The 231,613-nt window shown below is 47.3% G+C and overlaps 9 protein-coding genes and 2 long non-coding RNA genes across 27 annotated transcripts; 5 read left to right on the forward strand and 6 right to left on the reverse strand.

The window, feature by feature from the left end:
- The first annotated feature begins 2,173 nt into the window (after positions 1-2,173).
- LARP4 (La ribonucleoprotein 4) lies at positions 2,174-23,758 on the forward strand. Of its 4 annotated transcripts, none has more exons than XM_084499730.1 (16): positions 2,174-2,301; positions 7,813-7,957; positions 8,653-8,814; positions 9,138-9,213; positions 9,685-9,821; positions 10,214-10,317; positions 11,341-11,451; positions 11,843-11,896; positions 12,545-12,754; positions 13,233-13,336; positions 16,187-16,420; positions 17,200-17,248; positions 17,443-17,601; positions 17,990-18,111; positions 18,394-18,562; positions 18,764-23,758. In XM_084499730.1, exons 1-16 carry the CDS (start codon positions 2,284-2,286, stop codon positions 19,097-19,099), a joined length of 2,190 nt encoding a protein of 729 aa, XP_084355856.1. In that variant the 5' UTR covers positions 2,174-2,283; the 3' UTR covers positions 19,100-23,758. The 4 variants fall into 4 exon arrangements, with proteins under 4 accessions (XP_084355856.1, XP_084355857.1, XP_084355854.1 ...); XM_084499731.1 differs by having other exon boundaries at positions 2,175-2,301; positions 8,656-8,814; XM_084499728.1 differs by having other exon boundaries at positions 2,192-2,301; positions 7,810-7,957.
- A 594-nt stretch (positions 23,759-24,352) lies between these two features.
- On the forward strand, positions 24,353-92,547 carry DIP2B (disco interacting protein 2 homolog B). 3 transcript variants are annotated; one of them, XM_084500057.1, is made up of 38 exons: positions 24,353-24,614; positions 53,374-53,445; positions 60,574-60,714; positions 62,137-62,262; positions 63,902-64,114; positions 66,056-66,199; positions 66,983-67,102; positions 67,700-67,897; positions 68,136-68,227; positions 68,723-68,833; positions 70,327-70,450; positions 70,967-71,076; positions 71,810-71,912; positions 72,439-72,503; positions 72,772-72,865; positions 73,393-73,512; positions 74,321-74,435; positions 75,077-75,216; positions 75,439-75,575; positions 75,798-75,878; positions 76,378-76,505; positions 77,303-77,417; positions 78,367-78,568; positions 79,196-79,305; positions 79,446-79,526; positions 80,084-80,207; positions 81,260-81,381; positions 81,964-82,075; positions 82,729-82,838; positions 83,481-83,611; positions 84,195-84,363; positions 85,421-85,591; positions 86,089-86,150; positions 86,275-86,332; positions 86,886-86,960; positions 87,569-87,746; positions 87,931-88,054; positions 88,574-92,547. In XM_084500057.1, the coding sequence occupies exons 1-38, from the start codon at positions 24,527-24,529 to the stop codon at positions 88,824-88,826; spliced, it is 4,719 nt and encodes a 1,572-aa protein (XP_084356183.1). In that variant the 5' UTR covers positions 24,353-24,526; the 3' UTR covers positions 88,827-92,547. The 3 variants fall into 3 exon arrangements, with proteins under 3 accessions (XP_084356183.1, XP_084356184.1, XP_084356185.1); XM_084500058.1 differs by having other exon boundaries at positions 68,723-68,815; XM_084500059.1 differs by lacking the exon at positions 63,902-64,114.
- Positions 92,548-94,575: 2,028 nt separating this feature from the next.
- ATF1 (activating transcription factor 1) lies at positions 94,576-108,698 on the forward strand. Of its 4 annotated transcripts, XM_084500070.1 has the most exons (9): positions 99,016-99,120; positions 99,456-99,596; positions 99,675-99,789; positions 100,919-101,047; positions 102,792-102,892; positions 103,919-104,049; positions 104,858-105,037; positions 105,140-105,299; positions 105,707-108,698. In XM_084500070.1, exons 4-9 carry the CDS (start codon positions 100,919-100,921, stop codon positions 105,849-105,851), a joined length of 846 nt encoding a protein of 281 aa, XP_084356196.1. In that variant the 5' UTR covers positions 99,016-99,120; positions 99,456-99,596; positions 99,675-99,789; the 3' UTR covers positions 105,852-108,698. The 4 variants fall into 4 exon arrangements, with proteins under 4 accessions (XP_084356194.1, XP_084356195.1, XP_084356196.1 ...); XM_084500068.1 differs by lacking the exons at positions 99,456-99,596; positions 99,675-99,789 and adding an exon at positions 94,576-94,737 and having other exon boundaries at positions 99,004-99,120; XM_084500069.1 differs by lacking the exons at positions 99,456-99,596; positions 99,675-99,789 and adding an exon at positions 94,671-94,737 and having other exon boundaries at positions 99,004-99,076.
- TMPRSS12 (transmembrane serine protease 12) lies at positions 105,302-113,600 on the reverse strand. Its single transcript, XM_084500072.1, has 6 exons — positions 113,490-113,600; positions 112,859-113,057; positions 111,962-112,233; positions 111,036-111,178; positions 109,826-110,008; positions 105,302-105,432 (listed from the first exon to the last, which is right to left on the reverse strand). Exons 1-6 carry the CDS (start codon positions 113,584-113,586, stop codon positions 105,373-105,375), a joined length of 954 nt encoding a protein of 317 aa, XP_084356198.1. The 5' UTR covers positions 113,587-113,600; the 3' UTR covers positions 105,302-105,372.
- A 48-nt stretch (positions 113,601-113,648) lies between these two features.
- On the forward strand, positions 113,649-181,054 carry SCN8A (sodium voltage-gated channel alpha subunit 8). Of its 8 annotated transcripts, none has more exons than XM_084500062.1 (27): positions 113,649-114,119; positions 134,225-134,554; positions 141,967-142,084; positions 143,796-143,886; positions 144,087-144,215; positions 146,421-146,512; positions 151,186-151,407; positions 151,891-151,954; positions 152,386-152,527; positions 153,202-153,408; positions 153,538-153,825; positions 154,217-154,576; positions 155,931-156,066; positions 157,991-158,229; positions 158,660-158,833; positions 159,761-160,117; positions 160,865-161,335; positions 161,743-161,860; positions 162,546-162,700; positions 163,592-163,765; positions 168,082-168,204; positions 171,844-172,128; positions 172,551-172,604; positions 173,542-173,679; positions 174,363-174,467; positions 175,238-175,508; positions 176,450-181,054. In XM_084500062.1, the coding sequence occupies exons 2-27, from the start codon at positions 134,279-134,281 to the stop codon at positions 177,595-177,597; spliced, it is 5,937 nt and encodes a 1,978-aa protein (XP_084356188.1). In that variant the 5' UTR covers positions 113,649-114,119; positions 134,225-134,278; the 3' UTR covers positions 177,598-181,054. The 8 variants fall into 8 exon arrangements, with proteins under 8 accessions (XP_084356188.1, XP_084356190.1, XP_084356186.1 ...); XM_084500064.1 differs by lacking the exons at positions 113,649-114,119; positions 146,421-146,512 and adding exons at positions 125,375-125,530; positions 146,192-146,283; XM_084500060.1 differs by lacking the exon at positions 113,649-114,119 and adding an exon at positions 125,375-125,530.
- Positions 113,732-121,137, reverse strand: TMT1A (thiol methyltransferase 1A). Its single transcript, XM_084499848.1, has 4 exons — positions 120,564-121,137; positions 118,427-118,658; positions 115,650-116,326; positions 113,732-114,729 (listed from the first exon to the last, which is right to left on the reverse strand). The coding sequence occupies exons 1-4, from the start codon at positions 121,056-121,058 to the stop codon at positions 114,493-114,495; spliced, it is 1,641 nt and encodes a 546-aa protein (XP_084355974.1). The 5' UTR covers positions 121,059-121,137; the 3' UTR covers positions 113,732-114,492.
- On the reverse strand, positions 180,171-182,279 carry LOC311424710. The gene is made up of 2 exons (XR_014686168.1): positions 181,235-182,279; positions 180,171-180,734 (listed from the first exon to the last, which is right to left on the reverse strand). It is a non-coding gene; the product is annotated as an uncharacterized lncRNA (long non-coding RNA).
- A 1,824-nt stretch (positions 182,280-184,103) lies between these two features.
- Positions 184,104-184,763, reverse strand: TMDD1 (transmembrane and death domain 1; the record flags this gene model as incomplete). Its single annotated transcript, XM_084499849.1, has 1 exon — positions 184,104-184,763. One exon carries the CDS (start codon positions 184,761-184,763, stop codon positions 184,104-184,106), a length of 660 nt encoding a protein of 219 aa, XP_084355975.1.
- A 3,689-nt stretch (positions 184,764-188,452) lies between these two features.
- Positions 188,453-205,220, reverse strand: FIGNL2 (fidgetin like 2). 2 transcript variants are annotated; one of them, XM_084500074.1, is made up of 3 exons: positions 205,085-205,220; positions 190,239-191,374; positions 188,453-190,139 (listed from the first exon to the last, which is right to left on the reverse strand). In XM_084500074.1, the coding sequence occupies exons 2-3, from the start codon at positions 191,361-191,363 to the stop codon at positions 189,204-189,206; spliced, it is 2,061 nt and encodes a 686-aa protein (XP_084356200.1). In that variant the 5' UTR covers positions 191,364-191,374; positions 205,085-205,220; the 3' UTR covers positions 188,453-189,203. The 2 variants fall into 2 exon arrangements, with proteins under 2 accessions (XP_084356200.1, XP_084356199.1); XM_084500073.1 differs by having other exon boundaries at positions 188,453-191,374.
- Positions 205,221-219,418: 14,198 nt separating this feature from the next.
- LOC311424536 lies at positions 219,419-223,483 on the reverse strand. The gene is made up of 3 exons (XR_014686129.1): positions 223,116-223,483; positions 221,397-221,544; positions 219,419-219,801 (listed from the first exon to the last, which is right to left on the reverse strand). It is a non-coding gene; the product is annotated as an uncharacterized lncRNA (long non-coding RNA).
- A 2,547-nt stretch (positions 223,484-226,030) lies between these two features.
- Positions 226,031-228,738, forward strand: ANKRD33 (ankyrin repeat domain 33). Its single transcript, XM_084499820.1, has 4 exons — positions 226,031-226,154; positions 226,408-226,537; positions 227,128-227,268; positions 227,796-228,738. The coding sequence occupies exons 2-4, from the start codon at positions 226,417-226,419 to the stop codon at positions 228,566-228,568; spliced, it is 1,035 nt and encodes a 344-aa protein (XP_084355946.1). The 5' UTR covers positions 226,031-226,154; positions 226,408-226,416; the 3' UTR covers positions 228,569-228,738.
- Positions 228,739-231,613: the final 2,875 nt, after the last annotated feature.

Here is a 231,613-nt window from a genome sequence, read left to right on the forward strand (position 1 = left end):
AGGTTATCAATTCCTGTAACTACCAGCAACAAGGACTGGCTCAATGTCATAATAAATAACAATCTGAAGATGGTTTGCTCTCATGCTGTCCCCGGTGGTTTGCAGTCATGTAGTCCCTGGCAGAACATAGTTTTCCACAATAGATTCTGCAGTCTGTAAATAGCCACTTCTCGTTTATTCTGCTTAAAATTATTTATTTCTTCTACCTTATTTTGCTTTTCTTTCAGATTAGTTGTGAGTCTTGGACGTGCTGGTCAGTGAAATACCTGTGGAATCTGCCAGCTGGACCATCAATTTATAGTACAGCTTGTGCTACCCTTCTAATCTCTTCAACGGACCGTGATTACTTCACTGGCTCTAACCTAAACACCCCCGATTTGCTAGACCCTAATTGCAGGTAATAGTGTTAAGTGGGTCTGGGCTGCCTTGCAGGTACCAACGAGGATCTCGAGCCTTGAGTGCTGAAAACCAGACCCTTCACCCAAGCCAAGTCCACTGCAGGATGTATTAATTCTTTAAGAGAATATTTCTTGATCACCTTAAATCCCCAAATAATCCCTGCTCCCTTAAACTTGCTGTAATAAGTTTTGTGGAGTCTTTCCCTGCTGCTCTAAAGCAAAATGGTTTCAAAGTGTTATTTTCCTGGAAGGAATCCCCTCTGTGCTGCTGCTCCATGGGGCTGCACTACACCAGTGAGCTGATGCACATGCAGGCACATGTGATACCTTGTGTTCGGTGCTTTCAGCAGGTGAGATTTGGCCCTTTCTCTGTCAATCGGATGCTCTAAACGTGAATATGCTGCTGCTGCAATGTGAATATTAAATGTGCAGTGCACAGAATAAAAGACGCAAGCTCCAGTGGGCTCAGCCGTGTCCCTCCCATGTAGACGAACTGATATCGTGGCCTAGGTTTACAAAGACACTGGAAGTGGATTTATGCCATTTCTATATTGGCGCTGTCTGGAGGAAATCCTGTGTCCTGTGACGTTTTTCACTGCAGTCAAGGCCTCCCTCCTCTTCCCAGCATCTTCCCTGCCCCGTTCCCAGGGGTGGAAGCCCTGGCAGCCGCCCTGGCCCCTTCCCCATCTGGGGCTGCGTTCCAGGGGCACGACAGATGGGCAGCCCGCTAACAAGCTGGCGAGGAGCAATCCTGCCACTGTGACCTTGCACAAATTTTCTCCTTGGGAGCCTCCTGCATCCTTAACACCTGCTCGGTGGCCCTGGGTGAATGCTGCAGATCACCCATGGGTGCAGACACAGCAAGAAACGGGCAGGAGGTTTTGGTCTGGAGAGGAGGAGGCTGAGGGGAGACCTTATCGCACTCTATAGATACCTTAAAGGAGGCTGTATTGAGGTGGGGTTTGTCTATTCTCCCACGTGCCGGGCGACAGGACAAGGGGGAATGGGCTAAAGTTGTGCCAGGGGAGGTTTAGGTTGGATATTAGGAAAAACTTCTTTACCAAAAGGGTTGTTGGACATTGGGATGGGCTGCCCAGGGAAGTGGTGGAGTCACCATCCCTGGAGGTCTTTAAAAGACGTTTAGATGTAGAGTTTAATGATATGGTTTAGTGGAGGACTGGTTAGTGTTAGGTCAGAGGTTGGTGCTTGGGGACACGGTTTGGTGGTGCTTGGGGACATGTTTCTGTGGTGCTTGGGGACAGTGGGACCGGGTGAATTCCCCTCATGCCTCCCTCAGGAACCCCAACGGCTCCGCCTGAGGCGCTGGGGCAGCCTCGCCGCCTTCGTGCTGACCAACACCGCCACCTGCCGGGGGGAGGCGAAGGCAGGAAAACGGGGGCCAAACCGGGGGGCGAGGGGGCCGAGAAGCAGAGCGCCGAGACCCCAACTCAGCCGGGACAAGAATTTGGGGCCGTTTCTTCCATTGCCCCCCCCCCCCCCCTTCCCCCTCACAGCGCCCCCATCTTGTCCCCCTCCCGCCCAGCGCCCCGGCGCATCCCACTCCACCCCGCGCGGGGGGGAGGGAGGCAGCGGGGTTGGCTCCCCCTAGCGGCGCGCTTGGTTCCTCCTCCCTCTCCCTCCTCCCCCCCCTTCCCCGGGGAGAGGAATGGGCTGGCCCGGAAGCGGCGGGCCCGGAAGCGTTCGGCTGAACCCGGAAGAGGCGGCGGCCGGGCGGCAGGGCGGAGGGCGGCGGGAGGGGGCCGGGCCTGGCGGCGGCAGCAGCGGGCGGAGGCGGAGCCCGGGTGTCCCCGTCCCGCTGGTGCGGCCGCCGCCGGGCAGCGGGGAGCTGGGGTCCAGGGGCTGCCGGGGCAGCGGGGGAGGCACGATGCTGCTCTTCGTCGAGGTGAGGCCGGGCCCGGCCGGGCCATGTGGCGGGGAAGGGCCGCGCACGTTGCTGAGGGGGGGGGGGGAGGAGGGGGGCTGGAAGGAGGGGGAGGGGAGGGGACGGGGCTGACACAGCAAATCCGGGGAGGGGGGGAGGGGGGAAATAACGGGGGCTCGGGGCTCTGGAAGGTTCCTTCGGGGCCGCCGAGGCGCTGCGGTGACCTTCGGGGAGCCCCGGCCCCGCGGCCTGCCCTGAAGGTGAAGCGGCGGCGGGGAGCGGGGCCTGCGGGGAGCGCGGCGGGGCTGGGCCCGGCCTCCCTCACGGTTCCCTCACGGCCCCCTCACGGCCCCGCTCCCCTCACGGCCCCCCCGGGGCTCCCTCCTCGCTCTTTTCCCTTCCGAGGCCTTGAACCGCGGCCGCGGCCCCCCGTTAAATCCGTTAATTCCCTTCCTGGCCCTCGGAGAGCGACTGAGGGCGGCCGGGGGAGGGCTGCGGGGAGGCGGAGGGGCCCTGAGTGTTGCGGGGCTCGGTTCCAGGCTCGGTTCCCGGCTCGGCCGCTGCGTCCCCGGGCGCGGAGGTCACCCGGGGCGCTGCGGCCGCGAGGCGAGCACCGGGCCTGGTTTGGCAGCCGCTGCTCCCGGCGCTTCGCCGTCGCCTTCCCGGCGATCTGGGGAAGCAAAAAATCGGCCCCGGAGTCCGGAGGAGCGGCCCCGGTGTTCGCCGGCCCAACGGCGGCCGCTGCTGCTTGAAAGTTTTGCAGTAAGTCTCGTCCGAAAAGCGTGCGAAGCAAACAGCTGCTGCGGTGCTGGGGAAATAACCGAGGGGAGCTGAGCGATTGTGGACGGCGTGCTCGGGCCTGCCCTAGGGGTCTTTCCACACGAACGTGTTCTGCGCTCAGAGCGTTTAAATAAAAAGGTTTCGGAGCGCTTTTTAAGCCCATTGCCTTAGTTCAGCAACAGGAGATGTGCAGAGGTGGCCTGAGCACAGAATGCCGAGCCTTAAGAATTTGGTTTTCCAGTATTTAAATGGAAGAGGAGCTTCTTGAGCTAATCCAAGCTGCAGCCCGGTGCCGGTAGCCAGGAGCTGTGAGCAGCCAGGCTGAAGCTGAGCGTGGTGGAGAGGAGCTGAGGCTCTGAGCAGCAGGCCTGGGAGCAGCTTCTGAACTCAGCTCAGTGCCGTGGAGCAGTCGTGGAGGGGGCTTGGGCAGCTCAAAGGGAGCTGAAGCAAGCCAGGGGCCTGCGGAGCCAGGCAGCGTGTTTGGGTTTTGGTGAATCCTGTGAAAAACACAAACATGGCTTGTTTGAGTCGCTTTGTTTGCTCTCCTCCCTTCTCTGGCAACAGCATCGGGAGTTAACTTCTGTGATCTTCACTCGGGGAACATCAATACTGTTTAATTTTGAGCTTCTGGGAACGATCGTGACTTCTTGAAGGTGCCTTTTCCCTGCCAGGACAGGGAACTTGAGCTCTTCGCCAGGTGTTGGGAAATGCTGTAGTCAAAGGCGCGAAACACCAGCATTTATCTCCGCTTCTTTGGGGCTGCCTGAAAAATACCCTACAGAACTGGAGTGATCTAGAAGGCCCCGAGCTTTTGGGAGGGATTAGCTGTGACTGACTCGAGCCCTCAGTGTTATATTTGGGGCTTAACTGCTGTATGCACGTGCTGACTGGGAATTGATTTCTTCACAGCATGAAGGGCGGAATTCTGTCTGCCCTGAGAGTCTCGTAGCTCAGAAAACTTGCCGAGGGGAGGTAATGGTGCTGGTTTTTGTTGGGTTTTGTGCATTAATATCTGGGGTAGGTGCTGGTTTTTGCTCGCAGCCAGGGCAAGGGGACTGTTAGCATTTGATAACCGAGCTGCGGTAGGAGTTTTAGTGAAAAATATTACCGGTGGCAGCTGGCTGTGCCAGCTGGAGGTTTGGGTCAATTCGGTGCACGTTCCCACTCAGTAGGGCCATATCAGTAATTTATTGGGGAAAAACTGAAGTCTGTGTGTTTGGGACGGGCTAAATGCTGCCCGAGCTGTTGCCAGCGATGTGTTTTGGTGGGGAAGGCAGGGCTGGGAGGAGCAGCGAGCCTTGCTGGCATGGTTCACCCAGGAGCGAGCGACCCAGGTGAGCGTGGCTCTGTTTCCATACAGACCCCTTTCCCCAGGGATCCTCCTAGTTTTGGGGTGCTCGTACTGGCTGATGAGAAACAACACTGCGTTCAGCAAAAGGAATTCTTTTTGTGACCGTTTGTGTGTGTTTTGGGAGTTACCTGGGACACTCGGAGTGCTGGACTGTTACGGGATACCTCGCAGCCAGATCAGAAGGAGTTTGGCGCGTTGCTTTTGCTTTGACACCATCAAGCTCTCGTCTTGGCTCGCTTCACAGCCTGGGTGAGCTTTGGGAAGGTGGCAGTAGCTGCAGCAGCACGTGTCCGTGTCCGCTGCAGGTGTGGGTTTCCCTACCTGTCGTGTCCCCTGGCCAGCACGAGGCTCCTCTCTGCCAGCCTCCCGTGGACTCACTGACTTATTTGTGTTTCCTCCGCTTATTTTCCCCTTCTGGCAAATGTTTAGATTCCCACACCACCCATTTTATTAAATTATTATATATATATATATATTTCACTTAGATCCCCTTTTGGAGAGTCAGTTTGCTCTGGGAAGTTTGTCTCAAACTTTTAGATTTTGGTTGCAGGATGATTTGAGTTCACATTAATGCAAAGCTGTAAAAGAAAGGGAGTATTTTCCCTTTGGTTGGCTTATTTGAATCTGTGACACGTAACTCAGGCAGTTACAACTGGGAAAATCATCTTTGCCACCTTGTCAAGATGAGGCAGAAGCTTTGATAGTCAATTTGGAGGAATTTCTGGAGGAGAATCTTTGATCCGCGTTGGCTGAAAGTAACCTAAACTGGAGCGAGGCTCAGCCGGGGAGGACAGCTTGGTCAGCTCGTGGATACCAGCGAGTGTTCCTAACCTTTGTATCCCTGTAAAGCTTTAACCTCGCCGTGAAAGTTCCCGATAGCAGCTGGGAGGATTGTTCTGCAGCCAATCAAACGGCCTCGGCGTTTGCTAACCTCAGTCAAATACACAAGAATTGGGGTTTTGGCCTTCTCTGCAGAAGAGCCCCTTGGCAGAGCAGAGTGGCGCCGCTCCTGGAGCGGAGCACGGTGGATTTCCAAAAAGCTTATGTAAATCAGGGACTTTTTATCTCCTCGGAGCCCACGGTGACTTGCTGTTAAGCTGCATGACATCAGGGCCGGGCCCTGCAGAATTGCATTAAGCATGATTAAATGTTTCTAGAACAAAGAGGAAGTAGCCCACGCTGTGTTTCAGGTGTGCATTTCAGGCGCTGTATTAATAGGTCCCTGCAGTTCTTTATCAGCCCGAGTCTTCCGCTTCTTGCAGCTCGTCACTTGAACCTGCGATCTCTGAAATTCCACGTTAACATGTGCGACTTTCAGTACTTGCTCAAGTGAGTAACGTCATCCTCTCTTCTCAGAAGCTTGGTTTTTAATTCTGATTCGTTTTGGGAGCGTAGTAATCTCCCCAGAATGTTTCAGTTTCACTTCATTGCACTTAACCCTTCCAAATCCTTCCATCTCGAGCTTGGTACCAGCCTGTAAGACACAAGACAGCGAGGCAAGGCTGATTTTTATGAAATAACAATTCGACCTGCTGGATTTGTCTTCTCCTCCTTTTCCTGTGATGAAAAGAAAATCCCAGGGAATGGGATCTGGTGGCTTTCTTAAGCAGGTGCCTGTGTGATGCAGCACTCGTGTGAGCAGGAGCAACCAGTGATAGTTTGTGGGTACAACATGTAACTGGGCTTTTCTGCTAACTTTTGGTTGGAGGGGAACTGCAGTGAGAAATCAGAAGGGAAACATGCGTGTCCTTTCACACTGAACTGCTGCTGGTTCTTCTTTCTGTTTCCAGCTGTGTTCTTCTGCTAGCATTCATGAAAGAGGGTGAAAACTCCGTCACGGTGTGGTTGAAATTCTTCGTACCTGGGAGATTTTGAGTGCTAAAAAAGGCCATGCAAATGGCGTCATCCGTGTTTTGCCCTCTGTCATGACTGTCTTGAACTTCTCTGGTGTTTGGAGGCTTTTTGTTGCTGGATTTGGGCTTGTCCTTGTAGCAAATAGCTTTGGAGCTAGGTGTGACCTTGGCAGAGAAATTATCTATAAAGCTGTTGCAACTGCTTCCTTATCCTTCTGCTTTAGGCTTGAGGCCTGCCAGCCCGCCACTCCTTGATTTCAGCCTCCAGCAGGCTGGACTCTGAAATACCAAACTTCCTTATTTATGAATTTTGAGATAGGAGCTGGAATTAGTGGCTCCTGCCTCGTGAATTCAAGCAAATGTGAATGGAGTGGGCTGTCCTCAGGGGTCTGAAGGAAGCTGCTGAGAAGAGATGGCGTTAGCTGCTTAGAGAGGGAGTCAGGAGTTGGTGGAAGGAGAATTCCTGCAAAAGCCTCATTTTCTTCTCTGGGGGACAGGAGTTTGTTTTATCACAGCAGAGTGAAAGCCATTACAGCGCTTATTTTCTGCTCTGATGCTGGATTATTGACTCCTTACCCAAATGAGCTCCTGAGCAGCTCTCAGAAAGGGGCTCGGGAGGGCGAAATCTTTTGCTGTAGAGATAAGCGTTCACCTGGGCTTGCTGACAGACGAGTCCAGTGCTTTCTTGTGTGTTTCTCTTACTGTTTACCCTCTTAGTTGTGGTCCTTGTTGCCCAGTCAGACGGTCCTGTTCCCCCCCAGCAGGCTGTGATGGTGCATGTGTTTACCTTGGCACTTTGAAAGCATTTATCTCCTTGACTACAAGCTTAAGAAAGTTGGTAGCACATTTTTCCCCATCCCTGGAGGTGCTCAAGGCAAGGTTGGATGGGGCTATGAGCAATCTGGTCTGCTGGGGGCATCCCTGCCTGTGGCAGGGGGTTGGGTGGTCTTTAAAGATCCTTCCAACCGAAACCATTCCATGGCTCCTGTGTGCAAGGTGTGGGTGAAGTCATGGGGAAATCAGGGAACCCTTGTGTAATCTCACAAGGGCGCCTGCAGTAGCGTGGGCGATGCTTGGTTTGGGTAGTTGTCACTCATTAAATTTAGTAACTCATTGGTTTCTTCGCCTTGGAACGTACTGGGTTTTGTTGTTGGTTTGTTTTTAAGGTTCCTGTGTAGGAAGGGGTCTGGAGGAGGGGAAATTTCACTCCCTGGTGAAAGGGGGAGTGGTGGATTATGAGGGTCAGGTCTCAAAAGCTCATGAATTACCAGAGCCCTTCCTAGCGAGCCTCTTCCTCTACTGATGGTGTCAGATGTCGCAGGTTGGAGGCAACACTTCTAATGGGGCAGAAATAAAATACATGGAAAATATGAAGGAGTTCCCCACTTTGGTTAATGAAAAATTACAGAGGTGCTTAATAGCCAGTCAGGGACTTAAGGTGTGGATCTGTATCGGAAATCACTAAGCTCACCCGTGTCATCTGGCTTGCCTCCCAGAGCATCGTCGGGTTGTTTTTTCCTAACAGAAGCATTCTGCTCTCTTCAGCAGGTAACATCGAAAGGTGCTGGCCTAAACCCGAACGCAAAAGTGTGGCAAGAAGTACCCCAAGGGAGCGGTGAGGCTGTGCCGCCAACAAATGGCGCGGAGCACTCGTGGCAAGACACAGCAGCTGCTCAGGGGACTCATCCCGAGGGTGAGCTGTCACGATACGTCCTCTGCTGTTAGTGCTGAGTGGAGGAGTTCAGCGAGGAAAAATGCTCTTGTCCTCAAGGGTCTTAGTGCTGATGTAGCAACAATCATGAAACAGATGTGACAAAGCAGTAGAGAGGAAAAATAATTGTTTACAGATCAGAGGCTGGGCCACTCAGGTTTTGTTTAGGAGTTCAAGAAGGAATCCAGAGCTCTGCTTGGACAGAACGCTTTGGCAGGGGTACCAGTGTTTAAGGGGCCCGGTGATGACTATGTAACGCGCTAAGAGGGAACCTTGACCCAGTGAACGCGAAAGTAAGTTCTGAGGGCCACTCACAGACCTGCTAGATCACTAAGGTTTGTTGGAAACTGGTGTGCAGTAGTGCAAAGCACTTTTTCAAAGTTTTTAAGAACTTTCAATATATTAAACTCGAGGCAGAAAGCCTGTATTTTAAATCATCCCCGCTTTTGGGGATCTTGCAGTTTCACGATCCTGTTATTTACTTAGCCCAGAGACCCAAGTGCAAACCAGATCTTTCTGAAAATGGAGAGGTAGGAGGTGGTATCCTCTACAAAGTGGACATTGAAGATCTAGGCCTTTCGGGTACAGCATTGAGTATTTGTTTGATTGTTGGCACTTTCAAATAGAAATAGGATCAACCTTATAGCAGCTCTCCTGATGATGATATATTCTTTTACCAGGTAACATAGAGATTTCAGAGGATAGCTGCAAGCAATATGAAGTGATGTATTCCACGCCTTGTGAAGCTACAAGAAATGGCACAGGAGTTGATGAAGCAGCTGCAAATGGGATTGTCTTAGCAACTGAAGATCTTGGATACCAAATCTATGAAGTGTCCGGTGAGTATTCAAGTAAGAATCTGTAATCTTGTGATGTCTGCTGCACTTAGAAATTTGGAATGGAAGCTTAGACATTTTTGAGGAAATCCAAGTCAGCTATCACGCTTGGCCACACAGGTGAAGCCCACGGGGTCCAAATCATTTTGACAGGAATGATACAGTGTGAAATGTGTAGTATAGCTGTCTTTAGGCAAGTCTCAGATGACCTCTTCCTCTCCTTATTATCCAGAAGAATTCATACTTTTGTTGTACAATGAAATGCATTCTTTCATTGTATTCTTAATGTGAAACTAAGATCTGATGGTGAGTGTGATAAATTTCAGGTGAAGGCAGCTCTGCTGTGTCCACAGAAGACATTAGAGAATGCTTGAGAAAACAACTTGAATTCTGCTTCTCACGGTACAGTTAATGACCCCTTTGTGTGAACCCTTTATTAAAACACTTAGTAAATATTTCCATTTTTTGGCTTGATACATGTTATCATAAAAACGTTAACTGTGAGTGAAAGGAGTTGCTCATGATATGAAACAAGATTTGCTGAAATCCTTCAGAAACCCTGTGGCATGTTTTAGTCCTGTCCACGTGTCCCTGTCATCTAATGAGAATCTGGCCTGTGTTACCAGAGATGTCTGCAGAAAGGATTTTAAGACAAAGTGACGTGCAGAACACTATAATTTTCTTCTTTTTTAAATTATGTTTTCTGTTCATCTGCATGAAATTCTTCCAGGAGCGAAAATCTGAGTATGTTTTGGCTAGAGTGGCTGTGAATAGCATTAGTGAATATTTAAGCCTGTGGTTACCCTGTTGTTTTTAGGCTTCAGTAAGTAAAGTTTGGGATTTTTGTGAAGCAGATAATGTATGTCTTTTTAGTGAGAATCTTTCAAAGGACCTCTACTTGATGTCTCAAATGGACAGTGATCAGTTTGTTCCAATATGGACAATTGCTAACATGGAAGGTATTAAGAAGCTGACAACTGATATGGACCTTATTCTTGAAGTTTTGAGATGTAAGTTTGGTTGTTTGGTGTCTGTACTAGTAAAACAAAGAATCCATCCTTACTGTAAATAAAAAATGGGCTATTCTCTTAGCTGGTTATGGCATATTTTTCGGGTAGATAGTGAAGAGAACCTAGCAAAGAATGTTTGTATAGAAGTGGCAGTTCCAGGCTCCTGAATTGTAGTTATGCTTTATACTAAACTTCCTGAGTCTGTTCCAGTTAGAGACCACTCTAGGATACTGTTAGCAATTAAAGTGTTCTTTTTGGGGGGAGTAAGCCTGCTCTTCTGTTCACTGTGAAACTTACTAATTACTGTAAGTAATTAAGTCTAGTATTGCTGAGAATTTACTTTACTATGTACAGTGTTCAATATTAAACCAATTTTTATATTTTGATTTTAGCTTCTCCTATGGTACAAGTGGATGAGACAGGGGAGAAAGTAAGACCAAACCACAAACGATGTATCATCATCCTCCGTGAGATCCCTGAAACAACACCTATAGAGGTAAGAAACAAAAGCCTGTTGATGTTTTTGGAAGGGATCTTCAGCTGTGCTTCAAACCTCAACAGAAAGTGTTGCTTAGAAGGTCAACTGTTATTTAATTAAACTCTGATACTTTTCTTTTAAACCACATAAGTATTTTTCTCTGCCTGGATGCACTATTGAGAAAGCCAAACAATAACAAAAAATAGTTGCTGCTGCCCCTCCCTATTATTTTCTAATACATAAAAATGCTTTTAAGAAAACCTCAATTGAAAATTGAGCTAGCTGGGCTTTTCTGGAATGAAGTTTGCACTGGTCTCTTTTTAGATCCAGAAATAAAATCAGTCCAGGGCATAGTGTGGAATTCAGGCTGAATTTTTGTCACAGCAATAACTTTACTTGAAGTCAGATGGTTGTTTTGGCAGCAAGGTATGTTATTAAAAACACACATTTCTCATTCATTGTGGCCCAATATGAGCTGAGCTCATTATGTTCGTAGAAGGGAGGATAATAAAATTCCTACTGATATTTGGCTAACGGAATGATTTTTGTTCTTTGTTTTTTAAAGTTGTAACACAGGGTATTTGTCTACTAGCATTTTTAATTAGTCCTTTTAATGCAAATGCTGAACAGCTGATTTGCCCTGTATGTAAAATCTGGTTGATTGTTGCAAAGCTCTCAAGTTGCCTTGGTTTAGAAATACTCCTTAGAATCATTGTCTAGAAGCCTGTCTTGATCATCTGACTTTTTTTTGTTACTTCTTTGGTATGGAAGTATCACCAGTTCTACTCTTTTAACCAGCTGTGCCTGCTACATTTTATTTGGAGAGCTCAGCAGGCTGGGTTTGTATTACTTAGTTTATAAACTGGTAGGGGACATCTTGCTGTTCTGCAGACCTGTTGAAGGGAATCAAAGAGCATTCCTGGTCAAGAGAAACTTGCTGCTGAGGAGCTGGAGTTCAAAGTTTTGTTGGCTTATTGTTCATCTTACAGCTTAGAGCTTGAGCTACATCCCCTTAACTGCCTGCCTTTTTCTCTTCCCTAGGAGGTTAAGGCTCTGTTTAAAAACGAAAACTGCCCCAAAGTAATAAGCTGTGAGTTTGCTCACAACAACAACTGGTACGTTACATTCCAGTCGGATACGGATGCCCAACAGGTAAGGCGGCCTTCGGCTCTTAATGACATCTCTATTTTGTTATTGGTACTTGCCTTGCTCAAGAGAAGCATGTGTGCTGCCTGTAGCTAAAAGGCTTGTTTGTTTATTTACTGATTTCTTCACCACCCCCTTTGTTATTTTAAGAGGCTATTGGCAAATTCTAGTTAATGAGAAAAAAGCTGAGAAATTAGGGTTATAACTCTCATCTTCTTGCCTCTATACTCACCAGCTATAACTACTGTCTAGTATCCTGAATTTGAAGTTGTTAATTTAACAGGGCTAACAGGGAAGCATGTTGCTAGTATTTCACGTTAAATCATATGAAGTCCTTTAAGCAGTAGAGTTTTATAAAGATATTCTAATGTTAATCTTTTTCTTTTTTTTTGTGCAGGCATTTAAATACTTAAGGGAAGAAGTGAAAACCTTTCAGGGCAAGCCAATAATGGTAAGGCTGTTTCACATGAGATTTCAGAATAACATACTGTTTGTTGAAGTGATAGTGTGTGTTTATGGGAGTGGGGAGGTAAAGAATTAACTGTGGCTTAGATAGTTCGTAACACTTGCTCTGTAGGCTATTAACTGGAATGAGGTCAAGAGTAGCTTTGAAAAATTACCATTCAGTGACTGCTGGTTATTCGCAGTGCTGCTTCCCAGGAGGTGTGAAATATATTCTTGTTTCATCTTTCCTTCTCTGCTTGCCCAAGAATCTGGGTCTGCAGAGCTCAGGAGAGGGATTCTTGCCATCCTGAGTCTCTGGTTTGTTAGCTGCTCTACAAATAAGGCTGAAGCCAGCTGGTTGTACTGCGAGAGCAATTGTCAAAGTTGGAGTCTGGACAATTACTGCCATGGAAAGCTGTGTTATTTTAAACTTCAGAGATTCTCTAGCTAAAGTAGCATATGTATCCTTCCTTTTAGCACATTCTAAGAATGTAATCTACATTGATTTTTACCAGTTCTTATTTGTAAGCAGTAACCAACCTACTTCCCCTTACATCCCTTCTGTTACAGTTTCAGTAGTAGGCAGTAAAGATTTCATGTTCTGCTTCTTCTTTTCTCCCTTCTAATGCCTGTGATGTGAATTGATATCTTACAGGCAAGGATAAAAGCCATCAACACGTTTTTTGCTAAGAATGGTTACCGGGTAGTAGATTCCAGTGTTTATACTCAGCCAGTTCAAACACAAGCACAGTTTGCCTCACCACTGTTTATGCAGCCTGTATATAGTCCTCAGCAGTACTCTATTTACAGCATTGTGCCTCAAACATGGTCTCCAAGTCCTGCACCTTACTTTGAAACACCACTGGTAAGTAACAGCTGCTACTTGCTGAAAACAAGGGGAGCTAGCCCAAAGCACCAGTAATAAATGGGATAACAAATCAGTGTGGGCTTCTCAGCTGTGGAGTGGACAGGTTTTCTGGTCAGATTCCTCAGTTTTATGATAAATTATGTCAGGGACCTGATAAAACCTGTCAAATAGGCTGTGGGTCTCTCTGTCTGGCTACTGTTGTCAAAGTTTGTTGTGCAATTCCATTAGCCAGTGGCTGGTGTTACCAGAGGAGCTTTGTAGCTCTGTCAGGAACCAGAGGACTGGCACTGAAGTAGATCTGCAGGCTGTTTATCTGGTGGGGTTTTCTCTTTAGTAATAAGATTAAAACATACTAGGTAAAGTAGCCCAGCATAAAAGTACACACAGACTAGCTGAATAACTGCTGAAACCGATCTTGTGTATTTGCAAACGTTTTTCTATTAAATTCAGCCATTGAAACTGTTCTCTGTTGCAGGCCCCCTTTCCTAACGGTGGATTTGTGAATGGCTTTAATACACCAGGATCATATAAAACAAATGCTGCTTCTCTGAGTATAGGTCGCCCATTCCATAGAAATCGGTAAGCTAGCTCTGTCAGTTGTGTGCTCTCTGAGAACTCTCTGAGATCCTGAAGTGTTCTTTGCACTTGTACAGTGCCTCATATTGATATGGTTAAATATTTTATTAAATGTGTGACGTTCAACTTGATTTATACAATAAAATAAAAATAAAGGTGGCAGTTTAAGATCCTAAAATACCAGACGTACGTGCTAGTGAGAGCAGAGGTAATTCCTGCAAAAGTCTTGGAGGAATTTCTGCAGACAAATAAATAACTTCCTCTTAAGGTAATACTTCTAATTATGTTTGTTATACGCAGATTATAAACTCCTGCAGCACAAACATAAGCTTTTCCTGTTGTGTGATTAGTCGTGCAGAGAGCCATTCATTTTATGCAGCTGAGAGTTGCATGCCCTGACTGCTTACGCTAAAACTGCTTGCTGCTGAGTCTGTTACTTGTAATTTATTTGCTTTATCCCCATCTTTCCTGACAACTGTAAGGACTCAGCTCAGATATAAACACTGGGGTGGAGGAAACAGCTTTGTATTTGCTGGAACAGTGCTCTGTAAATACAATAGGGTAGTAATCTGTTTGTGTGGGTGGAAATTGTTTTATTTGCAAGCTCTTTTACTGTATTCAGCATAAGGGCTGGTAGCACAGGAATTGTTTTGTGTACTGTTTGAGAAATGGGTTGACAACTGCCAGTTCCATAAATGCTTTTGTGATGCAGTTAAGGTTTGTGGCAGCTGGCAGAAGATGAACTTGGAAACTTGGTCTGTGGTGACTCAGCGGTGTCTTAATACAGGCTCTGAGGCTGGTAGTATGACTACTTAGGAGAAGAGGCATCTGATTCTGTTACAGCTGTGCAGCTCCCAACTAAGATATTCTTAAAGTTTTTCTTTTTACTTAAACTGTGTCCAAACTTAAAACTTGTAGAACTCTTCACATGTATGGATCGATCCTGAATATGTACAAAAGTTGTACGTGCCTGAAGATTAATGTCTTGACATGCCCACACATTCACTGCCTTCCTGTAGATCACCGCTGTTTAAAGCTTTTTTTAAAACTCATCGGGTTATTTTAAGACTTTATTTTTTAAGATTTCCATTTTTAAAACTTCAGTTATTGGGAAGTTATGGCTTCAGGGTCAAGCACGTACAGGTTCTGCTGGTTTGTCTTGGTTGTCTTATCTTCCCTATTAATCTTGCTCAACTCTTGTGCTCATCCAAAGCTCTGCTTTTGCAGTAATAAACCTTCATGTTCTAGAAGCAGACAGGGATTATGCTTCAGCAGGACTCCTCTGCAGGCAGGGCACTGCCAAAATAACAGCGATGCACAGCCCTGAAGGTCTGGCCCAGTGATGATCAAGTATCGCGCTAAGAGAGAACAGGTCCAACAGTCGGTTGTCTGGGCAGCCTGCACTTCATGCTTTTCCTTCTTTTTGCTCTTTGACATCATCTCTCTCTTTCTCTCTGCTCTTTTTTTTTCCTTCTTATCTTTCCTTGTCTTTTCTGCTTTGCTCTTCTGCCCAGATAAGATTGTGGCCTTCTCAGTGACGGGTAAGATTATGAGATCTGAGGGCTGAACAAAGACCTGAGAACCCTTTCAATTTTAAGAGTGAGCTGAACAAAGTGGGAGAATTTAGTTGGTTTACCTCCTCTTTCCTGTGCTTGTTGCTGGTAGAAAACTTGCCCTTATTGGGGCCTAGAAACTGGTTCTTACTGCTGTTTAAAGGTGCCAAGTATAAATTAATCTTTGTTCAGTGTGTCGTCTCTGGAACTGCAGAAGAGTTCATTCAGAGACGCTCGTTCAGCTGCTGCTTTTAGGTTTCTGCCCTGGTTCATTAAGCTTCATTTGTTTTGTCATACAGACAGTCACTAGTTAAATATTGGATTTTTGTCCGTAGCAAAACATTTGTTTAAGCTGGTTATATTTATTTTGCCCTGATTTGTTGCAACATCCTTGTGGGAAAGGAAGGCTGGGTTTTGTGACAAAACCTACAGTGCTACTGTTGATAATTTTATGTCCAGCCATCTAAAAGCTGGTTTAAATTGTCTTTGGCAAAGGAGATGGATTTGAACACTCAGAATTGGGATATTAGAAGATGGGTTTTGTTCTGCTTTCTGGTAGGTCGGAGTTTTTCTGGGTAATTCTCTGCATAGGACCGTGAGCTTTAACGAGTAGTAACACTGAGCATGCACAGTTCAAAGGGAATACAGCTTTGATGCTGAATAGTCAATAACTGGGTAAAAGGTTTGAGTTAGCATAAACTGCAAAGTCAGTCCTGTGGGTGTTTGGTAACAAGGCAGTGGGGCTAAAATCCTTTCAAGCCCTTGGGGATGTGGGCTTGCAGCTACCCTAGCCTTATCTGCCCTGTCTTCTTCACCCTGTTCAGTCATTGACTGCTCCCAGCTTCTTGTTTCAGTTCATTTTTTTTTGCTTGTGGTGAAGTAAGTTTTGTTCCTCAGGCTTGGCTTAGTTCTCCAGCTCACTTTCCAAAGCCCTGTGTCCATGCTGCAGGTCCAGGTTTGGGTTATTCCGGCTCTTGTGCCTCCCCTCATTTTGTGGCCGTTGTTTTCCTTTGATCTCTGTGATCAGGCAGTGATCTCCGTGTTTTCTTGTACTGGCAGTGCTTGACAGGAAGGGAGGTTGCGAGAGAACTAGAATGAGAGGAGTAGATGAAGGTAAGGAAGAACACATTCTGTTCTTCCTTAAGTGTTCTGAAAGTTCAGGAACCAAGACTTGTCTGGTGAAGTTCCAGTATGTGCTAACCTCTCCTTTCTTGTCAGCTACAAACTGTAGTTGGTGGTAGTTTTGCCTCTTGTTCTTTAAACTCTGGACTGCAGAGCCTCTTGTCCGTGTGTCCTGCAGTGTGAAGCCTCACTTCCGATCATCAAACAGCTCCGAACATGCCGTGGAGGGTCCAGCTGCTGCCAGTACCGTGTCAATGGGGGACGGACCACTGAACAGAACCAACTCCAGGAATTTTGTTATGGAGCGCCATAACAGCACGTTAACTGGGCACCAAGACCAAGGCTATTCCCAGAAGGATTCTCCTACCGCGCAGATAGAGCAGAATGGAGATTATGGCATTGGCAGGGGCAGGTAAAGATCTCTGTTTGCTTATCTGCTGTGACCCAACAATGCAGTTGGGACACAGTGGTGGAGGCCGAAATGACTTTGAACCAAGGATCATCAACCATTAGCACAGTATATATTGCTGTAAACAGTCACCGGGGAAAAGTGACATCTAAATACATGGAGCATGATAAATACTGAACTGTGAGCATAAATGTTTCCTGCTTGGCTGCATGCTTGTTAGTTCTGACAAATACCTTAAAGAAGATAGTAAGGTGTCATTATTTCAGAATAACTGATTAGTCTCCTGTATAAAAACAGTTGATGAATTAAAGTCAGGATTTTTCTTGGTGTAAATAATAATCAAATCCTCAGTTTAGGAGTTTGATGCTCCTAAACGCTCTAAGATCAACTGTCTTTAATCTTTTGTCACTTAATTCAGATTTAAGACGCTTAAAAACTAAGAGACCAAGGTAGAGAAGTGAGAAATGAGGTGGATAAGTTTATTTCTATGAAGTTACAGAATATTATTCTATAACATTGCAGTCTAATTGTCACTGTGCTTGTTGAGATACAATGCTTAGGGTACCTCCTGTGTGGGGAGAGAAAAGAGCAATTGTTTCTCATGTTGGCTGTGTTCCAGCCGTATAAGAGCTTTGACCTCCTGAAGATGGAGAACAGCCCGGCACTGTGTCTTGAGAAACATCAGTAGGCTGCTGCGAATCCCGCTGCCACAGGGTCCCTTTTGTGCAGCTGTGTGCTTGAGCTAGATGAATGCTCTTAATGACTTGGTTTTGCCTTTACAGGAGGAACATTTTCAGAGGTCGAAGAAGACGGGAAGATGACCGGATCTCGGTAAGTTCCACTTCCTTTTTGCAAGGAGTTTTGTGAAGTGCAGTGCATTGGCTTTGCATTTATTGAAGGAATGGCATAGTCCTTAAATTTTTGATGGTGTTGTGGGCATACAGTGTTTCTAGAAAACTCACCAACACTTGCTTTCAGTACTATCAGTGCTATATCATGTCTTTGTTAACATTTTCTTTCTCTAGAGACCTCAGCCTTCAGCAGAAACAAAGACTCCAACACCAAAGTTTGACTTGCTAGCATCAAATTTCCCACCTTTGCCTGGCAGCACAGCAAAAATACCGGGAGAGCCTGTGCTGGAGAGCAGGATGTCTGACATTGTTAAAGGAATCTGCAAAGAAAAGGTACCTGCTCTTCTCTGGCATGCAAACAGAAATATGGATATGCTGTGTCTCCCTTCTCCCCTGCTGAAATAATTGTTTGGGTTAAATTATTCTGATGTGCAGCTTTAAGTTTGTACATCATATTAAGTGCATTTTCTGCCTTTCTGTTCTTGGATTTCCTTGGCTTCCTGAAGCATCTCTAACTACTGTAAACTCAGCACTGTTTTGGCATGAAGCAGGCAAACGAAGACTGTTGGCTGTTGAAGTTTAGAGCTGGTGCTCTAGAAGTAGAATTCCTATAATTGACAGCCTTTGGAAATATCCCACTTTTCTTGTACTGTCATGAAGAGCAATTTAAGTGCGTCTGCTATTTTTTTTCCATATTTTGCAACTTATTTTTTCTGTACAGGAAAGCAAAGAATTGTTGTCTAGCTGTCCGACTCCTGCTCAGGAAGAACAGACGCACAGCACTGTCCAACAGCCCGTGACAAGTGCGAGTTCATCAGGTCAGAGTGAAGCTGTGGTGTTAAGGTATGCTGTTTATTTAAACTGAGTATTAAAACTTGAGTGTTCTGACTTAAGACTGTAGCTGGAGTCCTGCAAGGTGGCAGCGATGTCTGTCCTTCCTTCTTTATTTGTGGTAGGTAGCTTCTCTAGATGCCACTAGATAAAAATAACAAATCGTGGCAATAGAAGCTGAACCTTTCTGTTCTGCAAAAACTGCCATTGTGGCTTCAAAGATGGAAGAGATCTCCTCAAACATTGATTTCTGTGTTAATAGTCTTAAACGTTAACTTGTTCTTGACTTAACAGCACAGTTCAGCCAGACAGCAAACCGGAAGAAGTGTCTATTCAGAAAGATGTTACGAGCCACACTTCTCCATCCGTGTCTGTCTGTCCTGTCAGTGCTCCAAAGCCACCAAGGACAAATACCACTTCACCTTCTACTAATGCAAGTGCAGCTCCTGCTGTGTTGATGCAGGTAAGGTCCAGAGCAAGGGCTGAGTGGACAACCTGGGGAGCTTTCACTCAGGCATGCAGATGTAGCACCTGGGAGCTCTTTTGTGCAGTTGGCTGCAGCTGGGGCTTAATCACTCCCCGTATGTGGTCTTGGAATAGTGTGGAAGAACTCAGTGTGGGTATTCTGGTATGTAAACCTTGTTTTTCTCCCTTGGTCCCAAAGGAGCCACGAAAGCTAAGTTATGCTGAAGTCTGCCAGAAGCCCCCAAAGGAACCTCCTCCAGTTCCTGTTCAGCCTCTTAGGGAACTTCGCACCAACATAGTTCCCCCTGCCAAAAATGAAGAAAATGGTACACCTGAGAAGGCTTTGGAGAAGCCTCACGACAAGGTCGAAGGTCGAATGAAGGATTATTCGGGGTTCCGAGGCAACGGGCCTCCCCGGGGAGCTGCTGGGAAAATCAGGGAACAGAGGCGCCAATTTGGACGCAGATCATCGCCTCAGGGAGCACCGCGACGTATCGGCAAGGAGCAGTATGTGCCACCTCGGTCACCAAAGTAACGCTGTCCAGCCAATTTCTCTCTATTTAATTTGAGCTGTGGACTAATAAGCAGCAAAGGAGACTGTGAGAAAGAAGTATTCGTGAAGGGGAATACTGAACTGGAGTGTGGCTTGTATGGAGAAGTTGTGGAGGGTCCCAAAATTCATCTCTGAAAGTGATTTCACAAATGCTGGAGGATTCCAATCAATATAAATATAGAGATTATAATTTTTGTATTTTTGTTTTTAATTTGCAGAGGGTTTCCTGCTTGAAATCAGTTTTGGGGTTGTGAAACTAGCATTTTGACAAAGTGAGAGAATATGAATTGACAAATTAACATGTCCCTCGGTGTAGGAGGAAAAGGATAAGAGATTATTATTTTTGAAAAATGAGCGTTTCTGTAAAATTAGAAGTTTTTTTTAACCTATTTAACACTTGGCTTGTAGGATGATGCGTCTGCCATAATGGCCTTGCATTGCAGAGCACATCTGCAGCTGAGGTGCTTGGTCAGCGTGTGAGTTGAATGAGTGCAGCCAGATACTGTTGTCATCACTTAGTCACTGATGATAAAAAAAAAACTGAATGTACTACTGTAGTAAACTTTGTGTTTCCAGCTTGGAGTATAGTCTCTTGACCTTACTATTAATTCAGTCAGCAAGCTTTTTAAACTATATTTTTTACAGGAGACTGGATTGTAGATCAGAGCACATGGACAGCAAAACTTGTCTTGTATCCGCACTTGGAAGGAGGCAGAAGGGAGCATGTCAGAGTTATTCATTTGCCATTTTCCTCGCCTCCTTTTGAGGGCAACTTTATAGGGTTTTTGTTTGTTCGTTTGTTTTCTTGCTTGTTACTTTCTCTAATCTCTAACACAGGCTTTTGTGGTATCTTGGTATGTTTTCCAGAGGCAGGCCCAGTGTAGGATTGATGGACAGCTACACAGTACACGATGTTAGCTTGACAGGTAAAGAGCCTGGGATTCCAGCTGCAGACATGGAATTCTCTTGTGGGGATGGGGGCTCTGGGCACAGAGCCCTGTGCACCCCACCAGGCTTAAACTGAGGTCTGGTTTTGAATAGTTGTTCCTGACCTATCTTTGTGTTCTGGAGTATGGTATTGGATGCTGTATGTTAGAAATCAGGGTTTGTGTACTGGGAGCTCATTGTTTATAGCTGATACAGTAACAACTGACTTCCTTTTAACTGTTCAAAATGGAACGAAAGGTAAAGAGTTAAACGAAAACCCTCGTGTTCAGAGAAGCTACTTGAAAGGTAGCATCTTGCCTAGCTTTATGCTGACTAAATTTGCAACACTATTGTGTAGTAAGTGGTTAAATTTAAAGGTGATTACCATAATGACTGAAATAGGAAAATTCAGTGCATTAATCTGCCAAAATCAGCATGCCAGGGTTCAAAGTTCTGTATAAAGTGTTAGGGAAAAGTAGCTTCCAGCAGTAAGAATCACACCTTTTTTTTTCCTTTCTTTTCTGTTTTTTTTAGTGAATAGCAAGTGTACAAATTTAAAGTCGTAAGTTGTGAACACTGGAAAACTCAATTGTGATATATACCGTAAACATCTTAGTAATATATGCTAGTGTTGCCATTAGAATGAATGTAAGTGGCAGTTAAAATAACTGTGAAAATTTTCATTTTCTGATTTCTTAGCCAGATAACCCTTGGCGACTTCTTACTCAGTAGGCATTCTCTATCAACTGCTTTGAGAACACTCATATCTATTTTTATAAATATATATATAAAGCCAGAGTTGTCATTTCTCTAACTTATTATTCAGCTTGGCAATTGCTTTGATTTGATTCATAACACAATATAATGTATTTATGCAGTTAACTGTTCATTTCTAGGCATGTTATATATATATATACATATATTAAAAAAAAAAAAGCAAAAAACAACCAAAATCATTACTCACTTTTAGACTACCTGTACTAGGTTTGGAAGGTTTTTTTTAATTTAGTAAAAATAAAAAATTAAAAAAAAAAAAAGTTGATCACATCTACAGTTTAGGGATGCTTACAGAACCCTTCTCCGTTTATTTCAATAATGCTACATTTGTTGGAATGATAGAGAAGTTTTAAGTGTTTTGAGATGTTAAAGTTCTGAAATGCAGTGAATTTCAGAGTTAATTTTTAATCAGTTTAAAGGCTATAAACAATTACTGCAGTCAAACTGGAAAAAAAAAATATGATAGTCACAGATGTTTAGATAGATGTGCACTGTCGTTGCGAAGTCAAATATGTTTTGGGATGCTAACAGCTGCCTTCAGCTGGTTGCTGTTTGCAAGGAAGTTCCTTGGGAAGAGGCTTTTGCAGATGTTGATCTCTGGCCTCCGTGGAAAAGGTGGCATGCTAACTGTGACCCGTGTAGGCGTCCGCTTTCAGTGCAGTGCATATGATAACCTTGTAGTGCTGAAAGATAGAATTATTTTTTTTTAACAATTGTGAAATGTAACTTGTTTCGTTTTCCTACATGTGGAAAAGGATTAACTGCAGTTCAGTCTTTCTTGAACGGTAATTGGAAAAACTTGACCGTGGAAAGGATGCTTTGTATGACCTGGGTGTGCATTTTCCAGCAGCAGAATATGGCTTTTGTACAGTGTATGCAAATAAGTCTGTAAACCTGTTGGCTTTTTCCAGCATATTCAAACTTTTATCAAATTAGGGCACTCATAATTATTTATTTAATACCTGTGTGCAAGGATTTAACATTAGCATTCCCCTCCTTCCCCCCCTCCCCCCTTGCAACTTACTGTTTTTTTTAATTTGTAATTCTTTGTGTGTCGGGGGGAATAACCAAGTAAATATGAAGGCTGTGAAAACCATAGTTCTGTGTGCAAGTTCTCCTGCAGTACTCGTATTGCATGGCAAACATTTAACTTGGGCTAGCTGCTAAATTCTCATCCCTGTAACGTACTGGGGCAAGCTGTTGTGTCTCTCCCCATGAAGTTTGCCTGTTCTGACTGGGGAAAACAGGGAGAGAAAGATCACTTGGGAGCCAGATTGACTGCTGGGGGCAGCTCGTTGGTTTCACTTGGGTTGTATCACATCAGCAGCAGAGTTGAAACTGCCCCTTGTTCAACAACAGTGTTCAGAGCGCACTTGAAATGATAAATAACAGTTCTCAGTGGTTCCTTCTTGGTAGCTTACCACATGATGTAAACACACATTTTCCTACTCTGCTGATATTAAATACCAGAAGGTGCAAATCACATGTAAGTTTCAATTTCATGAACTGTTGTGACTTGTTTTCAGAATTGTTGATTTTTTGTTAGCTACAGAAGTATACTTCCCCAGTTAAGTTCTTTTCCAAATTATTGTGCATGGAGAAGATTGGGCCACTCTCTTGTATTTCTGCTGGGGAGTGAAAAGAGGAGTAATTACCTGCATGTGATAGTAAAATTAAAAGTGCAAAATTTCTTTTAATTTCTAAAATTAAGTTAGTTTTATAGTATCTTACATTCCTGCTTTGTTTTTTTTTTTTTTTTTAAAAAAAAAAAAAGTTAGCTTGGCACAGTATGATGGTGCAGTTTTAGCAGTAGGTTTAAAAAAAAAAAATGTAACCCACTCTATTAACCAGAAGAGAAAGATGATACTGTGGCAGATCAGTAGCAAATAAGTGACTTAATCAATGCTTTACTGTAGTTAAATAGCTATGGCCTTACTACTTTGTCAATATCAGCTTAATTGTCTTGAAAATGTCCGATATTTTTACTGTTACCCAAGTGAATGGTCACCTGGGGTAAAATATCTGGTATGTACAGATGATATTTTAAATTTGTAAAATGCGCCGTATTACAGACAATGCAACAGAAATGCACTTCGGGGGGAAATTGCTTCTGATAAGTTTTTTTGTAAATCCTTGATTACTACAGATATGCAATAGAATTTTTGTTTCTAATTTTGATATTTCCTTCTGAAACATAAGATTGTTGCCATTAATCTGAATGATTTATCATGCTCTTCTTTGTGTGTATATATTACATATAGTCTGAGCTTCCTTTAGGATGGTACATAATTTTGGTTTGGTGTAGTATTTTAGTTGGCTCTTCTCTTAAGTGCCTTTAGCATAGGCACTTCAAGAGGCTTATTGAGTCTGTTTTTAATGTACAGTTGGGAGGACTTGAAATGGAGTTAAAGCAACTTATTTCTGAAAAAAAATCCATCTGCAAACTAACCTGTAACAACTTTAAAATTTTATATTTAAGAACCAGAGGTTTATTTTTATGGAGCTTCAGTTATGGATACAGTTTCCAGAAATGCAACTTCAAATATAAACAGACTGTGCATAAATGGTTTTTGTTCTAATTTTTATAGAATACAAAATATTCAGATAATATATTGAGCTCACGTTACTACAGATATCTTGTTCCTCCCCGATGAATCCAGCTTCCCCTTGGCATTTATTATCTCTCTTCAAAGTGGTAGGGCTTCAGTGAAAGGAGAAAAAAGCAACCTATCTGGCTTCTATACTTTGTCTGTTCTGGTATATATTCCTGTTGTCAAACCTGTCCAAAACGAAATTTGTGTAAAGTAGGTTCATGCTTTAAATGTTAAAATGATAATACATGTATTTGTATTTGTTTTTGACATTGCCAAGGTGCTATGGGAAATTGAAATAACAGTTAGAAAAATAAAGCTGATTTAAAAAAAAATAAAAAAAAAACACCCCCAAAAAAAAAACACAAAACAAAAACACCAAAACCCCAAGCTCTTGCTGGCCTGTGTGATGTTGTGATGCTGAACGGGTTCTTTTACTTAGGTTCCTCAAATATTCCTCAAAACCCTGCTCCTCACCCTCACCTTTACTTTATGCCCCCCATAAGGGACGAAGGTCGGGCCTTGGGCCAGGCTTCCCCTCACCCTGAGCCGCGTTTTCCCTCCCCTTGACCCCCTTTCCCCTTTCTGTACCCTAAACCCCATCTTTCTGAGGTAAATTTTCCTCCTAACCCCCCAAAAGCGCCGCCTGGGGCCGGCAGCACCCACCCCATCTTCCCGCGTCCCTCAGGGGCTGGAGGGCGGCGGCGGGCGGGCGGGGACGGGGACGGGGACGGGGGGGGGCGTTGTTTTGCGGCTGTTTTCCAGCTCGGAGCCTGCACCGAGAGGACCCGGAGGGAGCTGAGGGGACCGGGAGGAAACCGGGCTGTGCCGTGCCGCCGGGGGGCGCGGCGGCAGCGAGCTTTAGCGGCCGCTCGGGCCCTTCCTTCCCGCCCCGTCCCGCCCCGTGACGCGAAGGCGGTGCTGGGGCTCAGCATGGCGGAGGTGGCGGCCGCTCCCGCCGCGCCCGCGACCCGGAGCCCCCGGCGCTGAGCCGGAGCCGCACCGAGCTCGGCGGCCGGGCCTGCCGGGGGCGGGGGGGTCCCTTTTCCCTTTTTCCCCTTTCCCTTCCCCTTCCCTTTTCCCTTTTTTCCTTCCCCGTCCCCTTCTTTTCGCCATGGCCGAACCGGCGGCCGCGGGCGTCTCCTCGCTGCCCCGCGAGGTCCGCGAGCAGCTGGCGGAGCTGGAGCTGGAGCTGTCGGAAGGTGCCTGTGGGGTGGGGGGGTGGGGGTCTTGGGGGGGGCTTCTGTGGGGTTAGGGGCACGGAACGGGGTGTGGGGGGGTCCCTGGGGGGGGGGTCCTCGGTGTGAAGTGAGGTCCCTGTGTGTGGTTTGAGGGGTTCGTGGTGTGAGGGGGGGGGTGTCTCTGGGGGTGTTTTGGGGGGTCCTCGGTGTGAAGGGGGGGGTCTTTGTGTTTTGGGGGGGGTCCTCCGTGTGGTGGGGGAGCTGCCGGGGGTGTTTTGGGGGTGTGTGGGGGAGTCCTTGGTGCGGTTGGGGGGTATCGGTGTGTGTTTTAGAGGGGTTCTCTGTGTGAAGAGGGGGGGTCTCGGTGTGAAGGGGGGGGGGGTCTGTGCGTGTTTTGGGGCCGTATGTGGGTTTTTGGTGTGATGGGGGGATCCCTGTGTGGGTTATGGGGGGTCCTCCGTGTGATGGGGGGAGTCTCTTTGTTTTTTTTGGGGGGTCAGTGTGATGGGGGGATCTCTGTGTGTCTTAGGGGAGCTCTCAGTGTGATGAGGGGGTCCCTGTGCGTGTTTTGAGGGGGTCTTCGGTGTGATGGGGGGGTCCCTGCGTGTGTTTTGGGGCTGTGTGGGGGGGTCTTGGTACCATGAGGAGCGTTCTGGGTGTGTTTTGGGGAGGCTCTTGCTGCGAGGGGGTGCTTCGTGTGTGTGCGTGGGGGGGTCCTCGGTGTGATGGGGGGGGTCTGGGTGTGTATTTTGGGGACGTGGGGGGGGTTCTCGGTGTCAAGGAGGCTTTTGGGGGGGGCTCCCTATGAGGGGGCAGCCTCTGAGGGGGGGGAAATCTCCTTGTGGAGGAGCCGGGCGCGTGGTTGTGTGCCGGAGGCCCTGGGACTGCGGAGGCCGGGATTGTGCCCGTGTGCGGAGCGGAGGCTGCCGAGGGAGGCCCAGGTTGTGCTGGGGGGCCCCGTGCCCACTGTGGGGAGCGGGGCAAGGAAGGACCCTGCCTTTGGGCATCATTTGGGGCCACCCAACCCAACCCAGCCTCCCCCCCCTTGTGTCCTGGCAGAGGCGATGGGCCTGGGGTGCTGAGGTGGGGGCTCGGAGGAGCTGAGGGTGACCGAGGGAGGCACAAGCGGCTGCTTTGTCGCTCCCCGAGTTGTTTTGCCTAGCCGCAGTCAGGACGAGAGCTCAACGCTTGTTCGCCGAGAACAAAACCCAGCGAATTTGTTTCCCGTTTTGCACGGGTCCGTCTTTGTTTCCTGGTGCCTAACCCGCCGCTCGCCGTGCAGCTTTGTTGTAAATTCCCCCGCGGAGCCGGGGGACGAGGCTGGAGGCTGCCGGGCAGGTAGCTCCGTGTCGCCCACCTTCAAATCCAGCAGGGCCCTGAGCGGCGTCATCGGCGTGGTTGCAGTCATCACCCTTAGCATGGAAATTCATGAAAAATCAGGCTGCGGTGACACCTTTGCTCTGTCACTTTGTCCCAGAACGTGCAGCGCCTAAAGGAGCCCTGAAGTTTGGAAGGTTGGGAATTCGCTCCCTGAGCTGCCCGCCGTGGTGTCCAGTGCTCAGCCTTTAGAAAAGGCGGTGGTAGAGCTTAACGCGAGTTGTTTGTAGTTAAACATCCAATGCTCACTGCTTGGTGGTGGCTTTTTTGTCAAATCTTTCTCAGATATGCTTTCTGTAAACATTTAACTAAAGTGATAACTCTATCTGCTGTTTGGTTTCGGGTGCTCCGTGATAGCAAAGGATTGAAGAACATCCTCTTAGGTCACTCAGAATACAATATGAAGCAATGCTTTCGTGAAGAAGAGTTTGATGAATGTTCTTAAGCTTTTGCTTGTATTTTCTGTTTCGTGTGATACTGAGAGACCATTGTGGCCTGACCCTGCTATATGCAGTCCTGCAAACTTTTTTTTTTTAAACCCTTTTGCTAGAATGGCTGGCTATGACATCATGCTAATCTTTAAAAAGCTTCTAACAGCTTAAACTTCCCTGCTTTTACAGTGAAGTTTCCTACGTTATGTAAGTAACTCTGTGGATATTAAATCCACTACCACTTCATGGATTTAGTACCCCGATTCTTTAATATGCATATTACGGATTTGTTGGCGCAGCTCACTTTTTTTTTTTTTTCATCAAAAAGCTTCGAGTACAAAGAATTTTGTGTGACTGTGGCCCCAAGCTGCTTGGAAACATTCTTCCTGGTATCTGGCTGCTGAGATAGCTGAGGTCTGCCCTGTAAGGAGCGGGGTGAGTCAGTGAGGTAATGTCATTGTGTGCTTCTTGAAAATACGCCCTACTTTGAGAGTTAAGCTTAAAGATTTTAAGGTGTATGCGTGCATTGTTCAGCCGAGTATAACTATGGATCTGTTGATGGTAAACAATATTGAATAGAAGCATTTTATTCGAGTGGCAGTCATGCTTTGTGTTTGACTGATTTGTTCCTGCTCCGATAAAGATGCTTCGTCCTTCCCCCCCTGCCTTGCTGCAGCTTTGTTTGTCCCCGGGCTTGCCTCTTGTTCGGTGTGTAAACGTTTTTGGGGGCTTTCTGAGGACGAACACCTCCTTTTGGGGCACGGACGGGGAGGTGGGAGAGCGCTCTGCCTTTGGTGGGATCCCACGGTGGGGAGCACTGGGCAGACTGGTGGAGGAGCTGTGGCTTCGGATGCGGGCTGGGAGTGTGAGCAAGTTGCCTGTGCGTTCCCCCGAACTTTCCCAGTTTACAGGATTTGTAACAATATGGGGGAAAGACTGTATTAAAATCTTATCTGGCACTGCGCTCGTTCGAGGTGCTGTGTCAGCAAGCAGGATGCAAAGTGGAACAGAAGGATTAGTTTAATGTATGCTTAAAATAGAAATCATAGTTTGCCGTGATGAGCCGTGAGACTTTCTTCAGGAGCAATCTACGTGGAGAGGACAACAGGGCTAATTACACCTCTGCCATCCCAGGGCTGCTCCTTGCGGAGCCCTGTGGTCAGCGTGGAAGTAACAGGAGCCCCATCCCTGAACACACTCAAAACGTCTCAGCAAAACAGCAAAAAAGCTTCAGGGAGCAGTCCTTCTTGTTTCAGCAGGAGAAATTGTCTTTTTATTTTGGGTCTTTCATTGTGAGCCTTTATTTGGCCTCGGCGATTGATTTGAGTCTCCTTTATTACTTGAAGAGCTTAGATAAGGGTTCGGTTGTCTTCCATTAATGCCAAGTGCATCAGATCCAAACCTGAAGCAGCGTGTTTTATGGACACATCTCCCTTCTTTGCAGAAGGGACCGGTGTCGTTGCCTCTAATTAGGCTGAATAACAATAACCGTACACAAGCGAAGAATTAAGTCATGGAGCTGTGTGGAACCTGGAACCTACTGATTACTCATGTTTTCCTTCTTTTCTCACTTTAGGGTTATTTTTTTTTTTTCTTTCGAGTGCTTTTTTCATCTGTCAGTAACGCCCACGTCCTGCATCGGTAATGATGGGAAGGGCTGGCTTTGTATTTGCATCTGCTGCTGCCTAATGAGTAAAGGTGCCGGGGATGTGAACTTAAAAGGCTTTACCCCCACCATCGGCTGGGGGTCAGAAAAATTAGAGGTCTCGTGGTTCTGTGAGCGCAGGAGCTCGGCTTTACACCTTTGGGGTGGTGCTGCTGCTGTGTGTGAAGGTGACTTTGTATCCTCTACACCGTGCTGTGTCCTACAAGGCTCCCAGTGCCTGCTGGTGCACTCACAGGGCACAGAAAAGCTCTCAGTTCCTCCCATGGCCAGGCTAAAAGGCCAGCACAAAGCACCCCAGCACCCTTTCTGGGTGTCCAGGCACTCTGATGCTTTGGGGGAACTCTCCAGCAGCTCCCCTCCCTTTAACCTCATCACACTTCGGTTCCTCGAGCTAGGAAACCCTGGCATGGCCATTTTCAGATGGCTTTAATTAAGCGTGTTCAGTAGATTTGCACGTTTTGGGACTCGGGCTGTTGGTCCTGGCACAACGGGGCTGGGATTTGCTGTTCTGCTCGGGGAGCTGTCTCCCAGCCCACGCTGGATGGGCCAGCTCGTCTCTGAGCGGGTTAAGTCCTCGCATAAAGAGCTTACTTGGCTGCTGGGTTTCCTTTGACTGTGGTTCCTCCCCTGGTTTTTACCTAGTAAAGGGATGTGAGCGGCGTGAACTTCAGCTTGTGCCACCTATGAGAGGATGAGGTAAGGGGAGGGGGGAACTCCACCTAGTAATAACGAGGAATTCCTCTGATAGCAGCTCGGGCTCGGAACACGATTTGTCCGTTCTGGGTTGTGTGACAGCGTTATCATAGCGCTGCTCTTACCTCATGTACAGAAGGAGCTGGTTTCTGTTTACTTTTCTGGTTAAACATCCATTTGGCTGTCTGGTTTGTGATCTTGTGTGGGTGTTTCTGTGAATGGCTTCGTGCACCTGTGTTTGTTCCTTTTCAAGCTGATTGTCTCTTACTGAAGAATCGAGGCTGGCTGCGGAGGAAAGCTTCGCGTAAGGGTTTTCAGAAGAAAGTGCAAGGATGGTGGCATGCGTGGAAAAAGTAGTATCAGCAAAACAGTTGAAACCCAGGTCTGAAGGCCAGCCAAATAGGAGAGAACCTTACTGGAAGAAAACATGTTGACTCAAGCAAGTGGGTAGAGGCTTTATTTTGTTTGGCTTGAAAAATTCCTACGGAATCGTGGTGTTTTTTCTGTTCTCCCCAAAATTGCGCTTGTTGGTTTTCATTCTTTGACTGCCAGGCACCTACCAAAGCAGGAGAGGATCTCTTCTCGCACGCTCAGCAGCTGAAGTCCAGCACTTAAATAGGTTTAGAGAAGAGTCAAAAGAAGCAACTGTCCGAGTGAGGTCTGCTTATGTGGAGTTTGCTGAGTGGGCAGAAAGGTTTCACTTCTCTTTTCTCCCTCCTGTTCAGAGGGAAACTTCTGCAGCAGGGAAGAGGTTGCAGAGCTCATGAGCGAGTCGGATCTGATTTCTTGCAGCTAGCAGGACCTACAGGTGGTTTTTGTGCATTTATGCAGCATTGTACCCACAAGTACATTAGGCAAAACTAGGAATGGGAAAGCTTTTATGTTGCTTCCTTAATTCACCTGCAGGACTGACAGCTGATGGGTACCAAATCTGCTGAGAAATCTGTGCAGGGCTTTGACGGAGCCTTTCTGTGCGCAGCCAACAAAGGTGCAGTTCCGAGGCAGTGCTTTGAAATGCAGAAAAATCGTTTTGGAGCACGTCACAGAGAGTTGTTCACGCAAATTCGGAGGTGATCGTCCCTGCCTCGCTTGGCTTTCTGAAGATCCTGCTAAGAGCCTTCGCTTTTAATGGTGGTGTATTTTCTTAAGCTTTACAACGCAGGAAGAAGTGGTGCGAGCGTGGTAGCACGTGGGTTCCTTGCAATGGCTGTCTTGCAGGAAAAGGAAATGCAGCTCAAGTCACGGGCAGCAGAGGAGCAGAGTAACAAATCTGTCACCGGTGCCTCCAGCGGGAGGTCCACGGGAGCATCACAAATTTAAAGAGTGGGAAAAATGATGGACGGTTGGGGGAGAGTTAAACGCAAAAATTGGGAGAAATATTTTGCCTAGCCTGTGCCTGGGAGTAGGTTTTACTGTACAAGGAAGCTTTTTTGGAGCAGCCAGGTTGGGATAGCAAAGAATAGCCAGGAGAGGCAAAGAATGTGCGGGTGTTTTTTGCTCTCCCTCCAGTCCTTAGGAAACGAGGAGCGACTTCGGGGCTATTTTTAAAAGCTGCAGCCCTGACCCTTTGCCTTGGGGAGAGGAGGAAATTAGAGGCTTTAAAGGCAGTCCTCCACCTCCTCCCCGACTGCTTCTCCGAAGCCCTGCTGGAGTTGGAACCAGTTCCCCTCAGCTGGGCGCGGGGCACGTCTGGTAGCGATGATTCCTCGTCGGGGTGGCATCTGCACTTTGAGCTGGGTGCTCAGGAAACATCAGTCAGGCCCCTTGGCCTGCCGTGCCTGCAGAAAAGCCTCCTCTGGCGTTCCTGTTGTGCTGTCCTAGATAACCCATCTCCAGTTTTCTATTTTAAAGTCTGGGGCATGAGATATTAAGTGGGAAACGGGCTGGGTGGTAGCAGAGCGGCGCGGAGCCGGAGGGCTGCTCTTCCAAACTACATCCAGCTACAAAATACTCGGAGCTCCATGGAAAAGCAGGCATGCAGAGGACCCCTCATGCTTCTGGCTCATGGGTAACGTGTCAGAAAGGGGGATGGGTTCCTTCCTGGTCCCCTCTGATTAGTTTTTGTCATGAAGCTTTCTATTCATCGGGTTTATCGTGTTTATTCAGTGGCACGTTTCAGAAGCCAAAGAGTGAACTAATGGTGAGACGTCCCAGAGGTGCAAGCAGAAGCCGAGTAGTTTCCTGTTTTGATTTGTTTCAAATCTAACGTTCAGATAATTTCTTAAAATGGATTTCTTTAAACTGCGTGCCTCAAAGTTATAAAAAGCATTTCCTGAATCGCAGCGAGCTGTTCCACCGCGTTTTGGAGCGGGTCGGCTTGAGGAGCTGAAGCATTCTCCTGTGGAGGTTGATTCAATCCCAAATTTTTCGTGGAGCTTATGAAATCAGGGTAGAGTCATCAGGCCAGGATGTCTCGTTCTATTAATTAGAATGGAAGATCCTTAAATTTGCACCATGTGTGAGGGAAACGGTGATTTATAGCTAACGGATGCTCTGCAGGCAGCAGCATTCCATCTGCTGCACAAATTTTCCCATTACATTTCGATGACAAGTCTTGGGAAAAGCCTCACACCTGTATTTCTCATTCTGAGTAATGTTTGCCAGCGCTGTGTTTTCACTCTTGCCTGGGTATTTTTCTGAGTAAGTTGCCTATTTCTATCTGCTTGCTTTTTTTTTTTTTTTCCAGCTTCAAATTGGAGAGGGTCTGAAGCACTCCTTGGAGTACAGGCAGGCAGCAGAGGTTGTATTTATACCAAAGATTATCGATGCATTAGTGACTGAACTCCTCCTTTCTGCTCTAGTGAGCAAACACCTTGTTTTGTTTCCTGTAACTTCAGCTGAGTAGGATTTTTTTAAAAAAAAGCTTAAAGTTGTAGAACTTCTCTCCCAGTGTAAACTTTTTCTGTCCCTTATTGACTTGAGAATTGCTGATACCGACTGGGTCTGTCTGGACTTTGAATTCCATGGGGGTGGGAGCCCGCAGAGCCTGCAGGGCATGCACGGATATATTTTGGGAACCCGGGATGTGAGTTCAGTGCCTCGGTGATCAGCAACTGAGCCTCTCGGAATTGTTCCCCAGCAGTCAGGCAACCTGCTTTCACCAGCTCCCTGTCCCTAGGGAGCAAAAATAACCAAGAGAATTGTATCCCAGCCTGATAAAATTAGGTCTTCTGTAATCTCTCGCAGAACAGCCGGATGGCTAGCTGCCTTCACAAACATACGTTTTAATGCAGGAATAATGCATTCCATCTCGGATGGCTATAGCCGTGGGAGCTGCTCGACTTAGTGGCTAAAGCACTCCCATTTTGCCTCTGGGAGCAGGACTAATGTCAAACAGCAGGTCTAAAGTGCAGCAGTGGAAAAGGATTGTTTGGGATGTTTGGCCTGTCTCGTGGTGTTAACAGGGATGTTCCTGTACCTTGGTCCTAAAGGATTTGGGGAACAGAACTGTCCTGTTGTTGGAAATAAAGTGTAAATTGCAAAGAGGAGGATTTAGCTGCGACCTAGAAATATGTGCACTCATTCTGCATTAAGAAACTGTCGTTTAGGACCTCTTGTGTTCCTCTAATATGAGTTTATAATAAATTTCTCTGAGAGCAGTGTAGGTAACTCGCAGGAGGGAGGCAAAATCGAGGTGTTGGTTGTGCTTTCTGCCTGCCTCTCCTGACAGCTCCCGGCGCAGAGGGGAGGCACCGGTGTCACCGCAGCCACCAGCGCAGACAAAGCCCAGTTCTGCTGGGAATTGATCGATCATGTGGTACTTCAGCTCCTCCTTCGTAGCTGCTGAATGTCATTAAGGGAAGGCAAGAATTAAGTATTTTTCCCCCAATAATCTCGTGTGTGATCGATTTTTGTGGTTGGCCCCGGGGTGACCGGCTGCTGAGCGGAGGGCGTTGAGCTGAGGGCAGTCAGGGTGCCCAGGAGGATGGGAACGGGCAGACAAGGTGAGTTGTGCTTGGCCATAAATTGGAAGGGTGGGATCTCAAGGTTGATCAAGCACAAGATTGAGAGTTGGCAGGTTGGGTTTCGGGTCCTGTCCCTACGTGTGGCTTCGTTACGTAGCTCTGCAGCCACCGTTCCGGCGAGGGCAGAGCCAGGTGAGGACGTGTCACCTGCTGTCACCTCTACCTTCACACCTCAGCTTTTCATTTAGAGTGCTGCTCAGTCTTTGAAATGAAGAACCATCTCGGTAGGAAGAACCTTTGCTAGAAGAACTCCAACTGCCTCGCCGAGAGCAGCGATGAGAGCACGTATGTCAGTAGGGACGTCCTGATAAGGTTGTTTTCTTTGCCTACTCGTCACGTCCTCATCATCGCCTTTCACTGTAATTACCCACTGGAAGCTGCGTGTGCTCCTGGTGACAACGATCACGCAGATAAGCCGACCGGCCAAAAGAAACCTGAGGAGGAGAAGAAAACCTGAGGTTTTGAAGTTTTCTGGTTTATTTCTAGAAAGAGGCATGAGCAAAGTCACCAGAAGGTTGGAAAAGGTCACTCGGTGCCTTCCTGTCAAGAAAGCGAGGCGCGTGGCGAGCACGGTTTTGCCTCGAATGCAGCAGCTGACATTCCTGCGCTGTCACTGTGGTGAGGAGAAGGAGAATTACACCGAGGAGCTGGAAGTGACATGGCAAATTCCAGCCTGTGCTTACTCACCGAGCGGTGGAGAGCCGAGTCAGGCGATCCCAACGGAGATAAAAGGTCCTTGATCCTCGGTGGGGCTGCTGGAGAGAGAAACAGATCTGCAGCTCGTTAAACCGCGCTGCCCATTTCTTTCCTTAATTGAACAGAAATGGAAAGTGCCTATTAAAGGTCTTCCATTGCTGGCATTTAGGAAAGATTGTTATTTGTCCCGCAGGAGTGGTTGTAGCAAATGCTGGCGTTTGGGTGGCTGGACACAGGGCTTCTTGTAAGGCTCCAGCTCGGTTGTGTGTACAAAAGGAGGGGGGAGATGCTGAGAGGTTTGCTTCAGAAGACTCTTTACTGGGTCTGGAAGCCAGAGAAGAGCTCGTGTGGTCTTGGGGTGTCCCCACCTTGCAGCCCTGGTCTCACAACACAGCTTTTGGCAGCAGTAGTGGCTCAGGATGCTCACACCTCTTAGCACCTTACTCCTCTGCACCGTTCAGAGCACAGACACCTCGGTTTAAAGCTGTGAACTGTGGTGAGCTCAGGGCAGTTGATTCAGCTTTTAAGAATGCAAGTTCCGTTTTTTAAAAAAAGTATTGAACTATTTACTTCATCCTGTTTGCAGTCAAGCATTTGTAGTTAACCAAATTTACATTTATTTTTTTATTTTTTACAGTTTTTCTTAAGCTTTTAAGGCCGTCCTGAAGGAAATGCTGGCCACCAGACTGAAGTATTGTGTTAGCTAAAAGTAGAGCTCAAAAAGTGTTTGTGAGATTTATTTAATTATTTTTTTTTGAGACCGAGACCTGTGTTTATTCTTAGGGCAGAGACTTGAAGTGTTCCCTTGTGGATTAAAAAAAAAAAAAAGCGAACAATTCTTATTGTAGCTGGAATGAAAACCTCCACGCTTACGCAATTCGAGATTGGAAGCTGCTCCAGTGAAGAGGGGGAAGTGTTTTCAGTTCGTAGCTGGGAAGCTGGGATGCGCAGAGGTGAGTGCCTTGCTCTGCTTCAGGGCCACATCCCTGGGCCAGGCACACCTGAGATCCCCTGGCCCTCAGCTCCTACAGCAGCGTGCCTGAACCCTGGCAGAGGAGGAGGCTTCAAATACTCAGCCTGGTGACCCCTAACCAGGTGCCTGTGCAGGATGCTGAGAGTTTTCATGCTCGGCTGCGTGTACCATGGCAGTGACGGTAGCTTGTGGTTGAGCACGTGGATAGAAACTGGCTGCATTTGTGGAATTTCCCCTTCTGCTTTAAATTCTCGGGTCCCTCGTGAAAATGTGATGAATTTAAGAAGTCCTACAGTGTAGAAAAAAGTCAATTATCGAGTCCCAAGTAGGGAGAATCGTGGATGAAGACAAAGCAAATGAGTCAGATATAAATAATCCTATTATGTCTTGGCTGCTGCCACACCTAGAAACCCTGAACAAACACTGCTGTTCTGTTTAGTTATTCCTCCGTTTGATACACTTTACTTGTTAAGTCCTGTTTTCAAATTGCAGCATGTAAAAATCGTCTAGGGCTACTCACCAGCAGTGTTCAGTACTTAAGAATGTTGGTTTAGGAATTTTGACCAGAGACGGAGATGCCTGTGCTAGAACGTAGTTAATTTGCTCTCGGAGTTCCCCAAAATTAGGAAAATACACAATCCTGGGGCCGGTGTTGCTTTGGAAGGCTTTCAGGGCAATTCTTTTTCTGCAGTAGGCCTTTAAAAAAAAAAAAGCCTGGCTAGAAGAGCAAACAGGAAGATGTAATTCCCCTTTGGCTTTTGTGCAGCAAAAGGTTATTCATTGTATAGAGCTTCAGTGAAACGCTGCTGGTGTGTCTGGTCGTAGCGTGGAAGGTGTAAGGGAAGGCGTTTTGATCTAGCAGAACTGTATTTGATGTATCGTGATTGCTGCCATGTGTCTTACTGGGTAATTAGCTAGTAGCTCGTCTCCTTCCCTCCTGCGTTGTGGATAAGCTAATTTTAAGAAATCTGCGTGAAGAGGTTTAAAAAAAAAATAATACAAAAGACAAAAGACCCTTCCCTCCCACCCCATACCCTAATTCTCCTGTAGCTCCCCTCAAGGGGGCACAAAGGCTTGTCTGGTGAGCTTGGCTGTCCTTAATTCCAATTTTTTTCAAGAGAGGTTAGGGTTTGTTTGTTGGTTCTTGTCCAAACACGTACCATTTGCTTCGCATTGTTCTTTTGTGCTGCCTGCTGTCCTTTGGGCTGTGTATGTGGCCTATGAAATGTGATCCTCTGACTCGAAGGAATTGCAGAGATTTGTCTTAGGCACGCGTACCTGCAGTAATCTTTCTCAGTTTATCAGTGCTGCAGCGTGACAGCTCATGATATTCAGCCCGTGCGTTTCCCTGGAGTGAAAAGGTAATTTCTAGTGGTAAACCTGATGGAGAAAGCCAAATAGAAAGAGAGCTTCGTGTCCTGACAGCTCTTCGGGGGGTTATTGATGGAGCAGCAAAGGTGACGCTTTATTTTTCATGTTCTAGAGGTGGAAATGGACGCAGCAAAGCAACAAAAGAGGTAGATGATGGCAGTCCAGTTCTCGGTGCCATGCGAGGTCCCCTAACTTGGCCTTTCCTCTTAGGAAAGTTATTGCTGCTTATGTTCTCTTGTTTCAAATCCCAGAATACCTTCCCGTGAGCAATAAACCGGTGCGAAAGGGACACGGACGCGCTGCACGGCACTGCAGGCACCCTCGTCCTCCAGCAGAGACAGAAGTGTTTGGGCAGGAGGATGAAAGGGAAGACTTGGCGTGGAGAAGTGGGGAAGGAGTAAATAAGTCTTCTGTCAGAACGGAGTTTGGCTGCAGGTTATGAGCGGGCTGGCAGCAGCACAGCTTAGAGAGTTTGCTGCTTGATGGTGCTTTGCCGTGCAAAGTGACGCTCTCCCAGTTGTGCTGGTCCAGCTGCTCTGGGTCTGTCCTGAAAGCTGGATGGAAGAGCTGCCAGGCTTCAAAAATGAACAGCATTGCTGTTGAATATCTGACATCGAGAGAGGAGAGCCTACAGAACAGTCCAAGAAAGGAAGAATGAAAGGAACCAGCGAAGCGGAGAGAGTTGGGCCAAGTTAAACCCCTTTTTTTCTGTAATTCTGCTATCGAGAATTGCTCTTTAGGAACAGCTTAAATTTTCTGTGGGTGAAATGTGACAAAAAGTCTCCCCGAGTTACTGTCACGCCGAAGTAAGGCAGCAGTTTTCGGGATTGCTTCCCTGTTTTGAAGGGACTATTTGAAGCTGCTTCATGGATTCCCAGTTGAAAGGTAGATTTCTGCTCCTTCAGCACATTCTGCCCCGAGCAATTGCAGACAGCATCTCCTTAACTCACTAAACCAGTTGATGGTTGAGCTTTGAACATATTGTCTGCTCTTCAAGCGTTACATACGGTTAGATACGTAAATGAAAAGGGCTCTGCTGGTTGTTCCAGGGAGTTACCTCATGGAGGGGAAAAGCTGACTTGGGTTTCCTGTGATATCCTTTACCTCTGATTGTGCAGGGTGCAAATTCAGAGCCGCCCTGCGTTATCTGGGGATGGAGGCACATATGAAAAGGAAGAAGGCAGCTAGGCGAGGGCAGCTTGCCAATTGCTTAAAGCCTTTGTTAGAGACTAAAGGAAACCTGCGCCCATTTAGGCACTAGTACAGCCCCAGGGGCTTTCTTGGCCTCATATGTAAAGAAGATGAAGGCAGCCGCATGGAAATGATTGCACACTTTTGCATGTCAGTCTACATTAGCTCTTCAGACCCTGGCTGTTGTTTGAACGCTAAGATCTTGTGCTTAATTCTCCGAGTTTTCATCCTGTGGGTCTGGCAGTGCAGCACTTAACCCATCTGGTGAAAGTAAACCATGAGGACAGCATCTTCTGCACGAGGACGCTCGCAAAACCCGTCTCTAGTCGAGCTGCACGGAGCCTTCGTGTGACTTTGTGCTGGTCACAAGGAAGGAGATGTCTCCATGGCTCTGGGAAGGGTAGAGTCCTTGTTCTTGGTTTGCTGTGAGCTGGGAGGGGAAAAAAAAAGAGAAAAACTCAAGTCCCAAAATAAACTTCAATTTTAAGCCAGTGAAGCTAACTGAATTAGAAATGTACACACTTCCACTCTCAAATCTGCACTGCTCTGCCGTTTTCTGCATGAAAAGAAGGTTTTGGAGCAGTTCGTAGCTGTTACGCCAGTCACATCACATCAACCACGTCAGTACTCTGCTGTAGATGAGAATTTGGCTTCTGCATTGCGTTTCTGGGCTGGGTTTTTCTTCCTCTTCAAGCTTTTAACATGAAATATTCAATCGTATCCGTGCACAGGAGAGTTGATACAGGTATCACGCTTCAGAGAGCTGCGATGATCGTATCTGGTGGTGAGCACATCCTGCCTTTGTGGTGTCTGTGTTAGCGACCTGAGCGTGACTTTCAGGTTTCAGGAGAAGCATTGTTGTGTTGTCCTCCAGCAGAAGTAGGGTCAGGCAGAACATCCATCCAGAGTTTCCCAAATAGTGTCTGAGGTACATCCAACTACGAGGTGTTTTTGTGGACGCTCCAGGGTGGCTGAAAGGCCAGCTCAGCATCGTGTTCGGAAGGAGATCTGAGCTGGATGACCCCAAGGAATTTATTTTGTTTATGGGGTTTGTACGGCACTGCTTTGTGCTTCTACAGTGCCAAATGCTTAAGAAGAAACGATCCTCTTGCGCAAGGGATATCGAGGAGGAGTGATTGCTTCGCTTCCCAAAGACCATAATTTCTCTTAAGAGACTATTACGTACCATGGCACAAGTTTTACTTATATGAAACATATGGAGTCAGCAGACGAGTCTTAGCGAACAAATTGGAGGGCAGCAATCCAAACCCATGCCTGTTGTCTCCGTTTCTCCTTTTTCAGAGTTTTTGCTTAATTGCAAGCTTTCTGTTTGGACTGTAGTTTCTCCTTCTTGGCAGAATGTCCTGTCTTAAATTATTGCTGTCAGCACGTCCTTAGCCCTTCCTGCTCCCCCCGCTCCCCCAAAATGTGGAGCACAGGCTGTGGTGCCTCAGATTGCTATTAAAAAGGCCATTATGTTTTGCAGTTGAAAGCAAAGCCTGCCGTGAATATAATACTTGATCAACGTGATACAACCATCTTCCTATTAATATTACTACATTTCCACACTGCTTTTATAAACAGTGCTCTTTGAAATGGCTGATATCTAGTGATTACGGCTCCATTAGGCGTAGTAACAGATGGTTAATATACGAGTACTTCTTCTGTTGTCATTGATAGCAGAAATACTAAAATGAAAGAGAACGTGGAATTAACGTGGTGCGCCGGAGGATCTCCTATCAATGTCAGGTCATCAGATCGAGGAGAAAGTAAACTGCTGTTCAGAGTGATGCAAAATGGGCCGGAGAGGGATAATGAATCATGCTGGAGCAAGACGAGCGAGCGTGGGTACTGGAATGGATAGCGAGGCCACAGGGAGGATGATCCGCAGATGGGCAGACCACAGTTTTCTGTAAAACGTCCAGGTTTTAGAAGAGGTAAGACTCCTGCGGCTACTCAGTTAGAGGGAGAGGCCTGGAAAGTCCCTGCCTTCTTCACCAGCCAAAAGAGACGTGGAAGTAGGCCATGGACATCAGATAACTTCGCCAAGGTCATCCTGTGGAGATGAAGCAACAGCTTTGCCGAACATCTGCAGTTGCCCTGTGCACCTGCGCGCGGTTGGAGCTTCCATCAGGTATTTTTCAGCAGGCACGATGTGAACGCTGATAGCTGTAAGATAAATCAAACTTAACACCCTCGGAAATTCTTAACTTGCTTTTTCAGGTGATGCTTTGGTTAAACGCAGAGTTTGCTGTTAAACAAATAGTTTCCTGGACACTTTTGGGTTGCCTGTTCTTATTTTCTCTCTGTCCGTTCCTAGAAGGAAAGTGGCTCACACTTCACCATTTCTGTGAGAACTGGAGAGTTCACACTTTTGGGTTTCTGTTTTAGATGAGTAATTTGGAGGGCTTGCACATTTATTGCGTGGTAATAAAAACAGGCCAATACTGTTAGAATTAAATGCCAGTGGTAAATAAAGAGGGAGAGTTTAGGTCGTTATTTAAACTAATCTAATGCTTCTTGCACCTTTGAGGCAGATTGGCCACTGCAAAGAGAAAACTGCACAGTCACCTTTGCATTAAATTTATTGCAGAATGAAAAACTCAAATGTGATCTCACTCTCATTAAAATTAAGTAATTGATGTCATCTCTCAATTAGAAGATTCTTTCGGGAGCTTTTGGCAAGTCATTCCAGGTTGCTATTAAGACCTGACCAACGAAGCATCCTTAAACTGGAGGGGATGGGAGATGTTTCCCTGATAAGCAATTGACAGATACGAAGGAGCATCTCAACAAAGTACCTGTCTGCAAAACCACCAAACCCAGCAACCCCAAACCACTCTACGGTGGGGCTACCAAAAGATTTCTTCTTTGTGGAGATTTCTGTCTTGAGGTTAGTAAGGTGAAGTCAGCAAAATTTGGAAATGAAGCTGATTAAGTTCCTCTTAACATGCTTGTCTCGAGGTACCTGGCTTGTGAATGCCCTGAACGTGAACAATCATCAGAAGCAGAACTGTGAAGGGGAGGATTCTGACTTTAGCTTTGACACGAGTTGTTCTCGTCACACTAACTGTAACTGTAATCCAGTATTGATAGCCCGTTGGCTCTGCTTTTCATTAGCTGGCGTTACAACAATTAACTGTTGTTACTGGTTTACTCTGAATACATTTTGCTGTTTGTTGCTTTTTAAGACAGCTTGCAGTTCCCAACCTGTGCAGCTAGAGCTTTTGTTTTTTTCCTCTTTTATTCATAATACCATCTAGCGTGTTTTAAATAAAATAATAATTAAAAAAAAAAAAAAGCATCCTTGTTTGCAAGGAATCTTTCATCTCCAGCTCTGGGCTATGCAGAACTGGAGTGGTAAGGAGACTTGTGTTTTTGTGCTGGCTTCATCATTTTCAGAATATTAATATTTAATTTAGGCTTTTTAAAGCTTTTAGCAGATTTGTCAGGCTTTCTTCCCTGTGGTGGTATACGTGAGGACAACTTGAGAGAGCGTTCTGATTAACTCGCAGTATGGAATGCGGTTTTATTTATTTTGATTTATGATTGAAAAAAACCTTCTAAGCCGCTCGTCCTGTTCTGTAAGTAGCTTTGCCATAAACAACCATAAAACAGATCCAGCAGTTTTTCCTTTTCTCCAGCTAGAGTCCCACCAAGCACACACTCATCACCTCCACGCGATCGATACCCGTCCGTGCCATGGGGACTGCTGGCAGTGTCACCCTGCGGAAAAAAGCGTGGGCAAGCAGCAGCCAGCTGCATGGCACAGGGAGCAGCAGCTTTCAGGGCAGCACCATCCCCTGATCCATCACTGCCCGATCCCTTCACCTCGCCTGGGCTGCCAGGGCTCGGGGCACAAGTCGGGCTGTGCTCACGTCGAGCCCTGTGCTGCAAAGGAGAGAGCTCGGGTGCTTCGGTGTCAAGGAGGTGCTCGGCTTCCTCTCGGTTAGGGCTGCAGCGTGCTTACTTACGTGGCTGGTACATCTTTTGGAAGTTTGTATCATGGCTTTTCATTGTGTCTTGTTTTTTTTTAACAAGTGTTTTCACAGTATATTTGATTTTGGAGAGCTTGCAGCTTGTCAGCACAATACGTTACCTGTAGCACATACATGCCGTGACATTTCAACCAGTTACTAGAAATAAAGCTCTGTCTCCTTCAACTTCAAGAAATTGTGGGAAGTGAAGAGCACAGGACGTGAGAGCAGATCTGGTTCAGGTAGGCTGCCTTTCAGCGCAGCAGATAACTCATCCTGAGGAAGATTTGGAACCAGTTTAGAGGCCGAGTTCCTTTTTTTCCACTCAGACCGTGCAGCTGCCTGTGGTACACAAGCTCCTGGTGGGTTTGCATCGTGCTCAGGCAGTTCTGGGTGAGGCCTGCAGAGGAGTTTGTGCTTTTCAGCTGACGGCCCTCGGAGCCATGACTGAGTCCCACGTTCAGCCTCCCGAAATGTGGCGTTCGTGATTCAAGATGCAAACAAAAAAGGGGAAACGCAGTCAGCATTCTGGCTTCTGGCAGAGCCCCTTTTTGTTTACCAGCTCATGTTTCTTTCCAGTTGGCTGCTGTTTGCTGGATCAGTCGATCTGTTGTTTAAAATAATTTGTTTATAGCTAATGCTGCCTTTTGGTCCTTTCATACCGAATTTACCAACAGGAGTTTTCAATTTACCTGCAGAAAGCTGTCTCATTCCTAGGCGAGCGTGTTTGTTTTCCTTCCCTTGCTATCATAAATAAATCACCCTGAGTTTATTTCTACTGCATCCAACGTCCCTGGCCTTCGTGGGAAGAGGGTGCAGCAGCCTCGGCGTCACACGGAGCAGTTCGCAGGGTGTTGGGGTGTTTGCTTAGCCAGCAAAGCAGCGCTCTGCCAGGTGCCAGATGTGCAACCCGCTCCCTCTTTCATTGCTATTCAGCTCCTGCGTGTCGTTAGGGGCTGCCTCATTAATTACCAGCGTTGGCCGTGCTGTGCGAGGGCCGGTCCCTGGTTTGCAGGCCTCCAGCGCGGAGCTGGCGGGGTTGGAAGCTGCCCAGTCGGCTCTCCAGCGAGGTTTATTAGCTTTTAAGCTGAGCTTTGCTTTCCCAGAAGGGAGGTCCCCCCGCTTGGGGAGCTCTCTGCCCTCCTCACGCCGTGCACGGGGAAGAGCTGACCCCGAGAGGGGGGGAAGCATCAGCAGATTTTCTCAGTCATTCGCAATACGAAAGCAGCTTTCCCAAAATCGTGCCATAGCTAGGCCAGGGAGGAGTTGGGATGAGATGTTTCACTCAGCCTCGCTCTCTAGGCTGCTGGGGAGATTTTAATTATGGCACGAACAAAGCAGCGATTGTCCAAAGCTTTGTGTCGCTCCGCTTGTTGTTTTATCCAGTGCCTCTGGTCCCCGCTTGCCGCGGATCCCGGCGAGGTGCTCTGGGGTCATTTGTTGTGATTCCTCCGTTGCTATCTTCTGCTTTATTTTTCACTAATGAGAAGTCAACAAGGTAGAAATTTCCTCCTGTGAATTTTGCTCACGTGAACGTTTGGCTGGAAAATGTGATCTCAGGAACAGCGCTTAGCAAGGTTGCGGCGACAGCTTTCATAACAAATGCATTGCATTTGGGAAGGTTGTTTTATTGTAAATAATTCCCCTATTTGCTTTCAAAGACCAATTCTTCGAACTAGACCACATCTTTAACTGCAGGAAAACTCTTTTTTTTTTTTTTGTAAGCTCTCTTGCTCATTTGCTTTGCCTTCCTTTTCTTTTTGCCAGGTTGCTGACTGTGTGCTCTTAAATAATCCTACTGATTTCTCCACACTTCCTTCCCTCTACAAGTAAGACACTTGAGAGTTCAGTTTATTGAAAAAGGAGATGGTGCCCCCTGAGAGAGGCCAGGGTGGGAAAATTGGCTGTGAGGAGCCAATTTCTCTGGAAGTGTTTGTGCTCAGCAGCTTCGGGGGGGATCTCGGGTGGGCTTCCCAGCCCTTGGGCTGACTGTGAGCTGGATTGCCGAGCTGTGCCGTGTCTGCAGTAGGATGTTTTGCCACAGTTTTGCTCGTCCATCCAGCTGAAAGGCTTTCACGTTGGCAGGATGTCACCACGTCCTGCTACCCGCCGTCTGAACAAAGTGCTGCTGGAGCCGACGCTTTGACTCTCCGGCATGCCCCGAACAGAAGTCGTTCCTCGCATCAGCTTTCTTGTAAAGAGCACTGCAGCTGACACAATAATGGGTTTTCTTAGGCTTGCTGGGGACATGCCAGCGTGGTTTCCTTAGCAGTGAAATTCCTCAAGAAGCCACGGTTGCTGATGTAAACATAGCTGGAAGCTTAACACAGCCTGTACTGAAGCGCGGGGCCTGAAATCTGCTTCCTCTGCCCTGCTGCACAGCGCCTTTTTCTTCTGTTCTTTCTGTTTCAGTCGGCTTTCCCAAGCCTGGAGCCAACTTGAACAGGGAGTGCTCTTCAGTCCCGAAGAGACGGCCTCGCCTCGGCGTGGAGGAGCCTGCACACACTCGGGGCTTGTGCACGGCGCCGAGCAGCTTGCCACGAGCCCCAACGCAGCTCCGCTTTTGTAGGATTTGTGCTGGGCACGGGGTTGTTTCGAATGACCACGTGCAGGGCAGGTTTAAGGGCATTTAACACAGTGCAAATGGCTCTCGATGGCTATCTCCGCTTTGGTTCCCACCAGTCGGGCTCAGAAGGAATGAAATAGGGGAGCCAGGAGCAGATTGGGAGCTGCTCACCCGCTCTGCCGCCTGTGTTTTCGTCGAGCACGCTTCTGGAATTGGGTGGGAGTTCCTGCAAGGCGAATTACTGGTGTTGCACACTAATTTGAGGCTGGGTAAAAAATTAATAATTGTATTGCTTTAGCATTAAGTAGTGGGATCCTACTGGGGTGACTAATGCTGTGTAATAGTAACTATCCTAGAGTGAGCACTCGCTAATGCTGTAGCGTGGCTGCGGTTTGTGTTGCAGATCTGAGTGCTTTGGGACAAACAATGTGTTTTGCTCTCTCAAGCAGCCATCGTTTCCTTGCTGCCCTTTTCTGAGAATGAGGAGTGACATCCTGGTGAATACAGGCTTGGCACTGGCTCTTTGGGAGGATCGGGATAGGAGGCATGCGGGAGAACACGTCGTGATAGATGTCTCACCTCTTTAGTTCGATAAATTCATTCTTTTGATGGCTTTTTTGTTTGGGGGGCGATCGGTCTTTTAAGTGCTAATGCGTTTGCGGCGATATTTCTTTGTTTCAACATGCATAATCATCGAGCTCAGCCAGTTATTTGGAATAGCATTTGCCCATCTGGAGCTCCATAATTATCGTGCTATGGTGCAGTACAGCATGCCAACTAGGTTAGGGCTGTATTTAAAGGAGGATGGGAGTTGCATTTCCATACCTGAGTGCTTTGTGATAAGAAGCGCTGTTTGATCAGTAGATAGGGGAGTAATTGCTCTTCACTTCTTTCTTTTCCCATTCTGACATCGTGTTCAGGGATCTAGAATTTAATTACAAAAGGCAACTTCGGGCACAGTCGGACTGAAACAAGTTGCATATCCAAAGCATGCTTCTGGACGGCTTGGCAAGGCGTTGCTCTGTGTCAGGTGTGGAGGAGGGCTACCAGCAAGGAATACCCGTGGCAGTTGGCCTACGGTAGGAAAATCAAAGCCTTCCTCAAGAGCATTCTTAATCATTGCTGTCTGCAGGCCTTGGAAGGGTGAGTGGCAGGAGTTGCAGACAGGATAAAATCCATACAAACTCCTGTTTCAGTCTCATCCAAGGTAGATCCACTGCAGCAATATTCTGATGTTTCTGTGCACGGGGGCAAGAGGAAAGCCCTTGAGAAGAAGGTTTTGTTGTGTGCCTTGTACTGCCAGCCAGTGCCACCGATGGCTGCGGTGTGGTAGAAGCTTTACACGTCCCTCCTCAACCCATCGCCTTGCTTTGGAGCCCCTGACAGCCTTTGGATGCTGGTTGTGGAAAAACTAAGGGGAGATGCTTGGCTTTCTAGTGACAGATGCCTTTCTGCATAGGTTGAAATATTTAATTTTGAAGCAGGATGAGTTCTCTTTGGGAGCCTGCAAGTTTTTGGTATTAAGGCTGTGTTGAAAACAGGCTTGGTTTGGAAATTCATCTGTCCACAGTAGCCTATTTGGTGGAGAAAGTGTGCTGCTTGGAACAGGCGGAGAATTTGCGTGTAATCCCAGCTAGTTGGGCTGGAAGGACGACTCCTGGGAGAAGGTTATCAACACGCAGGGTTCTGAGGGCTCGGTTTCTCCCTGAAGGAGGACAATGATGCACCTCCTGAATAGGTGCTGAGTCATGGGGTTGGTGCTCTTGCCTGGAGTTTAGTCATTTCCTGGGAAACTTTTGTTTTCAGTCTGGTGGTAGAGGGCTAGGTCTGCGTGTTTGTGCTGGGGGTGAAATAAATGAGTTTCTGCCGGAGGTTAGTCAGAAAAGAGAATTTTTGCAGACTTGCTTCACTTGGGCTTTAAAATTCATTGTGAGTCGTCTTGTTTGATATTTTACTCAGCTTCGACTGTGCATATAGCCAGGTCTTGCACACGGTTATGTGGCTCTTGCTGTTTTTCATCATCTAAATGCGTTGTTTTGATGCTGCGTTGGTGTTACAAACCCCGTGAAGGGCTCCTACACCGAAACCCAAGTTCTGCCCAGGGACTGCTTGTTAAAAATAGGTGAAAACGTTTCTCTTGAACAGATTTTGTAAAAGCCCTATTTGTGACAAAGCTTTGCTTTTGTGCCCTGTGTAATATTCAGAAGGGAAAACTTATTTTTCCCCATGCAAGTCGCAGCTATTTATAAGTTGTATATTATTATTTATTTTTTTTTCTCCAGGGTGGGGTTAGAGGCAGGATTTATTATTTGTGCATGGGATTAAGCTATTTCTGTGCATATGCTGCTTTTGTGGGTAACATGTTATTACTACTACTAGGTTAAAGGTTGGACTGGATGATCTCAGAGGTCTTTTCCAACCTGGCTGATTCCACGTGAAATTCATCGGGCTGCACTTTGAAAAACAATGGCTTAGATAAAAATTCCATTCAGTGATTGTACTTTGCAGGTGTTTGTTAGAGGCTGCGAGCAGAGTGTTTATTTAGTAGGGTTATCAGAGTTAACAGAATTTGGTGATGTATTTAAAGGTTTTGAGTGGTTTTCTCCAGGAGTTTTGTTATTTTAAACATTTTGCCTGTTGCAGAGGTAGATGTCAGCCTTGCATCGATAGCGAGGTCTGAGTTGCTGGTGCAGGAGCTCATCACACATCCTCTTGTAACAGGTAAGGGTCTGAAAGGCAAAGCATCTCCAGCCTTCCTCTCCTGACACAGGAATGAGTTAGAAGTATGGCTTAAAATTTGGCTGCGTCCTCGTTTGAGCAACTTAGCTGGGGAAATCCTTTGAAGAAGCCAACCCCGGAGCATGCCGGGGTCATGCTGATGCTGCAAAAACTGTGCACGTGCAACGTGCAGGAATGTTCTCGTGTCTGCTCCAAAGAGAAGAATCAACAGAGTTGTAGTTCATATCAAGGGCTCTTTTATTTACAGTGGTAAGTTTCCAAGTATTTTTCGGTGTCCCAGTCTTGCTAAGCCTTCGAGAACTCCTTTGCCAACCCAGGACGGTGCCGTTTGCAGCAGCAGTAAGATGCCACACGGGTCTTTTTCTGCGGGGAAGGGAGGGTCTTCAGCTGAAACTGATCTGATGCCACCTCCTTTTTGTCGGTCACCCCCTGCCCGTGCACACAAAGAAAACTGAACTCTGTCCTGAGCTCACCCAGGTTGGTGATACATCACATATGGCATCCAAGATTACTGCCCATAATACACGCGCCGAGACGGGTGAAGCGAGGACACTGGGTCAGCTGCAACTCCGAAATGCTGCTGTACGAGAGAGACATTCTTCAGGAGATGGATTTGTTGTTTAAAGGTGAAACAACAGCAATAAAAAAATATTAAAAGTGCTTAAGGTGCACATGAAGTGACTTGGGGGGAAGTGCACCTTGTGACCTTGAATGACACAGCCCCGGACCTCTGCACATGGGGCAGACCACGCCACGAAAATCCAGCTGCATTCTTTCGAAGTAAGAAATGTTGAGATTAAAATAGTTTTAGCTTGATAAAACAGCATTCATCAGCCTTTAGAAAAGATTTCTTCTTAAAGTGTGGAACAGAGTCCCCACAGTGCTGCAGCCAAGTAGACTTGTAGTGTATATAAATTAATCTGGAGCTGATCTGTCTGTGAAACTTCTAGTGCTGCAACTGTAGCAGTATAATGCTGGTGCTTAACAAACACAGCTTTGTAAGTCTTGCTGCTTTTTCAGTAGCCTATTCATGTTCTTAATGGGAACAGAATGGTGCTGTTAAAGGAGAACTGCAATGCGCAAACCTGTTCTTTTTGGTTATCCATACTGCTTTTTGTGATATAAGGACTGAGCAAGGCTTTATTTATATATTTTTTTTAAGAAATCTGTGACTTTTTTTTCTGTAAGACTGTAGTTTGCAGACCTTGGTATTGTCTTCAAGGAGGAAACCTGATATACGGCTTCACCAGAAGGAAGGAGGAGGGAATCTTTGAAGCTGCATCATCACCTGGCCTCAAACAGAACGAGGGAATTGTCTAAACTTGTAACGTAGTTCTGGTGCTGAATTTATAGCCAAAGAGTGTTGAGAGTGCAAGACCTTTTAACAGGTATGCTCTGTTTGGGCACGTGAAAAGAGGTTTAAATGTTGTTCTTTGGTTTGATGAAGCCTGGCACTGAGGACATCTTAGCTTTTGGCCTTGGTAAAACCATGGCAGGGGGTGTCTGGAAGGTGCCAGTCCTCCAGGCGGTGGAAGAAAGGTGAGCTCTAACTCTGAAATAGGTAATTAATTACGTGAGTGGCAATAATGTTGGTTCCTGAGGTGCCAAACTGGTTGGTGTGATAGCTATTTTCTGCCTAGGCTGTAGCTGAGACGGTCTGAAGTGTTAACGTGCATGCCTTTCTAGTTTGGGATTTCTCAGACATGCCACCTAACACGTCCAAGCACACTTGAAAGGCCTTATCTGGATGTGGCATGCAGCACAAGAACATTTTGGACTTCCAGCTCTGCACTTCTGGCTTTCAACATCTCCAGCTGGTGGCTACTTCTGGTCAAGGACAGGAAATACAAAATCAAGCTCTGCAAAGCCAGGCTTGGTATCGTGTCCTTTCAGAGTTAGAGGTGGTAAAACTGCAGGGAGACATGGCCTGGCACATGTGCCTAGGGATTGAGAAGGGGAGCAGGGAAGAAAGGCAAAGTCATCAAGGTCACTTAACCCGGGTGAGACCTGAAAAGCAGATGCAATGGTGATAATATAATTTATTTCCTTATTTTCCTATTATAACCTTGTTAGAGTGTTTGCTGTTAAGTAAACAGAGCAGGTATCCATGTTGGGGGACTAATGAATGGACCAGAAGCATTTCCAGGATTCTCTGTCAGCATAAGCTGCTAGAAATATCAAAATTGTTTTTTTGTTGATGTTTTAAAAGCATCCAAACATTTTTCCAAATGCATACAAACTCATTTCAGATTCGACTCTTTTGCTTGATACAGTCAAGTGTTTGGAGGCTTTGTTGGAGAGATGCTGTGCGCTACGTGATCATTTTCCTTAATTTCTCCACTGTAGTAATTATGGTTTTGTTAGACAGTAAATGATTCAGTGTTCTCATTCCATGGGGGGAAGGGGAGCAAGGATGTTGAAAGAGGAGTATTGTCTGAGCGTAGCAGGATTAGCTGGTGTTACCACCTTGCACTGATTGAGCACCGCTGGTTAGAAGAGATCATCAACCCTAATTGCTAAAAAGCAGCCTGGCGTCACAGGGCGGTGAGGCTCCTGAAGTTTGAGGCTCCTCTGTTGCATGATTTGAATATAGGTGTAACATCAAGGCTGATCGGTGGCAGTTCCCTGGGCTTCCTTCTGCCCTGGGTAAGCCCGCGCGGTTCCTCTGTTGGCGTGAACTCTCGGCAGGCAGAAAATGCCAGGGGGATGCGTGTGATGAGGACGAATTCTGATTTCTAAGGGAGGAGAATCACACGAGAAGGGAACATTGTGTTTTCCAGGGAATTCTCTTTCTCAGCTGCAATTGGTTTAATCACAAACAAACAAAGCTCCTGCGGTCAGGACCTTGTCCAGGCGTCCTCGGCGAGGGCGGAGGGTTGCTCCCGGACTCGACTCCGTCTCTGCAAACCATAAATGCTGAGTTACTTCTGACTCCAGGGAACGACATCCATCTCTTATGTATTTGTAAGACCTGCAGTGTCTTGAAAAGTAGAATGTTTTTAAATTCTTTTAAATCTGTCAGAAGAGAGGAAAGATGAAACGGGCTGGAGGGGGCAGCGTTGGAAGAGGGATCTGTACTGCAATACCCAGCAAGGTGAGGAGTTCCTGAAGCACCTCCATACCCTCCTGCCACAGAACCTGTTCTGTGGAGCTGCCTGGAGCTGGTCCACCAAACGCTGTGCAAATGAGCAGGAAAACTGAGCTGGTGGCTGGGCCGGAGCAAATCTCTCATGTGTTGGGATGGGTTCACCTTTGTGAGTCGCGGAGGTGCTTTTGGGATGGAAAAACCTGGGAGTTTGGGTGGCAGAGGGAGGAAAATGGTGGTGCGTGGAGCTGCTGGGATGGATCGTGGTGATGGAGCAGGGCTGCATTTACCCTTCAGCCTCTTCCACCCTCCTGGTTGCCTGAAGACATTGCTGCACCCGAGCTGGTGGCTACTGGTGCCAGGAGGAAGGCGAGCCTGTTTCTTCGTCGCGTCAGTGACCGGAGGCCTAGCTCGCTCACACAACCCTTAAATGTAAATAAAGAGAAGATCTCTGACCATAACGTGAGAGCAGAACTGGTAATGACATAGCTTGTAGCAAGTCCTGCTAAAACTCCTCCGCCGTGCTGTGAGAGGTGGCCCGGGGCTGAGACCACTGCCCTTGAGGCCTTGTAGGTGAGGATGCTCTGCTTAATTTGGGGTAGGGGCAGCGTGGGGAGGGGATGCTTTGTGGCAGTAGGCAAGGTCATGATGTCACAACGTCGGCTGTTGATGGTGAATGGTTCTTGATGGAAAACGAACTGAATTTCTGCTTTCTTTTCCCAAGAATCCCCTTTTCCTCGGCAGGGCCTCCTCAGCGCGTGGAGGCACAAGCACGGCTACAGATAAATATAGCCTCCAAGTGAACTGAAACAGTTGTAGCTGGGAGAGGGCCAAAAGAATGCCTCAGCAGTAAGTGTTTTTGTTTGGAATTTCTTTCCGAGGAGTGAACAAACACTAGCACCATGGTAAAGCAAAATTGTCAGCCCTCGTTTGCCTCGCTAATGCTTCGTGGTGCTACGTCTGCCTAGAGAGGGGTTGGAGTTCTTGGGTTGGTTTTTAGCTGTCCAGAAGAATTCAGCACAGCAAACGTCACAAAGCCTTGAATTTATGGGAGCAGGCTTGATGAGGAGTTACCAGGTTTATGTAGTAGGAGTGAATGGTTCTTGAGATTGCAGCCCCATTGTCTTGGCTCTCTTCCTGTTGCTGTAATTTATGACTTTCTGCGAGGAAATCCGCATTTATGTTCAGATCGAGCCAGTTCCATTTCCTGTAGATCAGCAGAAAAGGGATAGCGGGAAAGAAAATTTCCCTCCTGGTGAGTCTCTGATTTCTCAGTGGATCGATCCCGAATTTGGGGTATGTGGGACCAGAGGAAGGAGACACTGTGCCATAAATGCCTTCCATTCATGCACCACGTTAAAAAGACATTTGTTTGCACGACTCACGATGTCACTTTAGGCGTAACTCCTGTGGCTGCAGTAACTGGATCATGGTTTTATTAAGGTGATTTTACACCTGTTACCCATACCTGCATGCAGCCTTTTTTTCCTAGCCTTAGTCCCCATGTCTTGCTGGAGATCCCATTTCAGTTAATTGTGGTCTGTTTCTAGCTTGTAGGGGTGGCTGTCCTTAAAGAAAGAACTCAGTTTATTTATCAGTTTCTTTTTTATCAGTTTCTTTTAACCTTTTTGTTCCCTACTGTCCAGTTCCCCTTCTACGGGGCTAGCCTAAGAAGTTAAATGTGATGGCTTCTTGTCCCGTAAGACAGGTGCTTGAGCCTGTCAGTCTTTGTCAAAATACTGCTGGAATGGGTTTGTTTTGGTTTTCCTTTTTTTTTCCTATTTTTTTGGGTTGGTTTTGCTGTTGTTGTTACAAGCACTACTTGGAAACCCAGCAGTGGGAGGGCACAGAGCTGCAGGGAAGCCCCAGGAATTTCTCACCCTCCTTTCTCCTGCCTGGGTTTTACTGGCTGTAACTTCCCTGCTGCTGCCAAATAGCAGCCGACTTTTTCTTATTATCTCATGCTTGGAGAATCCTTTTTTTTTTTTTTTCAAGTGATAAGATAAATGCCTCGGATCATGTGGTAGGGAAGGTTGCAAACGTTTTGACCGTTGAGAGTGCTGCTATTTGCTGGTAATGCACTAGTATTCCTCAGTAATGCCAACAAATTTCTGTGGCAGATGTTGCATTATATATAGTGCGTAACCACCGATGTCAGGAGCCCAATTAAATCTTGCGGAGAAGTTAATCACAAACTAACAAGCTCCAAACAAATCTGCGGGTTGGCTTCTAAGGGAAAATCCCTCCCCCTGCCTGCGCAGGTTTGTTTTTCCTGAAGTGGCAGTCACCCCGCTCCATTTGCTACCCAAATGTGGGGGAATTCAAGCTGCCCCTGAAGATGGAGAGGCAGATCTCAAAAGCTTGTAGGTTCTGTAGCTCACGCAGTCAATGAAAACATTACCCCGCTCTTTGTATGGCTTTTCTTGAAGGTGTAGTTTTCGTACGCTGGCAGCATACCTTTCTCGTGAGCTGGATTCATTTCACTGAGCCGTGTATTGCAATCAAGCATTAAAATTAATGCTTTGGTTGGCATTTCGGTGCTTCATGGCCATTCTAATGTGCTGCTGCTGGATTTGTTCGGACTTGTCGGGGCCTGACTCAAACGTGGCAAAAGAGAAGTGAGATAAAGTTGTGTGTGCAAATGCACGCCCTCCGCTAGGCAGCGTATTTATCCGCTGCAGCCTCAAAACTTTTAGGCTAGGTGCTAAACGATGCTGAGATTCGACTGTCCAGCAAAAGGAGCTAATCCCGTACCCTTGCCAAGCATCTCAGTGCTGCAAAATCACCTTTCGAACCCCAATGGCCACTTGGCTGGAATGTTTCATCGGGGATGCCAGCGGTGTAGGGCGGCTTAGAGCCTAAACCCTTTAAGCACCTTTCTGATGTGCCCGTCCAGATCCGGCTGGAAGTGTCTGGCTGAAAGATGCTGCAAGGAGCCAGGAAAAGCTGGGGCCTGTGCTGCTCGGTGTCTAATGCTCTGCAGCCTTACGATAATCAGGCTCAGGGCAAAGCAAGCATGTTGTTTGTGATCTCTAGTTTCTTGTTATAACACAAGCGTTGGCTTCATTTTAGCCCGAGTAAGGAATACCAAATAATTCTGTTTTCCTATTGCTGTGTATTTGATCACTTCCAATCCTTCAGCCCCAAGAGAGATGAGGTTATGAGTGCAGGTCAGGCTACAAAAAGGCTTGAAATGCTGCGGGGCTTTTTGTTTTAATCCCTTCAAGGTTTCAGGCTTTCTTGTGGTTCTGATGTAATGTGAGAAATTAAAACAAAAGACAGCAGCCAGATGGTACATCTCCAGGATCAGACAGATTAGTTTTTTTTAAAAAAGGGAAACGTTCACTAATACGCATTCTCTTCTGGAGTTTTGCTTCTGTGGAGCTCAAGCATCTCTCTTCTGCGTGGCTCTACTAGCAGGCAAGCGATGGAATTAGGGCTATCAACAAGTTCTAAAAATAAATAAAAAAGCTTCCTTTCACTGAATATCAAACTGAATATTGCAAGTCTGGTTTTATGAATCACAGGGTTTGCTTGCCGGGCAGTAATCTCAGAGGTGCCTCTGTTCATCCTTCCATTTTCTGAGGAGCTCTAAGCAGTGTTCCCTCCTGCACTGGGCCCACTTTTGTTTGCTGGAAGCTGCTCTCCCTTTGATTAGTTTAAGCTCAGGCTCTGAATTTGCACTTTCCCTTTGCCCTGTTGTTTGGGAATTATTCTATTAGTTAGCCGACTTGGCTTTGTGGTTACAGAATATTTTCATGTGCTTCGAGTTTCCCTTTTTACGTTTTCATGGCTTTGATATTCCATTTAGATAGCGGTTCTGATTCAAATTACTGCATTTAAATAGTGTATATCTATGATCCCAAGGGAAACTACAGAAACTCTGTAATATGGAGGCTTTGAAATCATAATGCACCCACTTCTACTTGGTTTCAGGTTGTCTTTGGCGTTTGCATTGACACGTTCAGGTGAAACCTTCGTGTCACTGAAAAGTAACTGAAACCCAAAACAAAAACACTGGTTAAATAAGTTTTCTTTTCTTGGTTTCAGGGGACATCACACAAAAGGGGTATGAGAAGAAGAGAGCAAAGCTGCTGGCTCCGTATGTTCCACAAACACAAGGTGGGTGCTTGTTTCGGTTGGGTAACGAGCGTGCATGCCCTTGGCATTAAAGGGATCCGAGATGGCTGTGGAGCACAGCGCTGACATTTAGTTTACCAGCTCTGAGCCTGGCAAAAATTGTGTTTTGGTGTGTGTTTCCGTAGCTATCTAATAATAACACATGTGGAGTTTGCACGGGAGCAAGGAAGCCACGGGCAGCATTTTGCCTCTAGCTTGCTGGTTCGTACTGGCCTCCAGGGATTTCTGCTGGCTGGGCTGTTTGTTGGGGCTTTGTAGAGCGCTGTGTGTGCCTCAGTGCCTTCCCTGCCCCGTCTTTATCTCACCCCTGCATAAATCACTTCCTATTCCTTCGTCAGCTGCGAAGTCCAGGCCTTTGAATTGGTCATGAAGTGTGAGGTCCTCAAGAATGGCTCCTGAAATCTTAAAACTGGCTTTACATAGCCCTGCTTTCAGCCATCTTAATTCTATATTAGAGAATTTCTATATTGATTAGAGAATATTCTTTATTTTTCTTTTTTTTTTTTTTTTTACTAGAGAGCTGAATTCACGTACTTTGTTTACATCTATTTCTTTTGGTTCAGAGATCCCTGGCTGTAGAGCTGAGTGGCCACAGGATAATTATATATAGTTCTAAACTGAAGGACAAGGCTGAATGTCCAATAATTATGGGGATGCTTGCCCAAAATAATTGCACGGCTGATATGCTGAGATGCTTAACCATTCAAAACTAATGTGTCTGGCTCTTAGCAGTTCGGGGAGTGAATGGGTCTGATAGGCAGCAGTGACTGGACTTACTGTAATTCACGGAGACTGAACTACTGCCAAAAAACAAAACAAAAAAAGGAAGGCTAAAAGTGCATTTATTGACCGTTAGCACTGCTTCCACTGGGGGAAGCTTGTGCGGGTTTTCTGCTGAAATTGCAGTGGTTCAGGCAAGGTTTGAGCAACACAAAACAGTTCTGCTGCTGTCACGCGGTAGCATCTAGATTGTGCCACTCCAAAACATCGATGTTTGCGTTCCCGGTCTCCTCCAGCCCAGCTTTTTATCCACTCTCTCTTCGTGTATTCCACAAAAGCTGATGCCTGCTCTCTTGCGTGAGACTCGTGCCATAGCGGGTGCTTTGTATACAAAAGAACGGGGCATTCTGCCGGAGGAAACATCCTGAAGGTAGCAAAAATTGTTTCTCGGCCTTCAACAAGGTTTTGTTACAAGCAGCACTCCGCGTACTGACGAGTTCCTCCCTGAGCCACAGATGGGATGGGAAGCTCTGGAGGCCCGGTTGTTGCCCTTGTATCAAATCTGCTTGTTATTTACAGAAACCCCAAACTAATACACATGAGTAATCCCTCTTTACAGGCTTTGGAAGTCGGTATTTGCTCAGCAGGTCTTTGAGTCCGACGTGTACACCAGGGGAGATCTTGAGCCTTAGGAGGAAGCGTGGGCTCGTCCCGTATGTTCGGGTGCCTTCTTGGCACGTTTGCTTTCATCGTGGAGGCTGAAGCTCTCCAAGTTGCTTTTCATCTGCCAGCGTGATGCGCCCCTCACGCCTGTCACTTTGCACGCCTGCTTGGTTTGTTTCAGCAAATGTTGTTTAATTAAGCAGGGAAGAAGATGGCAAGACTGTCTGTGGCCCTGCTATCCTAATTGTCCTGCTTTTCAAGACTGCAGAATGAACCGAAGTTCAGGAAGAGACACAGGTTGATAGGAGGTCACCAATTAAGATAGTATTTTGACTGCTCTTCTGGCTCAGCCCTCTAGTTTGTTTTTTTTTATATATCCTATATCCAGCTGCCCCCATATCCAGCTGTAAAAATCCCATTGAAGCCACGCGTGAGGGGTGCAGAATCAGGTCACCTTTTTAACGAGCAGAAACCTGATTTAGCTCACAACAAGAAAATGTTTACTCCTGTCATTTAGTGCCCTAGGTTTCTCAAGGCCCCAGCCTGATGTTAGCTAATGCATTGTCTCCATTTCACAGATGTGAAACGAGACAAACGAAGGCATGATGACAGGTCAGGGCACGTCGGCATTGTAATTCGGGAGATTCTTATTGCTTAAGCTGGGCTCCATTCACATTGCCTCTGGGAGCTTGCCTCATTATTTTTGAGTTAAGGCAACAATGTTAATTACCTAAAGATACATGTTTTCCCGGTGCAACATCCATTTTTGTAAATGGACTGCGCTGAGGTGCTGCAGCCGCCGTGCCAGGCTTGCTGCTCCTCCGCTCTGCGCTGGCTGCGGCACAAAAAGGCTTTGAAGAAAGCGTTTTGGGCAGCTCCCCAGGTTCCACACAGTAAGTAATGCTGCAGGTTTCACTCTTGCCTTGGACCGAAGCAGGGAGGACGGATGCTAGTTTCGCTTTACGCTAACGAGCTTAAACCGCAGGCGTCCTTTTGGCACAGTCAGAGGGGGTCTTGCTGCTGTGAGTTGATGTTTTGTTGGAGTAAAGCTGTTTGGGAATCATCCTCAGAGTCCTTAGTTAGGGCCAAATATTTCTAGGCCCGTTTTAAAAGAATTAATACAATTTCACTATTTTGCAAAGTGCTTTTTGGACAGGCAGACGAACTGTCGTGGCACTAGCAGGTGGTGCAGAAACCCACCGCCTCTTGAAACTGGTCTGCTGCAGGCACCAGGCAAACTCCTGCCTTGAGGAAAACTTCTCCACATCGGTTGCTGCAAATCTGGAAAAGCGTTCACAGCATTTCAGCTTAAACAATGCCGCTGCAGGAATACCTTGTGCCAAAATTAGCAGCCCTTGCACACAGGCTTTTGGCAGGGTATGTTTGCTTGCTATTTAAGATAATGCATTCTGTTCCTCTGCTAATGTGTAAAGGAAATGATATTCATTACGCCCTGGTTCACTGTCAGACCTTCCCATGTAGCTGCTGGAGTTCCGTGCTCTTGCTCCTGTTCTCTATTCCCAGGGCTCTCTTAAATAAATAAATATATTTTATCTATTTTAACTGCATTTGTGAAGAGAACATAGGAGCACTTCTTTCTGAAAAGGGAAGGTGAACGTGACCCGGTGTATTTTGTGTTTCAGTGCACCAGGGAAAGGTGTTGGAAGGTGTGAGTGATGGGCTTGTAAACCTGTGGGAACTGACAACGTTTGCAACTAATTTAATTGATCCGTAAATTGTTGTTGGCAATGCGTGCTTTGGTTTTATCTGCTTCGTGCCCTTACTGGGTAGCTTGAGGTAGGAGCGTAACAGATTTTGTCGTTTTAGTGCTAAATTTCTTTTCAAATCATGGCACTTTGGAAACGAAGCAGTTCTCCACTTCCCGAGCGGGCTGTCTCTGCGTTTCCTGTCTCGGCAGAGTCCTTCCTGCCGTCCTGCGTGCTGCGGAGGCTGATAAACCGGCAGAGCTCTACTCCAAAGTTTCTCTAGTTTCTTTTTTCTGTCTTTTGGCATTGTGTTATTTCAAACGGGAGCTAATGTGAAATGGTAGCCGGCGATAAACCAGCTTTGTCTAAACCTGTAAATCACGCACACGCGCTCCAGCTTAGCGTTGTTTAGAGAGTTTCACCCGTTTACAAGATCCGACTTGCAGCTACCACAAATGGGGAATTATTTTCTTTCTTTGTGAAGTCTGAGGGGTATCACCATTGCAAATGAAGCTTATCGCTTGACTTTAGGAAAGCAATTTCTCCATCTTTGAAATCAGTTCCAGGACTAAGTGGAGCACCTGAATTCTCCCATCACATCTCGTTCAGGGCAGAATTAAGATCCATCTGGCTAATTACTCCTGCAAAAGCCTGAAACCTTGTAAGTCTGATGGGTTCTCTGCACTGGAAGAGAGCAGTAATCCTTCTGGGAGTGCTGTTCAGGCTGGTTTGCAAACCCTAGGTATTTGAGTTTATTATTTACACAGTTTTTATTCTGAAGACCATGTTGTTTGAAGGATTAGCCCAATCCTAGCGCTTCTGTGCAATGCTGTATGCAAAACAGCAGAAAAGCAGCAGGCAAACCTGTTATTCTTCTGTCAGATGAATCTAGCACTGACTGTCCTTGTTATTAACGTAAACATTTATCCTTGCTGATCATACGTGATGTTTTTATTGATTCCTTTAGTCTAAAAATGTTCTAATTAAAAAAAAATAAATCTGTGAATCTCCAAATCATTGAGCCTCTCTGCCTTCAGTAAACTGCAGAGACCACAAACCAGTCAATTCCCTTGGAAAAAGATATTGTTAATTAAAAAATCCGTAGCATCATTCAAAAGCAAATCTGCATCTTTTTTTTTTTTCTTTTTCATGCCTCTTTAGATTCCAATCCTGCCAGTGGAAACTGCAGCTGTAGCAGGATTATGCGAAAGGGAATGCTAAATAAAGTCACCTATCACCTGCCAGGCTTAGCTCACTTACGTTGCTTTGTTGTTTAACCACTTGTGATTTACTGTAGCTACACACAATTTTCTTGATCTGCGCCTGGATGCTTTGTTAGGCTACTGTAACATGTTATTATGTCATAGCAAAATATTTAATCAAAGGGCTTGCTCTTGGTGTGTCATGTCGCTTACAGACATATCGGATCCCTTTGCAAATGGAATGTCATATTTGCCTTGTGATGCCTTGTAGAGCAGAGGAGATGCTCCTGCAAGAGTTATAAGAAGTAACTGAATATGAATTAAATAAATTATTTAAAGTAGTGTTAAATCTGCTGCTGACATCTAGTGGGTACTTGACTCTGTAGATGCTCAAATGATCAGAAAGATTTAGGCTTTTCTTCTGAGTCTGTGAAGTTGTCTTTCCTCTGGATCGAAATAAAACTCATTTATGATGAATCCAAACATGGCCCTGTCTGGGGGCATACAGCAGCTCTCTGCTCTGCTGCTTGGCTCCTAGGGAGGCTCACTTTGCTATTCAGGGAAGACACTTGACTTCATTTGGATCACGTACAGCCTGTGCTTATGTAAATTTGGTGTGTTCGGCGCTGTGCATGCGAGCATAAAGAGGCTGAGTCTAAGGAATTATGAGGTAGGATCAGACTGTGTTAAACACCAGAGTTAGAGTTGTCAAGTTTTAAGCTCCTGTTTAATTATCTTGTTTCAAAGTTTGGATGAATGACAAAGACATTAAATTCCAGTGCTTATAAATATCAGGTCTGCTGCAGAATCACAGCAAGGGGGCACAAATACTGGTTCCTTTGGATGTGCTTAAGCTGAGCTGTGGAGTAGTGAGTCTTGCTGTGAAGTGCAGGTCTTCTGATTGCCACGTCCTGCACCTAAACCACAGCAGCTCTTCCTTTACCCCACCCTACTTCTCGTGCTGCTGGCATCTTGTTGCAGGCAATGGTTAGGTTTTGATATGCAAATGCAAAGCTGTGCTGTGTGTTACGATATTAAAAAGAAAAAAAAAAAAAAGGAAAATTGAGAGTAATTGTTTGATCCTTTCTTTTGGCTTGAGGGTTTCTGGCTAGCTGGATCTGTTATTTTAACTGGAAATGAAGGTTTTGATTCTTTGGCATGGCTGTTTGAGGAAGGGTTAATAAGAAGCTCAGTAGCTTGCCTCTGCTGAATGCTGAGATCACAAACAGGACTCCTCCAAAGCTGAGCAAGAGGTGGGAAGTTTTGAAACGATTCCCAGGCCAAATGATAGCGTTAGGGGTTAGGAGAGAACTTCCAGGAGCGCATTGTCCCCATGTTACTGAATTTTCTCTGAATTGCATAATACTGGTAACAAAATGTTAGCGAATGAACTAACTATCCATTTAGCTTGTAAAAATTCAAGTAATATTCTGCTCGTTAGGGTGCTGGAAGGAGTAGGATGGCCAAAGATGCCTGCAACAGGTTTGTTGTGATGGGCTCTTATTAGAAGTTCTCTTAACTCAAGGTTCTTGCCTTCAGTTGTTTACCCAGAACCACACCGAGCAAGCGGTGGAACTGGAACCCGGGACTTGTGGTTTCCTCTTCGTTTCTCTAATCCTTTGGGAGTTTGTGAGAATTCATCAGCGGAGCATATTTAGATGACACAATTGCTCTTTTTTTCTGCATGACTTCAGGTGACAACCTCAGGCTAATTGCAGCTGCGTGACCTCTGGTTTTTAAGAGTTCCCACTGAAGCAGGATTCATTTTAAAAGCGAAATTCCAGTAGCAGCCATTTCTAGCATGCCCTGGTGAACTACACAAAACCATCAGGTCTTAGGTTCTCTATTTAGCTCCCTGTATCCATGGGGAAAAAACAGACATTTCCAGGATGATAAAGCCACTCACTTCTTGACATGCTGGAAGCAGACAGAACGTGGAGAGCCAGAGAGAGGTCTGCTCGGCTTTGTAATTAACACGAACAGCAAAGGCTCTTGCCGCTGGGATATTATTGGTTTTCCTGTCAACAAGGCACGCTGGTCAGTGGGATGACGAGTACTGAACCCAGCTTCTGAACATGTTTTCTACAGGTTTGATCTTTTTCACAGCTCAGGCTTGAGACTATAAATTGTTGCATCAGCCAAAGGCATTTACTCCCTGTGCCCGTAACAGTGGTGTCTAAGAGGAATCTGGTGTAAATGAATGCAATCTCTAAAAGCAACTTATGTGTGATACTTCAGCACAAGTTAACCTGCTAATTCATCTTAATGAAATAATGAGAGTTTGCCATTGGAAACGTGGCAAAGAAGGGGGAAAATCACACGGGTACGAAATCACAAAGCATGCTTTTCATTGCACATATCTCTGTGAAGTGCTTGGAAGCGCAGGACTTGCCTGACTGATCTACTGACTTCACCCATCCAGATTTATCTGAATCTCACCACCTTTTCTTTTGTATTTTGTAATGAATTCTTGAAAGGTGGCTTCAGCTCCCATTGTCACTAGTAGATTACTTAAATTATGTGAAACTGTGTCTTATGTCACCTGCTCCAGACTTTCTGTAAGCTGTCTTTTACTTCATGTGCCTAACAACCCTTTAAAAAAAGTAGCAAAAAACTCTTAAGAATAAGGTCAAAGAAGGAACAGGTATGTTTTAACTGATAAGGTTGTAATTGAACAGATGTATTAACATACTAATTAGGTCTTCTTTGCTACAGGAAATAAAAGGAAAATCCTATAATTGTATGTTAAAACAGAAAAGGATACTCAAAAAAGGCTGCATTTCTTTTCTGCACTCAGAAAACTGTGGGCTGTTTTCCAGGGGTTGATCCAGCTTTACAGAAGGAATCCAGAACTCAGACACCCGCTCCAGCTGCAGCTCCAGCCTCAGCATCGTCATCATCCTCATCCAAATTTCACCGAGCCCGCTCAGGGGGAGCCCGAGATGAACGCTATCGATCTGGTAAGGGCAGGGCAAGAATTCACCTGGGATTTTTGTCAGTGAGGAGGAATTTACCATGTCTTTTCAAGGAGTCAAGCTCACTGTTTGTCCACTGATCAAAAGTCCCACCTTGGTTCTGTATGAGGAAACATCAGACTTGTTGGGCTGTAGCTGCTGAAGCAGAAAGAGTGCTAAGCAGAAAAAAATCCCAAGTAACTCTTTGCCTTCTTGATTTTCTGGCCTGAATGCAGCTCTTCAATGCCAGTTGTTCACAGAACGGAAAGCCTATTTTAACCGGGTCTGTAAGTAACCAGATTCAGTGAGATGTCAGGTAATAATTTGCTCGTGGAATTGATGACTGCTGTGCAGATCTGCTCTAGGATACTGGAAAGTGAGAGCTGTCTTTCTCTATCAATGCTTAAAGCACTTCCAAAGAGCAGCAGCATTGGCTGACTAATGCCCTGCTGATTTCCTTCTCCACAAAAGGAAAGGAATGGAAGCTGGCACCTACTTTTTGTCTCAACCTGGCTTAGTTTTTCACTTCACATCAATGGGATTCAAGTTTTCCTCACAACAGGGGCAAACGAATTACATTAAATATACCTTTTGCAGTAACACTGCTATCATATCACCATTTAAAGAAGCATTAGAAGAGCCTAGTTCTCTCTCTTTTTTGGAAGAGCATCATTAAAATACCTTAATTTGTGAAATTGATGTAGATGAACTCTTTTACTTGTTGTAGTAGTTTAATATGTTGTCTTCTCATCATCAGTGATGTGTCTTCTTCTAAAGAGTTCTGCATGTTTGCAGGAGGATGGTAGCCTCCTGTCCTAGCCTGTTTCAGTTAATGATCAACATGGATTTACAGCTGCAGTTAATAACTTCCAAGATTTACATGAAATCTGTATCTATTATATTTTTTCAGAACATAAGGCTTTTCCTAAATTAGACAACTGGCTCAGAATTTTTAAGTTTATAGACCAGAGTTGCACCTGGGGCTGTATACACTGGTAGCATGTGTGCATATCTTGTTATGCACAAGCATATTTTAGGATAATCTTTGGGCAAGAGGAACAGTCTGGTGGGGCTGGGACTTTCTATAAAATTTGCCATAGACACAAGAATATGATGACTAAGCCAGAAGATTCCAACCTAAAATCCTGGCCTTGCTATGAGCTTGCTAACTTTAGAAGCATCAGTTTCCTTTTTTTGTTTTGCTTGGTTTTTGTGTTTCTTTTTGTTGTTTTGTTTTGCTTGCTTTTTTGTTTTTTAAAAAGGAAAGGTTACGTACAGGATTGCAAAATGTTGTTGTTTGGGAAGGTAGAGTAACATGGGAGCGTTGCATAAATGCAGAAGGCTAGCAGCAGTTGCACTTGTAAGCCTTGTGTGTTTTTTTTCTCCTCTACTGTTGCAAAACTGAGTACATTAACTTCCATTTTGCAGATATCCACACAGAAGCAGTTCAGGCAGCACTGGCAAAACACAAAGAACAGAAGATGGCCCTGCCTATGCCAACAAAAAGACGATCTACCTTTGTTCAGTCTCCAGCTGATGCCTGCACTCCCCCAGGTTAGGTTCTTACAGTGTGCTTGTCTGGGTGGATGTTAAGGTATGCATTAGTAACAGTTTCCAAATTAAGAGGCTGCAGTTGTCAAAATATTCAAGATCTTCTGCACATTTGTAGGTAGCGTGTTACTCCTGTAGCTCTCTTGCTACATTTGAGCAGCTGCTTGTTTTCGTGGAGCTGCTGTTAACGGCTGTGAAAACGAGTCCTCTTTTGGGAGCTTTTAAAGAATCAATTGGGAAGAACTGAGCGGGCTTTCTGGACTGATGCTGCTTCTTTTGCTTCCTTCACACGTATTTCAGTTACAGAATTCATGTTTTGGTAAGGTTACACTACTCAACATACAGGAGGATGCATCGAGGTGTGTTTCTGGGCAAGGACTTAGGAGGGCATCCTGTGGGATTCCATGACATGTAGGACTTTTCTTTCCTTATCCCTCCCATGCAATGGCCATTTTGCCTCAGCAGCAAAACACCTCGGATAATGAGGTGTCTGTTATGATGCTTGTGCAGCAGATATTAATAAACATCTCCATTTTCAAGTAGCTATGTACCCAGGCTTAAAAAGGGATATTTGTAATTTTTAGCAGTGTCTTTTATGTTGGTTCTTACTGTGCAGAAGCACCAAGGTCATTTGGATTGAGGATGAGAGATGAAGAAAGAGAGAAAAACCCTCCTAATTAGAAATTCACATCTCTATTAAACTACGTTGCTAGGCCACTTATAACTATTCTTTCACCTCCTTTTTTCTTCATACTTCCTTTTATCTTTCCCTTTCTGCTGGGTGCTAGTGCCTGTTTATGGTGTCTGTTCAGGTCTCAGCTTTGTACTAACTTGTCCAGGGCTACAGCACATTCTGAGCTGTGGGCACTACACAGATAAAGGTTAGCATTCACTCATGATCATCTGGAATCAGTCTTTTCCTCCGGCAGGTGATCACTGAAGAACAGGTAAGTGTTAGATGAAAGCCTAACTGAATGTTTATATGTAGCACCGAACAGCTTAAGGTATTAAGCGATGGGTGCTTTCTTCATGATAAGTATTTCACAGCTTTCTGGTTATCATTTCTCGTGGAAATGCAGGATGTTGTTCCTTTTTTGTGGTTGTGTGCATCCGTTCCATCCCCCCCCCCATCCCTTTTTGTTTTCTGCCATTGAAAGGGAACCATTTAGAATACCAGACAAAAGCATTTTCTGCATGTGGCCTTGGCACATTTGTTTCCCAGTGCCTGCATTCTGCTTTTGTTGCTGTGAATTTTCACTTTGGGGAATGAAACTGACTCCTCACTTTCCATTTCAGACTTACCAAAGTTAGGCAAAACAGCATCTGATAGCAGAATACGAATGGAAAAGTAATGAGAGAGAATAAACGTGGAGAACCCAGGAGAAGGATACTTGTCTGATGCGTTGTATCTTTTGTGTGCTTTAAACAAGGGCAAAACACCAGGAGTACACATGGTCGGATTGGATATGTCTGCTGCTTTAACTTCTGTTTTGGCCTACATAACCTTGTTTGACTCAGCCTGGGAAAAAAAGATCTTCATATTACAAGCCTGTGCCGTTGATATGTGAATTGCAAGGAGAGCATGTTCAGTGCAATGTGCTTTTCCCTAAGCAGCTAGATTTTCTTTTCTGCTTCCACACAGACACGTCTTCCGCATCCGAGGATGAGGGGTCGCTAAGGCGTCAAGCTGCTCTTTCTGCTGCATTGCATCAGAGCTTACAGAATGCTGAGTCTTGGATCAACCGATCTATTCAGGGGTCATCCACATCTTCATCAGCATCTTCTACACTTTCCCATGGAGAAGGCAAAGGGACCAGTGGGTCACTAGCTGATGTATTTGCCAATACTCGAATAGGTAGGAGATGGGTATGAACAGAAAAATCGCTTCAAGTTCAGATTGCATTAATAAAGCTGGAGTTGTCCACTTCGCAAGGGAAATTTGGAACAAGAGTTTAGTTAGTTTGGGTGGAACTTGGTAGGGTCGGTTAGAGTTGTACCATCACGATTTGTTTTTCCCCCTATAAGAGTTTCAGAACATTGGGTTGGTTGAAAGAAGGGGAGGTGGTGAGCCGGAGCTTACTGGAGTAGAAAAGATTCTGTGGTGTGATGGGAGCATTGACAGGTCCAGTGGGCACAGCTTTCTTTCTGCATACTGCATTGCTTCTGTCACAGCTAGCTGAAGCTACTCTGTGCACAAAGCTACCATACGCAAGTCAGATTTGACATCTGTGCCCTGATGAAGACCATCGGGGTGTTTTTGCCTATCGAGTGGGGAAATGTTGTGTTTGAACGTTCACTTTCTGCTGTAAGCCCTAATGGTTTATTGTTTGTGTTACACCAAAAGAAAAACAAAACAAATCAAACCAAACCAACCAAAATATGAGAACAGCTGAGCAGGTCATTCCAAAAAATGGCCACAGCGAAATAAAGATATAGCACAGGTCTTTTGTGAGTAGTCTGAGAAATAACCAGAGCATCCAGGTACTGAGAAGGCGGAGCAAAAACCTACAGATCTGGATACCCCAGGCTCAGTTTTTTGAGGCTCTGAGGTGCTCCTTGCTGCTGATGCTTCTGTATGAAATGGCAAAGTTTGTTTTTGCTCTGTGTATGTTTGTCTTTTTTATCTGCTGTTAAGGATATTACTGCATCTTGGAGATGTCTGTATTTTGTGTGCTCTGTGCTTTTGCTTAACTGGTTTGGGGCAAGCAGTGCAAAGAAGTGCTGGTATTTTTAATTGTTTCACTTCTTTTTTTTCCCCTCTGTTATTTTTGTTTCTTTCTTTGCTGCCACGCAAGCTGTTTTCTGAAATGGAAAACTGGGGCAATTGCCCATAAAATGTAGTCAGTGTAATTAATGCCTCTGTGAAGCACGGAGGCTCTTCTTAGTTGGACTATACAGAAAGCCACATTACCTTTTCTAATGAATTAAGGTAATCTAGGTTTTTACCTACAGAATAACTGCTATCTGATATAGCTAAAAGGTTGTGCAAAACCTTCAGATGATCAAACCTACCGTGTTGTATAAAGAAATCCCAAATAAACAAAAAATACATACTGAAGAGGAAGTTAATGAGAGCTGCAGAAGTATGCAGTTCCTTGCAGTTTTGAAGCTTACAAACTCATCTGAAAAGCTGATCAGCCTCTTGCAACTTAAAGCAAGAGGCAGACCCAGCTCACTCTCTTAGTTAGATTTTAAATTTGTTGTTTGACTGCTGGACAGGCTCATGCTGTTTAGCCACCGAGCTGGAAAAAATTTAAACTCAATGTGTTGTATTTTTTTTTGCTGATGTGCTTTAGTCAATAGTCTCCTGCTTGTTTTGTTTTAGAAGGCTTTACTGTAAAAAAAAAAAAAAAAAAAAAAAAAAAAGTTAAATAGTATAATTCTAGCAACAGAGATTACCGAATAGGTGAGGGAGGTTTTTTTGGGGGGTTTTGAGTATTTCAGAGCTCATTTGGATCACAAACTTTTTAAACGGTATTGAATGCCAAGAGATTTAACTTACTTTTAAAGGCTAGAGACCAAAAATTGGAACTTCTTGAGTGTTTTACCAAACTGCTTTCCTGGCATGGATAAAGCCACTCATCTTGTGCCTTTGTTTACGGTTTTCTAGAATAGATAATATAGGCTTCCCAGAGCTACTTAAGCAGTGTGTTCAGCATTAGTAAGGGCCCCCATAAATTTCACACCTTAAATTCTTCTTGAGTTCGTTATTAACAGGTAACTAACGCTTTGCTTGTTCCACCTGATAATGGAAGGTATATGTTAATTGTCATCTCAATTGTCTCCCTTCTTTTAGAAAATTTCTCAGTTCCCCCAGATGTCACAGCAACTACCTCCTCTTCCTCAGCACGCCCGGCAGCAATTGACCTTCCTCCTTCAGGGATCGTGAAAGGCATGCACAAGGGATCTAATCGGTCTAGTCTCATGGATACTGCTGATGGTATGGAACCTTTCAGAGTACACAGAAATTAGAACCGTGTTAAGGAAGGGCTTGATTTGGGAGAACAAATCCTGTGACTTAAATTTATCCTAGTTAAGCACTTCATAAGTTTGAGATAGTTTTGTCACTTGCATTAGCACACTCCCATGCTACAGCAATCACCTACTTTGTACTGAACAGGAGATAATCATGGCAGTGATTGGCTTTCTCCTCTCCTTCCTGCCTTTTTTTTTTTTTTTTTAAAGCAAAGAAAAATACAAAGGCATAGTTAGGCTAATTGTTTTTAAAAGCTTTTGTCCTGTAATCCTCAAAAGGAAAGGTAAGATGACTGAAATCTTGTAACTTTTATCTGTAATTAAGATCCCATGAAGCTGATAATATTCACTGCAAGCTGGTTGCCATAAACCTTTGTGCAGAGGGGCAGCATTAATGCTTCTGGTCTTGTTGTGTCCTCCCTCTGCTGGCAGTTCTTCCACTACAATTGATCGATCCTGCAGGCAGGTGCAGATGTCTAGGTTGTTTTTTACAGCAAGCGCAGTGTGTCAGAGACAGAAGGAATTCAGCCCATAGAATGGAGTGAATGTCTTAAAAATGATTTCTATTACTAGCATTTTCTGACCATTAAGTTAATAAAGAACTGATATAATACTAATGTCATCCTGCTTGGCACAACCTTTAATAAAGGAAGCACGCCAAGAGAAGTATCCTCCAGTAGAAGGAGGTAAGTCATAAATGTTAATAGAGATGATGAATGCTTTTATTAGACAAAATCTTTCCCTCCAGGTGTTCCTGTGAGTAGTAGAGTATCCACGAAAATTCAGCAGTTGCTTAACACCTTGAAAAGACCTAAAAGGCCACCTCTGAAAGAATTTTTTGTGGATGATTTTGAAGAAATTGTGGAAGGTAATAGCACCAAATCATGTTTTTCTTAGTCATTTGTCATAAGAAAATTGATGCGCATAGTTCTGTGTTTATTTATGCCGTTGTTTCTGAAATTGACTCAGTTTGGTTTGCTGTTTGCTGCTATCAGTAGCATTCATTAATAGTCTGATTAAAAAGAAACAGTGTTTGAATACTGTACTGCCAAGCTTTGTGTGGCATCCTCAACGTTAACTTCTTAAAATTACTAAAGTTTATTAACAGAAGTATTTAAACACGTTTTTAAAAACCCTTCATTTGCTTAGGTTTCTTTAATTAGATTTCCAAAATGAAAGTCTTTACTGATAATTTTATTACAGCCTTATTTTGTAAGATTGTTTTTCTTTTATCCAGTTCCTCGCTATTGCATTTGAATACCTTTTCATAGCACCTTAGGAAAAAGCTAGGATGATGCTCGTAAAGGTGTTTTGTGCAGAGCTTCCTAGAAACTGAAATGTCATAGAAGTTGTTAAACCTAAAGGCTATAAGGAAAAGTGTTTGTTTTCAGTGTGCCTTGGCAGCTTAACTGCCTGGGAACACACAGTCCAAGATGAGCTGGGAACATTGTTGAATTTTCTTCAGTTCCACAGCCTGACCCGAATCAGCCCAAGCCGGAGGGACGCCAGATGACACCTGTGAAGGGAGAACCACTGGGAGTTGTTTGTAACTGGCCTCCTGCCTTGGAAGCAGCCCTGCAGCGCTGGGGAACCACACAGGCTAAGTGCCCCTGTCTGACAGCACTGGATGTTACAGGAAAACCAGTTTATACCCTCACATACGGTGAGTTGGGCCCTGGCTTCCTCTGCTAAACTCTTCTGGAAGAGCAGTAGTGGATAGGACATGGGATTGTTGGTCTTGGTGGGGTTGCAAACACCTTCCTGGCTTGTGAGAGCTTTGTAGACAAAGCATAACTGAAACAGAGGTGACTGTAGACGGTTAAAGCAGTCAGGAATTGAAATATTCTCTCGTCTGCTGGGTTGATTTAGAGTTGTGCAAGTCTCTCTTCTTTGTGTTCTAGGCAAATTGTGGAGCAGAAGTCTCAAGCTGGCCTACACACTGCTTAATAAACTGGGGACCAAAAATGAACCCGTGTTAAAACCTGGAGATAGGGTAATGAGTTTGGGACTGTCTGGTTCTCCCTCTGAAACAAAGAGGGTTTTGGGGGGGGGGGGGCTGTAATTTACCACAGACACTAAAACCTTGTTCTTCTAATAACAAGGCTTTTATCCCAGGAACAGGCTATTTGGGAATGATACTTTTGTGACTTTTCAGTCCTCCTGGCTCCTCTCTAAGCAACTTCTTGGCTCTGGACCTTGAAGCACGTCTTAAGGAAGAACATTGCACCTGAGAGAAATACAGAATTTTAGATCTGTTTTGGCTGTATGTGCAAATCTATGTGTATGTGTGCGCAGGGAATGCTGCTGTTACTGCATGAGGAATGAGTGCACATAACGCATTCTGTGGAAGACTGCTTGAAGCAGCCCTGTGAAAAATGCTCTGTTAGAATGTGAAATAACAGTTTTCTGACTTCAAGTCACTATTGTTTTGAACTTTTTCAATTTTTCCGTGTATTTCAACTAACAAAAACATTTTTGTGAATTGTAGGTAGCCCTTGTTTATCCCAACAATGACCCAGTCATGTTTATGGTGGCATTTTACGGCTGTCTCCTAGCAGAAGTCATACCAGTGCCTATAGAGGTACCTCTTACCAGAAAGGTAACGTTGATGGAACTTAGAGGAGTGGTAGGCTGATGTGGGATGAAACCCAAGTCAGACCATCAACCTCTGAAAGCGTTTCACAGCATCCAGCTGCTGCCTGAGCAGTTCTGTATCAACGCAACGTGCGAGACCTTTGTGAACCTGGAATAGGAGTTTAAAAATGGAAAAACGTATTGACTAGAGAGCTGTGCTGAGCAGCTGCAAATGGTCCATTTGCCTAAATGCTGTAGTTCTGACTACAGTAGTATTGACGATTATTATTGCAAATAATTTTCATGGTACAGATAATGCTGTAAATCTGCCTACTGATTCATTTGAAGGGGGCTCATTTCCAACCATGCTTAGTGTCTGATTTTGCTGGAAGCTGGAGGTATTAAATATTTCCGAAGACTTCCTGGCACCTTTTGTAAATTCTCAACGAAGCATTTTCTTTACCCTTACCAGAATTTTTGCAATACTGCCATATTATTGCTACGTCAAAAACTGTCTAAAGTTTTTTTTTAAAGTCTAAAGTTTTTCTAAACTAGACAGTTTCATAAGAGTTAACAAAAGCAATAGGATAATGGCAAGCATATGGCAAGAAAGGTGGTAATGAAATGGTAAGCTAGTTTGGTAATACTATGGGAATCACAGAGCTTTGCTTTCATTTGTCTTCAACATGACAATTGCTATAGCAACCAAATATAAAATTAAAGCTTTACTTAGCATTTGTCCAATCAGGTTTCTTAGTGAGCTACTTCATTTCAGTGTTTTTATCATTGTGCAATAGAAATTAGTTACTGGGGAAACAGAAGCCTTGTTATTTCAGTGTAATTACACATTTTGATTTTTTTTTTTGGCCTCATGATTCTTCTTTGAAGCATCTGGACTTCCATTAATGAAAATAAATGGTGCACACTCAGTGCCTATACACTGGGCATGAGCACTCCTTTTCTGTGGATTTCCTATGCAATGCATCTTCGTTTTGCCAATGCAATATTTGCTTTGGGTATCTTTTGTGCAAACTATCCCCAGTTACGTAATCTTTTTGTTTCTGAACTTCAAAACAAATTGAAAAGAGCAGACTGGGTAAGCAGAAGATTAAGTAGCCCTTCTGCATTTCTGCAATGACTTACTGTTTTCCTGTGGACTTTTTCTGGCTTATAGGTATGTCTCTGTTTTCACCCAGCATGACTTCGTGCTGGATATATCATCTTCCAAAATGTGCTATTACATAAACGTGGAAGTGGTTGCATTCCTCCCTGCCAGACAGTGGTTTTCAGAGCTTCAAACCATTGCCAGACATTGGATGTGGGAGGAAAAAGACAAACCAAAAGAAAGAGTGCTTGCAAGCATGGGTTGTTTCCGTCTCCTCTCAGTGTGATCCATAATGTTACCATCCAGTTACCAGAGCATTACCAAGCCTTGGAGTTTGGTAAGGGGAAAGTTGACTTATTGCATCCTTAAACAGGAATGACTCTTCCCCCTCTTCTCCACGCCTCTTTCCTCAGGATGCTGGTGGTCAGCAGATTGGTTTTCTACTGGGAAGCTGTGGGATCGCTTTGGCCCTCACCACCGAAGTTTGTCTGAAAGGGCTTCCAAAAACCCAAAATGGAGAAATTGTGCAGTTTAAAGGTTAGTTTGCTTATAGGCTCGCTTTTGATTGTACTAACTGAACTGTCTGAAAGTAGTTGTCAAAAGCCTGAATGCATTTTGGAGAGGCAAAGTGAACAACTGTTCCAACAGCATCGCTTACTGTTGTGGGCTTTATGCATATGGTATAGATTGATTCATGTATCTGGCAGAGCTACCCTGTTGTTCTGGAATTCGTGATGAATCCACCTCAGCAGCCAGGGTTGTCCTCAGATCCCTTCAGTGGCATTTGGCAGGTTCAGAAGCAGTTTTATTAATGCTACAGCAAGCTATATTTAGAAATACTGCAGGGATCTTTCCTGAGTAGAGGAAGTGCCTTGTTGCCCACTGAACTCCCTGATGAGAAATGCCTTCTGGCTAGCAGCTTGGGTTGGATTGCTATTGTGCTTGCATAACTGAAGTTGGATAAACGATGGGGGGCTTTTGAGTATTCTTGCAGAATATAAATCCGTCACTAAATAAACTGGTATTAATGTTCCACTTTAATTTTGGCTCTAGGTTGGCCTAGACTCAAATGGGTTGTGACAGATTCAAAATACCTCTCCAAATCTCCTAAGGACTGGCAGCCCAACATCTCAGCTGCAGGAACTGAGCCAGCATATATTGAGGTAAGTAGTGTATGGGGAATAGGAAGTAGTTCCTGTGAGCTGAATGTAATGTTCTAATCATCAGAGAGCGAATACCATCACCTCAGTACCTTAAACTTCTCAGTTTTTAGCCACTGAAGCAAGCCCTTCACTGTGTACAGCCTGCTGTGAAGCTTATTTTAGTTGTTAGTATTTTTGTGGCCTTTGAGCACTGCTTAAAAAGAATGGGAGAACCCTGCTCTTGTTCCAGAGAGCTAGTAGTGGAGACCACTGGACTAGCTGAGATGGTGTACTTGATTACACAGATTTCTGTACATACTTAAATCAACAGCACTTGGAATTTTCTGTCCTTCGTAGCAGAGCTTATTTTCATTTGTACATCCCAATAAGGCAGCTTCTAGGAATTGCAGTGGTTTAAGTAGTAACAGTAATTAGGCTATTCTAAAATTACCAATTGGCTTTCCAATTTACTTACAGGAAGAGAAGGAGATGTTCTGAGAAGTAGTAATAACGAAATAAGCACAAATACATTAAATTACTCTCTTCATCTCTGGGATTACTCTGAACACATTTGATACCTGAACGACTATCTTTTCCATAGTGAACCTTGCTGATACTTTTCTACAAGCAAGGACTTTTTTGAGTCTCTCTCAGAGCTTTAGAGGAACAAAATTTTATTTAAGATGGACTCTGTGTTTTAATTTTCTTCATATTTGGGATCCAGATTCACACCATGACCTTTTTTCTTCTGCAGTACAAGACTAGCAAAGAAGGCAGTGTTATGGGTGTTACAGTGTCTCGGATCGCAATGCTATCTCACTGTCAAGCTTTGTCTCAGGCTTGCAACTATTCTGAAGGTAGGTGATGTCACAAGCAACAAAGGAATGAAGAAAAAAACCAAAACTAATCTGTATATCTATTGAGTTCAACTTTATTTTTAGAGCTGTATGTCATAGTACTTTAAAATGCAGAGTATGTCTTTTGAAAGCCATCACTTTGATTTCCCCTGCTTCTGGGAGTCAGTGCTTCAGTGATGTTCTCTACTCTCTTCCCTTGCTACTGCTCGTGCATAATGAGGTTAAGACCCTTTCTATTCTACTGATGTACATTACACGCTGGAATGTAAATTTCCTGCAACTTCCTGGGATGTGTTCCTTCTCTTCAACTGCTGTTTGGTTGCCTTATTTTGCATAACAAGGAACTCTGACTAGTAAAATGTATAATCAGACAAACAAGGCTCTGTACTTGCTTGCTACTTGTGTACCTCTTGGAGCAGATCTGACAATAAAATGACAGATACAAATGTATACAGATTTGACCATAAATAATGGTCTCAATTGTCCAAGGACATTTTGCTTCAAAACTGCAATTTTATTTTTCCAGGTGAAACAATAGTGAATGTTTTGGATTTTAAGAAGGATGCAGGGTTGTGGCATGGCATTCTAACGGTGAGTTGAGCCTGTGAAGGCTTTCTGAAGCATTTCATAACTCTTCGTAATTGCAGCATGTGAGGAGATGGTTTAAGGACCATTACCTTACTAAGTCAGCCATACCAGAGAACTGTAGATCTGGTGGGAAGCGTAGAAGCATCATCAGTAAATGTATATGGATTTAAGGTGGGGGGGAGGGCTTTATGGGGGTCGAGGGTGACTCCTGCTTCTGCTTCTTAATATGTTTTATTAGCCCTTTGCTAAAAATCCTTTTCCTGTTTTTCAGAATGTAATGAACAAATTGCATACTATCAGTGTGCCCTATTCTGTGATGAAAACCTGTCCACTGTCATGGGTGCAGAGGGTTCATACCCACAAAGGTAACTGTGCACGTTCCACAACTTCAGCTTGAAGATTTCAGAATAAACAAGCGAAGGGCATTAAAATCTAGAATGCTTTAGAGCCTAACTTCATGCTCTTCATGGGCAAATGGGCCAAAACACTATTTTATTTCTAAATATGCACAAAGTCCTAGTGCAACATGGACGTCAGCAAACTGCAGAGAACTTGGAGACCTCACAGCCTGTGTTCATGAAGTCTCATGAGATCAAAAAAAATAGCTGAGCACAGAAAGATCCCAAGTCCTTAGCAAGGACATTCAAATGATGGTAACGATTCATGTGTCTTGGAGGAGAGGCTACAATAGTTGTAGATCCTGGCTGAGTTGGTGGGGGAAATGTCCTGCATACAATGCTGTTGTCTAGTTGGGTTTGCTGTTACTGCAGGCTCAAATACAGCTTGCTTGCTTTAGAGTATTCTTATAGAGTGTTTGAGTGTATATTCATGTAAAAACGACTCATGGAAAGCTTTTATTTGTTCTGATATCTATTTTTGTGTCGGATTGCAGCAAAAGTTGCTTTAGTCAAGTGTCGAGACTTGCACTGGGCCATGATGGCCCATCGAGACCAAAGAGATGTCAGTTTGAGTTCTCTACGGATGCTGATTGTAACCGATGGTGCAAATCCCTGTGAGTATGCACATTCTACTGTTACCACAAGAGAGGTTTCTCAGAGAGTTGTTACCATATGCTCAAATTGAACTCTTCTTGTAGTTAATTCCAAGAAGATCAAAGTTAGGGCAGCTGCCTAGTAACACAGAACTGTGGATTGTGGTACTTGAATGCCAGGGCAATGGGTTTTCTGTGCTTTCATCCTCTGAGTACGAGTTGTGAAAGGTACTGCAAAGGCAGAAGCAGGAGAGTTGAATGGGAAGAGCTCTTATGCGTAAAACAGAATTCTGCTAGGCACAGTGAGATTGGTTTTAAATTGCTCACTGGGGATAAGGTAAAGGCTTTTGAGAAGAAAATTGAAGGGGAAAAAATACCCTGAAAGATCTGTAAGGAATGCTGCTAGCGAAGTGGCTAAAAAAATGTTCATCTAGAGGTACCAAGTGGAAGGGATGCTTGGAATACCGTTAGACCTGTTTTGATTATGCCCACTGCGTAGAAACAGACCCTACATGTCTGCTAATCATTGCAGGTTTGGAAAATATTTTAATTTTGTTGTACTATGAGTGTCTAACAACTCTACCAACTCCAGAGCAAGCTGGGGGAGGAAAGCAGACTTGTTCAAGGAGAGCATGCCTTTTCCCAAGTCGCGTTCAGTAGGCACTCCTTTGTGGCTGATATTTTGGGAGATGCTACGTGGAGTTTTTAGAAGGGATACGGTGTATATATATACTCTGCAAATATACTGGACTTATTTTAGGTTATTTTAGAGACAGTTTTTAAAATGTAACTATGTAAAGTCATAGTTGCATATTTTCTTTCTTTCCAGGGTCTGTTTCTTCATGTGATGCCTTCCTGAGCTTGTTTCAGAGCCATGGGCTTAAACCAGAGGCAATTTGTCCATGTGCCACATCTCCAGAAGCGATGACTATTGCAATACGGAGGTAATGGGCATAGAGCATTGCAGTCTGTTTGTTAGATTAAGTGATCCTGGCTAAGGTTTGTGCACACATCTGTTGGTCGTAGTTGACTTCAGCATGTAATAAGCTCCACTGACATTTACTGTGTGCGCTCGGGGTGTTCAAGTAGCTAAGTCGTTAAACATTTCTCCTAGCATGTAAGTGCTTTTTTCCCTCTAAGATGGACGATAGCTCAACAGCGCTTTTAAGAAGTGCGCATTGCTTTTTTCTGCTCTTGGTTTACACAGCCAGTGTAGTATTTTTGAATCAGAGATTGAATTTAATGTCACTTCAGACAGTATTTTTCACAGTTTTTCTGTCTGTTGCTGCCTCCTGTAAATATATAGCACTAAAATCATCTGGCCTGGGAGCTGGTGTTTAACGCTGGTTAAGCTAAAGATCTGGCTTTAGCTTAACCAGAGTTGTGATTCACATGCACAAGAGTAAGATTTCTTATTGTTGTGGCTCTTCTGGGGGAAATCTCTGCTGCCATCTTACAGTTTTAAATCTGTGACGTAGAGAAGAGACACTGACGTAGGCATTCTTCTGTACTTGGATATCTTCATCAGAGTCTGATAATAGCTTGTATGTCTGATTTGGCATTTTGATTTGCGTGTCCTTCAAAGGCCTGGGGTCCCTGGAGCACCTTTGCCTGGAAGAGCCATACTGTCCATGAATGGGCTGAGCTTTGGTGTGATTCGTGTCAACACTGAAGATAAAAACTCTGCTCTCACTGTTCAGGATGTTGGCCACGTGATGCCAGGAGGTAAGAATATGCAGAAGTCCCCTGTAAGATCTTTTTGCTAATGCTCTAGAGCACTGGAAGATTTTAGAAAAAGATGCAGTTGGTATTCTCTCCCATATTCAGCCTCAGTGCTGCAGGAGTCCCCAAAACATGTTGTGTTTGTTGTGGTTAAATATGTTAATTCCTACATAAGCCATAAAACCTTGGGGCCTTTTTTTCTAAACAATTTATAATTTATCCTAGGAATGATGTGTATAGTGAAACCTGATGGACCCCCTCAGCTGTGTAAAACAGATGAGATTGGTGAAATCTGTGTTAGCTCCAGAGCAGGAGGAATGATGTATTATGGGCTGGCAGGGCTGACAAAGAATACATTTGAGGTATGTATAGTCAAATGCGTGTTTCTTTCCTGTTTTTCTGTGTAGAACTGAGTCTTGTATGATCTCTTGTTTTTGTAACTGAACCGTTAATGTTGTTTTTTAAAGAGAGACCCTGAAAACCCTGTAACAGTTAGATGTTTTCAGTGCAGAATTGTTGAGGGGAATGTCTTTCTACCCTCAGGCAAATCCACTTTGCCTCCAATGTCCTCTCTTCTGTTGCAGGTTATCCCTGTGAACTCAGCTGGCTCTCCAGTGGGTGATGTGCCATTTGTCCGTTCCGGCTTGCTGGGCTTTGTTGGACCTGTACGTAACACAGCTTTTGAGCTTGCCCTGCTGTGTTTTATTTGTGCTAATAGTCTAGAACTGTTAAAAGAAAATAATTTGGGTACAGAAGTATGTGTACATAATTGCTAGCTGTGGATGACAAGGCAGTTGAGAGAGAATGTGTTTGAGCCAGTAAGAACCCTTCCTTTCTTGGCACGTTGTCATTACAGTGCCTTATTGTATTGCTTCTTACGTTTTTAGGTCACTAGTTCTTTTCTTTTAAAACCAAATGTAAGGATCTTTTGTATGGTGGCTCTGCTTCACGTGCTGGAGTGTCTTGTCTCAGTGAGTTGCTTGGATGCTTCTCCTGGTTTAGCTATAAGTGGTATAATTGAAAGAGAAAATATTTTATATAAATTCTGTTGCCTATAATTTCAATAGCTAGATCCAAGTAGTAGTTATAAAATATGCAAATTATCAAAGACATTTGAATACCTGCTTTATATACGTTACTGACTGATACCCTTTTATCTTGCAGGGCAGCTTGGTGTTTGTGGTTGGAAAAATGGATGGATTGCTGACAGTCAGCGGGCGCAGACACAACGCTGATGACATCGTCGCAACTGGATTGGCTGTAGAGTCGATAAAAACAGTTTACAGAGGAAGGTTAGCAAAATAAACCTTGCCTCTTCCCATAAACTTATGCATGTAATATAATGAAATGTGATTTTTACTGTGATCTCCAGTTTCTCTTCAGTAACTGGTTTGTTTGGTTAAGTCAGTTGAATTCATATGTTTTTGGTTTAGACAAAAGTTGGCCTGATCCTGCCTAACACAGGTCAATTATTCTGTCTGGCTTTTCTTCAAGCCTGTGTAATTTAGGGGAAGGAATTGAGTAACAAAATAAGTCAGCCACAGAGACACTGCAAAGTTTATTTCTCAGTCTCTGTAGAATTTAGTTTTAAGTCTCTGTAGTAGCTGGCTACTGGCTGATGCTCTGCAGCAAGGATGAGTGTCATTAATTTTCAAAGGTCCTTAATTTTATTTACCAGTTGTGGATATAACTTTCTAGATCATCGAGAAGATTTAGAGCTCATATCTCTAAGACTTGACAGAAGGTTTTAAGCCTCTATCACATAGAAAATGTTAAAGTTTTTTTTGCATTGGTGATTTACCACAGGGTTGGAACAGGACTGTGAGAGCAGGATGAGAGTTCAGGGGCCTTTGCTATGTAGGAATTTAATCAGAAAGTGGAATTAATCCTTTATTCCACAAAGTATTTCCTTTATGACTCAGTTTAACTGTCTAATGTTTTTTCTGTGTATTTGCCCCATGGTTGTGGTGTTGTTTTGTTGTTGGTCATTTGTTTTTTACGAGCTTTGTCTTTAATCTGTTTCTCTGGTTGCCTACACCAAGGAGCAAATTTGACATTCCTGCCAATACTTCTCTCCCATTGTCCCTAGGATTGCTGTATTCTCAGTATCCGTCTTCTATGATGAGAGGATTGTGGTGGTTGCAGAGCAGAGGCCAGATGCATCTGAAGAGGACAGTTTTCAGTGGATGAGTCGAGTGCTGCAGGTAAGCCCAGTTATACAGGTGGATGAGGTGAGTTTGTGCAGCGTGTGGGCAGATCAGAGGCCACCAGCGTGCTACAGATGGAAAGAGCATAGGCTCATGATCCCTCTTGGCACAAGGTATTTTTACAAGGTTGCAAGCTGGGTACATCTGCTGTGTACAAGCTGTTCTGTTATGTCCTGAAGGTCCTGGGAAAGCGTCTGCAACACAGAATAGCGTAAGCTCTGACAAAGTGATTGGCATTATGCTAGCAAGGTGACTGTGTAGAGAAACACAATTGCCTCTCGACGCTGCAAATGAGATCCAGTGCTCAAACGTAGCAATTCTGCTTTTAGGATTACATTGTGCTGGTGTTCAAAGTTAGGCTTTAAAGTTGCCCTTTTCTTTGAGATGTGTTTTCAGCAGGGAGACAGTGAACAGAGAATGGTTAAAACAGCTGAACAAGCATAGTCCTAAGAAAGTAGAATGAGTTGCAAATGCTTAATTTGAGAGCTGCATGCACGCATGCTGTGAAGTATGCAAACTGGGGAGAGAAGTCAGGGAAGTACCTGGTGATGTGAATAATGTATTAGTTGCCTGAATGCTGAGGCGAGGCGGACAAAAAGGAACAGTGATGGCACAGAGGAGACAGATGGATGAAATCCTAAGATGAAAATCATATGATTCATCAAGCAACTGTGTATATTTTGAGAGTTTAGTCATGAAAGATTTAAAAATGGATTTCATGTATACGGAATGGATTATAAAGGAAGAGATGCTAACAAGCACTTAACTCTTACCATAGGGCTTGCTAATGTTACACAGGGCAGATGGAATGACAGTGACTGTCTCACTCCATTTAGTACTGTACAATGTAGGGATTTTTCTTGTGGTATGTCAGCGAAGCCAGTAACACTAGACCGTTTCCAGTAATACCAACAATTCAAGCGACGACCATCTTTCCTTTCTCTAGGCAATTGACAGCATTCACCAAGTGGGTGTATATTGCCTTGCTCTTGTGCCAGCTAATACATTGCCAAAAACTCCACTGGGAGGGATCCATATCTCACAAACTAAACAGCACTTTCTGGAGGGCTCTCTGCATCCGTGCAACATCCTCATGTGCCCGCACACGTGTGTGACGAATTTGCCAAAACCCAGGCAGAAACAACCAGGTAACGTTTTGTTTAACATTAGTAAAGTGAAGTTTACCACCTCAGACCTAGGAAGCTGTTTTTTTGTGTTATGACCTGTGGCTAGGGCAGGCTTGATGCTTCTCTTAGTGTCGATCAGGAATTTTGATTCCTGCCTCTGGGAACATTGGGGTTGTCTCTGCTGATGAGGAGGAGAATAGCAATGCCTTCTGAACTGCATAAGTGAGATTTCATTACCTCTCTTCTCATCTGTGCCAAGGAGCAGTGAGAATCTTTGAACACCAAAGATTCTACAGAGAATCTTTGCACCTTTTGCTCTTCAACTGTTCGCAGTTCTAGGCCAGCTCCTTATCATTTGCATTAGAAGTCCTGATTCTGGCAGTGCATCCCAGACCTAGAGCCTCCTCTACAAAGCAGCACTTTTTCCTTTGTGTTAATTCCTTTTTTGGGGTAGAAGAAACTCAGTCTGCCTCGTAACAGAGTGACTTACCTTTTGGTCATACATGAGTCACTGTGAGGCCTCCCATCCTGTCAGCTTTTGCTTGTTTTAAACATTACCCTGCTGCAGATAATTTGGAAAGGCACCATTGATAGCATGTGGGTGTGTTCCTGTTTTCTGATTCTTCCGTGGCTGTTCTTTATCAACAGGTGTTGGCCCTGCCTCTGTGATGGTGGGGAACCTGGTCGCTGGGAAGCGTATTGCTCAAGCCTCTGGGAGAGATCTTGGTCAATTAGAAGACAACGATTTAGTTAAAAAGGTAAATCGGTATTTGTTGCAACTAAAGGATGGTAAAAGAGTTTGCCCTAAAGCTGACTGCAGAGCAGCAATGTGAAGCAGACTTAAGTATTGCCTGTGAAATTGAAGCACTAGTGTTTAATTACCACCTCTTTGTTTCAGCACCAGTTCCTGACAGAGGTATTACAGTGGAGAGCTCAAGCAACTCCTGACCACCCGCTCTTCCTTTTATTAAATGCCAAGGTACAGTCAGTTTTCTTGAAGGTCCACAGCATGCTGTTCAGCCCAAATTTGAGACTGTTTAAGATCTTTGCTCACTGTAGTGTCCTCTACTTAGCCTCTGTGTCAGATATTGCCCTAGGATTTGTAACTTAAAATTGGCACCTTTGAACCTGTAGGCCATTGTCATCTTAATGACCATAATGGTTCAATGCTTCATTTTAAAACTGAACGTGTTTGTAGGTCTCACTGGTTCCTGTATGATTTAATGGTGTATCCCTGTTGAGTAAATTCTGGCAAGGTTCTGGTGCAAGAAGACCTGAACTGACTCCCTGGAAGGTAGAATTTTCTAGAGCAGATCTAACTCTGTTTCTATCTTTTTGATATCGTAGTGGATAAAGAGCTCAATGAATGGCAGCAGTGCATAGGTATCAGTAACTAGTAGCTATAGACTGAGGGTAGTAAGCAAGGTTGTCGGGTTGTTCTTTTGGTTTTGTTTGTTTTCTGTCTTTGGTTCCAGCAACTGGTTTACTGCCACGTTGTGCCAGCCCTTGTTTAGAACATTTTTGTCTCCTTTCAAGGGAACCACTGTGTGCACAGCCACCTGCCTTCAGTTGCACAAAAAGGCTGAGAGAATTGCATCAGTTCTGTGTGACAAAGGACATCTCAATGCAGGAGACAATGTGGTGCTTCTTTATCCTCCTGGTAAGCAAGTTTTAATAAGAGCTGCATCCCACTGTGGAAATGCTACGTGGTGTTTCTTTGAAATCTCACTGAGATCTGGAAATATAGGAGAGATCGTTGAAGCAGCAGTACCTTAGGGACTACATAACTTGCTGATCTAGTTTTGACTCCACAGAGAGCTGTCCTAATGTCTTTCAGTTGCAGTATCAGGACTCAAACTTCGATTCTCTAGAGTTTTGGAAGAGCTGATTTGTACCTTCTCACTCCTGGAGAGATGCTGTGAGCTCTTGCTGTCTCCTTTTGTTCTAAGAACAAAAGCTTTAAAAACTTCTGTGGTTATCAAAGAACCTCTGGTATGATCTGCTCACTTCAAGGTTATTAGAAACGTGTGACCACGCTGCATGTGCTGGAGAAATTGATTAATTAGTCTCCCTACCAGAGGCTTCTCAGCTCCTGGACTGTTCGGGTCTCGTTTGCCTGAAGTCACGCCAGTCAGCAGCTCTTCCTTCAGGGAAAGCATGCAGTTTGCTTCTGGTACAGAGTGGTGCCGTCACCTTCAGCCATGTGGAAAACGGGCGCTTCCTCCAAGACTGTTAGGTGCCTCTTCTACAGCAGGAGGCTGGGGGCAGGAGGCAGCTCAGTCTGCTGTGGCCAGCAGCACACAGCTTTATCACTCGGCGTGTGTAAGATGCTCACTGCTACCAAGAGGTGCTCTTTGGTGTTTGTACTTTCACTGCCAGAGAACTGTGTTTTGTCGTGACTTTGGAGTCATTTAACAGCTGGGATGTTCTTTTATTGAAAGATGAATATTTTTTGCAGTCTCTTCTGCTTTCCTAGCCCCTTATCCCAAGCTTCTTAGCTTCCTTGTCACGCTGGACTCAGTGTTTGGACTGCTTATGTCACACATCTGTGCCGTGGGAGTGACTAGCCTGTGTTCCTTTTTCTAACGAAAATTTTAACTGATGCTCAGAGAACAAGTACTCGGGGAAAGGCTGGCATCACCAGGAAAGGTTGGTGTCACCAGGGTATCCATCCACCAGCGCTGCATGCTACAGCCTATCGTGTCCTTGCAGGCATTGAGCTCATCACCGCGTTCTATGGCTGTTTGTATGCTGGCTGCATCCCCGTGACCGTGAGACCACCTCATGCTCAGAGCCTCACTGCTACTCTGCCCACTGTGCGAATGATCGTGGAAGTGAGTAACGGGGCCGTCACTGAGAGCGGGGCTCGATCACTCTTCTTTCAGCCTCTCAGATTTGAACGGGTAACATAGCTGTCCAAACTCCCAGGCTGTTTAAATGACAGCAGTGATTGAAGCACGTCTTATACCTGAAGGACAGTGATTTAATTCATAAGATGCAAGCGAGAACCGCCTCTCCTTTTTATGTGGCAACACAAATTGCCTTGAAACAGTTGGTTTCTGAGGGAAACGAACATGTGATGTTACCTCAAATTTCATATCGATGCTCCTTACTGGTGCAAATCCTGCTATTAGTTACTTTACAAGTTTGGTAACCAGAAAAGGATGTCTCTGCATTATAGCCATGGGGAGGAAGCTAGATTTGGACTAAAGGTCCTGCCATGCTTATTTGCATTTTAATCTGCATTCGGGGTTTTAGTGAAGGAAGTGTTGAAAATTAATGCAAGTCTGCTTGGGAAAACTGGCTACAGATGGTAAAATATATTCTCTGAATATCAAGTCTTGCAATGACAGTGTCTGCGGGATGTGCTTTTTGTCTTTTTTTTTTTTTTTTTAAGCAAATGTTTTTCTTTTTAGGTCAGTAAAGCTGCCTGTATTCTCACAACCCAGACCTTAATGAGACTACTGAAATCCAGAGAGGCAGCTGCTGCTGTAGATGTGAAAACCTGGCCAACCATCATCGACACAGGTGTGGTCCATGGACTTAGAAGACTTTTTCAAGTTCTGTGTAGGGATTACCAAAGGGAAACACTGCCCCTCACTGTAGATGTTAACCAGATGGCTCATACAATTTTGTTTGAATACTTAGAAACCATCCAAGATATAAGATGTCTGACCTTGTTTGCTCATCTCTCTTCTGCATTTTTTGAGATATAAATGGAACATAATTTTATTGAAAAATCACGTTGCAGACAACAGTAATTCCCTTATGACAGCTTCTCATGTCATGGTCAACTTACCTTGTCTCCTTGTCTGGCACTAGAGAGTGAGCAACTCAGATAACATAATAAGCAGGCTATGTTTTTGCATTAATTGTGTCTCTTATTATGTAGTCATGTTCCATCCTTTGGCCTTGGAGGTTAAGAAAATAAAAGTAAAAGCATGTATTTAATGTTTTAAACACACAGAAGAATTGGTTGGTCTCTTCTCCCTTTTTCTGAGAATGAATAACTTGCTACATGAGAACTTTGGCAAAAGTCTTCTCATGTACTAGTCTGTCTGTTTTGGAAAGAGAATTAATTGAAAGCTTTGTGGTCCACCTCAGCCTATTTGAAAGTTCTCCTTTCAAATATCAGTTGAGTATTTAAAAAAATCAAATCTGTTTGTTCCTTTCTTGCACAGATGACTTGCCCAGGAAGCGGCTGTCTCAGATCTATAAACCACCTACGTCTGAAATGTTAGCATATCTAGATTTTAGTGTTTCCACAACAGGCATGCTTACAGGAGTAAAGGTACAGTAAAATGGTTTTAGAAGATGTTTTTTTTGGAGTCTTTCCTCTGCCTGATAATCTGAACCACCTCTCCTGCATACCTCCACCAAAACTGGCTTTTGTAGATTAAATAAAGACCTCACTTTTCTTCCAATAAAGCTATGGTTTTGCTGCACAGAATGCAGTATGACTGCAGGCTGAAGAATTAGTTCTGCTGTGCTGGAAGACAGGTCTCTACAGGGAGTATCAGGAATTCTGCTACTGCCTCCCGCTGGAGAGTAGCCTATTAGGAGAGCAGTGAGGGATGTGAGTAGCAGAGCCGTGAACTTTGGCTTTCCGCTGCTACACCAAAAGCAGGATAAGAATGCAGTTGATTGAGAAGATATGATGAAACTAAAACAAAAAGAAAGCCTTAGACTGGCATTAATGATTATCTGGGGTCTGAGATACCTAAAGCTTTTAAGCAGTAGCTATTGGTATCATTGTTTCTGGTTTACTGTGGCTCAGAGGGTTTTGCAGTGCTCTTCATCTGCTGTGGGAGGTAAGAAGAAATACAGTTATTGAGAAGTGCTGTCAAGGCAAACCTCTCATTATCTGTCTTGATGAAGTCCTCTTTTGATGTTCTGGAATTTCAGCACAGTTTCTCTGTCTTTGCTGTTCCAGATGTCCCACGCAGCAGTGAGTGGCCTTTGCAGGGCAATCAAGCTTCAGTGCGAGCTCTACTCCTCGCGGCAGATTGCAATTTGTCTCGACCCCTATTGTGGACTAGGTTTTGTGCTCTGGTGCCTTTGCAGGTATGACCTTTGAGTGGAAAAGGGTGAAGATTAACTCGGCTGGTTTTAAGTAGGAAATGACAGTCCCTGTCTCTAGCTGGTGTAATTACAGACAGATATGTTGACATTACCAGAATGACTAATTTACAGTAAGAGGAGAATTTCTCTGTGAGCTGACAATGATATGTTCCCTTTTCCTGCAGATTAGCAAGTTGTTATCCTATCTTGATTATGCATATTTGTGCTGCTGAATATTACTGGCTCCAGAATGTTTCTCTTGCCTTTCTTCCTTGATTATATGTTGCAGTAAGGGAATTTTCTTTCTGTAAACTGTGTGGTTGAGCCAGTTCTCTTCCTTCACTCTGACAGTGTGTGTGCATGCTTGTGTGTGTATAAATCGTTATTCTTGTAAACTAAGTTGTATTTATAATTCAGTGTTGCTACTGAATGTGGGCATTGTAGCTATTATCAATTTGCCTCTGATCAGGGACCAAAAGCGGGCTGTGGGACCTAGCAGGAATGTGAGATGAAAATACAGTAAATATTAATTTAAAGATAACTACTTGCTGCACAAAAATATTCTCTTCTTTGATGTTCTTCACAGTGTGTATTCTGGACACCAGTCAATTTTAATTCCTCCTATGGAGCTGGAATCCAATCTTTTTCTCTGGTTATCTACTGTCAGCCAGTATAAAATAAGGGACACTTTCTGTTCCTATTCAGTCATGGAACTGTGCACAAAGGGACTTGGAAACCAAGTTGAAATGTTAAAGGTAAGAAGTGCTTCCTGAATGTTATGTTACATAAAGTAATTAAACTGTTGTTGTAAAGCAAAGCGATACCATTGTTAAGCAGAACAGTACCGTGATGCACAAGTCCCCAGTCTACAGCTTGCTCAAAAGCAAAAGCAGCAAAAGAAATGTTTGGAGCCTCAGGAAATTAAAAAGATTGAAATAGAGTAAGGTGTATGTGTTGCAGTGTAGGTAGCACATTGCCAGCGAGTGTCAGAGACTGCTGGGCAAACCCTAAGGAGAGGATGCCAGCAGCAAAATGCTATGCAGAGGAATTGGTTATATAACAGTCTGCAGTGAAGGCTCAGACCAGCACATGATGTAAAGCACACACGTTAAATGCTTGGCTAAATAAAGGTGTTTTCTCTTGAGAGATGAGAGGAAGGAGGGAAAAAAAAAAAAAAAAAAGCTATGTAAAAGGCTTGAGGTGGCTTTTTGCATGGGTTTACTGAAATAATTTGTGTACTCCATTTACAAGGTTAAGGATTGGTCTTGTCCTGTTGGTTGCATGGAGTCCTGAAGGTGCTTACCTTGTCGAGTGTCACCAGGCACACAGAATAATGCACAGGTTTGAACAGCTGGCTAGTGCAGTTCAGTGCCCTCGTGATCATGTCTAGAAGGAATAAGGGATTCTGGTCTAAGTTTTGTTGAAGAGTTGGTGCAGCTTCAGTAAATGACTTTGCAGCCTCACTTGGTTTGGTTTCCATGTATATAAATAAGGAATAACAGATGTAATCTTATCTGAAAGGCACTGCAGAAGCACATGATGCTACACTATCTCTCAGAAGAAGGAGCAGTGTTGATGATTTTGTTGTAGCGGTATTTCTGGGCTCTAGTCAGACACATTTTATAACTACACATAGGAGCTGAAGAGAGGAAACGAACACAAGAGCAGAGTTTTTCTTGCATTTCTAGAGTGATTTCTTTGGGATCTAAAGGATAAAAAGCAAATACCACTTTTTAGGTCCTGGAGCAGTATGGCAGAGGTAATTAACACATACAGTCCTGTGCACTCATTTGTGTCTACGCTCTTTTCCAGTCACGAGGAATTAATCTGTCCTGTGTCCGGACGTGTGTGGTAGTTGCGGAAGAACGACCACGAGTTTCTCTCACTCATTCCTTCTCAAAACTCTTCAAAGACATTGGCCTGTCATCTCGTGCTGTAAGCACCACCTTTGGATCAAGAGTCAATGTTGCTATCTGTTTACAGGTAATGCAAGTGCCTTCTAGTGCATATATTGTCCCTGGCATCAGATTTCCAGATTCCAGTGTATTCTGAATTGGTAAACTTCCTCATCTGCACATGCTTCTGTGCTGTCTTAGTATAGCCCCATGTCTGCTTTGTAAAGAACAGCAAGCACAAGGTTTAAGCAGCTTTTGTTTTCAGCTGCATCAGAAATATTCAAAACTACTGAAACATGGCATTAGAGGACTGTTTAGTTCCATGTAAACAGTAACTCTAGTTGCCCCAGAGTTGAGAGCTGAAAGTGCTTGGGCTGTTTTCCCCCTCAAGATGCATCTCACACTGTTGTTACGCTTAGTATAGAGAGAAATAGGCTGCATTTACTGACATGTTTCCTTGAGTGCAACTGCAAAGGTAGGGAAAAGGAGATATGAATTCTGCTGTGAGTATGAAGTTCCTGGAATGTTTGAGCTCAGGCAGAGCTTGCATAAAATATATATATTTTTTTAATATTTACTCTTTAGGGAACCTCTGGGCCTGATCCCACCACGGTGTATGTAGATCTGAAATCCTTGAGACATGACAGGTACAGTAAGTTTAAGTAAACTTACCAATAACTCCTCTATATAAAATGTTGTCACTAAAGCTATCATGCCCCTCAGTAGATTTCAGCTCTTTTCTTTTCCTGACAATGTTTTCTCTGATTTCAGAGTACGTCTAGTGGAAAGGGGAGCTCCTCAAAGCCTGCTGCTTTCAGAATCTGGGAAGGTAACTTCATGTTTTTACCTAGTGGCATGGCACACAGCACCTGGTGACCATGCAGCACTTTTTATGCCCTTCATGATGTTGATGTGTAGCTAGGAAAGGTGGTCTTGTGGCTCTTCCAGACGGTTATTTTGGTTTATAATGAGCATGAAACTATTTGGATATTACTATTTTACAGTAAATGAATCATATCAAAAGTGTTGTCCACAGTATCCTTGAAATCAGGTTCCATTTGGGATTTACTGTAGCTCTTACTGCCTTTAAATGAATTAGCAGAAGATGTTTGCAATAATTTTTAACACTGAAGTCTTCAAAATCAAAGTTTAGCAAAATCTGCAGACCTATAATGCCTTTCCTGCGTGGCTTTGCAGACATGAAATACTTCCATACTGGAGTATTGTACCTGGAGTGTACATGCCCTAGCGTGTTTTTACATGTTTGTAGTTTCCATGGGTGAACTCATGCTTTTGTGGAGGTAAATGAACAGCCTTTGTATTGTGGTTATGTGTGAAGGTGATTCTAATACTGATTGCATATTCCTTTTTGTGACCTTTAGATTTTACCTGGAGTCAAAGTAGTCATTGTTAATCCTGAGACAAAAGGACCTCTAGGAGATTCTCATCTTGGAGAGGTAAGCACAGATTTTACTTTTCTGATAGCTTCTCCTGTTGTCTGTTTCTTGATCTATATTCTCTCTTTTTAATTACATAAGTTGCTGGTGAGTAGCAATACTTGTAGGCCTTTTTTTGTTGAATTATTGCTGGAGCATTCAGATTTAGGGGATGTTATGTTAGTGTTAAGTTTAAAGAAAAAGAAAACCTGCCAGAAATGAGGGCTTCTTCAATTCTAAATCTTACATGACTGGCTTCCAAATAGATCGATGTTACATTTTGCTCTCCTTATCTGAATCACGCGCCAGTATATTTAATCTGTGTTGACAGATTGCCATCAATTGTTGGACTCACATGTTATAAAAATCCAGGAATTTATAAAAATTACTCAGACCTCAGTTTACAGTTATTAGGAGAGAGGATCTGCAAGATGCATTTTTGATATCCTATAGGATATTTGGGGGTTTGAGCTAAATGCAAAGTATTTTTGGACCTGAAAAATCTTGTATATCTTTCTACCTAACTATAACCTCCTCATTACATTTTATTATCTGCTTTATTTAAATACTCAAAACATGCACTGTTGTTGTAGTGTGTAGATCTGACCGTTTTTCCACTTCTAATACAGATTTGGGTAAATAGTCCACACACAGCCAGTGGCTACTATACCATCTATGACAATGAAACCCTTCAAGCTGATCATTTCAACACTCGTCTGAGCTTTGGTGATGCTGCTCAGACCCTTTGGGCTCGGACTGGATACCTTGGTTTTGTTCGTCGGACAGAGCTTACAGCTGCCAGTGGAGGTACGGCAGAAATTAGTCTTTGTCTTTCACATGGAGAGTTTTCTTTCACAGAGTGTAACAAATGAGTCCTGATCTATGTGTTGGGGTACAGGAGACCCTTGGTTTTAACCAAATTCCATTTATTGGCTGACATTTTCTGTTTTCATAGTATGCATACATTTCATTTCCCATTTCTCCTCCCCAGAGCGCCATGATGCACTGTATGTTGTTGGAGCACTGGATGAAACTCTGGAACTGAGGGGATTGCGTTACCATCCAATTGATATTGAGACTTCAGTATCTCGAACGCACAGAAGCATTGCTGAATGGTAAAACAGCAGTGAAAAATGAATTTAGCCTAACCTAGATGGAATGTAGCAATCTTTATCCAAAGATGCAGGATTTAATGGGTGGAGTGGGGTGGCCAGAAGGCAAAGACAGACCCTTACTTTGTGTTACCATCAGCAAGTTGCGTTATCTTCATATCCATCTCTTTTCCCTTCCATAGATCAGAATAATACTGGGCTGAGTCTGTGAATCTCTTCTCACAAGCCTTAATTCAAAATAGAGATTACTATTTCCTGCTTTGTGGTTTAAAGAACCATTCATACGTGAGCTAGTGAAAGGCAGCATTTAGTTCATTTGTCAAACCTGGTAGTACTGAGATGTGCTTGAACTGATCTTTCATATGTTGGGACTGGGTCTTGGAGTTAGGTTGTTTTGAAATACAACGTAAAGCCAGGTGGTAAACTTTGTCTTGGGATAAAAAAATATATAAAACTTTGGATCTTTGTGAAAATAACTGGATTTTCTGGTTTTGTTCTTTTTTTTTTTCTTTTTAACTACAGTGCTGTGTTCACATGGACCAACTTGCTTGTGGTTGTTGTGGAGCTGTGTGGCTGTGAACAAGAAGCCCTGGATTTAGTCCCTCTAGTTACAAATGTGGTCCTGGAAGAACATTATCTAATTGTGGGAGTGGTGGTGGTAGTTGATCCTGGAGTTATTCCTATCAATTCCAGAGGAGAGAAACAACGAATGCATCTCCGTGACAGTTTTCTAGCGGATCAGTTAGACCCCATATATGTAGCTTATAACATGTAACGTGTATGGGGGAAGTGATGCTCAGAAACTTTGCAGGACCACCGAATGACAAAGGGTGGCTATAGAAATGAAGCTGGTGAAAATTACTAATACTTGATATAAAGTTTGAGATTGCTGCCATATTCCCTTCATCTCATCCTGTGGTATTAAGATCACATTAACTACCAGTGGACAAAAGGAAATGTGGTAGACAATGGAAAACATTTGTAACAGTTTACTGAAATATTAGCTTTATTAGAAAATGCAAAGTTGACAAGCGTGTGAACTGCAAAATTCCTAAGGCCTTTACTGTAGTGTTACTTTTTTCATCCGTTGTACATATTTGTATTTTTATCTAATACTGTTTTAGGATTCTCTAAGGGGAGGGTTTATTTAGTTAAGATAATAAACTATTACGAGGAGGGTCATCAGAGTTCAGCAATTCCCTACTATATAAAATGTACTTTGCATCTGTACTGTAGCTATTCATTCCATGGGATCACACAACTTATTTAAAATTGTGCCATGACCAAATCAATAACTTACGGAATCTAAGAGTTACTTATTCATATAGATATTTCTTGAATTAAAAAAAAAAAGCCTATATTTTAAATATGTAAATATTATTATACATAATTCACTTAGATAGAAAATTAACTTGGATAATGATGACAGCTGAAGGTAGACATTTTTAAGGACAAGTAACTTTTGTGGTCCTTAGCATAATTACATTTGGTTAGACAAATAATGTGAGATACACAAACCTTACACCAGTTTTCTTATTTTAGTACGTAGTCTTTTATTGCTGGCCAGAAGTGTGTCATAGCATGTAGAAATCTATGATTTGAAGGCACATCTCTATAAATGAGGCTGAAATATTTAAACAGTAACATGCAATCTGGCAGAAATCGCAGTGCTAAGTCCAAAATGCTTAACTGAAATGATGCAAAGTTACAGCCTCTGCCTCCACCCTCTGAAACCTCGTGTTTAAAGGAAAAAAAAAAATCCTATAGGTCAACACACAGTTAAATTCACTGTTTGTGCAATTCAGTCATTATTCCATTCAATTCCCTCTAGGTATAGCAAGAAGCATTGTAGATAGACTTTTTCTGTAAAATGGGAGACCCAGAGTTCTTCAAAACATTCCCTAGAAACAATTAGGAATTTCTGGGTTTGGGGCTGAATGCAATTTTTCTTTTACAGGAGGAGGCACAAAAATGAAACGGAGTAATTGTGGTAAATGATTGTTAAATAACTTCATGAAAATGAATATTCCAAACTCCAAAATACTTGGTTTTCACATTAGTAACTGTAAAGAAGCAGAAGCCCTAGAGTAGTGGGAACAGGCTCTTGCTGTTAGTAAGTGATTGCACTCTGGGCTAATGGAGAGACAGTGTTTAAGTTTTGACTCATAATTACCTTTCTTTCTTGTAATCCTTAATAATCTTTTAAATTCCTATGGATGTTAAGAAAATATGACTTTGGAAGCAATGAGAGCTGATACCAGATAGCGCAGCAGGGTTTTTTTTGAGTCAAATATGGTATACAGTGTAAATAAACTTGTTATTAAAATGCTCCACATTACCTCATTCAAAATTTGTAGGCAGTTTTTAAAAGGTTTGTAGTATGAACTCTGAAGATCCTGTGGCAGTTGTCAGAGCAGAACACAGTGTATCTGTAAGCAAATCCCAGTTTTGTACTTGAAAAACTCCTGATGCATTCTGTTAGCTCTGACTGAGGTCAGGAGTGTTAAAATTTAGATGGGAAGTTCTGAATATTTTTGAAAAATATGTGGTGGGGAAATAGATTTAGAAACTGCAAGTTGTTATGGCAAGTCTCAATTTGAGTTCTTTGCAAAGGTTTCACTTTACAGGTGCATATTTTTGAATGACGTCTTTTTCCTGATCTGCCACTGTGATTAAGACAACATCACAGGTGAAATTGTCGTGGTATTGTGCTGCAGCATAGATGTGACAGGTTTTCTGTTATTGGTGTCTAGTTTCTTATTATGTGTGTCCTAAACTACCTGCACATGAAGTTTTTTGTATATCTAGTTTTAACAAATTGGCCACGAAGTAAGGAAGGTGACAAGTGTAACTGTGATTAATACAGTTGGTACTGCAACTACTTATTTAGGGTGCAGAACGCACTGAAGTTGTTACTCATTTTCAGCCACCAAAGTGGGAGAATTTCCTTGTTTTGTTATGCACCACTTTTTAATTTTTCTTGCACAGCAAAGTGACTAGCAGTACAGCCTTCACTTTGTTGTTGCACATTTCAGGAAAATAAAAAAAAGATGGCCTTGACTTTTTCTTACTGAAATTAAAGCTTTATCTAAATTCTTTCAACAATTACCACATTTGTCCATCAAAAATGATTTTTTTTTTTAAATTCTAAGATTGTATTTTATTTTTAGTTACCATTTTTTCAGAAATAAAAAGTGGATGTATTCATTTGATCAGACTTCCAGTATGTGGCAGACTGACTCTGAAATGGAATTTTTAAATGGCACACTTGATTTCCTCCCATTTTTTATACGGCTAGGTATCTGCTAGTTTCTTATGCTTAGCAAGTTTACTCATGCTGTTAATCTTTGCTTTGGTATATTACATTTCTCTGTTAGAGAACTAAATTTACAGTCCTGTCCTTAGAATGAGACAACATTCTATGTTTGATTGCCAGTAAGTGACACATAGAAGCTGGCCAGTTCTGATTTCATTGAATGCTTTTGTCTATGTTTGGCGCAGTGAAAAGCAGTGTATTGGAGAAGTAGTACTATGGAGCTGTGAATCTGGAAACCCTGATTTCTAACTCCAGCTCTGCTAATGACTTGCCACAAGGCCTTCAACAGGTCATTTCACTCCTTCAGTTTCTTCATCTGTAGATGAGGATATTATCTAATCCTTACAACATCCCTGTGAGGTAACTAACTGTACAGCACTAAGTGCTAAGTATTTTTCATTGCTAGCCTCTTTGAGGTCAGGGTCAGTTTGTTCTTCCAAACTGATAAATGATTATTTGGTTGTCTTGGAGGGCTGTCAAGAGATGTGACCATTTCACTTCAAAGTGCTTGCTTGGTGTCATTCCATATGAGAACAAAATGAAATATTAACTTCACAAAATTGGCAGGGCGACTGAAGGTTCTGATGTTGCATGTTCAGGTTCAGACTTGGGCTCTTCTCCATAACTGCTGAAACAAGTGTTGAGTCCCAAGAAGCAGATTCTCCATGCCCATTTGACTTGGCAGCTTATCTAGTTGCAGAGGACAAATTATTTCGTGTCGTTGTCCATCAGATTCCAAGCTAACAGCTGCAATGAAACTTAATCTAGGATTATTTTTTTTTTTTACCACTTGGAACTAAAATATTTTGTATGTCTTATTGTTTATGAATATTCCCTAAGCAAAGTATGTGGGTACAGGTAATTTCAAGTCCTGTTTTGTTAACATTTGCACTGCATTTCTGATTTAAATAAATGTAATTAAGATGTGTCGTACTAACTGTCTTTAAAAGGTTGTAAAAACGATAAATTTTAGCCCTAAATGCAATTTTCTTTAATTTCTGTCAACCTATTTACCATTGTCAAATTCAGACTACAGCATTATGTAATTATGTATAAAGTTTTTATTTATTTAAAATTAGATTAGATATACATTTTTAAATTTAACATCTGGCTGGACAGTGTTCCATTAACGCATTGATTGTGTTTCCTTTGTCTTGTGTTAATAAATATTGATGCCTGATTGTTTGCTTAGTTCTTTATCTGCTGCTTCCCTGAAGGATTTTGTAAGAAGCAAAACATTGGTTAGTATTTATCATGGTGAAAGGGAGAACCTGTAAGTATTTTTGCAAGTACATTTCATCAAATGTATATAGAAATGTATGAGACCTGAGCCCGTGAAGAGCTGAGCTCCCTGCACTTCACTTCCATGGCAGGACGTGGAGTTTTTTGTATCTGCAGTAGGAGGCTGTTACAGCTTTTGAAATTGGCGTTATAACCGAGATCACTCTTTGAGGAGGAACTAGATGCAATTTTGAGCATGGCCTACCTATATTTAATATTTTACTGTAGTATTAAATATTCCTTATTTAATTTCTGATTAAGATTCAGGTTTGGTATGTATCATTTTAAACTGGATTCAGTGAGAGATTTATAGTCTCTTAAACTTCTGCAAATCCCAACAAGATTTGAGGTTTGTATTGATCTGATGGGACAAACTTCGGTGGCATTTGAGTTTTAACATTTGATAGTCTCCGATGTCAAAAACTAACCATGGAGTTTTTATGAAGACTTATTTTAAATACTCATAGATATTAAGATATAGTTTAGTACCAGAGAGGATGTAATCAAGATTATAATCTAACACCAGCTACTGCCTCTGTATATTAATGGCTATATGTTTTTGGGTAAGAATATACGTAAACACATTATTTACTACAAATGATGAGTGGCAATTTTACCATGGTTTCTTCTGAGCACATTTCACTTTCATTAAATTTTACCTGTATTTTAAAATTACTTGATATTGGGAAAACCTCTTAATAAATAAATGGAAAGGGGGTAGGGGGGATACTTTGAATTGTTATATTAATCAAGGAAGTTGAAAAAGCCAATAAATCTTGCCTTTTTGTAAATACACATAGATTTGAGTGACCACACTTCTTGGGTGTTTGAAGATTGCTTTTTCAATTGTCACAACTCTGACTCAGGCACGTTCTGTGGTAACTTCATATACCGTGGCTTGTTTTCTTTGGCCTGGTATTTTCTCTGGGATAAACTCCACAGTTGCATCAGGATGCACTGTACCAAAGCAACCTAGAATAATTGATCAAACTGGTGTTAAGTTTTGCTTGACGGCCTTCCCCTGCAACTCAAGAGAGGGGTAAGGACATTGCTGGTCCCACACCCACTCGGTTCAGATGATCGGGTAAGACTTACAGATGTTGCAGTCCTTGGCAACCCTCTCTGATAATGAGCTTATTTACAGCTGCCTTCATGTTCCAGTAAAGCTTTAATCAAAACCCTTTTTAAATATTTACAGCTTGTGCTAGAACAACTGTTATGAAATGTTAAAATCACGGGAAAGACTACTGGTGGTGATGACTGAGTTTACGTTTCCTTTACAAAAATCGCTAAATTTCCCTACTGTGCTGCAAAAAGTGATCTTTTTGAGCAGAGTCTGTTCCCCAATGGACTTTAGTGCTGCTTTTACAATTCTTGAGGAAAAAGTCACCGTAGCCCACCCTGAGGGGGTACACAGGAAGGGTATAGCCAAAACACTCTCTGCACCCTTTCTGCTTGACCTTTGTTTAGTATAAAACAATTAATGTGCCATGTCTGAAATTCCTAAATCCCTTTGCAGGAATAGTTTTTACAGGAAAAAAAAAAAAAAAATAGGAATTATAGAATTTGTGGTTTAGCTTCCATGCACCGTCTTTGTATGTTGTGCTTATTACGCTTGTGCACTCCTGCGCTTTATTTCGGATTTCTACACGAATTTCTGTGGCGAATAAACAAGGGGGGGAAGGAGCCTTTCCCTGAGGCGGGCCCTGACCAGGAAGCGCCGAGCCGCGGCCTGCTCGGACCTCCGCCGCCTTCCCGCTCTCGGGCCGGCAGCGCCGCTCTACCTCCTCCTCTCTATGGTTCCCCGTGCTCGGGAAGGGGAGGCGGGCCCTAGAGCGGCCGCTCTAGCCCCCGCCTCCGGGGCTCTCCGCTGGGAGAACTCTATGGTGGGGATTTCTAGGCGGAGGCCTCCGCGGGGACTCTATGGTCGCAGCCCGCCCACCCGCCCCGTCCCGCGCGGCCCCGCCGCGGTTGCGATGCCGCCGGCGCCGCTTCCCTGAGGCGGAGACGGGCGCGGCGGCGGCGGCGGCGGCCGCTCCGGTTCTCCCCACGCTCGGCCACCACCGGCGGGGCCTGGCGGGCCTCTGAGGTAAGAACGGGCCCGCGGGAGGCCGCCCCCGGGCCTAGGCCAGGCCGCGCCGCTCCCCTCAGCGGGCCCGGCGGGCGCTGAGGGGGCGCCCGGGGGGGCTCGGCCGGGGGGAGTTCGGCCCCTGAGGGGGCGTCCGGGGGGGCTCGGGCCCTCCTCGGCCCTTCCTCGGCCCCTTCTCGCCCTGCTCGGCGCCTTCTCGGTCCCTGCTCGGCCCCTTCTCGCCCTGCTCCCCGCTCGCCCCCGTTCGGCTCCGTTTCGCCCTAAAACCGGTGGTGGTCGCGGTTCCTCGGGGCTCGCTGACAGAAATTTTGGTCGTCCGCTGGTCACCTCAAGATATATATTTTTTTTCAATTATTTTTATTTATTATTTATTTATTTTTATTTCTTCCCCTTTCGTTTGCACCTTGCTGAGCCCGCTCCTCCAGGCAGTGGTGTCGCGTTGGTCCTGGGTGAAAATCGTTTCGTAACCGTGTGTCGCTGCTGTTTGCCTCCCAGAAACGCGAGGATCCCGCACGCCAACATCACCTCTGCGGTTTCAGTCCGCGGGGTTTTATTCCTCCAGCTCCCTGTCAGTGCTCGCTCAGCTTCGTGTCGCTGTAGAAGGCAGGAGCAGGGAGGGTGAGTGGAAGAAAACACATATGGAAAGTACTCCGCAAGTTTCACGGAGTATTTTTCTGCATGTGGGTAGTCTGGGATCCAAAGCTCCAAGTGGGGACGTTGACTCAGGTCTCCTCGCTGGCTTTCTGGCATGGGATGCGCTGTCATTTGCTTCTGTCCTGGAAAAAATGGAGTTCTGTCAGGCTTCTGGATGAAAAAAACTTTCCCAGAGTGTCTCAGTTGCAGAATAAAGTAAAAAAAAAAAAAAAAACACATTGTAATTGTTGTGAGATACATCAGTATTTGATTGTCGATACTTAGTATTTGAGAACAAATTTCTGTGTCCACTCTTCTTTGATCTCTGAATTTATAAAGTCTTTAAAAATAATCACTTACCTTTGAAAATATTTAAATACTGAAATATAAAATGGGCCCCTCATCTGTTGGATTTAAAAGGGGCAAACCAGAATTTGGTTTCTTTCTTCAGAGATCTCGCACGAGAGTTCGTGTCTCTTTGCCTGAACGTACAGCGTGTGTCTTCCATTATTTTCTTCTTTGCCCCTAGACTGTGCTTTGAAGCTTCATCTGATTGTAGCCATGTAATGAGCATTTAACTAGAGACAATCGCCTCTCAGATAATTGTATTGTAAACAGACAAAACCCAAATAATAAGGGTAAGAAATCAGTGTGCTTACAGCTGGGACACTGAAACAGGGAGTGACTTAAAATCTTCTGAGGATAGTTACCGCACAGGCTGCGGCGTGTCTGTAAGTGGACCTTCTCTAACATTTTTGAGTATTTTTTTTATCAGAATTGGTGAAAGTTACAGGTTTTGTTGTTGTTGTTGTTTATGTATTTGTTCTTTTTTTTGGTTGATGCTCCTTGCAGCCACGTTTGGCATTTGTAGCGGTTCCTGAGTGGTGGCTCAACCTGGGGAGCGTGCTGCTAGGCGGGTGCATGAGAGCTTAAAGGTGGCCACTATGAAATGCAACGTTCCCATTCCTGTTTGAAGGGAAGATGTGTTTGGGGTGGAACTCACATTTAAGGTGCAGTGAGTTTGTTTGGCTGCACGAGTCAATTCTCTGAAGTTTCAAAGTCTTGAAACGAACGCGCTCTTCATAGCGCAGCTGTTGCAGAATGATTTTCCATTTAAATTAAAACACTTCAGAGATGCAGCTGTGCAGAGGTGGTGTGTTTGTTCTGAAAAACATCTGCCTTACCTGTCCTGTTATAAAAAATGGCTGTCCTTCAGATCAGAGTGGTGTTTTCTGACTGATAACACATCAGGTGTTTCTCTGAGTTCCCTCACGGTGGTGCTCCTCGTGGCAGAACTCTTCCTTCAGCCCAAAACCATGCAGCTGCTTTCAGTGCATGCTGTTGTTGGAAATAGTTTTGGCTGTGGTGGAAAAAGGTGAAACCCTCATCTGTCTACCACCTTGGGTCCTTCACCTCTAAGCTGAGAACTTGCAGGCTGAGGTTTGTCATGGGACCTGTCTTTCTGAAGGCTGGTAGATGGTAATCTCCGTTTCAGGTGCTTACAGGCGGCCGTTCCAAAAGAAATGTCACGTTTTCTCCAGCAGGAGAGGTTGTTTTCATGGGCTAGGGGCGTGTAGGACTTGTTGGGTGACAGCCGTGCCAGGCCGAATAGCGTTTTGCTCCTTCTGGGTGCAAGGCACAATAATAATAATCCCCTTTTATGGTCCTTATTTTGCTCAAATAATCTAGCTGGATGTATAAGACAACTGCTGGATGGATGTTGAGTGAAATTCTGCAGAGAGCAAGCAGAGGGGAAGTAAAGTTGAAAAGAACGCCTTTGTCATGGGAAATATTTGATCTTTTTTCCTGTAAGTAGGACTTCACACCTCAGAGAGAGACAGATCAGCAAAGAGCGTTGTGCTTTCTCCCCGTTTTGTTTGTTTTGAGTGGTTTTAGATCTATCAGTTTCATTGTTTCTTGCAGGCAATTTTGCTGCTGTTGTGAGTCTGACGTGGGGCAAGAAGGCAGAGAAAAACAGTAAAAGGGAGGGGAAAGCAGAGAATGTGGTTTAGCACTACCGAAATGAATTGGGTATTGCTGTAGCACTGGAAATTTATTTTAATTTTCGCTGTTGACTGGATTTCAGTTTGACAGTGCCCTGTTTACTTGTAACATTTGATACATGCCCCATTTGCATAGGTATAAGGCGGAGGTTTTCCTTTATAAACCCCCAAACCCGCAGTAGCAGGTATGAGACCTGCCTCCCTTACACATCCATGTGTTAAATTCCGTTTGCTCCTTATCGCTTTGAGATGTTTGAATTGCTCCGGATCTCCATTTTCTCTCTGTTTTAAAAAAAAAAAAAAAAAAAAAAAAAAAAAAAAAAAGCCCAAACAGCCTCCAAGGCCTTCCAGCGGGCGCTGCAGGCGGCTGAAAAGCGCGCGTCGGGGCCGCCCGGCTTCCTCCGCAGCAGCGCCCAGCGCCCCGCATCCTGCTCCTGCAGAGGCAGCCGGGATAATTCGGAGGAGCTGGAGCTTTCCGGGGGCTGGGAGCTCCCGTGGGTTCCCAAAACACAGCCGTCCTTTCGCTGCCTCAGCTTAGACGGCGGGCGAGTGGCTTCACGTTGGCAGAAAGAAGCCCCCTGGGAAGCTGGCTCGGTGGCGGATGGCTGTGCCGTGCAGGTCGCGTGTCACCAGGAGCTCCTCGCTTTTTTTTTCTCCCCACAAAGCCCGGTTTTAGTACCGAATTGGAGGAGTTCTGCGCGGGGACTCCTCAGATGAGTAAGGGTTGCAGGAAGAGGATCCTGGGCTTGGTGCGCGCTGACTTTTTACCCTCTAAGTATACGTCAAGCTGCAAGAGCTGTGGTTTATCTCAGTAGGGAAAAATCAATGAGTCACATTTCCACAGAAAGAAATGTAATTTCCAGTCTCATAGCAACTGTCCTTTCAACAGTTTTAAACCTTCTGTGACAAAATGTTTAACACTCACCGATCATCTTCTAATGCTCTAGGCTGGTCCACCCACTCACCCCACCTAAAAGCATGCATTTTTACATCACCAAATCCCCCAATATTGGGGGGGGGGGATTGCTGTCAAGTCGCCTTGAGCAGTTAAATATAAAATCTTAGAGAGGAGAGAGGTGTTAGCAGCTTTATTGTGAAGAGGTGAAGTTACTTCTGCAGGGTTTATAATTCAGATCTGTGTTCTTTATGCTTTGATTTTGGATCCCCGATTTGTTTTTGTGTCCCCTCAGATGTTTCAGTACAGGTTCGGTGGCAGCTCAGGTGAAATACGTAAAATGATTTCCCCTTATGGCAGGGAATTCGTTAATAAAAATGCTTCGTTTGGGTTTTTTGTTCTCCATCTCGCGATGTGGCTTGTTTCTGCTGAAACCCAGGAGATGCAGGAGATTTATCAACAGTAAACTCCGGCGCGGCGTAGCTTTGGGCCAGGGCCAGCAGTCGGCAAAGCCGCGGGCGCTGCTGGGCTCAGAGGACTGATGTCCCCGTGGGTCGCACCGCTCTGAACCCAGGGGACCGGGGAGGTGGCATGCTAACGAAGCTAATTAAAACCGTGCCAATAAGGCTCAAAGCAGGAGGCCCAGAGACTCGACGAAACGTCCGTGGGAGCTGGGCACCTGTCTCCGGATCGCGTTTGTCCTGAAGTGAATTTAACTGGTTGCTTTTCTCGCAGCTGATTATGGAAGAGGTGCACAAGAGCAGCAGTAACAGCTCCGTGACGCCTTCACAAACAGCAGCCGTACAAGGTACAACACTACAGGCAGCTCAGCTCTCTCATATTGCTCAACAGGTAAAGCCTGGGCCAAATCTCAGCAAACATTTGAGGTAGTTAAGAGCCACGGTTTTGTGCACTCCGAGCTATACTCATCCCTGAATTGTAGAAACACGCGGAGAAGAAAAAAAAAAACAAACAGAGGTTGAGGAAAAAAAGCAGTTTGTTGATGGATGGCACAGTTAATACAATGGCGTGTATTCAAAATTGCAGAATTAATGCTAGTAAAATGCAAAAATGCAGCCCCCCATTTCTCTTGGGTTGTGTGTCCCCTGACACCATCATCAGCCTGACCTAGAGGAGCTGCTCAGTAATGAATCGAGGGCCTGGTGTTCTTTTTTTTTTTTTTCCAGAAGAAGCATTTACAGCTCTTTTTGTAGCACTGGCAATTCTGGGTGCTCAGCACCATGGAAACACTTGGATTTTAGCCCAACCTGAATATATTTAATGTGATAAAGCCTATGAAGTTGGAAATTTGACATAGTTTCCAGGAGGTAACATCACTTTCAGAGCTTTTAACCTGAATTCCTCATGATTCAAATTTCTGTATCTGTAAGAGCATCTTTTTCTAGGTAAATCTGCTCCTGTAGCCATGCAGCAGTCCTACAAAACATTTTGCAGCTTGTCCACTGCTTACCCTATGGAGGTGCTTTAGATTTTGCTGCAAAATGTAGATAACGACATGAGGTAAAGACAGGCATCCTGTTGTCTGTTTACAGGCTGTTTATCTGATCTGGTTTTACATATGGTTGCCACTGGAACTTAGTATTATGTGAGAAAAATAGAACTAAATAAAAAATTATCCGTGTGAGTTTTAATGATCCCTTCATCTTTTCATGTATTCCAGAGTAATAAAGCTAGTGAAGAAATTTGTTGAGGAAACTGGTTATTTGCTTATGCATCTACATGTATAACTTTAATCGATTTTAAGTGCAAAGGCTTGTGCAAAATCCACATAAAAACACAGATCTGCTAGAATATAATTCTATTTTACATTATTTTATAGAGGGGCTGCGGTAGTAACTATTAAGCCTAGATTTCCACTACAACATTAATTTAAATTGATAGTTGCAAAACGTGAGAGAGTAAAATGTTAAAGAGATATCATCACTTTTACGTGGAAAAATCTGCTCTTTGTTCTTCTTCCTTGGCCAGAGCTTCTATACCTTGCCTCCTTTATTTTCTTTCTGCTCTGATATCTTTCCTACAGCCCGTATGCCTCGAACTTGCTAAGTAGATGGGTCAGCTTTTGCTGTCCTTAGCTCTTGTGATTTCTTCTCTTTGAAGTCACTGAACAATAGCTTCATAATGGTTGCTTAAAAAAATCCAGGAACACCAACTACGTACGTTAATCGTGCTGCTACCCTCTGAGTCCAAGACGCTCTTAAAATGGAATCTAACCTTAAAAACGATAAACTGCCACAAGTGTGTGCCTTTATCAGTAAGCGTTGATGGAGTTATATGGAAGCAGTCACGCTCAGTTAGGCTCGGGGTTGCGGTTCTGAAGAAGTCTGCTCCGTTGTGGTTCATTTTGAGCTGCGTGTATTTAAGCTGCGGCACTGTAATCATTTGCACATAATGCTATATGCTTGATTTTCTCCCTAACCTGAGGCAAGTAAGTAACTGTTTCAGCCTTTTCATATGCAGATACGTATCTGAAAAATGTGCATCTTTAAAGGATAACTTCTGTGACTTAATTGGACTTAAAAGCAGCTTCTGCTAATGCATGTTCTCCACTAGTTTTCCTACATGTAGATACATGTTCTGAACGCTGTAGAACGTGTGCTTTTGTTCATGATCCTTTGATCTTTTGTAGATGTCTCTGAGAGGTCCTGCTCCTCTGACAGTTGTTCAGCTTCCTGGAGAGCAAGTCCAGGTCCAGGGAGTCATTCAGACAGCCCAGTCCTCTTCTGTAATCCACTCACCCCAGGTGCAAACAGTGCAGGTAACTACAGAATGTCTGTTAAACAACCAAGAATCCTGTTCTGTGTGCATGAAAAGACTTGTAAAGGCTTGTCTGACTCAGCCAGGTCTGCCACAGCGCAGCCTTTCTGGCCCTCCTGTAAGAGGCAGTAAGCACTTCCAGTGAAGGTGTTGTGGGGACACGTCATTCTTAATGAATATTTAGGCTAGAAATTATTTGTAGCACTAAAGTTGCCACTGGAGTTGAAATGAAACTTTATGACACTGCCTCCCGTGATAAAAAACAAAACAACTCCCCCCCGAGCTGGTGCTGCTGACAGGCATGCACCCGGTGAGTGTTAACAACCAAACAGGAGAGCACAGAGTAACTCTGTGAAGGAAAGGGTAGGCCTGAGTGGTTGTGGATGGGCTGGTGGTTGTTCACCTCATGTATGCTGCGGCTCCATTTCTGTGGTACCTAAGCATTCTGCTTGTGTCTCTTACTCACTTGCCATATGATTTTTTCACAAGCCACTTCAGAGGGGTGCCTCAGGGAGTTTACAGGCGAGGCTGCTGCTACTTCATTCAGCTCTTGGCTGCAGAGAGCCCTCTGGGCAGCATGACACTGAAGTTAGATTGTGAAATAACTGTCAAGTGACTGGAAGAACTGTGCTAAAACACATCAATTTGTCACCGATCCTTTGTATTGTGCTTATCTATTCACATGACATTAAATTAATAATAAAAAAGCAAACCTATAATGACTGCATTTTCAGCTGTCATTGTTCCTATCACATCAGATCAGGGAAAAGAAAACACACTTTGCTTTGCTGAAAACAGTTCAGCATCTACTCTACTAGGTTGTCTCGAGTCTCCTTCCTATCATGCTCTAGTTGCAGGGTCCCCACAGAATATATTCTCGCATTTTTCTTAGCAATTTGTGAACGTTGTGGCCTTGTTGCTCAGAGGGAGGAAAAAGTAATCCACGAGCAACTTTTTAAAACGTTGATGATAGGTTGTTCTTTTTGTCTCTGTAGCAGCAGTTAAATAAGAAATGCTTTTCCCAGAGCTGTGTGCGTTCTTGTTGAGTTTCTGTTGCTGGCGCACAGATAAGTACAAATAAATGTTTCGTTAGTTTGTATTTAATGAGGAGTTTCAGGGAAAAAATGAACACCTGCCAACTGGATGAGAACACAGTGGAATAAGGAGAAAATTGTAGATAATACTTTGTGTATCTACTCCCTGATATGCTGCTGCCTTAAATATTATTTTCATTTGACTCCTATTCTGACCAATAAAATACATTGCTTGTCTGTCTACATAAAGCATTTGAAGCATTTTATATGTCTGTCTTCATACATAAATGGCGTTCCTGCTGCCATTACCACAGCCTCCTTAGACAAATGTAAATGGGGGAGTGGCTCGCCTTTTCAGACCGCATCAGCTCATAAGATTTTTATGAAAATACTAAAGGATTCAATTTTTGTTATAGTATATATTTTAGGAGAATCTCTGGAGTTTTTATAGGGAGTTAATAGGTTTGCATCTTTTGGCTTCTAAAGTGAGTATGTTCTGTTTCATTATGACCTTACTGCTGTATTTGGGAATTGCTAGAAATATTAGATAGATGGAATTCTAGATTCAATGCTTTTATTTTTTCCTGTATGTAATTAGCTGCATTTATGTGGTTTCCATGCTGCTTTAGCTCACATGAAATTAAAATGTGTAATCTGTTCTGGGTATTTTCCTGTAGTGTACAGGATAACCACATGGAAAGTGTTTTTTAGGTATCTTCTTTGTCTGAGAGTGAAGATTCTCAGGACTCATCAGATAGCATAGGCTCTTCACAGAAAGCTCGGGGTATCTTAGCACGTCGTCCATCTTACCGGTAAGTGCTGTATGTATATATTTTGTACTGTTATTTGAAACCAAAATAGCACCTTTTTTTGACAGCTTCATATAGTCCATCAAGCTCTAAGTTCTCCTTCTCTTGAAACATGCATTGGATCTGTTAGCCATGTTAGCTATCATTTGCCCCAGGGAAGCCTCTACTTAACCAACTGGAGATCAACTTCAAGATGATGTGGTATAGGGAAAATTATTTGTCAGCAGCAGTTTTATTCAGTTATGTCATTTTGCTGAAATGAGGAGTACAGTCAAATACTACAATCTAGCATTTGAAGTAACACGTGTTAGACAGTCCATGAATTTACCTGATGCTATTACCAGTGACAGAACAAAAGGTCTAACTTTTAAACTTTTCCAAATTAAGCTACTCCTTTCTAGTTTATTCTGGCTCTAGACAGAGCAAATGGGGTTTAATTGGATCTACAAAGCCTGTTCCTGAGAGAATCAGTAAAATCTCTTAATAGGCCAGTTATAATCCCTGGAAAATGTTTATGATGGAAACTCTGATGCAGGTTTTACTGAAATGAAATGATGCAGTGGCAGTACTAGAGAAACTTCAGTATGAAGTGTTTTTAGCACACATTTTTTCTGGAGATTGCTGAAATCCACTGTAAATGGTTCAGATTTTCATTACAGGTTTACCAGTCCAAACATTGAAGACTTGTAGAGGGTAATGATTGGAAATCTGGAATTTGCACTAACTCGCACATGCAAATATAAGTTATTATGAACAGTAGCTGACTTGAACTGCTCTTAGCTGATAAAATGATTCAAATAGTTAAATAAAAACCTAGAATTTATAAACCACAGAAGTGTAATTACAGAAAGAGTTAAGACAGTAACCTCATACAGCATTTTGTTAATTCCTAAAACTGTTTTATATCAAAATGCTGGTGTTCATTTGTGTAATACAAAATAGGGATAGTAATTTGCAATTGTTACTGCTGTAATTCCTAATCTTTGCTTACTACTGCAGCTGATAAACTTTTTTTTTTTATTTTAATAGAAAAATTTTGAAAGATCTTTCTTCTGAAGATACACGGGATAGAAAAGGAGATGAGGAAAGTCCCGGTGTCTCTACTGTTACGTCTATGTCTGTTCCCACACCTATCTACCAGACAAGCACTGGACAGTACAGTAAGTTGTACAAAATATGGGGACATATTGTTACTAAACTTGCCTCAAAATACAGACTATTTGTTTGTTTGTTATATATTTGAGAGTAAGGTGAAACTCAAAAAGTTTGGTTATTTATCTTATAAAGTTATTACTCTTACTGCATGTAACTAGACTGGTGTCTAAAGACTCCAGATTCACTTTGTGCTTCATTGTCTTAATTTTTGCATATTGAGACAAGACATTCAAAGGATGTTGTAACGAAACACATAGCAGTCTTCTAGTGTTAGATTTAGTCCGAATGTGAGGTCAGTAAAAATACCGTTTTATATACCCAAAGGCTCTTCACAGGCTGCAGGTGAATGCCTGCTCCAGCACCTGGAGCACCTGCTCTTCCTCCTTGTTCTCTGACCTTGGTGTTTATACTGCTGTTCCTCACTTTTTTTTCCTTTTGCCCTTCTGCCTTTGCAAAGGCATTTTTGCCTTTTCTTAAATAAGATTCCCCAGAGGAGCCACCAGCTCTGCTGTTGGGCTCAGCTGTGGCCAGCAGTTTGTCCATCATGGAGATGGCATGGGACAGTCCCTGTAGCTCCCCCACTACCAACACCTTGCCACTTACACCCCGTATGTTTAGTAAGAACAGCGACAAGATCTGGTAGTTGAAGGTGAGAGAAGAAAAAAGCCTTTCAAAACTGGGAATATTTTTCAGCAGCAGGTTGAGATACAGATTTGCCAATTGAAAGAGATGTACGCCCTACAGATTTACCTTTATCTGTATTTTTTAATTTACAACTACAAATATTTTCATGCATGTTCCTTTTTCTTTAAGTTGCCATTGCTGCAAATGGATTACAGCTGGCCAGCCCCGGTACAGATGGTGTGCAAGGTCTGCAGACGTTAACAATGACAAATGCTGGTGGTAGTCAGCCTGGGACAACAATACTGCAGTATGCACAAACATCAGATGGCCAACAGATACTTGTACCCAGCAACCAGGTGGTAGTGCAGAGTGAGTATGCCTTCTGGAAATGGTTAGAAATACTGATCTGTAACGCGAATGCGTTTTTCTAACATTGCTACATTTTGACTTCTCACAATGTTACCGCAACAGCCGCATCGGGAGACATGCAGACGTACCAGATCCGCACCACACCAACGACCACGTCCCTTCCTCAGACTGTGGTTATGACATCTCCTGTCACTCTCACGTCACAGACAAGTAAGACGGACGATCCGCAGTTGAAACGAGAAATAAGGCTGATGAAGAACAGGTATGTAAGTGCACTTGGGCTGCTTTGACTTGTTAGCTTCATGTGCTGAAATACATCTTCAAAGGACAAACTATCAGTCTTGCAAGCTGGTGTTGCTGATTGTGCCATTGGTATGGTATGCTGCATCCAGTGACTAAAAACATTGGAAATTTTTATTCAAAACATGCTGCATGTTCTGTCCTACACAATTTGGAGAACGCTATTTTCTCCACTGCAGATTGGTTACCATGCATGCTACCAAATACTGCTAAATTTCCTGCTCTCCACCTAAATTTGTGTAGACTTTACTTTTTGTTCCTGCTTGCAGTGCCAATTCTCTCCTCTTGTATTGGTCAGTACCATAACATTTGTAAAACAGAGAAATCTCTGATATAAAATAAACAATTATTTCTGTTGGTTTGTTCCAGAGAAGCTGCTCGAGAATGCCGTAGAAAGAAGAAAGAGTATGTTAAATGTCTGGAAAATCGAGTTGCGGTCCTGGAAAACCAGAACAAGACTCTAATTGAAGAGCTAAAAACTTTGAAAGATCTTTACTGTCATAAAAGTGTGTAAGAAAAGAAGGTAAAACTTTTGTGGACTGTAAATTTCAGAGGAGAATTTTTTTTTATACTGAATTTTTTAAACTAGATGAAAGGTCAAAAATGAAACTTTTCTACCTAGATTTCACAACTTAAAGACTATATAGATTTTATTTACAACAAGTTGGTGACAAAGTACAAAAAGGAAACAAGAAAACCTCACCAAAATTCCTGCTGGCACAACTGGAAACTTTATAAAGTCGAGATTGCATCTACAATAAAGGACATTCATGTTTTACCAGGCAGGTGATTAGAATTTCTTTGAAAACTTCTGCAAATACCTCTTGTAATGGGGGCAATATTTGGTAACAATTAAAATGTGGATGAAATGGAATCCTTGCCATAGTTAACATTATTAGTAACATTTATAACCAGTATATGTTTTGATTTCTTACTCTTTTTCAATCCTTACTTTTCCTTTCAGTTACTTGTATGTAAATATTTTTATTTTAACCTGTAAGTTGTTATTTACAGGTGCAGATGATAAAAAAGCTAATACTTTGCTAGAGGTATAAATTATGTTTACTCTTTTTCAGCTGACAGTTTAAAAGTTTTTTGTTTTGTTTTGTTTTTCCAATGTTTGCTGTGTTTATCAAATTTGGAAAGGATCTGCAGAAAGCAGTGAGAGGCCTAGTCCTGAAAATGTCTGAGGCACATTAAGTAAGGTGCTGACTTAAGAGAATTCAACACATCCAATTATTTTAAAGTACAGTTTTGTAGAATGAGTAATGGTGAACGAAAGTTTCTGGAGAATGATTTTACAATAGTTCGTTCTTAGTTGCTGGGCATGATAAACATCTATAGTTGAAAAATAAATCGTGTGCTGATTATATATACAATGAAACATGCACTGCTTATTCTGTCTGGAGATTCTACTGTGCTTTGGAACATTTAAACCAAATAGAAGAACGATAAAAGAAAAAAATTGAAGATATATACCAAAGGGTTTAATGGGGTTCTAATATGTGGTTTGTATGCTGAAAGTAGTGCAAAATTTCCAGACTAATTTTGTAAGGTAAGCGATATTTTGCAAAGTAATGGTATCTTTGTAAGAAAATACTCTATTGAAAACAGGTAGATGGTTGGTATATTTTGTAGCTAAATTGTGATCTTTACAAATTCTGAAATTGAGTTTATATACGTATTTTGACAGTTTATATATTTCATTTTAGTAAACAAATGAAATATTTTGTGAACCAGATTTTCAAGCATATATTTTTATGGGTAGTACAAAGTCAAATGAGATCCTCTTTGGTGTAGGAGATATTTGAATTAATTTTGTATGTCTGTAGGCAACTTACAAAAAATGGATCTTAACAAGTATTGGGAAAAAAGAGATCAGGGCTTCCCCCCACCCCGGTTGATGATATCTGCATATTAGATCTGATTGCTCAGAGATTCTAGTTTTTATCATTTTGATTTGTTTCAGGTGAAAGTTAAATGTTTGACATGATCGGGACTCTTTTGGGTGTGGAACCTCCATTTGTGGAGGTGTTCAAAAGCCCTCTGGGACATGGTCCTGGGCATCCGGCTCTAGGTGACCCTGCTTGAGCAGGGGGGGTTGGACCAGATGACCTCCAGAGGTCCCTTCCAACCTCAGCCATTCTGTGATCCTGTGATTCTGTGAAATAGAAAAATGTGTATGCAGTGCTTATTGCATGAATAATAAATACACTATTTCCATAGTTAGGATTGAATCCTGCTTCCAGTTATGTCAGCGGGAATTGCACTATGGACTATGCTATTAAAAAGGTGTTAGAGCTATGTGTGTGTGTTGTGCTAGCTCAGATCTGAATGAAATTAAAAGATGTACTCACTCCCTAGATGTGTACTGCTTATCATATGGTCAGTCAGTATTTTTTATTTTACTCATTTTTGAATTAATGGGCTTCTTAGCAAGCAGAGCTCTTTGCAAATGGTATGAGAAAGACTGCATTCCACAATCACATTGTTAGTAGGCTATATTTTTTTTTTTCCTAAAGTTTATAAATATAACATTGTTACGGACATCATCCACAATACGTTTCCTTTAGGCCAAACTGGAGTATATATTTGTGTTCTCAATCACGTCAAAAAAAAAAAAAAAGCTTTTGTTTCACATCAAAAATAACGAGCAAGGTTGAGAAAGTCCTTCCATTAGTAAACTGCTCTGAAAGAGGTGCTCAGTGCCTCCTCCTCTCTGTCAGTGGAATTTCAGGAAAAATGAACACCACAGGATGTGCTTAGCACCTCAGAAAATTGGACTTTTTTGCTGTCTGCCATCAGGTGTGTGTACGCTATTTGGCATATGTTTAAGAGGGTTTGACCTACAGTACTGAAACTAATTTGATAACTCCTCTGTATGGTATTTTGATCCTCACTGTGTGCTGTTGTTCCTTTACCTTCTTTTGTAATACAGAATAATAATAAAAAAAGCTATCAAGTGTTAAGACTGTATAAAATATGGTGGCCAATTCTTTCTGTATTCAGCAAGTGAAACAACTATGTAGTGCTGCCAGACATAACGTTAGTAAATTTTTATCCTCTTAAAATAGTGTTTGGGAAGAGCAGCTTATTTTTCATCATGGAAATACTAAACAGTAACATGGGTTTGCTCTTTAAGTCATCACTTATCATGAAGTGCTTATTTTGGACTTACTTCAAAATCTAGATGGTAAGAGAATAAAATCTATATCCTGAGAGTAAGAGGTGTAGTACCAAGTACTGTTCTGCTGATTATTTCCAAACGAAAGTACATGCTTTATATGAATTGTAAATATTTGTCAAAACAATTAGATGGTTGCAGATTTTGACCTTGGTAAATAAAGTCGCCAAAATCTAATGCTGATGTTCCTTATTTATTGATCAATTTATTTTTAATTAACATACGACTGCAGTAGTTCTGACCAAATCCCTATGTTGTGTAGTACCAGCTCTTTACCGTGACCAAAAATAAAGTATTTGGTCTATGGAATGGCATCAAGAGATTTTTCTCCCTGATGTATCCTTCCAGCAGCCAAACTACTACATCACTAAAAATAAGTAATGGAGAATATCTTTTTATGTTTCTGCTTTTTTTTTTTTTTTTTCTTGTTAAGGCTCTGTTAAGAGCATTGTGTTCTGCTAATATTCACCCAGCAGAGGGAGTATCTCTGCCATCTACAAAATCATAGCAGTAGTATTAAGTAACACCCGAGCTTCTGAAAGCTAGAAATAGGGTAAGAACAAATGTTTTCAGTAAGTAACATTTCAATATTAATTTCCATTATTAGGGTCAAGGCTGCTATCATTCCCTCTACTTGTCAGCATGGATATTAAAGACAGAAGACAGAAAAGATGATAATAAAATTGCAAACTTTTAGGACACTACTTGGAAGTACTGGTAAACATTTTTAATTAGCTAGATTTCATGCTTATAGCCTAAAACTATTATGTTACTTTGTCTTCATACATGTCTATCAAAGTAGTTTTTAACAAGAAAAAAAAAACTTGATGAGATCACATAGTGTAAGAATGCTAAGGTCTTGCAATTCAAAGCAACAATACACATGTAATATGCTTCATACCTCAAAAACGATGGGGGATATCACAGTTTGAAACCTTACATTCCTAGAAAATCCTAATGAACGTATATATTAACTATTGCATGTGCTTTGCTTTAGTTCCTACATTTACAAGAAAGAATACACCTGCAAAGTGTGCTTTTAAGGTTTTGTACACATGCAGATTGGATAAAAACATGCCTTCTTTAAAAAAATACATATATATATATATATATACATATATATATATATATATATGTATTTTTGCTCAGAGCTATATTCCAAAACATGAGTTAGCTCCTCTTCGCCAAGTTTTAACAGGCAGACCAAACCTGTACTATGATGATGCGGTGGTTTGTAGACTTTACAAAGTCTACACGAACACTATACATCTGATAGTCAGAAAAATCATAAGCGTAATGCTCACAGGATTCTCAGCCTTGCCATTCAGGAGAATTTGAGAGCTTATCCACCTTCTGTAGTGAGGTACACGGACGTAGACCCCAGGGTATTTTGGTCGGCCACAGCCAAATCCAAAGCTAGTAACCCCTAGTAGATAGAATTTGTTGTCACCAGGGTGATAGCATACTAAAGGTCCACCGCTGTCTCCCTATAAATAAATAATACAAAAGACTAGCGACATACATTCCTTCCAGAAACCAATGTAGAAATGTTAGTGATGTGCCCACTTTTTAAAATTACGTTTTAAAAATCTGCCAAGTTACCTAGACAGTAATAAAGACAGTAATATATGGATAGTAGTACACAGGCCAATTAAAATAAAGATCCGTGATACTGAGGGACACTACCTTGACTAAAAAAACATGTTTATATTGGTTTCACTGTCTACGTAAAGTTCTGTGGATTTTTTTTTTTTGTTCTTTGTTGTTATTTGTTTCTTAATTCTTTTTTTTTTTTTTTTGGTACCTTTTTCATTCTAAGGCTTGTCTCCATAAACTTTCTTACATGTCGGTTGTTACCAGAATGTATTGTCTGCACAGTGTAGTACTGCAATTACCAAGAAACATAGTAATGAATACACAACGTTGAATTTTTGCCAAATTACTTGCTTAGAGGAAAAGTGCTGAGGAAAGCAGGAAGTGTATCAGACTAATGATACACTTATGAATATACTTATTTAATTATAAATGTCTCCATATCACAGCTGATGCCCCAACTTTAGCATCCTGGGGTTTTTGACCTGAGAATTGTCTTTTCTGAGAAAGAGATGCTGATTGCTCAGCATTTAAATAAAAATCTCACCACTGAACCACGTCACTTTTCAGTATTGGTACTGTCTTTCAACAGCATAAAACCAAGCAAGATGTATGTGTACTTCGCACACACTGCATGTGTACAGTGATAACATACGTACTGCATTTGTGTTCTTTGTCCTTTCAGTTCTGTTAACTTGTTCTTTTCTTTTGCTGATTAACACTGAAGTCTTTGTGTATTTTTCAGCAACGGGTGTTCCTTTTTGAATCACCTCTCTGTCTATTTCTGATGCTTCTTTTCCCATTTGATGTATTTTTCCTTTAGTATTTGTGCCATTTTAATGAATTATGCTACAAATGCATCGCGATACCCCGGAGACTCTGGCTTAGTGGTGGCACATTGGGCATGGTGTTGATTCTTACCTGACAGCTATCAATGCCTCCTGATGGAGAGCCAGCACAAATCATGTTGTTATTAATCATGCCTCCATATGCATCAGAATTGTTACACGCACTATAAGGAATGATTTCCACTTGTGCTTCTTGTAATACAGATGGAGTTTTACCTTTAATGGAAGACAGCATATAGAAAGTCAAACATTTATGCTGTTGTGCATAGTCATTCTTACTGTGACATCTTTTTCCTGTTTTTTTACCTTAAACGTGCTCCTGTACATGCTCCAACATGTGCTAATCTAGAGATTGTGCCTGTTTCTAATGGATTTAAACTTAAGTGGGCTGAGTGTTTGCTGACTTGGATTTGATGTAATTTTTGCAATTCTTATTCTGAAGAAGCACAGATGATAACAGTACTGCTCATTAGCCTTGCTCAAAATGCCAGAGGTGACTTACTAAATAAGCTTATATCATCCTCGGCTGTCCTTGAAATTTCCATTCAAGATGCACGCCGCCAACTGACACCGTATGAAGTCTGTGCTTATAGAGATTAAAGATAATTTGAGGGAGAGCAGCCACACCTAAAATATGTTGTGACTCCTAAGCTGATAATGCACTATAAATATTTTCAATAAAAAATAGTTATTCGTGCAGACAACATTGAGTAACTACTGTGAGTCTGAAAGTTGGGATAGTTTGTTTTCCTTTTTTCATATTATCCATGAAAGAAAGGCTAAATATTTATGCCTTTGATGACATCTCTGTAGTTCTAATCTGCTTTCAACGTAAAAAACACTGAAAGCAGATAGTCGATTGCAGAAGTATTTAATGACTTTGTGTGATGAGACTATAACCTGAATGGATTCAGTTCTCTCTCAGTGAATTGGAGGGACTGAAACCTAATGGGAGTCATGCAGCTAATAACTGGTTCAACAAAACAAGCAAACTTTTACCTTTTTCTGCTATACGTCCCCAACCACTTATAAAGCACTCTGTTTCCTGGCCAATATACAGGTAAAGGTGTGCAGAAGGTAAGCAGATAGGCTGAATGTAGTAACTGTAGCGTACAGCAGAATTAAGCTGAAATAATGCAATATCATTTTCAAATGTTTCTCTGTCGAATTCTGGGTGCACAATTATGCTTCTAATACTTCTTTTTGCTGCATGTTTGCCATGTTTCCAAAGGTTATGTGTGCCCAACACAGCTCTCCAAAAATATGGGTCCCTAAGAAAGAACGCAATCAATATGAACTTGCAGGAACTAGCGTGCAGATTTTGCAACTATTTTAAAGACTACAGAAAAGAAAACAGTGATCAAATAGCTGAAATACAGAACTGCTGTAAGTACAATTAAAAAGCCTCTTTTGAAGAGTTTTATGACTCCATTGTCAAAGAAAGGTAAAGTGCCAATTTTGTTGGTTCTGTTAAACAAAAAAAAAATAGAAGCAGTATCAAAACTAATGAATTGTAATGTTTCTAATTTAAGTATTGCAGGGTTTTTTGTTTGGTTGGTTGGTTTTTTGTTGTTGTTGTTGTTGTTTTTTTTCAGTGAGATTTACTTGTTTAAAATGCTCTATTAAGCAGAAAGATTGGAAACTCCTGGGGGGGAAAGAAAAAATAAGTTCCCTAACGAAAATGTCACCTAGATCAAAACCAACTGGCCCTTTAGCAAAAACAAAGGCTGTTCTGGACCAAGCCAGAAGTGCATTTCAGAGTCTCTGTACTGGTTTTGTACTGGGGGAGCTCAGCATTCCTGTGTCCCACTGATTTACATTCTGTTTGAAATTAACAAAGGTGATGCTATGCTTTCCTCATACTTAATAAAACCATCTACTGGCATGAATACCTACTTCCGTCCTGTAGTGCAGTGGCCAGCGGTAACCACTGAATTCTCACTAACTAAAGTTCCACCACATATATGTGCAAATTTTGCACCAACGTGGTGAATCTGGAGGCTGACTGACCACGGCCATGCTCCAACCTCGGCATCATGTCCACCTACAATCCGGGATCCTGAGGTCTTATCTATGAGTGGCCGCTCCCCACAGTCTACAAAACAGAACAAAGTTGGTTATAAGGCTCACACTGAAAAACAGAGCTTTTGGTGAGCTAGCCACAAGTGGTTTTTTGTATCTACAGTGTTACTTGCTGTGACTTTTAATGTTTCCTGCTAGAGCTCTGATTCTTGAGAGAAAATGTGGATATTTCCTTAGACCCTGTGAAAGGTATTTTATTTGGTTACAGGCATATTTCTTGCATTTGTGTTTGTGCACGTCAATGTAAGTGGGTTCCAGTCGCTGCAGCTTTGTGAATTCATCACATTTATGGATAGATGAAGTTTTTCTTTGTGGAGCTGTGGGAAGAAGCCACGCAGTAATGGGGCACTACCGCCTCCCCCCCCCTCCATGCCCTCTCAGGTACTTAAACCACCCACCTCAGCCATCTCAACACCCACCACACTGACCCAGCACCCAGGCATACCACCAGTACCGTCCCAGGGGATCTGCAGGGCCACCACAGTGGGCACAGTGCCCACCAGCAGCAGGAGCAGCGAGGCGGTGGCCAACCTCTGCCTCATTCTCAGTCAAGGGCACAAAATGGCGGCGGGGCCCGGTGCGCGTTAGAGCTGCCAACGGCCGCCACCGGCTCTGAGGCAGCAACACCTCCCACCTGGGCTGTGGTGCACCGGGGACACCGTAAAGAAACTTCCCAAGCACAAAACGTTAATTATGACTCTTTTAATGCTAGTGAATGCTGTTAGAACCAAGTGTGGGGGCAGGTAGGCAGCCAAGTGAGTGAGAGGCTTTGTGTGTTACATGGGGAGGCAGCTTCCTCCTCCCTCTCAGCACTCTGCCCCTGGTGAATAAATAACTTGCAGCTGAGCAAAGTTTATGTGTTAGAGGTTGCCTCTGCCTGCTGGTTTCGTAAGGCTGGAGAGCAAACAGCTGTGAACAGCCCAGGGAAAGGAGAGCGGGTGCCAGGAGTGCCCTCAGCATGACGGCCTGCACCGGTTTGGGGTGTTCTACACCTGCTCTGTCCTCGTGGCAAGATGTGCTTGGGAATACCTGAAGGAACTGCTTGCCAGAGAGACATGGGCAGAAGTTCCCTCAAGTAAGGAGTTAATATATTTATTTTGTCTGCCAAACTCTTGTGTTCTGTTGCCTTGCCACCTTTGGTTCGAAGTGGCCCCAGGCAGGTCTGGAAGCAATGTGGAGGTGCCTCGTGTGCTGCTGGGGCTGCCCCACAGCCAGTGAGGCACCGTGCGAAGCTTTCATGTACACCCAGCACAGTGGTTTTAGTTTAAAGATGTTTAGAAAACCGACCCTCTTCTCTCATTTGATGTCTGAATCAGAAGTTTAATTAAAGTCCTTAGCCACGTTACCTACATTCATATGTCAGGATTAGCATATGCCGTTTTGTGCGCTTTGATTATGCTGAGGCGTTTCTGTGGGGCCAGGGGAAGAAGCTTTAAGGTGGATCTGTGTTACTTCACAGCGTATCCGATGATGTGAGGCTTAATAGGCGTCCCAAGCAGCGGTACACTGATGTGTTGTAATTTCAGTTCTGAGAAGTTGGCCTGTTCGAGATTTTTCCATATCTCTCTTGTTAGGCAGCAACCAGCAAACACGAGTTTCCAAGTTGGATAGCAGACTTGCTGCCAAAAATACCTCCAGCTGGAATGATCATCGGCCACGTGCTCTAAGAAATAGAAAACGCCTCCCTGGGGAAAACAAAGTCGTCTTAGCGCTGTAGAAAGAGTGCACACAGCAGAGCCAGGCGGCCTGCCATCATTCAGTACCCACCAGTGTGCATGAAGCTCCATTTGCTTGCCCCACAGTATTCTCCCTCCCCTCCTTTTGCTTTTCTGATGCCAGTTGGAATTAATATAAGTGGGAAACTTGCACAGATTCAAAATGTGTATTCCAGAAGCATGCAGGATGCATTTATTTGGTCCCTCTATTATTGCAGCAATAGTTACCATTTTGTTCAAATTACAGTTGCTAGCATGTTTTTTGTTTTGTTTTGTTTTTTCCAAAGAAGACTGAGAGAAATGTATAAATCCTACTAGAACTCACTGGGTTTTGACAACCCAGAGGATTGGGCTTGAAAATACCATTTTAAAAACTGAACTATTATTGCAAAAAAAACTGAACAACCCAGCTCTCTTTCTTTTGTTTTTCAATTTGACTGATACCCTACAAGGAATGAGGGCATTTAATCAGATTGGTTTAGTCATACAGGTAGATCAGCCCTTCTTCTAAGAGGCAAAGGCAATTTATTTAAAACAGACTTTCAGTCTTGATCAGAAAGCTCTTCACCAAAAGAAAACCAAGTGTTTGGGGAAGGGACAACAAAAACAGCAGGTTCTGCTTTAAATGCATATCAGCTGCAATTATTAATTTTGTAGCAGATCTAGGTATGTAGCTTGTAACTTTTAGGGTTTTACTTTTGAGAATAGAACAGACTGACCAGTCTGTTGCTACTGCTTTGCTCCATTTAAATCTCATTTAACTTATAAACTGGGTCTGGTCTGTAAGCTTAAATATATATATATATATATATATGTATATATATTTGGTGAAGCACCTCTGGAATAGATCATAAAGGTAATAACATGAAACTTTTTCTTCAAATACTCACTGGTTTGAGCACTCGCATTACTTCCTTCAAGGTGCTGTTCACGCTCTGCACTGAGCAGAGGACTAAGGTGCAGACGACGGCATCCACGGAACCACTGGGCACCTGATGCAGGTCTTCTCCAGCTGCTACAAGGAAGCGCTCGTAGTGGATGTGCTGGTTCTGGCTCATGCTTCTTGCAAGGCCTTGCTGGAAGTTGGGGTTTATGTCGGTGCATGTGACTTTGCAGCCTGGTGGGTAGAACTGGAAGTTAGTACCACAACCAGTTCCAATCTCCAGCAGCTTCAGCTCTCCCGAGGGGCTGGCAAAGTCAGGGAGATTTCGAAATAGCTCCTGCTTCTGCTTCTTTGTTTTCCTGTTGTGAATTGCAGAGAGCTTCTCTAAGAAGAAAGGGAAAAATATCTTCTTACAGAAGGGCTCCCATATGCCCAGGAATGATAGGAGATAGATGGGCATGGCAAGCAGCGCGAGGCAGGCGCGGAAGAAGAGAATGCTGACTTCTGTCATTGCTGTCGTGAGGGCAGAGGATCCGTACGGAGCAAAGCTAGTTCTTCCGTGTGCTAGAGCCCTTGAAACTCGGACAGAGCTGCGTTCATGCACTTGCTGTGTTCCTCTTGAAGCGTATTCAGCTCCTTGGATTGACCTGGTAGACTTTTTTCTCAAGCTGATTTTAAAGTCTGCTCACAGGCAGGGGAGGGAAAAACAGGACTGCATACCAAACAGTTACGGTAGTGTCCCAGCTCTGGCAAGAAAAAGAGCTGCCAGTTTGTTAAGTAACCTCGATAAATTGGGCGGTACAACCTTGTATCTAACCCTTGGCAAAATGTCATAAAATGCCCTAATGTGGTGTTCAGCAGTTTCAGATTACAGTTCATATCTCTTAAAGCAAACGTATGTTGTCTTCGGGGAACAGGAAGAAATTAATTTGAATGCTGGATATGCTGTAGACAGGTGTCTGTTTGGGTGTTTGATTAACATTTCAGTAGAGATACATTTATTTCTGAATTATTTACCACCCCAGTGTAGGTAGTTAAAGAAGCTGGATCAACTAGTCGGCTACCTGATCTGAGCTCTTTCGGTCTTCCACTTTGTGGGCACCAAAATACTCCAGCATGTGAATTTGGCTCTTTTTCAGGAAATGATCTTGCTTTTCTTAGTTACCTTTCAGAGCTCTGGTAGAAAACAATTAATTCAGTAATCACTACATGCAGTATGTAGCTTGGTTTTATTAACTTTGTAAGCCTGAGTTAACAACACATGGTCTGTTTTATGCTAAATGCATTCTGTAAAACTTTTTCAACTGTGCAATCACTGGTACTTTTTCCACAGGACTTGGTAGCAGGGTAATTAACCCCCAGCTTTTAATTGCTCTGCTTCAGGTGAGCCCAGTGATGGAAAAGGAGGACTGTTTGTACCTCTCAACTTCAGGTCCTTCATTCAGGCAGTTCGGGTGTGAACTGTGCTGGAGAACGTTGTTTTTCTGTGAAGTGATAGGTAGCCCTGTTCAATGAGTTACCTCCTCCCTCTAGTGGTAATAGAGCAAATACAAAGTCCAGCATACAGTGGCATCATTATTAGACTGCTTTATTAACAAACTCTGTTGTCACACCTTCATTCCTCTACCTTGTGATAACTACATCAGAGAAACAAATCTGAACAATGGAATTCCTTCAGATGTGCTTTCTGCATAGAGCACTTGGAAGTGTGTGAAGCACAAAATAGAGTCAAGAAGTGCATTATAAATATAATCTGTACTAAGCTTTAATTCTTTGCTGCTATACTGTAGGAAATTGTAGAAAAGACTCAACAGTGGCCAAGAAGGCAGCACCTTATCCTGGTGTCCTAGAGGAGTTTAACTGGAAAACATTTCTAATGAAACTCATGGCTTGTAAAAAAAGACATCTTACAGGTGTGATCTAGCTCCTGGGAAGAGTAGAAAGCGAGGAGTTTAAGCACAGGTGAAACACATTACCAGAGTGTGACCAAAGGGCTCTGAGGACACAGCTGCCCTAATAACAGAGAGCATTTTACAGTGGAGATGAGGTTTCTGCCACCAGATTTAACAAAAAACTATTTTATCCCGTAAGATAAAAGATGAAGATATCCTGTAAGAACAGTTTTTGGCTTCCTGGGTTGCTGTTTCGAGTTAAATCCGTGCTGATAACATTAGCATCTAATGGCCAGTGAGAACTCTGTATGGCGAAGTGGTGCTCTAATGAGCACTTCCCTGAATAAACAGAACTCCTGTCAGGGAGGACTTGTACCGGCATGGGTGAATGAAGCTCCTAAAGGTAGTTCATAATAGGAAGCTTGAAATGAAAATGCTCGTACTGATGCTGTATCTATTATGTATGTGTCCTGTATTGGAAATGTGAACGGTTGGGCATTATTCTCCACCATTAGGAAGCGTTAGCTGCCTGTTCTTGCTTGCATGTATTTTCTGTTCCCTTTCTTCGCTCTCTCCTTTCTCAGCTCTCTAAAATGCTGACTCTTTATTTTGTATTGGTCTGAATTTTGTTGTCTATTCTTCTTTCCAGTTTGCCAGGTCCTTCTGTGACAGCTCTATTTAAGAACTTTACCCAGAAAGCCTGCCTAACAAAAGGAGAGCGATTCCTGGTTTGAATGAGCTGTGGTTGCTCACTGTTTTCCGTGTTTTTCTTCTTTCTAGCTGCTGTATATGGGTTGGCTGTAAGGGTGCTATCCGGTGAAAAACCTCACTTAAAGCAAGGAAGGAGTGCTGAAGAGAGGTCCTGTGCCCTGCAGTGCTCACAGTCCTTATTTTACTGCATACCCAATGATATGAGGACTAGAAGGGATCCAGTGAGGTGTGACATAAATGTGCTTTAAATTCAGTTCTGAGAAATTAGTTTTCTCCAGCTCCTTTTGTGTCTCTCTGCTCAAGGAACACCCATCGCCAAAACACTTCCAGAGTGGGTCAAAGACCTTTTGCCAAAAGTAGGTCCAGCTGGAATGATCTGCAGCCACATGCTCCAAGAAGTAGAAAGCTCCACCCTGCAAAACAGTGCCATCAGAAAGGACTTAGGGCTTTTCACCTTCATAAGTAGAACTTATTTTTTTCCATGTTGGTAAGTACACTGCTTTTTATCACTTCTCTGAACACCAAGCCCTTTCCTAGATGTTATGCGTGCAAGATTTGGATTCATTTTGGGCTGTGTGGTCTGTAAGACTGCCTCCCATTCAGCTTTTATTGAAGGTGGTGGCTATGATGGACTGACTACAAGTTTACTGATGGGTGCAGTTTAGAGCTGTGCAGGAAGCTGTATGGTTTGGTGGCTAGGAACTGCTGCCACGGGGTTATTATCTCTGTCACAACTGCCTTGGATGATCTCAGAGTAACCACTTTAACATCCTTGTGCTTCAGTTTCTCTCATCTGTAAAACTGCTGGGGAGATCAGCACTGCCTGCAGGTGTTCCCAGCCTTCTGCCTGCCTGGCAGCACACCAGCCGTGCTGAGGAGGGAGAGGTAAAGCAGGCTGAGCTAGTTCTTTCATCTGCAGGTGAAGCAACACCACCAAAAAGTATTTAGGAGTAGGTGCTGTGCAGGCCAGAAGCGCAACTTTGCTTGTGTTGTGTCTGGATGTTACAAGACAGGGAACGGACAGCTTCTCTTGTGATCCCAGAAAGGTCTGGAGATCTTTCCAGCACAGTAATGTAAAGAAACTTGTAGGCATTGTCATGTGTCAAGTTACAGGCTAGAAAAAGAAAGAGGATTTGGCAGAAGGGAAATCAGACATTTGAGCACTTCCTCCTCAGCCTACAGATCCACTCCCTGTGAGCTATGCCTGCTTCTCCCTCTGTGCATGGTGGTTTTCTGCAGACGACTCTTCTGATGCTGTTGAGATGCACAAGGATCCCCCCGGTTAGACACTTCCCAGCAGTTGTTGAGGTAGGTTTTGTTACCATTTCAGCTGCACTGTTGTCAGACATTTCAACAGCAGCAGTTAGGGAGGGCCCTGGAGCTGGTGCCCTTTTAAGTGGGCCACGTACGACAAGAGGGCAGGTGGATCCAGAAACCAGGCACGCTGTATTTCTGCCCAGTCTGCTCTGTGTGGCATCTGCTCGATGATGGGTTGTAAGTGATGGCCTATTTTTAATGTTCATTGACCTAGAATTGGGAGGGATGGTAAGGGTTCAACCTGTTGGACTCTAACCATGGTTCCTCTGCAACCTGCAGAATAGGAATAGGATTGTTCACGTTTGGGGAAATGGTGCTTGCACACCAGATCAGAGCAATGCTGGTTCCAGGACAGTCTTTTGCCCTATGCGTGCAGTGTGGCCTGAAATCTTTGGACTAAAGAAGAAATGCTTATTGCTTGTCTTACAAACAGTTGACATGAACCAAGGACACATTTTCCAAAATATTAAAATGATTTAGGTGCCAACATCCAGTTTCTGACTTTATTTGGGTTCTCAGTCCTGATAACTTGAAAAGATTTAGGAACAAAGGCACTTTTGATAAGGATGAGATTGCCATTACTTCCATTTAGGTTTGGAAGTTTTCTAATGAATCATGAAGTGGCTTATATAAAATTAATGTGAATTTGGATTTAAAATAAATATTTAAATATGACTACAGTGTTTAGGGCTTTTGTTATTTTTATTATTGCTTGTTATTTTATTAGTGCTTGAATTTTTGGAGGCAGCACTTATCTTTTAGGCTGTAAACTTTCATCAGTCAGTAGAGGTTGCAGCATTGTCACTGCACGTGTATTTAACCGAAACTGCCTGCTGAGGGGGAAGGAGTGGCCAAGCCCATCTCCCCGGGGGCTGAAAAAGGTGAGGGATGCTTTTAAACTCATCCTGGCCCTCGTGCAGGCGGTTCCATTTATCCCACACGTGGACCAGCACAGGGGGCCCACCTGTAGGACACAAATCACCCTTTTCTCCCTCGCTTACCCGCCTGAGCACCCGCAGAACCTCGGCCAGGACCTTCTGGACGCTGCCAACGGAGCACAGCACCAGGGTGCTCACCACCACGTCCATGCTGCCGTCTGGAATCTGATGCAGGTCCTCACCAGAGGCAACCACCGACCGCTCGAGCTTGAGGTGCTGGTTCTCCGACAGGCTCTTGAGGAGGAACTTGCTGAAATTGGGATTAGGGTCGGTGCAGGTGAGCCGGCAGCCTGGTGGGTAGAACTGGAAATTGGTGCCGGTGCCCGTGCCGATTTCCAGCAAGGTGAGCTGGCCCGAAGGGCCTGCAAATGTTCGCAGGTTGCTGAACAGGGCTTGCTTCTGCTTGCAGACTTTATGGTTGTAGGCTGGTGCCATCTTAGCCATGATATACGGAAAAACTTTCTTATAGAAGGAGTCCCACAAGCCCAGGTAGGTGAATACGTGCGCAGGCAAGACGAGGAGCCAGACGCAGCTCTGCAGAAGGGAGGCGAGCACCATCTGTGCGGAGCTGTGTGTGCAAGCAGGCGTGCAGGGAGCTCAGCACGCTCTGCCTGAAGCTTTTCCTGCTGTCAGAGCTACCTCTGAACCGGATATGTCTGCCTGGCTGGCCACACTCCAAAATCTGGCTTAAAGCGGCAGCGCTGCCCTCTTACAAAACTGCTGGAAACATCTGAGAAGGGAGGGGGGTGTCTGAGCATTTCTGCTTCGCCTAGCAAACACGGGAGGCTGTACGTGTAACTGGACAAGTAGCTCTGAAGGCATTGCTTGTGTGCTAAGGACCTACTTAAACATTTAACTGCATTCAGTCTGAAAGCTCAGATCCTGCTTGCTTCGAGCCTGCTGTCTGGCAGAAGCAGCTGATCCAAAACCTCATGTGTGTTTTGCCTCTTAGGTTTGTGGACTGCTGTCTCATTGTACGTCTGACCATCTCCTGGCTGTGATGTGGCATGCAGGGCACTCTAATAGTGACTCCCACCTCTTCCCACACTTGCAGGCTTTAGATACTGGCTTGTCTTGTAGGTGAGACAGAGCTTTTGCAACAGAAGAATTGCAGTCATGATATAGTAGAAATCTTCCAGACTATTGCAATCTTTTTGGCTATCCAAATGTAACAACCTGTTTAAATTACATAGTCACTCTGGCGACTAAACTTTGTTTAGCTTCTGCTTGCTTGTTTTTGCTATGAGCACAGACAGGCAGTCACCTGGTTATTGTCACAGAGGGACAGACACTGTGTGCTTTGCAGAGGCATGCATGGGACACATCCCTGTCCACGAAGCTTAGGAACTGACTGGGCAATTCTGAGATCACTGCACAAAAGGGGAAGGGAGAAGTGAAGGATGTAATGATGAAATAAGGAAAGGGCAGTATCCTTTTCCAGTGTATTTTTTATTTATTTATTTTTGTATTGTGCACCTTAAAGAGACAGCGCAGAACCAGGTAGTTACTGTCCAGAATTATCCTAGCTGTGTTGTGTTGCCTGAGGTCCGCGTGGTTTCATTTCTCTTCCAACCCAAGGGAAGGTTTTACGCTTCTTATTTGTTTTATTCTTCTGATTACAGGCAAGCACAACCATTATCTGGAGCTGCAATATTTATCCGCTTTTCCAGGCAGTGTGATTTTGGAAATAAACTCTGAGGATGCTCATTTTCTGAGGATTCCCTTTTAATCTGGTTCAGGCCAATGGACTAGGTGGACCTGACAGCTGATTAGTGCAATTGTTGATGTGAGCCAGCAATAATGCCAGCAAGAGGGTGGACTGGGGCACTGCAAGAAGTGTGACTGTGTAGGGATTATACTGAACTTCATGCCTCAGCTCCGGGATAGACTCTAGCAGGCTCTGCTGGTATCAGCTAAGACCTTTTTGTTTTGTTGTGTGATCACTCTACACCCTCTGAGGGTGCTGACCTATATATTGCTTTAAGTGACTTGCTCGAAGATGTCTTTACAAACCGTAATAACACCCCTGGGGCCCCAGCATGTCCTTGAAGTATTTCTGGTGCGCTGCCCGCTCTGCTGGGACCTGTGTGCCCACTGGCATCCCTCAGCTCCGTGGGTGCCCTACTTGGATGCCAGGTGAGCTCCCACCTTTCCGACTGGGTGTGGGTGAGCTGCATCGCTGCCTGCTCGCTTCTGTCCCAGCACCTTTGCCTGGGCGCAGCGCTGCACGCTTCAAACTGCTGGCACCGTTACCTACGCAGACTTTTCCCCTGTATTTCAGTGGTTTTATTTCCACTTATTTTGCTTCTGTTTGGAAACTGAAGTCTTAGTGAGAGGCACGCTACAGAAGGTCCGGTTTGAACTGAAACTTTCGCAGGATCTGTAGCTTTCTGTAACAGCTTATTTAATGTATATATAATTGCTTTTGATTAGTTATGGCTTGGGAGATCTACGGTTTTTAGGTTGTGTCTGCCCTTGTGTTACACTAGGGTAGTCCCATAAAAATCAGCGTTGTAAAGTGAGGGCAAATTTAGTTCCTGTGTCATTTCTAAAGCAAGATAAATGAGTTCTCCAGCACAGTGCTGTGTCCTGTTAGCTTGTCTGCTCAGCACACGGCACACAACTCCTAAAGCTCTGCTCAGAGGACAAAGATTTAAAATTCTGCGAAGAGGACATTTCTGCAAGGTGGATTTTTTTTTTTTTTCCTAAAGCAGCAACCTAATACAGCGTTTCAGGTTGTTCTTTTTGCAACACAGGCATAGTCCTACTGAGAACAAGAGCAACATAATAAAAATTGATCCTAAAAATCCAGCCATAAATTCTAATTATAACATTAAATTATAGGCATCAAATCTACATATAAGGGGTAACTTGTGTTAATTATTAGTACTCTCTTATTCACTGTTCTCCTGGAAAATAGAGAAATCTGCGTGTGTGAGGGAGCTGTAGCTGAGGACAGTATTCTGTAGTAGTATTTCTTGTAAGATTTCTCTGTTGTGCTCAAAGTCAGGACGAGAAGAAGCTCCCATGGCCAGGAGGCGTCTTTTTGTCTTGATGCAGTTTTTTATTTTGTTGTGCTCGAGTTTTCCTGGGGAAGCAGAGCTAAATCTTGCTTTTCACCTGAGCTCACCTGAGTTTGCTGCCCAGTTAGAGGGAAGGCAGTGCAGTGCCTAGACCTACAGATCAGAATATTGCTGGCATGTGACAGGTGGCAGCTTGGCACTTTGTCCTCTGTACAATCTTCCTGCTGAGCATAGTCCTCAGTGAGGTTTTCAGTGCAAACTGTCTTCTATTAGGTCAGCTAACATGGATAGGAAAAGTAAATATTCCTGGAGAAGAGGAGGCTCAGGGGTGACCTTATTGCTCTTTACGGATACCTTAAAGGAGGCTGTAGCGAGGTGGGGGTTGGCCTGTTCTCCCACGTGCCTGGTGACAGGACGAGGGGGAATGGGCTTAAGTTGAGCCAGGGGAGTTTTAGGTTAGATGTTAGGAAGAACTTCTTTACAGAAAGGGTTGTGAGGCATTGGAACAGGCTGCCCAGGGAAGTGGTGGAGTCACCATCCCTGGAAGTCTTCAAAAGACGCTTAGATGTAGAGCTTAGGGATATGGTTTAGTGGAGGGCTGTTAGCGTTAGGTTGGAGGTTGGACTCGATGACCTTGAGGTCTCTTCCAACCTAGAAAATTCTGTGATTCTGTGTAAATAATTTTTTAGACACCAAAGCCCTTCATCATCTCTCTTTCTGCAGGTTTTGTGCATCCAGACTTGTCTGTCTTCCAAAATATTAGTTTGACCAACAAAGAATATTTTTCCCCCAAAACTGTGCTTTAATTACGCCAATACATTCCTCTATTGGTGACAGGCAGGATATCCATTCCCATGCTGAAGAGGTATTGCAGCAACACAGAGCAGTGGAGGTGTTTTATCCTCACCCAGGACCTAGAGCTTCAGCTTCGCCCCTTTCACTTTTGTCCTTCCTCCTTTTAATTTTTGATTTCCTCCAAATAGTAAAAACCGCTCCTGCAGCTTCAGGGCTTTCTTTGCACCCCAGCTGTGGCTGGGCGAAATGCAAAGTGATGTGTAGCAGCAGGCCCCTTTTTCTGATCCCCTTCCCACCGACAGATTTTGAAGATCTCCATCCCTAAGCAGGGCTGGAGCTGGCTTCCATCTGTGCAACCCCTGCACCGGCTGCAAGTCCGGGGATGAGCTCTTTGTACTGATGCAGGCTGTGATGGGCATGCACGGCCACCTGAAGTGCTGAAGTTTTAGCTTATCCTCGGTCTGGAGAAAAAAAAAAAAAAAAAGACAATGCTTGGCCGATGCAAACTTTCCCTCTTATGATAGCATCTTTCACACATCATGGGCCCCACTCTGTGCTTGCAGTGGGGCTTTTGCCCTTATTTCCAAAGCCAGTTCTGCACGGGGAGTAGATTAAACTTGAAACAAGTCACTGTCCTAAACAAAATTAGGGTTAGCCAAGACATCCGCACCCGAGCCTTCACCCGTGGGCCATTTGCACGGTGGGCTGTGGGGACCAGCCGAGCACGGGCATGGCTCCGGGGTTGGTTTTTCTTTTTCCATGGATGGCAGCGAGTGGAACTGATGATCCTGATGTGGGGACAGATGCTGGGAGCAGGGAATGATGCTGGGACTGGGGACCGATCCCTGCCTGGGGACCGATCCCTGAGTGTGAGGGGGAGCGGGGATCTACCCCTCACCCCCCAACCTCTCCGAGCCCACCCCACGTCCCCCGGGGGCCACCTCCTCGCCATTTATGTGTGTATTTAGAGGACGGGGTGGATGTGGAGAAGGTGGGGGAGGAAAAAAAAACGGACGGGGAGTTCCCAGGCGGGCCCCGGGCCTTTGGCCACGCTCCCTCAGCGGCAGCCGAGGGGCCGGCGCCCAGCGCGCAGCGCGGGGGGGGCCGCGCCGGCAGCGCACAAGATGGCGACAACCGCAGTTCCTCCTGCAGCTCCCCCACCTCCGCAGTCCAGCAACGCCTTGCGGGAGACTCGCTAGCGCAGCGGCCACAGTAAGTCACAGTCCGTCCCCCCCCCCCCCCCCCACTTCAACACACTCCCCCCCTTCCCCCGGCCCGAAGGGGAGCGTGTGTGTGTGTGTGTGGGGGGGGGGGGTCCCTCGGAAGCCTTGGGGTATTTATTTTTAAATTCTTGTAATTTTTAATTTTGGGGGATTAGGAAGCGGTCGCCCCGCGCTCTCGCCACCTGCCACCTCTCTCTTTCTCTCGTTCTCCCCCCCCCCCTCATACACACACCACACGCGCAGCCCGGGCGGGGGTTTTGCCGCAGAGCGATTTTCCCGCAGCTCCTTGCCCGGTTTCTCCTGCGCTCGGGAGGTGCAGAGGTAGCCCCCCGACCCCCCCCCCCCTCTCAAAACCCTCCCCTCATCCCTTATCCCCTTCCCCGAAATCCGCCTCTCCTGGCGGCCGCCCCGAAGGGATGCTCCGGGAGCTTCGCCCCTTGGTGCTGCAGCGAGGGGGGGGTCCGAGGGTGCCCCGTTTACCCCCCCACACACCCCGGCTCGCCCCTTGGCTGCCTTGTGGGGTCGGCATTTCTGCAGCCCCTTCCTCAGGGCTGCTGCTGGGAGAGAGGGGGCGACCTCCCCTCTACCCCCCTTAACCCCCAGCCCCATCCACCCTACAGCCCGGGGCCGGGGCCCTATTCCCCGGGCCCTTAATTCTGGGCTCTCTGCTCTTTGTCTGCATTGTGGGGAGGGAGAGCTGAGGGCTCATTGGAGTTCTCCTCGCTCCCTGCCCCCCTCGAGCCCTAGCTGCAGAGCTGGGCCAGCCCTCCTCCACCCTGCCTTCCTCCCGCTGCTCAGCATCCTCGCAGTCCTGCTGCCAGGGCGAGAAGTTGGGAGGACACGGAGTTTGTGGGGAGATGCCTGGGGCGGCTGCGAGGTCCTAACCTGACCCAGATGGCGGCCAGCAGCACGGTTTGTGCGCTCGCTTCCTTCCACCGCACGGATTTTGGGGGGGAACGGAGAGGGCAAGCTTAATTTCTCCATCCCGGGGAGACGGGAATTGCATGTTAACGAGCTTTTCCTATTAAAAAAACCACCTGGGTGTCTTCATCCCTTCCCCCATTTTCTGGTGCCAATTCTGCCCAAGTTGGTGTGTGTGTGTGTGGGGGGAGGGAGATGGCTGCACGGCGGCAGCTGCGGCTGATGCGAGGGGAAGCCTAAAAGTCCTCAGGGAAGGGGAACGCGTGCGAGGGGCGGCACAGCAGGAGCCGTGCGCGCCGTGAAGGCTCCGGAGCCGGCTTCTGGAGAGAGGGAGGTCGGCCGCAGGTGTGGTGGCTTTCCCCGAGTGCACCGTGTTGCGGGCGAGCGGCGTGAGATCGCGCAGGACTTGGACAGGTGGGGGTCGCGTGGTGGGGTGCCGGGTGGCAGCGTGGAGCCCGGGCCTCGCAACGCCGCAGCATTCCGCCCCCGACGGGAACCCGTGACCCCTATGTCCTCATTTCACACCGGGAAGGATGCGATGAGGAGGAGCGAGGGTGTTCCCGGAGCCCCCTTCCAGGATTATCTTTAGAGTCACGAAGGGAAGGAAGCGTTACATCAGTCGTTTTCTCGGTGGCGGCGGCCGGCAGCCCGTTCCAGCACCGCTTTGGAGGGATGGGGGGCTGGAAATATTCTCGCCTGGGAGTGCTTATTTTTCCTTGCCACGTGACGGCCGGTCTTCCGAAAAGATCTCGAGCTCCAGGAGAGGTGCCCGAGGGCGGCCGTCTCGTGGCGCTGCCTGTCGCGGGAGCAGCCTTCGCTCGTAGCGGCGCTCTGTAACGCCGCGACCCGCACAGGCGAAACGCGAGGCCTCTCGGAGCCCGGCTCGTCCCCGCTTCCATCAGCCGTGCCCATGGGGAGTCTGCTCCCTTAGCTGCCGCGGTGGTTAAGTGAAATGCTTAACGACGCGACCGAGGGGCTTTCGGAGCTTTGTTCACGCGTTTCGGTGCTTCCACGGTGTCATTCGTGCTGGGTACAAGGGCCTGCGCCTATTGCAAATAATTTAAGCAGTTATATAAGCTCCTGCGTACGGCTTCTATCCAGATCACGGTACAGATACTGTAATTCCGTCCTACTCGGTGGAACAAGTGTAATTATGTGGATATTTGGTGCCCAGAGTTGGAAAGGCAGGGTTATAATAAACAGCAGAAAAGCGAGCGATTGTGTGTTGCAAGAAATTGGGAGTGGATGCATGTTCTCTCATTTTCAGTTAGAGGTGGAATAAAATAGAAACAAGTCAGTACTGGATGAAAATAAAGTAGCTCAAATACGAAAACATGATATAATCTCCCCCCTTTTTGTTATGTCTGCATTCGCTCTGTGTTTGTTGGGCTTGGTCAGCATTTTCATTAAGGTGGACAGCTTTGGCCTTACCCTCAGTTTATGGTTAGTATTTTTCAATGACTCCAGAAGCAGTGGGCACAGAGGCCGTCTGTGCCTCCGGGGGCATGCAGTGTTCGTGTGGTCACAGGGTTCCCATTCACCATCGACTGCCTTCCTCCTGAAGCGGCTGCAGCTGTCATTGCAATAAACAAATACACGGGGATCAATAACTCATCGTCGTGCTCAAAGAAAGGGCTTGGATTAAAGATGATTTGGTAAAATAACAAGAGAAAGGCGTTAGTGTGGAGAAAAGCATGGGCAAAATAATTTCAGAAACCACTTTTGAGGAAGGTGCATGGGGTGGTCGCCTTGCGACTGGTCTGTGTCCTGCGTGGCTCGTGAGTAACCAAGGGACCTGTTGTGGCTCGGGGAAAGGCACCCGTGCTGTGGGTAAAAGGGAAACCAGCAGGGACCAGGCTGCAGCAAACCCATGAAGTTGCTCTTTTCTGGGAACGACCATTTCAAAACGCCAAATCTGGCTAGCGAAGACCTGAAAGCCCCCTTCCACGTTGCTCCTGTGCCAGCAGAAGGGGATGAGGAGTTTATAAAGAAAATATTCTCAGCAGTAAATTTCAGGAGGATTTTTATTTACTTTTTTTTTTTTTTAACAAAAGTTTTCTATTGTTCAAAGCATTTAAATGCATTGAGAACTTTACAAGTAGTGGTCTTAAAGATGCATAAGTAAAACCTGTTACTGATTTAGTGCTATAGAGGTAGCGAGCAGAAAATCTTGAAAATAACTAAAAGCCATCTCCTTTCTCTCCTTCTCTTTGCATATGCGTACACTGTTTTTGTTTTGTTTTGTGTTTTACCAGAACTCCATACATGAATTTTAAAACCCAGAGAAATAGACGTGCTTGCAGCTCTTCATGTCTCTTTGGGCATGCTTTGAAACCCTTCAGCTGGGGAAAGAAGTGGTGCTTGCTTGGGATCAGGAGCTCCTGCAGCTTGTTGAGGCAAACTCGGCAATATCTAGTTCTCTTTGGCCATTAAGGTGATATTTCTGATATTTCTGGCATTGGGTTTTGAGGAAGGATGCTTGAAAAACGGAGCAGTTGAAGCTTATCACAAGTAGCTCACGCATCTGTCCCCAGTGCTTCACCTTACCCGATTTTCTTCTTGTGGCTAAGGGCACGGCTGGGCGTAAACTGAATTATTTCTGTAGGTAATGGTAGACGGGAATATTGTTATTCTAAAGACAAGAATAATACAACTTGGCCCGATCCCTGGGCATGCTGGTTTCCCAATAGTTGGGAGGAAATCTGGGAGGCGGCAATGCTCAACGTCATTGCAAGGCAGCTTCTGAGCAGCCGAACTGCTGGAGGAGCCCGGCTTCCTAGCTATGAAGTTGCGAAGCCAGACACCAGATCCTCGAGCCATTTGTGGATTTATTCAGCCTACAACACCCCAGAAATCATCCAGCCTCGGCTGTGTCAGAGCAGAGAGCTAGGCGGCCGGTTGTTTTTTCTCCTTCCTTTCATATTTGCCCGTATTTGTGCCGTTTGGCACCGTAGTGGTTGGGCGCTCCGCAACCTTAAATGAGTTCCTCCAAAATGATTGTGAAGAACAAGTCACTGCTGTTTTAAGGGTCACTGAATGAATTGAACGAGGGATTAAATTTCGGTCTTCTGAGCGGGCAAGCTAGTGCCTTGACAATTACACAGTCAATATTTTGAACAGTTCCCTGTTCAGCTGCTGGGCTGTAGCAGGGGGCTGTTGAAGGGCTGTACCTGAGCTGGCTGAGCCTGGCTGAATCTCCAGGTTCCCCTGGGAGACCGGTGATAAATGTAAGTCCCCCGTGAGTAATGGCTAGCACCGGGCACTAGAGATCTGGGTTCACCTATTTCCAGGTCTTACAACTTAGTGGTGACACTAAAGAAATGATACTGCTCCTGATAGGGGTTAAGAAAGCCTCTGGTACCACATCTTTTGTTTCCTAGGTTTTTATTAAAACGTATTTAGGTGCTAGGATGTTTTCGTACCATTTTCTGTTGCTTTTGGGTGCTGCTGTGCTTCTCCCTCCTCCCTGTTTTTGTCCAGTTTTGACCTTTAAGTGTGTGTGTTCAGCTTCGGTTCTGCCCCTGCTGTTTCCGAGCCGCTTTCTTGCCCTGTCTGGAGCCTGCCCTGAGCTTAGAAATGACTGCATGGGGATTTTCTGCAGCATTTGACAGAGGCTGGGGAAAAATGACCGGCAGCAAAGTAATAAATACTGCTTGATTGTGAAAATAAGCCTTTTTCCTTCCACCTTACAGCATCGAGCATCACATGACGGCCTTTCCAAGGGTTCCTCCTGCATCTCGGCTGCTCGTGTTGCCGTAGCTTCATTGATAAAAATGCCCGCTTCGAGGCTCTCAGAATTTGCTGCAGATGGCAAAGAGCTGCGAGTTCTTTGGAAGGCCCTTCACAGCCAGGGGTTTTCTCACATGTAGGTGGTTTGGTTTGGTGTTTTTTGGGGGTCTCATGCAGGAGAATTTCAGGGGGCCGCTCATCCACGTTGTATTTTCCTTTCTGCCCCAACCCTGCGTTTTTAAATTAAATCCACGTGCGTCTGCGTGGGTTATATAAAAGGATGTGTGCATCTGTAGGATGTATAGGGATAAAAGGAGACATAAAAGGACTCACACAAAAGGGCTATCTCTCAAAGGGACTTAAAGGATACCGTGACCGACTGAATCTTGCAAATTAATAACTGAGGAAATGTATTAAAGCAAAGATACTGCCTCAAAAGTGTTTTTTAATTTATTTTGACAATCAGCTTGCATAATTTATCAGAATATTTCCTAATGTGCTGGTAAATGGACTGTTGGGAACATTTGTAAAAAGTGATTGTCTTAGTAACCAGGCACCTCAGCACGGCGTTTTTTGCTGGTGTAAAACCTTGGCTTTCTGGAGCCCGTGCTCATGTGGTTTGGACTCTGTGAGCTCTGTGCCATGGGCTCTGGGTGCTCAGGACAAATCTCTGCCATCCCGGTGCCATGGGGAGCTGCGCCGCTTCTCTGGTTGTAGTTTTCCAAATGTTTCTCCCTTCGGATGCTGAAGAATCAAATCTGGGAAGCGTGCCTTTTGCCCAAACCAACCCTAGCATTTATTCTAACCGGTTTCCGCACACCCCAGCGAGGCTCTCCTCATTTGTAAAGTAAAAATTTACAAGGCTGGTGGTCCGCAGGACATTCTAGGCTGAGCTCCAGCAGGACCAGGCGTGCTGTCGTGGAAGTGTTTGGGGTCTTTAACGAGGAGGATGAGCCCCACCGAGCTCCTGATACAGACCAGGTTTGTGGGAGATGAAGGCGACTCCCTTGGAGGTGTAACGCTGGCTGTGCTGGCTGTTGGGACATTTTGGGACATACCTGGTTGCTGGGGACAGCATTTAAGAAAGTGGCTGTGTATACAACCCATTGTTAGCAGGACTGGGAGAATCCCAGGGCTTTTATGACCAGTTTCCAGCTCTACCATTGATTTCTGGTTGGCCTTAGACAAATTATTTTTCCTTTCTTTGTCTGTCTCTCTGTATAGAAACTTTTTACTTAAATCCTGAGATCTTTGGGATGAAGATAATGTAATACTTGTTCATTGGATGAATGCATGGATATGGACTGATGGTCTTTAAATATTGGTTTTATTTTAAAAAATCAAGGAATATAGGTAATGCTTGGTGGTTTTCAAATACATTGGATAAACTGATGGAGATGCACAGAATAGGAAAAGAACAAAAACCAGCTCATCCTTTGGGTGTACCTGTACAGAAATGAAGCTTCACTGGGAGAGGCAGACTGGAACCTGAGTTCCTCCCAGCAGGGGATGTTCTGAGCCCCTCTTCTGCAGAACTGCTTTGGGGAGGATTTCTTGGTTGTTTAGCAGATGTTCATACGCTCAAATCCTTCCATATTTATGACGAACACCAAAACCCCTCCCTTGGTGAGTGCAGGTGGATGCTTAAAACATTTTTGGATCCTCACAAAATTTTTTTGTTGTTACTCAGGTTTTCCTTTTTTCCTGGAAAACCTTGGAAGTGGGAATCTTTGATGCTCTCTCCGTTTTTACTTCATTAACCACTGGATCGCTCCACACATCCACCTTTAGCCCCAGCTCCTTTCTGGCAGAAAGGGACGCTGGTGCCTTGGTTGCCTGGCTCCATCCAACCTGCTTTGAGCATGACAGCGAGCCTGGAAAACCTGGTGGGAACTTGGACCTAGAGGCATTCCGACCTCTTCGTCTGGGTGGCTGTTGTAAGAAATGCAGCTCTGAAATATCCTGGGCAGTTATGTCTGGGGATGCTGAGTAAAGGAAGATCAGAAGTTGGCTGTGGGAGCTGCAAAGCGCGACTAGGCATTGTGAGAATGGAAGTGCTCTGCTATCAACGCTGTAAAAATGGCCATTTGGGTCTGATTTAAGGGATTAAATAAGCATTCCATTCCCATCCCTTCAGTTTGCATCCTAATTTTGTTCGTTCTCTGAATGTAGGATAATTTACTGGGAAAACAAACGGCAGAGGAATCTACAGTAGACCTCTGAGAATCAGAGAGTTGAGTTGTTTTGGCCAAGGTGTGATGCCACACCTAACCAAGGATGCTTTGGGATTTGCCCTGCAGGGGAGAGAATTTGCTCAGTCAAATAGTGAGACTTGCAGAGAAAAGGCCAGATTATTCGTCGTTTGCAGGGAGTGCACCGTGACATGCAGTTGGCTGCTAGATTTGAGTTTTGCTTGGTTTTGCGTGTGTGAATGTTTTATTTTTCTATTTCACATGGCCACTTGGCAGAATAGTTGGTTGCTTCCAGTTGCCGGTTGTATAATTGGGCGTGCAAATCCAGCATTCGTTTGTGCCTTCATTTTTTTCCCCTTTTTTATGCTCCTGTGTCCCTGAGCTACTTTGGTTTCTAAATTCAGGCCTTACATATTTATCTGTGCCATTCAATTAGACCACATCCCCAACGCTGCTATATAGTTTCACAGTATGTGGGAAATTTGGTAATTAAATGCATGCAAATGCTGCAAGAATAGAATAAATTAATTTTTCCTTAATATCAGCAAGCTATTTTGTCATGTTTCTAGAGATATTGCAACCAAGATGCTGCCATTGATTTCTTTCTCCTTGCCATACTTTTCAAGTATATGGCTATTATTCTGGAAATACCTGGGCGAGTTTATACGAAAAGAGTCCCAGCCCCAGCTATGCTGGGTAGTTACATAAAGAGGAAGATCTATGCTTAATTTTTTTGGATCTGCCAATAAAACCTGAGCTGGAAACAATGCTTGGTTGAGCTGTATGTGTGTGGGGCAGCTTTAGATTTGCATGAACTCAGAGCAAATGTGTGAATGGCGCTGTCATGGGTAGAGGAATGAGCTGTAGCTGCTTGGAGGGATGCTTTGCTCCAGTGGTTCTAGGTCCTGGAAATCCCCTAGGTACTTTATTTAAAGGTTGAATACTCCAGGTATTTTTAAAAACTCTATTTCTGTGCTGGGTTTATGCAGGAATTCTGCTGATCTTCAGAGCAAGCTGTGATGCTCAGTTTTGGAGCATGCCCATTGCCAAGGCTGGGCAAGTGTGCGCCAGCCCCAGCCTGTCCCTAGGGTGGGAGCATGTCCTGGGGGCTGCTGCCTCTGCGTTCCCTGAACCCTTCCACCTGAATACAGTGCAGTCCTTGAAGTGAAGGACCACAGAGGCTGTTGGTGGCTAATTTCGTGCCGAAATAGCTGAATTGTAAAGCTACAGCACATGTTTCAGGGAATTTCTAAACCACGGTAACGTCAGGTAGGGCAGGAAGGAGCTCTCCTGTCCCAGGAGCTTGGCATGTTCTGCACCTGTTGGCAAACCCTAAAATCCAACAAACCCAGCCCCAAATCAGTCCTCTTTGGCATTAGGAGCCAGGGTACTGGGAGGAGCACTCAGCTAAATGCCTCCGCAGCAGGGTGAGGAACGTGCTGGTACCCGGATGTGGCTGAGCACCTCCTCCTGGCCCCAGGAACAGAGCTGGCTTGGAAATTTTCTCTAATAATCAGTTTGCTAGAGAGCAATGCCTAGTAATAACATATACATTCATTTTTTTTTTCCACGAATATACTGTTTTTAACTAAAGTTGCTTTTCAGAAAAGCTTCTGAGCTCTAGTTTGTGGTCGGGAGGCAAACCAGGATGGGTTTGGGTGCCGTGGTTGGAGATCACTGTTGTTGGATGCTTGTGCAGGGGCCAAAATGCGCAGTGCTGGCCTCTCTCCGTGGGGACCTGAAGGCCTGGTTGTTTTTAGGTCCTTGTTGAAATGTGCTGGTCCGCCTGTTTTTCCCGTGACTGACTCTTTGTTCTGCCTGTGCTGTTTGCTCCCCTGCAGAGCTGACCTGTCCGGGCTGCAACATCACTAAAGAAGCTGCTGCAGGATGAAAAGATGGCAGCACGGCTGCTCGCACCACCAGGCCCCGATAGTTTTAAACCTTTCACTCCGGAGTCTCTGGCTAACATTGAGAAACGCATTGCAGAAGAAAAAAAGAAGAAGCGTCCAAAGCAAGACAGCAGCCACCGGGATGACGATGAAGACAGCAAACCAAAACCAAACAGTGACCTTGAGGCAGGGAAGAATTTGCCTTTCATCTACGGGGACATCCCTAAAGGCCTGGTTGCTGTACCACTGGAGGACTTTGACCCTTATTATATGACCCAGAAAGTGAGTCTGCAAGGAAGAAGTCACTAAACCACCTTTTGCTTGGGAGGTTGCAGGTTTGGGTATGGTTTAAATAGAAGACAAAGAATGGAGTCTTTGGATTGGGCGTTGTTGTTGTTATTGTCTATTTTTCTTGACATTTTATGGTATTTCCCTTGTGCTTCATGCACCTTTGGAATAATTATCCAGCTAAGTTAGAGATGATACGATCAGTCTGTTGAGCACCTGCTTGGATAGAGACAGCAGAACAAGGTCTGGAAACTAAAAATAGCAAAGTTGTGCTAATGTGCCAATTTTAACCATGAGGGCAATAAGAAGAATTTAACTGAGGGGTAATGGTAACTGTTTTAAGTGTATATTTCATTACTTGCATGGAATTCATTTTGAAGTTGGTCAGAATGAAACTGTGGTATTTAGAATTGTGACCAAAAAAAAAAAGAAGTGAGAAATTAATTCAATTACTTTCATCCTCAGAATTTGTTATTTGAAAGAAAAAAAAAATGTCTGTGAAATTAAGGTGATGTGGCAGGAGACATTTATTGGTGCTGAAATGTGTTAAGAAATGAAGTGGGATCTTGAGGGAAGTGGTGAGTAAGCAAACTGCTGGGTATGGAGGGGGGAATCTACTGGTGAAATCAGGAAGGGCGTGATCACGAATTTTCTTTGAAGGCTAGACACTTAAAAACCGAGGCTCTTTTCTGCTGGTTAATTTCATTGCTTTCTTTGATAGAAATGTAATTTGAATAAGCTAATTACCAGAAAGATATATCTGGGGCATAGCTGCATTTGAGAAGCTCGGGCTTTGTATATGCGATGGCAGTTTATGTGACAACTTTGATGTGACCATCAAAACTTGGATGAAGTGGCTGTCAAGGTAAAATCAGTAAGTTGTCGTGGGTAACAAAATTCGTCAGGATTTGTGCCGGGGCAGACATTTCTTGCCATGTTCAAAAGCGATTCCGGGACTTGCAGGGCAACATTCGCATGAAGTCGACTGAATTTGGATGCTAAAGTTAAGGATAACTGAGAATTGTTCTCGGTTAATTTCCCACTAGTGAATTTAATGCTTATTTACTTCGGCAGCGGTGCTGGGAGTACAGGAGGCAACTCAGAGCAGGGCTTCAAAATACGGTGTGTGCTGAAATCCAGTCAGCTCGGTGCTTAGGTGGCTGGTTTACTGAAGGAAGTGTATTGACAACTGCTGTTGTTGGTAAGAAAGAAGCTTATGTTATCCCTCGGAAATATTTTCTCTTTATTAAGCAAATATTTTCTCCTTATTAAACCAATCTGTTGTTGCCTGGTTTTGGTGTGGGCAGGCTGTGAGACAGAGGCACGGAGCCTAAGAGCGGTTCCCAGGATCGCTCTGGCTTTGGCTTGGCCACTTGCACCCGACCAAAGTAGGCGTTAGGAACCCAGAGAGGATGTTTTGCACCTTGTTCATGTAGGCAAACAGACTGTGTTGGAGGATCATGCCGTGTTCTTTCTAGCTAAAGTAGCCAGGCAGTTCTGGGAGGGCAGCAGGTCCCCACATCGTGGGGCTTCTTCTTGCTTGCTTCACCAGAAAGAGATGGGGGCGAACGCCGGTAGCCCTCACCCTTTCTCAGTCTTCAGATTTGCCTCCAAACACAACGCTGTGGAGAAATCTTCCCTTTTGAGAAAAAAATAAGCCCTGTTTCCAGCTTCGAAGACATCTGGTGTGTCTCCAGAAGAGAGCTGTACGTTTCTGCACGTCGCCACTCGCGAGGTTTCTGCTCGCGCGGTCCGCGAGCTCTTGGTGGAGCTGGAGCAGCCGCAGCTGGAGGGGAAGGTTCTGGAGACTGGAGGAAAGCTCACACAGCCCTGCCAGCCTCGTCCTCACTGTTCTGCAAAAAGAGCCTTTTTCGCCCCACAAACACCAGATTAACATTTTTCTTTCTCATCCGCTTTGGTATGGCGAGAGCTGAGGTGTGTGCTTCTTCGACTAGTCGGTGACTTCCCACAAAGAGTTTTTTTAAGGCCATTAAAAAAAGCCCCTTCTCTGAATCATCAGGAATTGCAAATCTGCTTGAATCATGGGAAGTTTTCCAAGATTTTTTTTTTCCTCTAGCATTTGCCAGAAGGCTTTGCATCATAGGTCTTTTCTTTTCAAGCTAGATGTACAGCATGCATAGGAACAAATCAGCTGGTTGCTTTTCCTTGCAGTAGGACACGGTGATCTTGGTTTGTCTAAGGAAATGGAAACTGCATTTTAACTGAGAAGCTGAACTTTCCAGTGGCCTGTTAACTGATATTTAAAGGAGAAAAGGAGTGACCTAGAAACAGGACCGTGGTCAGGGAGTCCAAACTCCAGGGTTCAGAGCCCAGCTCTGCGAGCCAGTCTTTTTTGTCCGAGCTGCTTCATTTTCCTCTGCTCAGTTTCTTTGCTTTGTCAAATGGGGTTAATGACTCTTAATAGAATCGGAAAAGTCCATTTGCTCACAGGTAACAGTTTATGGAGCTAAGGTAGCTCCTCTTCATCTTCATATAACTACCAGAGAGAAATTTTTCTATGGTTCTTTGCTTTGCAAGTAAAAATCATCGTGCAATTCCTGATCTGGAGTACATGGTAGAAGCATTGCTTGCCTGTGATATCTGATGCGGACACCTGAAAATTTTTGATTAAAAACCAAATCCTCGCACATGGACTTCCTTGTTGACATGTACAAAGATTCAGAGGACACACCTCGGTGAGCATCCTCAGCGATGAAAGCAAAGCAGCTGATTGCCTCAAAGCCTAGGCAGGCGGCGAGTCAGAATTTGTAAGCGTATTTCCCTATTGCCCAGTCAGATCAAACGCTTTCTGCCCTAGAAAGTTGCTGATCACTTAATTGCATCATTTTGCTCGTGCTCTTGAGACCTGGTGCTGGGTTTGTCTGAGCCTGTGGCAGGCGCTGAGCAGAATGGGGAGAAACGGGAAAATTCCCCACGTGAACGTGTGCCACAGAGCTGAACATCCTCCAGTGTCTGCTTATGCAAGAGGTAAGGATCATCATCCTCTTCTATTTCCACAGGCTTATTCAAAATTTTTTTAATGTCTTCCCATTTTTTAAGCCTCTCTTTCCTTCTTTTCCAATTACGGCTTGGGCTGTCAGTCCTACTAAACTGCTCCTCGCCCTGTTCCTACCCATCGAATGTGACTTTTGCCAGGCTGTGGCCGCTTTCCTCAAGCAGCTGCCATCCATTTCACTTCATCTGGATCTTCCGTGCTCGCTGCAGAGCGAGGTGAAGGTTCAAATGCTCCTGTGATTGCTCCATTTAGGAGGCAGGAGAAGGTCCGTGCTTTTTCTGGGACCACACATAATCTTAGGCGGGTTGTTTCCAGTGGAGAAATCATCCCCAAGTTTGTAGAAAAGTCTGTGCCTCGCTGGACATCAGAGGCTGGAGTGGGACTGTCTGAGGTCACCTATAGCTTGCAGATGGGCACCTGAGGATCGTGCTCGTGTGTATGTGCCAATAGAGTGACTTGCAACTTCGTCAAGTCACATGCATCGTTTGGAAACGGGCCCTCCAGCCCGGAATGTCACCTTGAGGGTGTGGAACTGGGAAAATTACAGGGATGGGGAACGTGGGAGAGGTGTGTTTGTCTCTGGCGTGTGCTTCAAGGAGCTTTTGCTCAGGACTCCTCTACGGCAAGGTTATGGCCCTGTGAGGTCGGGAGGCTGGCGCTGAGCTCCACGCACGTTTTGGTGAAGAAACAGAGGGAAAAAGCAAAAGATTGGGGCCACCTCAAAAGTCAGCCTTTTATTCCCAAAAGCAAAAACCTTTGCCAGGATTTAGTGTTTAATGGAGGTTTTTCTTCCACTCCATCTCTCCAGCAGGCTCAAAAGGAACAGGCAAAGGAAAGGGAGTGCTTTGTGGGATCAGAGAACGGCTCAAGTTGGAAGGGATCTTAAAGACCATCCAGGTCCAACCCACTGCCATGGGCAAGGAAACCACCCACCAGGGCCTCATCCAACCTGGCCTTTTTCTATTTTGGAGTTCAACCAAGAGATTAAAGCGAGAGCAGAATGTGGCAGATAATTTTTTCCCTCCGTGAGCTTTTTGGTGGCAAAAAATAATTTATTAACAAAGGATAATTTTTCCTCCTTTTTGGAGGGTGGGGGTAGAAAAATGTTTTCTGTATTAGAACGTACACTTTTTGAGCCAGAAGAGATGTGCAAAATATTTTGTGTTGATATATTAAATTCTGTGGATGCTTCTTCAGCTTACAGGGTGCCAGAATCCCCTGTAAATTCCTCTTGAAATTAGCTGTGTTCAAGCAGAGTGCTCGGGGTGTCAGCAGAACGTCTCTGCTCTCTTTTGCTTAGCACTGGCAGTAAGGCAGTCATCATGTTACCACTGTAGGAATGTGCTTCCATATGTTCATGTGCTGTTCATAAAGCTGTTTTCTTCTTAAATCTTCTGCCCACTCCTCCTCACTTTTCAGCCATTACAGAAATGCTTAATGTAAAACCTGCATGAAGCCAGATTAGCTTAAATCTCCATATAACTGGAATTCTCTTTGCCCTCCCTTGATCAATTCCGTTGTGCTCTCCAGCATAGCTTCTTTCATGCGCTGTTTTGCAAATTGATTTAGAAAAAAATCTTATCTTTTTGCAATATTACTTCTTTTATATGAGAAGCTTTCAAAGGGTTTTTAAAGCCTAGATTCCCAGACAACGTTAAGAAAACTTAAGTGGACGGAGCCTTTTTATGCCTCTGAAACAAAAAACGGAGACTTTGAAAGTTCAGCCAGGCTTTGTCTCTTACAAGAAGACTGCAGAATGCCTTTTTCCAGGTATCGCCTTTCTCGGAGTTTTAAGCTTTGCCTCAGCAGATCTTAAAAGGGCTTAAGGATGTTCTTGGACCCGAACCAGCAAGCATTTTAAGAGCATGCAGCCATTTTGAAATTGAGTTTTAATATGTCAGCAGCAGAAAGAAGAATGAAGATTTTAAATTGCCAAACGCTTTTTGGCTTTTGTGCCCTTCTTTCTATTAAGAAGGCCAAGCGGAGATTTACCCAGGATTTTAGAAGATGCACTGGGGAACAGTAGCAGTGGGTCTTGGAACCGCGATAATCAGTGAAAAAACAGGAATGTACAGCACTTGTGTTACTGACAGGCTTTACAGAAAGCAGCAAGTTCCACAAGCAGCACGGTGCAAGAAGAGAAGGCTGGGAAGAGCATGGAAGAAGAAACAAAGAATTGCAGCATGTGAGGTCAGGTAACAGCTGATGGACCGAGCTGGCGAGCAGAACGAGGCGTTGACGTGTCGCAGGCTGTTGCCCTCATGGTTGGACCAAGCAGCTTGTGTTGCCACCAGGGAGTGCCAACTTTTGTGCTCCATCCTTGGGGAATGGCTTTTGGAAATGGCTGTTTCCATGCAACCACGGCAGCGTGCCAAGGCTCGCGGCGCCTGCCCCTCGGTGCGGAGCGGTTTACGTCCATTTCGCCTGCTCTGAAAGCCTGGCTTGCTCTTCTAGCACAGGTCTGAAGTCTTGGGGTTGGCTTACATCTCTGGTGCAGCGTGTGTCTGTGTCTGCAGGTGAGGAGAGGTTTTGCTTCTGCCTTGCTGAGCTGAGTCTGGGCAAGTTGGAGCACTCCTGCACCACGATTTCCCCGTGTCGAAATGGGAATGGACCTTAGCCACCTCCCAGAGGAGGATTTCTGCCTTCATCCAGCTCACCACCTAGTGCTCGTGTAATTTTCTGCACAGCCACGCTGGAGATTTCATTGCCTGAAGGACATCAGAGCGCTGAGAGCTGTGCCGGGCTAAGGACACAAGCCTTTGAATACCCCGGTCGCAGGGAGAAACCCCTTCTGCAGCCTTTGTGGGCATGAGAGGAGGTTTAAAAAGGAATGGGAGCGGAATTTGAAAGTTTGTTGTGCTGGGGTCTTAACACCAGCAGCCCGTGAGCACTCTGTAACCGGCAACTTTGGGAAACTTAGGGCCTTTTGTAATATTCCTGCACATCAAGGTAATCTGTTCATTAATTCTTGATGCTGCAATTTAAGAGCTCTCCAAGGCTGCCTTTAAAGTGCTCTTTGTTGGGAGACGCATTAGTGGTCATGCTAACTAATATTTCTCACTCCGCGCTGAACCACAATCTGATTTTGATTTCCTTTTTCAAGTAATTTACTGCTCACCGGTCTAATTTAGCCAAACGAGCGAAGACGCCTGGTTGCGCTTGCTAGGAGGGAAATGACAAATTTCCGAAGAGCAAAGCCTCCTGGGGAAGCACAGCGACTGCGTTGGCAGAAAGCCCTGGTGGATTCCCCCGTGTTGGACTCTCGGGGCTGTGCCAGGCGGTGGGCTGCTGCCGGGGAGGCAGCTTGCAGCGAGCTCGCTGCGCTCTGCGCCCCCATTCCCAGCCACCCGTAATCCCCCATCTCATCCACCCCGTCCTGGAGGGAGCAGGGAAACGGGGAAAATGGTTGCCGGCAAAAAGACTTGAGCTTTTCAGTGCACATAAACGCCTGTTTTTTAATTTTATTTTTTTTTCCCCTTCAAGTGGAGTGGTGGGTGCGAGGAGTGTGCCGGGATCGAGCGACCAGGGTTCTAATTTTGCATTTCCAGATGGCTGCGTGTGATTCTCCCCGTGCTTTGGGAGCCGCACGCTCAGCTCGTGGGGAGAGAAGGCAGCGGGGCTGTATTTTAAGGGTGGTGGGGAGCCGAGCTCTATCCTGCCACATGTTGACGTGATTCATGCCGCGGGCTCCGTGTACAGGAGTGAACCTAAACTCGCTAATTAAAGGCAAGGAGAGCGCATGACTGTGACTGGAGTTTGGGGGAATATGTTCCGAGGTGCCAGCGAGTGGGAACGCTGGAAACGACGGCTAGCTGCCTCCTCGGGTCTGCTGGGGTGGGCCTCAGCCGTTGCCTGTCCTTCTGCTTACCTGTCCATCTCTTTTTGCAGGTGGGGTGTCCCCTAAAACCGGGGTCCTGGCGTAGCAGCTAGCAAGGCGTGGGATGAAGGCTCAGGCAGCACCGTGAGGATGGTGGTGTGCACAGGGCTGGAGGCTGGCTTCAAGCTGCTGCTCCTACCCCTCAGTTTGTGATCTGCAGAGGTCTTGGGCCTCGGTTCTTGCCTCTCAGCCAGGGCGAGCGCTGCTCCTGCCCCGTGTGATAGAAACACAAGCTCTTACTTGGGAGATTTTGCTTGGGCTCCGTTGTGGCTAGTAAAACGGGTGCTTTGCAGTAGGATTATTCTTGAGGTACTGGTAGGTATGTTTTTCCCTAGTGGGAACTTCGTAAAGGAGATTATCACTTAAAAAAGCAGAAAATTGATTTTTATTTTTTATTTTTTTAACCATGGAAGTTGTTGGGCTTTTCCTTAAAACTGTTGACGCTTTGATTTTCATGCATTAACTCTTTCTCTCTCTTTCTTTCTTTTTCTCTCTTTCTTTCTTTCTCTACAGACCTTTGTAGTACTAAACAGAGGGAAAACACTCTTCCGATTTAGTGCCACACCTGCCTTGTACATTTTAAGTCCTTTTAATCTGTTTAGAAGAATAGCTATTAAAATTTTGATACATTCATATCCTTTTTACTGCTGAGTTCTTTTGGTCTTTGTTGCTTGGAAAATCTCTTACCTGTTGTCCTATTGCTCAATTCAGACTTTATTTATGAATTACAGTTCTGTGCCTGGTGAAGCTGGATTTGTGTTGAATAAAAAAGCATGGCCGTTTAGACATATCCGCTCAAGTAAATGTTTAATTTATATTCCTTGCTAATCTGTACCCATCTGTGTCCATTCCTCCATCAATACGCAGACACTGATAAGTATTGGAAGTATTGAACCATCACCTGCAAGTGGTATTAAGAGAGGAGGAACAAAGCAGTGTGTTGGACGAGCTGGTTGGCCCCATTTGTTTGTGACCCTAAAGCAGATCTTACCAAAGCACGTTCATTTGTTGTTTTAGGGACTTCTCAGTACTAACTTCTTGCATCTCAAGAAGGAAAAGCTTTTCCATCTTTTAATGCTTCAAACTCGACTTGGGTGCTGAGGCTGGGAGTGTTTTTTGGCTGGTGTTGCCTCTCGTGGATTTCTCTCCCCTCTGGATGTTCTGGGATGTGGCTGCGAGGTGCAGATGTGTCGTGTTGGGATAGATTCTGGCAGGGGATCTGGGGCCTTGTTCTAAGAGCCATTTGAGTCTGCTTAAATCGTTTTCTGAAGTCAAAGAGCTTTGGATCTGACCCTGAATTTCACCATTCTGCTAATAATTCAGTAGTTAAAATCCACTCGAACTTCCAATTCCGAAACTGGGCTGGCCCCACAGTGCTCCTCAAATGGCTTCATCCAGCACCTTGTACCTGCAAACATGTCCCAAACACACAGAGGGAGCAGGGAGTTTAGGAGAAGGTACTTCTTGGTCAACATGCTGACCACACGTGAGAAATCTCAGTTTGAGTGTACAAAATTGTGCTGATGAATGGTATCAGTGGACGTTGAGAAGATGATGAGCCAGTTTGCCCCAGCTGAATGTCAATACAGAGGGACAAGGAGTAACAGCTCTCTGTATTTATATTTGAGGAGTCAGAGATTTTATTCCTAGCCACTCCTCCTTCCTCTTTCTTCTAACAGAATGGTCTGAAAACCTGTTGTCTTTAAGACAAAAAAAAAAAAAGTTTGTAATTTTTATCATTTTTGCTCCTGCAAATGACTGGATATGCAACAGTGAGAAAGCGAACTGGGAGACTACAGCAGCTGGCAGGTGGTACAAGGTATGTAAACCTGCCTCTTCCAGCAGGGAATCAGAAACAGCAGATAAAATCCCATGTCTCAGAAGTACAAATTGATCCGTGCTGTGTGCACGGAAAGTACGTGTTTCCTTTCCAGTACACCTTGCAAAGATTTGTAAGATTTTCTCCAAACTAAACCCTAGGTGTCCGTGGATTGCAGCGCTGCTTCCCTGTTGGATGTGTTAGCAGAGCACACATTTTAATGACGCTGCGTAGATGGAGTTGTTTGGGAAGGCATTTTTATTAAGCCGTGTGATTTCTGAATTGCTAACGCATACAAAAAAAAATAGAAAATAAAGCGAATGGTGATGCAAAAATACTATTTGTATAGAGTTGCCCCTGTTCTTATCTCCCATAGCTGCAGGAAGCATTTGGCTCTTATGTACAGCACACCGAGAACAGACTGGGAGTTGTTGAGTGCTGGTGTAGTGCAGGGGTCTTCAGGGAGCTGTAAGCTGATGTAAAGAGCCACGCTAGTGTGCCTTTGATCCTTGACTTTGTTCCACAGTATTTAGCATGATCATTATGTGCACTATTTTGACCAACTGTGTATTCATGACTTTTAGTAACCCGCCTGAATGGTCGAAGAATGTGGAGTAAGTAATATTTCTTCTATTTTTAAGAATCGTACGGAATGCTGCTTTTCAGAAATCTGCTCTTACTCGTATTTAAGCTAGCATGAACTCTTTTATATCCACTTTATTTAGACAAAAGTGCTTGCAATTCATCTGTTTTCATGACTGGCTTTACATTTCTACAAACTTCTCAGTGCGGCTCTCTTTATTCCTTTTAACAGGTATACATTCACTGGTATTTATACATTTGAATCACTTGTGAAAATTATTGCAAGAGGTTTCTGTATAGATGGCTTTACTTTCCTACGTGATCCATGGAACTGGCTAGATTTCAGTGTGATCATGATGGCGTAAGTTGCATTTTCAGATTATTTCAGGTATTTGTGGCATACGGGAGGGGATGAGACCGTAGGAAGAGGGTGGGTGTGTAAGGAAAAAATAAACCCAGGAAAGCTTAAGTGAATCCCCAGATTGATTTTTCAATAGAAAGCCTGACACAGAGGCAGATCTAAAACACAACTCTGTGGATTTAACAGCAGTGCTGCTGCAAAAAAGAAAAAAAAAAAACAACACAATTTTCTAAAACCTGCCTTTGTTAATAAAAGATTTTATAATAGGGTCTAACGTTCTAGATCAGCTCACGTGCCAGAGCAGCAGCTGAATTTGTTGAGCACAGGATTAGGAGCCGACCATCTCTGAATTCCAGTCTCTACCACCCCTTCCCTCCGTGGGCTTGCATGTTAAAATTTCTTGGGCTGCAACTTGCAGGTTGAACAATTTCTAATGAAGAAGCGGTGTCAGAGAAGGAGACACTTTATTTTGCTTCCTCGTTCTTTTCTCTTGTGCTGGATCAGCTTACGTTGGGCTGAGAACGAGGAGTCCCCGTGGATGCCTGAGCTCCCAGCTGAACCTGGAGATGCGCACCAGACCTCTGGTGGCAGGGCTTGGTCCTTAGTGCCCTGCCTTGCTGCTCGATCAGTCGTAGTACTGCTGCTGAGAACCAGGTTTATGGCACCGGCAGTCACAGTGGCTGGTGGAAGACTTTTTTTTTCCCTTTTATATGCTTTGAAAAAATTACACGTGTGCACGTTTGGGCTCCCGCAGTCAGTGATGGCCAATGAAGACTCAAAGACCGTGGAGGAAGGCTCAGGAGCTTGGTTTTCAAGGGTTCCGAGCACTTGAATTTGATGAGAGTAAAAAGCTTTAGCCATATAAAATGCCACAGCCCTGCTTTGGCTGCATTCTGCAGCCTAGGTTGCTGATTTTCCCGAGTGTTTGCCCGTTTAGGTGTGCATTTCAGTTACACGCAACGAGTTGGATGTTGGACACAAAAGGCAAAGAGCCCACAGCGCCTTGACATCGTAGTTTCCATTTTGGATCTGCTGAGCCCAGAGTAAACGTGCCTTTGTGGGTCAGGCTCCCAGCTCTCTGCACATGGGTTGAATTTGCCGTGAATTGGTTACTCCCTTTCTGAAACAAATAACAGCTTTAGAAGGCCCACCACATCGATACGAAATAAATCTGCTAAAACTTGAGCTGATCTAACTATATGATCCCTTTATTTCCACTGAGGTCGCTTCGCTGTAGGAGAGTTTGGCCCTGGAAATATCAAATCAAATTCTCTTTCGTGCCAAGGGCTAGAGCAAACCTGTGTTGTTTAAATCCCATTAATAGAGTCCAAGTTTTTTGGAAGCTCTTGTGGTGGCCTTCCTGTACCAGGAGGAACTCTGAATATCGTGCATTGCTTTACATTTTTGTACCCTGCTTCTCGCCAGACAGCACAGAGGAAATATTCTCTTCTGAGTTGTGCTCAGTCGAACTCTGTTAACCTTGCACTAAGCCTCTTACCCTCTGTGTATCTCAGGTTTATCCCTCTGTAAAACGGGGATAATCAGAGCTACCTGTGGCTCACAAACAGGTGGTAAAGCGTAACGGATTAAAATGAAGGCTGCTAAGCAAAGCGAAGGGTGGCGATGCTTTATTAAAAACTATGAAGCAAAGAGAAGCGAATATACCTGAAACCATTGAACAGAGGTGATGTCACCAGGACTCCGGGCATGTTGGACAGTTTTACATTTACCTTCTTCTGTAGTTAGCCTTAAATGTTCATGCCCTGCATAGGCAAAAATGCAAGTGTCTAACCATGTACCTGGACAAGTGCGGAGAGACTTAAACTGTGTTTGGGCTTTGAAATCTTCTCTCTCTCTCTCTTTTAAATGCGGATTCTAAAGCGTTTGTAAATTACAAACTGTTTCCTACAAACAGACAGCTGTATGAAAAGGAAGGTGACCCCAATGGTGCCATTAACTCTGGTTTAATTCTGCAGGTATATAACAGAGTTTGTAAACCTAGGCAATGTTTCAGCTCTGCGCACTTTCAGGGTTCTGAGAGCTTTGAAAACTATTTCTGTAATTCCAGGTAAGGCGGCCTCCGGTTGGTGTTAGCTGTTGGGTACAGGCCCCTGTGAGTGATGTATTGCTTTGTCTGTAGTTGTTGTTTTTTTTTGGTGTGTGTATTGTCATTGTGTTTTTTGTGTGTGACCTCCCTCATTGCAGATATGTCACAGAGTTTGTGGACCTTGGGAATGTCTCAGCATTGAGAACTTTCAGAGTTCTCCGAGCTTTGAAAACTATCTCTGTTATTCCAGGTGAGAACCATTAAGCATTAAAGGCTGGTCTTGCATTTATCTCTCTTCGATATCTCCCCCCTCGTCCTGCATTGCTTATTTCTCAGAAATGGCACTGGGAAATTTTTGATGGGCTTTGCAGTCTGTATAAACGGAATGGTTTGAAATTAAGGCTTCATTATTGGACGAGCAGTCAGCTGTTCCGTACGTCTTTATCCCTGTGTGCATACGTGGCTGTCCAATCTCTGAAATGAAAGCCAGACCAAAAGTTCAAAATGAGTAAAGAATTGGGCGCTCCCTTCGTCCTCAAGCTGAACAGTTCCTCACTGAGCAAGTCATCCCATTAACAACAGCCTTTCTAGGGTTGGTTTAGGAATAAGTTTGTGAAGCAAGCAAGCGAAACCCGAGCAAGATTAAACCCTCCTGCGTGAGGCTACTCCAGGTAGTGGCAGTCAGGTGGGACCTGGGGCAGGTTGTTTTACACAGAACAGCAATAAGCTTGTAGCCCTGACTGCAGCAAGGGTTGCTGTGCTGTTTTGAGACAAGAAGCTAACCCGAGTGTTGGTGTTACCAGCTTTTATGTACATGTATGTTGTAACAGAACTGGCTGCCAGCTCTTCATGCGACCATACGTGGCCCAAACCGCTGTCTGAGCCAGAAGTCCTAATTCACAGACTTGCCCATTTGACATGGACTTGGCAGGACTGGCACTTACACGGCTTCTTCTGGGCTCCAACCCAGCCCGAGTGTCAGAGGGTGAGCACAGACCCTTTGCTGTAAGAGACCACGGAGGCATCATGGACTGAGAGTGAGTCGAAGTGAGAGAGTCCTCAGTTCTCGTACAGGAGGTGCTCAGGGCTTTGTAGGTTCTTGTGCAGATGGTTTCTGGGAAGTGTCCCTCATTTTAAAGTCAAGCTTAGGACTCAGTTCTTGCAGGCACTGAAGCACCTGTAATATCCCAGCTTTCCTAGGTGCTTGAACTGTCTCACAGTAGGCACCCTAAACAATCACTTGATAAGTTTTGCCCTTCTGTTTCTATACATTCTGTTTCCTAATGCATTAACTGATAATGGTTCTTTGCTTTCTCAGGATGCATTTTCATATATCTTTGCCAGAAAATGACCTGCAGAATTGTAGGGGCCCATCACTTGTGTCCCCATTCCAGACTGCTAAACCCATCAGATGTCCATGGCTGTTGTGCATGATGCTCTTAAGTGGCACCTGCTTCTCTTGCACCGAATGAGAGAATGCTAGAATAATGTTCTTACCTTCCTTAATGTCTGGCAGTGCACACACAAAGAGCTAAAGGTATTTTGGTAATTGCTGTTAGCAGTGCACTAGATGGGTCTGAAGCGTGGCTGCGATTCTATCAGCCTGCTGCAGGTATTGACTGTCTTGCTCGAAGAAAAGCATCGATGTTAAAATAAGTTTTGTATGTGTTTTGCTTTCATAATCAGAGGAGAGTGAAGATGATGCAACTTTAATGAGCTGGTTACTAAATGTGCAGCGGCATGCCTTGTCTTCCTATGGAAAGGAGCAGAACAGTTTTGTATCATTCCCTCCATCCTACTCGAAACTAATGGAATTTTCCTTTTATTTCAAAAGACAACAAGGGCTGGGGGGACCTGGGCCCTTCTTCTTAGCTCAGTGCAGCCACGCTTTTCACTAAGAGGACGATTTGCTGCACCCAGCTCAGGTCTGATCTCAGATCCTGTCTGAGTGTTGGATGTGCTGAATTAATCCGTGGCTAAAACTGCAAGCAGCAGAACTTTGGTTGTGTGTATGAGCTGGGTGCTGGGATGGGGTTGCCCCAGTTGTGGTTCTGCAGCACGTAGGTAGAGTACAACCACGTTCCCTGCTTGCTTTTATGCCTAACGATACGAGGAATGTAAAGCGTTTGTGCAATTAACCTTTTGGATTGTTTAATATGAAATTAGGCTTATCTAGTCCAAGAGGAGAAGTGATTTTTTGAATATTCTTAGAAAATCTAAAGGGGCTCCCCTTCTGCTTCAGTGTGTGCGAAGGAATGGGAATGTTAACGCTGTGCTGAGCTAATGAGAAAATAATCTGATTGTTATGACAAGCGCTAACTGTGTCTTCTGCCAATAATTGGAATCGTCCTCAGTGTGTTTCTTAGACAAGATAAAAGTAGGAAATACTACTAGAACATCATGGGACTCCAGATCAAATGTGTGCAGCTGGAGGGTCTGTGTGGCACCCCGGCACCGAAATACCAAAAATATCGCTTTCACCTTACGGCTTGACAGTTCGTATTAACCCATGGGGGCCCAAAGACAGCTTTTATTGGCACTCACCTTGTTGGCAATTGAATTCTGGTGCCATCGGTGTCAGCCTGTGCCGCATCCCACGTGGAATCGTGTCCCTGGGTTTTGCCGTAGGTGAAGGCGATTGCTTCAGCTGGCAGTTTTGAGGCTGTTTTGTCGTGGGAGCGGCCAGGGAGCTCTCCTGCTGCCGATTTATCCTCTCTGTTCCAAGCCACGATCCCTTTTTGTGCCTGTGGGGGAGCAGTACACCAACCAGAGGCACAAATGTCGGTGTGAATGGCTGCATGTGCAGAGCGGGGCGTATCGGAGCGATGGAGATGAGCATGCGAACGAGCGCTGTGATGGGTATTTGTCTGCCAGGCCTAACAGCAAAAAGCCTGCTTCGTGTTTGAGCCGGGCTTGGGCAGTGATCTAAATGTTCTGAAGGAAACGAGGTGTTTTTAATAAGTATTCCTCCCTAATAATTCCTTTTTACTTATGTATTTTTGAATCTTTCTGTTCTGATACGGATCAAACCCTGGTGGTGTGGAAGGGTTTCTTGTCCGAGGTTTATTGCAGCGTGCTTGGGTGGCCTTGGACAGAGAAGTGGATCTGATTAAGCCCTGTGTTCCTGGCTCTGTGGGGTTTTTCCATTTTTTTAATTTTATTACATTTTTAAAATTCCGTACTGGGTCCTTGAAGCAGTCAGTTGTTCAGCAGGCTGTTTGGGCAGTTTGATGTGATCCAGAGCAGCGTTTCAAGACTGGAATACTTGCTTGAACCTAAAACCACTTGTGTTCTTTGGATCTTTAAATACTCCAGAAAGGAAACGTCCCCAGCAGTGCAATCTTGGCTAATAGCAGCGATACAGACCTGAAAGCACTGGTAGGTGAGGGCAGAGCAAAGGTACCAGGCCATGCAGAGGATGGACGCTTTGGGAATATAAAAATCAGTAAAATTTGGAGTAGATTCGAGTAAGAGAAGTATAAAGCAGAAGACACGACAGCTCATTGAAATGCCTTTTCTTACTGTGAAGACAAGGATGGGAGGAACTAATTAAAAATAATAAAAAGAAAAAAGAAAAAATAGCGCCTGATCTGTGGCGGTGTCTCCTGCCAGATCTCCCTGTTCTGGATTTCCAGCAGACTTTGATGGGAGGTGTTCCTTTTTTTATTTTTTATTTTTTTATTATTTTTAATGCAAGAACTAATAGCAGAGCTCAAAATAAATTCAGGGATTGGTTTCATGAGTATGTGCTGCTGAGTTGAATTCAGGCATCAGAGAGAATCTTTAGGTTTTGGTAAACTTAACTCTATCAGGGAGGTAATTGGCCTGTCTCGTAGAAATTAGAATTTGGGTTTTCTCTAAAGGAGCTGTCGTCAGAATTGTATTTTGACCTCATTTTACTGAATTTATCTTGCTGAAAATATGGCTTTGCTCTTTGCCTTAAGTGAAGGCGGTGGAAACCTTTTTACTGTATTTGCTGAAGCCCGAAATGAATTTGTGCAGAGAGGCAGGTAGGTGTACAGTGAGGTGGATGATTATCTGGGAATTGCCAAGGGAAGGGAAGGAGGGGATTGTTCCAAGCTTTGTATAAAAATCCTGGAAAAGGTTAGTCCTTTAACTCCTTCCTCCAGCATCCTTTGCTGATCCTTCTCGACATCGGAGCTGCCAAGCAAAGGGCTGTAGTGTTCCTGCATCCCCAAATCTTCCTTGTTTAAATCCCAAAAGGGTTACGCTGCTCAGTAATGTGTCCAGGCTCAGGGATGGTTCCCCAGACCGGATGGTTTGGAAAACCAGCAGGATTGGGTCATCTTATCCTGTGCTTGCTTTTGGTATTGAGCCTTGCCAATGAACGACCCCGAGAGCTTTGGGGGAACTCCAGGAGCCAGCACTGAATGAAACCCTGCCCACCTGGCTGCGACAAAACCCTGCTCCCAGTGACAGGTTCAACTCCTGCAAGCAGAGAAATGCTGAGGCGGCTTAGTTAGGCAGGAGAAAATTCGAATGTAGGCAGTTTGAAAGGCATCTGATCTCTGTAAGTCGTCAGTTTGTGCCAATAAGGCAGGCTGAAGGTGTGGCTGTGGAGGGTTTGTAGCAGCGCACCTTAATTCACATTTTTTGGACAAACCCAGCCTCCGTTGCAATGCCTCCCTTCGCATCCTCTCGTGCAAAACTGGGATGTTCTCAGGGATGAGCTTGGGGCTTTGGTTTTTTGACGTGAGTGGTGAACCCATGGCTGGCGTTGGGATGGGGTCACCCATTGCGCTCGTGGTGCTGTGGGAAAACCTCCAGGGGTTCCAGGAACCCAGCCCTATAAAAGCAACATCCTTTACCCTCACATAGGTGTAAGGTACTGTACGTATTTGAATTTTCAATGCCTTTTTTGTTCTGCAGGAGTGATTTCTAGTCTTGTTTTCTTCTCCGCAGGCTTGAAGACCATTGTGGGTGCCCTAATTCAGTCTGTGAAGAAGCTGTCAGATGTAATGATCTTGACAGTATTTTGTCTCAGTGTCTTTGCTCTGATCGGGTTGCAGCTGTTTATGGGCAATTTGAGGAACAAGTGTGTGATATGGCCAATTAATGTGAATGAGACGTTCCTGGATAACGGCTCTAGGGGCTTTGACTGGGAGGAATACACCAACAATATGTGTAGGTATTTCTGCAGTGCTGCTCCCTAAAACCTTCTTACTTGATTTAATGCTGCTGATTGGGATTTCTGATGCGTGGTGTGCCTGGCTTTTCACAGTAAAAACCCCTTGCTGGGATATATTTCCATTTCTAGAAACCTGACCTTGTTCAGGTGTTACTAGTTGGGTTCATCTTTCTAAAAAGCATGGGCTGTGCTCTTTCAGCTAAATAAAGATTTTGTCCAAAATGCTCCTTTTTTTTCTTTTTTTTTTTCTTTTTTTTTTTTTTCCTGCTTTGATTCCAATTGAAAATGGGTTTTTAATATGGTAAAAAGGAAGTCGCTTTGCCCACGTGAATCCCTGGTCTGAATGTCATGTTTCCTGGTAAATTTACCAGTATGGGATCTAGAAGAGTTTAGTTAAGGTTTCTGTAGTGCGATAGTATGCTAAATCCTCTAACTCCATGCGTGTGTGCATGTAATCTTTTCTTTTTCATCTTCTTCAGCAAATTTTTACATAATTCCTGGTGCCCCTGATCCTTTGCTCTGTGGTAACAGCTCAGATGCAGGGTGAGTGTTGAGCTTTGTTAAAAGTGATGACTAATTACCACTGATGTCTGCTAATGATGACAAAACCTTTGGAATAATTCCTGTTGCTTCCTTTGTTGGTTCTGGTGTTATTTCAAATGTAAAAGGCTTCACGTTTCTTAATCTAATTATTAATCCATTGTTGCTGTCTGCTGCTCTGATACAATGTGAGCTGGCATTTTTCTTGTCACCCCAGGAGACTGATCCGTCTAATGATGATTTCTGGTGGCATGATTTCCTTCTGAATCTAATCATAAAAATCGATGGAGAAGTAGGGGCTGTAGGTTCAGAAGTGGAAACTGTCCTTGTGCTATTGTCTGTAATTGGTTAGCCCAGTTAACGTGCCTGTGATGAATTTGCCCTACCCCTTTTACTGTATTGATGCCCTGAAATCACTTCCATCTTCTTTACAGTCAATGTCCAGAGGGCTACACGTGCATGAAAGCAGGACGGAACCCGAACTATGGTTACACAAGCTTTGACACTTTCAGCTGGGCTTTTCTGGCTTTGTTTCGCCTTATGACTCAGGACTTTTGGGAAAACTTGTATCAATTAGTAAGTAATTGCGTTGCTTCGGTGTTACACAACGTGGAAATTTGGGGACGCAGAGATTGTGATGAGCTGTATTTACTTCCTAGCATCTGAAAGAGAAGTACAGCTGCAGAATTAGACCTTGGGGATCGAGAAGGAAAGGGATGTTACCTGTAAGCGGGTGTCGCACTTCTAAGTCCAGAAGGGATTGTAGGTCTGCAGCATGCACGCAGCTGAGCTGTGAATTAATTCGGGAAGAAGCTGACTGCGCGCTGCAGAAGCTCAGCTCTGCTCACAGGAGGTGTTCAGGCGCTTTGGAGGGCAGAGCGTTTCCTTGTAACCTGAGGGTGGTTTGGGCCCCTTGCTGAAATGGCTTTTTTAACAGTTTGTTTTGTTTTGGGGAAGGCTAGGCATTGAGTTTCACACTGTACTTCTGCATCCTTTTCAGTTTGCATCCGTTGGATGTTCCCTTAAGGGAAGAAGAGGGATGTCACCTTTTGTGTTTAGGGCTAATGAATGTGCAGTGTCTCAGTGCTTTGCAGTCGAAGTGCTGAGATCCTAAATACCCAGCACTGCTCTATTTTCTTAGAAGCATTCGGGTCAAGAAACATTAGATCAGCTTGCATATCAGGTGTCACTCTAGAAATTACTTTCCCCTTTCCTTTTGTGTTCCCTCCACCATTCTTTTCTACTTCTAGACCTTACGAGCAGCAGGAAAAACCTACATGATCTTCTTCGTCTTGGTGATCTTTGTGGGATCATTCTATCTGGTAAACCTAATTTTGGCTGTGGTGGCTATGGCTTATGAAGAGCAGAACCAGGCCACGTTGGAGGAGGCAGAGCAGAAAGAGGCAGAATTTAAGGCCATGTTAGAACAATTGAAAAAGCAGCAGGAAGAAGCACAGGTGAGTGTTTGATTGTGTTTTTTTCTTGTGCTTCCATGTATTAAGGCATGCTCTTTCTTAAAACAGAAATGGAGTATTATTCAAATTAAGTTCTGATTTATTTTCCTATTCTCTTGCCTTCACCTTCAGGCTGCTGCTATGGTCACTTCAGCAGGGACAGTCTCCGAGGATGCTGTGGAAGATGATGGTGGGGGGAGGATGTCTCGGAGCTCCTCGGAGATTTCCAAAGTCAGTTCCAAGAGTGCCAAGGAGCGTCGAAACCGGAGGAAAAAACGGAAGGACAAAGAGCTGTCGGAAGGAGAGGAGAAGGGTGATGCTGAAAAGGTGTTCAAGTCTGAATCGGAGGATGGCATGAGAAGGAAAGCATTCAGGCTACCTGATAACAGGATAGGAAGGAAGTTTTCCATCATGAACCAGGTAGTTTTCATTTCCTTCCTTAATGTTTACATTTATTTAGTCAGGATAATATTCTGTTTAGATCCTGATTAACATTTCCGAGGAATCTGCTCACGCATTTAAACTTGCACTGGATCAGGAAGACGCTTAATGCCTGAGTTTACAGCCCTTGCACTTACCCTGGCATAAGTTGTTCCTGGGATGAGTGTGTTTTACCAGATTAAACTTCCTTACCAGCGTAGCTCAGCCAGCCAAGAGCGAACGACTTCTAAGTACAGCTGACATCCAAGTGGCAATGGTTTGTCTGGATTTGAAGAGGGAGCAAAACTGCTTTAGCAGCACTTGAGGGCACTGAAGTACTTTGTTTCCACACTATTCACCCCCTTGTCATTCTTTCTTTTCTTCCTCCTAGTCTCTCCTCAGCATCCCGGGCTCCCCTTTTCTCTCCCGGCACAATAGCAAGAGCAGCATCTTCAGCTACAAAGGGCGATTTCGTGACCCAGGTTCGGAGAATGAGTTTGCCGATGACGAGCACAGCACGGTGGAGGAGAGCGAAGGCAGGAGAGACTCCCTCTTCATCCCCATCCGTGGCCGTGACCGAAGGAGCAGCTACAGCGGCTACAGTGGCTACAGCCAAGGCAGCCGGTCCTCGCGGATTTTCCCCAACCTCCGCCGAAACGTGAAGAGGAACAGCACGGTGGATTGTAACGGCGTGGTGTCCCTCATTGGCGGCCCACCTTCCAGCATGCCTGGGGGACGCCTTCTGCCTGAGGTGAAAATAGATAAGGCAGCTCCTGATGACAGCGTAAGGAGGTCAATGAGTAGCTAGCGTAGGCATGGCGGTCTGTCCTCTTCTGCTTTCCCGTATGCCGCCCTCCAAGTGAGCCAGCCACCCCGATGGAATGAGAGTTGGTTTGTCTGACCGCAGACGACGAAGTCTGCAGTGGATTTAAATCCCTGTGCTTTGACTTCTTCTTTCTTCCCTTCTTGGACTTAATGACCCACCTCCTTTCCCCGTCTTCCTGGGAAAAAAAAAAAGGGCTTGGAATTGAGTCCCAAATTGAAGGACTGATAATAACAGAGATCCTTGGCGTATGTCAGGGCAGGATCTTTATCAGACCAGAGTCTTGCACTCTGAACTATGTTTAGAGAAGTGTTAAATTCTACCAGTTTCATTGCTATTAAGTTGTGAATTTTCCTTAATTGTGACCTTTTTTAGATCAGCAGACTGAGGTGGTATTGAGTAACCTTTTTAATAGATCAGCAGTTCAGGAGAGAAACAAAGCTTAAAAATAGTGTACTGGGGGGGCTTCTGAGAATCTGGATAAGATTGCAACCATGTCAAGACATTCCTGAAAGAATTGTTTCTGAGAAAAGCCTGCTTACCATGCCTATACATTCCAAGCTATTTTTAAAAATTGTTTCAATTCTTGCAACCTAATTGACCCTAACTAGTTATGTTAAGCATTAGTTGCTCCCTTCTTTTTTCTTCCCCAATTAGCATGTTAATACAATGTTTTGTTTCAGTATTTAATTCTCTTTTTAACACAGCATGAACATCGTAGGAATAGTAATCTGCATGATGCATGCATGGAAGCGAAAGTATTACTTGGCAGTTCTTTTTGCTAACTATCTGTGGAGGGACTTAAGCGTGCAACAGGCAATTAACTGTCATGGTGGGAGGGCTTCAGGGGCTGGCAGATTCCTTGGCAGAAGTATGACGTCCTCTTGTCAATGCAATCAAATGCTCAGATGCTAAACGGTATTAATTTGGGGGCCTTCTATAAAGCAGGGTGCAATATGGGCTTGTTAGGAGTCATTGCCTGTCTTCTCTTAGTTGAGTAGTAGTACAGAGCATGAACTACCTTGTACTGCAGCAACACTCATTAGAAACATTCTTTAAAGTATAATACTTAATTTGTCTCAGGTTGCAAAGCAATGGTACGAGCAGAACCAAGGGCTTCAGTTTTCTTTTAACCATTTATGTAACGTACAAAAATGGAAAGGCTAGAGGGAGCAAAGATTTTTTTTCCCTCTTGGGGATACTTGGCATATTTCTAGGCTGACAGCGTGTAAAATACTGGGAAGACTAAGGGTTTGTATTAATCAATGTATGACTTTTGCAGGGTACCACTGAAATAGAAATTAAAAAGAAACCTGGTGGGTCTCTCTTGGTCTCGATGGATCAGGTGAATGTCTCCTATGGAAGAAAGGATCGAACCAACAGTGTAATGACCGGCTTGACAAATACCCTTGTTGAGGGTAGGTATGGTTTGAAGGTGTGCCTTTGGGCTTTTGCAGTATACATGTATTGATTGCCCTCTCGTGGTGTGTTTTAGGAAGACAGAGGACCCATCCACCAGGCAGTTACAATATAGTTTCTCAGTCTGCTGTGGGGGCCCGCATGTGCCCTTGTTTTCTTGTCCTGGAGCTGTCCCTCTGGATGGCCAGAGGTGCTCCCCAGCAGACGGGGCAGGTATGGACACCTCTGGCTGCTCGATTTGCCCAAGACGATGCTGAATGGTAAAGCTGAACCTCGTGAGATGGCTGCTTAGTTGCTGGGGGGATTAGAGCAAGAGCTGGTTTATAAGGCTGGCATTCCTGGGAGCAGGGTGGGGGCATAGGGTAGGGAGTACAGGCTCAGGGCAGGGCTCGGTCCGTTAGGGCAGGTGCTGCACAGCAGAGATCTGCTTTGAGCCTTGGGTACCTGACAGGGAACACACACGCCCTTCAGACATGCAGAACATAGCAATTCCTGCTTCTAATTTGCATTGTTTTTACCAAAACCTGCTTCTTTCAAGTCATAATTAATGCAGCAACATTAATGAGGCTGTTTTACTTGGTTTTGCATCTGAATTATATAGATACAGAGGTAAAGGCAGCAAAGAGTTGTAATTTTACAATAATGAATATGCGGCGTGGAGATTAAAGGATTAAGAAAATGTCTGATACTGGTGTTCTGTTTTCTGCCATCTCACAAGGGCTGGAGAGACCTTCCTTGTAACAGGCCATGGGAAGAAAGATTTGAGGTACTCTAGGGTCTCAAACGTGACAGCTGTCAAAGGAGAAAGGGACTTGTGCATGATGGAAATTCAGAAGTGGACATCACACAGAGATGAGATTTCCAAATATGTTATGCAGGAACCAGTAAGAATCTGTGAACAGCAGCCATATGAGGTTGATGATCTCAAATTCCTGCTGTCTCCTGCAATAAAATTGTATGAAAACTAAATATACTTAGAAACAGAGCAAGGTTCTTCTGCTGCTTCCCTCCTGCGCAAACGCCTACAGGCTACAGTGCTACGGTCCTCTTTTTTAACTTTAGCAATTCCAAGGCAACTAAATACTAAGCAACCAGAGAACCAATGAGAAAGAGAGCAGGGGTCCTTTCCCTACCCATCTTCAGTACAAACATCTGTATAGCCTGAATAAAACCATTGCAAGTGGGGGAAAGCTCCTCTTTTTTTTTTTTTTTTCTAGGCACTTGAAATAAGCCGGTTTAAAAAATGGACATAGCGTTACGTTTGATTTCTGTAAATGGATGTGGTTTGTCTTAATCAGGTTGTTCCTGTTCAGAATCCTTTGCAGCATTATGTCATGCATTTCCTCTTTTAGATCATGTCTGCATTCAACACAGAATTCATTTAGCTTTGTTATTTAAAAACTAGCACCGAAGACAGTTTGGAATCTTTAACTTTGCTTTAAGCCATTTTACCTTGATCAGTCCTGAGTTAAATATATCCCTTCATTTAAACTAGCTTGGATTACGTCATCAGATCCGCACAGTGCTGTTGCACAGATTTAAAACTGTACTTCCTGGTAACCTCGTGCAGCTGTGCATGCGGCTCTTAACGTAGGTACCAAAGTGGAGCTGGATACAAAGGCATGCCCTGACTCTCTTGGGTCTGTCCTGGTGATCTGCCATGGTTATAAGCTTCTTTGCTTAGGAACTGTTTGTATTTAGCCATTGCTGCATGTCCTGGAGTTCTTCATTTTGAGCGTTGTGTGAAGATAAGGCAAAATGTAACTTTGCTGCAAGAATGGTGAATCATTGTACAAGGAGGGAGGCGTGAGAGAGGTTCAGCATAGGCAAGATTGGAGAGTTTTTCAGCCATGCTCAAAGTCAAATCCAGCAGTGTTAGAGAAGAAGACTGAGCTCCATTGCTGTTTTCTTTTGTAACTGTAGAGCTGGAAGAGTCCCAGAGGAAGTGTCCCCCTTGCTGGTACAGATTTGCCAACACGTTCTTGATCTGGGAATGCCACCCGTACTGGATCAAGCTGAAGGAGATAGTGAACTTAATTGTCATGGATCCTTTTGTTGACCTGGCCATCACCATCTGTATTGTGCTGAACACTCTGTTCATGGCAATGGAGCACCATCCCATGACCCCCGAGTTTGAACATGTGCTCTCCGTAGGAAATCTGGTAAGATGGTGTCAGTAAATATTCCTTACAGATCTGCTCCTACTGGGATACACTACTTGTTAAGGTAGAATTAGACTGAAGGAGCTGCTATTACAGGCTCCTAGGGGACACTGAGGCATGAGCTTGTGCTCGCTGCAGTCTGTGGTGACTCAGAGGTGCTGGCTAAGGGTGCAACTTTCTGGTCAAAACTTATTACTACCTAAAAAATTGCCTGTTAATTGCTGGTATGCCTGAGTAGGTCAGTGAGATTCGTGCCAGTGAAGCTGCCTCAGGAGAGAAAAGACTATTGTGGGCAAGCACATGACATCGTATAGACTGCGTGTTTGAACTGGTGTGACGAATTGCATTGTTTGATAGTTACACTGAAGATCAGAAAATGAACAAAAGCAATTCTTTGCTTGTTCTTTTGTCTCTCTCTGCAACACTCCAGGTTTTCACTGGAATTTTCACAGCAGAAATGTTCCTGAAGCTTATCGCCATGGATCCCTACTATTATTTCCAAGAAGGCTGGAACATCTTTGATGGATTTATTGTCTCCCTCAGTTTAATGGAACTGGGTCTAGCAAACGTGGAAGGACTTTCCGTGCTGCGATCTTTCCGATTGGTATTCATATTCCAGTCCTTTTCAAAAGTTCCGATCTTGCAGCTACTAAAGTAAAGGCACCCCCTCCATCCCTTTTCCTCTGTTCTTTGGGAGGACAGGGATGGAGTGGTATCATTTTTGTGGTCTCTTCTTACTTCATAACTGCTGTTTATATTTTATGAGATCTGAGCAACAGCTCAGTGTGTATATGCAGAGAAGGTTCACTTGGTAGGTGATGTTGAAGGACTTCATCAGAACACACCTTTTTTATTTCCTGTGGTTCCTTGAGGTAATTTACCAAGTCACATTTGCTAGGTTCTAGGTTACGGTGTAATAAAAGTGCTGAATACCTACAGCCTTCATGTGCTTTATCTTGTCCTGGCAGCAGTTAAGCTTTTGAAAATTAAATTCTGAAAACCTCAAGGTTGGGTTTTTGGGCACAGAGATCCCGCAGCTGAGGTCAGGTTTTCCGAAGAGCTCAGTACTCAGAAGCTCCAATTTATATCCAGCTTCAGCAAGTCCATCTCCAAATTAGATTCTCTGGATATTAAGCTTTGATTTTGTGTTCTGGATATGCCAGGAAAACAAGTGCTTTTTTTCCAGAGAAAGATGAGAAACATTCAGGAAAAAAAAAAGTGACACATACCCTTCAAATAAGTCTTCCTTAACATTGCAAAGTTTGAAACTGAGAAGCTCCATACTTTTCCTTTGTAAAGGGAGATAGGTGGGTAGGAGAACAACTAAGTACAAATAAAGAAGGCTGAGTTGAAAGAGAAGTTAAGCATTCCCTACTGCCAGTGACCTCAGTAGCAGAAGCACTTATGGTTTCATAAAATATGTGATGCCTCCAGTTTAGAAAGTCCTGCCTGATTTCCCTCTTTTTTTCCTCTTTTTTTTAAAAGGTGAAATTAAATGAAGTGTCATTTGTCTCTTTGTTTGCTTTTGTAGCTGAGAGTCTTCAAACTGGCCAAGTCTTGGCCCACTCTGAATATGCTGATAAAAATCATCGGTAACTCGGTGGGTGCTTTGGGGAACCTGACCTTGGTGCTAGCCATCATCGTGTTCATCTTTGCGGTGGTGGGCATGCAGCTCTTCGGCAAAAGCTACAAGGAGTGTGTCTGCAAGATCAATCCGGAGTGTGAGCTACCCCGCTGGCACATGCACGATTTCTTCCACTCCTTCCTTATTGTCTTCCGTGTGTTGTGTGGGGAATGGATTGAGACCATGTGGGATTGTATGGAGGTGGCAGGACAGGCCATGTGCTTGATTGTCTTCATGATGGTCATGGTCATCGGAAATTTAGTGGTCAGTAAATGGTTACTGATGGTTTTTATTGTTTTCCTCCGGGTGGGGTAAAACATGGAGAGACCACAGGACTAGGGTATCTCTTCCAGCTCTGTTGGGGTCCTTCATGGCCTTTGACATATGAACAGTCCTGTTGACTTTGGTAGTACAATATTAAGGCTGTGTTTCGCTTGGCCTTAGCTTGTTGCCCACAAAAAGCATCCAAACACTTTACAATAGAAGCTGGAGGTACAAAACCCTCAGTCAGAGGTGACAGATCCACAAGGTGCCTGGGGGAGTTAAAAGATGCTTCAAAGTAAAACCTGGCTTTTCAGATTCCAGGAGAGGAAGTAATTTGGTATGCAGGGGAAGGCCTGAAGTGTCAAAATACGGTTGGAAGATTCTTCTAAAATCTGCCCACTGGTTCAATCATGCGGTATAGTTGCGTGCAAGAATCGACTGGTGAAACTGCACGGCTTGTTGTGTGGGAGGTTAGACTAGATCATGATGTTTCCTTGTATTTTATGAGGTAGCGTGAACAGTTGCATATCTTACAAGCAGCGTTGTGTTCCTCAAGTCCTAGATACCTCAGTGGGTCTGTTGGACACCAGAGCAGTTTTCAGGGTGGTGTTTGGAGGCTTAGCTCTGCAGCCCCTGTTGACATTAGCAGGACGCAGGTGGCCAGATAGTCGGGCTCAGCTTTGGAAATGTTACCCTTGTGTGTCAGCACAGTCAGAGCTCTGCCAAGTGTGACCTCTTCTCCTTCAGGTGCTGAACCTATTCTTGGCCTTGCTACTGAGCTCCTTCAGCGCAGACAACCTGGCAGCCACAGATGATGATGGGGAGATGAACAACCTGCAGATTTCTGTCATTCGCATCAAGAAGGGCATTGCCTGGACCAAGGCGAAAGTGCGTGAATTCATGCACACTCATTTCAAGCAGAGAGGGGGAGATGAGGTCAAACCCTTGGATGAATTGTATGACAAGAAGGTGAACTGCATTGCTAACCACACAGGGGCTGATATCAACAGAGACATTGATTATCAGAAGAATGGCAATGGCACGACAAGTGGAATTGGAAGCAGCGTGGAGAAGTACATAATAGATGAAGATCACATGTCCTTCATCAATAACCCCAATCTCACTGTCCGGGTACCTATTGCTGTAGGAGAATCAGATTTTGAAAATCTCAACACAGAAGATTTCAGCAGTGATACAGATCCAGATGGCAGCAAAGAGGTAGGATGTAATGTTAATAATGCATTCTAGTCATTTCACCTGTGAACACCTGGCAGCATCTCGGGAGGGAGAACTGGATAATTCCAGCATAAAACTTCTGTTTATGTTATGATATTGTCTTTGCATCCAAGGCAGAAGCTACTTGTGCTAGCTGCTTTATGGAGAGCCACACATACTTCTACATTTACCTAGTAAATTTAGATATAAGATTAAAGGGACCAAATGAGTAAGCTGTCTGTCTGTCCTGTTAACATGAGATGCGAGCTGGCTAAGGATCTTTATGAGGTGAAGTGAGGAAACAACCTTCTTTATAGTAAATATGATGAATGAATTGCTGAGTCATCAAGAGGTTTGATATTTGGTGGGAAATAACTAGAGGTTGGAATGGTCTTTATTTTGTTTTCAAGAAACTGGATGATACCAGCTCCTCTGAAGGTAGCACCATTGATATAAAACCTGAGGTGGAAGAAGTCCCTGTGGAGGCCCCAGAGGAGTACCTGGACCCAGATGCATGTTTCACAGAAGGTAAGTTGAGTGTAGAGAGAAGCCTGTGAGCTGTTACTGGGCCCTGTGTCTACTGGATGCTTACCTTAAGGTTAGGTGTGAGTCTGGACTGGGGCTGGGCATTTTTAGCCTGTTTTGAGAGTCTTCTTGGACTCTGCATCACAGGTAAACTGATCTAGAAGAATTTGCAAGGTGAAGGCCTTGGAAATGTAGTTGCCATTGCAGGGATCTAGATGACCTACCAGTAGGAAAGGTTGATTTTTTTGTACAGTTAATGCCTTAAGTACTTAGAAGTAGAGAAATCTGCTTCTTTTTTTTTTCTTCCCTTCCCCCCCTTCTGTCACTGGCCTCAATGTCTTTCAGCAACTGATCCATTACAAGTATTCCCATGGCAAGCATATTTTAAATGGTTCAAGGTTATTTTATCAGCAAGTTCTCCATTCCTGTCCTGTCAAGTGCATGGATACCTCACCAAATATAACTAGCTTAATCTGTTCCCAAATCCATGTTAATTCAGGTGCCCAGATACAGAAGTGGTGAAAGTAATCGTAAAACCTCAGTAATATACAGCATTTAAACTGAAACTCAACCCGCTTAATATTATTGGCATCTAAATCTCTTCTTGGCACTGACAATTTTTCATTCTTCCATTTTCTCATCTGTTACCTGACAAAACCTGGGGCTCATATTTCTTTGCCCATTCCAGGTTGCATGCAGCGCTGTAAATGTTGTCAGGTCAATATTGAGGAAGGGCTGGGAAAGTCTTGGTGGACCTTGAGGAAGACGTGTTTTCTGATTGTGGAACATAACTGGTTTGAGACTTTCATCATCTTTATGATCCTACTGAGCAGTGGTGCTCTGGTAAGTAAAATACAGAAATACTTGTAGCCCAATGGTGTTAAACATGTACTTGGGAAAACTGTATAGGAAATTTGGTGAAAAAGAAAGCTGTGATGATTCTTACTTGGAAAACAACACAGCTCTGTTGTGTACTGTACAGAAGCCCTTCTTGATGAGTTTGTATTGTTTAATTTAAGAATGTAGACAAAAATCCTGAAAATTTCTGATGGTAGTTTGACTAGAAATGTGATGATTTTGGACAATCAACTTTTATCTGTCTCATGTCCGCTCTACCAAACAGGGATAATTACGCTTCCCTTTCTTCACTTTCTTGTCTTTGCAGAGCTTCTTGAGTTCCTGATGTTACACAGATGCAAATAATCACTGTGTGTTTGTCCATTTTCACACAGTGGGTTATACAGCAAACAACCACAGCATGCATTATCCACAAGTGGACAGAAGTCCACAACAATTAGTATCCCACAGCAATAGCCGGGCATTTTTTACGTGCATATTTTTCATAATTACTAACAGTGTGATTTCCAAGGAACTTAGCCAGTTTGGATCTACTGAGTGCCAAGTAGCAGATAAAAACCTGTCTGTATGTTACTGGAGTCATACTGGGTGCTGAGCACTTAGAGATAAAGGATTTTACTCAGATCCCTAAAAGGCAGATATGTTCTTGTGTAAACCTAGCTTTGTAGGGTTATTTATTCAGGAGAGGATTTTTTTCCGTTTTTTTTCTTTTTTTTTTTTTTTTGGTGGTGCAACTACTATAACAGATAAATTGCACTGTGTAAGAAATGTAATTCCCCTGCTCCTCTCAGTATTGTTTGAATAACCTTCTGGCTTACCACGTTGAACTGTGGAACAACTCTGATGTAATGACAGGGGTACCTGGTTATTTCCCAGGCTTTTGAGGATATTTACATAGAACAGAGGAAAACCATCCGGACCATCCTGGAGTATGCAGACAAGGTCTTCACTTACATTTTCATCCTGGAGATGTTGCTGAAATGGTGCGCCTATGGATTCGTCAAGTTCTTCACTAATGCCTGGTGCTGGCTGGATTTCCTCATTGTGGCTGTATGTATCCTCTCCCCATTATTTCTATTTGGAAAATATGTTAGCTAGGAGAATGCTGGGGTAATGTTTTCTCCTGAGAAATGTCCTAACTGAATCATGTATTTGATGAGGATTCAAACCCAGATATCTGTAGGTTTCCAAAGCACAATGGAGGATAACACCTTTGAGCCCTTTGAGTTTTGCTGGCATTTCCTATGCAACTGTGGATTTCTGCTCTGCAGGTTCTAGTGAGCCTGCAGAAATACACCTGGGTTTTCCAGCCCTTGGCTTTTTTGCTCTTGTGAAACTGTTTTTAAGAGGTCTGCTGGCATGTTGAGCTCCTGACAGGTGCTAGCAGTGGAAGAAATGGTGCAGACATGGTATTCCTAGGTGACACCTCCTTTCTCTAGTCCTTTGCTTGCATTGTTAAGAAAGGGAGGATGCCGAGGCAAAGTCTTGCAAATAGGAACTGAAGTCCTAAGGATTTGGAGAAGGTGGGGGGAATTTTAGGATCCCAAGTGCTTGGATTAAAACAGGTCGTCATATCCAGTTGTGAAGCAGCATCCTAGTGAGTGCCCCAAGATAAAGTATAAAGAAAAAAAAAACTAAAAAATTTCCAAGCCTCTTGTTGGGAGAAAAGGAACATTTTGAATATGATTCACTTATGCCAAGTTGCTGTTCAGCGACATTATCACTCTGGAAATATTTCTGAGTAGGTGGAGGAACTATCCTTGGAATTCAGGGGCAGAAGTGACTCAAGATGTCTACATTTCCTGTGGAAAACTGACTTTATATATATATATATGTATATATTTCTTTAAAAAGTCCTCTCTGATCCCCTTAACACCTTTCCTGCTAACACACATCTTGAAGAAGTAACTCTTCTTTTCTGAAAATATCTCTTTCACTGCCTTAAGATGAAGTACAAATGCTGACATGAAAACTAATGCTAGCTACCACCTATTCCTCTGTATCTCTTTGAGGAGAGTGTTTCAGAAAATGAAATTCTTTGGGGTACTGTATTAAAAAGAAGACCAGCAGCTAAGCAACAAAAGTTTCCTTGTCTTCTAAAATACCTGCTCAGGTAATAGAAAGACAGGCAATGAACAAGCGCAGCACCAGTGATAAATGTGAGGAACCTGAATTTACAGTACTGTAGGAGAAATTGCTCTCTTGGTATCATAGATGGGAAAGTTGCACAATTTTGTCTGCAGAAAAATCTGAAATGAGAACCAGAGATGCAAAAGCTGTAGAATAAGTTGATGTTAAAATAATGAACCGAGGCTGAATATTACTCAACAAAGTCTCATCTCTGCATAGTATCCTGTAACTGTTGAACATTTTTTTTTCAAGTTTTCTAATGTGATGTAGATGGGGGTTGAGTGAAGTCACATGATGGCAGCCGTAACTAACAGAGAATAAGCCTTTGCATCATAACAACGCTCTTGAATGTTATTTTTCAGGTTTGATAGCATTGTCAAATAACTCTCCTCCTCTGATTCCCAAAGCTTGCTGGGTGTATTTATGAAGACAAAGTCTTTTTCTGGGTAATAATGAAGGCTTCTGCTTTTCAGTCAATCTGGGATTCCTTTTGTCTGACATCGGTGCCTGCTGTGTCTTCTGTTGGAGTGTCCCGAGAGAATAATACTGAAAAGACCCAATGAAAGCTGAAACAGCCTTTAGACATTTTCCTGCCGTTTTGTTAGGTTCAGACTCAGGAACGAGGCATTATCCTAAAGGGAAGAAGCTCTAAAAGTGAGGATTCAGTGAAGCCTGTGCCTTGTATTACATTTAGGGAATAAAATGCTGCAGTTCCATATGCACGCTGTGTATATGGAACTCGTAGCCTGCACCTCCAAATGCCACGAGTATTTCAAAATTTGGGAACTGAATCCTGATAGGTTTCAGGATTCCACCAAAATCCTATAGATGTTATGCCTGTACGTAACTGTCCTCCTCAAAGCTGACCAAAACTTTTGCTTCGTGGGCCAGGTTTGAGCTTCTGCCAATTGCTGCTGCTGCTTGTGCAGCCCTGCCTGAGACCGAGGTCTCACCGTTAGTCTGTCCTGCAGGTGATTCCTTGTAAGACTTTCTGTTCTGCTTGTTTCCAGCCTAATTTGCATGTCCTCAAAGTTCTGTGCAACCCCAGTGTTTCAAACAGAGTCCATTCTTTCAAATCTCATCTTTGAAATAGGTAAACTTTAGGGCACCAGGGGCGTACCAGTGTTGCAGTGCCCTTTGTCTCTTCCCTGGCAGGCTTGGTTTGTTTCACAAGGGCTTTGTTGTAAACCTTTGTGTTTTTTTCACTATGCCCCTGGCATGTTTTTTTTTTTTTTTTTTTCATCAGTGTAACTTCAAAATCCAAAAAAAAAAAAAAGGAAACCGCATGGAAAAAAACAAAGAGCCATGTTGCCATATATTGTGGCTTTCATTTTGTGCACTTATTTTGGTGCAAATCTGAAGACAGAAAAAAAGCATTAAGCACATGCACAAGCAGTTAAATAAGGTGATATCTGTGTCCTGCAACCACAAGCAAGTTTTTTAATTCTTCCAAACACCCCTCTCCCAAAGAGACTGAAAACATGTTCCTATGCTGCTGCCTGGGCAGCGTTAGCCGTTCTTGGAAAGCTGTAATGGGTAGAGAGCATGTTCTGATGGTGGATGAGGAAATATGTGCTTGGCCCACAGAGGGTAAGAGTCTTTTGCTACCCATAATACCCAAAGATGGTTCTTTAGACCAGACTGTGCAAATGTAGCTTTACATCTGAGTCCCTGGTTTTGTCCCTTTTATATCACGGGAAAAGGATATTGTCACAACTGAGGAAGGAAGTCCAGAACAGAGAACAGAAATTCCTCTGCATATTTATCCATTTGAAATCTGGTCCTGAAATTTTCCCGGAATATATGTGCTTTTATAAAGATCATCCCTGTAATTAATTTCATGTTAGTATTTTATTTTTTTTTTAAGGAAAGATAAATAGGAAGTGTCCTATTCTGGGAATTAAGATTTAAACAAAACAAAAAGCCCACATCTGTTGTAGGAGGTCTCATGTTTTTCCATTATTTGTTACTGTATATCGATGTCTTTTTTTTTTTTTCCTTTAAAACAAGGTTGACATATCTGTTCTTATCTGTGTCTGTAACGTGATTCTATCCAAAAATGGAAGATAGTGGGATGCTGGTGAAATGGTGTCTGTAGATACTATTTACATATGGCCAAGTCTTGTGTCATCTAATCCAAAGAATTTTCCATTGGCTCGCGTGGCAATTGGACTACTGCCCTAAATGCACGTGCCAGTTCAAAAAGTAGATGGCCCTGTGCTTTCAAGCTTTTGGTTAATCCTGCAGGGCTCTGGGCTGCCCATGGTCCCAGTGGGCTAAGGATATTTGGTAATTTGCAAGCGTCAAGCCTAAAACTGATTCCAGGCTGCTAAAGAAAACAGGTTGTCTTTGTGGTTACGGCACTGAAAACTGGTATAAAGAAACCTGGCCCCAGCTTTGTCATAATTTTGGTGTTTGAGCCTGAGCAACCACTAATTGCTGTAGTTTGCCTATCGGTAAGATGTGCTTATCTCACCTAACCATCCCTCAAAGATGCTCACAAATGTCCCTGCAGCTTCAAGCAGGCGGCTGCTCTGGTACAAGCAGAAAACCCACACCCTGCTCTTGGGTTTTAAGGCAAGACGAGCTGGGCTCAGCTGCCCCAGAGGCTGACCCCACACTCTGGGCTCAGTGTTGGTGCTTTCCAGAGGTGTTCTGACCGAAGCAGACTCTCAGGCACGCGTCCTGTCCCCGAAGGCCATTGCCGTGGAGGAAACGCTGCCGCTCAGCACGAGCAAGGTGGCTTGCTGTACAAGTTGAGCGCAGGTGGTGCAGTGTGTGTATTTATCTGTATTCTTTCTCATAGGTACCTTTAAAATTTGTCTGGCTTAATTTAATGGGAGCCGCTGGGATCCTGCAGACAGTAAAGGGCGAGGGTAAGGTTTTTGTCATCCGTTTGGGCTCTTCCTTCCGACAGCCCCCTTCTCCGTCTGTGTGTCTCTGCCTCTCTTTCACTTATCTTTCCCCTATGTTCTTTTCTTATGCCTTTCTCAACCGCATTATTTCCTTCCAGGTCGTTTCAGTCAAGTGAAGTAGGCAGCTGGTGTCATGTCTTCGGTATTTATCTATGGGGGCCGCCCAGGCTGGCAGCCGGGGCTGGGCAATCAGTGCTAGGGGATTTGTTCTAACAGTCTGGAACCTTTTTTTTTTTTTTCTTTTTTTTTTTTTCTTCTTTTTCTTTTTTTTTTTTCCTTTCTTTCTTTCTTTCTTTTTCTTTTTTTCTATTTTCTGTGTAGGTCTCTTTAGTCAGCCTTGTAGCTAATGCCCTGGGCTACTCGGAACTAGGTGCCATAAAGTCCCTTAGGACACTAAGAGCTTTGAGGCCTTTAAGAGCGTTGTCCCGATTTGAGGGGATGAGGGTAAGATGCCATTAGCAGCTGATCCTTCTGCATGCCCGTGGAGCGGTTTTTTTTAAGCATGCTAGAACTGATCAAACTGGTGGAAAGACAAATTCCCAACAGAACCATGATGCAGCTGCTGACTCGATCACCTTTACCGTCGATGTCCCCTCACCCTGCCCACTGCTGCACACTCCCCTCTTAAGAAAGGGGAGATGCATCCAGCTGCCTCATTACATTAATTACCGGCCCAAGCCACATGCCATTTGTAGAATATGTTAACACTTGGCTGTTCTCATTTAGCCTGGCTTTGACCTCTAGCATCCGAGGGGGCTTCTCAGCTGTAACTCTTCTATCTAGGGAGAATCACCAGGTGCAAAAAAGCAGAATTTGAACCACCTCAGGGTCTCCACCCCCCTCTCGGTGCTGGCCGCTGCTGGAATTCGATCGAAAGAATCTCTGAGGGGGTTTAAAAAAAATCCAATCTGCCTGCACGGGGGTAAAAGGCTGCTTCCTTTCTTGGATAACCCAGGCCTTCAGGAAGGGACCGGTGGAGAGCTCAGCTGTTTGAGGAAAAAAAAAAAAAAAAGGCTTTGGTTTAATTCCTCTTGTTGCACCTTGTTGTTCTCGGTCCAGTCTGGTGGTGACTGGAAGCCTTGTCTGGTAGTGAAGCTTTTCCTTTCCACTCCCTCCCCTTTACCATGCTTTTACGGTCCCCTGTCCTGTCACTGTGACACTAGCAACGAAGCACAAGCAAAGCATTGAACTTAACAAGCTTTCCTCAAATTCTTAGACAGCACCACTGTCTTGGGGATTTGAAATTATTTCAGTGTCTTGTTACTTTGCCACTAATATTCAGTATTTGGGTGTTTTGTTTTTTTTTTTTCCATTTGGGATTGAAATAGTCTCCTAAGAATATGCAAAAAAAAATTTAAAAAAAAAAAATTGTATGTTATACTGTAAGTAAAGGGTATGTCATATGAATTGGTTTCCCACTTGTTCTTAGAACAATAATTTAGGTCTTTGCTAAATCCCAGTTAGCTCACAACTAGAGATATTACAAGAGATAAGATTATATTACATATAAAAAAGAAATTGCATTTGCAGTTTTACTGCAGGGTTTGACTGGAGTGATTCCCCCTGGATCATTCTGATTTCCTTTGGATTTGCTGTAATGTAATTGAGTGCAAAGTGCAGCATGAAATAGGCCACAAACTAATCAGGAATTCTCAGATTCTGTAGGAAGTGATAGAAGCAAACGATATAATAATAAGTCCAAAGAGGATTGTTGCTTCCCTGATACGTGATTCTTTATTTTGTGTCAGGCTCTGTTAGCTTAATGCTAAACTTTATTATGTAATAGGGTACCAAAGGACGACAATTCTTCCATCGGCACGAAGCTAGAGCTCTTGCTGGCTGTGTGCTGCTCCTTGTCCCCTCCTCAACCCCAGCTTTGTCGCCCTGTCGGGCACCAGACCAATAATGCTGGGGCAGCAGGCTGAGTGTGCACCCGGACCAATTTTCTCGAGGTGGAATTGTTTTGCCCCTAGCAGATTATCAGTGCAGCTCTAATTAATTTCGGTGCCACTAAAGCACGTGGTCGTTTTTGCTAGTGTATTGCTACACAGTAGTTTGTGTGAGTGTCAGGAAAAAGGCTAGTGTGATCCTAAAAGAAAAGACCCAGCACTAAGCGTGTAGGTATGAAAAGCTATTTGAAAGCCATGCTGGAGAGCAGCTGTGATTTATAATACACAGTCAGGAAATTCTTATGCTTAAAGCGGGGGATTTTCACGACAGCAAAATTGATCCAGAATTATGACTGCTAACCAGTGACCCTGTTAGTTACCTAAACCCAATTATTTTTCCTTTATTTTGACTTGAAGACAAGTGTTACTGCCCTGTACAACCAGAACAATTCTTCTAAGCCAGAGAATAGAGATTTGAAATGCCTTTGCAAAGGAAACAGAAAATGTAGTTCTTTGCTTTTCTCTACTCCATAGTAATCTGCATTTTAAAGAGCTTGCTCTGCTCTTAAATTATTCAGGAAGTTTGACAGTAATGCTATGAAACATGCATGCATTTTTGTCAATTGCCAATGTACAGTCTGCACACAAAAGCCATGTTCCTTCGCTCGAATCTTTTTTAAATGCTGTATAAATTTAACATCCTGTAAGTGACCATATTTCAAGAGGCTATAACACTTTTTTTGCTTGTTGTGACGAGCTGGAATAGACCAGCATGCCGATAGCTGAAGGATTTTAGAACAAAAAGGCGTGCTGCTGTTGTGTCAGTGTGCAGCAGCGAAGCATCCTACTTGGGTGAAGGAGGAATGTAAGCAAAGGCGTTGTTATGTACAGAGCCTGTCTGCAGGGCCTGCCTCAAATCTTTGCCTTCAGAACTCCCTGTGGACACAGCGATGAGTTCAGGATGTCATTTACTAATTGCAGTGCTGCTCATTGTCTAGATCACTGTTTTCTTTCAGTTTTCCTTCATGCTTACTAGGATGGAGGATGGGCGCTTGCTGCAGAGCTTAGCACGTGTGTGGCAACTGCATCCAGCAAACAGATCTTGTACAAGGAGAGGGGACGCCTGGCCGTGGCCAGGAGAAGTGGCAGGGCCAGCAGTGGCTCAGGTGCTGCTGTCTGAGGGCTCCTGGATCGCACCGTGTCGAGAAGTCTTTTCAAAGCTGAGGTGCAGGGGTAAAAACAGTTTAGCTGCCGTTCATCTATTAAAGGAATCTAAATTAGGAGACCATCATCAAAGATTTAATATCCTGCTGACCTAACTCTATTAAAAGTCTGGTAGCTTAAATTTTGTCATGTGTTGGCCAGGGATGCTTAGGGACATGGTGCTCCCAAACCGTGGGCACTAAAATTAGGAGATGGTGGAAGACACAAGCTCTGACCAAATCCATTCCCACTCCCTGCCGTGTTTGCTGCAGTTTGGAGGAAGGAACATGGCTTTTCTGTCTTCTTGAGCCTGCATAGCTGCATGCTCAGCTGTCTGCCTGAGACAACATGATTGGCCTTGCTTAGTCACCAATATGATCTTGATGTTTACAGCAACTCACTGCTTAGTCCTAACAAAGCAATTCGGGGCTTGGTCCCGTTCCCATCGAAGTCAGCCTCTCGCAGTTTGCTGGTGACCTTGGTGGGAGCAGGAGGCAGGTGCCGAAGTGATAACAGCCTTGTTTGAAAGTGGGGAATGGCCGTAAGGGCCACTGGCTGCTAAGACCCATCAAATCCGTGAGCAAAAGCATCCTCAGGCTTGGCTCTGAGAAAATTGTAGTTAGGAGCCTATTTGAGACCGAGAAGAGAGTTTTGAGCCTCACTCAGTAATGCCCCCCTCTCCCTTTTGGCAACTAAAATGATTTAAAATAATCGTTGTTTACCGAAAGAAGTGACAAATCCAAAACCAAACCCAGCAAATCTAATAAGCTGGCCTGTTTTATTTTAAAAACAGAGCTTCAGTAGGTGGCTTTTAAGCTGAATTTTTTACTGCTTGGAATAAGTTCACTGCCAACTTCTGCGTGGAGTAAATGCCACAGATCTGTCAGTGGCCTTACCTCCTATTCCCCTCCCCAAAAAGAGCTGTATTAATGCTTGCTGTCTCCTGCCTTGTGTTTTGTACTGAAACTTTTTCCCACCCCTTCCAACACAGGTGGTTGTCAATGCCTTGGTTGGCGCTATCCCTTCCATTATGAATGTGTTGTTGGTCTGCCTTATCTTCTGGCTGATTTTCAGCATTATGGGGGTTAACCTGTTTGCCGGGAAATATCATTACTGCTTTAATGAAACATCCGAGGAGCGCTTTGAAATAGATATTGTTAACAACAAGACAGACTGCGAAGCCCTGATGCCGCCCAACTCCACTGAGATTCGATGGAAGAATGTGAAAATTAACTTCGACAACGTCGGGGCAGGATACCTGGCTCTCCTGCAAGTTGTAAGTTTTGCCTTCACTGCCTCCCCAGTAGTGGGAAACCCAAGATTTTTCTGATGTACTCTCTGCATTTGGACTGCTTCCCTCTCTCCATGAAATACAGCATCCCACTAAATAAATCCACCCAGGTTTGGTTCTGGAAGAAAAAACACCATTTTAGCTTTCATCCCTTTGCTGATGTGGGGCTCCCAGCTCAGCAGGTGGCCCCAGCTCCACTCTTTAAAAGAGCAAACCAAATCATCCATGAGCTGACAGTAAACCTGCACATTTAGGTTAAATTAAAAGGTAAATATTTAAGTAATATTAAAGTTACTTATAAAGGGAGGTGACAAGGGCCAGGGAATCCCTGACATAGCTGGCACAAAGCAGGCTTGTTCATCTTTATTTCAGGTGATTTCTAAACGAATGTGTGTTTTCTTTGCTAGGCCACTTTCAAGGGCTGGATGGACATCATGTATGCAGCAGTAGATTCCAGAAAGGTAAAGTGCATGACCACTCACAAGCTCGCCTTCCTGTAGTTCACACTGCTATTTTGCTAAAAGTGAACAGTAAAAATTGTAGAACTATGCTTATGTAACGTATTTCAAGTTGTGACTTTTCATTTGCTGCTGTAACTGTGGTGAGATAAAAGATGCTCAAGCAAATCCCCAAAAGGGCTGTCCCCTGGTTGCTTTAGAGGCAGGGAAACTCCTGGTGGACTAGAAATACACTGAAAAAATGAATACAATATATATTTTGTCATCAGAATATATTATGGGGGGAATTAGCCAGGAGATCCTCAATGAACCTTCATCACTTCATCAACAAGTACCCAAGTGACTGAATTTTTGATATTCTCTTTTTTGGAGCTCTTTCTTCAGGCACTTTTCTTGTTCTTACATGCTGGAACCATGCAAATACTTCCTTTTTTCTTCTTTTTATTCTCTTTCCTTGGTCTTGTAAGAAAATATTTCTGAATGGATTTTTCTTGTCCTACACTGGGTGCAAGGCTGGAAGCAAACAGCATGACAACGTTAAGACAGCGTAAAAATGTTTTTCCCTTTTTGGTAAACTGATGGATTTATATTCCCCTCTTCAAAAGAAAGAACGATGCCTTCACTTTGACAGTGCTTGTCATTAAAGTGATCATTTCCCTTGTGATTTACAAATTACTGTATACTGTGTATGCCTCATACAGGAGCACTGACCTCATCCTGGCTGATGCTGAGCTGTGCTTCTGAGACAGGTGGGAGGTAGAGTGCTGGGGAGAAGGATGGGGACCTCCCCTGAGCACAGAATTACAGTTAAGAAGGTGTAGAAAGTTACAAGAAAGCTGTCTTTAGACAAAAAGGAAACTTCTAAAGAAACAAGAGCTCATTTTTGACTATATTTGTGTGATGTCTTTGCAGTGTCATTTATTTCTCTTCTCCCTTGCAGCAAGAAGAGCAACCCAAGTACGAGGACAACATTTACATGTACATATATTTTGTTATCTTCATCATCTTTGGCTCCTTTTTCACCCTGAACTTGTTCATTGGTGTCATCATTGACAACTTCAATCAACAAAAGAAAAAGATAAGTATTTGCTTATTAGCAGGGGAGCTGAGACCCATTTGAGGAATGTTGATAATTCAAGCTGGTGGGGTTTTTCTGCATATTAAGGCCCAGGACCTTGAGCTCCTGGCACAAGCCCCACTGGGACTAGAAGAACAGGCTCAGAGAGTACAAAGTGACCCAAAGCTTTATGTAAAACTCTAGCTAGATTGGAACTTTTCCCTAGAATAAATCCGCATGCATTTCTGTTTGTTTGTTTGTTAATTCCTTATTTGTTTTTCCTTGACTGAAATATATAGACTGGAGGTAAGATATCCTCCTTGCCACTGTTGTTTTTACTCTCTCTAATAGTGCTTTTCTTCTTTGGAAGTCAAGCTAAGGATTTGTGTGTATGGAATACCTGCTAAATGGCCTCCATTTTAGAAAAAAAAAAAACAACACCTCTGCTACCTCTTTATCACAAATGAGATAGAGAGGATGGGGAAGGATATAGCGCAATAAAGTGGGTTATTCATAGGAAAAAATATTCCGTTTTCTTCAAAAGAAAATCAGTAGATCTTGGGTATTAGTATAAGTTATTTCTGTCTAAAATAGCTGCCACCAACTTCCCATATGGCAGGTATCCTCATGACTTAGTTAGCATGTTATTCCTTCCCTTTCTGGTGCATGAGCTGATTGTAACCAGTTTTCCTTTGCCCCTTTACTTTGGAGGTCAAGATATTTTCATGACAGAAGAACAAAAGAAGTACTATAATGCCATGAAAAAACTGGGCTCAAAGAAACCTCAAAAGCCTATTCCCCGACCTCTGGTGAGTATGTTATAAAGGGAACTGCAGAATAGACTTTCAAAGGAGTTTCAGCTCCAAAAGCAGCCTTTGTTCTAACTCAGGCTGGAGTGCACATCACCATGTTCTTGTCATTATAATCCAGGTATGATCTGAGAAAGGTTAAAATGCTACAGCTGTGGTTGGTGTTAATCAGTTGGCTCACTTGAATCAACAAAACAATCTGAAAATGCTGTGGCTGAGAGGCTATGCATAGAGAGGGGGTGGCTGCCTGGCGTTAGTGAGTAGGGTCCTGGACAGTCAGCCAGCCATGTGGGTTACATTGATTGAGATCTAAGCACGTTTCCCTGCCTTGTGAAAGGCTTTGTGGTGAGTCTCGTAGGTAATGCTATGGATAAGTCATCCTGCTCTTCTTCCTGACTACTGCCAGGATGCAAAATAAGTGATGTGAGTTCATGTACCCTGCAGTCAGAGCCACCACTGCAAGGGGGACCTGGCTGCTCTCTCCAGCTGTCAATGAAATTGCATCACTCTGCCTTTGCTCCCAACAAAGAGTGAGATATGCGCTGGTAGTAGGGTTGTGGTAGTCCATTTTTGATATAAATAGTAGCATTTTCCCTACCTTTCCCGTAAACAAATTGATTTGAGGCTAGAGGATGCCTTGAAAGCCTTAAAGGATTCTGAAAAACTATGTCCTGATGCACGTTGTTACCAAAAGGAAAACAACTTGCTGTCTTAACACTAGATTTTGTGTTCAAACCTGTTTGGATCATTGTCTCTCCCCATTTGCACAGAACCGTATTCAGGGAGCTGTCTTTGACTTTGTAACTCAGCAAGCTTTTGATATAGTCATCATGATGCTCATCTGCCTCAACATGGTGACCATGATGGTGGAGACAGACACACAAAGCAAGCAGATGGAGGACATCCTTTACTGGATCAACCTGGTGTTTGTCATCTTCTTCACCTGTGAGTGTGTGCTGAAGATGTTCGCCTTGCGGCACTATTATTTCACCATCGGGTGGAACATTTTTGACTTCGTGGTTGTGATTCTGTCCATTGTGGGTAAGTGCAATGCAACTTAGAAGGCTGTGAGTGTTAGGCTGTTTTTCCTGGTGTGTGCACAGTAAGGCACATTTTTGTCATTGAAGAGGATGTATAGGTACCAGGATTGCTGGCTTCTCTTTTTAGCCATGTGAAGAGATGGTGGCAGAGTTTGGCAGCTTAAAGTCCTGACTCATGCACCTTTCTCCCTCTATTCTGGCATTCATTTCCAGTTGTATGGAGTAAAACACTTGACAATTACTCTCCTTGTCTTTAAAAACAGAAATTTTACTCACCTCGTTGGAATGTTATAATGCTTACTAACCACTGAAAATAGCATTGCAGTGCTTCCTACATCAGCATGTGATTTGCACTCTTGTTTTCAGTTCAGTTGAATGTTGAATCAACCAGTTTCCTCCAACAGGTTTTTGTTTTTAGTAGCTAATCTGTAAAACACAGGAAACCTCACAAATACTACAGGGTTGCTTAAAGACCTGGCTGGACGCAGCTGTGCCCAGGCATACTGACAAAACAAAATTGGAACTCAGAGGCTGTCCTGCAGTGTAAAACTTAAATCAAAATTTGGCTGCTGCTCGAAATAACATTAGTCTTATGTGTGTTTAAGCATTTTCAAAACAGAGCCCATAACCTGAATGTGTTGTCTAGAATCCCATGGCAGAGTTAAGCAGCCAGACACCTCTTAAGAAACAGCTCATCCATCCTTACACAGGTGGAATTAATCACTCTGTAGCTGTACCTCTCCTACTCTCCAGGCAGGGGAGCTGTCTGGGGAGCCTGAGCAGCTAGCCAAGACTCAGATGCCTGAAAGTGAGGCCTCATAAACACAGAGCCCTTCTGAAAATCAATGTGTTTAGTGTTCCCAGTCCCCTGCCTAGGTTCAGAAGAGGAAGCAGACTGCACGTCACTGCATTGTCACTCTTGTCCCTTTCCTTCTTCTTTAGGAATGTTCCTGGCTGAAATCATTGAGAAGTATTTTGTATCACCCACGCTCTTCCGAGTCATCCGACTGGCTCGTATTGGACGTATCCTGCGTTTGATCAAAGGAGCCAAAGGAATCCGCACCTTGCTTTTTGCCTTAATGATGTCTTTGCCTGCCTTGTTCAACATCGGCCTCTTGCTGTTCTTGGTCATGTTCATCTTCTCCATCTTCGGCATGTCAAACTTTGCCTACGTCAAGCATGAGGCTGGCATAGATGATATGTTCAACTTCGAGACCTTTGGCAACAGCATGATCTGCTTGTTCCAGATCACCACATCGGCTGGCTGGGATGGCCTGCTGCTGCCCATCCTAAACCGGCCTCCAGACTGCGATCTAGACAAGGAGCATCCCGGGAGTGGTTTTAAGGGGGATTGTGGGAACCCTTCAGTGGGGATTTTTTTCTTTGTGAGTTACATCATCATCTCCTTCCTGATCGTGGTCAACATGTACATTGCCATCATCCTGGAGAACTTCAGCGTGGCGACAGAGGAGAGTGCGGATCCGCTGAGTGAGGATGACTTTGAAACTTTCTACGAGATTTGGGAGAAGTTCGATCCCGATGCCACGCAGTTCATAGAGTACAGCAAGCTCGCGGACTTTGCTGATGCTTTGGAACATCCTCTCCGGGTCCCCAAACCCAACACCATTGAACTCATTGCCATGGACCTGCCTATGGTAAGTGGAGACAGGATCCACTGTTTAGACATCCTGTTTGCCTTCACCAAACGTGTCCTGGGGGACAGTGGAGAGCTGGATATACTGAGACAACAGATGGAGGAAAGATTTGTGGCATCCAACCCTTCCAAAGTGTCTTATGAGCCCATCACAACTACGCTGCGGCGTAAGCAGGAAGAAGTCTCAGCAGTGGTTATGCAGAGGGCTTACAGGGCTCGTTTAGCCAGACGGGGGTTTGTTAGCCGAAGGCCTGTCCCCACAAAACTGGAAAACGGAGGAACAAACAGGGAGAAAAAAGAAGGCACCCCATCCACAGCATCTCTCCCGTCATATGACAGTGTGACTAAACCTGAGAAGGAGAAACAACAACGGGCAGAGGAAGGAAGACGAGAAAAGGCAAAAAGACAAAAAGATGTCAGGGAATCCAAGTGTTGAGACAAAATAATAGAATTGTACAAATTTAAAAATATTTGCAAGTGAAAAAGATTGTTTACAAACTTCATGAAATATATCAATACAGAACAGCTGTGGAGACACTTACCTGAAGATCTTATACCAAACATAGTCTGCTTACTATGTGACAGCGTTGCATCTAAAGCAGTGACCTACCACCTGTTTAAAGGACCCTTGTAAACAAACATTTAAAAACAAAAAAGGAAAAAAAATGGATTTTCTATTGTTTGGGCAGGTGGATACTGCATGTTCCACATCAGTCAATGCAACTTAGGACAAACAAGCAAAATAAAACACACACACACAGAAACAAAACCCGCTGCTGGGATTCATATATTTTCCAAAGCAGCCAAAAATGGATTTTATTTTCCCATTTTGTTGATTATTATTGAAAGAAAACCCAGAAGTCACGATGTTAAAGGGTTTGTTCATGCAAAATTAGATTTGCATTTAGCTAAGCAGCAAAATCAAAAAAAAAAAGTGAAAATAAGCAAAACAACAAAAAAAGAAACTAACCACCCATTTAGCCCATGCCATTTAATTAATTGTCATAGTTTATTTGATATTTATTATCTGCATTCTACTTTCTACATGGGCTTTACTTGGTTTGGGAGATGGGGTAATCGGGTACCTTCAGCCTGCAACCAGCGCAGGCTGATTTCCCCAAAACTAAAAGTGCTCGTTCAATGCATAGAAACGATTTGCATGATGGCATGCCGTGACCAGGAACCATGCATGAGGAATCATTAAGCCACAAGACACTCAGTAATCTGTCCACAGCAGTGTGTTAAGCCATAAATTCGAGGCACTCCACTGACTACCGTACACTGTATTTGGAGATAAACTTTAACAATAATCATGCCCTTCACCGGTACTTACCCGTTCTTAGCAATCTTTCATAGACCTGCCAGTAGAAAAAAAAAAAAAATGAAACAAGCAGATGAAATACTTGTGTGTGTGTATGTTTAACAGCGTGTCTTTTTTTTCCCATACAGCCGTCTTTTGCACACTGAAATATAACAAAACTAAATGCTGCTCTGGACCTCATCCAAGGGGAGATGTTAAAACCTGAGAATGGCTCGTTATACTCTGTCACTGTAAAACCAAAATCTAGGGCTTAAATACCAGCCAGTAAGTTAATTTGTATCCTGCGATATTTAGCATAATATTAATTATTAGTCAGCCTCCATCCTGCAGCGTAGACACTTTTTTTTTTTTTCCTTCCCCTGTGGAGATAAGTGCTAAAGACCGTAGCATGGCATCTCCATGGGTAGAGATGTGGGGAGCTTGCAGGGAGCTCACCGCACTCAGCTGGCCCACGGCCCTTGGGATCCCCGCTCCAGGCAGCTTTCAGCAGCCCCGACCCCTTCCTCCACTCCTCCGTTGGCTTTTGCAGCACTGCACGGGTTTGGGTTTGTGGTTTTTTTTATGCTTCTGTAGCCATGAGTTGTGGTTTGCTTTTTTTTGATGGAAGCAAAAGGCATTGCGTGCCCGTGGGCGGTGGGACCAGCACCAGCCCGGGGGTGCCAGGGGGGGCGAGCCGGGCGTCAGGTGCCTTCGCCTCCTTCCCATCTCTTACGCTTTCACGGACTGGCAACTAAAAAGGCCCTGCAGGGTGGGTAGGAATCAGAGCTACCTCTTGCCTAGTCTTCTCGCTGCAGCAGTAAATAGCGCCACAGAAGAGAAGGTCAAACATTTCTGTTTTCCTAGCGATCCCAGCCTCTCCGCCGTCCCCCGGCACGTTTCGCGGTGTCCTCCTGACTAAGCCAGCTCTCAGCCAGTGCTCTGGGCGCTGTTTTTTCTTCAGGGCCAGCACGGGTCTCCCCACAGGGTAAGGTTGGCAGCGCCGCAGCCCAAAGGAGACGCCGGGGTCGGCGCCGCTGCCGACCCCAGCCGGGCATCTCGCGGGCTGCGCCGCACGCGAGCGCGGTGTTGGACCGTGGACCAAAACCAAGGGCGCCCATCCTAGCGGAAAAAAAAAGGCACCAGAACCTGTCGATGGCAGGAGGAATCCTGGTTGGCGTAAGCTCACCCCCCCCACCCCATGACGTTTTTCCAGGAGTCGCTCGCAGCGCAGGAAGCCACGCAGCAGACAGCCGTGCCAAGTCAGCCGCTCGCCGCACGCAGGCCAGCCATCGCCGTGCCGGGAGCAGCTCTGCTGCGCCCAGGCACACAGCAAGGAACCTTTTCTATCCTGTCAGCTCTTGCCCCAGTCGCTCCTAGGATATGATGTATAATAACAGAGAAAAAACATACATATGTACAGGCTCCATTGTAAACAGCACAAGAAAAAAAAAAAATAGCTGAAAAGTGTGGTTGAACTTTTTAAGAGAATATTATAAATACTGTAATATATCATTTTATTTTATCAGCATGCCTTTTTGTAAATACAAAGAACTACAAAAATAATAGAATGGCTTCTGGCTTATGCCATTGTCCATGTTTATTTTTATTTTTTTAATATCTTTCTGTTGTCCTTAGACTTTAGATAGCCAGTAAATGTCCCCCAAAGAAGAAAACAAAACCCTACCCTCCAAAAAAAAATAATAAATAGATTTAAACAAACAATCAAAAGGCTTTATTGCAAGTGATCTTTGCAACATCAGGAGTAGGCATTTTTGGGTTCCAATGTGCAATAAGTTGACCACTTCTATGCAAGATTTGGCTAAACTTCATAATTGTTCTTAAGCTGGGCTATTGACTCGTAGGTGAAGCTTGGTACATTTAGCGTTCATGCTGGCACTTTCATTAAGCTGCTCAATTACTTTCAGAAAAATCCCTTCAGACTCTGTATATATATTTATTTTTTTAAACGTTAGATCTGTATTAAACGCGAGAGGCCGGTGGTGTCGTTAATCGGTATGGCTTAAAAAGGGAGAGGAACAAACAGTGTCTTCACCTGTTCTTTGGCTGGAGGCAAGTCCTTCTGCTCAGAGAAAAGTTTTGCAGGGTTTTTGCTTTGTTCTTCATCTCGGTTTGCTGCTCGGGGCAGGCAGCGCCATCAGCACAGGTGCTGAAGATACCGGATCTGCATTTCGGTGCGTCTTCACTGGGTGAAGCCAAGGACAGAGGGGAACTTGGGTCCAAAAGCATTAAGGACGTCGGTGTCATACACAAGTCTGAATTCAAAGGCATACACAGAGTTTATATTCCAGATTCAGGGTTGTGGGCATAAAGTGAGGGTGGTGTTGGCAATAAAAGGGGCATAGCCAAGAAGTCAAGACTACAACAAGTAGCTCTCTTCCCTCCCCCCATTTATCAAATTCCCCTTTTTGGTTAGTTTCTTACCGTGTTCTGAAAAGAGCAGAGGGGAAGGGCAAAAAAAGGAAATACCAATTAAAGCTGCTTTATTCACTTCTCCTGTTCACCTTTTTTTAAAATATAGAAGCCAATGTTGAACGACAACAAAAAATTAATAAAACCATGATGTTAGAGGCCACACCCGAGTTTGACTTATTTAATTTTCCGCCGCAAAAAAAAAAAAAAAAAAGTTAAAGCTGTACAAGATCAATAGTGAAGATTAGTGTATTAGAAATTGCATGGTGGCTCATAATGTTCTTACCCAACATGATTAAGAATTACGTTACTATAAGCCAAAAGACAATAAAATAAACGTTACCCTTTTCACTGTACAAGGTAAGGTTGTCTCGGTGTCCCAGTTATTTGCCTGGTTGCACTCTCCTTCCCCTCCATACTTCTTTTTTTGGTTGCTTTTTGGTTGAAAGCGTGCAAGAGAGCCCAGAGTAGGAGGCTGCTGGGGGGAGGTTGGTGTCTCAGCTCCTGCCAGTGCCTGGCTCGCCCTTGCTCCCAGTCTTGTGCCATGCTCAGGGCATCCCTGGGGACCGGTGGCTTGGTGGCCACAGGGCTCCTGGCCATGGGCATGGTGCCCCTCATCCCTTCGGGCATCGACCCCATCAGCCCAGCATCAGCTCCAGCTCCTCACACATCTTCTGTGGAACCAAAGGGCTGAGTCGTGTCTGAGCTCCGTGCCTCACCTCGCTGGGGGCCAGGATCTGAATTGAGTTGTTGCTCGTCAAATGGCCAAGGTAGCGCCTTGAAATTATTTCTTCTGCTAGGTCCAAATTAATTCACTAAACGTGACTTTTAGGGCCAGGCACTGCGCCTCGACATGGACAGCAACACAACCATTTTCAAAACAAATTAAAAAGAAACAAAAATCACTTCCCCTTTGCCAGGTGGCTGCATACTGTAATTATGCGCACAAAGGGCATGGTTTCCAGCAAGAGAAACATCATCTCCTCTTAGTACGGGAAGCAGGACCCCTGCCTTCTGCTCCCACTTTTACCCATCTGTAAAATGGGCATCTCATTACCTACCTCACAGGGGTGTTGTGAGGCTTAATTAGCAACTGAGTGTAACGATTTGGGACATGCAGCTAGCACGGGCACCACGGTGTGCACAGCACCAGCTTGGCCCATAAAAATGCTGCTACAAAAACCCTTCTTGGCCAGCAATGCTCCAGCTGAGGCAGCTTCCCCCTGCTGGGGTGAGACCCCGCTGCTTGCTTTGCTCAGGGGTTGGTCCAAGGCCCCCATGGCAACCTTGCTCCCCCAGCACCCCCAGGTTTTATTCTCTGCTTTATGGGAAGAAAGGAGGAGGACGGGACCAGTCGGGGGAGGTAGGAATGAGCACAGGGAAATGCAGCGGGCTGGGAGTTCAATGTCTGGACTTTGCGTTCCTTTGTATTGTACATCTTTTTACTTTGGAATTTGCAATAAAAAGCTGTGTCCAGCTTGGTTTCATTCTCTCTCTTGGATGCCCTATCATTCTGTTACCTTCACGATGTAGCTGAGCACGGTAAATGCCTGTCCTGTGCCCCAAAAGCACCACACGAACTTGCCTCGGTGCTTGGGCAGCTCTGGAAACCAGGAGGTGCAAAGTCTTCTTCCTGCTCACAGGGATGGGGCTGAGTTATCCCAAAAAGCATACAAAGGACAACAGCGATAACGTGACCTAGTTCTGACCAGGGACGTGGTACCAGAGCGATACAGGGATGTACATGGAGCTGAGCTTTTTGGGTTCAAGGCTGGCTGTTTGCTCAACGGGCTTTTAGTGTTCAGGGAGGCCAAGTGCTAAAATGCATTGGGGGAAGCATCCTGCCATAAATGCTGTGTGCTTGCTTCTGGACATCAGCCTACCCCTGCAAACAGACGGCACTAGGGGCAGATCTGTAACCCCTAAGCAACAGCACCTTGGGCTTTCACAAAGCCATCCCTGCAGAGTAAACACCCTCGTCCTTCACTGCGGTGAGGCTGTCAGGGATGCAGCATCCTCAAATCTCTGCTCCCTACCTCCCCATGCCCCCTCAAACGCCCCGGTTCCTGTGGCCTATGTGCTGCAGCGTGGCAGATGGCAAAGCCGCCTCTCCCACAGCTCCCCCAGGTCCGGTAACAGCGCGAGCGGGGCGGCCGCTGGGCTCTGACCTTCGCTTACTGTAAGGAGCAGCCCCGAGAGGAGCAGCCCTGTGCCAGGAACCGACCGCGCTGCTGCTTCAGGGAACAGCACTCTCTAAAGGGCAGGAGATAAAATTTCATTTAAAAGAAAAAAAAAAAAAAAAGATGAGTCGGTGTTATTTGTCCTTTATTTTCTTCTCTGTTACTGTATTCCACTGCTCGTTGCTTGGTTTGATGCAATCTGTTTCTTGATGCAAAATAAAGATTTTTAACTCGAATGACAGCAATCAGAACCAAAGCAAAAGGTTTTTATTTACTGCACAGCAGTTCCTTGGCTAAGAAATGGAGCGAAAAGCCCAGCCCCAATGTAGCAGACAGCCCAACAAGCAACCAAAGCCCCCACATTGGCCACAGGTTGAGCACCTAGAGCACACTCATCCCAAAACCCAGCTCCAGGAAAGCAAAGGGTGTTCAGGATGACTCCAAGCAGCACAAAACACCTCCATGACCATAGTGCATCAAGGCATTGGTGTTATAATTAACCTCTCTCCCACGAATAATTAATCCCAGCTCCTGGTTTAGCCTAATAACACAGCAGAGAGCTTTTGCCTCTGCCCAGGTTGGGTGCTGGGGGGCACCCAGAAGCTTTGCAGCCCAATGGACAGGGGGGTGCTGGATCCAGAGCATCGCAGTGCTGCCTGCCCAGGTACCTGTGGCCACCAGGATGCCTCCAAGCATCACCAACCTGCAACCCCGCAGCATGGAGGGGGGACTCTGAGGCTGCCAGGAGAAGCAGCCACCTCGGGGTGTTTGGGGATGCTCCACAGCCAGTGCTGTCAGCCCCCTGGAAAGGCAAAACGGACTGAATCAGGTGACAAGCTCAAACCTGATCCTCTGAATCATGTTGCTGGAGTTCATCTGGAGGGGATTCCTACAGGGCTTCCTAAAGCCAAGGAGAACACAGAACACACAGAGTTGGCCTCCAGCTCTCGGCCTCTCCACGAGGCTTTATTGCTGCTCGGTTTCCCTCCAGCCCCTTCTGGGAGATGCTCTGGTCCGGGTGATGTCCCTGCTTCAGGTGGTGCCTGAGCCCAGCAGCCAGCGACAGGAGTAGGCAGCAGCCAGGGTGACGAGGACGGAGACGAGGAACCCCCCGAGGATGCCGGAGACCACGGAGCTGACCCAGCCCAAGAGGCTGCGGGTGTATGGGGGGGGCGGCCGCCTCTCGAAGCGCAGCTCCCCCAAATCTCCCATGCCCCCAGCCAGGGCCCTCCTGCCCCGCGCCCCCACGGGCTGCTCGCCCTGCAGCAGCAGCCGCGAGGAGGTGAGGTGCTGCACGGTGCGGCCGTACTCCTCCACGTTCCTGCGTAGCTCCAGGCTCCTGTCCTGGTTCAGGTTTTTCCCCAGCTCCCGGGCTATGTCGGGGCGCCCGATTTGGTGGAGGCTGCGGACCAGCAGGTCCCAGGACATCCCCTCTCCCGCCGACTCCAGCCAGCTCCGCAGGGCTTCCGAGCAGCCAGGGCGGTGGCGGTGGCTGCCCCCCAGGAGCTCCATCTCCCCCTGGTCCTCCTGGGGTCCCAGCAGCTGTCCCTGGAGCTGGCGGCACTCGGACAGGGACAGCAGCGCGGCGATGCGGCTCATGGTGTGCCGTCCCACCTTGTCCGCCACCGTGTCCTTGCACCAGCTGCCTGCCACCAGCGAGAGCAGGATGAGTGCTGCGGGTACCCTTGACATCGTCACGTCCCAGAGACACGGCTCCCCCAGGTGACCTCACAAGCTGACACATTCCAGGGACGTGTCCCCTGTCACCCTGGTGGCGTTGTCCTTGTCCCTCCCAGGGCTGAGCATCAGTTTGTTGTTCCGGGGTCCTGTTGTCCCCAGCGACTTGTCACTGCTTTTTCAAGAGAGGATTTGGCCGTGGCTCAGCCAGGACACCTCCACCAGCCTCAGCCCCACTCCTAAACACAAGGGCAGAAGCTGCCATTTCCTTGCCAGGAGAGTGGATGCAGAGCCCTGCAAACCCCACTGGGCTGGAAATGGGGCCCGTTCCCCTCTCCACCCCACAGTCCGAGGGAGCAGAAAGCAGAGCAGGGTTCAACCGAGGGGATTTTGCACAGGGAGCAGCCGAGGAGCCGTAACCACGAGGTGGCAATGCAGCCCTGGCGACAGCAGCCTCCCCAGGCACTCACACTTGATAACCCATGTCGTGATAAGGCTCCTTTTTCCCAGAACAAGTGTGTTTCTCCCCAAACAGCCCCAGCATGGGGTGATGCACAAGGCAGGGACCCAGGAGCAGGACCGATGCCCTCACCAGAGGCTTGGTAGGCTGGCATTAGGGGGCTCTGTCCTCCAGCATCCCCTCTCCTGGCTCACTCCATCATCACAACCCTGCAACCCTCAAGCTGCAGGGCTCAGGCATGGCAGGGATGGGTCTGGAGCTGACTTTGCCACCTCAGATGGATTTAGCCACTGGACGAGGACTACCACAGACTCACGGAGGCAAACCACACATTGTGGAGGCTGTTTTCAATCCCATCGCAAAGATCAGAGAAGAATTGCCCCTGGAGAATGGATTTCTCCAAGATTTTGGTCCAGGACCTTCAGGAGCTTCAGTAAGGAGAGGTCTGGAGGGTGATGGTGAGGTTGGGACGGCTGCTTCGTGCCCTGCTGGGGAGCATTTCCAGGAGTTTTCACCTCACCAAAAGCTCAGCCTCTGTCTAAACGGGGCACACACCTGGCCAGGTTCATATGGAGCCACCCAGCTGAGTGGCCTGAGTCCAGGCACCCAACCCAGCACCGTGGTCCTACCAAAACTGAACGAATTCTGCATGGAAAAAAGCAACCAACCAACAAGACAAAAACCCAAATCCAGCTGTGGGCTACCGCTGTCACAGAGGCCTTCAACGAGATCACTTTTTCTATGCTGCTCTTATCAGAGCTTGCTACAGAAAGTCTCTTTTAAACAAACCTGTTCTCTGCCCCATTCCTGCTGCCACGTGGAGGTGGGTTTCTCCTGCTGGGAGAAGCAGAGGAGCTGGGGAGATCAGAGCATCCCCCAAAACGCCAGGAGCTCGGGCTGGCTCAAGCGGGCAGGATTCACCAGCTTTGTGGTGTTACTCAGCCACACGCATGCTTTCCATTTTCAAGTCTCCAAATCCCTCCAAAAGGTCAGGGCCCGGCTGCAAATTCATCTCAGTGCTCTGCAGTGCCAGGAAGCATCCACCTCAGCCGCCTTTGCCATCACATCCCAGCTGGAAGCAGCCTCCAGCTGAGCTTTCCATGCTCTGGGACCCAGCTCTGCTCTCCCCAAGGCACTATTTTGGGTCCCCCCCAGCAGCGATAGCTCAGCCACTGCCAGGGGCCTTCGCCGGCACATGGAGGCACTTTGCTGGCCATGGCTGGACTCAGGAACAAAAGCAGAGGCTGCTGCCCAAGCAAGGGGCCCCTGAAACCCAACACGGCCCGTATAGGGACAGGGGGAGGGGAGCACTGCAAAACCCCAAACCCCACCGGCTGGATGTGAGGTGTGAAGTGCCACCAGCTTCTGCGTGCTCGGCCTCGGGATGCTCGCAGCAGGTGGGGAACAGCAGAACCAAGCCTCCCTTTGCAGGAGGAGGAGGAGGAGGAGGAAGGAGCCTTCTTCCCATTTTCCAGGCTTGCAGCTCGGCAGCCCATCTACCAAGTAATTTATTCATAGCACAGTAACCTCAGGGGGTCCCAATAAAAGGCCAGAGCTGGCCTCATTGTCACAGATGCCGAGCACGCACAAAGGGCTCCACGCACCTCCACGGACACCAACAAGAGCCAGGAACGCCACCACGGCCCCCCTGCCCTCCGCAGCTCCTCGCCCCGCTGCCCACGGAGGCACCCTGGTGTCGCCCAGCTAATTAGCACAATTAATTCTGCCCCGCGACCCAGGCTGCTCGCCTGGCACCGCCGCTGAGCCGCGGTCCCAGAGCCCGGAGGGAGAGGCGATGCCGCCCGCCAGCCCCACCGAGGCGCGTGGGAAAAGGAGCAAGCAGGCACCCAGCCGGCTTTTCCCCTGACGTTCATTAACGAAGGCGGCTGTTAACGAGAGCATCAAAGCACAGCTTCCCCTCCGAGGCTGCGCATGCTCGTTTGATGGGAATCTCACAGAGTTTCAGGAGGAAACTGCCTCGCTCCCCCTGTCTGCCCAGATTTGCAGGGTCCCCATCCATAATCGAGAGCTTCCCTTTCCAAAAACCTCCAGCCCTGGAGCGTGATCTTGAACCAGCAAAACTGACACCAGCAACAGCAGAGGCAGGTGTTCTGCTGTTACTCAGCTTAAAACAAACTAAAAATTGCACCTGGTGCTGACAGAGAGACAACATAACCCAGCAGCAGCAAAAACCTAAGCAGCACCGACGCTAAAACCCCACTGAAACCCCAAAGCTAACTGCCCCATGGCCATGCTGAATCCATGAGCCCCCCAGAATTTGGGTGGGGGGTCCTCTACAGGAATAATCCCCTCCTGGTGGTGGCCGGGTCTTAATGAGGGGATGGGGCACACCTGGACCCCCCCATGTCCCTACTGTCCCTTGTCCCCTCGTATCCCACAGCCACCCTTACCCAAAGTGCCAAAACCCCATTAGGGCTGAAAAAGTTGGGGGATGCAAGAGCTGGAACAAGGAGCCGCGAGCTCTCAGGAGGGCTTTCATGTAATCTCTTTAATACTGTGTAATACTTTTCTTTTTAAAATACAGTATTTCTTGAGGTAGACCATTACAGTTCAAAAGCATTTCTTTTTTTTTTTTCAGACATCAATAAGACATGAATTAAATACTTTCATGTACAATATGTTGCAAAATGAGGTAGAAGTGGTTACAGAGAGTGTACAAAGTCAAATATGATAATAATAATAATAAAAAGTCTTCAGGAACCCAGTACCACTTTTTGGAGGCGATGGGGAGGAGGCGACTCCCGGAGCAGCCCGGTGCTGGCCTCCCCGGTAATGCCCTTTGCACGCGTGTGCTTCAGTGGGAAACTGCAAAAAAACTGGGGAACCCCCCCAAAAGCTGGCTCCTTTGGCATCCTGAGCACTGGGAGGGTGAAGCCGCCGCTCGGCCCCGCGCCCCCACCGAGGCTTTTCCTGCTCTGCGTGCGCAGACCCTGAGGTTCGGGGGGGGGGAGTTTGCCTCCCAAGCGCAAGACGTAGCGCTAAAAAAATGACTTTTGAACCCAAAAACCCCACCAGCCCACGAGGCCGACGGGGGTGGTGACGGAGGCCAAAGGGGGGAGGCGAGCTGAGGTTTATCCAAAAAGCGGTGCTGGCGACAGCTCTCAAACTACGGCACTAGCACTCCTTCCGTCGAAGACACGTTACTCCACCAAACACTACAATAACAATGTTAACAAAAACAAAACAAAACAAATCAAAATAAAATTATGGCATAATATATGTGAAAAGCACCCAAAATACATTCAACTTTCATCTTTGTAACAGCTTCAAGTTTTTTTTTTCTTCTTTTCTTTTCTTTCGCCTTTCTGTCACCCTTTTTGGAAGCAAATGCACAAGACAGCTTTGTCCTAAGACTGCAAACCCTTCAAATCTCTTTTTCCTTTTCTGAGAAGATAAAAAGAGTTTTTAAAAACACATTCTTTTTTTTTTCTTTTTTTTCTGAGGTAATTCTTTTCCTGAGTAGTTAAAAAGAAAAACAAAAAAATACTACATACCTTACAAAAATAAAAACGAAGTCTAGTATATTAAACAATCTACAGCATTTTACTCCAAACCCCTGGGTTCTGCGATCCCCCCCTGCCTCCCCCCTCCCCGTGCCGCTTCCTCCGGGCCGAGGGCATCGCTGCCCCGGGCAATTTTTGTTGGAAACAAGGAAAAATGATGGAAACCCGAGCCTCTGCGAACAGGCACGGGGCTCTTGCATCGATCGGATCGGCGGAAAGCCGAATCCCGGCGCGCCCCCAGCCCCGCTCATCGCGTCGCTGGTCTGGAAGCGGCTGCCCGGGGAGGCAGGCGAATAATAAATAGGTTATCCTGAGTTCAGTGAGCGACTGCTTCCAAAAAGCGAAGAACCAAACCAGCCCAGTCACGTCAGAAACCATGAGAAAGAGGTACGGTGGTTGTCGTCAGGTCTTCCCGGGGAGGCTCGCGCGGTTCGGGGGGCGGCGGGCGGTCACCCCCCGGGGGCCGCGCCGTCAGTGCCTGGACCCGTACATCTTATCCCACTCCGCGAACAAGTCCAGCTCCTTCTGCGAGGTGGCGGGGCGGACCTTGCAGAAGGCTTTCTCGAAGTCCTTGTAGGAGGTGGGCTGGATCTGGCCCGGCAAGCCGTGCAGCGTGGTGGCCCCGGCGTGCTGGCAGAGCTGGATCAGCTCGCCGCCCGAGAAGCTCTCCGTGTGCTGCACCAGGGAGGCCATCTCCCGCTCGCTCAGGCAGGAGCCCTGCTGAGCCAGCACGTGGTGGAGGATCTGCCGCCGGGCGATGCTGTCCGGCGGGGAGATGTAGAAGCGCTTGGCGAAGCGCCGGTGGGAAGCCTCGTCCATGCTGCCGGGCCGCGAGGTGGTCCCGATGATGACCACGTTCTGCTCGGCCGAGGTAGCTACGTTGTCCAGGTAGGAGAGGAGCTGGGACTTGAGGTTTCCAGCCTGGCCGCTGTCCTGGGCCACCAGCAGGGACTCCGCCTCGGTGAGGAGCACCACCGAGGGCTGCCGGCACTTGGCCACGAAGAAGACGGTCTGCAGGATCTTCTCGGCTTCGGCTTTCCAGGTGGAGAGCAGGGCCGTGCCGCTGAGCTTCAGCAGGGTGGAGCCCAGCTGGGTGGAGATGCAGCGGCTCAGCAGGGTTTTCCCCGTGCCACGCGGCCCGAAGAGCAGGATGGTGCGGGGCGGCCGGCTCGCCCCGGTGTAGGCGCCGGGCCGCAGGATGGGCCACACCAGCTCCTCCTCGATGGTGGCCTTCACGGAGACCTGCCCGGCAATGTCCGTCCACTGCACGGGCGGCCCGCGCTCCACGATCTTGGTGTTCACCAGCTCCAACACCAGCGGGTCGACGTTTTTGGGCTGCTCCTCCACCGGCGGGCTGCCGAAGACGGGCGCCTTGGGCGGCAGCCGCAGCGGGAAGGGGGGCCCCAGCTCGGCCGCCCGCTCCCCATTGGCAAGGGGGGGGCTGAACTTCTCAAAGGGCTCTGCCGGCCGTAGCGGGGCCTCCCCGGTGCCGTAGGGTGGCGAGACCATGCTCTTCATCGGCTGCCCACCGTACTTGCCGCTGTGCTCCTCGGTGCTCCCCGCTCCCGCCGGCCTCTTGCCGGCACTCGGGAACCCGTTGCCCCGGCACTCGCCGTTGTCCGACATGGGGTAGGGGGACTTTGGCTGCTCGTAGCTGTATTTCCGATACCTGCCCTCTGCCTCATCCTCCCCGCCGGAGATATCGAAAGCTTTTCTCTTCAGGGCACCTGCCGCCTCGGTGCCCAGGGGTGGCACGGCCAGGGGGGCCAAGCCGGCCCCTTGGTAGCCGTATGCCGGCACCACGGGCGGGCGGGCAGCAGGCGGCGGGGCCGGGAGCGGGGTGGGCGCTGCGATGCCCGAGGGCAGGTAGGAGGCAGAGGGATGGGGCGGGTGGATGGCCCCGTAGCCCGGCTGCGGCGCGTAGCTGCCCGAGGCATAGTTGTAGACGGGGCCGGAGGAGCCGTAGCCCGGCACCAAGGCGGACGAGGGGTGCGTGGGCTGCAGGAGCCCCGAGCCGTGCAGGGCGGGCGGGTGCGGGGGGGCAAGTGCTGTGCTGGGCTGGGCGCAGTAGCCAGAGGGCAAGTAGGTGCCGCCGTAGCCTGCGGGGTACTCCTGAGACGAGCCCAGCCCGCCGGAGCCGGCCGCTCCTCCGCACGAGTTCCCGGGGTAGATGGGATCGGCGAGGTTGGCGGACACCACCGGGGAGCCGCCGAGCCCCAGCGGCGCGCTGCCGGCGGGGACGGCGGGTGGCACCACCGCCTTGGCACCGGGGAGGCCATCATGGATGGGGGTCAGCGGGTAGGCGCCGTCGGAGCCGTGTGGCACAGGCCAGGGCTCCCCGTCCCCCTTCTGCCCGTTAACCGGCCCGAAGGCGCCATCCCCGTAGCCGCTCAGCGCCGGGCGCTCGTAGGGCGCATCCAGCACCCCCGAGTACTTCTCGGCGTACCTCTTGAGGAGGTTGGAGGCAGTGAGGGCCGAGATGTCGTCGTTGGCCCAGGCGTAGTTGAAGCGCTGGCGGGTGCTGGGGTAGAGGTCGGACTTGTGGGCGGGCGAGGAGGTGGTGGAGGAGACGTCGAGGTGCTGCTCCGGCCACTGGTTCAGGGACTGGGCATGCTCTGGTGACCAGTGCATCTTCGACAGACCTGTGGGACACAGGGCGGAGGTAGGGTGAGACCAATGATAGAAGGACAAGCGCCTCTCTGCACCCAAACCCCACTGTACCACCCTGTCCATCTGGACCACTTTGCACCCCTCAGCTCCAAACGTATGCTCTGAATTATGCACCTCCCATGCGAAAAGCCCCTTGACCGCCCTCTTGCATCAACTAATGCAAAAATCTTGCACAACCAACGCAAAAATCTTGCACCAGTGATGAAATCACCCCCGACTACCAGCAACAGAACGCGTCGCCCAACAGAATGTGACAGCCACGGCACCAGCCCGTGCCCTCGGGACGCCCACCTCCCCCTCCAAAAGCCCACCGGCAGCTCCAGCCCCTGCATCCCTCTCCCCAAGCTGGGGCTTGCTCTCTTTATTTTCCAGGGCCCAGAAGCCATGAACTGGCCGGCCACTGCAAAGCCAGCTTTAATAGCATACTAAGGCACTCGTGATAATTATAACGCACGTAGTATTAATAGCACATTGATAGTGTTTCGCATATTAATAGCATGAAGAGCGCTGGGGTAAAGCGCAGACAATGCGAGCAGCTCCACGCAGCCCCGTGCGTCCAGCACGGCTCCTGCCCAAGGAACAAAGCCCGGGTGGGAGCCGTGCAAATTCCAGCTTTCCAAGGTGGCCGGGGCCTGGGGGCTTGCATTGCACGCTTGCACACGCACGTGGGAAGCAGCCCTTCCACCTGGGCTGAGCACAAGCCTCGCCAGCATCCCTCTGCTCAGCCGCTCGCACCGCTGCCTGCTGGCAACATTTTTCGGCAAAGGGGAAGACAGAAAAGCGATGGCCAGCACCCAGCCCTGCCACGGCGGCGTGCCCCATTGTTATCTGCGTGCGGGTCCCCCGCGCCCCCCCAGCAGCCCCCCTGCCCTCCTGCACAAAGCCGCAGGGACGGCTGCAGCGGGAGCGGGAGGGCCCTCGCGCACCATTCACCGCCGCGCTCAGCCTTTAAGCCACTTTGTGACCACAGCACAATTAGATTACTTAATGCTTTAATTGACTTATATGGCATTTGTACTTCCACTTTGGATATCAAACTTACACAAGAGGATTTAAATGGCGGCTTTGCGTGGCTTTATCCGGCATCCTCCCTGCATTTACTTGCCATTATTAAAGTGCTACCGATAGATAAACGTTCAGACAGAGACAGCCAAGACAGCCTGCGGGAAAGGGCCCTTTTTAATGAGCACAAAGGAGAACGCTTTCCAATAAACCTTTGCTCCCGCAGCAGATTTTCCCCGAGCTGTTCATGGGCTCTGGCTGGGCAGAGAGAGGTGGTGGCGGCCAAGGGGGACCTTTCCCCTCTGGCTGGGAGCAAAAGGCACGAAGAAGCTATTAAAAGGAAAAATGAGGTTTGGGGTGAGGAACAAAACATTATATACACATTATTTTTCTTGGAGGACACTAAAGCACCAGGAGTTTCCATCCTTGTTCCACACTGTGACACCAGCCAGGAAACCCCTTTCTAGGTCAGGATCCCAGTGTGTTGCCAAACTGCAAGAAAAAGCTGTTTCTGGCCCAAAAGAGCTTCCAGCGGTGAGATCCCATGGGTGCTCAGAGTGGCTCTGGCACATGCCAAGCCACGCAGCAGCCCCTCTGTGCTGGAAACCCAGGGCAGCAAAATGCATCTGGAAAGGCAGGGGCACGGGTCCGGGGGGGACACACTGGGGATGCAAATCCAGGGACTGCAGCTGCACCAGGAGCCAGGTACAAACCCAAAACTGGGGTGCAACTCACAAATCTGGGCAGTGCTAGCTTAATTTCCCACAAAAACACCCCAACAAGGATGAGCACAGTCTCTGGGTTATTTCTCCGAGCAGTGCTCTGCTTTTTTTCCCCATAGCATGGGCTGATGCCAGCACCTGAAGCCTTTGGATGCCAGCTAAGAGCTGGGTGTCTAAAAGCAGGCAAAGAGCAAGGAATTTTTGGATGCCTAAAGTGACCCCGAGGCTGGTGGCTGGCAGCACAATGTCACCGTGTGGTGGTGGCCGCGGCTGGTCCTCCAGCTCCATCCCCAGCACTGAGCCTCACGGCAAAGCAGCGGTGAGAAAAAGGGGCAGGGGGGGTCTGGGGGTCTCCCTGGGCACATCAACACAGCCGTGCATCTGCGCTGCTGCCAGCAGGAGACGTTCAGGGCACCGCTGCAGCGAGAAAAGCAAACAAGAGCGTGAAAAGACCGAAAACCGCTTCCATCTGACCCCTTTAAACATGAGCTGCAGTCGGGAGACGTAAAACCGAGTGAAAACCCCATCACACCCTTAAAAACCCGACCGCCCGGCGAAGGGGGAGGGCTGGCAGGCCCCGGAGAAGTTGTCAGGGGGCTGCAATGTAACGTGAATGAGCTCTCAGAGCGGGACAGATGTTTCAATGCTCCCCTTGGCAGTGTGAGAAAATTACTGTCCAGTGACCAAATGGCACGGCCGGTTCCCACCCTCGCTGCTGGCCCATTATCTAAAGCGCAAGACAAAGGCGGGGAGGGGGGGCTGGGCAGGGGAGAATCCTATTGTTCCCTCCCGCCCTAATTATGGAAATCTTGTTAATCTATTCAGCAGCAACTCTGAACTGGGCTTTTGTTAGGGGGCTTTTTAGCCGCGCACAACCGGGGCGCACCGCCAAGGGTGTCCAACCGCTCGGCCTTGGGGACGGGGTGCGCTCCCTGACGCTGTCCCACCCCCAAGGAAAGCTCAGAGCGAGCGATTTGAGGGCCAGCCATGAAGCTTTGGCCACGCCGGGCTCGCCAGCATCGTCCTGGTGTGGCTGCCTTTGTTGGAGGCTCGCGGGGCGGCCACGGCACGGCCAGCACCCACGGCCCTCGTGCACGCAGCAAGCGGTGGAGGCACGGATGCTGTGGGTGTAAAGGAGGCGTGTGCGTGCCGTGCTTGTGTGCACACGCAGGCGTTGCTGGTGCTCATGCATAAAAATTGGATGCAAAGCCAACGCGGGCGAATGACACGAGGCAGCGCGCGCTGGTGGCAGCAGCAAGCAGCTCTCCCCAGAGGGATCAGCGAGGGGTCGAAGGGATTTGGATAGCAAAGAAGGGGGCACAGAACATGGAGCAAACTGGCTCAAGCTGAGGAAGCGCTCGAGTTGGGGTTTAGACCCAGCCAAGAGCCACACAGGAGCAGCCCCAGCCCTGAAAGTGCCGTCCGTGCCTCAGTTTCCCCCTTGCTCTGCTCAGCCGTTCCTGCTGGGTTTTGCTCATCCTGCTGCTGCCTTCCTGGTTCATCTGCCGAGGGCTCCTCGGTCGTGGAGGATCTGTGCTTTTGAAAAAGACTCTGGGTAGTTTCATTATCGCCGCACCGTCCGCAGCAGCTTCTTGTCCTGAGCCTGCCTGGGCTTTAATTCCCCCACGTGAAAACTTTGGGCCCAGAGGGAGCAAAACCAGCTGCGGGGGGGTCTCATTTCTCAGCCCACCCCTCACCAAACACTTCCCACAGCCCTTACAAACGCTGCCAACACAGATCTCTTCTACCAGCTGCACGGGTTTGCCATGTGGGATTTTGCTATCAGCGCCCAGCGCTGCATCTAGACAAGAACCTGGACCCCCCCGAGCCGACAGCTCCACTTTGCAGCTGGATTTGCGGCACCGAGAGGGGTTTGTGTCTGTGTAGAGACACTCCGGGTCTTGCAGCGTGCCTCAGCACTCGGATGGCCGTTGGGTTTTCGGCCACGGTTCAGCGCTTTGCTGCTCCGAGCTGCGGGAGACGCGCTGCTCCGCTGGAGGCTGAGCAGCACGAAGAGCTTCGAGGCGAAAGGCGAGGCGGAAAAAAAAATGCAGGAAGGGAGAACAGACTTTCCCGATTCAGCCCAGCGCGCGGGAGGCCGCAGGAACGACTGTATTTCTTTTAAATGAGGCATTTCCTGATGATCTTTTTTGGCTGCTGCTGCGAGGAGCTTGCCCTGGGTTGGCTCACCCCTGTCTTACAACCGCAGCGTAGGCAGAGCGCCACGGCGTTAGGGCGAGTCAGATCCCGGCAATAAATGAGAATTATGACACCCGCTATGGACCCGAGAAGCCTTTTAGCATCGATGCTGTAGATCCCAGCTACATTTCTGCACGCTGATAAACGCCTTTCAGCCAGATCCCGGTCATCTCCATGCCCTGGTGGGTCCACGCCAGGCCAAGCAGCGGGGCAGGGACCCCCGCCAGCCCCAGGCTGGACCATCCACGCTGCCCACTCGTATATCAAGTGCAGAGCAGCTGGACATCAGGACGAAACGGAGACCGGCCAATGGGCCACAGCCCATCTGTGCTGCTCCACGACCCATCCAGCAAATGAAAAATTAATACGTGTCCGCTCGGCCTGGCAGCAGCTGAGCATCACCCATCTGTCAAGGCAGGACCCGAAACTCGCCGCTAAATGTCACGGGAGGAAGCCGGACGCGTGGGGTGCCCGGGGAGTCACCAGAACCAGGGGTATGGGCAGCAAAATCGGGATGTTATTAATAACAGGATGGTTCAATAAGTGGATTGAGGAATTTCATTGCCTCCCCCAGACGTTGCTTCTCATCCCGCAGATGCTCGCCTGCCCTAAAAGCCCTCATTTTCCATAGGAAGTTCACGGGGGAGACATTTCAGCTGTGACCTCCCGGTAGATCCTTGCTTGAAGGAGAGTTCCCAGGTAGGAAGGAGGTTTTCAGTAAAAGCTTCGTTGAGCATTTAGGTCATCAAAGCCCGCTGTCCCCTGAGGTGGTCTCTGGGCGGGTGCTCAAGGTGCAGGAGAAACCCTGGAGAACGGGGCCGTGGCCCATGGGTGCTGCTCAGGTCCCTTCTGGGACTGAAGGCCTGCCCCAAAATTTCATTCCTTGATGCCAGGCGAGCTCCCCAGGGCCGGGCTTGGCTGCAGCACGTTGGGCCCAGCCCATTTTCCAAGGATTACATTAGAGAGGAAAATCCATTTCTAATCAGCAGAACAATTTCCCCAAGCAGACGTGGCCCCATAAAAAGGTCAGGAGGTCAAACGGACCCAATTTGCATGCGATCTGCATAACAAGGGAGGGTGGCGAGCATGCCCCTGGAGCACCCGGTTTTGGGTTTTGGCCCTGCAGGTTTGTGGGGTCGACGGGAAGACGTCGGGATATGGTCCAGAGGCATCTTTCTGCCACCTCCTGCTCTGCTGCTCCAGAAGGCGCTCAGCGAGGTGCTGCCACTGAAGACGAAGCTGCTCTGAAGAGCTTCATGTCCTGACCTCATCCCATTCAAAGCCACTTGCTGAAAGACATCAGGACATGCCGCATCCCCCCGTCATCCCAAAAGAAGGGTGCTGTGAAAGGCATCGTGGATGCAACGCGCCCTGCGTGATTCTTCCCTTCCTGCCACGGCTCCGTGGTGCCAGCAGCAGCAGCAGCACCGTGGGACCCTCCTGGTTTGTGGGATCCTCGCTGCACCACGAGGAGCAAAGCAGAAGTGTAATGGGGCTGGATGCAGCTCTGGGTCTCTGCTCTGCTGCCACGGATGTGAAGGGGGAATAATTCTTGCTGTGCGCAGTCCCACACGGAGCAGAAGTGGGTTTTGGTGCTGGGATCAGGACGCATTGCTCATGCAAGCAGTGGCACAGGGCCAGCAGCTGTCCTCGTGCTGTGCCGTGGTGATGGGTTCTGGGAATTCCCGGAGGCTGACAGAGCCCCCGGAGGGATTTTGCAGGCTACAAGTCCCTAGCTTGCAAGTGGCAAAGCCCAGAGGCTGGCATGAGGAGGGAGCAGCATGGGCACAGTCGTGGTCCCCACTGGGCCCTAATACATGCGATGCTGCTGGCCAACACAGCTCAACCTGTCATGGGCCAGCTCAAGGCCCAGATTTTCTTTTTGCATCTATAAATACCAGGGGGAGGAAGGTTTACAGCAAGGATCTGTGCTGCTGCACCCAGGGAGCCATGGTTTGCTTTGTGCCCAGCACCATGCACGCACCCAAGCCTCAGACAGACCCTCTGTGGTCTGTGAGCCCGGACGTGTGTGAAACCCAAAAGGTTGAGGGCGATTTTCAGTACTTCCCTTTGCAAGAAGAAAGCATCACGGCTACGTTTTGTTTTCCCACAAGCATTTTGGACACTGTGGCACCCCCAGTCCCTTCACCCAGCCCAGGACCTCTCCTCCCCGGGTATTTTTCACGCTGCAGCTCCAATAACGAACTCCCCCGGGGGGCAAAGCCAAGCCAGGAGCCACCAGCCCCAGGTCCCCCTCCTGCTCTATCTGCTCCAATATCTCGGCTGCAGCCAGGTCGTGGCTGGAGGCTGTGGAGGAAGCGGGAGCGGGGCTGCAGCAGGGAGATAATTTGCCGCGTGCACCGGAGCCTGTCGCAGCGGTAGCTGTAACGCTCCAGCTCATATCCTCCACGGAACGAATCAATCTTAATTAACTCTAATTCTGGATAGCCTCCCTGCCCCATCCAGCGCCTTTAGAAACGCGGTTGTATTTTCTGCCTCGGTGCCTTCCCCAGGCAGCGCGCTCTGGGGGGAATTGAGCAAAAAACCCCTCTTTTTACTGCTGCATCTCCATCCTCTCGGTCCCCTTGTGCCCCCGTTCTGTGCCTGGCAGGAAGGCAGACCCCAGCCCCAGCCCCTGTTTAACACCTTCCCGTGCTTCCCGGAGCATCATGCACCCGCAACGCGTCCAGCCCCGCTCGCGCAGCGCCTTGGGGGAGGCCTCTCGGTGCCTTTTGTTTTCACAAGCCTTTTGACTCGCTGATTCTTTTTTAAACACCGCCCCAGCAGCCTGAAAAGCAGAGGTCCCTCCTGCACTCCATTCACTAATGGATTTTCCAGAAGTTCCCTTTTTGGGCTGCTTTCTTTGCTGACACCGCTGCCCTCATCCAGGCCGGAGGCTGCATCTCCCCTCTGGTTGCAGGGACGGACGGACAGACGCTGACTTTGGGGACCCACGTGCTGCACTCGGAGCTCCTACAGCTCCTAAAACTTCTTGCACAGTTATTTGCCTTATCGTAGAAGCAGGGTACGAGCACCTCTGCTAGTTATTACACGTTTGTGCATTCCCGCTCAAAAACAAAAATAGGTTAAACAACAACGAGTTGGGAATTCGCCTCCAAAAACAGGAGCTCTGGGGGATGGCAGGTCCAGCCTAAACACCAGGAGACTGAAAATTGCTGCTCCAGACCCTGCTACATCCCTGGGGAGGCTTCACCCCCAACCCCGATGGCAGCCTCAGAGTGAAGGCATCGATGCTCCCCGGTGCTGGGAAATTGGGGCGAAGTTTTGAGCCGCGCTGGCTCCACGCAGCCTCCAAGAGCGCATCGATCGGGCAGCGCCGGGCCTGTCTCCGAGAGCTAATCCTAGGGCAGAAATAATTCATTTTCCTCCCTTTTCAGCAGCCACTCATTAAAAAGTAATCACCTTGTACGAGGAGGATATGAACAGCCCAAGGTCAGATCCATAATTGCGTTATTTCTGGAGCACATACCTGGCTCGGGCGACCAACGGCCACGCTCTGACCCCAGCCCTGCTGCCCCCCCGGGATCTGAGCCCTGCCCCACTGCACAGCTTGGAGCTGAGGATGAGGAAGATGAAGGTGGAAACGTCTCCACATCGCCAGCCCTCTGCCAGTGCTGCCCACCAGCACACCCGCATCACACTACGGGGACGTCGCTCTCCATCCACTCCAAGCACCCGCAACACCTAAGTGGGGTGGAAATATTCTTTATTTTCACCTTGCTGGCACTTGGCTGTTTTATAAGGGTGAAGCTGCAAAGAGTAAGATAAAACTGTAAGGTGCAGGTGAGAAAAGGCCAAAATAACAGGCGGGAAGCTGTGCTGCTTGCACCAGCAGCTCTGCCACCCGCAGCCCCACGCGCCTCTCGCATCCAGCTCGGCTGCCACATCCCTGTCCCCTCCTCGCCGCCCAATTCCTCAGCTCCCAGCCAGCACCAACATCCTCCTCCTCCTGTCAGGACCCACGGCTGCAGCCTTCGCCCCGAGCACGAGGGCTGCCCACCCCGTAAGTAAATCCATTTCCTGCATTCCTCACCCCGGTAAGCAGGGAGCCCCTGGGGCTCATTCACACGTGGAGCCGATGCCGGGCACCTCAGCGCACTCTCGGGTTACTACAAACCCACTCAGCACATAAAATCCTTCCCAGCGCTGTTGTTTATTCCCCTGGGCACCGGAGCTGCAGGCGAGGAGCAGCCGAGTCCTTGCCCGACAAACGGGGGCCACGAGGTTTAGCCCGCTCGCAGCACGTTATTGTTTCAGCAGATTTATGCTTGCAACATGTGGCCTGATTCAGCATTTCGAAGGAGGAGGGGAAGATGCTCTGGGAACCGGCTGGAGCACGAGGCTGGGATGGGGCTGGAGCATGGGGGACGGGATGGGACAGGGACAGGGATGTGGTAGTCCCAGATCTGACCGAACTAGGTAAGAAAATCCCCACGTCTCAGCATCAGAAGCAGGAATACTGCAAGGTTTTGGTGCTGGGTTTTGTGCTGCTTGATCACACAGGGTCAGCTCGGGAGCCTGGAGTCACCACTGGTGACATGGGGAGCAGGACACAGAGCGATGCCCCAAGCAGGCAGGACCTGGCCATGGCATTTGGGCCAAGCCCTTCACAACCTCTCCAACACCTCTCACACAGCTCAGGTTCCCAGCACGTCACCCCTGGCGTTTCGTTACCCCGCTCTGCAGCCACCGGTCCCCTCAGCACCGCTCACACCCACACCACCACGTCCCGGGAGGCGTCGGGATGCGGGACGCAGACGGGTGCTCCGCGGGTTCCCCAAATCATGAGCACACGCTGCTGCTCCCCTGCACTCATCCCTTCCACCTTTCCCTCGCAGAGCAGCGTTGCTGTGTGCAGCCCTCACAAGACAGGCGGTGGCAAACAAGGAGAGGAGCCGGGGCTCGCCGCAAGCCCAGCTGACAACGTCCCCTTGCACCACGGAGCTGCCACGTCCCCGCAGAGGACAAGGCAGGAGACAAAGCCATCCGGCAGCTGCTGCTGCTGCTGCTTTCGGAGGCCTAAAGCAACACGAAGGGAGATTAATGACAGCGAGAGCAGCTGAGCTGCTCAGCCACCGGCCGGGGGACGAGGGGACCCAGGCTCCCGCGTCCCCTGCTGCCACGAGTCCCTTCCCAGCTCGGTGCTGCCGCACCTCTCATCTATTTACACAGCAAATTCTTTGTCAGGGACAGCCTCCTCTTATGAGTTTGGCCAGGGCAGGAGAAAGGGGCACTTATTCAGCTATTATTCAGCTTTTTTTTTGTAGGCAAGACAAGTGTGGGTTAAAGTGCAATTTGTCTTGACATTAGTTTTCACTTTCTTGGGGGAAAAAAAAAAAAAAAAAAGTGGCTCTTTTGAAGGAAAACACTTGCCTGGGCACTGCAGCCCCAGCAGCCTGGGGACGCCTCTGCTGCTCCTGGCTGGTCTCTAAATGGCACCCAAAATGGGGGGTCCTGGTCCAGGGCTCGGGGCCCCGGGCACCTCCGCAATGCAGACTGTGACGGCATCGCTGTAATGTAATAAACTCGCCCAATTTTTCCTTGATCGAGTTACCTGTGCTCGGGAGAAGGCAGCTGGGAAGAAAAACGTGTAATTTGCACCCTGCCCTGCTCTCAGATGTAAGTCAGCAACGTCCATGAGGCCTTGGCCGGGTTTATTAGGGCCCCCATAAAGATCAGGGGTTGCTGATAAGCGACCCCAGGCATGCACCACTGCAGGAAAAATTGTGCTAGCGATCTGTACAATTTAACCAACATTAACTTCAGCTGATGACAGGCCACAAGGCCAGGAGAAAGACTTTACAGCGGCCTCGTTACACAGCAAAATAAACTTTGCTGCGAAGAGCCGGGGCTGACTCAAGGCTGTTGCTGCCGTGGAGGGGAAGCTGCGAGCCCTGGCACCGGTGGCCAGCACTGGAGCAGAGCTGGTGGCCAGCAGCAGCATCCTCTGCTGATGAAGACAGGAGAAAAAGTGCTGCAGGGCTGTGGGATGGAGCTGCAAATGTTCACTTAATGGGGAAATAACACAGCAGCTGAGAAACCCCAAAACGGCCACGAAAGGGGTGCAAGTCCTTCTCGCCATCCCTGAGCTGGAGAACAAGGTTTTCCAAAGAAAAACCAACAGGAGGCAAAAAAAGAGGATGGCCAGCAGCGATCGCAGCAAGCAGCAATGCTGGGAACCCACAGCAGAGGTGGCAGCACGAGGACAAACCCTTCCTCCAGACCGGGAACTGCCAGGGCTGGGAAGGAGAAGATGGGAATTCCCTGATGCCGCAGTGGGAATTTTCCTGCTTGATGCTGATAAATTCTGGTTTGGGCCCAGCGCCATAAACCCAAGCACAGCAGCAGCGGTAACGAGGTTTTTAGAGCGTGGGCATGACAACGGTGCTAAAAACCTGCATTAAGTCGGGTTCTCCTCCCAGCCGGCGCGGACAGGAGGAAAACTCGGTGCACCGGAGCACGGGGACACGCACACTGCTCACACCCTAGCAGCTGCCTGAGGGGCCAGCACGCCCCAAGAGGGAGAAAAACATCTTTGTTTGCCATAAAAAAAAAACTAGAAGAGAAGGTTCTGCCTCGCTGGCACCCGAGCTGGGGGCTGTTTTCTGCAGCTGGGGGGAGAGGGAGGGGGCACGCCGAGCAAATGAGATGCTCTGAGCCGCGAGGCTCAAGCTCTGCTGCACGCTGCAAAATTACAGCTGACATTTGGGCAGATGTGCAGGGATCTGCCCCGGGATGACAAAGGCAGCGCCCCAACAGCCCCCGCCACACGGCTGAGCCCTGCTTCGAGCCATCTAATCAGTGGAGCTCAAAAACTACAGCTGAAAAGTGTTTACAATGGCATAAATGCAAGGGTCAGCCTCACGCAAGGGTCACGATCGCTTCTCCAGATGCATTAATGTCATCTCGGAGAAATTCCCTTTAGGAATCCACAGGCAAAGCCGGTGTCCCTGCGTCCACCGCCGGGAGCTGTGGCTGGAGGCATTCCCTTCCCCTGCACACAACTGGTCTGCAGGGAAGAAAGCAGAGGAGCAGAAAACCCAGGACAGCGGAAAGACAGAAGGGAAGGAAGGAGCACATCTGGCCATTTGCTGAGAAACCCGTGGCTGGCATTTGTACCCTCAGGAATATCTCCTCGCCTGGGAGGATACAAAAAGGATGAAACATCTTCAAACACCCGCGAGACACAGCACACAGATCCAGCCTCTTTCCAGGAATTTTTATAAAATATCGTTAGGAATCTCATCATGACGAACATAAAGCTGTGCACGACTGTTTGGTTCCCCCCAAATTGCTTCCACTGAAGCAGGACCTGACGCTGGCTTCGGAAGGGATGGCTCCTCGAGCCTTTTTTGTTTACCTTTTCTGATGGAGGAGGAGGAGGAGGTGAATGGGGCGACCCCACGGGCACTGCCCCGGCCTGAGGTTAGGCCCTCGGGGCTGGATTCGGGCACCCAAAACAATAGCCTGGCTTCCAGCAGCTACCGAATCCCCTGGACGGACGTGGGGTGAGGACCCCAAATTTTCAGCCCGCTTATTCGAACGCCTAATTACAGGTCTGGGAGCAGCCTGAAGTGGGCATTTGTGAAAATCGCAGCCGCTGCTTGTATCAGGCTGTACAAACACGGAAAGCATCCTCTGGATCATCTCCTGGCAATCAACAAATAAAGGCAAACAGAGCCCCAGCCACGCAGGGGGAAGCACGTTGCTGACCAGAGGCATGGAGCTACGAACGCAGACACCAATTTCTGCTGTTTCTTTCAATAAGCCCCTCCTGGAGAGTTTGCCTTATTTCCGAAGACCTGGTGAAACCCGCCTCGGAGCCTTCTCGGCGTTTATTCCACGTTTTTACTTGGGGAATTAGCCCTGGCAGGATGGAGGAGGAGAGCAAGCGTTTTGTGTTACAGGACCGCGGCGAACCGGCACCGAAGCGAGGATGCTGTTAAAACCCCAACTCCGATGTCAGGAGGAAGAAAAAGGCCGGGGGAAAGGGAGGGAGGAGAAAACACCAGTTCCAGATAAGCAATTGTTAACATGATCCATATGGTACACAACTTGCCTTTCTGTTTAACCAAAATGATAATGGCAAAAGGAAAGAATGCGGAGGGGGCTCTGCGGGAGAACAAAGGCGGCTGCCTAAACCCTTCCCTGCAGCCCGGTTAAAAGAAAACTAATTGTGAGAGGGGAGAGCCAGCGCGCTGCTCCTCCGCGGGCTAAGCCGTGCCGAAACCCCACCCCGAGCCCTCTCCTTCTCCTCTGTGAAAGCTTTAAAAATAAACCGCGGAGCGTTTGGGAGAGCGGCGAGTTACTGCTCCGTGAGTGAAACTGCAGCTGTCAGCAATAAAATAAAATTAAAAAAAAAAAAAAGAAAAAACAACTGACAAGTATTAACACGGACGTTTTCATAATCAATAATAAACTTTAAATGTAAGCTGCGGCTCAGAACCATCACTGATGTAAACACCAAGTCCATTCCGCTCAGATCTGTGATGAATTCAGGCCGGGGTGTTTATGTTATTGCAGGATCCCGAGGCTTTCCAAGGCACACAATACAGTATGTGCCATTCATTATCCCCGGCAGTCCCCGAAGAGAAAATGTCAACACACTTCTGCTAAAGAGACCTAAAACAAATGTTTAATTTGATAAACAACTCCTGGGCCTCGCACCCCGCAGAAATGCCTGGTGCAGAGCCACCACGCACACGAGCCGTGTGCTGGCACCGCGGGAGCGCCGGACCCCAGCCCCCTGTCATCGCCGCGCGGGCTCCACGGCACCGGGATGCAGCTCGGGGAAATCCTCGATTCCAACGCACGAAACCAGCAAATCGATTCCCAGCCGGTACTTCGTGCGCTCACACACCCTCTCCAGAGGCTCAAAGCCCACCAGCAACTCAAGTTCTCTTCTAAAATCACGGCGGCACCTTTGCAATCCGCTCATTGCAAAAAAAAAAAAAAATAATAATAATAACAATAACACGGGCTCCAATTAATGGCAACGTTCATTTTTATCACAGCGGGGTGAAATGAAGCGGGATGCAAACGTGCGCTCGGAGTCTCCAGGAACAGGAGGCTGTGTGCTGGAGGACACCCTACAAAGCTATTTAATAACCTTTCTGCTTTTTTTTTTTTTTTTTTTCCTCCCAAGAGCCTTTTGTCCTCCAAGTGGAAGAAGCACACTTAAAAAAAAAAAAAAAAGGAGCAGAAGCAGCACCAGAAGCTGAAGCAGGCGCTTGGGGAAGGGCTCGCAGCGCCGCGGCTGTTTTGGTGCGGGCGCTTGACGTGCGGCGGCGCGGGGGCGCGCATTGTTTGGGGCCGGGACCCCCCCGGGACCCCTCCGGACCCCCCCCCGGAGCCCGTCCCGTTCCCTCGCGGCTCCCCGATTTTTATTTTATTTTATTTTATTTTGGTGGGGGGTGAAGAGGCGAGGAAAAGGGCAACGGCCGGAGCAGCGGGGGGAGGAGGATGCGCGGTGCCTCTCCGCCTCCCTGCCTCCAACAGCGCCAAATTCGCCCGGTTCCCCCCCCCCAAAAAAAAACCCCAAGCTCGGCTGATTCCGCCCAGAAACGAACGGGCGGCCCCGAGCAGGGGGGGGGGAGCGAGGGATGGGATGGGATGGGGTGAGATGGGTGGGAGAAGGGGAGGGGGGGGGGGGGGGGGTCGGGATTAGGGGATGCTTTCCCAGGAGCCGCCCCTCGATCCTCTTAACCCCCTCCCTGTTCCCGGGGCCCCCCCACTCACCTCCTCATACCGGCGGATCCTAACGCAGCCCGGCGGCGGGCGGCCGTGCGGGGGGCCGCATCCTGCCCCGCTGCCGCCCGGACAATGCGGGGCGGCCCGCGGGCGGCGGGGGCTGGGGGCCGGCGCTGGGGTTGGGGTTGGGGCTGGGGCCGGCTCTAGGCTGGGGCTGGGGCCCCCGCCCGCCGCCCACTGCCCGCCCCCGGGCGGTGCTGGGGCGGAGCGGGGCGGGGGAGAGAGAGAGAAGCGGCCCCCAGGGGGCGGCGGGGGCTGGGGGGGCTTTGGGGGGGAGTAAGGGGAGGACGGGGGAAGGGAGCTGGGGTGGTGCTGGAGAGGGGTTGGGGATGGATTCGGCTCCCAGCCCGGGCGGGGGTGGCTCGGCACAAAGGTGGGGGTGGAGAGGGAGGGTTGGACCCCGCTGGGCATCGCTGGCCCCCAGTGGATTGCGTCCCTGCACCCATTCACCCCGACATCCTGCACCCCAGCGCCCCAGCACCCCAACATCCTGCACCCCGACATCCCAGCACCCTGACCTCCTGCACCCCAGCACCCACGCACTGCAACATTTCACCCCCCAGCACCCTATCACCCATGCACCCCCACCTCCTGCACCCCAGCACCCCAGCACTCATCAGCCCATTCACCCCAGTCTCCCGTGCCCTACCATCCCAGTGCTCCCTCACCCCAATCTTCTGCCCCCCAGAGACCCAGCACCCGTGCACCCCCAGCTCCTCCACCCCCACATCCCAGCACCCCCACACTCCGACACCCCAGCCCCTGGCATCCTGGCACCCCAACATCCTTGCACCCCAGCCCTTTGCTCCTCAGCACCCTGCACCCCCATACTCCAGCATCCCACTGCCCTGCACCCTGTCCCTGACCCCCAGCACCCCAATTCCGGCCCTGCCCGTACCCCAAGGACCCAGCTGTGGCTGCAGGGAGCCCAAGGCTGGGTCCTCAGCTGCCGAACTGCGCTCGGAGGAATCCCAAATACCTGGAATAGTTTCCTACTATTAGTTTACCACGCAAAAAATAAAACAGTTGCCCCAAGGATACTGTGTCAATGGGAGGTGTCCGCAGGACAACCATTTATTAAGGATTTAGCCACCCCACCGGACCCGCACGGGCTTTGCTCAGCCCGGCATCAGCTGGGGCGGTGTGAGATGCTCTCCCTTTTCCGGGCCCCAAAATTCACCTTCTTGGGTCGGTTTGCACCAAGAACGCCCCACAGCTGCCTCGCCTTTGCTACCCGAGCCCCCGGTTGGTTTTATTTGATCAGGCTCTTCCCCGATGTAATCACATTACAGCGCTATTTCCCCCGCACCAATGTTGTGTCATATCCCTCAGGGATTATGACACATTTTTCCTCTTAGGAGCAGCCGATATTGGAGCCACGGCCACGGTTCCCTGCCCCAGCCCCTACCCACAAGTGATGCGACACCGCAGCTCAGCCCCAAAACTGGTGGGGAGAGAAATACACTCTGCTGTTTTGTTTTGTTTTATTTTATTTTATTTTATTTTATTTTATTTTATTTTATTTTATTTTATTTTATTTTATTTTATTTTATTTTATTTTATTTTATTTTATTTTATTATTTTTTTAGCCCTATGCTATATCACCTCTGGGGCTGATGCAATAAAAGCACAGGAAGGACAAATCCATCGGACCCCGAGCAGCGCAGGGACGGTGTGGGCATGGGGGGGGTGCGTGGGGCCGTGCCCCATTTCCACCTCCCCATGATGGGAACTCTCCGGGATGCTGCTGGCTCGGGGGAGCACGACCACGCCGGGCAGCTGCTCCCAGGCTGGGAAATCCGCAGGGACGGCTGCAGGAGGGCACCGGGGGCCTGAGCGGTTTGACACAATTTCACTAATTGGGGTTTCGCCATTCTCCCATGGAAACGAACTCTGGCAGCTTGTGGGTCCTTGCCGGGCTCGCAGATGGAGCACATTTTGCTTCCTACCTTGAATTCTCTTAGTGCAGCTTATTTACATGCAAAAAAATCCTTTTTTTTTTTTTTTCCCCAGTTACAACAATGCACCATTGTGCTTTTTAATTTGGATGGGACAAAGCACAGGCCGTTATTTAACACGCACGGAGCTGGGAGCGCGCGTGGACGTGGCAGTGAAACACTGGAGGCTCAGTTCTGCTCCAGTTTAGGTTTAGGGAAGGATTATGTGTCGGGGCTTTCCGCAGAAGCTGCTCACTGACCCAGAGGGATTTTTTCCCCACTCTTCCCATATTGGGATGAAACCGCCAGGCACCAAAAGTTCCCATTTAATCTCCACAAAATATCATTATTATTTTTTTTTTTTTATCAGGGAAAATGCCTATAACTGACCCCACGAGCACCACGACCCACCCCTGCACCCACTGCTGCTTTTTTTTTTTTTCTGTCCACCACGTGCTCCGGGATGGACTTCCAGACTTTTCTGCATTTGATGGGAAAAGGAAGGAGCTCGGCCTCTTGCTGCTCCCGGAGGGGTTCCTGGCTTGGTCCTGCATCAGCAGCTGCCAGCGGAGGGAGCAGGGAATTGTGTGAGTGTGAGCACAGTGAGAGGCTGAAGTGCGCAGAAATTGGGAGCCCAGCCGAAGTGGTCAGGGTCAGGGTGCCCTGCACCAAGGGTTTGGGGGCGAGCATCCCCCTGGAAGCACCCTCAGGGGTTTTCTCCCCTGGTTTTGCACATCACAGTGGGCACAAAGCCATGCTTTTCCCACTGCCCTGCCCCACACCTCATCCTCATCCCTGTGGGGATGCTGTGGGGTCACCACCAATTTCAGGTGTCGGAGAGCCAAGACCGCTCACTTCACCTCCCCGCATCCTTGTCTCAGCGCTGAGCCCCTCTGGGAGGTGAATGCTCAGCTAAAAGCTCGCTGCTCGGAGCCAGCACGGGCACAATGCATGGCTGGACACCCTACAAAAAGGGTCTTCCTTCTGCCGTGGTTCTGGTTTCGCTAGGTGTAAGCTGCCTTTTATTAAACCGGGAAGCCGGATTTCGAGACCTGCTCGCAGAGTTCAAACTCACCTCATTAGCCAAGGAAACGCTGGATGTGAACCACGGGGTCACGCAATTTATTTTCACTAATCACTCCCCATGATTCCTTTAAAAAATAAACTCCTAATCAAAAGTCCGAATTCGTTAATTATTCCTCTGTTTGATCAGCAATAGAAACCATCAGCAGAAATCTATGCTGACACCTTCTTCTTCAAAAACACCAGGGCTTCCCTGCTCCCACAGGGAGGCTGGCATTCCACAGATCACATTAGGCTTTAACAACAAAATATGATAATCCGAGGGCTGCGGGTTCCTGCCATGTGATGCCTGATATTTTGTGCCGGCCGCTGGTTCACGGCGGTTCGGCAGCGAGCAGCTGCGCCGACAGCGAGCTCGACGCACTTCGCCGAAATTACCGGGTGCCAGGAGTTGAAGAGGCCCCTAATTATTTTCCGTCCTTGTTCTCTAGGCTCCAGGGATTGGGAAAAGCTATAAATTCCCCCTGCAAAGCGTTTGGAGTTGGAGGGCTCATCCCACAGGATGATGATTGCTCATCCCAGGGGTGGGACGGGGCTGAGGGTCACCTTGGGATGGGGAAGCCACCACGCAGCTGGAAGGGCAGGCACCTCGAGGGTGGCCCTGGTGGCATCCCCAGCTCCAACAGCCCTTAAAAAGAACCGAGGGATGGCGTGCAGAGCCCTGTGGCTGCAAGGCTTCATCTCAAGCCGATGAGTGTTATAGAGAGGCTTTAACCCCAGCCCTGCATTGCAGCCTGGTGCTGCCCTGCTGACGGCTGCTCTGCGTGATGCTCACAGCCAGGTCTGCCTTGGAGGCAGCTTTGGAGCTGAGGAGCCGTGGGTTTGGCCGAGGGGACCCTTGCCAGCAGGGCCAGGATGCGCACCGCTGCTTTCGCGGCGTCTCCAAACTGCGGGTGCCGGGGATCCTGCTGGAAGCCCGATGCACAAGAATAAAAACCAAAGGCGGAGCGGATTGTCCTGCTGGAACACGCTGCCTTCGTGTCAGGGAGCAATTACCGCCAGCCACTTCCCTCCGGCCGAACACTTAACTCTTCACACCTCCAAAAAGCCCCCAGAAAGGCGGCACCGCAAAGGGCACCGCGCGTGGTCCCTCTCGGGGCGCAGCCCGATTCCCCCCAGGGAAAAACATCCGATGATGTGGGTGCTGTCTGGACACGGGTGGCTGCACTGCCTCGACCTGTTTTGAAGGCTGCAAAGCTGTGTGAGGCAAGAGGCAGCCGAATTTCCAGCGCTGAAGACGTCCTGGGGCTGGGAGCTGCTTGTTTGGTGAAGAGCCCAGCTGCGAGGTCGGATCCTGCCAAGTCCAGCGCCGGCCCCGCCGCCACGCAGGCTCCAGCCAAAGAGGACTGAAAGCCCCACCAGTGACCCCAAGCTCATTTTGGTGCTGAGCATCCAGTCCTTGAAGGAGGCTGAAGAACACCAGTTGTGCCAGTAAAACCAGTTACGAAGGCTGGATGCTGGCCAGGTCTAATTGCAAACAACAGCTAATGGAGTCAGCGCCCTGAGGAAGGAAGGAGCATTATTTTCAGTGCTCAGATGGGTAAAACAAGGCCAAGAACAGTTAAACGATTGCCCAACAGCAAGCAGAGGAGCCAGGAAGAGAACCCAGGAGTCCTGACCCCACGCTGATGCTCTGCCAGCAATCCTGGTGCTGGCCACAAGACTCCAAGAGATGAGCTGGGGCAGGGAGTGTAGCAACCCAGAGCTCAGAAATTAAAAACAGAATGGAAATGGGTTACAGGAACAAGCAGGAAATGTATATATATTTTTAATTTTTTATTTTTTTCCTTTGGTTTGGATGCCAGCATTGTCCTAAGATCACTGCTACCACAAGGGCAAGGTCCTTGCTCCTACGTGCTCAACCTGCCCTGAAAGCTCGCCCCAGGAAACAAAACCTGGGTGGAGAAGAGCTCGGGGAAGACACACGTGTGTGCACAGCCGTGCTTTGTGCCACGCAGGGACCACCCAGAGCTGGCACCTTGCAGCACCCCGGCGGTGATGCTAGTGGTGGTGGTGATGCTGGAGCCTTTCAGAGCAGTCCCATCGTGGCCAGCCCATGGGAGCTGCAGACGAGGGCAGGAAAGGACGATGCGTGGGATTTTTTTTGGAAGGAGAGCTCCTGGCTCCCTGCCCTCCCTCCCACCAGCGGTGCTTTTGGAGGATTCGTGGGAAACTCTGCGAAGCCGCATCCCTCGTGCTGCTTCATCCTCTTTCTAAACGTCAGCACTGCGAAACTCTCCGAGCTGGCAGCACAGGATGGGGGCAAGGCAGGGAGAGAAGAGCCCAGAGAGGGACCTGATCCCTCCGAGCTCACATCCAGAGCCTAGGGGACCTCAGCTTCTCCCCAAAACAGGGAAAAGCTGCCAAATCCACTGAAGGCTGCACATGGGCTCCCCGGACTTGCAGCTGTGCCTGCGACTGGCTCTGACCTCCTCGGCTCTCTCCTCGCTCTCAGATGATGACCAAAGCTGCTTCTGGCAAACTGGGGAGGGGGGAGCCAAGACCCTACCCGGGGGACACCGCAGCTCAGGGGTCATTAACAATCTTCCCAGGCCCCCAACCCACTCATTCAGCCAGACAACCATCAATCTACAAATTATTTTAAAGCACCATGCCAGAGCAGGGGGTTGATTTATGCCTTACAAGGCTCGAGCTATTTTCATTTGTCTGATTTATTAACGTTACATAAAATTACAGAGAGCTGCTGATTTATTGCCAGCGTGGCCGCCGCATCCTCGCAGCTCGCGATCCTCCCCCGGGGCTCGGAGATACCTGAGGGATGGGATCGAGCGCACGCGGGTTCCTAACAAGGACAATTTCCCTGCTGGGCTTTCTGTGCCCTCCCACAGCTTTTGGAAAACGCAGACCTCACCCTTCGCCATCCAGAAGCTGCGTTTCGCCCTGCTTGCACGTGGGTCTCTCCTGCTCATAAAGAGCTCAAAATGAATTTGCGGGGACGGTGCTTGGAAATTTCAAGAGCTTGGGCAGGGAGCTCGTGGCACAACGCTTGCTCTCAGCGGTGAGAGGCTCCCCGAATTGTCAGATGTGAAATATTGGAGCTGCCCCCAGCGCACCGCTCCCCCCCCCCCCCACCCCGAGCGAAGCCTCTGGTTTCAGTGCCCCACGGCGGAGGGGCCCGAGGAGGTGCGGGGGCCCCCGGCCTCCAAGGCGGCCACAAAAGGACTTTAACAGCTTCATCTCCCACATCTGGTTGTGCTTAAAACGCGTGCGGCTACCAGGGCTCCCCCCTCAGCCCCGCGCCCGCTGCCTCCGTCCCCTTCTGCTGAGCGGGAGCCGGGAGCCTCGCGGGGCGGCTTCGCACTTTGGGGAAAGCAGAGGCTCCATTAGCAGCTTTATTTACTTAAAGTGGCTCCCAGGGATAAACACAGCAGCCCGAGGAGCCTGTGCCTTGCAGCCCGGCCCCTTCTCGGTCTGCTGAGGGTCCCTGGGTGCTTATCTGTGCCTCCGGCGCAGAGGAAGGATCAGGGCAGGGGACTGGAGGAGCCCTGGGCTCCCAGGAAAATCGGGATTCCAACCCTAATATCTTACCTCTGGGCAAATAGCTCACCTTGGTTTAAAAAAATAAAGGCAGTCCCGTGGCTGGGAAAGTGTCCTGGGGATGAGCATCCTGTGAGGATCCAGCACAGCCACCGGCACGGGGCTGCTGCGCGGGGCTCGGGTCTAATCCTCACCCGCCCGATTTAGCAGCAGCGGCTGCAGAAGCCAGGCCAGGCTCTGCGTGCACAAAGGGAAAAGATTTATCTTGAGAGGCTAAATCCACTTAGAAGAGCTTTAGGGGCCATAAATTGCTTGCTCAGGGGACACCGCGATGGCAACAGGAAACAGCCCCATATTTACGGAGGTTTCTGTGTTTTTTCTGCGTCACGAAGGCGCGCTCGCCAAGCGGGCTCATGAGCCTGAAGTTGCAGCCGAAGCACACGTCCGTGGAGTGGGATTGAATGGACCCAAGCGAAGGGAAACCCAACTTCCCAGCAGAGCTTTCCCTTCAGCTGCAGCACCCCCCGAACCACGCTGCCCCCGAGCATCGCTTCCAGCTCCTCCAAAGCCCCGTGCCAGCGCTCCCGGTCCTCAGGGCGCAGAAGAGCAGCTGGGAAGGGCAGGTAACACCGGGAAGGGAGCAGCTTCGACCCCCCCACTTCCAAAAAACTGCATCCTGATCAGGAACGGCGGAACAAAGCAGCAAATAGCGAGCAATTCTGATTTTTGCTGCTCCAAAATCAGCCTGACTCCCGTCTCCTTGCTAACCCCGTTTTCTATTTCAGCCGCCCTGACACCTGCACCCGCAGTGGGAAGGGGAGATTTCTCCTGGCGGATTTGTGTCCATGCAGCAGCCGGCACGTCCCCAGCACTGCACCAGCACAGTCCCACCCTGACCCATTTTCTACTCCTTTCTAGAGCACAGGGTATCATTAAAAAAAAAAAAAAAAAAAAGACACGGATTGCTCCTGCACCAGCTTCTCCAGGGGCCAGAAATTCCTCTGCACAAGTGGCTTCATCGGCAGCAAATATCAGGGAGCTTTGGGTGATCTCCTGAGGGATGCCAGCAGGGGCTGGGGGAGGTGGGAGAAGCCTCGACCCCTGGAGATGTCTCCGGGTTGGTCAGCGACTTAGCAGATCCCAGCACGTTTTATCTGGGGCTTTATCCTGATACCTGCCTGCTGGGGACCCAGCAGCAGAAAAAAAACCTCTGTGGTTTCCCTTTCCTCCTAAAAGTGGTGACACCAGGGAGGGAGCTCCCTGGGGGGACCCGAGAGCATCCCTGGCTCTGTGCTGCTACCACCAGCGTGTGCCACGGGGAGAATTTAACCACAGACGGGCAGAGCAGAAGGGGACAGGAGCATCCAACACGGGCAGGGATGCTGTAAAAACCCCTGGAAAATGTCAAAATTTGGCTCTGTCACAAAACCCTGCTGCAGGCAGCATCCTGTGCACGGCACCTTGTGGGCACCCTGCCCTCTGGAGCGGCGCTCGGGAGGGCTCCAGCTGAAGATACGCATCGAAATTTTTGCAATTAAAGCCTGCTTTGCCCCTTGCTTTTAACCCAGGCGGTTTCTAAACACTAACAGTCCGCTTCCCTGTACCAAGCCGAAGCCCCAATGGGAGCACAATGGAGTCTTGTTTCTGGTAACCCGAGATGCCTTATTCCCAGCTCTTTAATTTTAGACTCCAACGCGCTTGCATTCCTCAGCACTACAATGGCAGATATTTATACTCTGGAATGCGGAGCCCAGCGCTAATTTAACAGGGCTGGGTAACCACGGACTGCTCTCCAAACGGGGCTCCAGCAGAGAGAAAGTTGGACCAGGCAGAGTTTTAGGGGGTTCACAAACCCTCCCGTGTGCTCCCCGTAACTGCTGAACGGATGCGGACGGACACGGCGGCTGCGTGCGACGGAGAGGGTGGCCCCCACACGGGCTCTGAGGAGGCTCCTGATGCTTCCACGGGGCTAACAGAGGGGTCCTGAGCCCCTCGCTGCTCAGCTGGGCCTGAGGCCGTTTTCCAGACACTGGAGATGCCCAAGAGCGCACGAGGAGCTGTGCCCGCAGAGGCGGCTGTGGCTGATGGCACGGGACCTCCTGCTCATGCTGGTGTGGCTGAGGACAATCCCAGGGGTGGTGCTACACCAGAAAGTCTCTTTTATGGCCCTCGGCACGGCTCAGCTCCCCTAGCAGGCATTTGCCACTGTTGTCCTGGGGAAGGACGCCCAGCAGCAGCTCCAGCTGGCCCCCAGGGGGTCCCCTCGCTTCGGTTCACCGCACGGGGTGGGACCCTCGGGCACCAAGCATTCCTCCTGATGACCTGGGGAGATGGGGAAACACCCCTGAAGTCTCCCCAATGTGATTCACGAAGCTGGAACCACTCCAGGACCCTCCCAGCACCCCCAGCTTTGCAGTTCCCTCTGCCCAGCTTTGATTTTCCCCGTCCCGAAGAGGACAACGCTCTCTCCAGGTGCCATCGAGCTGGCCGACGTCCCCTCCCGGCGGTCTGTCCCCAAGAAAGGAGGCTGGCAGGAGCACCGATGAGCTCCGTTTCAGGGCCATGGAGGTGCCCACTGGTGCGTGCAGGAAGCCACACCGACGCCGGCCAAGTGGTCCCAGCATCGGCCGGCCGGGGGACGGCAGCTAATTGAGAGAGGAGCAGTATTAGCAGATAAGGGAAGAGGTCAGCCCCGCAAAGCTAAATCCTTGACCTGTTATTTAAAAGGTCAGGCAGAGTTCAATAGACTACTCCAGGTCAATTCACTCAATTAAAATATTAAAAGTTCGAGGCAGGAGCGTAGAGATGGAGGTTATTCCCCGCTCCTCCTCGCGGGGAGAGAGAGATTAGGGATTGTGTCGGGGGGTCCTGGTGGGCGAGGGGGACATGCAGAGAGAGGCAAGGAGGAGAGAAAATCATTCCTAAGTCAGATGATGATAAGACAAAATCTCTGGCCATACCCGGTGCTGCAGAGCACATCATTGGGAGCCCTCTGCAGCATCCTTCAGGGCTGGCCCCGGAGCCCAGAGCCTGCAGATGGCATTAGGAGATGGAAGGGGGAATCCCTGAGGCTGCACCTCGTGTCCCACCTTCCACCTCGCCCCGCTCAGCATGCACGGAAGGCTCAGCGAGGAAAAGAGCGGCCAGGAGAGCCAGGGATTGCTGCAGACAGACTGCTGCCACCACCTGGGCTCCACCAAAGAGGTTTCACAGCATCCTCCTGCCCCGACCAAATCCCATTTCCCTGCTAACGGGATATGGCCGAGCAGAGCAGAGCAGCTTCACGCTAGGCTGTTTTTTTTCTGGTTATATCTTGTCATGTTCCAGGACAGACCCCAGTTCCCCACCCCATAAAAGAGCCATTGGCTTCCACAGGGCCGTGGCTGGGGACACGGCTCTGCTCCCAAACCAAGCAGCACCCCCAGGGTTTGCTGGGCTGCACCCATGGGTGGGGAGGTCCTTGGGGTGCAGGGCAGGTGGTGTCCATGTGCTGTGGGTTCTCCGTGAGGTTCTGGGCTTCTCTGCTGAGGAGTGTGACAGCAGCTGGGATGCGTGGTCACGGCACCGGCGGAGTGCACCAAGCCCCAGTGGAGCTCACCAGGTCCCGGTGGCTGGAGCTGCACGCAGCCCACTCACACCATCACGTAACGAGCCCCTGGCCCCCTCCCCACACCCGCCACCCCTGCAGTCATGCCAATTTGTCTCTGTCACGCGGTAATCAAAAGGAGGGGACAGGCACAGAGCTGTGTCAGCGATTTGCCCAGTGGAATGGAAGAAGGGAAGGGCAGGTTCATGGGGCTGGGGCACCGCCCAGGAGGGTCCCGAGCACCCCAAGGTTGAGAGGGGCAGCACGGGGGCTCCAGACACTCCAGATGGGAGTGGGAAAAGGTTCACACCCCAGTGATGCACTTATGGAAATAATCTCTACAACATCGTGACTCCTTCATCCATTCCCGGCACGGTTTCCTCAATTTCCCTCGCTTACAAGCAGGGACGGGAGAACAGCACCCAAAAACACCTGCAAAGCTCCAGACCCAAGCACCAAAGCGTGCACAATGTCCCCCAGCTCTGCCCTCTCTTTCCATAATGAGCTGTGATCCTTCCTCCTGCCCCAAACCCTCAACCACCCCAAGCCTGGCTGGTGGCCTCGCGCCCATGGTCCTAGCAAAGCAGTCAGCCCCACCACGAACCCCGGCACTGCTGATGCTTGAAAATCAGCCAAGTCCCATCAACAGGATGAGGACAAGCAGTGCCCTGCCTCGCCTGGAGCCAAGCCACCCATGGCTTTTGTCCACGATGTCCCAAGCTTTGCCCATGGTGGGTAAATAAGGGGTGCTCCTCCCAGGCGGGCCGTGCGCCAAGCCAGCACGCTTTATAAGAATAAATAAAAGCTTTCAGCAAAATTAGCAACAGAGGGAATAGATAAACACTAAGCAGATATTGACTTCTGTTGAGGTGAACGTCAAGATTTATTGACCAGGGGAGGTAAATATTGACCGAGGCAAAGCTAAGGTCAATAATTAACTCAAGGGATGATAAATCAACGCACAATGAAACATGAACTCTGCGCGCATTGTTATGGACATTTTGAGTGTCTCCGTTGAGGAAGCTCTTGACTTTCTGCAAGACTTTTGGTTAGCCAGCAAGACTTTAAACTTGTCATGGACTTGTCCGCCAACCTGCAGACCCCAGGAAAGAACAGCATTTTGATGAAGAAAGTCCTAAATCTGGGGACTCTACAACTCTGTGCAAGCTTTGGATCTAGCGTGGGTTTCTACCAGTGCCGATGGTGACTGAATTTAGGAGAAAGCCCCAATGGTACAAACATCTCCTGTCTTATGTGAGCCCAATTTTGGTTCTTTCTTCCAGACTGAGGTGCTGCCTACCCTGTACATTTCCACATCCAGCTCCTCAAATCAGAAGGGCACCGAGGAGGAGGAGCAACCCCTTGGCCCCTCGTAGCGGGACCACCAGCGAGCACATTTCCGTGGGCACATGTGAGGCTTTGAGCCCCCTGCAAGGCAGCAAGGATGAATAGGAACGGGGTCAAAAGCCCATCTGGAAAAACGTGGAGGGGAAGGGAAGGATGTGCCCAGGCATCTCCATGCACCCCAACACCCGTGCTGCTCCTACACAGCCCCACGCTCAACCCCCCGCTCCTCCCAGCTCCCCTTCCTTTTGTCCCCAACCCCTGGGGACACGAGACGAGCATCCTGGGTGCAACACAGCCCACGCTGCAACGCTCGCCCTTCCCCTTCGCTCTTTTCACGCTTGGTTGAATGCAGCACCTGGATCTGCTTTTCCCACAACAAGCCTCTGCAAGCAGCTGCCCCGTAAAAAAACATTTGATTATTATTTTTGCCCCCAGCTCCAGGCGGTGCTGCTGGTCCAGGGGCTCCCTGCAGCCCCAAAAAGCAAGCAGGGACCTCAAGCTGCACAAATGTGGCACCGAGCAGGCTGCACCCACCCTTCACCCTCTTTGCATCCCCAAATCTGAGTGAGGCTGGGTCCTGCGAGCATCGGCAGCATCTCTGCTCTTCTGCACGAAACCTGGTGAGCCCCCAGCACGGACAGACGGAGGGATCCTCCTTTTTGGCATCCCGTTTCCAGCCGTGCTGCTGTCACAGCTCCTCTGCCCCGCTCTGGGTGCTCGTGCAGCCACTCAGAGCCACGGGGCTGCAGGGAGGTGCCGCGGCCCCGGCACCAAAGGGAAACACTGCAGGCGGCGGGGCTGGCGCTTGACGGAAAGCAGAGCAAGCTTGCTCTTGTCAAGAGCTTTTCTCACCCCGGTTCCAGTGCCCTGCACCCTAGCTGACCTCGATGTATATGAGAGTAAATTAGTTAAGATAGAAGAAACACCCTCGTTAAGCTCCTCGGCGCACAAGCAAAGCGCGCCGGTTGTGCCGGGAGCAGCGGAGGGCACCGGAGGCTGGGCTGGCCCCAGGCTGGGAGGATGGAGGAGATTTCCAGCAGCAGTTTGTGCATCAGTGGTGCTGTGGTTAGGGCAACTTCCAGAGAAAGAGAGGCTTTTGCCCTGGGAATTGTTCATCCAGTGCATCCCCTCTGCACGGAAAGCTTCCCGTGCATCCCCCATGCAGCATCCCCGGGGAGCGCAGGGACGGGGCAGCGATCTGGCAGTAATTATGTGGGGAAAGGCAAAACCCTGCTGGGTTGCTTCAAGCATCAACGTGTCACAGCTTGGAGCGGAGGCATTTCACATACCAAATTCAGATGTCATCAGCAATAACCTCACGTACTCGCGAGGGGCGAGAGGCCCGCTGGTGGCACTTCTGGCGCTCATCTTTTTCGGTAGATCCGTGCAAGAAAAGCAAAAAAAAAGAAAACCAGAGTACTTGTGTGCAGGGCAGCAGGCTGCCCCATGCCTCGTGCACAAGCAACCCCAGCAGAAACAATGCAGCAAGGGGCAGCAAATGCTCTCCTACCCAGTCCCGAAGTACTCTCAGCTGGTGGCCATAAAAATATAACAAAAACCACTAATTTCCATGGGTGACTGCAGATATTTGGCATTTAAACACAGTCAGGTGTTTGTTTGCCTCTGGTCTCTGCTCCAGGCAAAGCTGATTTGTGCTGGCACTTGGGCATCTGCAGGAACCAAGGGGTAAGGTGGCAAATCCCCGATGCCTCTGGTGGGGGCAGGAGGGGTCTCCCCAGCCAGGCAAGGGGAGAGCCTGGAGGGTCAGCATTGTTTTTCTCATCCATAAATCACCGCTCTTTGTGGCCCGTTCCCCATGCATTGCACAATTCAGGTTAGGTTATAAATAGGGTCCTGGGCTCTTTCAGGTTGATAAAGGACGAGGGGGGTGGAGCAGCGGGGAGGCGTCACGACTACATAACACTTTCATTGCCCTGTCAAAATAAAGAATACCGGCGCTGCCGACCCCTTTTTTTGCAGCATATATCAGCCAGGCTTCTGACACCACGTTTCAGGCCAAAATAGGGAATCAGAAAAAAAAAAAAAAAAAAAAAAAAAGGAAAAAAAAAAACACACACCCTCCCCCAGCTTCCCAATGTTCGCTACCCAGCCACAGAGCGAGAGCTTGGACCTGGGGACCTCGTACCCAAACTTGAGGGATTTGCACTCAAACCCCTGCCGATAGCCCTGGCCATGAACACGTTGGGTGCTGCAGGGCTTCTTCTGCACGGGCTGCTGCCCAGGCTCCCCTGGTTTGGGGGTGAGCACCCCAAAGCCTCGTGGGCATCACCTAAAGCTGGAGAATCCGCTACGGGGAGCGGGGAGCGCGTCGGCTTCACGCAGATGATGGAGGAGGTGCCCAGAGCTGGGGGAGGGCTCGCGCTCTGTCCTTGGGCGACAATGATAATCAGGGAGATTTATACACGGGAAAGGGCAGGGGGGAACCGCAGGGAGGTTAAGAAGGTGTTTTGTGAGCAGGTGAGGTGGCTTTCGTCCTAATAGATCAGTGCGATAATAAAAATAAATAAATAAAAGGGAAGTCGTGGAGGGGTGCGAGGCTGCGCTTCCTGCGCACCCTTTGGCTGTTGCCTCCTGTAAGCTGCAAATTAGGAAAGAAAACAAAACCCCAAAAAATAACAAGAGCTTTCCTTTGCCTCCCGGGAGCAGCGTGCCAGGCTTGCAGCCTGCACCGCACCCAAGCAATGCAGCAGCAGCGTGGGGAGGTGACACCACGGGGAGGTGACACCGCTGCAGCCCCTCCGGACCCCTCTCCAGATCCACCGAGCTCCTCTCCGAGGGCAGGAAGGTTATCCCGAGCGAGCCCCCAGCCGAGCCGAGGGACAAATCTGACACAGATCTGCCTTTAACAGCTCCAGTGATAAAAATGCCAGTTTATTGGAAACACATGGAGTATTTATAGGGGACATCAAAGCGGGAAGGAGGTTTACATAGCAACAGGCCAGATTGAGCAGAAGGCATCTGCTTTTTCGGCAGCCATGGGGCTCTCATGAGGCACAATAAATTGGCGGCACACTGGCCCTTTCATTCCCTCCTTTGGGGAAAGCAAAGGTTGGCAAAACAAAATATAACCACATGCCCAGCCATGTAAAACATGACAGGAATGGGAGCGTCGGGTTACACGCTGCGCCCGAGCCCACGGCGTGAGCCGAGAGCAGCGACAGCAGCCCCGAAGGGCACCACGGTTCCTGCTCGTCTCTTCTCACCCCTGGCTTCCCCAATCCCTGAATCCAACCCTGGTGGGAAGGGGAAGTCCAGAGGCTGCTAAATACAAGCGTTAGCCTGGCTCAGCTCCCCACGTGCCTCAGTTTCCCAGTGAGGAACAGGAGCTGGTCCCCCCGTGCCTGGTCCCCAAAGTTCGGGATGACGGGGATGCGGTTGGGGTGCTTTGATTTATTTGCACAACGTTCTGACACTGCAAAACCCATAGCAGGAAGGATGGGGCTAATTCTGCTCGGAGGGGACCACCCCGCTCCCGTGGGGGCCCTGGCAATTCGGGTGGTCCTGGGCGCACGGTGCTGGGGCAGCTTTTGGTTCAGCCAGGGATGGCTGAGCCACCCGCGGCTCCGGCTTCCCAGGCAGCAGTGCCTTGGCTTAATTAACCTCCCGAACACCCCCCGCCTGCTATTCTGCAAAATCTAATAAGGCCACGGGGCTGCAGGAGGGACGGGTGATGCTGGGGGTGCCCCGTGCACGGCCGGCTCCAGGAGCAGCTTTGCCGGCTGTGTTTGGACAGCTTTTTGGGTGTGTTGGGTTTCTTTTTCTGGCCGTGGCCCCAGCTGTGTTTCATGGCTTTCTGCAGCCCCCTCCCTTACCTCTCCCCCCCCGTAGCCCCCTCACTGCTGTAAGGAGCTGCCAAGCCTCAGCCCACCCAGTGCTGCCCACCCTACAGGCAGGGGCTCCCCCTTAGCACCAAAAATAATAATAAAAAGGCAAAACTCTGCTTTCTGCCCTAGAAACAGCTTCCGCAAAGCCTTCCCAGCCCCTACTTGCTTTCCTCCGGCAGCCTCAGAACCACCTGCAGGGCACTTTGGGGCAGAAAGAGAGCAAACCACATCCTGCTGCTGCGGGTAGGGTGGGAACAGCAGGGACCCACCCCAAGGCAGCCTCAGAAAGGGTTAACCAAGCCCATACACACTGGGTACTGGGTGTTCGCAGTCCTAGAGGCAGAGGGGCCTGGGGAAAGATGATAAATAGCTGGGGATGTCCTCTCCCCTCCACTAATACTAACTGAGCCCAGCTGGGGAGCGGCATTAGCAACTTCCTATTCATCATTTTCAGCTGGCGTTGTCACATCGTGTAAATCACCAAAGCCCCGGCTCCGTCCCCGGTCCTGGGTCCTCGCACACATCCCTTCCCCGTGGTTCTGGGGCATCCTGGTCCTAGGAGCCTGGGGATGCTTGGGGAAGCTGCTCGCTTCTATTTATTGCCTGCGTGCTCGGATAACCCGACATTTATTGACGCAGAGAGGGACCGGGCTCCTCTGTTAGGAGCCTGCTCACTGCCCCTGAGGTTTTTCTCCAGCCATACGCCATCGAGCGCATTCACCTGCTTCCAAAATCAGGATTTCCAGAAATTTTCTGGCTCTCGGTCTCCTTCCATGCAGCCAGGTCCTTGAGCACAACTGCGTAGTGTTGGCCACCCAACCATCACCCTGCTAATGAACCCCAGACCTGGGCACCCGCTCAGGGGGGGTCACCAAAAGTGCTACGAGATTAACCCAACAGCTCAAGGGGCAGCCGAACGCAGGTACCCGGGAGGGCTGAGGGACGTGGGGACGGGCTGGGAATAACCCTGGGGGTAGCAGAGCATGGGACACGGTGGCCTTTACCTGCCACGTCGTGCCAAAGCCTTGTAGGGGCTTGATGGAGAAGGCTCGAGTTGCAAGCCGGAGCGCCGTGCGGTCACCGGCCCCGACCGCCTCCCTCCACGCGCTGCGATCCATCTTCTTTATAGCAAGGATCCGGAGCCAGCACCATCTGCGGCACCAGAAATACAATTACTGCAAAGGGGGGGGCGGGGGGAAGCCCCTCTCCTTCCAAATTTCATCCAGGCTTCGCAAAGCAACCCTAAATTACCCCTCGCCCACCAGGGACCTGGTGCGGCACCATCTCTCTTTATGTACAATTACAGCCGTGGGATTAGCAAGTCTAATTTTCTGCCCCCTCCTCTGTGCCATGCACGGTGCTTTCCCCCCCCACACTTGAAAAAAAAAAAAAAAAAGGGAGAAATTGAAATTGATCTCTGGCCATCTGTAATTTAATCAGAAGAGCTGCTCTCTTTGGGTTTATTTTTTATTTTTTTTTTTAACCCCGTGGTCCTACATTAAAAAGGACGGGGCTGGGAGGGGCTGGAGGGCATCGCTGGGGGGTTGCTGAAGTCGCTCGTGGAGCCTCGTGGGGGCTCTGCCCATGGCCCTGCCCCACAGAAACCCCTGCCCTGGGGGCTCTTCTCTGCTTTGGTTCCAAAGCCTCAAATTGGGCTGCAAAAAACATGTTCCAGAGCTGTAACCCAAAAGCTTTTTGGCCTGATGCTGGGCTGGTGTCCACCTTACCTGCACGGGGTTTGTGAAAATGTGATTGTGTTAAGGAAAGGAACGAAATCCAGAGTTCGATTTTTATTTTACTTCCAAAGACATCTTTTCCCAGCACCCCTTGTTAGTCCTCATGCCGTTGTGCTGCGTCATGGATAAGTCAGATTAAGGTCTCAGTGCGTGCTCGTAGTAAATCCCAGTGCAATTCCCAGCTCCGGAGCCTGTGCTGGCACCGGGAGGCTGCTCAGCCCTCTCCGACATCACTCTGGAGACCTCTTGGCTCAGGGCTGGCCTCGGTGCCAGGGGCTTTGCAACCTCATCGCCACTTGGAGGCTCAAAGTGGCCTCCGAGCTGGCTTCTGCACCCTGCAGAGCGCGGCCTTTGCTGTGCGTGCAGGAGCTGCACCGATCCCAGCCACAACCACATAACTGCAGCGATGTAAATCATGGATTGAGCCCAGCCTCGTCCCAGCAGCGTGGCTGGAGAGTTGCCCACACTCCTGGAAGCAGCCAGCTTGGATGCTTGGGATGTGCGGACCCCAGCATCCCAAAAACGCAGGCACCCCTGGGTTTCTCCATGCCCCCCCGTGCTGCCCCGTGGATGGCCCATATCTCCCCTTGGGCCAGCAGAGGGAACTCAGCACGTGGCATCAGGGAAGGGCTGCTGGGAGGGATGGACACCCTAAATATCACCAGACTTCCCCCCCAGACCTCTCCCAAACGCCCCACGTCCCCGCAGCCGTGCCCCGATGCGGGGCAGGAGCTGCACTCGGCCGTGACCCAGCCCTGACCGCGGCGAGGCGGGCTGGGGTGAGCAGAGCCCGGCCGCGGGTTTAAATCAACGCCCTCCACTTCCCTTCCATGCTGAGTTATTGCGCCCTGGTTTTGTGATGGAGATGACCGGGCAGTGAGGGATGAGTGACCTGGGCCAGACCACCGGGCTCGGCGCTCCCGGACGGACCCTGAGCGAGGGGTGAAAGATCAGGGCTTCCCTCCAGCCCCTTCCCGGCCCCCCCACCTGCGCGGATGCTCCTGGGCGTCAGCGGTGATTTAGTGTCTTCGGGTTCAGCGGGAGAGCGAGCGATGCTCCGCCGCCACCAGAGCTGCTCCTGGCAGCTCATCCCCAGGCCCCCATGGTGCCTCCGTCTTCATCCGCTGGCTTCTTGGCCTCCGAGGCCAGCCTCGCTCCCTGCCTCGGGCAGAGGATGGGGTTAAGGAATGGGTTCCCAGGCAGCAAGGCGGGGGGATGTCATGGTGCTGGGGAGGATGCCCGCGCACCCAGCAGGGATGCCGTGGCACCTGGGAGGATGCTGTCCCGGCTGGGATGGTTCCACCACATCTGGGAGGACACCTGGGAGGATGCGAGGGCAGCTGGGAGGATGCCGGCACGTCTTTTGCGCGAACTTCTTCAAATAAATACGAGGAATAAAAAAAATCCGCCCGCCCTTCCCACCCCTGCCCACCGCCTTCTCCCACCCGTGCGCTCCCGGTGCCGTCCCCGGTCTCCTCCCGCAGCCTCTTCCCGCAGCCTCCGGCATCCCCTTGCGGCAGCCGGCGGCTCTGCAAAGCCCCCGGGGGGGCAGCAAAAGGCTCTGCAAGGACTCGTCCCCCCCCGCTGTCACCCCACCGAAAGCCCCACGCGTGACACAAGCCTCGCTCGCCCACGCCGCGGAGGCGCAGAGGGTGAAAAGCCACCAGCACCTGGGGACCTCGTCCTTACGCAACCGGCTCAGCGCCCGCCGCGTGAGCCACGCGGGAGATTATGGCCTGGGGTGCCCCGGATAACTCCCTAAGCCCCAAATCTGCTCCTGGCATCCTCCCGAGATCAGGCAGGAAGGCTGCGGGATGGGCGACACCGCGGTGACACCGCGCTGGCCCCGCCGTGCTGTTGGAGCAGAGGGGCGCAGCTTGGCACGGGGCACCCCGAAGGGAAAGGGGTGGCTTTGGGGGCAGTAGAGGCTGTCCCTGGGTTGGGATGGGGCTGGCGATGGCACCCAAGGGCTCAGGGGGGGTCCTGGCACCCTGCAGGGGTGGGCAGGGCAAGGGGGACACGGGGCTTGGGAGGAAACCGTGGGCACGGAGCCCAAACCCAGCGTCAGAGCGGGGATGAGCGCAGCACAGGAGACAGCTGGGATCCTTCTTCTGCTCCCCGCGGTCGCACAGAAGGGCACGAGCAAAGGGACCTTTGGGATTCTGCCTTGGCCGCTGCTTTAAATGCAGAGCGTGGCCTTCCGCGATCCGCCTTGGGACCCAGCAAACTCCCTGCTTCTGAGCCTTGTTTTTTTGCATTTTTCCATGAGAACGTCCGATCCGGAGGCAGAGCGCGCCCTTTCCCGGATCTCACAGCTGTCCCCATGCCATAGAAAACACTTAAAACCAAGCAAAAAAATAATAATAAAAAATAATAAAAAATAATAAATCATGATAAGAGAAGCAGCCGGGCTGCATGGGAAGCTCGGGGAAGGAGTTTTGCAGCTCCTCAGCCAGCGGCTGCCCCGGTGGCTCAGCAATGCAGTGCCCCGAGAAGGAGGTGGGCTGGAGGCACGGCTCTGCCACACCACTCGGGAGGGGATTACAGGAGATTAATTAATGCACCAGCAGACGTTGGGTTATCCTGCAAAGAAGCAGCAGCTCCCCAGGCTTACCCCATCAGCAAATTCACCTGTGCATAAAGGGAGCTGGGAGGGGGCTCTGGGGGCTTTCGCTGGGGCTGGTTGGGGTTGCTGAGGCAGCAGCACCCTCCTGAGCTGTGGTGGGTAAAAATACAGCCCTGGGCTCGCAGCAGCTCCTCGGCTAAGGATCCTAAATCCTGCCCAAGCAGCCCTGATCCTGCTCAAGGTGGATGGAGCCATTTTAAGCAACGGTTTAAATTAAGATGTCCTGACTTGCTGAGCCCGTGGCAACGCGCGAGTTGTCACAGCTTAGGTGCGCAAAGGCTCTCCCCGATCCAAGGCAGAAGCCTCTTCCCCACCAAAAGGGCAGGGGCAATTCCCTGCTGGCTCTGGAGCCTCACAGGGATTTTCTTCCTTGGGGGGAGCCGGGATGGTCCCCAGCCAAGGGGGGACTCGTGGCGAAGGTCTGCGCAGCCCCAGGTAAGGTCAGGGCGCGGAGGGAAGAGCATCCCTCACCCCCACGGTCTGCTGTGGGGTTTTGAGGAGGGATGGGAGAATTTAATGGGATTGCTGAGGCTTTTTACCCCTCTCCCAGCTCCAATCGATTAATGGTTGGCTTCTGCTTCCAAGCACAGAGCCTTCATTGCTGCAGCCTGCCAATTGCCCCAGACCCAGGAGCTGCGATGGGCGCCCTGGGCTGCTCCAGCCTGGCTCCTGGAGCGATTTGGCTGCGGGGAGCAGAGCTGTGTCTGCTCGCTGCCCCTCTCCTGCTGCCAGCAGGGCCTTTTGCAGCTGCTTTCACATCACCCAGTGAAGCAGAGGCTGCAGTGGGACCGAGTTTTTTCTCCTTTCTCCCCCTTCTCAGTCCCATCCTTTTCCCCAGCTGCTTTGCTTGTGCCTTCTCGTTTGCCCTGCCCGGCGGTGACAGGATCCGCTCCCTGCCCAGCAGCTGAGCTCCCAGTGCAAGCACGGGGCTGGGGGGGAGAGGATGGGAACCGCGGCATCGCAGCCACCCCACGGCCCCTTCCCACGCCCCGCTCTGTGTCTGCGCAGCGGGGAGTGAGCGCACGGCGAGCGCTCGCGGTCCCACCGAGCCAGCAGACGCGGCCGGCCCCTAGCAGGGCTCGGTGCCGAGCAGGACTCGCTGCCCGGGCCGGATGACAGATGAGCGTGGAAGAGGAGAACGTGCTGCAGCCTCCGACCCCGAGCTGTCCTACGAGGAGGAGGAGGATGAGTCGAGCGCGGAGTCTGAGCTCTCGGACACCTGCAGCATCCTCTCCGACGACTCCGTCTACCCCTGCGCCGAGCTCCCTGTTGAGACCGGCGGTGGTGAGGACCTGAGCCTCTACCAGTGCTGCCTCAGGAACGATGCCAAGCTGGTGCGGGAGAGGTTGGAGCGTGGGGTGAGCAGGAGGGAGGCCACGGAGCTGGATATCAACGGCAGGGTGAGTGGCTGGGGGAGGAGCGGAGAGGGTGTCCTGGGAACGGGCAAACTCTGGAGGCTGGTGGCTGCCGAAGGAGGGTGAGCAGGGGGCAGAGCTCGGGATGAGCCCCCAGAGCCGTGGGATGGGTGATTGGGGTCTCCTGGGGTTGTGTGGATCTTCAGAGCTGAACCACAGCCTCCTTCCCATCCCGGACCCTTTGGGTTTGGGGTGGGGAGGGCGGTGGTGGTCCCGCTCTGAGCGCTGTCCCCTCCAGAACGGGCTGATGGTCGCCTGCTGCAAGGGTTTCGTGGACATCGTGCCCCTGCTGCGGCAGTGCCCGCACATCGACGTCAACCAGCAGGACAAGGAGGGGAACACGGCGCTCATGATGGCAGCACAAGCAGGTAGGCGCCCCTCATACCTGCTGCAGGGCCAGAACCCCCATCCCTCCCCTCTGCAACCCCAAAGATGAGCAGCCAGGAGAGACAAGGGGCCAAAGCGAAGTGACCTGCCCTGTACGACCTGATGGCTTATGCCAGTGCAGTCTTAAAAACGATTAAATTGTGCAAAAGGCCTGAGCAGTAAATTCCTCTTCTGGGGACCAAAACTTCTGTTCCAATCCCATTTTTCTCGTAGTGGATCAGTTTTGCTCCCCCAGAGCAATCCCGAGCTGATGAGCCGCAGAGTGCACTGCAGTGGGATCGTGCCCTATTCCTGCTTCTAATCATTGCTAGAATTGGCGATTTCTTAAATTTTTTTTTTTGATTCTTTCCTGAATTACCTGCTTGAAGCAGCTGGCGAGCCAGCACCGTGCTCTGCACGTTGCCACCCAGCCTCTTACAAAGCAAACCAGACGGGGTTAGGTCCAGCTCCCCCCAACCTTGCCCCGCGTTCGCGTTCGAGACGCCCCCACCAAGCCCCTTCCTACAAGCGGGCGCTAACAATTAACCCTCGTTAACCACCCAAACGCTAACGGGGCTTCTCCTCTGCGAAGGACACATCACGATAGTCAACTACCTCCTGAATTACTACCCGGCGCTGGACCTGGACAGGCGCGACGGCCGGGGGCTGACGGCGCTGATGAAGGCGGCGGTGCAGGGGCAGCAGGACTGCGTGGCCGCCCTGCTGCTGGCGGGTGAGCAGCCCCAGCCCGCGGTGGAGCCCGAGCTCTGATGCTTTTGGGCATCCTCTCTGGTTCCTGAAGCTCTCTGGTTGGAAAGTTAAGGGCCTGCACTGATGTTCTTGGTTGGAGGGGGGGACACCAGGGGGTCACTGCTACCCGGGGGTATCGTGGCACCAATATCCCAACTTGGATAGCCCAAAGCTGCCTGGCCGTGCCATGGCTTTGTAGAGCCCTTCCATGCAGGGTAGGGGCTCTGAGCCCTTCCCTGCGGCTCCTCTGACCCTAACCAGGCTGTCCGTCTGTCTGGCACGCTGTCCGGCAGTCCGTCCAGTGCCAGCCTGGACCGTGGTGACACCTGCTGGTCACTGCCCCCAAATGCTGAGCCATGAACGCAGCCCAAATGCATTTTTTGGGGGGATGGACGGGTTCTTATTTTGAATTTTGTGCTGCCTCGTGCGTGCACCCTGAGCTCTGGGGCGATTTTGGGGGACGGAGCGGGGACACTTGCGGTGACCTCCTTTGCATCCCGGTATCACCAGGAGCCGACCTGCAGGCAGTGGATCCCATCAAAGGGAAGACAGCCAGGGAGTGGGCAGTCTTCACCGGCCGCTTCGAGACGACCGTTCGCATCCGCAGCCTCCTGCGGCGCCCGCGGGCCGAGCAATTCGGCACCCGCTACCTCCCCGAGTGGCCAGCGCTGGCCGGGCTGGTGGCCAAAGCCCTGAGCCCCAAATCCCGGAGCCAGAAGCTGTCGGAGAAGATCCGCTCCCTCTTCACCTTCCGCTTCCCTCGCGACCCCGAGGAGGACGGCGTGATGGACCACATGGTGAGGATGACCACCGCCCTGGCCAGCCCCTTCGTGGCCACCGCTTGCCAAACCGTCTGCCCCGACAGCCCCCCCGAGGTGGGCAAACGCCGGCTGTCGGTGCCGGAGATCCTCCAGCAGCACGTGCCAGATCCAGGCACCTCCATCCCCGTGGCCGGGGCAGCCTCGTGCAACGGCCAAGCGGTGTCGGAGATCCGGCTCCTGCCTCCACGCTGTCCCCAAAACCGCCTCCTGGGCTTCCTGCCCCGGCGGCTGCTGCTGCTGCTGCGCGGGAACAGCATCTTCCCCGGGGAGCATGTCCCAAAAATCAAGCTGACCAAGGCCTCCTCGCCATCGGCCAGCAGGAGGGAGTGGAGGCATCGTGCCAAGGACAAGGAGCTGCTGCAGCCGCCCAAGTGGAGGTACAAGGAGCTGCAGGAGGAGAAGAGAGCTGCCAAGGAAGCGGGGAATGAGAAGAAAAAGAAGAAAGGGGGAAAGGGACCCTAAGGTGGGGGGTCTCGGGGCGAGGGCCCCAACCGCTTTGGGACCTGCTGGGTGGTTTTGGCAGGGGATGAGCCCACGTTGCTGCTCCCTGCCCAGCCCTTCGTCATCCCACGCCTTGGCTCTGCCCGGCCCCATGGTGCTGGGGGGGATCCTGCCCTCTGCCAGGAGCCGGGGCAGGGTGGGGGCAGAAGGGGCTCCCTCCTGTCCTTTTTTTTTTTTTTTTTTTTTTTTTTGCCTCTTGGATCTTACGGAGATCTGGATCTCGCGGAGTGTGGCGGAACGTGACTGTGCAAATTAAAGTGGAAGCAGTTGCCATGTTAACGGGATTGATTTAATGAATAAACCCCAGGGCTGCTCGTCGGGCTGGCAGCGAAGCCTCACCCGTGCTGCGAGCATCCCCCAGCCAGGGCAGCCCGACTACCCTCATGGCATCGATTTCCCTGCTCCTGCTTTGTCCCAAGACCCCTCACTTTGCACCCACGGGGACCTCTGGTGCCCCCCAGTACCTGCTCCCCTCGGTGGCCCCTCTGTGCAGTTATTTTTTTGCTGGTGCATTCCCCAGCCGTGCTGCACCACGTGCCGGGATGGCAGTGAGCTCGAGTTTGCCGTCACGCTGCAGCCACCCAGATGTGGTTAAAGCAGGATGTTTTCCCCATGCTGCTCTTGATTCGTGCACCAGAATGGTTTGAGTGAGGATTTGAGCTGCAAACAAAAGCAAGGGGCCGTGGGGTCCTCACCCTGTGCAGGCTTGGGGGCGGCAGGGACAGTCCTGGCTCTGCTCCCTGTGCACATCGCGGGTCCCCAGCAGCCGTGTCTGAGTCACGGGGATGCTGCTGGTGATGTAAATATTTCAAGTTCCTCCTAAAAACGCCTCGAAGTGACCCTGTGGTGATGCGGGGAGGTGAAATCCGGATCCTGAGCAGCCCTCGCTGCCTCCTGCAGCTTGCAGGCAGGGAGGGTTTGGTCGCAGGGAGAGCACCTTGGAGCAAGAGGCACTCGAATCACTTAAATCCCCCGGTAATAAATAAAATAAATAATCTTTCCCTGTGGGCAGGCAGAACCTGCAACCCAGAGCCGAGCCCATCATTTACCCTGTCCTCTGGGGGGCACAAAGCCACCCGCTCCCCCCAGTCCTTCCCAGTTTGGGGCTGTGCCTCGCAGGGGCTCCAGGCACCGCTGCCTCCCTCCTGTTCCCCCCCAGCCTTGGCTCGCGCCGGGCTCCCCGCGCCGCCTTCCTCCGGTGCCAGCTTCTGCCACGGCTCGCAGATGAGCCGGGGGCGGACGTGCACGGAGAGACCTTGGCTCGTGCCACGCTCCTGCCGCACAGGGGACGGGGACAGCCAGGGACAGCGGAGGATGGAGGCTCGTGGCCCCTCGGTGACACCTGCAGGGGTGGCTGGCTGCGGTCCCATGGGGGCACAGGGTGCTCTGCGGGGCGAAACTGCAGCACGTGGCCATAAGAAGCCCAAATGATTTAATAAAGGCTGATTTTTTTTTTTTTTGGCTCGGAGGTGGGAGCGGTGGGGAGCTTGCGCCATCAGCCCCGGCGCGGCCGGCACCGCCAGCACCCATCCCGCTGTGATTCAGCGCGGGGCTGGCACCCCCAGAGCCCGGCACGAAGCACAATGGGTAGGAGGCAGCGGCCTCCTGCTGCACCACGAGCTGGGGGTGGCCTCGAGCTGTGCGAAGGCGAGGAAATATTCAGGTCAGGGCAGGGGTTTGGTGCTCCTGGGTTCGGCATGGCCGCGGTTTGTCCGCCCGTAGAGGCGGGCAGCACCGGGCACGAGTCTTCTCCTCCCCTCTCCTTGCTGCTCAGCCTCCATCTCCCAGTTTTTATCATCCTGGTGCTGGAAATCGCTCAGAACCATCCTTGCCCTGCTGAAATTCTGGTGGCAGACCGGGTTGAAAACCCCTTTGTCGTTACAGCCGGTCATGGTCTTGGGGTGAATATTCACGAATTAAAAAAAAAAATCCAGGCTCCCAGCGTGGAAGAGAGCAGCGCCTGAAGCAGAGCCCTTGCTGGACACCGCGCATCCAGCGCCCGGCTGCTGAGGGCAAAATTCGGGGCCGCTGTTCCCCCCCCTTGTTGAAAACCCCCCCCAAAAAAAAAAACGGGGAAGGGCTGGCGGCTGCAATCTGCGCCGGGGCAGAGATGGTCACGGCGATAGCGCGGCTGCGGCACAGACTTCCTCCGGCAGACGGGCGCTGCTATCTGATGGAAACTGCCCGTTTCCCATGCGTGGACGCCGGCTCGGCGAAAATTCCTCCCGCCTCCGCCACGGGCAAGGTCACGCACGAAGGCTCCGCGCGTTTGATCCTGGTTTTGTGCTCTTGTTTGTCTCACTTCCTCCGCCGAGGGCGATCGGGGAGATAGCGGAGGAACCTCGGGCAGGACCTCAAAGCTCCACGGCCGAGCTCTGCCGCCAGTGCCCAGGCGGAGAGGCCGCGGCGGCTCCGGGGAGGGTCGCGCTGCAATTTTGGGCTCGTGATGCAATTGGGGTTTGTGATGAAACGGGGAACGGCGAGGGAAATCAGGCCACGTAGCTCGGTTAGGAAAGAGGATGCGACGCCGGCCCCCGGGGCTGCCGGCTGCCTCCACGGGAGCTGCTCGAGGTGTCTGGAAGGAGCAGCCGGGAGAAAGCTGGGGCTGGGGGGTGCTGGGGAGGAGCTGAGGGGTGGGGGACGGATACGGGACCCCAGCCAGGGTGGCTGAAACTGCAACCCCGGGGCAGCAAAAGGGGAAGCGGCGTTTCCGCTGCCCGCGGTGGGGTTGGCTCCGTGCGCCCCACGCCGTGGGAACGGCACCACCGTGGGTGTCCCAGAGCAGCTGGGGGGTCTCGAGGGTGGTGGCACATATGGGAGACGTGCCCGTGGGTCCCAGCCCTGCAGAGAAGACCGAGCACCCCTCGGTGCAGTGCTCCTTGCGCTCCAAAAATCCTACTGGGGACAGCACTGGACAGCTGGGAAGCCCCTTTGCTACCCCATAAAGTTCCCATCCCCACGGGGGACAAGCACCGGTGAGGTGTCCGGTGCTCTAACGCCAACCCA

The sequence above is a fragment of the Aythya ferina genome, assembly GCF_964211825.1.
Source record: "Aythya ferina genome assembly, chromosome: 28".
NCBI lineage: Eukaryota > Metazoa > Chordata > Aves > Anseriformes > Anatidae > Aythya > Aythya ferina.

Coding starts and splice junctions, on each gene's coding strand:
- ANKRD33 (XM_084499820.1), top strand. CDS start 226,417: ATGGTCGCCTGCTGCAAGGGTTTCGTGGACATCGTGCCCCTGCTGCGG. Junction 226,538..227,127: donor CATGATGGCAGCACAAGCAG/GTAGGCGCCCCT, acceptor TCCTCTGCGAAG/GACACATCACGATAGTCAAC. Junction 227,269..227,795: donor GGCCGCCCTGCTGCTGGCGG/GTGAGCAGCCCC, acceptor CGGTATCACCAG/GAGCCGACCTGCAGGCAGTG.
- TMT1A (XM_084499848.1), bottom strand. CDS start 121,058: ATGGTGCTCGCCTCCCTTCTGCAGAGCTGCGTCTGGCTCCTCGTCTTG. Junction 118,659..120,563: donor TTCTGCGGGTGCTCAGGCGG/GTAAGCGAGGGA, acceptor ACTGTTTTGCAG/GGTGGAGCTTTCTACTTCTT. Junction 116,327..118,426: donor TATCATTGGGTATGCAGTAA/AATAAGGACTGT, acceptor CCTGCCTGTGAG/CAGACTTTAAAATCAGCTTG.
- SCN8A (XM_084500062.1), top strand. CDS start 134,279: ATGGCAGCACGGCTGCTCGCACCACCAGGCCCCGATAGTTTTAAACCT. Junction 144,216..146,420: donor TTCAGTGTGATCATGATGGC/GTAAGTTGCATT, acceptor CCCTCATTGCAG/ATATGTCACAGAGTTTGTGG. Junction 168,205..171,843: donor CCCGATTTGAGGGGATGAGG/GTAAGATGCCAT, acceptor CTTCCAACACAG/GTGGTTGTCAATGCCTTGGT.
- FIGNL2 (XM_084500073.1), bottom strand. CDS start 191,363: ATGCACTGGTCACCAGAGCATGCCCAGTCCCTGAACCAGTGGCCGGAG.
- DIP2B (XM_084500057.1), top strand. CDS start 24,527: ATGGCCGAACCGGCGGCCGCGGGCGTCTCCTCGCTGCCCCGCGAGGTC. Junction 66,200..66,982: donor TCTCATGGATACTGCTGATG/GTATGGAACCTT, acceptor CTTTCCCTCCAG/GTGTTCCTGTGAGTAGTAGA. Junction 77,418..78,366: donor GGATGAGTCGAGTGCTGCAG/GTAAGCCCAGTT, acceptor TCCTTTCTCTAG/GCAATTGACAGCATTCACCA.
- ATF1 (XM_084500068.1), top strand. CDS start 99,010: ATGGAAGAGGTGCACAAGAGCAGCAGTAACAGCTCCGTGACGCCTTCA. Junction 99,121..100,918: donor TCTCTCATATTGCTCAACAG/GTAAAGCCTGGG, acceptor GATCTTTTGTAG/ATGTCTCTGAGAGGTCCTGC. Junction 102,893..103,918: donor GCACGTCGTCCATCTTACCG/GTAAGTGCTGTA, acceptor TTATTTTAATAG/AAAAATTTTGAAAGATCTTT.
- TMPRSS12 (XM_084500072.1), bottom strand. CDS start 113,586: ATGAGGCAGAGGTTGGCCACCGCCTCGCTGCTCCTGCTGCTGGTGGGC. Junction 112,234..112,858: donor CACTGCACTACAGGACGGAA/GTAGGTATTCAT, acceptor GTTCTTTCTTAG/GGACCCATATTTTTGGAGAG. Junction 110,009..111,035: donor GAGGCATTGATAGCTGTCAG/GTAAGAATCAAC, acceptor ATTTATTTATAG/GGAGACAGCGGTGGACCTTT.
- LARP4 (XM_084499728.1), top strand. Junction 7,958..8,652: donor TCAGGGGACTCATCCCGAGG/GTGAGCTGTCAC, acceptor ATATTCTTTTAC/CAGGTAACATAGAGATTTCA. Junction 17,249..17,442: donor GGGAAGATGACCGGATCTCG/GTAAGTTCCACT, acceptor TTCTTTCTCTAG/AGACCTCAGCCTTCAGCAGA.